Raw genomic sequence first — 288358 nt, forward strand, 5'->3', positions numbered from 1 at the left:
GGGGAGCCTGGCTGGCTCATTTGGTGAAATGTGGGACTCTTGATCTCAGGGTTTTAAGTTCAAGCCCCATGTTGGTATAGAGATTACTTCAAAATATTAAAAGAAAAAAATATGTAGCAACTTTAAAATATGTAAAAGTATTATTGACTGTACTCACCATGCTGTACATTACATTCTCTTGACTTATTTATTTTATAACTAGTATTTTGTGTCTTTTGCCCCATTTTAGCTACCCCTTCAACCCACTGCCTCTGGCAAGCACCAATCTGTTTTCTGTATCAATTAACTTGGTGTTTTTTGTTTTTGTTTTTATATTCCATATATAAGTGAGATCATATAGTATTTGTCTTTTTCTGACTCATTTCACTTAACGTAATGTCTTCAGGGTCCATCCATTATGTCGCAAATGGCAAGATGTCATTTGTTTTCATGGATGAGTAGTATTCCATTGTGTATGTACATCGACATCTTTATCCATTCATCCATTGATGAATACTTAAGTTGTTTCCATATCTTGGCTGAAAATAATGCTGTAATGAACATGGGGGTACTTACATCTTTTTGAATTAGTGTTTTTGTTTTCTTCAGATAAATACCCAGAAGTAGAACTGCCAGATCATATGGTAATTCAATTTTTAGTTTTTTGACCAACCTCCATACTGTTTTCTACAGCGGATAGACCAGTTTACATTCTCATTAACAGTGCACAAGGGTTTTCTCTCATTAACAGTGCAAAAGGGTTTTCTTTTCTCCACATCCTTGCCAACACTTGTTATTTCTTATTTATTTGATACTAGACATTCTGACTGGCATGAGATGATATCTCATTGTGATTTTGATTAGCATTTCTCTGATGATTAGTGATGTTGAGGATCTTTTCATGTGTCTGTTGGCCATCTGTATGTCTTCATTGGAAAAATGTCTATTCACATACTCTGTCCATTTTTTAAATTGGGTTGTTTAGTGTTTTGCTGTTGAGTTGTATGAGTTCTTTATGTATTTTGGATATTGACCCATTATTAGAACATGATTTACAAATATTTTTCTCCTGTTCGGTAGTTTGACTTTCATTTTGTTGAAAATTTCCTTTGCTGTGAAGAAGCTTTTTAGTTTGATGTAGTTTGAGTTCATTTTTTGTGTATGGTGTAAGATAGTAGTCCAGTGTCATTCTTTTGCATGTGGCTGTCCAGTTTTCCCAGCACCATTTCTTGAAGAGTTTGTCCTCTCCCCATTGTATATTCTTGGCTCCTTTGTTGTAAATTAATTGACCATATATGCATGGGTTTATTTCTGGGCTCACTGTTCTGTACCATTGATCAATGTGTCTGTTTTTATGCCAGTATCAAACTGTTTTAAGTATCATACAATATCATAACTTTGTGGGGCACCTGGGTGGCTCAGTCGGTTAGGCATCCGATTTTTGATTTCAGCTCAAGTCATGATCTCAAGTTCATGAGATTGAGCCCCACGTTGGGGCTTGGGATTCTCTTTCTCTCTCTCTCTGCCCTTCCCCTGCTTGCTATCTCTCTTTCTCTCTCTCTCAAATAAACTCTAAAAACATAATTACTATCGCTTCATAATATAGTTATCAACCAGGAAGCATGATAGCTCCAGCTTTGTTTTTCTTTCTCTCGTTTTTTTTTTAAAGTTTATTTATTTATTTTGAGAGTCAGTATGGGAGGGGTAGGGGGAGAGGGAGAGGGAGAGAGAATCCTAAGCAGACTCCTCACTGTCAGCCCAGAGCCTGATCCACAAACTGAGATAATGACCTGAGTTGGACACATAAGTGACTGAGCCACCTTGGTGCCCCTACGTTCTTCTGTCTCAAGATTGCTTTGGCTGTTTGGGGTCTTTTGTCATTTCGTACAAATTTTAGTATTGTTTGCTTTATTTCTGTGAAAAATGCCATTGGAATTTGACAGGGGTTGTTTTGAATCTGTAGATTGCTTTGCATAGTATGGACATTTAAACAATATTCTTCCAGGTGATGAGCACAGAATATTTGTCCACTGTTTATATAATGAAAAAATATTAATCTTCAATTTCTTTCATCATTGTTTTATACTTTTCAGTATACAAGTTTTTCACCTTCCTCATTAAAATTTGTTTCTAAGTATTTTTTTATTCCAATTGTAAATGGAATTGTTTTCTTAATTTCTCTTTCTGATAGTTCATTATTAATGAATAGAAGTGCATTAGAGTTCATATAGTGGTTTTGTATCCTGCTACTTTACTGAAATTCATTCATTCTAACAGTTTTTGGTGGAGTCACTTGGTTTTCTATATGTAATATCGTGTCATATGCAAATAGTGACAGTTTTACTTTTTCCTTTCCAGTTTGGATGCCTTTTATTTCTTTTTCTTACCTAATTGCTTTGGCTAACACTTCCAGTACTGTGTTGAATAAACGTGGTAAGAGCATCCTTTCTTGTTCCTGATCTTAGAGGAAGAGCTTTTACCTTTTTACCATTGAATATGATATTAGCTGTGGGTCTGTCATGTATGACCTTTACTATGTTGAAGTATGTTCCTTCTATACCTACTTCCCACTTTGTTCAGTTTGTAATCATAAATGAATGTTGAATTTGCATAAATCTTCATGTGTCAGAATACTACTCAGCTTTGAATGCTTTCCTTGAACGTCACTTGTTATGTGAAATTTTTCATTACTCTAACTGAATTTGATTTCCCTTTTTGACATACTATAGTACTTGGATTTTTCATGTGGTATCTTTATTATATTATAAACTTCTTGTGAAGGGACTGCATCACCTCTCATTTGAAGTGCCTATCAGAGTGACTCATATTAAACACTCAGTTGGATTATTGAATGCTTTGAGGCAGTTAATATATATTTTATAGGAATTGAGAAAGTTTTGTATTTATCTTAAAAAGTGATTTTTCTCCAGGAGGTAGAGTTTGATCCCCCCACTCTTCCCCAACACCAAGATGAGTATTGGCTGTACTTAGTGACTTGCTTTCAAAGGGTGGGTAAGGAAAGAAGGGGAAAGTATAACTGTACAGTGGAGAAATATAGCAAACACTGCCTGGACGAAGTGATCAATAGTAACGTGAGCAAGAAGTCATATTGATAATGTGTACCTTGATAAGATGTAATGAAAACATTTCACCTCCTTTGTGTTATTCTTATCCAAAGCCCTAACCCAAGTCAAACCATGAGAAGAAATATCAGACAAAATCAAGTTGATGGACAATCTACAAATTATATATCAGTATTTAATATTGTCATGATCTTGAAAAACAAGAAAAGTCTGTGAAACTGTCACACCAGAGGAGATGATACATGATGACTAAATGTGATACCCTGTCTGGGAACCTCAAGTAGAAAAAGGACATTAATATCAAACTAGTGAAATCTGAATAAAGTGTGAAATTTAGTTAATAGTAATGTGCCAATGTTGGTTTCTTAGTTGTGACAGATGTATATGGTATTGTAAGATATTAACAATCGGAGAAATTGGATGGGGGATATGTGGGAACTCCCTGTACTATTTTTTCAACTTTTCTGTAAACCTAAAACTATTTTAAAATAAAGCTTAATAAAAAAGCAGTCATAAGTTTATAGTCTATTATTTTTGGTTTAAGACAAGTTGTGCTTTAGTGATGGTTTGTGTATATTCTTAGTGTGAAATTTGTGGCTGAGATGGCGATATTTCTAAATTTGTGGGAATTTGAGATCAAACCTAATTAATTTAGCGGCTGTTCAAGCCAAATCTTTGAGACTTAGAATACTAGGTAGAGATTATGTGGTAATAGATAGAATTAAAATTTGATTGTAAATAAAGGTTGGTTTAAGGATTTTAAAGGTAGAATGCAAAGTGAAGTTGTTAGGACTGATAAAATGATGGCTGGACAATACTTAATTCTGCATTTGATATACTAACTGGAACAGTTCATTATAGAATATTCATTCTTCAACTATGCTACTTCTCCCTACTCTATTTCCTTTTTCCTTTTGTGGTTTTAATGTAGAAACTACAGTGATCATCAGAGAAGCAAAATTAACACAACAGCACAGCTCTCATGAATATTGAAATAAGTGGGAGAAAATATCAGGAAATGGCCTGTGGGCTTATTTACATTTTAAGATACTTAGGGTACCTAAACTTGCAGTTGGTATGTACTAGCAGCGTGATAGTGCTGGTAAGAAAATTATAATACAACTATACTGTCTAGAAGAGAGCAGATGAGAGTTCTCCCTTATCTCTGCTGGAATATTCTTTTTGGTTCTGAACACTTTGCTCAGTTGTTAAACATTTACAAGACTCTGTCCAATGTTTATTGAGTATATATGACCCTTGCCTCAAAACTCCAATGGAATTGAATAACTTACAATCAATGATGTCACACTTTTTCCAGACTATTCAAAGCTCAAAGCCTAGGAGTCAGCTTTGATTTCTCCCTATCCTCCATTTTCAATTTTTAGTGTATTTCTGTATTAGTCAATGTACTTTTTATCTATTGTTATGTTTCAAATTAGCCTAAGCATAGTGGATTAAAACAATAAGCATTTATTATCTCACATAATTTCTGTGAATCAGGAGTCCAAGTACAGCCTAACTGTCTCAGTGTATCTCATGAGGTTGTAATCAGGATATAGACTGAGACTGCAGGATCCTCTTCCAAGGTTGCTCAGTTACAAGCTTAGCAAGTTAAGGCTAATTGTTGGTAGGAGGCCTCAATTCCCCAGCATGTGGATCTCCACTGGGCTGCTGGAGTGTCCTCATGAGATGGCAGCTGGCTTCTCCCAAAGTAAGTGATCAGGAGAGGAAGTACCAATGATGTTATAACCTAGTCTGAGAAGTTACTCGCTATCACTTGTTAGAAGCAAGTTATTAATTCCAGCTCACACAAAAAGGGAGAGAAATTAAACTCTATCTCTTGAGGGAATATAAAAATTTGTTGACTCAAGTTCAAGCTGCCGCAGTAAGAATGGGTGAGGTTGTGTTGGTGTTACAAACAGTCCAAAATCTTTGTTGCTTAAAACAACAAATGTTTGTTTCTTGTCATATTCTTTTCCATTTTAGTGACTTAGACTAATGAGGCCTTAACCATTTGTGATGTTTCTAGGCAACAGGAAGGGAGATGAGAAGGTAGAGAATCACATACTTGTTTTTAAAGGCTTCCATTCTGAAGTGACAGTCCTCACAATTGCTTCATATCCCATGGACAAAAGCAAGTTGCATGGCTATACCAAACTTCAAAAGGGTGGGGATATGGAACCCTACTATGTGCTTCTAAGGATAAGAATCAGAAATATCAGTAAACAGCATTAGTGATTTCTGCGTTGCCGTGTTATAACCTTTTTGACAATTATTTTTAGATCAACTTTTCCTTTCCTTTTCTCTATTGTCATACTACTAATCTAGGACAACATGTCTGAATTGGCTCCCTACTTTTCTAATTTCCCATTTCCACTCAACAGGATATTTTTGAAATATTAAATTTCCTGAAATACTATTTTCTCCTTGTTTGTCACTTGCTACAGAAACTGTAATGGCTTCTTCACTGATTATCATCAGGTCAAGTTTCTAATCTCTGGACATATTACAATGTATGGTACACTTACCATGCTCATTCCTAGTTTCATTCATTCTATTTCATAGCATAGACTGTATTTCCCATTTTTTCTACCCATTCATTAAGACACATCTCAGTTCTTAATTATTTTTTACATGAATCTTTATCCAAAATATTAGTGAATATTGGTCTCTTCCCTTTCTTGCCTTTGTTTTTAAAAATTGTTCATCAGTAAATATTTAATGTGCCTACTATATGGTTTTCTACTATACACTGGGCCCTGTTCTTAGTGCTGGGGCAAGAGCAGTAAACAAAGCAGACAAAATTTCTTATGCATGGAGTTTATATTTTTGTGGTACAAGACATGTAAATAAGAGTATTAGGGTTATATCAGAGGAGCAGAACTACTAGGATATAGATATAGATATATCTAGTGTAAGGTAAATCACAGCTGTCAAGTGGAGGAAGCAAGGTGAACTGGCAACTGCAAGAATGAACTGAAATCCATGAGAATGGAGTAGAATCTGCATTGATTTCTCCCTGGTTCCAAGGGTTCAACTTTGATGATGGAGTTGATCTGCAGGAGGAGTTGGTCTTTTGTTACAGACCCGAGTTGCTGACATTGAAATAGAGGATCCTGCAAGGGTTAAAGAAGATACAGACCTGGCTTCTGCCCCAACCTACAAAATGAGCTAGCAGATAAGTGACAACTTACATAATTAGCAATATTGCCTTATGCCCTATACTGACCTTCCAAGTGTGAAATTATATGATGGCTGTTTCACCTCCATCTACTATGCAAAATGTCTCTGTGGCCCATGCTAACCTGGAACTTTTCAGGCAAAGAAATGGAAATGTAATACTGGCTTAGCTAAGTTGACAAAATAGAACCACAATAAGTAACTTATATGAAAATTTAAAGTCAATGAGTGCTATGGAGAAAAATGAAGGGGATGAGAAATGTTTGCGGTGAGGATAGAAATAATTTAAAAAAAAAGTGTTCAGGGTAGATCTCCTTGAGAAGGTGGCACTAGGTCAAAGACTTGAAGGTGAGGGAATGAACATGCTAATATCTGGAAGAAGAATATTCTAAGTATCAGATGCTCCCTAAGTGGCACCATACCTGGTGTGGTAGATAGCCTTTTATAAGATTCCCAATGATCCCCACCTCATGTTACTCCCTGCTTTATGTAATTTCCTTCCTTTGCATGGCAAAGTGATATGTCACTTCTGAGATTAGGTTATACAAGACTGACCTGTTTCTTGCTCCCATTCCTTCTCTTGTCTTTTTGGATTGCTTGCTCTGATGAAGTAAGCTGGTATATTGGAGAGGCCTATGTGGCAAGGAACAGAGAGTGGTCTCTGGCCAACATCCAGTAAGGAACTGAGGCTATAAGACCAATAGCCCCTGAGGAACTGAATCCTGCCAACAACCACATAAGTGAGATTGGAAGTGGATCTTTAACCAGTTGAGCCTTAAGATGACCACAGTCCTAGATGCTGATTGTAGTCTGTGAGACACTGAAGTAGAGAATCCAGCTAAACCAGACAATATTGTTTTAAATCAGTACATTTAGGAATAGTTTGTTATTTAGCAACTGATAACTCATATACATGGCATGTTCAAGGAACAAAATGAGACCAGTTTGGGGTGGGATAAGCAAGTAGCAAGTAAAGTTAAAGAGACAATAGGATTTCTAGATCTTTATGAGTCATTAAATAATTTTTAGTTTTTGTCTTTTTGTTTATTTTGAGTGAACTTGGTACCTGTTGGAGAGTACTGAGTAGAGGAGTGACATTATCTGACAGGATTTATACGTTTTTTTTCTCAAAGCTCTATTGAGAAGACATACAGGGGATAGGGTTTGAGCAGGGAAACCAGTTAGGCTAGTGTAATAATGCAGATGAGAGAATGGTGATGAGAGAGAGGGATCCCAGTAGAGGAAATAAATGATTAAATTCTGGATATATTTTTATGATAGAGCTGACAGAATCTGATAATTGAATATAGGTTGTAAGAGAAATGGATACAGAATATGAAAAAAAATAGCTCAAAGGGTTTTTGATTATTTGTTGTGATGGGGATGACTGCAGGAGTAGGTTTTGGGGAAGGAGTACTTAGGAGCACAGTTTTGTACATGTAAAGTTTGAGATATGTTTTAGACATCTAAGTAGAATTTTTGAGTAGAGAGTTAAATATATGAGTATGGAGTTCTGGGGAGAGATCTGGTCTGGGAGCTCTCAAAATGTAGAAGCCACTTAAAGCCACGAGATTGAATGCTAATAACAAAGAACAAAGGATAGATAGAAAAAGGGATCAAAGACTGAGCTCTTGTGCATTCTCAACATCTGTCTACCAGGAAACGTAGCAGGAACCAGTAAAGGAGACTGAGAAGTGAGGAACAGAGGAAAGCCATTGGAGAGTGGTATCCTGAATGTCAAGAAGAAAGTTTTTCAAATAAAAGGTTGTTCATGGTACAAATAAGATGGAAGTTGAGAAATGACAGTTGGATATAGCAATATGGAGGTCATTTGAGACCTTGTTGAGGACAGCTTCACAGAGAATGGGAGAATTGAAGACCATAAATTTGTGGAGTTAAGCTAGAAAGGAGAAGACAAATGGGGCAGTATCTGGAGAGGAATGTGGGACAAAGAGTGGATTATTTTTCTTCAGGAGATATCACAATCCCAGATTTCAAGGTGTCCTACAAAGCTATAGTAATCAAAATAGTATGGTACTGGCATTAAAATAGACACATAGATCAATAGAAAAACAGTCCAGAAATAATCCCACACTTATATGGTCAATTAATCTTAGACAAAGGAAGCAAGATATACAATGGGAGAAAGACACTCTCTTCAACAGACAGTGCTGGGAATACTGGGCCACTTTCTTACACTATACACAAAAATAAATTCAAAATGGATTAAAGACCTAAATGTGAGACCTGAAACCATAAAACTCTTAGAAGAAAACACGGACAGTAATTTCTTTGATATTGGCCATAGAAACATTTTTCTAAATATGTCTCCTCAGGCAAGATAAAAGCATAATTAAACTGTTGGGACTACAACAAAATAAAAACCTTCTACACAGTGAAGGAAACTATCAACAAAACAAAAAGACAACATACTGAACAGGAAAGGATCTTTGAAAATGATATATCTGATAAGAGGTTAATATCCAAAATATGTCAGGAACTTATACAACTCAACACCAAAAAATAATCTCATTAAAAATGGGCAGAGGACATGAATAGACATTTGTCCAAAGAAGACATACAGATGGCCAACAGACACATGAAAAGATGCTAAACATCACTCATCATCAGAGAAATGCAAATTAAAACCACAATGGTATATCACCACGCACCTGTCAGAATGGCCAAAATAAAAATGCAAGAAATAACAAGTGTTGGCAAGGATGTGGAGAAAAAGGAACACTCATGCACTGTTGGTGGGAAGGCTAATCGGTGCAGCCACTGCAGAAAATAGTATGGAAGTTCCTCAAAAAATTGAACATAGAATTACCAGATGATCCTATAATTCTAATACTGGGCATTAACCCAAAGAAAATAAAAACACTAATTCAAAGAGATAGTATGCACCCCTATATTTATTGCAGCATTATTTACAATAGATACGTGTATATATATACACATACACACACATATACATGCATACATACGTACATATATACATACATATAATGGAGTATTACCCAGTCATAAAAAAGAATGAAACCTTGCCATTTTCAACAATATGGATGGATCTGGAGTGTGTAATGCTAAGTGAAGTAAGTCAAATACCATATGATTTTACTCATATGCTGAATTTAAGAAAATAAGCAAACAAACAAAAAAGAGACAAACAGTAAAACACTCAAATACGGAGAGCAAACTGGTGTTTGCCAGAGGGGAGGTTGGGGTTGGGTGGGTGAAATAAATAAAGGGGATAAGTGTACACTTATCTTGATAAGCACTGAGAAATGTGTAGAATTGTTTAATCATTATATTTTACACCTGAAACTAATATAACATTGTATGTTAATTATACTTGAATTTTTAAAAAATGGAAAAAAAAGAAAATGGATTATTTTTTAAGCATGGGAGAGTATAAAGCATGTTTATATTCTAATGGGGAAAGATTCAGTAGAAATGGAAAATTGATGATGCAAGAGAGATTTGATGAATTTCTTATGTAATTGCTTGTGGTATCTTGTGCACAAAGTATGAGTGAGCCTAAGATGGTAATCTATGGAAACAGAAGTGTATGGATATAGATGCTAGTGGGTGAGTGATGTGTTGTGAACTTTTGAATATTCTTTTTTATTAATTTCTTCTCTTTTCTCCCCACAGTAATAGCAAACTCATCAACTGAGAAGTTGGGGGAGGGAGTGTTGTATATTTTAGGAGAGAGGAGAATATAGTTAGGTGACAATGTGAATAGACTAGGAAATGTAGTAGGATTCCTGGGACACATAGGGACCCACTAAGGTTCTTATAATTAAGTTCACTTAAATTAGAATATCAGCATGATTGTGTATTTTCTCCACACCAAGCTCAGCTACATAGGTATAGGTGTAAAGCTGACAAAGAACTGGAACTAACTGACTTTGCCAGGAAAGTAAACAAAGTGAGTGGTGGGAAAGGGAATGTATGCAGGGAGTCGTTGTATTGATTTGCCATGGAATTTAAACTAGTTAAGGAGGGATGATAACACATTAGAATAGTGAGGGACACTGAAAATATGAGTAGGATTAATGAATTTTGAGCAGATAGTGGGTCAAAGTAATTTTGGAACTTGGGTGCTAGAGTAATGACTCCATGAAACATCTATAATGTATAAATTTATTGGGAAGTTTAGCAAGCAACATACTGAGCCCTTTATTGTTTAGCATGACAAATAGTGGAGTTGCCCAGTTCTGTGATCTTAAGCTGGCTTTCATCACTTCAAGAGTGATTGCTTGACTTGGTTATAGAAATGCACATGTCAGTGAGATGTTGCACTCATACTTCATTAAATATTTAACATCTCAAAAGCTCTACTTTTTCTTTCTTCCATTCTCGGATGGCTTGTGATCCTTGATCTTTGGTTTAATCTGTTTATTAATGAGGCTTTTTTTGGAGGGCTTTCATGCCTTTGTGCAAAAGAAGATTATATAATACTTAATATAGCAATATAGTGCATTAAAATGGAAGGTCTTATTACTGTTATAGAGTATTTATAAACTATATTTGTAAAATACCTAATTCTTTTATACTACACATACAGCAATTTGACATTTTAAAATTTATTTTGAGACGGGGGGTGGGGAGGAGTAAGGGGCAAAGAGGGAGAGAGAGAATCCCAAGCAGGTTCCATACTCAGTGTGGAGCCCAACACAGGGCTCGATGACCATGAGCCATGACCATGAGATCATGACCTGAGCTGAAATCAAGAGTCTGGTGCTTAACTGACTGAGCCACCCAGGCACCCCAGCAATTTGAAAATTTAATAATTACTTGCTAAAATCCTGTTTTTCTTTATATTGTCCTATAATACACTTTATACATGTTTCATGACATCAAACATTTGCTATAGTACTCAGACCCCCATTTTTTTGATTCATCATCTATAAAATTATAAATGTCTGTATTAGTGAAAAGATAAATAAATAAGGTTATGTTCCCTAAACCTAATGGAATGAAAATTATAAGCAACCAATTTTTATAAGGTGCCACTAGGTGGCTCTATTACCCTATTATTTAGGTCTGTTTAAATCCTATAAGGTTTTAACTTAAACACATTCATGTATTATTGTGCATGAATATATAAATGAATGTGTAGATAATAACATGAAAATGTCATCATATATAATGAGTCTACCAAGCTACCCTCTGGACTCCAGAAATAGTTTCTACTATTAGTTTCTACTAGAAAGGAACAGCTTTCCCCCAGATGCAGATTCTAAGAATATGATTGAAAACCACAGAGCTTTTTTTAATATTTGAACTTGATGTATAAGTTTTTAAAAATATTGAATCAATCAAGTGAAGATTTAATTCATTTCCTATTGTCTAAAGTATTTAAGTTGATACATATTTTAATCTCAAGTGTATCAAAGTAGACAATGATTTTGTTGAAGGAATAAAATATTTTTGCCCAATCTACTAGAGGACAAGGATATAATCATATTCATCTTACCTACGGCAGTACTTGGTTCATGGTGCATGCTCAATAAATGTTTGTTGAATGAGGAAGTTGGCATGATAAAAGTGAAAAAAAATGCTGGGAAATTATACACAATGTTCAAAAGGAAAAATGAATTGTAAGTTAGTATATTTAAGCAAAAATAACAAGTGGTTTTTGGCCCTGGGCACATCTTACCTCTGTCTTTGCCAAATATTTTAAATTGAGTTGTTATTTTTTTTCTCATGTGGGGATATATTTTAAATTTTATAATGGAAATCATTTCACAGAGAAAATTTTATGACAAAGTTTGAAAATGATCTTTATAGGTAAATATTTGTAATTGGAATGGATCTCCATTATCTTTATAATCTTAGTATTAGAAGTTTATATTCTTCATGAGATAGGATTATGTTGGAAAAATTTCAGTTTGGGCTGAATCTAGAAAAAAACTTAACATTGCTTTTTAAAAATAAAATCCTAAAACTCTGAAACATAATACAAGAAATTGAAGATGACACAAACAAATGAAAATAAAAAGATATTCTATGCTTGTGGAATGGGAGAAACTATATTATTAAAATGTCCTTTCAACCCAAAGCAATCTACAGATTTAATGCAACCCCTATCAAAACACCACAGCATTTTCCCAAGAACTAGAACAAATAATCCTAAAATTTGTATGGAACCACACAAGACCTAAAATAGCCAAAGCACTGTCAAAAAAGAGGAACAAAATGGAAGGTATCAAAATCCCAGATTTCAACCTATACTACAAAGCTGTGGTAACCAAAACAGTATGGTATGGCAATAATTAATTAATTAAAAAAAAAAAAGACACCTAGATCAATGGAACAGAATAAAGAGTCCAGAAATAAACCCATGCTTTTATGGGCCAATTAATCTATGACAAAGGCAAGAACATGCAACAGGAAAAAGGCAGTCTTTTCAATAAATGGTATTGGGAAAACTGAACAGCTACATGCAAAAGAATGAAACTAGACCACTTTCTTACACCATCCACAAAAATAAACTAAAAAATGGGTAAGAGACCTAAATGTGAGACTTGAAACCATAAAACGCCTAGAAGAAAACATAGACAATAGTAATTTCTTTGGCATTGACCATAGAAATACTTTTCTAGATATGTCTCCTCAGACAAGGGAAACAAAAGCAAAATTAAACTATTGGGACTACACAAAAATAAAAGCTTTTGCACAGTGAAGGAAACCATCAACAAAACAAAAAGCAACCTACAGTATGGGAAAAGATATTTGCAAAAGATATATCCAATAAGGAGTAAATATTCAAAATAGGTCAGGAACTTATACAACTCAACACCAAAAAGTAATCTCATTAAAAATGGGCAGAGGACATGAATAGACATTTGTCCAAGAAGTCCTACAGATGGCCAATAGACACATGAAAAGGTGCTCAACATCACTCATCATCAGAAAAATACAAATTAAAGCCACAATGATATCACCTCACATCTGTCAGAATGGCTAAAATAAAAACACAAAAAATAACAAGTGTTGGTGATGTGGAGAAAAAGCAACCTTTCTGTGCTGTTGGTGGGAATGCAAATTGGTGCAATCACTATGGAAAAGAGTATGGAGGTTCCTCAAACAATTAAACATAGAATTACTATATGATCCAGTAATTCCACTACTGGGCATTAATTCATAGAAAATAAAAACACTAATTCAAAAAGACATATGGACCCCTTTGTTTATTGCAACATTATTTAAATAGCTAAAATATGAAAAGCAACCCAAGTGTTCATCAAAAGATGAATAGATAAGGAAGGCATGGAGTAACACAATAAAGTGTTAATCAGCCATAAAAAAGAATGAAATCTTGACATTTTCAACAACATGCATGTGTCTAGAGGGTATAGTGCTAAGTGAAGTAAGTCAAAGACAAATTCCACAGGATTTCACTCATGTGGAATTTAAGAAACAAAACAAGTGAACAAAGAAAAAAAGAGACCAAAAATATGGACTCAACCATAGAGAGCAAACTGGTGGTTACCAGAGGGGAGGTTGGTGGGAGAATGGGTGAAACAGGTGAAGGGTGATATATAAAGAAAGGTAAAATAAAGGACTTAAATTAAGATGATATATAAGAATACTGCAATTTAATATATAAGATATTTTAGTAGTTATTTTTGTTTTTATTTTTTTAAATGTTTATTTAAAAAATTTTTTTAATGTTTATTTTTGACACAGAGAGAGAGACAGAGCATGAGCAGGGGAGGGGCAGAGAGAGAGGGAGACACAGAATCCAAAGCAGGCTCCAGGCTCTGAGCTGTCAGCACAGAGCCCCACGCGGGGCTCGAACCCACAGACTGTGAGGTCATGACCTGAGCTGAAGTCGGACACTCAACCGACTGAGCCACCCAGGCGCCCCTTAAATGTTTATTTTGAGAGAAAGAGAGAGAGAGAGAAACAGAGGTGGGGAGGGGCAGAGGGAGAGACAATCCCAAACAGGCTCTGGCTATCAGTGCCTGACTTGGGGCATGTTCTCACCAACTGTGAGATAATGACCAGAGCCAAAACCAAGAGTCAGATGCTTAACTGACTGAGCCAGGCACCCAGTAGTTATTTTTCAATTCTAAATAAATTTATAGAAAACTAAGTAGAAGTAGAACCAGAAAAATACCTTTTATCTTTCTTTAATTTTAAACCCTTTTATTTGTATAATTTATGTAAATGGAAATGGACAATGTCTTAGAAATCAGAAGAATTCTGAAAGAAATCGTTGGAATTCAGTGTGTTTGATAAAAGCAATATGATTTTTTTTTTAAAGGGGGAGCCTGGGTGGTTCAGTCAGTTAAGTATCCAACTTCCACTCAGGTTATGATCTCAGGGTTTGGGAGTTCAAGCCCTGAATTGGGCAGTGTGCTGACAACATGGAGCCTGGAGCCTTCTTCAGATTCTATGTCTCCCTCTCTCTCTGCCCTCCCCGACTTGTGCTCTGTCTCTCTCAAAAATAAATAAACATTAAAAAAAAATAAAGGGGGAGGACGAAGATGTGGGCAGACTTTTTTTTAAGTTTCCTTATTTAAAGAGTGCAAGAGCACTAGTGGGGGCAGGGCAGAGAGAGAGAGAGAGAGAGAGAGAGAGAGAGAGAGAGAGAGAATCCCAAGTAGGCTCCAAGCTGTCAGCTCAGAGCCCGATGCAGGGCTTGATGTTACAAACCATGAGATCATGACCTGAGCCAAAATCAAGTCTGACACTTAACTGACCGAGCCACTCAGGCACCCCAGCAATAAGAATTTTGAACACTCATTCTTCTTCTTCTTCTTTTTTTTAATGTTTATTTATTTATTTTGAGAGAGAAAGTACAAACAGCAGAGGGCAGAGAGAGAGAGAGAATCCTAGGCAGGCTTCACATGGTCAGCACAGAGCCTGACATGGGGCTTGATCCCACAAACAGTGAGATCATGACCTGAGCAGAGATCAAGAGTCAGATGTTTAACTGACTGAGCCACCCAGGTGCCCCTTGAACACTCATTATTCTTTAGGGCACTGGACAGTAATGACTGAGAAGGTCTAAGGAAAATTATACAAAATGAAGAGACACAAAAGGGGTTCTGAAAAGAGCAATTATTTGTTATTGCTTCAATAGGTAATGATGATAATGGTAATAGCTAATGTTTATTGAGTACTTATATACTTATTAATTAACTCATTTCGTGAGGATATACTCTTATTGTATGAAGAGATACTCTTATTATTTCCATTTAACAGATGAGTAAATTGAGGCACAGAGAAATAATATAAATAATCTAAGGTTCGATCTGGGTTTTGAGTGTAGTGTGACTGGCTCAGAGTCCACATTCTTTTTTTCTTTTTTCTTTTTTTAACGTTTTATTTATTTTGGAGAGAGAGAGAGAGAGAGAGAGAGAGAGAGAGAGAGACAGAGTACGAGCAGGGGAGGGGCAGACAGGGAGGGAGACAAAGAATCCAAAGAAGGCTCCAGGCTCTGGGCTGTCAGCACAGAGCCCAATGTGGGGCTCAAACTCATGAACCGTGTGATCATGACCTGAGCCCACGCTTAATCGACTGAGCCACCCAGGTGCCCCTCAGAGTCCACATTCTTAATTAGTGTTGTGTTATAAAGGAAGAAGAATGATACCAGGTATAAGATAAATATAAATCTGGGCTCAAATCTTTAAGTTTGCTTCCTGTGTGACCTTAGGAAAGTTATCTATCTTTCCATCCTGTTTCTTCATCTATAAAAGGAAGCCAGCAGTACTTCCCGTTTTAGTATTGTTATAGAAAATTTATAGGAATAATCTGGCAAATAGCACTATTTAAAGGGTAGGGGTGGGGTGCCTGGGTGGCCTAGTCGGTTAAGCGACCAACTATTGATTTTGGCTCAGGTCATGATCCCAGGGTCATGGGATCGAGCCCCATGTCGGAGTCCATGCTGAGCATGGAGCCTGCTGGAGATTCTCTCTCTCCATCTCTCTCTCTGCCTTTTCTGAGCTCACATGCATGTTTTTTCTCTTTCTTTCTCTCTAAAATAAAATAAAATAAAAAGGTTAGGGGTTTTTTGGTGTGTGTTTAAACATTATTTTGCTAATTTTAATTCTTTATTAGGAATTCATTATTATTTAAAGTCTAAATTAATTTATTGTCATTTTGAAGAAAGTCCTAGAATTGTGAAATTTTGCATGATTAGGGAAATATCTTAATCAAATTTGTGTTTGTGTGTTGATTTGTATTTTTTTTCTAACACTTAAATGTAAGAAAGTATGCAATTTTAAATTATCACCCTTTGTCTTTTTTCCTTTCCCAGTTTTTATTTCTAAATTAATTCATTTGACAAAGTATTTATTGAACACCTATTGTGTGTCAGAGACTAGACACATAATTGTGGGGGTACATTGATATAAGAAAACAAATACACCTGCCTTCAAGAAATTTATTTGAGGGGCACCTGGGTGGCTCAGCCGATTAAGTGTCTGACTTTGGCTCAGGTCATGATCTCATGGTTTGTGGGTTTGAGCCCCATGTTGGGCTCTGTGCTGACAGCTCAGAGCCTGGAGCCTGCTTCAGATTCTGTCTGTCTCTCTCTCTACCCCTCCCCCACTTGTGCTCTGTCTCTCCCAAAAATAAATAAAATGAAAAAAAATTTTTTTAAAGAAACTTCTTTGAGTACTGTAGAACTAGAAGATGTAATAAAATCAGTAAATTATATAGTTATAAGATTATAAATATAATGGTAAAAAATAAAATTAGGATAATGGGAATCAGGAGTGCAGAGGGAAGGAGGAAAAAGAATGAAAATTTTATATGTAAGGCTGTCATCTTACTAAAAAGATGACATATGAGCAATGACACAAATAAATTTCAGGAGTTAGCTATGTGGATATCTGGGGACATGTCAGTACAAAGGCTCTAAAATAGTAAGCAAAGAAGTCAGTGCAACTGTTGCATAATGAGAGAGGGGGAAGAAGAAGAGCTAAGGTCATAAAGGCAATGGGTGTCAGATTATGTAACTTGTACTCTGGAAAGGTGGGCTATTACAGGATTTTTTAAAAAAATGTTTATTTTTGTGAGAGAGTGAGTGCAAGTGGGGATGGAGCACAGAGAGAGGGGGACAGAGAATCTGAAGCAGGCTCTGTGCTGATGACAGAGAGCCTGATGCAGGAATCGAACTCATGAATCCAGGTGCCCCATATTGCAGGATTTTTAGTAGAAGATTGCTCTGACTTAATTTGTAAGAAGATTACTTTTGGGTGTTTAGTGACAGTAGATTATAGGTGACAGGGACAGAAGCAGGGAAGATATCCAAGGTAAAGATGATGTTATCGCAGAACAGAGTGGCAGCAGTGGAGATGCCGAGAAAGGGTAGGTTTTGGATAGAACTGAAGATAGAGCCAATAGAATTTCTTGACAGATTGAATGTAGGATGTGCTAATCGAGAGAGTGACTATCCTATTTACAGATTCCACCGACTCTCAAGGCAATATTATATAAGGGCATGACTCTAACTGTGTGTTCACCACAGAATGGAGCAGATTACTTTGGAGGAAGATCAGAATCTGCAGATGTGCTCTGTCTGCAGATTCAAACCTACTACATCATTATGCCTACTCCAACTCTTCTTAACTGAGGCTGCGTCTATCAATAGTCTCAACTCTGGCTGTCACTTCTGTTTTCCCCGAGTCACCATTGTTGCTAATTGAACCTGGGATATAATTATTATATAGTAGGTATAAATCCCATAATCCACAACCTGTGCAGAAATGTAGTTTTCAATAACTGTCCCCATTTGAGATACATTTCATCACTAGGAACTTTAAAGTCTATTTTAGGAAAGCCCAGTCAAATTCAGGATTTTTCTCTCCCTTTCTTCCCAAGGTAGTCATGACAATGGACATGAAGTGAGAGGGTGATATCTGGGCCTCAGCTGTCATCTGTCCTATGCTGGCATTGGGTGAACCTTATCAAGTTCCGTCTTTGGTAAGTGGCTTCTAGCTTCCATGGTCTGGTTTCCTCCCATCCCTACAGTCATCAGTCTGGGCAGGTTGTTAGGTGTCCTCCCAGTTATAGCTGCCTACTCCCTTTGGATCTAAAGGCCTGTTAGTGATTTCTGCAACTTCCATAGAGAATGGGAACTTTTATATGTTCTCCTGTGCCACTGTGGAAGCTGTGCCATCCTAGATCATATATGCTTAGAACACCATGTGTTAGTTTAACTATTTTGCTCCCACACTATTGGTGGGCAGAGCACATAGAGGAGGTTGCTGCTTTGCAGAGTTTTAGAAAGTAGGGCACAGCTTTCTCTACTTTTGGATTCTCAGATCTCTAGTCCTTTCATTTTCAAAACTCACTTTAGTGGCAAGGAGAAAGGACAGGGGGAGAAGAAACTCATTCTTATGTATACATCTCTCTTTCCCCTTTCTAGTATTTTTTAATTTCCATCCAGGAAACTTCCAGTCTGGTAGTGGAATGGGAAGGTGATAGGAGATGTAGCCTGGCTTTCCATCTATTTTTTTCTAGTTTATTGTTTAATGGTATAAATCTTGGCCTTTGATACTTAAATTACTTCCAACTCCTATGCCAGCAGCTCTCATACTTTTTGGTCTGAGGATCCCTTTACATTTTAAAATATTATGAGAACTCCAAAGGGCTTTTATTTATAAGGTTATATCTATCAATATTTATTGTATTAGAAATTAAAATTGAGGAATTAAAAAGTGTTAATAATTTAAAAGTAACAAGAGCAAATCCATTATAAGATCATAGTTTCAAAGAAAAATAACTGTTTTCCAAAACAACAACAACAAAAAAATAGTGGCATTTGCAAATCTCTTTAATGTTTAGCTTAATAGAATACAGCTGGATACTTGTATTTATTTTTGCTTTCAACCCATTTTGATACATTGTTTTTGTTGAAGTATATTGTCCCAGACTTTGCATCTGGAGTTCTCTCTTGTCCAGCAAGAGAGCGGACACAGAATTGAATACGAGAGAGGCTAATGTCTGGGAGAAGACAAGAGCCCCAAGTAAGGGTCCTTCCTCCGTATTTATTAGGATCAGAAGGCTTAGAAACGTGGTGGACATGCTGAAAGAGACAATGAAACAGTGATTATTAACTCAAGTGTGTGAGAGAAAGGGGGTTTTGAAGGTATGTGGTGTTAGGGTTTTGGGTCAATATAAAACAAAATCCTGGCACTGAGAAGGTGGTTGTTTATGGCAGGCACCAGGCACTGTGTCTGTTTATCTTAACTTGCCTAGGGGATAAGATAGATAGAGCATGCTACCTCAGGGTCAATAAGGAAGTTTTTTTTTTTTTTTTTTTTTTTTTGCTAGTTAGTTCCAGGCAATTTCACCCTGCTGCAGCGGTTTTTCACCCTGTTTACCTGTTTACCTATTCTTGGGTGCTTGCCTCCTGTGGAAATGGCTTCCTGCTCTACGCTTTTGTTCTAGCTGGGGGTACTTTTGCCCTGTGGCCGCTTTCTGCACTAAGCGTTGTTAACCCATTGGTGCAAGCTCAGGGAATTCCTTTTTTTTTTTTTTAATTTTTTTTTTAAACGTTTTTATTTATTTTTGAGACAGAGAGAGACAGAGCATGAACAGGGGAGGGTCACAGAGAGAGGGAGACACAGAATCTGAAACAGGCTCCAGGCTCTGAGCTGTCAGCACAGAGCCCGACGCGGGGCTCGAACTCACGGACTGAGAGATCATGACCTGAGCCGAAGTCGGACACTCAACCGACCGAGCCACCCAGGCGCCCAAGCTCAGGGAATTCCTAAACTTATTCCCCACAGTATATGAAGAAAACCTGACCTTATGTAAATATGTACTTGGGAAAGGAAATGTATATTTATGGAGTTTTCAGATATTGTGTATATTTTTCCTTGATACTACACTAAAACTTGATAAGTGATATTTTCTTAAAGGATATTTATAATGTAGAATTTGAAACCAAATCAATGAACTTTTCATGTTCTGCTACATTTAAAACTATTAGTTTGTCTTGCCCTAAGAATTGATCTTTTACTGTTATAATGATGTACCATATGCAATGATTCTGTAACCTCATGCAATGGTCATTTGGAAAATATTGGTTCACCGAGTTATGCAGATCTTTCAACTGTTGATACATTTCCTTATATAATATTAGAAAATAATATTTGTTAATATCACTATCAATCTCATCAGAAAAATTATTTAAATATTAGTCTGCTGTTACAAGTAGCAGATACAAGTTCTACAAAATTCTAATTTTCACTTGAAAGCTCACATTTTATCATTGGCAATAAATACGGTCATTTGTTTTTCTTGAACGGACAGGCCCACTTTGTTCATTTTCAAAACAAATGTCTGCCGGTTACTCAAGTCTACATAACCACAATTCTCTGTCAGTCAGTTTTTCAAGTAAAGATGATGCTCCACAAATAAAGTAGCTAGTTTTCTTTTAGTTTAAATATATTGAATAAAAATTAAAAAAAAAAATAAAGTAGCTAGTTCAATTTGCAACTCAGTTGCTCAAGTGCTTTTCTGTGACAACGATCTACTTCAATATGTGACAGAAACGCTCTAGGCATACTCTACATTTTGTCACAGCAAATATTAAAAAGACAGGTACTCAAGGTTGAAATTTAATAATATTAATAATTCTTACCTCTTCCTCAAGGGCATTCTTAAGTGCAGCTGACTTTTTTTTTTTTTAATGAATGTGTGATAGTGAAGAATAAAATGACTACAAGTACAGATTGATGTCACTACCTTGGATTATGTTAAAGCACCAGCAGTTTTACCCATTATTGCTACTGCAAAATTAGGGGGAGAAATCAATACAATGACAAAGGAATATAATAAATTAGTATTATTATGAAAATGGTTTTGGTCTTGCAGATCCCATGAAGGGGACTTGGTTCTCCCACAGGTCCACAGACTATACTTTAAGAACCATCTTACTACTGTACTAAGTAAGGCTATGCACCATGACATAGGTCTTAACTATTAATCTCCTGGATATCATCCAGTATCTGATGCTGAAGCCAGCTGCTGCTTGGAACTCCTCCTCTGTGATGGTCCCAGCAAATTGGCCACTATTGGACCTGAATATTTAGACTTTTTTTTTTTAATGAAAGATTATTATTGTTCTGATAAAAATAGTATACACATTTGGAAATAAAAATTCAAATATCTCTCCCTCATCCCACACTCTAGTCTTATTTTTTTATTTATTAATTATTATTTTTTTAATGCTTATTTATTCTTGAGAGAGAGACAAAGACAGAGTGAGAGTGGGGGAGGGGTAGAGCGAGAGGGAGACACAGAATCCGAAGCAGGCTCCAGGTTATGAGCTGTCAGTGCAGAGCCCAATGCGGGGCTCAAACTCACTAACCGGGAGATCATGACCCAAGCCAAAGTTGGACACTTAACCGACTGAGCCACCCTGGTGGTCTCTAGTCCCATTTATTAAAGGTAACTCGCTTTTACCTTTTCTGTTCAAGTTCTGTTGATTATCTCCATTATTCTATAATTCCAAAATCCATAATTTTTGTTTTTGTTTCTAAGCTCTTTTTGTTATGTTTGTGGCTTTAATAATGTACTTAAACATAGATTTCTGCTGAACTTACCACAGGCCAAAAGCAAACCAAAGTGTTCTCCAAAAAAAAGTGAGGAACGAGAAGTTGAGCTTCCCAGACCCAATCTCTGCGCGCAATATTACCACCTAGATAATTCATGGTTTCTGCGTGGTGGCATAATGTGTGAGAGACAGGGAGAGTCAAATGTTATAAAAACTGATGAGAAAACAAAGCAAGGGGAAAATTGGTTTACAGTGATCACATTTGACTTCCATTAACAGACAGGGAAATTGAGACCCCAATTGGAAAAGTGACTTATCCAATGTTATTTAGTTAAGAACAGATATTGGATTACATCCAGTCTATCTTCTCTGCTATTCTAGTTGCACCAAGGACATCCCTATAATTAATTCGGGATAGAAACAATATGGCTTTATCAAGTTGATCACAGATGGGAGTGAGAATTTGTCAATATTATATTTTCATCGCCTTTTATTATTTTTAAAATTATAATCTTTAGCTTCTGAAAAGTTTGTGAACATTCATTTTCATATCATGTAGACTTTATTTTCTGATGGTATGTTTTGTGCACCTTTAAAAGTTTTGTTTGCTTTGAAGGACATTAATTAAGTTCTAAAAAGATACATTAGAGCCCTAGAAATATACAACGTTTTGAAATTCCATTTCTGTTTAAAGTGGTTGAAATAAAAAAAAAACTAAGATTCAGGATATTATTTACCAAATAGAGAAAAGAAGACCAATCTTCTCTGGTCCAACTGTATAAATTATGCATAATATTTAAAAGCAAGATCTGGTATCCATTTGTTATTGATTTGAAATAGAGCATTTTGGCATCAGATATGTAGACAGCAGGCATTTCCTGTACTTAATTTATTCCCTCCTAACCAAGAAGCAGCTTGATGTAGACAGTTTTATTTAAGGTTTGTCACAGATCCTGTGTGTTTTGGAAATGTTTCACATTTCATTAAGTTTAATTCAGTTTCTGTATGATAAAATGTGGGTAAATATATTCTTCCTAACAATATCTTGGAGACTTTATGCTGCAAGTAATGAATTTGTGAAATTTGCTTTTATTTCCTTGAAAGGGTTTGCTGGGCAAAAAGAATATTTGCCTAAATCTGGCAAGTAAATGTCTTTCTTAAATACTTATTGACACTAGTCAAAATCACTTTCTCTAAGAGATGCTCCACAGGAGATGGTGAAAATATAGTGGGTTCCAATTTTAGTGATTTACTGTCTTTGTATTTATAATTTTTAGGAATAGGCTGAGAAATTATAGAAACTCAAAGATTAAGATTCATATAGGATCAATGGTTGAAGGTGCAAGGAGAGGTTAAAAAATAAATTTCTTATAGTAATACATAACTGAATAAATTCTTTGTGACATTTCTTAACAGCAGTGAATGTATAGAGAACTCTTATAGACAACAAATTGAGGACAATAAATGGCAAGAACTAGTGGTAGCACTGGGTGGTGGGAAGTGGCCCCCAAATTCTGTTAGGTACCCGTGGCCACAGGTGAGTGGTATACTGAAAGTAGCGTCTTGGTATTCTTGGGAATGGAATAAATGTTGGCTTGACCAAGACATGGCTTGATCTTTTGAAATTTAGTCTTCTCTTAGGTAAAGTAAGTGAAGAGAAGGTAAACATTTCTAGCCAATACAAATAATTTCTTAAGGATTATCCACCACAGGTAGTCATTGTTCTTTCCATGACTGCCAACTATTTGGGGATCGGTGTGTGTGCTCGGGGTGTGGTGGGCAGGTAGAAGGCAGCAGCTATGTTGTAGGTGGTAACCAAGCAGAGCCACTTGCGCAAAATAGAAGTCAGCTATAGAGTGTAATTTGAAATTGGAGAAATTCCTTTGTACCAAAATATTTGAGCAGTTCAGTGCTTCCCCATTAGTTAGAGACTTCAGGTTAAAACATATCTCTTAGAAATTATAGTACTGATATTTCTGGAAAGCATAAAGTTATAATTCATTATAAGCCACTAATGTTGATGGGGTTGGTTTATTAACCAGTCACTAGTTGGGCCTGGAGTAGATGGAACATAGGATGACACATATAGACAGAAAATAGGGAGGTCAGATGTATTCCAGACTGGAGAACTATGTGTGTGGGAGACAAACCTATGCAGAAATCAATTGGTGTATGTAGATGGGGGTGATAGGGTGAGTTACAACATGAGAAAATCTGATATCTAGAAAAGAAAGGGCTGGAATAGAGAAGAAAATGTTTGTGGAAAATGTGGTTAACTCCCTCCACTTTTTCCCTCCCTTCTTTCCTTCCTTCCTTCCTTCCTTCTCCTTCTTTCCTTCTCCCTTCCTTCCTTCCTTCCTTCATTTCTTTCTTCTCCTTCCTTCCTTCCTTCCTTCCTTCCTTCCTTCCTTCCTTCCTTCCTTCCTTCCTTCCTTCCTTCCTTCCTTTCTTTCTTTCTTACCATTGTTTGTTTTGACAGATTTTTAATAAAAGAGAGACTAGCTAACACCTTTTAAAGCTCTAAAGAAAGGAGCCCAGGGGCGCCTGGGTGGCGCAGTCGGTTAAGCGTCCGACTTCAGCCAGGTCACGATCTCGCGGTCCGTGGGTTCGAGCCCCGCGTCAGGCTTTGGGCTGATGGCTCAGAGCCTGGAGCCTGTTTCCGATTCTGTGTCTCCCTCTCTCTCTGCCCCTCCCCCGTTCATGCTCTGTCTCTCTCTGTCCCAAAAATAAATAAACGTTGAAAAAAAAAAATTTAAAAAAAAAAAAAAAAAAAAAAAAAGAAAGCCCATTTGTCGGAAGCAGACCAGAGTGCTGGGAGTAAAAAATGTTGTAATCATTCAGGTTCTCATGTGTGTTTCTCTTATTCCCTTGCTCTAGGATCCCATGGGTGTCTCTAGGAGTTGCTTTATTTCTATTAGAACTAAAAAAAAAAATCACTAATATTGATTAGAAGGATCTGTGGGAGGTTATATTATTAAAAATAAACTTATTTCCTAATTGGAGGTTTCTTATGCATCTGTCCATTTTGAGTTATACTGGTGGCACCTGTGTTTTATAACCACTTCCCACTCTGTCCCAGGCAAACACAAACAATCAAATATGTAATTATTACCTAAAATCATCAGGCCCAAGCTCCTCATTTTCTTATCACAGTTTATTGTTGTATATATGAGGTACCATGCTACTATCAGAATTATATCCAGGTTTTTTATTTTAAAAAACTCAGAGAAAAAATGTTTCCAGTAATTTTCATTCAATGTGAATGACAAGAATATCATAGCTATAAACATTAAAATAACCATTTCATTTCTTCCTAAGGAAGTTCCAATTTTAAGCAATGAAAAAGGAATTCTATACAAAGCTAGTTTTAAATCACATTAGCTCTCATTCTTTTCTCGTATGTATTTGTTACTTTTAGAATAGTGTAATAATCAGCCAGAGTATATAATGTAGAAAGTATGTATGTCCTCTAGAATTTGATGTTGCCTCCAAGATACATTGAGTGGTCAAGAATTCTTTCAAAAGTTTGCTTCTATGGACAGCATAATACCTGTACTGTGAATGAGTCAATTTTGATATGACCTCAAATTTGATATGACCTCAAATGACCTTCCTTTTTCTTTCATTATACAAGCATCCAGTAGGGTTTTTTTTTTTTTTTAACATTTATCTTAAAGGGTGGGCTGTAGAGCTAACTCAGTTTACCTAGACAAAATCATGCCATTAGCAGCTTTGTTTAGAAATTTAAATGCACATCTCATCATTAAAACATAAATGTATCAGTTTTTCTTTTTCTGTTTTTATCAAGTAGAAATGTTGTCAAAATAAAAGCACGATACCGTATGTAACTGGTGGGGCCTGTTCTCACCACACATGCCCCTCTCAAGCCAATTTTCTTAAATTAGTGGAGTTGAAAGACTACACTCATTTCCCTACCATGCTGGGCAAGTGCTGCTTTAAGAAAGGCAGCAGTAAGCATGGAGACTGTTTACCATATTTGTCCAAATGACTCTGATTTTCTTTTACTGTAGGGGCCTTAAAAACTTGTTCTTTCTCCATTTCTTTTGGCTATTAGCTTGTTTGTTAAAAAATGAGTGTATCATTTGGGTACATAAAACTTTTAAAAAATATTTAATTAATAATTATAATGTAATTTAACAAATTTGTAGTAAGTGGAAGGATCTCAGAATTTGTTTTTAATTAGCAAATAATTGATAGAGTTTAGTTTTACACATTGTAACGACAAGGAAAATATTTGGGTTGTAGCTTTTCCTTGGGTATCTTTTTTTTTTTTCTTCTGATCATACTTTTCATAATATTTTTAAAAGCTTATATAATCATAGCAGGGAATTTATGTACTACTTGATTTTTTTATGTGCATAGTGAATTTAAAAATTAAGTAAATATAAGCAGAGGTCAATAAGTATGATTCTTTTTTTTTAAGATTAGTCATGTGATCATTTAAAACTTAAGCGTAAATATATTTTAGGAATCGTGTCTACCTCATCGTTGTACCTCCTCTATTTAATTTGGTAGATAATCCATAAATTTAACTATGTTTTATTGTCCTCCACAAGAGAATACACCAAATATTCTTTAAAAAATGGGACTTAGCCCTGCTTATTTTTTTCTGCCTTATATTGAAAGTATCATGGGAAATATCAGATTATAAATCATATGTCAGTGGGGTTTTTTTTGTTACAAATCTCTATATCACAATTTCATTTTAAACTCTCTGGAAAAATGTAGTTTTTCTATAATTTAAAAGTAAATAAATAACATATCATCTAGAGACACTGTGCTTAGTTTTCCTTTAATAGATTTTGTTCTGGGGAAAATTTTTTAAAAAGTTACTCACTTTTAAAAGTCAGTATGTTTCTGTAGATGACACATCCCTCACATTCTGTGCAAGTATTTCTGCAGAACCAGTGAGGACTATTGGAGTAGATTTGTAGCTCACAAAGGAGGATTTAAATTGTCAATAATATATCTTGAGACCCCTATAATTTCTCCCTTTTAGAGGATTCAGTGAGTACACTTTGCATTATTATTTACTGTTTTGGTATACTCAGTGTGTTTCCATACACCTCTCAATGGCTTTACAATGTATCTCAGTATAACAATTACATTATGACAGAGGAGTCATTAATTTTTACATAAATGCACTAGAGTATGTGTATGAAAAATCACTTTTGTTTTGCTATAGCACTTATCTTTTTATTTTGATGCACATAAACCTCATACATAACCTTTCCACTCTCTGATCTAGCACAAATGGTCATTTACAATTCTTTCTAAATATTCAGTGGATTTATATCTTGGCAAGCATTTTTCATGGGTATTATGCCTTTGGCATTTTATGCTACATTGTGATGTTTCTTTTGCTTCTTGTTTTGTAGGACACTTTATAGAATCAAAGAATAAGCAAACATCATACAGGCAAACAGTGTTCTAAAAACCTACAGAGACACAATCTTAGTTGATATATAAAACAGTAAATATTACTATGAAATGGACAATTCTGCATTTGTGTTCGATACTTATATTGGTTGTAGTTGACTTCCACATGTGTGCACAGTAGTCTACAGGCTCAGATATGGATTAAGAGAAAGGCCATAGGCCTCAAGGCTCATAACAGATATTTTTTCTTTTCTTTTTCCACCCCCCCTAATCATCCACATGCCAGCACATGGAAGGAACTTTGTTCTTTTTTCTCATTTGAAGAGGTATATTTTTAAACAGCCTTTTGGTAGCTTCTGGAAGCTTTGGGAAAGGTGAATGTCACATAGAAGATGGATTCTCAAGGAGTTTTCTCAGTGCTATCTCACTTTCTGCAGCTCCTGTCTGAGCCAGGATGGCAGAGGCTGCCCCAGTCTGTGCAGTAGCTTTGAGAGTTCCACGTTGTGATCTCTGTAGTAGCTTGATAGAAATGCTCTGCTCTGGTGGGACATAAAAGTACATTTCACTTTGTTGATTAAAGCATACTTCATATATTTTGATGATGTTTAAATCTGCATCAAGTATACCATACCCGGATTGAAATTTATATTAAGAATGTGGGCTATTTATTTAGCACAACATAAACACAGTTGACTCTGTTCCTCAAAATAGACACTCTACATACATACACTTTTTTTTTAACGTTTATTCATTTTTAAGAGAGAGAGAGCATGCCCCATACATCCACTGTTTTTACGAGGGAAAGAGCTTTTGTATTAAGCATGTGATTTCTTTGTGCAGAATTAAATGTTAACTCAATCGTGTTGCTTGAAAAATAGCTGTAACAATTGATTGGGTTTAATATTATGCTCTATTAAAATCATCCTAGCTTTGGAGAATGTTAGTTTGGTACATCCATAATATAAAATACTCCTTTGTCATCATTAATTTGCATTTAGATTTGGAAGGTACACAATCCTGTTTTTTTTTTTTTTAATGTTTATTTATCTTGAGAGAGAGAGAAAGAGCAAGAGTGGGGGAGGGACAGAGAGAGAGAGGGAAAGAATCCCAAGCAGGCTACGTGCTGTTAGCACAGAGCCTGTCACAGGGCTTGAACTCATGAACCATGAGATCATGACCTGAGCCAAAATCAAGAGTTGGTCACCTAACCAACTGAGCCACCCAGGCACTCCCATAATACTGTCTTAAAAGATGTTTTAAGGCATATAAAGCTTAAAAGTAAGCTTAAAAGTAAGCTTAAAAATGCAGTAGGTAGGAGAACCTGGGTAGCTCAGTCAGTTAAGTGACCAACTCTTAATTTCAGCTCAGGATATGATCTCACCATCATGGGTCATGAGATCAAACCCCATGTCAGGCTCTGTGCTAGGGAGGAGAGGCTTCTTAAGATCTCTCTCTCCCTCAGTCCTTCTTCCTCTGCCCCTCTCCTGTTCTCTCTCTTTCTGTCAAAAAAAAAAAAAATAAATGCAGTAGGTAAACCAGGTAAACTTCTAACCTATATTTGAATGATTTCACCCAAGGAAGGAAAAGAATGCCTTGCAAACTATCCTGACTTAGTGGGGGACAGATTTTGCTTCAACAAAGAAAAAATATTTTAGTAATTGAAACTGCCAAAAATGAAAAGGGCTATGCTATATATGGCATTTCATGGGGTTCATAAATAGGTTGGATTACTGTTGTTAGGAATGTTTTTTTTTAATTTTAATTTTTTTTAATGTTTAGTTTTGAGGGAGAGAGAGACAGAGCATGAGTGGGGGGAGGGGCAGAGAGAGAGACACAGAATCCAAAGCAGGCTCCAAGCTCAGAGCTGTCAGCACAGAACCTGATGATGGGCTCAAACCCACAGACTGTGAGATCATGACCTGAGCTGAAGTCAGACTGAGCCACCCAGGCGCCCCTGTTGTTAGGAATGTTGTAAAACGGAGGATTTCTGCAGCTGTATCTGTACCTCCTGGCTTTGTACTATTCTGGGATTTTGGGTTGAGCTGAACCTTTAAAAAGTTTTTATTTAATTCCTTGTGCTATCTTTTAAAATGTCATATCTGGTACTCCATTTTAAATGTTATAGAAAAAAAGCCTCATTTTGTATTGGTAATTTCAAAGTAAGTGTAATTTTTATGGGAATCATGCTCATTGGAATTAAATAGAATATTTGTGCTATATTCTAACCATTACTGTGATCAAAGGAGAATCCAAACCACTGTGTGATTTCAGTGTCACTCTGTCTCATTTCTGCTCTTGTTTTTCCTCAGTCATTGGCTCTAAAACCACCAACAGGCCCAGCTGGCATATTCAGGCAAAAGAAAAAGGTAGAGCTAGAGGCTCTTGAGTGGCTCAGTTGGTTAAGCGTCTGACTCTTGGTCTTGGCTCAAGTCATGATCTCATGGTCCATGAGATCAAGCCCCTTGCACGGAGCCTGCACTGACAGTGTGGAGCCTGCTTGGGACTCTCTCTTTCCCTCTCTCTCTCTCTCCTTCTCTCTTTCTGCCCCTCCCCCACTCATGCTCTCTTTTTGTCAAAATAAATAAATTAATGTAAAAGAAAAAAAAATGAAAAAGGTAAAGATAAATTATATTTCCCAGATATCTACCTCTGGGAACCTGATCATTCTGTGCCTCCTCTGCTGCCAGCCAGACCTGGAATCTAGGGATGAGCCCTAGGTCTTTGTGCAGAGTTTGAGTTTCTGAACTTCCCCATTATGTTCTCTCTTAATGGCCCACTTTGTGCTATTTCTCTTTATGACTGAAGTCCTGCTTGGAAAAACAGCAGCCTGGGGCTACCCAGTTCCTGCCAGACTGCTCCCTAAAATTTCCACAGAGTAAGTGATTGTCCAACATCTTAACTAACTCTGGAACTGAATCTCCTAGGATCCATTTCTACTCTCCATCCCTTTGGAGTTTGGATTGAACGTCTGATACTGAGGATTATCTCAACCTCACTTCAACTTATTGGCCTTCGGGGCATCATTTTTAACCCTGGCTGCCTCTGTCAGTGCTGCCTATGTAGATAACCCTAGTCCTGTGCCCTATTATGTGTGTATGTGTGTCCCCATAATCCTGTCACCTTAATCAAGTAACTCCTCTTGTTGCTCTACTCCCTCATTATGGCAAGATAAATGTTATGAGATTTGCAAAATACAATATGTTCTATTTTGGAGTCTAATATATTCAGGCCAAAAGTTACCAGAACAGAACTTTGTCGTACACAAGACTTACTGAACATATGTTGTTATCTGACAGTCATTCATAAGGGGGAATTTTTTAGATGGTAAAATCACAGATAAGAGATATGCTAATGTATCTCAATATAATCTGACTATTTCATGCAAACTCATGAGATTATAATATATACTTATATAATATAAAACCATAATAAAAAGGAATCATATAATACATTCAAGATCAGGTATTTTATTTGCCTATTATTAAAGAGTCTATTACATGCTTTTGATTTGGAGAGAGAATAGATTTTAGTGGTATTAATTTAGAATGCCAGTTTTTATTCTTTTTCTACACTGTATTTTCACAAACCAAGTACAAGTAGAAGGAGGCCAACAGCTTTCTTAATTTACCTGGATTAAATGTCTTCTATGATGTTTTGGTGACAGTTGGGTACTGACATTTTTCTGTAATAGGAAGAGAAGCAGTGTGGTGACGGTACTGCCTGCTCTCATCCGTTCTACACATTTGTGTTTCCGTGATCTCTGTGAAGGCTTCTTACTCTTCCCTTTCCTCTGGTCATTATTTGCATAAAATCAACCACTTCTACTCCTTCAAATAAACCCAGTATATACATGATACTGTGATATAAGAAATATATGTGTTGGGTTTCCATCTCTGGTTCCTGGCACAGAGCTCCTAAAACCCTTGCAATTTCCTGAGTAATAGGGCTGAGAGGAGTGTCTTTTGTTATTCATAATAAGCCCTTTTCAACAGTACCTAAGTTTATGCTAATGAGGTGACTTCAGACGGGGGATGGTTCCTAGAGGAACCAAACACATGCTTAGAGGGTTGGAACTCAGCGCTCCCCTCTGACCTCCAAACAAGGAAAAGGGACTGTGGATGGAGTTAATTACTAATGGCCAGTGATTTAATCAATTGTGCCTCCATAAATGGAAGCTCCATAAAAACCTTCAATGAAGGACTTTGAGAATGTCAGGATTGGTAAAGGCACCCATGTGCTGGGAGAGTGGCACACCCCAAACTCCACAGAGAGAAGCTCCTGTGCTTACGACCCTTCTGGACCTTGTTCTATGCACTTTTTCATCTGGCTATTCATTTATATCCTTTATAAGAATAGAAAGTAAAAGTGTTTTCCTGGGTTCTGTGAATGGTTATGGCAAATTATAAAACCTGAGGAAGGGGTCATGACAGCCTTTGATTTGTGGCCACTTTGGACACAAGTCAGTAACCTGGAAACCCATTACTTGCTATTGGAGCCTGAAGGGAGGGCAGTCTTATGGTAGTAGGCCGTTTACCTGTGGTGTCTACACTAATTTGGGGTAATTAGAATCACAATTGAGTTAAATTATAGGGTACCTATTTGTATTGCATAAATTTGTATCATTGCTTGGTATGAAACTCTACACATTTGGTGTTAGAAGTGTCTGAGTCAAAAACAGTCCAGAATTTATTACACAGAAACCTTGTTGAGAGGTATAGAAGTATTGATATCCTAAAAGTTTGGCTTTTCTTATCTTTCTTTACCACAAAATCTAATATTATGTCTCAGTATGTCTGTGTATGATAGGAGTAAAATAAAATGCTACGAAAGATGTTCTACAGTGTCTTTTAAGCATTTTAGTTTTAATAAATATAATAAATAGCTTTGACATAAATGAAAATGATATATTTTATATTAGATTCTTGAAATATCATAGAAATTGCCCTTTAGTTCCTATTAATGTGTAAGGATTTTTCTCATAGTACTCCAAAGGTAAATTGTAAAATCAACCAAAGAAAACCACCAAAGAAATATTATGCAGGCCACACTTACTACTATAGAGTAACTTAGTGGGAAAAAAATAGAAATCTTTTGGTCCTACTTTCAATTTCCCGTTGATGTATTTCCTGTCTTGGTTTCAGTTAACATATTTAGTGCTAAAATTTTTGTGAATGTATCATACTTTTTGTCATGAGATGTTGCCTTCTTTATTCTACTTCAAAATAGAAACTTCTGTTGTTTTCCTTTATTCTTGCATGACAGGTACTATATCACTGGAAAAATCAAAAGAAGCAACCTGGATACATTGAAATACAAATATCACTTTTAGTTTTTAGAGGGGTTACATTTTTATTATAACTACTTTCATAAGAGAATACATATTACTTATTGTTTGCTTATTTAGTTTGTATTTATAAGCTCTGTACTTACATCAGGATCCATTGGAGGGTATTTTCTTCCTTTGCTTTTTCCAAGGCATTTTGTTTTACCTTCTTCCAATAACTGACACCAGAAGCCTTTATGAGAATCAAACCTAAAAAAAATTCAAAATACAAAGCACAAAAAAGTATTTTGCAAGCAATTTCTAAGACATAATGACCAAAAACATGAATATATTTTTGGATCTTAATCTATAACCAGAGAAACTGGTATATTTTTTGACTAAGTCATTTTGCATAAAGTCTTTTGGCGTACTTCTAAATTCTGAGTCCATCTGTCATATTTGTGAGTTTGCCAGATTCCTAATAGAAAAATTGTCAGCAGAAGGTCTCCTATTAATAGAAATTAATAAGCCTACCTTATTCCTCTGGAAGGAAAAAGTTTTATAAATTTCAAGTCAGTTCTTTTCCTGTGTAGGGTTTAGAAATGACAAGTCAGGTTTCATCCATATTTATGGACTTACATAGTACTCATACCATACAATTGCAGACTAATAGAAAAGAAAGGGTTTTGGTGTGCTATGGAGTGACTAAATTTAGCATTTTCTGGCTATAATCCATTTAATTTTCTTCCAGAGCACTTTCTTATTTTGGTATGAGCTCTGTATTAAAGTAACTGTACCTATAAATGTTGATTTGCATGGCATAATTGTAATCAAAATAATAGCAGCATATTAAATTTATATTTTATTTATTAGTTTTAGTATATTTTTTGTTTTTATTTTAATTCCAATTAGTTAACATACTAAACTTATGTTTTAGTTCACCAAAATGTTTTTACTTTTTATTTTTTTTTAAAGTTAATTTATTTTGAGAGAGAGAGAGCATGGGAGGGGCAGAGAGAGGGAGAGAGAGAAAATCCCAAGCAGGCTCTACACGGTCATTGTGGAGCCCTATGCAGGGTTTCAAACAAAATAAAGGTCAGAAATAGACCAACACATCTACAATCAGTTGATTTTAAAAAATAGGTTTCAAGTAAATTTGATGGGAAAGAACAGTGTTTTAAATGAATTAATCTGGAAAAATTGGATATCTATATGGGAAATATGAATATTGACACTTACTTACACTGTATACAAAAATTAACTTGAAGTCAATCCTAGACCTAAACTTAAGAGGTAAAACTATAAAAATTCTCAAAGTAAACAGGAAAGACACATAGGGAAAACACAGGGTGGTTCAGTTGGTTAAGCATCCGAATTCAGCTCAGGTCATGATCTCACGGTTCATGAGTTCGAGCCCTGCATCAGGCCCTGTGCTGACAGCTCAGAGTCTGGAGCCTGCTTCAGGTTCTGTGTCTCCCTCTCTCTCTGCCCTTCCCTCGCTCATGCTCTCTTAAAAATAAATAAACATTAAAAAAACAAAACAGAAAATCTTTGTAACCTTTATTTAGGCAAAGATTTTTTTTTAATGTTTTATTTATTCTTGAGAGAGAGAGAGACAGAGCATGAGTGTGGGAGGAGCAGAGCGAGAGAGGGACACAGAATCCGAAGCAGGCTCCAGGCTCTGAGCCGGCATCACAGAGCCCGATGTGGGGCTCAAACTCACAGACTGTGAGATCATGACCTGAGGTGAAGTCGGAAGCTCAACCGACTGAGCCACCCAGGCACCCCTTTAGGCAAATATTTCTTAAGGTGAATGCTAAAATAAGAATAATGATAATTTTGGACACATCAAAACTAAAAACTTTTTTTTCTAAAACACTTAAGAAAATTAAAAGAGAAACCATGGATTGGACAAAGGTATTTGTAAAACATAGGACTGGACTACATATGTAAAACATAATAAAGGACTTGTATCAGAATATATAATTCAACTCAACAAAAAATGATAATACCAATAAAAATTGGGTAAAAGATTGGAACAGATACTTCATCAAAAAAAAACATATGTGAATGACCAATAAACAAATGGAATTATTGCTTAACATAATTAGTCATTAAGGAAATTCAATTAAAATCACAAAGGAAATACCACTACACGCTCACTAGAACAACAGTTTAAAAAGACTAATATGAAGTGTTGGCAAAGATGTGGAACCTCTAGAATTGCTATACCTTTTTGGTAGAAATTAAAATATTACAGCTACTTTGGAAAGCTTCTTATATATCTTAGTATATAATTACTATATGACCCACCAACCCCATTTTAAGGTGTTTACCCATGAGAAATGAAAATACGTGTCCATACAAAGATTTGTACACAAATGTCTGTTGTAGCCACAAATGGAAACAACCCTATGCCTATCAATTAGTGAAAGGATGAACAAATTGTGTTATATCCATAAAGTGGAATAATAATGATTAAAAAAAGAGCTAATTACTGATAGATGTAACAACAGGGAGGAATCTCAAAAGCACTATGCTAAATGAAAGTAGGTCATTGGTTGCTAGTGGACCATGAGTGAGGCGAAAAGGATTGACTGCAAAGAAGCATGAGGAAACTTTTTGGATTAATGGAAGCGTTCTATATGTTGATTGCGGTCGTGTATACAATATACGCATAAGTCAAAATTCATCAATCTGTACATTAAAATAGGTAGATTTTATTAAATATGAATTTTACATCAATAAAGCTGATTTCAAATTATACTGTGATTGTGTATGTATGTGTATGGATGTGATTTGGAAGATACTCTTTATGTAGCTAATCTAGAGTTTTTATAACATAGCCCTGTGAAAAGATTGCAAACCTAGATTTCTGCCTCTGTACTGGTTTGGATATTAGAGACACTAAAGGATGATTCACATCCCACTTATGCAAAGCCTATTTCTCATCATTACTGACACAATTGTGTGAGATCAGGACACAACATGGTATGTCTTCATGTTATTTATATTCTTGTTTGAATCAGTAAGACAACTGAATAAAGTAGTCCCATATTCAGAGGCACAAGAACAAAAAAGCATTAATAAAGACTATTACTTAAATAATCTGTACATGAAATCTGGAAAGTTCTTTTATTCATTCATTCATTTGAAAACTGGGAAGTTCTACTTTTTTAATATTTCTACTTTATATTTTTGAAAAAGAATGTGAGCAGGGGAAGGGCAGAAAGAGAGGGAGACAGAATCTGAAGCAGCCTCCAGGCTCTGAGCTGTCAGCACAGAGCCCAAAGTGGCGCTCAAATTCATAGACCATGAGATCATGACCTGAGCCAAAGTCGGATGCCTAACTGACTGAGCCACTCAGGCACTTGGAAAGCTGGGAAATTCTAATACAACAAAATTTCTGGAAATCTGCTATTGATATAGTATTTTTCATAAACATTTTGTCCTTAACAATTTCTACAATTGAATTCTGACTCATTTTAAGTATTTAAGTGATCAAAATTCAGAATCCAGACCATTATTTTTTTTTAATAATATACCTAACTCTAGATACATGTCTGGAACATACATATGCCTTATGACAGAACATTGTTTTTAAAAGACACACTGAACTTCACACATAATATAATTAAGAATCAAAATAAAAATAGGTTTTTCTTTCATCTCTGCTAATTGGTTATATCTTATGCAGCAGGCTGTCATGCTTGGCTTTATTGAGAAAAAAAAAAAACTGTGTGTGTGTGTGTGTGTGTGTGTGTGTGTGTGTGTGTGTGTGTGTGTGACACATAGCCCAGGCATCTGTATGCATATGTTCATAGGCAATGGCATATGTGTACTGGAGTGGAAAAGAAAGGAAGAGAAAGGCAGAAGGGAGATCATGTTTATTTTCCAGGTGACTTGAGCTACAGGTGAAGGGATTGATGTTGACCTTATGAGTTTGAAGACATCAACAATGCAATTTCATAGCTCACATGAAGAAGCTTGATAGAAAATGGAGAAAGATCTCCCTACATCTGTTTAGAATATCAACAGTAACCCCTTAAGATTAATCCTGTTACTGCAGGCACTGATATCTGATGGAACAGCAAGAAGCATCCTTTTTTAAAGTGTAGGCACTAGACGTGGCTAGGACCCTTCTTTAAAGGATTTCAGGAAGTAAATAAGTTTTATGTGTTGTTTACCCCTATGGTTACCCGTTCCTGGAGGCAGAGATACTTTGTTAATCATTGTATCCCAGAGTCTTGCACATAGTAGTCATTCAATAAAACTTTGTTGAAGTAGAGTAAAACAAGAATGGATTGGCTCTTAAATATCTATACAATATCACCGTGATGTCTAGAAATAACTGGAAGAGACACGTAGGTAGGGACAATCAAAGTTCTCCAACGATTCAGCCTCCAACTGGCAACATTCCTATATTAATGATAATGTGGCCTTAATTTTACCCTTGGACAGGTGAATCCTAGGGAATATTCAAATTATACTTAGAAGGAAGGTTCAAGCATGTTTAAAATGCCTTTAAATTGAAGTAACATTTCCATGGGAGAATAGTGAACTGAAAACAATGCAGGTAAATCTCAAAACCAAAACACCATCATGTAGGTGTTATGGAACAAACACAGAAGTTATTTTTTGTTAGTTTTTTTTTCTTAATCAATTTCCTCTCTACACACATGCTTTTATGATTTAATGAACCATTTTGCTGACGCCCATTTTATTTTTAACAGTTTTCGAGGTTTTATTTACTTATCATAACACCTATCTTAAGTGTTCAATTAAGTGATTTGTAGCAAGTTTATATAGCTGTATAACTATCACCACAATCTAGTGTTAGAACATTTCTATAATTCCCCCAAAACCTTTAGAGCCCAACAGGGACAATCCCTGCTGTCACCTCCAGCCCCAGGCTAGCACTGATCTGCTTTCAGTCTCTAATATTTCTTTTCTGGGCATCTTCCTCCACCCCATTTTTTTTTTCCTGGTGTGGATATGCCAAATTTTGTTAATCCATTTACTGGTTGGTGGCTATTTGGATTGGTTCCATTTTTTGGCTATTATCAATAATGCTTCTGTGAACAAGTCTTTGCTGGATGTAGGTTTTCATTTCTCTTGGGGTAGACTCCTAAGAGTAGAATTGGATTATTTGTAAGCTTCTGTTTAATTTTTAAGGAACTGCAAAACTGCGCTTCCAAAGTTGCCATATTATTATACATTATTATCAGCAGTATATGAGGGTTCCAGTTTCTCTACATTCTTGCTAACATTTGGTATTGCCTTTTGGATTATAACCATTCTAGTGGTATTTCGGTGTGATTTTAACTTAATCATATCACTGTGATTGTACATTTATTATGCAGAGTGATTGTGCATCTGAAGATGGATTCTTTTATAATACAGTCTGAGACAACTTCAAAAGCTCATTTTAAGGTTTCAGTCTTTTAAAGAAAGTACTTCCTGTTGGTGTACTATCCATTAATAAAAATTCATAATATTGTTTTTCTCTAGTTGTAGCTTCTTGTGCCAACTCGAAGAGCTTAATAGATTGGAAGTGCAGGCTCCAGTGGACTGGCTGAGTTTCAGTCCTGACTCCTCAATTTATATGCTGAGTGACTTTTGGCTTAGCTTTCTGTGCCCATTTTTTTTTTTTAGCTGAAAAATGGAGCTAATAGTACCTCTCACACCTAGTGTTGGTATGAAGCAATATATGTAAACATATAAATGTAGAACATATACATGCATATTGATTTTGAAAAGTTATGAACACTCTGAAAAACAAATTCATCATAGGAAATTGGAGCAGACTATCTTCTCTTTCACTACTTACCACTGCTAGATGCTCTTTCATGGGTAGTCTAGGGAACCAACACATTTTGGCTATCATGGCTGCTTTAAAAAAATTTTTTTTTAAACATTTATTTATTTTTTGAGAGACAGAGACAAAGCACGAGTGGGGGAGGGGCAGAGAGAGGGGGAGTCACAGAATCTGAAGCAGACTCCAGGCTCCCAGCCATCTGCACAGAGCCCAACATGGGGCTCAAACTAACTGCAAGATCATGACCCCGGCGCCCCTATTGTGGCTACTAATTTTTTTTTTTTTTTTTTTGCTACTAAAAAAGGTTTTAATGTGGCACATTTTTACAAAGAGTCATCTAAAATGGGATGGGAAAGACTTCCTGGTGAATATAAATTTGGTTGCCAGGGAAATGGTATTAGAAACAACTGAAGTCCTTCTTGGGGTCCCTGGGTGGCTCAGTCCATTAAGTGTCTGACTCTTGATTCGGCTCAGGTCATTATCTTACAGTTCATAAGCTCACGCCCCACATTGGGCTCTGTGCTGACAAGCACAAAGCCTGCTTGGAATTCTCTCTCTCTCTCTCTCTCTCTCTCTCTCTGCCCTTTCCCTGCTCATGCTCTGTCTCTCAAAATAAATAAATAAACATTGAAAAAAAAAGAAACAATTGAAGTGCTTCTTGAATTTTGAGGCGGCTTCAATTCTTTATGACTTAGTCAAGCCCCATCCACAGAACCGAACCAAACCCACAGTCTTTATTTAACCCTGGCCTTCAAATTCTTATTGTCCATTAAAGTTTTCACAGTAAATTAATATTAAAAATTCATATAACTCAATCTGGTCTCTTTTGTGTTTACAAACAGGTTAACTGAGAACTAAAGATGTCAGGTTCAGGTATTTAACTAGCCTCTCTTTCTTTCTTTCTTTCTTTCTTTCTTTCTTTCTTTCTTTCTTCCTTCCTTCCTTCCTTCCTTCCTTCCTTCCTTCCTTCCTTTCTTTGTAAATATTTATTTATTTTTAAGAGACAGAGAGACAGTGTATGAGCAGGCAAGAGGCCGAGAGAGAGAGGGAGATACAGAATCCGAGGCAGGCTCCAGCTCTGAGCTGTCAGCACAGAGCCAGGTGTGGGACTCAAACCCACCAGCTGTGAGATCAAGACCTGAGCCGAAATCAGACGCCTCACCGACTGAGCCACCCAGGCTCCCCTTAACTAGTATTTCTAAGGGTGAAACCTCTTGTCATGAACATTGATGACTAGGTAGAACTATTAGAGCATATATTCATGGAAAAATAAAAAAAATTATACTTTTCATTTTACTTTATACAAAGTAGCAAAATTCCATGCTACACATTTTTTTTACTGCTTTCTCTCAAATGATCAGTTGGCTCTAAAACACTATGTAACACACTACATGAAAGCTAAAATGACGTCAGTATATCAATCCAATTTACAATTTAGGCATAAGGTTTTGTTGAACTAGAATTATAAAATGCTGATTACCATAACTGAATGAGAAGTTCCTATTTATATTGTTTAAAACTTATACTGCTTATTTAAATCACATCCATTCTGACCAAGAAAATCAGATTTTTTTTCATATTTAGTACATCATTTAAAATTCATGATGACAGTACTATGTCATTTTAAGGCATCATAGACTATCCAATGAGCGTATGAAATTTGGAACTCTTGACTTTTGTTAACAATTGTGGAAAGGAATAAATAAGACTCTTGACAATGGAAACTGATTGACATTTTTCTTGAAAATAATTTTGAAATAGGGACTTTTTTATATTGAAGATAATCAGTTTATAGAGTGCCTAAATTGGAGTACTCTTTCATGCCAAGCCTGTTCAGTAAAGTCTTTGTGTAGACCTGGTTTAATTCATTTATTCTACTATGTGCAAAAAACTGGATTTATGTGATTAGTTGAGAATTCATATCTGCTTGCAGTTCAGTACATTCTTAGAGGATTTTAATTATTTTTTTAAGTACCAAAGATCTAGTCTTCACTATCACTAGCAGAAAAAAATATGAAGCAATAAATGACATTCCCGAGAACATACATTTTGTTTGACCCCCAGTGATCCTCAATATGCCCAAAGCACCACAGAAAAAAAACCTATCAGTACAGTTATTTTACCAAGAGTAAATAAGTTATCGGGACAGGATTCAGAACAACTGCAAAAGGCTTGGTGAAGGATGATTCAGACTAAGACAACGACATGAAATTCCAAATATTCTACAACAGGTACGCTGCTGATTTTTATAAGATGTGTAAATTCAACTGATGATTGACAAGAAAATATAAAAAGAAACTGAATGGCTATACATTATCTCCATCAGCAGGGTAAGAGCTTGGAAAGCCCTGCAAGATGAGAAGCCATGGTTTTAGAGACTACACATATCTTATCTTGCTACTTCACCCACTGAGCTCCATAGGAGGCTAGAGAATCACATAACGGGCAATTTTAGCCAGGTACATCCCAGGTGCAAAGCGATCCACAGTTCTTTGTACGTAGTATGTTGCTCTGATATTACTTCTCTTAGGTTTACACTCCCTTTTCTAGGCAGTAGAGGGGAATAAAAAGCTTGCTGCTGAGCTGGATGCAAAGGGGACAAATACACAGCATGCAGGTCAAGGACCATTCCATAAAAGAAGAAATTATGTCTTTATAGAATACTTTACTTCTTTTTTTCTGAAATACAATGCTTTGCTATATGCTGTATAAAAAAGACCCAAAGATAAGCCAACTTGAAATAGAAAACTGTTTAGAAAATAAAAGCTTTCTTTTGTAAGAGATACTTAAAAAGATATAAAGCAGAAAGTGGACTTGAATTTCTAACTGCAAACTAAAATCACTCAGCTTTCTTTAAGGTCAAGCCGGAAGTTAAATACCTAAGGCTAGTAGAGTCTGTGTTAGTACTTGAACTAAAGCTCCACAAAGCTCTAATAGTACTCATAGTATAAAAACACATAGGTCAGAAGGTTAATAGTAATAAGAAAAGAAAATGGCTCTTGGGAAGGAAGCTCAAAAGTCCAGTTCCTTTGTCCCCTAAAGCAAAATGTCCTTTTTACATACGTCTCTACATATGATTTCTGCAAGACATAAGCAATATTTGATGTTTTTCTGACAATCTTTATTGTAAGGGATGCTGAAAGGTAAAGGAATCCTGGCACTCACAATGTCTAACCTGCTGTAAGATAAAGTATACAATGAAAAGAGAAAATCAGTTGATCTATAGATGTGAGTTTTATACTGAGAAATACAATGGAAGAATTCCGTAACACTCTTTTTTAGTTTCTTTAAGGCTCAGTCTATGAGTCTAAAAATTAAAAAAAAAAGTATTATAGTGTAGGTCAGGTCCATGGTGCATTCAATTCTATCTTCCAGTTGCTCTAAGCATGTGAAATAGGAACAAACACAACCCTCATGAATATTATTGCTGACTATTATAATGAACAAAGTAAGATGGAGGTCTTATTTCAAATGCTAAGTGGAGTCCAGAGTCAGGTAAGAGAGCTACCTAGGGGGCAAAATTTCAGGAGGCACTCACTGTCAGGTATTTGCGGGGTCCTGAGAACGAGTGCCTTCTTACAGTACTAATGCCTCTCTTGCCTTATGCTTGTCCTGGCCCAGATGGTGTTAGTTACCTAAGGAAATCAGAAAAGAGCAGCAAAAGAAAACCAAACCAGAGCTGTAATTGTTGTGGCCTTCGAAGGAGAGGTGACAGGGTCAGATACACAGTGGGTAAAGACATAAAAGCAAAACGTGGAAGTATGTGTAAGAGTAATAACAGCATATCTCTTTCTGCCTATTCAGTCACCTACTGGGTGATTTCTTGCTGCATGACATTATTTTTGAAAATTGCACAAAAGACAGGGCTCATAAACCATCCAGTTAATCACCTCTTCATGCTTGCAAGAGTTCCCACTATTGTCTGTTAAACAGGTTTAGCACTTACTGACTTTTTTTAAGTAGCCACTTTTGTGGGTTAATTCTTGGTTTTAAGATTTACAATTATTTTGCTTCTTTGCTTTCCTTCTAGGGGAAATCTTTCATAGTTAGAAATCAACAGAGGATTTAGAACATTTCTTTGCCACACTGCTGAAAAGTTCATTCCCAAGTAGTTAATGTCAAACTAATCAGAAAATAATCAGTTACATAAGGAGAAGCCAACATAATAGTTGCATCACCAAACTGCAACTTTTAAAAAACAAGTTCTCTAATGAAACTTCAATAAGTTAATTAGAATATAAACTTACGTTAAAGCTTCTGAGTAATTATAATGAGGAGAGACTCCTAGAAATTTCTGTACTTCATCCATCACTGTAGCAGGATCCATCCTTAGCTGTTGCCCATCAATAATTAGCAACTAAATGACCAGGGAAATTAAAAAAAAAGACAATGCACATTGAAGATAGATGTGTAACTGTATAATTAAAAATTTGTGCACTCTGAATTTAGTCAATGAGAGACATTCTACTGAGGGCATTTGCATACATTGTTGTTAGACTTAGCCAGACCAATCTCATTAATGACTTAGAATAAGAAATAAATCATACTGATTAAGTGTACTTAGGTTTTGTAATCTGAGAAGTCCCCAAAATACTATGAAAACAAAAAAGCCATTTGAGGGGACCAAATGAGCTTAAGAAATGTGATTACACATCACAAATGGAAACCAAGTTTAAAATAGGCAAAACTGGTGTGCCTGGTTGGCTCAGTCAGTTGAGCATATGACTGTTGATTTTGGGGTTGTGAGTTCAAGCCCCATGTTGGGTATAGAGATTACTTAAAAAAAATCTTAAGAAAACCCCACCAACAACAGGCAAAACAATGACATCATTCAAGATTGGAAGGAGCACTGTAGAAAAGAAGAAAAGTTGTAATAAGACCAGGTGTAATGACACAGAGGACATGTCATTCTCCATGAGTCCATTCAAAGGAGTAGCACTGTAAAGTTTTAAGAAATACTTAGATAATCCATTTGGAGAAAAAGACAAGACTCCCAGAGAACCTGAATGTGGACAGAAGTTCTTCAACTGACTGAGGGGAAGAGTTTGCTTGTTACTCTAATGAGGGAGGGGTGTGGCCCAGAAGATAGAATGACAGGTGACCATAATGGAGGACCACAGAGTGCAGTGCAACTTCTGCTCATACCTCTTCTCCAATATTTCTATTCAGTCTAGACTGGCATTGTTCCCTAGAATGTTCTGTGACTATGGGCATTGTTCTATAGCTGTGGTGTGTAAAAGGTAGCTATGGAGCATTTAAAATGTGGCTAATGTCATTGAGAAACTAAATTTTTAATTTTATATACTTTTAGTAGAAATTTAAATAGCCAGATGTGGCAGCAGCTATCACACTGGACAGCACAGTCCTAGATACACAAGCATACACTACATCCGATGTGACTGGACTGCTTTAAGCCATCTAATGGAGGGGCTGAGTTTGCAATCTAGGTTGATGTCTAGCAAAAAAGAGAAGCAAAGAAGGCAAGAAAAACACAAAGCTCATGAAAAATTCAGCAAGGTGGTTCAAAGGGAAATAATGACACTTAATTAAAAAAAACATTATTTGCCTTGTTTGGTTAAGATGTTCTCAAGCTTTATTCACAGAATAAGAATCAGGGATATGAAGCTTTTGAAGCTCTTGACAATCAGGAAGGGTATGCACTGGAAAATACAGCAGGGAGAATTATCCTGAAATACTTTTAGAAAGAAAATTAAACAGTGTGTCTACCTCTGCCTAACTATTATTCCTTGCCACAGTCTTATTATTTACAACTAAAGAGTAAAAGCCAGTAATGTTTTAATGAGTAAAAATTTCCTCTATCCTGGAGGCAAAGTCATCAACTTAATGAGATTGTAACATGATGGGAATTCTTATTGCTCAATACCTGAAAGGGAGGGAAATAAACAAGCCATCTCTCGATGTGGCTGGCATACCACCCTGGGATCAAACATCTCTTCTGCAAGGCTCTAAGCTCGGAGGGTGCACGGGGACCAGCTGAGATCACTTCGTAAAAGCTGAACTTCAGAGCTGCAGGGTCTTCATGCGATCGCTGATGCTATGATGAAAAGGTGGATAATTAAACTAACTTGAACTATAGGCATGAATAATTAAAAACCAATCTCTGTGACAAGTCTCGAAGCTAAAGGAAGGAGTGACTCACTGCTGGAGAGTTATTTGTTTTGCAATTAATAAGGGATGAAAATGTTTGCTTGGAGCATCAGGATTTAAACTTAGGACAGGACACTGATGAGGGAATATTTTTGAGAACTTATTTGGCAGAGGCTGAATTCTTATTGATAGGCTTCCTTAACTAACTTTACTGAGTTGTTTCCTTAGTGTATATATTTATTCTGAATGTAAACTTTTGAAAGTTGCATTAATGCCCCCCTTTCAGCCCATAAGCAAACCATTTGTTATGTCCATTGAGTATCCATAATACACAAGCACTCTACTGGTTCTGCCACAGTTTTGCTCCATCTAGAATGCAGTTTTAGATTAGAAAAGCCCTACTGGCTATTTTAAATTGAAAAACTACCTAAAACTCTGACATGTACATTATCTGAAATGCACAGCTTTTATCATATACTACCTAGCATCTAAAAGCCAAGATTATTTTACCTAATGGTAACCTTCCTTTGTGATGAATCAGAATCATTTATTGTACAGAAATGCAGAAAGCAGCAATCCAAATAGGAAAGTGTTTCATAATGGCTCAGGCTGAGGCCCATGGGTTTGAAGAAATCACCTTTTCCCTAAATTGACCAATAAATATTCAGGCTTAGTGGTAGGTTTGTGGATGTTTACCACATCTAGTTGAATAGCAAATTGGCTGCAATTGAGATTCAAATTACTACACTACAAACACTACTAGACTTTGTTAAGGCCTGCATTTTGCCAGTACAGAGTGATTTATTTATAATATTTGGGACATTTTGTTAGCTTACAGCCTTGAAACCTCCTTTTATGGTAAATTCTCAATTTCTCAGGGGCTAAGTGGTTGCCAAGTTCCAATTTTCTTTTCTCTTTGAGTCAATTAAGGCTTATTTCTCTTTTCTCCAGATACCTGGTAGAAAAGGTAAAAGGCACAAAATCTAATCAGTCAATTTACAATTTGCTGTATACTATGATTTAAAAGATGGCTGTAGGAGTCTGGCGTCAATGCTTAGTGTGGAGTTGTGGATTTCGGCTTTCCAGGCTGTCTCACTTCCTATTATGCAGATTATTATCAATCTGCCTATCTAAGATTCCATCTGCTTTATTATGACCTTTCCCCTACTCTGTCTCAGCCACAAAACCTTTCCTGACAATCTGTTCTTCCTTTTTGAATATGGAAAAACTACTTTTGTTAAATAACAAAAGGACCCAGTGCTGAGAAACTTTATTCTCTAATATTATAGATTGTCATGAATTATCTGTTTGAAATCCTATCAGTGGAAATGGAATGTACCACTCTTACCTGCAAGATCAGAGCTATGTGCATTCACTTTAGTACAGAGAAGCAGACTTAGTTCCAACCCAGGTGCAGGGTTTCAGATAAGGAGTTTTTGGTTTCGTTGTTTTGTTTTGGTTGTTACCTTTGTCATTATGTGGTATCCTTCTTTGTCTTTTGTTACAGTCTTTGTTTTAAAGTCTATTTTGTCTGATATAAGAAGCATTGCTACCCTAGCTTTCTTTTTGCTTCTTTTGGCATGGTAAATGTTTTTCCATCTCTTCACTTTCAATCTGTATGTGTCTTTAGGTCTGAAGTGAGTTTCTTGCAGGCAGCATATAGATAGGTCTTGCTTTTTTATCCATTCAGTCACCCAGTGTCTTTTGATTGGAGCGTTTAGTCCATTTACATTTATAGTAATTATTGATAGGTATGTACTTATTGCCATTTTGTTACTTGTTTTATAATTGTTTTTATAGGTCTTATCTGTTCCTTTCTTCTCTTGTCCTCTTCCTTTGTGGTTTGATGGCTTTCTTTCTTATTATGCTTGGATTCCTTTCTCTTTATCATTTTGGGTATCTACTATACGTTTCTGATTTGTGATTACCATTAGGTTCATATATAACATCTTATGCATATAGCAGTTTATATTAAGTTGGTGGTTGCTTGAGTTTGGACCCATCTTAAAAACACTAAATTTTTACTTCCCCCATCTTATGTATATGATGTCACACTTTTACATCCTTTTATCTTGTGAATCCCTTAACTGATTTTTGTGGATATAATTGATTTAGTCCTTTTGTGCTTTAACCTGTATACTGGTGTTATAAGTGATTAATCTACTATTTTTATTTTACATTTGCATTTACCTGTGAAATTTTTTCTTTTCATAATTTTCTTACTCTTGATTATAGCCTTTTCTTTCCACTCAAATAATTCTCTTTAATGTTTCTCAGAAGGCTGATTTAGTGGTGATTAATTCCTTTAACTTTTTTTTTTTTTTTTGTCGGGGAAACAATCTCTCCTTCTATTCTGAATGATAACCTTGGTTGCAGGTTTTTTCCTGAATGTATTGTGCCACTCCCTTCTGGCCTACAAGGTTTCTGCTGAAAATCAGCTGATAGACTTATGGGATTTCCCTTGTATATGACTGTTTTCTCTTGCTGCTTTAAAAATTCTCTCTTTATCACTACTTTTTTGCCATCTTAATTATTATGTGTCTTGGTGTAGACCTCTGGTTAGAAGTAATACTAGTCTAATAACAGATAAGGAGTTTCTGAATACAGCATTTCACATTTATCTTAACTTTATAGTTTCTAAGGAAATGGGGCCCTTAGTCTATTTTTTTCAAAATGCAGATGTGTAGAAGCACATATGCACATCCAAATACATAATATTTTGTTATATTTTCACTTCATTAATATATTTTATTCAATTAGTGCAAAATTAAAAAAAAACTTGAGAAAGTATCTCCAGAAACAAAGAAAACTTATCCACTTTTATGCAGATATAAAACTAGCAAATCTACTCTTTTATTGAGACCTGAGGTGGTTGCTATTGCTGCAAACCATCTCCCCTTCTTCATAGTCCCCTTCTTACCTGTTAGATTCTGTCTGTATTTTTCTTACCTGATACCAGGAATATGCTCGGTCTGAGGGGTCAATGAGGATGGTAATGATCTTTGCTTTCGGGACCAGAGAAGCTGCTCTTTTAGGAGCTTCCTCTGAGTGGAAGTAATTGGCACTCTTTTCAAACAGAAAGTCAGTGGTGACATTAGATGGGACTGGGAAGAAATCCATATACCTAGAAAAGAAATATTTCTCAAAATAAGACTGGTTTATACTCATACGCTGGTGACTGTAGATGTCACAGGTATCCCACAAATCATTTGTTTCCTAAACAAAAGCCTTTTTCTATAAGGCATCTGTTCTATACAGTTTGCAAGGGAAACGTATATAGAACACTAATAATGTATTTTGAGAATGCTTTTCTAAATACATTTTCTTTTTGTTTTGCTTACTATCAGAAAAAAAAAGGTATGGGAGATAGCAAAAATGTAGACACAGAATGATCAAACTGGAACAATAATCATCCTAACTATATAAAATGTATCTAAATGCAGAAATACTTTACAGAAAAAAATGTGTGAGTGCTGAACCAAAAGGAAAATTTGATCAAAACAGATGATATGTTCAGTTCAAAGACATTCTAAAAGGACTTAGACAAAATGTTTTTAACTTCATCACAAGTGAAATAATTTCCTTCTCACTAATGTGGTGCTGTGGTTGCATTCAACTATAAAATGTTTAAGTGCAGAACACATCTGGTGTAAACATTGCCTATTTGCTTAACATTTTTTCCATTTAGAGCCATTTATATTCTTTAGAATATTCATAAAATTTTAAAAAGTATGTACATATTTCTAAATATAAAATCCTATCAAATTTCCCAAGGTCAGGTCCTATATCCTTAAGTGGGGTGAGAATGTAAATCACCAGCAGAATGAACATAGGAATAGCTAAAGCCTTACGCACAGAAATGTAAGACAAAACAGAATTTGTATAATGTCTCATCTGTACAAAAGCTGTCAAATATAAACTAATTCAGCATGTGATAACAGATATTTCTGAGGGACTAAGGGACAACTTTTAAAGGAAAAAGAGCCTTTTTTGGAGAGCACGTGCAAATTTAACTTCTAGGGTTTCTTACATTTGATCATAATGGCTTCATCCTCCACTCCCACCCTCTTCAGTTCATAAGCCATCATGACTTTGGGCTACCAAGATAGGGTAGTTCAGTAGTTACTGAGCAAGAGAGTCATTAGCATTTCTGTGATGACTTCTTTATGCAGTACGTTGTTTTCTTTTAGTCATCTCACACGATAAAGCTTCTGGTAGGATTCCAGTTGTTAACATATTGCAAAGTTTGGCTGGTACAACAAAGTGATGTCTTGAAACTCAGGGCAGTAAAGAAATCCTTTTATGTTTTCTGGAAATTGCCTTGGTGATATGTCATTCTGGCATCCTTTTAGGGGGAAACAGATATATAAAAATTTCTGGAAAGTTTGATCTGCTGTTTTGGTGTATAGTCTATTTGTAGAAAGTGCCACATTTTAAGATATTTCTTAAGTTAGATGCTCACCCTGGTTCCAGAGATGCTAAGGTTATCCCAAGTGTCTAGTGATACCTTATTTGGTCCAAGCTTGTCTCAGCCTTGCTTATTCTGAGAAAGGCTCAGAAAATCACAAAAGAAGGGCAGAAGGTATTGAATTCTGAGTAACTTTTAGTTTCTAAAAATGGTCCCACTTTCCCAGCAGTCCTTTCTATACCTGTAACAGTTTAGACCTTAAAAACCTCTTCACGCAGTTCTGGATCTTGGACCTATAATGTATTGATTTTGCCTGGCCCCAGAGGCTCATGGAAAAAGCAGGGGCCAGTTCTTGTTTGCCAGTATGCCCACATTTTTCTAGTGTAGTGGCTGGCACTTAGAGGCACTTGTAAAATGTCTGATGAACAGGTAAATAAGAATTCAGCTTCATATTTTCAGGGTACAAATAGGTAACATCTGGGGAATATGAATTCAGATTATCTAAAGAACTGGTGAGCAAACTAGAGTGTAAACCACTCTATTAAAAGTGAATGCCTGCCTCGTTTAAGCTTGGCTACTTTCATAATATCTCACCATCTTTTTTTACTGAAAGATGTGATTTTTGCAATATTCCACATTTATTTGTTACTTGGGTTGACTGTGAGTATTTCTAAGTGATTTAACTCACAGCTAGATCAAGACATTTAGAAGTTCTAAGTGCTAACAGGATTTTAGGGCTCCCCAAGTACCAGTCCAAGCCTTCACTTCATCTCCATGTAATTATAAAAAATAATACCAAACCACAGAATATAAAATTTAAGTGTCTGTATGAATCAAACATTTCTCTTGATCTCCTGATTGTAAATGTTGGCTATTTTACCAAAGATGGAGTGTTCTCATTTTCATCTGCCCTACTTTGCTTTTGTCCTCAGCTTGTGTTTAGGTTGCCTGTCAGTTAAGGCAGCCCTGGTTTTCCCCAGTTTTCTAGGAAAAGCAGTTCCCATGGATCCAGACTCACTGTGCCTGTGTTAATTCTGTAAGCCACTTTGGCATGCTGAGACCTACTATCAAACTCTTCCACTTTATGGCTCTGTGGTCCCAAAGGGACTATGGACGTGCTGACACTTCACAGAGAGACACGGCCAGCCTGAGGACCATGAATACATCTGACATCATTGACAGCAAAGCCAGAGTTACTGATAATAGACTGACATTTGCAGGTACTTTTGTTATTTGTGTTGTCTTTTATAAACATATAATTTGTCAATGCAAAAGTGTTTGCAATTGAGGTGTTTTTAGTGAGTTGCACTTAAAATCATTAGCTTTCTACTTATTTATGTCATCTTTTTGTAAACTGCTTAAGGGACTTTTTGTCCTGTTATAGTGCCTTATATACATTACTGACTTCTGAACAACTTTTAAAAAATTGATTATTCTTACAGATATTCTTTTTTTTAAGTTTATTTATTTATTTATTTAGAGAGAGACAGAGAGCGTGAGCAGGGGAGGGGTAGAGAGAGAGGGAGAGAGAGAATCCCAAGCAGGCTCTGCACTGTCAGCGAGGAGCCAGATGTGGGGCTGAAACTCACGAACTGTGAGATCATGACCTGAGCCTCAACTAAGAGTCAGACGCTTAACTGACTCAGCCACCCAGGCACCCCTATTCTTAGAGATAGTCTTAAATCCCAGGGAGTTCAAGTATTGCATTCCTCTCCACTTTTTTCTTTTTTTAAAGTAGGCCTCACACCCAGAGTGGAGCCCAGTGTGGGGCTTGAGCTCACCACCCTGGGATCAAGACCTGAGCTGAGATCAAGAGTCGGACGCTTTACCGACTGAGCCATGCAGGCGCGCCCACCCCCCACCCCCCCCACACACTTTTAAAGCAGCTTTTAATCAGTCTCTTTAGTCCTAATGTTAACGTATTTTTATTCTACTGTACACAGGCATATATATTTGAGTCAGTGGTCAAATAGCAGCTGAAGTGGTTGATGCTTTCTTGGTTCTCACAGTTGTTATTTAACACCATACAATTAATCAATATCAAGCCCTGTTTGAAGAGTTGGCAGTGAAATATATTGCAGTTAGAATATATGTAATTCCTAGTAGGTGCTCAAATTATCCTCAACTCATTTCTTTTCTTTCCATTTGGACCACACACAAGCAACTCTTGAGGGGGGGTGATACTTATGAAATTGAGATCATGCAATTTGACGACAGAAGTTAATATATAACAACGCTTTATGCTAAAATACATGCAAAATGTTTATGCTCATGCCCTAGAATTATTATAAAAATTCCATTCTTTCATATCACTTTCTGCCTAGAATTTCTACCTTAACAGCAAGACTTGCAGATATATTTTGTGATTAACATGTTAATTTGCAACATATATTCCTACTATATTATTATATTTTGTATGTTATTTGACATTTTAACTTTTATTTTTCATTTAACTATTTTCCTTGCATGGTTGATATAGTTCTTATTTCAATTCAAGACCAAAAATTAAATATTGCTGATAGCTTTATTTCACTTATTTCATCTATTTCATTATTCATGAAATATACACAAATTTCTAGTTCTATTTATTTATTTTTTTAACCTAAAATGCCAAAGCAAAATAAAAAAATATATAGAGGGACTGTAGCATCACTTTAATACAAAGTGCACAGGAAGAGAAAGCTATGAAAGTGTTTTAAGAAGAGAGAGGAATGAAATTTTTGGGTGTTACAGTATTTCTCTAACTTCGTATCTGTAATAACCATCAAAGATAATTAATGCAAATTCAGATTACATGTGGGCCTCTTGAAGCAATGAGTCCCATAACAAACTGAGAAAAATTTCTTATGAATAATTTCTGTGCTTCTTCATTTTATTGACTCCATTTCCAAGGTACAGAGGATAACTTTTATTTGTGGCTACAAGCTTCTATGTTTATAAATATTAGCACTAATTTTTATACTGTGCATAGTATATATACTTTTAGATTTATACTAATAACCCATCTTACCAATCAATCCCCCTGTGGTAGTTATTTCTATTAAAGAACTGTACCTCCTCAAAGGTTTTTGGGCTGGGGGAGTTACTAAAGATGGAAGGATGCATAACCAGGAACAAATACAAAGCAGTGGTTCCTGAAAAGACAATAGAGGTTTAGAAATTAATTAAATGCAAACAGATTCCTACTATTAGCATTTCAAAGTCATTAATATACTAAGTATTGTAATGATCCAAACAGATACATATTAGTACTCCTTGAATTAAACTGAATAGATAATCAGCATTTTAAAAGAAGCATATTGGAAAAATGGAGTTAAGTGTGATGTGAGAAAAGGCTTGTTGCAGGGACTAGGAGAACTGGTTTTTGACCTCATCTCAATCACTGATTTGGTCTGTGACTTGGCTTTTAGCTTGGCTTTTTTGGTGGGAAGTCACCTGCCTTGCTTATTTCATAGACTTTCTCTGGGGATGAAAAGATATATTGAACCTGAAGATATTTTGGTATTATTATATGAATGAAAGACATCATTATTTAATAGAAGATATTACATCACTAAAATCATGTAGCTGAGTTCTCCAATAAGTTCTTCCTAAGGCCTATGAAACTGATTAAATTTGAGACACAATTTAAACTTTCAACACGTTTGTTTAAATTTGAATATGCTTACTTAAAAATGTGATATCAAAAATAGGTTTTTTGGAAAAAAATTGTGTCCTTTCTTAGTGATATAACATAAAATTTGCAATTTGGAAAGAGAATGGCATATCACAAGTGCCCATATGGATCTGTGACTATTGGGGATCAAGAGTATGATTTTTTTTTCCAAAATGAGCAATGTCATAGACTGTAAAATTAGTGTTTTAGAGCCTAAATTATGAGCTAAAGGGTACAGATTAGGTTGCTACAAGAAAAAGACAATCTGAGTTCAGTTTGCCTAAAATTTAACCACATGCTTGCTGTAATTGTAATTGTGTTTATAAAATCATACTATTAAAATCTTTCTGGTCCATGTATTCAGTCTTCTTAAGGCTCTAGTTTCCACTTCTCTGCTCTAATGTGGTTTATATCATTATACAATCTGATGGGGCGGGGCCTATGAATTATACTCTAAGTCAATAATAGCTAGCAATGGTCTTCAGACATGGCCTTATAACATTTCTCTCACTTGGAGAAATTACTTTCTGATTTTGCTTAGTAATAATGTCATGTTGCTGTCTGTATTAAATTTTGAATTTTCTTATCTCTCTGACAAGCTCTATTTAATATTGTACTTAAATCTAGTATATCAACACAACAGAAAATTTGTTAAAACAACTCTGTCAATAGCAAAATTGTCTAAAACAATGAATTGAAAGAGGCAGTGTTTCTAGATTATATCTTAGCCAAACTATGAACATTTTATCTATACCCATGGGTACCTGTGAGGAATGAAACATAGTAATCTATGATATACAAAATAAAAATGCTCCTCACAAGCTTGACCTAAAACAGTGGTTCTCACACTTTAGCATGCCTTAGACTAACCTGGAGGTCTTGTTAAAACACAGAGAATCGAACCCTATCCCAGAGGTTCTGATTCAGTACACTTTGAAAACCACAACTTAAAAGAAATGTGTAACAAAATCTAAAACTTATTTGGGGGAAAAATGTTCCATTACTTGAAATCCGTAGTAGAGTAAAGCTTTCTTGAACATGGTGTTTAGAGTCAGGTAAATTCTAGGATCAGGATTTTATTTCTAACACTTATCAGTTGTGTGAATGTGAACAAAAATATCTAAGCTGAGACTTAGTTTTCTTATCTGTGTAGTGGGGGAAAAATACTTAGCTATCAGGGTTTTATGAGGGTCAAGTAAGACAATCTGTATAAAAGTACCTAAATAGCTTCATATCTCAATATTAGTAAAGTATTTTTTAAAATAACAGCTTTTATGAGATAAAAATTCAATAATGCATTTAAAAATTGAAAAAAGTCTTTGTGAGGATAGGAAGTATGACCATTATAATGTGAAAAAAGAAAAGAGAATTAGTTCCTTTCTTAGATCAACTGAAAGCATTCTTTTCTGAATTTTATTTTTAAGAATTGTATTCAATCATATTGTTTGCTTTTAATAGCATGACCAGCATTAATAAGACAAACTGAAAAAATAGACATGTAATTGTTCGCATAGTCAGTAAAAGGTATAATATAATTTATCAGTGGTCAGAAAATTGTTAGATTGCAGTTTCTGAACTCTGTCTTTACCTACACTTATTCTTGGGTCTGAATAAACTGTCCTATGTGTGTGTGTTTGAATGTGTTTAATGTGTGTATGTATGTAAAACAACCACCTAATCATAGACACACACATTCAAATAACCATCCATAAAGCTTCAGTTTTACTTTTTGTCAGTTTCAACACTAAAAATATTTGAATATGCGTAAGAATATACATCTATGCAAAATTATTCAGAAAAATGCTTCTGATGAAACTAAAGTTAAAATGAAGCTATTTAATTTTTATGTAACTGATGAGAAGATATGTTTATCCTTTTAAAAAATCAACTTCACAAAATATTGATATACATAGTAACATGGATGAATCTCAAAAGCATTATCTTAAGTGAAAGAAGTCAAATGCACAAGACTGCACATTTTACTCTTCCATTTATATGAAATTCTAGAAAAGCAAAACTATGGTACCAGAAAGTAGTTTCCTGTGACTGAGGATGGGGGAGGGGCATTGACTGCAAAGGCACATGGGTGGAGAAACTTTTTAGGGAGACAGAAGTGGGGTTTTTTTGGTTTTGTTTTTGAGACAGAATGTTGTGGTGGTTACACAACTGTGTACAATTGTCAAAATTCATCAGAATTTTCATTTAAAATTGGTGACTTTTAATGCATGTAAATTATACCACTACAGAACTGGGAAAAAAATTAGTTTCCATGAAAAGAGATAAAAAATTTTCTTCCAAAGGTAAATGTCATATATATTTGTAACATAAACATTTGGAAACACAACTGAGTTTAAGATGGCAAGTACTGATTCTTCCATCTGACCATGATTTTTAAATGTCTGCACATCTAGCATGAAACAAGAGGCAGCCCTTCCTGCAGGGCTTTCTGGAGCGAACTCGATATGCCACGCTTCAGAGAGACATGATCAGTAATGACAGTGGGAGTTCGCTGAAAAGACTTTACTTTAGATATTTTTCTAGCTGCCTCTTGACTTTAAAATACATAAGGCCAAATGAAATAAACAAGGACAAGAAAAGTATTTATCATATTTATTATTGTTTTCAGATTGATATTGGCAAATGGGACTAAGAGAAAATGAATAGGCTAACCTCTCTGTGTACATTACATAAAATTTTCTCCAGTTATTTTTAGAGAAATGAGGAGACGGAAGGTATTCCCCTTAGAAAGGGATATGGTTGAAATGGCTGTTTTCTGTGAAGCCAGAATCCGAGAGCCCCAAATAATTTATCATGCAGGAAAGAGCATGGATATTTGGCATTTTAAAGCTTCCACTGGGCTTCATTTTAATACTGATTCTTAAAGAAACAAGAAGTTTATGGGGAGAAAAAATTGCATGCCAATTTAAGAAAAGGCACAAAAATTGCATGCCAATTTAAGATTTCTCCTGGGTATGAGTAAATGCCTTTGTTAGCACAAAGTTTTGTTTATGTCTGGAATTCTGCTTGTTAAACATCCTTTAGATTTTTAGAAAACAGTCATCTCTGCAAGAAATAGTTTAGAGATAAACTATATCAGGAAGATGGCAGGAAGAGGCTGTTTTTCTGGAAGGGATTTATTATAGAGAGTTATCGATACTTATATGTGTTTATCTCGACTTTTGATGAAATCCTGTCAGTCACTTTTTAAACATGTTAAACATTTAAAAATGTTAACATTTTTCAATTAAGGTCTTTGGCAAAAAAGGAATATTTGCTACCAAATTGTTGGATATTCAAACAGTGTGACATTTATTTTCATCTTTTTCACTGTAAAAAATTCCTTGACAAGCATTTAAATACATTATCAAGCTAAACAAACATTATGTCAGAGAACCAATGTGTTATTCATCCATCAGTATATATAGGAATTTTGAAAACTCTTTATGACAAGAACTCACTGTCTAGTCATCAGGAATTTTATACTGTTTGGTTAATCATAACAAAAAGCTCTCACCAGTTTTCTGGGGTCCTATTACCAAGAATTTTGGTAAACGATCACAGGTTTTTTCTTTAGACCAAATGTCTCTGTGGCGTTTGTCATCACAAGGATTCTAAATGGGAGAAGAATACAGAGATGTATTTTTTGATAAGTGGCCACTATGCTAGAGTTTTTCAACTTCTGTCCTTGAAAAGATATTCCAGGAAGCAAAGCTATGCGACTTCTTTTAAATGAAAGCTTTGAAGTGGCATCATGGAAGCTTTCAAGTAACCCTTTCCATCCTGAACCCTTTCCATCCAACCCTTCCATCCTGAAGTTGAGTGTCTACTGAGGCGTTGGGGGGAGGGGAGACAGCCTCATAGCACTGAGGATTTAGTATTTTTTCTGCTTTTGGCCGTTCTACATCTTAATTGTATGTGTGTGTGTGTATGTGTGTGTGTGTGTGTGTGTGTGTACATGTGTGTGTTTTAAAATAGTGAGCTCCAATGTAGTGTGGGGCAGGGACTGTGCTTCCTGCTAACCTAAAAGAAGATACACTCTAAGCATTCCATAAGTAATTGAAATACAATGTGTAAGATTTTTATTCTAAATAACTTTGAGCTGTTTTGCTGTGCTTCAAAGAGATACAGATCAGGCCATAATGATACTATTTAAAGAGACAGCAGATTCCTTTCAGATATGTATTACTATAACTTTGCAGAATATGATTCTAAAAAGCACTAAATTTCAGCAAAAGGGTAAAATGAAGGTGAAATACTATCTTAGGGATCTGCTTTTGGTGTATAATACATAAACTAAACCCACCATGCAAGATGTATCTAGAACATCCTTAATTTCCACTGCAAAGTGCTCATTATGTGAAGACTTAAAAGTTCCCTTTAATACTACTTCAGATATAGGCAATCAGGACAGCACTTCTATGCAATTAATACTACAGATATGTGCAGTTAAAGGAACTTTCTGCTTATTTACAATAAGCAACAGATGGTATGACTAAAGTAGAGGGTATTCTTTTTGGCTGCTGTTAAAAAAAAGTTGTTTCAAACCTGTCACCTGAAATAATAATGATTTCAGTTTAAAAGTAAGGTGTTAAATCAGCAGGAAAATTGCATGTCTTTCCAGTGGCTAACATTTGGTGATATTATGCAGTGGTTAAGGAAGAAAGATGTGCATTATAGTAACTGCAAAGTACTATATAGTGATAATTCCACAACCACTGACTTTCACATACTGAAATGTGTAGTTATGTCTCTTCTTGGAGTTACCTGTTTGTGTTCAGGTGGTAATTAGCTCATGTTCAAAGCTGAATGCATTGAGTATGTAGTTCAGATCTTGCTGCAACCTTCTCCTTCTGATGATTGTTATTACTGTACCATCAGCTCTATTAGCAACTCTCTAGTAGCTCAGTAACTCTCATTTAGAACAGTACTTAAGAGCACAGCCTCTGGAGCTGGATGGCCTGGAACTGATTCCCACTCTGTCACACAGTGGCCTTGTAAAGGTGTCTTAGCATTTGCCTGCCTCAGTTTCTTCATCTATAAAATGGGGATCATAACTATACCTACCACACAGGGTAGTTTAAGGATTAAATGAGTTAACATATAAAGAACCCAATGTGACACATAATAAGCACAAAATAATTATTTGCCATGATTATTACTTTCCCCAGAGTATGGAGTAGGCAGTTTAAGTTCAAATTATGTTTCTGCAATTCTGGGACACATGAGAATGTATGCTTTGAAATCTGGGTTATGCCTAGAACAGTTTGCATATGCCATGTGTGTGTGATATTTTTTTCTAAAAAGCTCAGTAATTTTGCCACCAAACACTTTTCCCATATCCAAAGTAATTCCCAACTAATACTTTTGAAGGCTGCCCATATTCTCCAGCTGCTGGTGTACCCCGTGGTTCAGAAAGCAGACGTCAGTTCTGAACTCTTCTCCCCTATCCCTCTGATGTTATTTAGTCATTAGAGATATAAGATGTGCTCTAGGAGGACTAGCTGGCTACTTGCTTAGCATACAACCTACTTACCATTCTACTCTTTTCAGTCTATTGCAGTCTGCAAATTGTTCCCCCTCTCTTGACTGAAAACATGACATCCATTGAACCCCCCACTGAGCTTGTAGAATTTCATAATTTCTAATGGGCATAGGAACAGAGAATTTGGCCCACTACGAAGCAATAATACAAAACTGCAATTCAGGAGGAAATAGTTTCTCAAGTCTACCAACATTTCAAAAATGTAGCCCCCTCTCCACCCCAGATGCCTTCACTTTTCAGATAGGATTATATAAAATTTGTTTATGGAATTACTTAATTATACTAATTATTGAACAAATATTACCTGCCAGAGAGGGTCTTTTTGATCGGGAAAGAGCTCAAAATACTTGTGAGCCAGCTGCGCTGGAGGCAGAGTCTGAAGTCGCAGGTTCGTCCAGGTCTGCATGAAGTTGGCCAGATTAACAAAGGTATATAGTCCCAGCCGGTCATTCCCATAATTGGACAGATGTGTCATGAAAATGCTGATCTGAAAAAGGCAAATGAACTTCAGTGTAAACACAAGTTATTTCAACCCTAGGGGGAAGTGCAATCATAGCAATGCTAGTTTTTAAGTGGTCTTTGCACAGGGTTTAAATTCATGACATGTTTTGGAACTGTGGACATATCCCAGATACTCTCATTATATTAATGCATATTAGAAGATGTGTTATTAGTAAGACGTGACCATTTTTTTTTCTGAGGTTTTAACATATTTCATAATAAAAAACGAGTCCAACTGCCATATATCCATGTTGGTGCAATTAGTTGGATGCTGAATAATGTCCTAGATGCTCACACATAATGGCTTCATGTTATGCGACCTATTCATACTTTGCGGCAGCAGAATCTCTGGAGGTTGGGATTTTATAATTTGAGTCTACTTAATTTGGCTTTTAATGTAGTACTTCAAGTTAAAGAATATAAATAATCAATGTATCACCAATATTAGCATTAAGTGAATATCCTCTGATTTGTATTTATTAAAGGCCATAATTCCAGAGGACTAGGGACTAAATTTTTACTAAAATAAGTATTAACTATTTTCCATCAATAACACTGTCAAACCATTTTCCATATTCAGTGAGTGTACTATTTCCAGCATCAAATACCTCCTGTAAGACAAATTTTCAATGTTTGGCTAGATAAAATCAACTCTTCCTATGGAAGCAGCTGACCTAGATTGAATCCATGCATTGAAAACAAAGTCACAGTGTTTTCTTTATAATAAAATAAATGTAAATTCTGTAGGTTTGATTAAATTGGTCTGGAATGCAGAATGGGCTTTTTAAAGCCACTGTTTCAAGTGAATACAAATAGTTTTTGTTGGTGAAGTGTTGACAAACGGAAATAATTCTGTATGAGATTTTCAATGGCAAAGAAACTATTGTCTCATTTATGCTGCTATAAAAAAGATCATAAAAATAATTCATGTGATAATAGTACTTTCCTAAAATATATAATGTCATGTGAATGAATAGTAATAATAGTTATTATAATCATCATAATAATGAATATAATGGGTTCATTCATTAGAGACTGAAAGAAATATTCAAGAAAATTTATTGAGGTAAAGTAGCAGAGATGAGGGAATGGTTATATTAAAACTGGATACAATGAATTAGAAAAAAATCTAATTACTTACAACTATGAATAAGAGGAAACATTGATATCCTTTATTCTATAGAATAAGTCCTGCTGGCTTTCATATGAAAAGCTTCAACTGTGATCAAGGATATTTAATTGTATTTCTATTCACTCTGCCTGAACATATATTAAATCTTAGAACTTTCACAAACAAAATACTTTGAGGGTAACTTTAAATAGCTACCAGCAGACTGATGCAGTCATGAAATTAATAAGTAAGACTTTTATTACCATTTTGGGTATTTCTGAAAAATGAGACTTTTAAAATTTAACCTTCTGGTTATTTTTATAGTAGCTTCAATTCTATGACTTTTGTTTCCCTTCCTTTTCTCCAAAATGTATCAAAAGTCAGTTGTTGAGAGACTTAAGAAAATCATGCTTACATGTGTAAGTTCTTTTCTAATGTTTGTTAGAGGCAGTCTCTCATCATTCATATTAAAACTACATTTTTCAGTATAGCTCAACAACAATAGCAAAATGATACTTCAAGTTGTCTATTAAAGGAAAAATTTTAATACCATATAATATACATATATATATTAACTCAGCCACTAGTTCAAATTTTTGCTTTATTTATGAGAGATTTATCAATGTATCTATGTGTCTATATTTCACTTGAATAACATTTGCAGTGGGCATAAAATGGGAAATATGGAGATGTTGTGTGAATTTGTGGTACCAATACATTCGACCTTCATTTGAATTTACTTTACAACCCAGGAAACATTTTATTCTGTGACATTTAAAGCAGAGTGTCATTGTTTTTACCTATATGAGTATAGAAGGTAAAAAAAATGCTACTCTTTCTCTCTCTCTTTTTTTTTAATGTTTATTTATTTTTGAGAGAGAGAGAGGGCGGGGGGGGGGGGAGAGAACATGTGTGGGGGAGGGGCAGAGAACGAGGGAGACACAGAATCTGAAGCAGGCTCCAGACTCTGAGCTGTCAGCACAGAGCCCGACGTGGGACTTGAACCCACCAACTGTGAGACCATGACCTGAGCTGAAGTCAGACACTCAACCAACTGAACACCCAGGTGTCCCAGAAAAAAAATGCTACTCTTTCTGGTAAAAACAGAGGCATTTCAGAATGAGTTATGAACTAGTTAATGACATTGCTTTTCCTGAAAGTTGGCAAGAATTAAGGTAATGCTTATAAGGTGTTGGAACTTAATCCTGTAAAAAAAAAAAGCCACTTAGCCACCAGTCATGCAACCTTCCTCAGGTTTTCAATTCTATTTTTGTATATCTACTTTACCATAATGCAAAGTGCACCATAAGCAAAACGACTGTTTCAAAGTGATGGTTTTGTAATGTGTGTTACCTCACGACTCATTTAGACTTTGGACTCAAGCCTGGGGTTTGTTTTGTTCTTCTAAGAAATAGAAGGCCATAAAGGGAACATAATTGGTCAGGACATAAAATAATTTCTTTTTAAACTTTTTTTTTTTGTGTGTGTGTGTATGTGAATTACAATGCTCTCTCTATACATGGAATATTCTATATCTCTTGCTGCACATGTAACCTCTCCAAGTTGTCTTTAGAAATTTTTACTTAGGAAGGTATGCACAACAAACAACAGGGCTAGTGAGAACGGACATATAGTGACACTGTTTTGGTAAAATAATTAGCTTGCTATCCAGACAGTATTTCTTTCTTATTCCTGTTCTGACCAAAGACAACTATAATGTCACTTTATTTCTTGGCAACTGTTTCTGCATGGAATAGAAAGACACGAAGCTTGAAAGGGTTACCAGTTCAGGGAAAATAGACATTAGTCTTTCCCTAAAGAGGATGCCTTTATAACTTTAAGACTGCTTCAGAACTAAGGCTTTATTTGTTTGCCTTTTTAAAAAGGATAAATGTATCAAAATAAGTTATCTTTATTATACATGCAAGATACAATAAGAAAGAAAATGTCAAAGAAGTTACAATTACATTTCTGCAACAGTTTTTGCTACATGCATATTATAAGTAATTAGTTGTTACCAAAAAGACTAATTAGCTGCTTAAAACTCAACTTATTGGAAACTCTGCCAAAGGTACAAAATTTATCTAACAGATGAAAACAACTCTTTCTAGCCTGATAGACACAGACATCTATAACAACATACTTACTATGATGATTTTTCTGTAAAAGGCAAAAGGTAAATGCCAAATATCATATACACTGGTATTTATGAGAGAGAAAACAGATATCATTTGTAAAAGCGTGGCTAAGAGAAAAATGGGGGAGGCTTTATCTACACTTTACAGCCTCAGCCATGTGAATCTAGTAAGTTCCAGCCAGGTATTGGAGATACATGAATCACTACCAAGACGAATAAGGAGCAAAACATTGGTCCCTGTGCAAAGGCAGTTGGCAATGCAGTGTTTCTTTTGAGAAGGTCAGGGGGAGAGGAGAGGAAATAGGGGGGTAAAAAATGTGTTACTTATAATATTTATTATAAACTATGCCATTTATGACTACATCCACATTTTTCTTATCCTACTACCAGATGCTCTGCCTGGTTCTGGGTGTGTAAATATAAATATCATGCTCATTATTGTTAAGTGTTGTTTGTGAAAAATTAAGAATTCAAAAGGCACAAAGGAATTTACAGTGAAAAAGTCTTCCCACTTCTCTTCTTAAGTCAACCAGTTTTGTTTTGTTTTGTTTTGCTGTCCTTCCAGATGACCAAAGGTTCAAAAGCCTGAACATATGTAATAGATTACTCAGGAAGTTTATCAAAGTTCAGATCACCAGAACTTACACTCAGTGATACTGATTTGCTAGGTCTGGAGGGTGTCCTGCTACCTGCATTTTAGAGAATCATCCCTAGTTGTCTTGATGCAGGTATTGTTGAAATATAATTTGAGGAAAACTGGCCAGTCCCATTGTTTATTCCCGTAGGAAAGAGTCCATTCACCAAAAGCGATTGGCTTTTCTGTAGTGGTCCTTTTGAATACATTTTAAACACAAACATGTCCTGTTAAGTCCATAAATATGTTTCAACATCCTAGACACATAACTATCCCTAGCACAAAGAACAATTGTTAAGTGTCCTTGGCCTCTTGATGGTTTCTGTAATGTTGACATATGTGTGGAGATGCACAGAAAATTGCTAAAAAAAAAAAAAAAAAAAAGATCTGGTCCACATAGACATGTGTAATTGGTTCCTAATTCCCCTTCAATCCTGTGTTTATTTTATTATTATTGTTTTTTAACCTGAGCAAAATTCTTCTCCATTTCCATATGTACCTCTCAGATGCATATTGCCTTTTAACTTCCCTGCTTAAAAGGCTGTCTTTCATATTCATTTTATTTTATTTCATAGCATTTAAAAGGTTCTGTGGCAGAGGACAAGCATACTGTAATTAGCTTCTTTAGGGGAAAAAATAAGGAAAACAGGTTAGTTTTATAAAGTAGTGATCAAACTCTGGAAGGTTCATTTTCATTATCATGAAAACTATATGAGTCCCACCACTGTCAAGATTACACTCCATTATGTAAGCACATCTCTTTCTGGAAAATAAGTAAAAAAAAATCCTGATTAGAAAGCTATTCTATTCATGCTCTGGGCCTAAACCTCCTATTCTATAATTTCCCAGTTGGAATCCTCACATAGTTCCTCACTGCCTTCTGCATTAAATAAAATTCAGGATGTCACCCTCAGTGACAACACAGTCCCAGGTTACCTTTTCAATCTTATCTTGTGTCCTCACTCTGTTCCCAGAGCACCAGTCAGCTTGCCTTGCTTACTGCTTCCCAGTGTTTCCCTGGACACTCCACCCTCCCTGGCTTGGTTTATACAGTTTCTTCTGTCTAGAATATACAACCTCACTTTTCTACCTAGCTCAGTTCTGTATATGTAGCCTGTTACATCAACCTTTTAAGATCTCTCTAGGCAAATTCAAGCTTATAAAAATTTGAGCTCCAGAGCATTGCCGTGTAGTCTTTCTGACCTTTTCTTACTCTGGCTTGTATTATGTTAAAAAACAAAATACTTGTGTTTTTTTGTTGTTGTTGCTGTTTTGTATCTAGATTGTTAAGTTCCTTGGAGCTGACAGGGGGCTCTTTCAGCCTTATTCTCTGAACTGCCAATGTATGCACCTTGAGTTGGTACCAGTCATCTTAGTTGTAAAATTGGAAAATCTGGAGTTAGTTATTTTTTAAGTGCTGTTCATTCTAGTGATTCCTTAGCACCATTCAAATTGTTGGCCTTATCAATGATTTATGCTTGTCTCTTCTAACTTCATCTGCATTAGCTCTATAGTCCTCTCCCTGAACTCTGCCTCAAGTCTTCACTTATTTTACCACCCTCTTGCTTCTGTTTCCTGTGAAACTTCCTTTGTAAATAAACTCTTAGGCCTTTGACTTTGGCCTGCACAGTGGTTAAGAAAGTGGGTTTGGCCACCTACTGGCTTTTTGATTCTAGTAAGTCATTTAAACTCTTAATACTTTAACTTACTTATCTAAAAGGAGGGGAAAAAGTGTATAAAATAGTAACTGCCTTACAGTGTTGTGATAATTAAGTGTAATAAAATAAAACATTTATTTTATTTATTTTTAACATGTATTTATTTTTGAGAGAGATTGAGAGAAAGAGAGAGAGAGAGAGCAGGGGAGGGGCAGAGAGACACAGAATCCAAAGCAATCTCCAGGCTCTGAGCTGTCAGCACAGAACCCAACCCGGTGCTTGAATTCACGCACCGCGAGATCATGACCTGAGTGGAAGTTGGATGCTTAACTGACTGAGCCACCCAGCCGCCCCTTAAAACAAAACATTTAAAGCATTGCTTGACACACAGTGATTGCTTAATAAATTATAGCTGTTTATTGTTGTTATTATTGATATATTATTACTATTTTGGAGGAACATTATTTCTCATTTATAGCTTCCTTCCAGCAGTTTGTCAACCTTATCTATACCTCTAGTATCTTAATTCTTTCATTTTTTTTCTGTCAACATCCATCTGATCACTTCCTCTAGCCATCAAGATTCTGTGGTTAACAATTCGACCTTCTCTCCCACTATCGCCTTCAGATTCCCAAATCATCTTTTTGCTTTCAGTGTTCTACAAATCTAAGACTTTATATCAGTTTTTCATTCATGTCTATCAATTTCTTCATTCCACATTATGGAGTGTTCAGCACACTAGAGAAAAACCACATAATGGGAGCTTTTAATGTCACAAAAGCACATGGTCCTCAATCTCAATGAATCTTCCTTCCTTCCTTCCTTCCTTCCTTCCTTCCTTCCTTCCTTCCTTCCTTCCTTCCTTCCTTCCTTCTTTCTTTCTTTCTTTCTTTCTTTCTTACATATTTTAAGTGTTTATTTTTGAGACAGAGAGAGAGAGGGTGAGAAAGAGAGCAGACAGGGGCATGCACAGAGCATGATGCAGGGCTCGAACTCATGAAACCCTGAGATCATGACCTGAGCCAAAACCAAGAGTTGGACACTTAACCGAATGAACCACCCAGGAGCCCCATCAATGAATCATTCGTACTACTGGATATTCTTTTAATTCATTATCTTCAGTTGCCTTCAGCAGCTATTTCAATCTTTCATCCTTCTCTTGAGGTCTTCTACTTAATCTCCACTCTCCTTAATCCCCCTAATTAATGATCCCATGATTAACAGGGAGTATGGTCATCAGGCAGGAACTCTTTATATATATATTTCTTTTTTTTCCAGCTTTATTGAGAAATAATTTGTATACATTATTATGTAAGTTTGAGGAGTATTGACTTACATATGTTGTGAAATGATTACCACAATAAGTTCAGCTAACATTCATCTTCTCTTCCAGATACATTATAAAGAAAATAAAAGGGAAAAGAACTGAATAGAAAAAAACTTTTCTTATGATGAAAAACTGAGGATGTACTCTCTTAACAAATTTTTTTTATACAGCAGTGTTACCTGTAGTCATTGTGTTGTACATTACATGCTTAATACTTCTTTGTTTTATAACTGGAAGTTTGTAATTTTGGCCACCTGTCTCCAGGTCTCTTTACGCCTACTCCCTGCCTCTGGTACTCTGGTAACTACAAATCTGATCTTTTTTTTTTTTTTTTCTATGAGTTTGTTTTTGTTTTTAGATTCCACATAGAAGTGAGATTATACAGTATTTGTCTTTGTCTGACTTGTTTCACTTAGCATAATTCCTTCAACATCTATCCACGTTGTCACAAATAGTAGGATTTCCCCCTTTTTGTGGCTGAATGATATTCCAGTGTTTGTGTGTATTACAACTTATTTATCCATTAGTCCATCAATGTACACTTAGGTTGTTTCCATGCCTTGGCTATTGTAAATAATGCTGCTATGCATATGAGGGTACAGATAACTTTTCAAGTTAGTTTCATTACCTTTTCATATATTCCCAGAAGTGGAATTGCTAGACATATGGCAGTTCTGTTTTTAATTTTTTGAGGAACCTCCATACTGTTTTCCATAATAGTTGTACAAATTTACAGTCCCACCAACAGTTCACAAGGTTTCCTTTTCTCAACATCTATACCAGCATTCTCTATCGCTTATTCTTTTGATAATGGCCATACTGACAGGCATGAGGTGATATCTCATTGTGGCTTTGATTTGCATTTCCCTAATAACTATTGATGTTGGCATCTTTTCATGTACCCATTAGCCTTTCATGTATCTCCTTTGGAAAAATGCCTATTCAGGTCCTTTGCCCATCTTTAATTAATTTAATTTGTTTTTGTTTTCTATTGAGTTGTATGAATTCTTTATATGCTTTGAATATTTACTCCTTATTAGATATATACTTTGCAAATATTTTTTCCCATTCTGTAGGTGGTCTTTTCTCTTTATTGATGGCTTCTTTTGCTGTGCAGAAGCTTTTTAGTTGATGCAGTCCCACCAGTTTATTTTTTATTTTGTTGCTTATGCTTTAGGTGTCATATCCAAAAAAATAGTTACCATGACCCATGTCAAGGAACTTTGTTCCTATGTTTTCTTCCACGAGTTTCATGGTTTCAGATCTTACATTTAAGTCTTAAACCATTTTGCGTTAATTGTTGTGAATGTTAAAAAAGAAATAGGTCCATTTGATTCTTTTACATGTGAATATTCAATTATCCCAGCATCATTTTTTAAAGAGACTATCTTTTCTCCATTGAGTATTCTTGGCTCCCTTGTCAAATATTAGTTGACTCTATATGCTTGCGTTTATTTCTGGGCCATCTATTCTGTTCTATTGCTCTATTTGCCTGTTTTTATGCCAGTACCATACTGTTTTGATGACCATAGCTTTTATACTATAGCTTGAAATCAAGAAGTGTGATACCTCCTGCTTTGTTCTCCTTTTTCAGGATTTCTTTGGTTATTTAGGGGCTTTGTGATTCCCAATAAATTTTAGGAATTTTTCTTTTTTTTTAAACTCTGTAAAAATTGCCATTGAAATTTTGATAGGGATTGCATTGAATCCATAGATGGCTTTCAGTAGTATTAACACTTTACCAACATTAATTCTTCTACTCCATGAACATAGGAAATCTTTTTACTTATTTGTGTCACCTTTGATTTCTTTCATTAATATCTTGGAATTTTCAGCATAGAGAACTTTCACCTCATTAGTTAAATTTATTTTTAAGTATTTTATTTTTTTATACTATTGTAAATATGATTGATTTAATTTCTTTTTCAGAAATTTTGTGGTTAGTGTACAGAAGTGCTACTGATTTTTATATATTCATTTAATATTCTGCAACTTTACTGAATTCATTGATTATATCTAACAGTTTGTTTGTTGATTGAGTCTATAGGGTTTTCTCCATATAAAATCATGTCATCTGTAAATAGAGACAATTTTACCTCTTTCTTTCCAGTTCTGATACTTTTCATTTCTTTTCCTAGACTGATTGCTCTAGCAAGGACTTCTAGTACTGTGTTGAATTGGAGTGGTGAGAATGGGCATCCTTTTCTTGTTTCTGATCTTAGAGGAAAGATTTTATCATTTTACCACTGAGTGTGATGTTGGCTGTAGGTCTGTCATATATGCCTTTAGTATGTATTATGTTGAGATATTATGTTCAGATATGTTCCTTTTTTGCCTAATTTATTAGAGTTTTTAACATGAAAGGATGTTGAATTTGGTCAAGTGCTTTTTCTGCATCTATTGAGATAATCATATATTTCTTTTATTCTATTAATGTGATGTATCATTAATTTATTTGCATATGTCAAACCATCCTTGCATCACAGGGATAGATTCCACTTGAATTTGTTGCTCTTAAAATTCTTTCTTTGTCTCTGACAAGAATTTAATTATAATGTGTTTTGGTATACACCTATTCAGGTTCAACCTACTTGGGATCCTTGGGCCTCATGGATTTGGATATTCATTCCTCTTTCCAGGTTTGGGAAGTTTTCAGCCATTATTGCTTTAAATATATTTACTGCTCCTTTCTTTTTCTCTTCTCTTTCTGGAATTCCCATAGTACAAATATTGTTTCTTTCTATTGTGTCCTATAATTTTCATAGGTTTTCTTCAATCTTTTTTATTCTTTTTTCTTTTGCTTCTCTGGGTAATTTCCAATGTTTTATACTCCAGGTTGCTAATTCTTTCTTCTGTGAGGTTGAGTCTACTTTTGAAACTGCATTAAATTCTTCAGTTATTGTATTTTTCAACTTTAGGATTTCTTTCTCTCTCTCTCTTTTTTATTTTGATGGTTACTATTTTCTTGTCAAACTTCTCATGTGTTGTTTTCTCAATTTTGTAAGTTGTCTGTGTTTTCTTATAGTTCACTAAGAATAAAAGGATTATTCTGAATTCTTTTTCTGACAGTTCATAAGTTATTGGACCTTTATATTGCTTTTTTTTTTTTTTTTTTTTTGGTGATGGTGTCATATTTACCTGATTTTTCATGATCCTTGATTCCTTACACTCTACCTGTGCATTTTAGTAATAGGACTCCTCTTGCAGACTTTACAGTTTGCCCTAGCAGAGACAGTTCTTCACTAGCCAGTTCAGTTTGGGTTTCTGTGTATGTTTGCTGGTAATGTCTTTGGGAAGGTGGAGCCTGTTATTATAATCTACTTATGGGTGAGGCAACTGTTCAATCTCTGAGGATGGGGATAGGGGGTTGTGCCACTAGCTGGGATAGTATATTAGTTGGATATCCAATACTAGTTGGATAGTATTGCTGGATTCTTTCTTTCCTTTTCTTTCTTTTTTTTCCCTTTCCTTTTCTCTTTCTTTCTTTCTTTCTTTCTTCCTTTCTTTCTCTCTCTCTCTCTCTCTCTCTCTCTCTCTCTCTCTCTCTCTTTCTTTCTTTCTTTCTTTCTTTCTTTCTTTCTTTCTTTCTTTCTTTCTTTCGTCTTAAGCAGGCTCCACACTTAGCGTGAAGCTTGACGGGGCTTGATCTCACAACCATGAAATCATGACCGAAGCCGACTGACTGAGCCACCCAGATACCCCACTGCTGGCTTATTTCTATACCCAATTAAGGCTGTAAGATGGGCTCTGAAGTTGCCTAAATTCTCTGGTCATGTTTACTAGATGGTCAGGACAGGGGACTACATTCAGTAGTGGACAGGGCTGTGAATTAGCTTCTCTGCCCTGGCAGGGCATCAGGACAGGTCCCAGGGCCTCTATAGCTCATTGTTTGGGGGCCCAAATCAGGCCTGAGTGTGTATAGAATTCCCTGGTCTGGTTAAACTACTAGTTTTGCTCTGTAGACCAGGTAAGCCACAGGCTGTGCTCTGTGTTCCAATCCCACTGTACATAGGGCTGTTGAATGGGCTATACGGCTTTCTGTATGCTCTGGTTAGGTTCTCTGGTCAGACAGGCTGAAGGCTTTATTTAGCAATAAGTGGAACTATAAATTAAATTACCAGAATGGGAGCAGTGGAATAAACAGTTCTAAAACTGGTAAAGCTCTTTGTTGTCATAACTCAAACTAACCTGCATCCCAAGTTCCCTGGCTGAACAGGGCCACTGGCTTTGCCCTGCAAACTGTTGGCTCTGTCTGTGCTTCTTTTGGCTTGAGTGTCAGTGGGCCTCAGGGCTTTTGGGTATTTATTTCAGCCCTTCTGGTCAGATGGGGCTGGAAGATACTCTCCACAGTATGTTGGGCCCCTTGCCTGGGTGGGAGCCCCTTGACTGTGCCACTCAGGCCTCTCAATTTCCCAAACAGACTGTCTAGTTGGGAGGGGCCAGGAGACACCTTCAGCTATGGCTATGAATTAATCCCCTTGCTTGTGCATAGCATGAGAAGTCTTCACATCTGGTGCTGGCTTTGCTCTGGAGGTGACTGGCTCAGCACTCCCACCTCTTGGCTCAAGTGCCGCTGGCCACACAGCTTCCAGAAGTTGTCACCAGCCTTCTAGTCAGATTGGGTTGAAAGGCACCCTTCACAGTGAGTGAGGTTGTGACTCAGCACTTTGCCTGTGGGTGGGTAAACCAGGCTCTAGGGCTGATGGAACTACTCATTTAAAGATCTGAATCAGTCAGATCTGCTCCCTGCCATATTCCCTGGTCAGAGTGCCCCCAACCTGTTTCTGCATATGAGCAAAGCTGGTTGGGGTTACTACTTGGGCACTGTAGGTATAAACTTGGTTGATCAAGATTTGTGTGCTGGTGGTTGCAAGTTCCTTTCCACTTCTTCAGCACAACTAGATTCCCAGTGGTTGGGCCCTGAAGATTCCCCTGCCATCCCCATGGTATGAGATAAGAGTAGGGGCTCTCATAAATGACCCACAATGCTTGGGGAGGTTGGCTGTCCTCTTCGGGTTCTCTTTTCCCATTAGGTGAACAGAAGGGTCAGGAAAGACATCTCTTTGATGCTATGCTGTCCTGGGGGAAGGGCAGTGTGGTCAACATATAGTCATTTCTCTTAACCTTCTAATGCAGTCTTGGTCTCTGAGGTTGAGGCTGTGCTTCAGCCTCACCACCATGTTCTAGGGTACTGTCGTTGGTATTTTGTTCTTGAATAGATGTTAGTTGTTCTTGTGAAGGGGAGTAAGTCAGGAATGACCTATGTTGGCATCATGGTCAGGAAGAGGTGCTTTATTTTGAATTTAAGACTAATATATTTCCCAGTACTTTTTGCCCCATCTACTTTCAACTCCCAAGAGATCTCATTCACATAAATGCTTATTTATTTATTTTTGAAAGACAGAGAGAAAGGGGGGGAGAGAGAGAGAGAGAGAGAGAGAGAGAGAGAGAGAGAGAGAGAGAGAAAGGGAGAGACAGAATCCCAAGCAGGCTCTGTGCTGTCAGTGCAGAGCCCAACACAGGGTTCAAACTCATGAACTGTGAGATCATGGCCTGAGTCAAAATCAAGAGTCAGAAGCAGCTTAGGCATGCCTGGGTGGCTCAGTTGGTTAAGCATCCAGCTTTAGCTCAGGTCATGATCTCAAGGTATGTGGGTTCCAACCCCTCATCGGGCTCTGTGCTGACAGCTCACAGCCTGTAGCCTGCCTCAGATTTTGTGTCTCCCCTCTCTCTGCCCCTCCCCCACTGTCTCTTTCTCTCAAAAATAAATAAACATTAAAAAGAAAGAGTTGGATGTTTAACCAACTCAGTCAGGTGCCCCTGTTTTCCTCTATTTTTAATTCTCTCTACTGGTCCCTCCCTAATACCTGAAAACATGCTTTAATTCCATCTCATCTTAGGCTCTCTCCTGAGTGCTTATCTTTTCCAACCACTGTCCGTCCCAGCCAAGTTCTACAGTGCAATAGTGTATAGGTGCTGTCTTTACTTATCAGTTTCCTCTTCCAATCTGGCTTTTGTCCCCACCACTCCACTGAAAATGCCTTGTCAAGGACGAGCAGTGTCCTCCAAGTTACATCATCCTATGGCTCCTCGGTAGTCTTTATCAATCTGCTGCATTTGGCAGTGCTCCCTTTGACGACACTTAAGTTTTTCTCCTTTCTTGGCTTTTTTGAAACTGTTTTCTCTTATTTCTTCTTTACCTATTTCCTTCCCTGAGTCCTTTTTCTATGTTCCCCTTTAATTGCTGGTGTTTCTTAGGGTTTTGTTCTTTGCTGCCCCCAGATGGAAGCACCATAATGATCCCCAAATCTCTAACTACCATTCATATATTTGTCCTAAATTTTACACACAAACATCTAAGTTTCTAGTTAACATTTATACCCGAATATCTCATAGCCATCTCACTTCAAACATGGCTAACCATCCACCTAGAGGGTATTCTTTTTCTGTAAGACAGAATGGGACAAGAGGCTGATTGATTCTTCTCCAGTGGGTGATTTCATTCTTCATTTTGCTTACTGAGGTTTCTGATCCCCTAGTGTTTGGAACATGGAGATGAAGGAAGAAGGACAACACAGGGAATTATTACCCTGACTTATAGTGTCATATGATGGCATATGTTTAAGGCCATCTGGGATCTGTGGAGACACTCCTTCCAGGCCCCACCAATGCAATTTCCTTTACTAGGCTAGTATATTCCCCAGTCCTTCCTCAGGAGTCCTTTTTTGCAGGACCCCTTCTTCTTCTTCTTCTTCTTCTTCTTCTTCTTCTTCTTCTTCTTATCATTATTATTTTTAGAGAGGGAGAGAGAGCACACACAGGGTTAAGGGGCAGAGATAGAGAGAGAAGGGGAGAGAGAATCTTTAGCAGGCTCCATGTTCAGCACAGAGTGCAATGCAGAGCATGATCCCATCACCCTGGAATCATGACCTGAGCCAAACTGAAGAGTTGGATGCTTAACTGACTGAGCCACCCAAGTGCCCCAAGCAGGGCCCCTTTTAAATGGATTCCAGGGTAAAATTCCTACTAAGAACTCCATATCTGGGCTTAGGATTTAGGAGCCTTTGACCTGACTTGGGAATAGGGGCACATACTTCCCAGTCATGGCCCCTCCTCTTCTGACGCAGACCATTTTAGCCAAATTCTGTCTCATGCTTCAGCTTTACCAGTCTGGAGGCAGACACCAGCCTAATATGTCCCTCTTGTGCAGGGAACACATGCCAAGCTCTTTGATGGTTCCAGGGACCCTCGTGCCAGAGCTGAGATGAGCAGCAGAGCCGTCATTCACCTATCTGCTCTCTCACAGATAGAGGGTGGTGGGGATTGTGCCCACTGCACAGCGTAAGTCTTTCCAAAAATCCTCCTCACAAATTCTCCTTAACTTCAAGGAACTTGACCATTTTATCCTGGATGTGCGTGAAACATTTGACATTTTTCACAGTAGTCCTGCTCACAGCTCACTTAAGTGCCTAATACCTTTCATATTTTTGTGCTATTACAACTGCTTTAGGTTAAAAATTACTTTCATTAGTTTTATCACCTTGTCTAGTGGGAGAAAAAAGATGTCACTTTCATTTCTAAGGCTGAAATTCATTGAGTACTGTTTTTCTCCCTGGCTTGTAGCTTAGTCATCGTTTAAGAACCCAAAGGAAAGCTCAATTGTAAAACAATTTGGCAAAGGGCTCTTAACATTTTGAATTTGGGATCTGATAGGCTTTAAAGGAAATCTGGAAGGGTAAATCAATTGCTCTCAATTAGGGACAGGTTTCAAAGGTACACTGATGAGGTCAATGTAATTTAAAGTAATTTAGCGTGGACCATTTGTCTTTCTTTATCACATTTATGTCTCTCACTTAATTTTTCTGGCTATACATTCAAAACTGCAAGTTCAGCCCTTTTATTACAAGCTAATGATTGATGATGAAGTAACATTTCTGCTAGGTGCCAGGAGAAGTAATTCTATTGGTTTAATTCATTGTCATTACTTTAGCTGCTGAACAAATGTTTACATGTCACAAGAGCGCCTGCAACTCTGAGGCCACCAATTTTTGATTAATTTTGCATTGTGTACCTTAGGCGTACCGTTCTGATATTGTCTCTACATTATTCTGAACAGCCCTGTTACAGTTATTTAGAGCCCAGACAACAGCTGTTCTTGTTCTATGAGACTCAGAAAGTGACAGGATAACGAATATGGTTATAGCTTATGATAGATTTAAAATTGACTAATTAAGAGAAAACCTTATTTAAGCAACAGTGTTGCAAAAAGGTAATACTCAATTTTGCAATGAAAACATATATATTTTTTCTGGTAGAAAACATTGTTTCTTTGTTTTAAAGCACTGCCTCCTTAGCATAATGAAGACATATAGAGAAAATGAAATTAAAGCTCCCTAAAGGTGTTTAATTTAACTGGAAAAAAAAACCTCTTTCAAGTAACGAACCCACATGAAAATCTGATTTTGGCTCAGATGTGAATGAATTAAATTTAGGTAATCACAATGTCAGCTTCATCATCAACTGGTTTCAATGATTGTATTTGCTGACAAAGCTGAATTTACCCTGGTTGGTAAAAGAAAATCTAGGTTTTAAAATCTAGTGACTAATTGTTGTCAAGTTACTAAATATCCAAGACCATTTAAAATTTTCTATTTATTTAAGACGGCCCCCTTAATAAAGTGATTTGTAAAATATTGAAAGATTTGGGGTGTGTCAATTTTGTGTGGAAATTCTATGTAGAGAGTAAATATGCAAAGCACAAAGACTACAAAGAGTAAACAGTCACTAGATATTAAAAAGTCACTCGAGGTATCTATACCTTCAAGGAGAGAGAAAATAGAGGTTGACTGAGTTTACACAAGTCATATATGACTGTTTTGGTTGAAAAAAGACATTTTAAGAAACAAAGTTTGGCACAAGACAATATTAGAAAAATAGTCCTTTTAGGGCTTTGAAGGGAGAAGGAGAAGACCGACCCAGATACAAGAGTCAACTTAGGTACTGTATTATAACTAAAGGTAAGATACTGAGAAACGCATTTCCAAAGAGATGGGAAAAACAAGAAATACAAAAGATTCCAAACCTTTATGAGTCAGCACAGCTGGAGGCTACCTATTGCCAAAGCTGCTGGCAGCTGGAGGAGCTATTTCAGTCTGGTGAGAACAAGACCATGATAAAGGTTTCTAATGCTAGGGATAAAAGGTGAAAAAAGGCCACCAAAGATTGCAACTAAACCAGATATCTATTTCAAAAAGTTTTTTGTAGTAGGAGCCCCACATTTGGTCTATGATTTGTTATTCTTGCTTTAAGCTATAAGTCCTTTAAAATACCTCATTTATAGATAAACCAATCTATAAATAATACTATTATGTAATGAGGAATTACATTTTTTTAAAAGTTAATTTTCTTAGGAAGTGGGTATAAACTAGCTTGTTTAAAAAGAACTGGATGGAACAAAAACAGACACTCAGGTCAATGGAGTGGAATAGAGAACCCAGAAATGGACCCACAAACATATGGCCAACTAATCTTTGACAAAGCAGGAAAGACTATCCAATGGAATAAAGACATTCTTTTCAGCAAGTGGTGCTAGGAAAACTGGACAGAGACATGCAGAAAAATGAACCTGGACCACTTTGTTACACCATACACAAAATAAACTCAAAATGGATGAAAGACCTAAATGTAAGACAGGAAGCCATCAAAACCCTCGAGGAGAAAACAGGCAAAAACCTCTTTGACCTTGGCTGCAGCAACTTCTTACTCAACACGTCTCTGGAGGCAAGAGAAACAAAAACAAAAATGAATTCTTGGGACCTCATCAAAATAAAAAAGCTTCTGCACAGTGAAGGAAACAGTCAGCAAAACTAAAAGGCAACCGATGGAATGGGAGAACTATTTGCAAATGACATGTCAGATAAAGGGTTAGTATCTAAAAATCTATAAAGAACTTTTAAACTCAATACCCTAAACACAAATAATCCAGTGAAGAAATGGGCAAAAGACATGAATAGACACTTCTCCAAAGAAGACATCCAGATGGCCAACAGACACATGAAAAAATGCTCCACATCACTCATCATCAGGGAAATACAAATCAAAACCACAATGCAATACCACCTTACACCTGTCTGAATGGCTAACATTAACAACTCAGGCAACAACAGATGTTGGCGAGGATGTGGAGAGAGAGGATCTCTTTTTCACTGCTGGTGGGAATGCAAATTGGTGCAGCCACTCTAGAAAACAGCATGGAAGTTCCTCAAAAAATTAAAAATAGAACTACCCTATGACCCAGCAATTGCACTACTATTTACCCAAGGGATACAGGTGTGCTGTTTCGAAGGGACACACGCACCCCCATGTTTATAGCGTGTGATCGACAATAGCCAAAGTATGGAAAGAGCCCAAATGCCGATCAATGGATGAATGGATAAAGAGGATGTGGTATATATACACAATGGAGTATTACTTGGCAATCAAAAAGAATGAAATCTTACTATTTGCAACTACGTGGATGGAACTGGAGGGTATTATGCTAAGTGAAATTAGTCAGTCAGTGAAAGACAAATATCATATGACTTCACTCATATGAGGACTTTAAGATACAAAACAGATGAACATAAGGGAAGGGAAGCAAAAAGAATATAAAAACAGGGAGGGGGACAAAACATAAGAGACTCTTAAATATAGAGAACAAACAGAGGGTTGCTGGAGGAGTAGAGGGAGGGGGGATGGGGTAAATGGGTAAGGGGCATTAAGGAATCTACTCCTGAAATCATTGTCTCACTATATGCTGACTAACTTGGATGTAAATTTAAAAATAAATACATTATTAAAAAAAAATAAAAAGAACTGGAGTTTATAAATGTTTCCCTACTAAAATTTACAACCCTTGTAGATAATAGCAACTTCCCAGAACTGAACCTAACAGGTACAACGCGACTTCATGATGTTTTGAAGTCTGAAGTGTAGTTTCAGTCTTCTACTAAAAGTAAACATTTTCATAATGACTTAAGAGAAAATTCCAAAAATATTTGCTTGGATATTATTATTACAATAAGGCAAACCTTGGACACATTCGATTTTTTGAAAGAACTCCAAGGGTTTTTATAAACGATCTCTTTTAATACCAATGTCAAGGGAGTAGTGCCTGCTGAATAAGAAAATTCACCCTATTAGAGAGGGTACAAGGGTAAATGGGGAGATGAGAGGAGGACAGGATTCTCCTTCCAGCTAGGGAGGCAATTTTCTGTTTAATTTTTACTTAGAACTCTCATATGACACACACTTGTGTTATTTTGGGTGAGGCAATGAACTGCCAGGTGTTTAGGTGCCTCATCTGTAAAGTTGGGATAATAATTATATTCCCCAAAGGCTCAGGTTGTAACTCATGATTTCTTAAATTCTCTTTCTGCTTAATGTGCACAGACCAATGGTTCTCTACATCATGCTATGTTATACCATGGTACAATACTATTCAATACTAAGCTTTCCACAAATTTGTTTTCGTATGTCCGTATTTTTCCTTTATAAAAGTTTGTCTCTCACTACAAACTTTTGATAAGTTATCTCTCCAACCCTATAGCTACTATTGACCTTAGGCCTCATTACTTTTAAAACCTATTTTGGTCTGATATGGGACTTAGCAACTTTTTTCTAGATATGTCTCCTGAGACAAAAGAAACAAAAACAAAAATAAACTATTGGGACTACATTAAAATAAAAAGCTTCTGCACAGCAAAGGAAACAAGCAACAAAACTTAAAGTCAACCTACTGAATGGGATAAGATATCTCTGATAAAGGGTTAGTATCCAGAATATGTTGACCATCTAGATGGCCAGCAGACACATACAAAGATGCTCAACATCACTCATCATCAGGGAAATGCAAATCAAAACTAAAATCAGGTATTTCACACCTGTCAGAATGGCTAAAATCACAAACACAACAAGTGTTGGCAAGGATGTGGTGAAATAACAACCCTCTTGCACTCTTCGTGGGAGTGCAAACTGGTGCAGTCACTGTGGAAAGCACTGTGGAGGCTCCCCAAAAAAGTTAAAAATGGAACTACCCTATGATCCAGTAATTGCATTACTGGGTATTTACCTCCAAAATATAAAACACTAATTTGAAGGGATGCATGCACCTTCAATATTTGCAGCATTATTTACAATAGCCAATTTATGGAAGCAGCCCAAGTGTTCACTGATAGATGAATGGATAAAGTAGAAGTGGTATATACATACAATGGGATATTAGCCATAAAAAAGAATGAAATCTTGCCATTTGCAACAACATGGTTGGAACTAGAAAGGATAATGCTAAGTGAATCAGTCCATGAAAGAAAGAGAAATACCATATAATTTCACTCATGTGGAATTTAAGAAACAAAGCAAATGAAAAAAGCAAAGAGAGAGAGAGAGAGAGAGACAGAGACAAACCAAGATACAGACCCTTAACTATAGAGAACAAACTGATGGTTACCAGAGGGGAGATGTTGGGGAGATGGGTGAAATAGATGATGGAGATTAAAGAGTACACTTATGATGAGCACTGAGTAATGTACAGAATTGTTGAATCATTATATTGTACATCCAAAAATAATAAAACAATATGTTAACTATACTGGAATTAAAATTAAAAACAATAAAAAAACTTATTTTGGATATGTAATATTGCATCATGTAAGATTCTAAAGGTGCAAGAAAGTAAACAGTGAAACATATTCTCACTTCTGTCCTTCAGCCACTTAGTTCTTTCACCAAGAAATCACCAGTACCATTGGTGTGTGTGTGTTCTTCCAGAAATATTCTATGTACACAAAAACAAATACATATGTATATATATATATATATATATATATATATATATATATATATGTATATGTATGTATACATATGTATGTATATGTATATATATGAATATATTTTTCCTCTTGTGTGTAATATTGATGGGCATATGTGCCTTTGTAATTTGATATGTATGTATATTGACATGTGTGTCTTTATAATATTGATAAGTATTGCCAAATTGCCTTTCACAGAAATTGTAGCAATTTATGTTCCTAGTAGTAATGTGTAAGAGTTAGGCCTCAGTACTTTTTTTCCCTGAACCACTCTAATAGATTCCTAAATGATCTCCTCTCTTTTGTTTCTCCCAACTCTGTTATATCCCAAATGCTGACATGAGAGAAATCTTCCTAAAGCAACACTCCTTTGTTTAGAAAATACTAACTCATTTTCCAATAAATAAAGCTCCTTAACCTGGCACTGAGACTGCTTAACAAAACTGGCCCATATTCTTCATTGAGTCTTTTCTTCTACCACACATACTCTCTAAGGAGTAAATTGAACTACTCCCTATTTCTCAAATGCTCATGTTTGTAGGCCTGATATCCATTTGCTCTGTAAAGTATGCTTCTCTACCTATGTGTCTTTCAGGCTAAATTCTACCTACCTTTCAAGGACCATCTCAAATATTAATTACCTACTTAAAGGTCAGAATGGGTCAATCCTTGGACGTATGTTCTTCATTCTGCTAATACTGTACACTTGTAATAAATAAATATTTCTATGATAATCATTGACTTTTGGTTTAGATAGAATTCAAACCCTTTTGGTTATGTAGTTGCCTAGTTCACAGATGATGGTGGGGAAGAGGTAAGAAACTCAAAGACATTATTTTCTGAATACAGTTGACCTCTGAAGAGGTCAGAAGCAGGATAGTACAAGGTTCCTGATGTGAGTGTTGTAGAGGGTGTTAGCAAGGGACATACACGTATTGAATTGTCCAATATGTGGCAGGTACTATAATTTGTAATCTCATCACTAATAAGACTCCCTGTGGAGGTAGATATTATGATCTCCATTTTACAGTCAGAGAAGGCATATAGTTAGTAAACAGCTGAGTTAGGATCTAAACCCAGGTCTCTCTGTGTGCCAAGTCTGGACACTATACTGACCTATCTGGCAGAGAATGGAAGAAAGAAATGGCTAATATCTTGAACTGTATCTCTGAAGATGGAGGAAAAAAACATACAAAATGCTGTTATATGAACATTAGCACCACTGACTGTAACCATCTAATGCAGAGGCAACTGCCCTATACTCTGGATGTCAGTGTATTAGAGCACAATGAAATAAGTAAATCATGTGCAGAATACTCTGATTTAGAAGGCAGGGAAAGGTTTATTATATCTAGCAAGACTTCCATTCTTTTAAATAACATGTAAATGGGTCAACTGTATTCAGAAAATGATGTCTTTGAGTTTCTGTTTGTATGTCTTGAAGCCCAGCTCCATAAATCTACCCTATTTACAAATGGCCTGATACCATTATAAACTGGGAGATAAGGTCTGTTGAACTATAGAGGAATGTTAAGCACATAGAGAACAGAAGCAATGGTAACATTAACAATATTATTAAATTAAAAAGAAGTTGAACAAAATTAAGAAGTTATTTCTAGAATTAACAGTTTTTTGGAGTTAAAAGAAAGTAAAGTTGAAAGCTACTTTAATATAATAAGCAAGCCAAACAATTGTACACAGGTACAGAGTGAGTGAATGCTCAAAAACCATTAGGTTTGTTGACTTCAATTTCAGATTAAACATGACGGAGACAACTGTCTCATGTAAGAATTAATTCCACTAACTTTCTCTGTTTTCCAAACCTATCATATCCATTGCTTTTAAGCTCTAAATCTTATGCAGAAACCACTTATAAGGAACAATATCTTCGGATTTTTTTTGTGTCTATATATCAATATATCTATTTATATGCACATATATACACATGTATACAGACATATATAAAAATATATATTATAAAGTTATATAATTTAAAATAAATATATAATAAAATTATTTACCATTTTGACTTAATCTTATACTTATTGACTTTAATTTACAAGGATTTATCATCATTCCAAACCTTACATATTATGCTAAGTTTGGTACAGTTGATTTATTTTCTTGTTAAGGTGAACTAAATTTGGTATGCTTTTTTTTATGTTTGTAAAATAATTAAAATGAATAAAGTTTATTTAAAATGTTTTAGTTTGCATATACATATGGAATGAAGTAAAGTGCTTTCTAGATATTAAGTAATGATGAAACATCTTTCTTCAAAATCTAACAGGCATTAAAAATACACTTTAGTATGTGTATATATTATTTCAGTTATATTTTAATGTTCTTTGAAGTTGTAGTTAAACAACTATTTCCTATTACATGTTCCTTTAGCATTATCATTTCCTAAGAAATATAAGAAACCAACAGGGTATTTTGTACAGAATTTGGTAATTAGTATTTACTGTCCTTGAAATAAAATAGAAAAATCTTATTTGTGCCTCATTTCATTTTGCAAATTGAGTAAGAATGAAAGAAAAATAATTGATTGAGAACAGATACTTCATGGAACATGTAAAGGCCTAGAGATGGTTTATAAACATTTAGCTTTCATGGTCAGAGGGCACAAGTGAGAATTCAGATCACAAGCATAGATATACACATGGTTAGAGAAGGTAAGTATAAATGATTTCTTTGGAATGTAAAATAAAAGTACACTTATATTAATCAATCACACACACTTGATATTGTGTACTATTACACAGTAATAAGGGTGTATTACTGTATTAAGAGGGGTTCTCCAGAGAAAGAGAAGCAATGGGGTATGTGTGTGTGTGTGTGTGTGTGTGTGTGTGTGTGTGTGTGGTGTATGTGTGGGGAGTTGGGTGGGGTGTGTGTGTGTGCAGAAACATCTAGAATACTGTCTGACCAAGTATCTGGGTACTGTGGCCTATCATGGAATTTATAAACTTAACCATCACAGAGAAGATGAATACTTTTTTTTAAATAAAAGTTTCATTTTGGTTTTCAGTACCATGTGTAACTAAACAATTCATTAAATTATTTTGTGTCATATGCATTTTCCTCACACCTACTTTTTTGAGAAGATTTTGCTAGGAAAGAAGAAGGAGAGAGATGTGAGACTCTGCAAAACTAAAAATAGGACAGAGGTTTTGTGAGTGATGGGGTGCCTTAGCCACCCCTCTGACTACGCTGGGTAAGTGGCAGGACCTTTCACTTGAGTGAATGGGACATCAGTGGGATATCGGTGCAGGCTGAGGCTGACAAAACACAGAACCCACAGATCCGTTGGCCTTCACAAAGCCATGCAGGCTTAACCAACGAACAATCAAGAGGATGTGAGAATGCAATTATTTTAGTTTGATTTTCATCTGAGGCTCAAAGACAATAGCTGTTGAATCCTAAATTCCAGAGTGAGATCTTAAACCACTTGCCTACAAGGGAAGTGGTAAAGAACATTTAGCCATTCATCCACTTGAGGATGGTGACTGGCCTTTGTGTTTGGTTTCTGGGAGGAAAATTCAAAACCCTTGGAATTTCCCAAATGATAGGAGTTCTTTGTCATTTATGGTGGGTCCCAATAGTTTATGCTAATGAGAGGACTGAGGATAGGGATAGGCTAAGCTAGAAAGACCAAAAATGTCATTATAGGGCTGGAGCTGTAGGCTGCATATCAGCTGAACTCTAAAGGAGAAGTAAAAAAGGGAAGAGCTGGAGATTGAGTTCAGTCACATGGCCAGGGATTTAATCAATCATGCCAATGTAATGGAATGCCAATAAAAACTCTGAACACCAAAAAACAAAAACAAAAACCTCTGGACACCAAAGTTCAGTGGAACCCCTTGGTTGGTGAATACACTGATATGCCAGGAGGGTGATGTGCCTTGATTCCACAGGAGCAGGTATAGAAACTGTTATTTCCCAGACCTTGTCCTATGTGTATCCTTAGTAATAAGACTGTAGTACATTCCTGAGTTCTGTGGGTCGTTCTAGCAAATTATTGAATCTGTGGGGATAGTGGAAACATCTGAAATTTGTAGCCAGTTGGTCAGAGGTACAGGTAGCCTGCGGGTCCCCCAACCATTTGTGGCTGATATCTGAAGTCAAGGCAGTTGTGTTGGGAACCATGCCCTTAAACGTATGGAGTCTGATGTTATGCCAGGTGGTTTCCACTATCTCCTGTGGTTTTGATTTACATATTCCTGATGATTAGTGATATTAAGCATCTTTTCATGTGTCTGTTGGCCATCTGGATGTCTTCTATGGAAAAATGCCTCTTCAGGTCCTCGACCTATTTTTTAATAAAATTATTTTGGGGGGTGCCGAGCTGTATGAATTCTTTATATATTTTGGGCATTAATTCCTTATTGGATATATCATTTACAAATATCTTCTCCCCTTCAGTAGGTTAGCTTTTCATTTTATTGATGGTTTTCTTTGCTGTGCAAAAGCTTTTTAGTTTGATGTAGGTTCTAATTGTTTATTTTTGCTTGTTTCCCTTGCCTGGGGAAACATATCCAGAAAAATATTGCTAAGATTGATATTCAGGGGCATCTGGGTGACTCAGTCGGGTAAGCATGCAACTTCAGCTCAGATCACAATCTTGCAGTTCTGGAGTCTGAGCCCCACATTTGGCTTCTAATGTCAGCACAGAACCTGCTTTGGATCTTCTGTCCTCCTCGCTCTGCCCCTCCCTGACTTGTGTTCTCTCTCTCTCTCTCTCAAAAATAAACTTAAAAATTTTTTTAAGTTAAAAAAAGAGATTACTTTTTATATTTTTTAAAGGAGTTTTATGGTTTCAGGTCTTACATTTAGGCCTTTCATTCATTTGAGTTTATTTTTATGTATGGTATAGGAAAGTGGTCCAGTTTCATTCTTTTGCATGTAGCTGTCCACTTCTCCCAACACCATTTGTTGAAGAGACTGTCTTTTCCCCATTGCATATTCTTGCTTCCTTTGTTGTTGATTAATTGACCATACAAGCATGGGCTTACTTCTGGGCTCTCTAGTCTATTCCATTGATTTGTGTATCTATTTTTGTGCCAGTACCATACTGTTTTGATTACTACAGCTTTGTAGTATATCTTGCAATCTGGGATTGTGATACTCTCTAGCTTTGTTCTTCTTTCTCAAGATTGCTTTAACTATTTGGGGTCTTTCCGGTTCCATAGAAATTTTAGGATTATGTATGTGAATAATGTTGACATTTTGACAGGGATTGCATTAAATCTGTAGATGGCTTTAGGTAGTATGGACATTTTAACAATATCAGTTCTTCCAATCCATAAGCATGGTATATCTTTCTATTTATTTGTGTTGTCTTTGATTTCTTTCATCAGTGTCTTATAGTTTTCAGAGTTTAAGTCTTTCACCTCTTTGGTTAAATTTATTTCTTAAAAAAATTTTTTTTAATGTTTAATTATTTTTCAGAGAGAGAGAGAAAGAGAGAGAGAGAGTGAAAGGGAGGAGGGGCAGAGAGAGAGAGAGAGAGACACAGAATCCAAAGCAGGCTCAAGGCTCTGAGCTGTCAGCACAGAGCCCAACACGAGGCTCAAACTAATGAACTGTGAGATCATGACCTGAGCCAAAGTTGGACATTCAACCGACTGAGCCATTCAGGTGCCCCGGTTAAATTTATTTCTAAATATTTTATTCTTTTTGGTGCAATTGTAAAGCAGATTGTTTTCTCAATTTCCCTTTCTGCTATTTCATTATTTGCGTATAGAAACAAAACAGACTTATGTATGTTTGATTTTGTATTCTGCAGTGTTACTGAATTCATTTATTAGCTCTAATGTGTTTTGTTGTTTTTTGTTTTTGTAAAATCTTCAGGATTCTCTACATGCAATATCATGTCATCTGTATCTTGCTTATCAATTTAGATACCTTTTATTTCTTTTTCTTCTCTGATTGCTTTGGCCAGGACTGCCAGTACTATGTTGAATAAAAGTGGTGAGAGTGAACATCCTTTTCTTGTTCCTGATCTTAGGATGTTAGCTGTGAGTCTGTCATATATGGCCTTTATTATGAAGTATGTTCCCTCTATACTAACTTTGTTAAGAGCTTTTATCATGAATGAATACTAAATTTTGTTACATGCTTTCTCTGCATTTATTGAGATTATCATATGATTTTTATCCTTCATTTTGTTTGTGTGGTGTATCACACTGATTAATTTGCAGATATTGAATCATCCTTGAACCCCTGGAATAAAGCCCACTTGATAATGGTGAATAATCCTTTTAATGTATTGTTGAATTTGGTTTGCTAATATTTTGTTGAGGATTTTTCCATCTGTGTTCATCAGGGATATTGATCTGTAATTTCCTATTTTTGTAGTGTCTTTGGTTTTGATATAATGGTAATACTGGCCTCATAGTATGAATTTGGAAGCATTCCTTCCTTTTTTATTTTTTGGAATAGTTTGAGAAAGATAGGTCTTTAAATGTTTGGTAGAATTTACCTGTGAAGGTATCTGGTCCTGGACTTTTGTTTGTTGGGAGTTTGTTGATTACTGATTAAATTCCATTGCTAGTAATTGGTCTGTTCAGATTTTCTATTTCTTCCTAATTTGGTCTCGGAAGGTTTGTCTACTATCCACCATAATAAAGATAATGTCTCTTTCTGGGGCAAAAGTCAGACAAGCTTGCTGCTCACTATATGAGATTAGGGTTCCCTAATCTTTGAGTTCCTCTCATATAATCTATCCCACTCTGTGAAGATGTCATCTGGCCCTTTTCCTTCTCTTGTGAGATTTGGAGCTTGGAGAACAAGCACAAATGCTGATTGACATTCTGGCTAGTGCAATTGCTATAAATATTAAAACCTTTTTCTTTAATCTAGGAATCACATACCTTTTTCCAGAATCCATAAATTGTAGTAGGCTAACTTGTTAGCTTGCAAGTAGGGTAAAATCATAGTTCTTAATAATATTAAAATCACCTCACATCCATTAGGATGACTACTATGAAAAAAAACTCCCAAAATAACCCAGAAGATAATAAGTATTGGTGAGGTTGTAGGAAAACTGGAACTTTGGTAAAAATGGAAAATGGTGTAATTGTTACGGAAAACAGGGGTTCCTCAAAAAGTTGAAAATAGAGTTGCCATATGATTCAGGAATTACACTTCTGGATATATACTAAAAAGAATTAGAAGCAGGGTTTCAAAGAGATATTTGTATACCCATGTTCAGAGCAACATTATTCGCAATGGTCAAAAGGTGGAAGCAATCCAAGTGTCCATCAGATGAATGGATAAACAAAATGTGGTATGGAATATGATTCATCCTTAAAAAGGAAGGAAATCTGGGGCACCTGAGTGACTCAGTTGGTTAAACGTCCAACTTTGACCTAGGTCATGATCTCGCAGTTTGTGGGTTTGAGCCCCGTGTTGGGCTCTGTGCTGACAGCTTGGAGCCTGGAGCCTGCTTCGGATTCTGTGTCTCCCTCTCTCTCTCTCTCTCTGTCTGCCCCTCCCCCACTTTTGTGACACACAACACCGGTGAACTGTGAGGACATTATGTTAAATGCAATAAACCAGTCACAAAAAGACAGATACTGAATGTGCACTTATATGAGGTATCTAGAATAATCAAATTTATAGAGAGTAAATGATGGTTTCCAGGGGCTACAAGGGGAGAAGTGGATAGAGAACTGTTGTTTAATGGGTATAGATTTTCAGTTTTTCAAGATGAAAAGAGTTCTTTAGATCAGTTACACAACAATGTGAATGTACCTAACACTACTGATCTGTACACTTAAAAGTAGTTAAAATGGTAAATTTTATAAAGTTATGGATATTTTACCACAATAAAAAATAGTAGCATGAACAATCTAGATTCTGATTCATCCTTGTTATACAGACAAATCATGTGTATGATACAGTTATTAAAGGGAATAATGCCTTTTAGATATAACTTAGACCCACAGGACATGCTTTAAATTAAAATAGACTGTAAGTGGCTGAGGTATTCATTCATCTTTAACCAACCAACTTTATTTCTTATTATTCTCCAGTATTATATTTCTACTTCAGTAAAGTTCCTACTGCTTTTTTTTTAAACACCTGAGGAATATTCTTTCTATAGATTATTGCCCTCTCTCTTTCTTCACCTAATTGAATCATGCACATTCAGGGAGATTCATTTAAATCCTCCATTTTTCATTAAGACTTCATAAAATTCATATGAATTATTTCTTATTTATTTAAAAAATTCCAGCAGCACTCTGTATTATAGCTTTGATACACTTTCTAATCTTGATCCAAGATTACTTCTATTCTGAATATCCATCATGATCTGAAAACTAGAAGTTATTTGGTACCTCAAGAGGTAACTCCCATTTATTTTCTTTTTTGTGTGTGAAAATACATCTGGCTTTGGCAGTCCCTAATAGTTGTGATGGAATATCCCATGGAGTAGTGATGTTTTTCTGTAATCTTCAACTAAACTAGAAGATAGGCTGATGTAAACTGAGGATACTGAGACTGAAATAAGAGAATGTTTTAAATGTTCTTAAAATGGAAAATGAACCTAATAATGAGTCAATGAACCCAATGATTCTATCAAGGATAAAAAAAATCTGAGAAGGATGCTTTTGGATTCACTCCTTAATTTTCAGAAATGGTTCTTGTTATACATTATAGATGATCCTGAATAATCTGCACACCATTTTGGTGAAAAAGAGGCAAACGGTGAAATCCTTCCTAATCTCTCTCTATCCTGGGAATCCAATCCGATTTCATAGGATTCTTCAGTGTTTATTTCCAAAAACCTTTGTATATGTAATCTTTAGATTATGATATTTATCCCATTTTTTAATAGTTAAGAAATTTGATATTCGGATTATTTAAAATAAGTGCTTGTGATTTTCCTCTGTGTCTAACTCAGGCAGGTCTCCTTATTGGCTCTTTCACTCAACCTGCTCAGTACCATCTATATGGCTTTCCTCTTCTTGTCCTAAATCCTCCCTTGCTTCCCCACAATTCAGGGACTTCACTGTTTGTTTGCTTTTTTTCACTTTTCATGTTCAATTTAAACCCACCTTCTTCTTGAAGACCTCCATTACTGATGAAGTTCACAGTGATTTTTTTCCCTTTCCAAACTGCAGGTTGATAGTGAATAATTCAATCCCCAATTACTTATTATTCTGACTATTTTTCATTTTTTTCAGATGTTTATTTCATACTTCCTAAAGTAAAATGTAAAAACTTTAAGGGAAGGTATCATGGCTTATAAAGCTTTCTAGTTCTATCCAGTTCTTTGTAGTGGGTATCTCATTGTAGAGGCTTAATAAGTATTACATTTCCATTCTATAGAAAATGATTTGACTGTCTCTTTTCTTAATTTTCACAAGATGGGTACATAGCTAGTACCAATCTTACATGTAGGAGAGAAGTGAACTCATCACATACAATGGATTCATTAGGACATTAGGCCTTAAGGATCACAGGTTGAGAAGGATGGTTTGATGAACTGACCATTATCAGCACCAAAATGGAAGGTTAGATAATAAATGACTTTTGCTATAATCATTATCTTATCATAATAATATGCAACTTTCTATTTGTACAAAATGCTATTAATGCTTCTTATAATGAATTATGCAAAGTAATTTAAGAAGAAACACTAGGAACACTTGGGTGGCTCAGTCAGTTAAGCATCTGAATTTTGATTTCAGCTCAAGTCATGATCTCACAGCCATGAAATGAAGCCCCACATTGGGCTCTGTGCTGGGCATGGAGCCTGCTTAAGATTCTCTCTCTTTCTCTCTCTTTCACACACACACACACTCTCTCTCCCTCTCTCTCTCTCCCTCCCCCCCTCCACCTCTGCCCCTCTCCCCCACTCCCCCCCACACTCTCTCTCTCAAGGAAAAAAAAAAGAAGAAACACTTAAAAGAATTTATAATGTTAAATGTATGGATACAGTATGACAAAATACACAGGGAATCCATTTTCTCAGAGTTTTTTTTTATCTTAAATTCAATAATGACTAGAGTAATTAAATAAAAGTGGCAGTGTTTCAGAAGTAAGCCAAAAGAAATTTCCAGGAGTCTTAACCTTTTCTATGACACACTTTTTACTAGAGCTAATAAAACATAATGACACACTTCTAGTTCTGCCTCACTTTGGGGTAAGAATATCTAATATATTGGCCAAAAAGGAATGGAGGGAAACACAGACCAGCTAATCAGCCATCTGACCACCTCAGATATAGCCACAGAGAAAATGACACCCAGATAATTGTAAACATAGGAAAACAGTTCTACACTGATAATGTATGTTTATATGAGTCTCCTCCTCAGAGGCTTTCTAATTCACAGTGGAAATGCTGTTTTAACAGTTGTCAAGCTCCGTTCCCACAAAAGTCCAGGCTGAAAGAGAAGGGTGGTATATCTGTACATCGTTAGGAACAGGAAGAAGCAAACTACACAACTCAAGTTTTTACCAGTTGCCATAGGGATATGGTTCACCTTTCCCCTGTGTGAAGGAGGGCCCATAGCTTATATCTTTCAGTATGCAGGGTAAAACAGGGTGGGTACAATTTTTACCTATCCTTTTATGATAATATGGAGGGAGAAAAGATACTATCCCAAAGCTCTGGCTAGTAAAGAAAAGAACGTCAAAGAGACAGCAACTTTTACACCAAAGAAGGTAATATATGTAAGCAGTACTTGGTGATAGATGAGTAATAATTATTAATAAATGCTATTAATATGATACTTGAGAAAAGAACGGATGAAACTAAGAGAAAGAGGAGCCTTAAATTACTAAAAGAATGAATGAGTGAAAACTAAGCAAGATCAAAGTGGGGAAAGGAAGAAATTGGAAGAAAAAATAATTCATGGCTTTATGGTTAAGGGGAGCTTAGTTGGAAATATTGGCATGGATAGGCTATTAGATAAAAAAACAGATTCTGGTAGGAAATTTTTTGAGTCCTCTTTGTGAGAAAACAATCAGGGAAATGAAGGCTACATGTTGGAGCTCTGAATTGATGAAGTAAGCAAAAGAGTTTATATTCAAGTCTGAGAGAGGGCTGCTGATAAAATATGGGTATTACTAAAGGCAGCATGAAATCCTCTGTAGACTGTGATGAATGATCAGGATTCTGGTCATGAATTTCAGCTGTTAATTTTATGAGGGTCACAGAACAGTGTGAAAGGAAAAGATGGCTTTTATCATAGCAAGGTGATTCAAAGCAAAAGAAATGACAAAATTACAGGTGGCAGTGGGGAGGCAGTCACAGAAACGGATTCTTACAAAGGCTACTGAAGACGAACTCAAGGACACTTGCACCTGGGTGAGCGACTCTGGAGAGAATACTTTTGAGGTTCAGGGCGATAAAGAGAAGTTAAAAAATTTAATCAAAATTGTGCCATTTTGTGAATGCTCATGAGTCTTCCTGAAGTGGTGGGGGCATTTAAACCCAAAAATCACATCCAGTAGAATTGTTTAAGTTTGCAGCATGCTACCGAAATATTTCATCTCCTTTCGCTTGGAAATATAAATGCGTAGCAGCATGCTGGCAGCACTGTTGAGATCTTTGTACAATGATGGCTAGTTCACAGTCCAGTCAGCTGCTCAGAATTATGAATTCAAATTTAAAAATTTTGAACAAAATGGTGCATTACTTTCTATATAGTTCATCAGATTGGATATCTCTTGTAAATATAAGTAAGGATCATTTGTAAAATAACAGAGTAGAATTTCCTGTGCAGACAGATGCTTTTTATATTTATAAAGCTTGAGCTCCTTTTTTTCTTTTTAATGCCCTGGGAAACTGGAAACTGATAGGATTTTTCATATCAAGTTTAGTTTAACATATGGCAGAAAGCTCTATGAGACTATCTCCAAACTTTGCAGTTAACAGTTTCCAGCCTACACAGGAAGCAAACTGTGCTTCTGACGCATTCCCATTATATGGGAAGACCGCAGAGAACAGCCTAAAGTTAAACCACAAAAATTATGTTTATACAAAGCGCAGCGTTCAGTTTAAACCACAGTAGCACAGAAAGCTTCAGTTGATGCTTCAGTTCCATTTTTAACTTGTCTAGCAAAATATTTCAAGGCATAGGGATAACCAAGTAACTATTAAATCTATTCTTCAGCTTTTAGTAAGCTTTTAGTAGCTAGGTAAGCAAAGAAGTTCTGAATCTGGATATTCTCAGGGGCCTTGGTTTAATAATCACCTTGTGTTTGTGGGTCTTCTCCTAGATTCTTAAATATAACCAAACCTAACCAACAAACACCTCATCTGTCCAGAACCCTTAGAAGAGAGCTTTGCGCAAAGTAAATTTTAGGTGTTACATTCCTCCTATGTTACATAGCATATGGAAAATAAAGCATTGCTTATAATTACCTCAGCATTGCATAGAGTTGTAGGTCTTGTCACAAAATAGTTCCATGCTACCACACAGCTATGCTTTTTGAGTTCTTGGGTGCTTTTAAAATTTTTTTCATTTAAATTTCAGTTAATCAACATTTTAGTTAACAGTTTAGTTAAGAATGTAATTTTAGTTTTAGGTGTACAGTATCGTGCTTCAAAACTTGCATAAAATACCTAGTGCTCATCACAAGTGAACTCCTTATTCCCCATCCCCTATTTCACCCATCCCCCCCACCCCCCGCCTCTGCTCTGGTAACCACCAGTTTGTTCTCTGTAGTAAGTTCATTTCTTGGTTTGTCTCTCTCTTTTTTTTTTCTTTTGCTCATTTGTTTCTTAAATTCTACATATGAGTGAAATTATATGGTACTTTTTCTGACTGACTTATTAGCATAATACTTTCTAGCTCCATCCATGTTGCTACAAATAGCAAGATTGGATTCTTTTTTATGGCAGAGTAATATTTCTTGGGTGCTTTTTAATAAATATTTTGTTGGGGTGGGGAGTCTACTCTTGCCAAGTTTCATTTCCCATCGTTATTATTCTTTCTCTCCTTTCATATATCTCTTAGGATGAAGAACCAAATTAAATAGAAGCATGGCTTAATTCTGTTAAAAAGTGAGGCCATTCAAGGCTATGAGTGTGGGCCAAGGATAGTCTGTCAGCAAAGCACAATGACAGTGGAAAGAATGAGGACCATTCTCTTACTATTTATTTCCCTTTGATCAAATTATGGAGTCTCTTTCATCCCCAGTTTCCTTATCTGTAAAATGCCTTGTAGAATTTCTTTTAAGGTCAAATAAGATAATATATGCAAAATCTCATGGAGTTATTGCTGGAATTAAAGAAGGCCAAGTGTAAAAAGCGTGCAGCACACTTCCTGGCACAAAGTAGGTTCCCTTTGTCTCCTTCCCTCCCTGTCAAGGGGTCTTCTTGCTTATTTCCTTGTTCTTGCTGCAGTTGTTAAAGGAAAAAATTAGAATCATGGTTAATTAAAGTATTATTTATCCTATGGAATTTTAGAAGGTGTTAATTTCAAAGTGCAAACAAAAATATATTTTAGATACTCAAAAAGTATTATTGAACTGAATCTCTTAATACTTTGTCTTAAAATAATTTGTTTAAATATTAACAATATTTATGTAAGTATTAATTCATAATTAGACTGGTTTGATAAATTTCTGCTAATAAGAACTCCTGTGTTATCTTTCTTTTTCTTTTTCTTTTAAAAGCTCTATGCCCAATGTGGGGCTTGAACTCATGACCCTAAGATCAAGAGTTGCATGCTCCACCAACTAACTGAGCCAGCCAGGTACCCCTTGTATTAGCACTTTAAAAATCAGTGCTTTACTTCTCTTCTAAAACGTGATGGAAACTGGAAGCTCATTAAAGAAAAAATGTAAAATACAGAAAAGCAGAAAGAAAAATCTACCTATTTCTTGCCGCTCAAAGATGCATTTCTTTTCAGCGTTTTTATGTGTAGTTTTTTAAACAAAGTTTTGCTACTTTATGTATAATATTGTGTCCTACTTATATAAAATAAATCCTTTGCTTTTCATGTTATTGCCAAATTATTCATAGGCATAAATTTTTAAACCTGCATAATAATTTAAGTGGACATAATTTATTTAAACATTTCTCCTCAGTTGGACATCATTTGTTACCATTTTATTTCTCCATTACAATGAGCACTTTCTCCATATTTAGTACTCTTTCTTTAGGACAGATTCCTAGAAGTGGAATTACAGTATCAGAGAATATAAAGATTTTTTAAGGCTTTTGCCAAGTTGGAAAATGGCAATCACAGAATCATGATTTTACTACAGAGGACACCTAGCCAAGCCTTTCTGGCATTTAACTGTCCTGTTTTCTCCAAATGAATGTCTCGGCCTTCTGCTCCACTGTGGATAGAGAATCTCACCTGAGGTTTGCTCACTTTACTCATGACAATGCAATGAGTATTCAGATGGCTTGATAGTTTTTGAACACTGATTTCTAATACCTATTAAATATCTAATTTCTAATAAGAGGGACCTGGCATTATTATTATTATTATTGCCAGTATTATTGACAATTTATAAAAGAGCACAGAGTACACTCTCTAGGGCCAACGTGAGCATGTGCTCCCTTTTTTGTCCCAGGACCTACACTGCTCATTGGCCTCATATCTGGCTGTGAACTCCTGACACACTGAATTTACCAGTAAGCCCTACTTAACACAAGGTTCACTGGTTTGGAAGGAATGATGTGGCCATCCCACTCATCTTAGAAACCAGAAGGCCCTATTATGTATGTGACTAACACCTCCCCTGAAGGCTGCATCACATGACCTTCAGAAAGAATCAAAATTCAACTGAGACCCAAGGCCAAAACATTAGAAACAAATATATCCAAATGCAAATATGGCTTCTGTGAGGGCCTCCATCCAAGACAGAAATTACTAATTTCTACAACAGGTGGCACCAGACTCTAGAGCTACAGACAAATGAAGTCTGATAGAACACAGAGCATTAGCCAAAGGCAGCCAGGCAAAAAGCCAATAGATTAAATCCTGCAAAGTAAAATCTTGTTAAGAACCTACTAGTTATTACAGGGCATGCTTAGGCAATCTAAACCTCAGATATAATACAATACAATACAATATGGTCTGGTGGTGAGATTGAAACGGAGTATCTCGCATCCTGAGGGGAATACAAAATTGGTGAAATCCCAATTTTAAACCAACCAGGAACCTTCTTAAATTTTCCTCGCTGGCCCAGATTTCCCTTTCCTAAGCTGAACTCTCAGGCCTTTTGGGGGGTAGGGAGAAATGGTCTGGCTTTGACTGAGTTCTTCTAGGGCTGAAGTTCTTACAGTCAAGAAAGAAGTAAATAGGCCAGGAATTGAGGTTTCACATTAAATCAGAAACTCTCTAAGAATTGTACACAGAAACTGTCTTTTTTCCCATTTGATATTCTTTCCTGCTTTGTCAAAGATTAGTTGGCCATAGTTTTGTGGGTCCAGTTCTGGGATTTCTATTCTATTCCATTGGTCTACGTGTCTGTTTTTGTGCCAATACCATGCTGTCTTGATGATTACAACTTTGTAGTAGAGGCTAAAGTCTGGGATTGTGATGCCTCCCTCTTTGGTCTTCTTCAATATTACTTTGGCTATTCAGGGTCTTTTGTGGTTCCATACAAATTTTAGGATTGCTTGTTCTACCTTCGAGAAGAATACTGGTGCAATTGTGATTGGGATTGCATTGAATGTGTAGATAGCTTTGGGTAATACTGACATTTTAACAATATTTATTCTTCCAATCCATGAGCATGGAATGTTTTTCCATTTCTTTATATCTTCTTCAATTTCCTTCATAAGCTTTCTATAGTTTACAGCATACAGATCTTTTACATCTTTGGTTAGGTTTATTCCTAGGTATTTTATGCTTCTTGGTGCAATTGTGAATGGGATCAGTTTCTTTATTTGTCTTTCTGTTGCTACATTATTAGCGTATAAGAATGCAACTGATTTCTGTACATTGATTTTGTATCCTGCTACTTTGCTGAATTCATGTATCAGTTCTAGTAGACTTTTGGTGGAGTCTATTGGGTTTTCCATGGGAAAAGATATTTGCAAATGACATATCGGATGGACAAAGGGCTAGTATCCAAAATCTATAAAGAACTCACCAAACTCCACACACGAAAAAAAAATAATCCAGTGAAGAAATGGGCAGAAAACATGAATAGAGACTCCTTTAAAGAAGACATCCAGATGACCAACAGGCACATGAAAAGATGCTCAACGTCGTTCCTCATCAGGGAAATACAAATCAAAACCACACTCAGATGTCACCTCAGACCAGTCAGAGTGGCTAAAATGAACAAATCAGGAGACTATAGATGCTGGAGAGGATGTGGAGAAATGGGAACCCTGTTGCACTGTTGGTGGGAATGCAAACTGGTGTAGCCACTCTGGAAAACAGTGTGGAGGTTCCTCAAAAAATTAAAAATAGACCTACCCTATGACCCAGCAGTAGCACTGCTAGGAATTTACCCAAGGGATACAGGAATGCTGATGCACAGGGGCACTTGTATCCCAATGTTTATAGCAGCACTCTCAACAATAGCCAAATTATGGAAAGAGCCTAAATGTCCATCAACGGATGAATGGATAAAGAAGATGTGGTTTATATATACAATGGAATACTACTTAGCCATGAGAAAGAATGAAATCCTGCCATTTGCAGCAACGTGGATGGAACTGGAGGGTATTATGCTAAGTGAAATAAGTCAGTCAGAGAAAGACAGATACCATATATTTTCACTTATATGTGGATCTTGAGAAACTAAACAGAAGACCATGGGGGAAGGGAAGCGGAAAAAGAGTTACAAACAGAGAGGGAGGGAGGCAAACCATAAGAGACTCTTAAAAACTGATAATTAACTGAGGCTTGATAGGGTGTGGAAGGGAGGGGAAAGTGGGTGATGGGCATTGAGGAGGGCACCTGTTGGGATGAGCACTGGGTGTTGTATGGTAACCAATTTGACAATAAATTTCATATTAAAAAAAGAAGGCTTATATATATATATATATATATATATATATATATATATATATATATAAAAGAATTGTACACAGAGATTTATGCATAAGATGTATGAAAGGCATCAATTAAAATAGAGTATTATAAACAACTTGCTGTTTACAAAACATGCAAGCACACTCATGGGGCTTTTGTACTTGCTGGTTTTTCTGTCTGGGGATAAAATCCAGGAGGTAAGGGACTGGGCATCATACAGAGTCCTGGAGCTCTTGGTAGGGAGTCTGGCTTCCACTCTGAATAGTACGGTTTGGAGGATGTAAGTGGAGAAATAATGTAATCTGATTCATATTTTAGCTTCCCCTCAATTGTTTGAGAAGCTTATTTGAAATCTATAGAAAAGCAAAATGTTACGGCAATAAACATCTGTGTATCCTTTACCTATTCTCCAGTAGCTTACATTTCACTACATTTGCTTCATATTTTGTTTCTTTCTCTCTTTAAATATGGTTTATTTTGCTAAATCATTTGAAAATAAGTTGCAGATACCAACATACTAACACAAAATCCTTTAGCCTGCATCATCTAGGAACATGTATATCTTACTATAAAATCAAATCTCATTATCACAGCCAGAAAAACATTATTAATTCAACATCATGTGTTGTACCGTCCATATTTACATTTCCGCAATTGTTCCATAATTGTGGCAAATTGTATTTTCCAAAGATGACCACCACATTTTCTTGCTCTTCTAGAACTTTGTCACTCCCCTGTAAAGACGTAGAATCTAATTCTACTCCCTTTGAATGTGGGCAGACTTTTGTGAAGCAGAAATGATGCTGTGACTTCTGAATCCAAGGCAGTTGTGCTTTTGCTTTGCTTGCTGCGACACTTGATTGAGCCCTAAAGCTGTATGACTACCCTGAGGCCATCTTGAGGTAATGAAGCCCATGGGTACAGATCGTATGAAAAAGCCCTGAGACTGATGCTCTGTCAGCTCACTGCTGCTCCAGTTGCCTACTGTTCTAGTTCTAGTTATCAGCTGACTACAATGTCAAGAGACACTCAAGGCCAGAATCACCTAGGCTAGCCCTTCCTGAATTCTGACCTACAAAAACCATAAGAGATAATAGAATGACTACTTTTTGTTAAGACATTGTATTTTGGATTATTTTGTTATCCAGCAATAACACCTAGAAAAATGACTTTTACTTAAAAAAAATTCAGGATCCAGTGAAGGCTTAAGCAATCTACAGACTTAATGCAATCTCTTAAAATACTAACATTTTTCACAGAACTATAATAAATAAGTCTAAAATTTGCATGGAACCACAAAAGACTGTGAGTAGCCAAAGCAACCTTGAAAAAGAAAAACAAAGCTGGAGGTATCACAATTCCAGACTTCAAGTTATATTACAAACTTGTAGTAATCAAAACAGTATGGTACTGGCACAAAAATGGACACAGATCAATAGAACAGAATAGAAAACTCACAGAAACAAACCCACAATTATATGGTCAATTAATCTATGGCAAAAGAGGACAGAATATGCAATGGGGAAAAGATAGTCCCTTCAGCAAATGATATTGGGAAAACTGGACAGCTATCTGTTAACAAATGAAACTAGGCCACTTTCTGACAACATACACAAAAATGAACACAAAATGGATTAAAGACTTAAATGTGAGACATGAAACCATAAAAACCCTAGAAGAGAATACAGGCAGTAACCTCGTGGACATTGGCTGTAGCAACATTTTCTACATATGTCTCCTGAGAAGGGTAACAAAGGCAAAAATGGACTATGCAGACTACGTCAAAATAAAAAGCCTGTGCACAGCAAAGGAAACCATCAAAAAAACTAAAAGGCAACTTTCTGAATGGGAGAAGATATTTGCAAATGACATCTCTGATAAAGGGTTAGTATCCAAAAAAAAAAACAAAAAAACAAAAATGAAACCATATACAACTTAACACCCAAAAACCAAATAATCCAGTTAAAAAATGGGCAGAGGACATGAACAGACATTTTTCTGAAGAAGACATCCAGATGGTCAGCAGCTCAACATCATTAATCATCAGGAGAATGCAAATTAAAACTACCATGAAATATCACGTTACATTTATTAGAATGGCTAAATTCAAAAAGGCAAGAAATAAGTGTTGGTGAGAACGTGGAGAAAAAGGAACCTGCGTACGCTGGTAGGAATGTAGCCATTGTGGAAAACAGTATGGACGTTCCTCAAAAAATTAAAAATAGAAGTATCCTATGATTCCATAATTCTACTATTGGGTATTTACCCAAAGGAAGTAAAAACACTAATTTGAAAAAATATATGCATCCTTATGTTTATTGCAGTATCATTTACAACAGCCAAGATATGGAAGCAACCTAAGTGGCCATCAATAGACAAATGGATAAGGAAGGTGTGGTATAAATACAGTGGAATATTTCAAAGTCATAAAAAGGATGAGATTGTACCATTTGAGGTATCATGGATGGACCTTGAGGGTATCAAGCTAAGTGAAGTAAGTCAGGCTGAGATAGACAAATACTATATGATTCCACTTATATGTGGAATCTAAAAAAAAAACAAAAAAAACAAAACCAAAAAACAAAGGCACATGAATAAACAAGAAGCAGAATCAGATCTATAAATACAGAGAACTGATGGTTGCAAGAGGGGAGATGGTGGGGGTTGGGCAAAATGGGCAAAGGGGAGTGAGAGATACAGGGCTTAGTTATGGATTGAATAAGTCACAGGAATAAAAGGCACAGCATAAACAATATAGTAAATGATTCTGTAATAACAATATATCAGGACAGATGGTAGCTACACTTGTGGTCAATACACCATAATGTCAAATAAACTTGTCAAATCATGAAGTCGTACACCTGAAACTAACATAACATTGTGTGTCAACTATTCTTGAATAAAAGTAAGTATTGTCAAAAATACAAAAAGGTATTTTTTAAGTTTTTTGAAACTATGGTAAAAGATAAATAACATAATTCCATAATGTACAAATCTTAAATATACATTACGGTATTGTTAACTATATGTGCATTGTTGTAGAGTGGATTTCTAGAACTTTTTCATCTGGATGACTGGAACTCTGTACCACAGAACAGCAACTCCCCATTTTCCCCTCACCCAATCCCTGGCAGCCACCATTCTACTTTGTTTCTCTAATTTTGACTACTTTAAATACCTCAAACAAGTGGAATCGTGAAGTATTTGTCCTTTTGTGACTTAGCATAATGTCCTCAAGTTTCATCCATGTTGTAGCATGTGACGGGATTTCCTTTCTTTTTAAGGCTAAATAATATTCCATTGTACATATATACCGTATTTTCTTTATTCATGCACCTGTCAATGGACATTTAAGTTATTTCTACTTCTTGGCCATCGTGACTAATACTGCCATAAACATAAGAGAGCAAATATCTCTTAAAGATCCCGTTTTCCATTCTTTTGGACAAATACCCAGAGATAGGATTTCTGGATCATATGCTAGTTTTATTTTTAATGTTTGAGGAAATACCCTACTGTTTTCCATAGCAGTTGCACCATTTTAAATTATCACATTAGGGACCACTTTGTACAACCACTAGGATGTATGAGAATACCTGTTTTCCCACAGCCTTGTTAACATATTTTATCAATATTTTGAATTTTGCTCAATATGGTAGATAAGAAATGGTATCTCAGTATATTTAACCTTGCACTTTTCTTCCTATGAAAGAAATTGAGCATCTTTTCATAGATCTAATGACTTTCCAAAGAATGTGTCTGGATGCCATGTTGGGAGAGAATGAAAGCCCGGTAATGCAAATGCTCTTGAGTCAGTTCTGTGATTATGTGATTATGTACTTTCCAGGCAACCAGATTTCCCTTCAGAGTCAAAGGATAGTACATATGTAGGCAGGGTAAGTTAATCCATTGTCATTTATTGAAAATTAATAATGTGCACCAAATTTTGCAATATATTGTGATTATAAAATAGAATAAGATAAGATGCTTTACATCAAGGAATGCACAAACTTATTGGATGAGAAAGATAACTGAATGTAGTACTGTGGGAAAGTTATGATAGAGTTATGCCTGGGTTATGCCTGAGAACACAGAGGAGAAACTGGAAAGTTGAGGGAAGTCTTCTATAAAAAGATGATATATGAACTCAGGTTTACTAAAGAGAATCAGCTTGAACCCAGTAGCATTCTTTAAGGCACAAAACAAAATAATAAGTGCTATTTAGGGATGGGGTGAAAGATGAATATATGATTATTGAAAGAATAGACCATAAAAGTGGGTGGGAGCCAGATTTAATTTTTTTTCCAGGTGAAGGACTTTTCTGTTTATCCTGAAAGCTATGGGAAACTATCAAAGGACTAAACAAGGAATAACATAATATTCATTTCTTTAACTTAATACCTATTTTCTTAAATTTCTCAATTTATAGTCCAATGACTTGAGAGTTAATCATATTTATGTTTTTCTTAACTGCGGAAATCAAAGGGACTTAATTATACTTTCGTGTGGTATTCTTGATCTCACAGAGTGGCGAGTAATTACATAACTCCACAGTTAGTCATGAAGAACATTACTGATAGAAAAATGGGGCTGATATAGAGGATAGCAAATAAATGAAATAAAATATTTTGGCTTTACAAATTTAAAAGTCCTGTCAATTTATAAGTAACATCAACAAGATAAAAGTACATAGTTTATTATTCATAGTTCTTTAAAAGTACATCTAGGGGCGCCTGGGTGGCTTGGTCAGTTTAGCGTCCGACTTCGGCTCAGGTCATGATCTCATGGTCCGTGAGTTCGAGCCCCGCGTCGGGCTGTGTGCTGACAGCTCAGAGCCTGGAGCCTGTTTCAGATTCTGTGTCTCCCTCTCTCTCTGACCCTCCCCTGTTCATGCTCTGTCTCTCTCTGTCTCAGAAATAAACGTTAAAAAAAATTAAAAAATAAAAAAAAAAATAAAAGTACATCCAACATTTTCCCTTAGCTGTGCTTCTTAAAACTTTTTACAAAAGCACTTTTTTTTGGTCTTAGATTGTTTTTATTATATAAACTTCAGGTGCACAGCTTTATAACTGACATCTGCACACACTACATAATGATTAGCACCACAAATTTAGTTACCATCCATCACCATAGAGCTGGCCCTCTTTGCCCATTTCACCCACCCCTGAACCTCCTTCTCCTCTGGTAACCACTAGTTTGTTCTCTGTATATATGAATATGTTTTTATTTTATTTTGTTTATTCATTTGTTTATTTTTCTTAGATTCCACCAAATGTGGAAATTATATGGTATTTGTGTGTTTCTATCTGATTTATTTCGCTTAGCATAATATCCTCAAGATCTAGCCTTGTTGTCACAAATGGCAAGCTTTCATTCTTTTTTATGGCCAAGTAGTATTGCATTATATAAATGTACCACATCTTCTTTACACATTCATCTCTTGCTGGACACTTAGGTTGTTTCGATATCTTAGCTACTGCAAATAATGCTGCAATGAACAAAGAGGTACATACGTCTTTTCAAATTAGTTTTCACATTCTCCAGATAAATACCCAGAAGTGGAATAGCTGGGTCATATGGTAGTGTTATTCTTAATTTTTAAAGGAATCTCCATACTGTTTTCCAGACTGACTGCATCAATAATCCCAACAGGGTTTGAGAGTTCCCTTTTCTCTACATCTTTTCTAACACTTGTTATTTCTTGTCCATCTGATAATAGCTACTCTAAGAGGTGTTAGCTGATAGCTCATTGTGGTTTTAATTTGCATTTCCCTAATATTAGTGATGTTGAACGTCTTTTCATGTGCCTGTTGGCCATCTGTATGTCTTTTTTGGAGAAATGTCTTAGTCCCTGGGGAGAGTCCCTGCTGTCCTGCCTCTTCAGTGGATGATTTAAGGTTTGTAAATGGGTCTCCTTTATCTATCATCTACGTGCTTTTCAAATTGGTGTTTTGGGCTGGTTTCTGGGTCAAGTGAATTCACACACAAGCCCTTTAAGAAAATATTTTCCATTCTTTACCGTTTTATAGTTTTCCTGAATGTAATTCCCATTGCTTTTCAAAGCCTGTTGTTTTGGGGGCTAGTCTCTTTTGTGCAGGAATTATGGGTTGAAATGCCTGATGTGGAGCTTTGATCTATAACTCCTCAGGGAAAAGTTCTGTACTCTTGATATCCCTTCTGATTGTGATTTGCTGTGGCTGGGGTGTGTTTTTATTCCCTCAAGAATCCATGTCTCTGCTTCTGTTTCCTTTCTCAATGCTGCCCTTTTATCCTTTGCTGTGGAGGCTCTGTTCATTCTATTTTTAGGTCCCTTTCAAAAGGAATTATTCTGTATGTAGTTGTAGATTTGTTGTGTCCATAGGAGGAGCTGAGTTCAGGATCTTGCTAGGCCACCATCTTGAACTCAACTCCCCCCAAAGCACTTATTTGTTTGTTTTTTACTTAACTTGGTGATGGGTTCCTTTTTGCTAGATAATGGCCAGAAATTTTAAACCATTCACACATTTTTTTTCAGGTAACAGGTAACTGAGTCACATTAAGAGTAATGTGTATCATATTAAGGGCAATTTACTTTTTTTTTTAATATTTATTTATTTTTGAGACAGAGAGAGACAGAGCATACATGGGGGAGGGGCAGAGAGAGAGGGAGACACAGAATCGGAAGCAGGCTCCAGGCTCTGAGCCATCAGGCCAGAACCCAACGGCGGAGCTCGGACTCACAGACGCGAGATGGTGACCTGAGCTGAAGTCGGACGCCCAACCGACTGAGCCACCCAGGCGCCCCTAAGGGCAATTTAACCAAGAATGTAGAAGCAGCATGTTTTAGAAGCACTGAACTCAGAGTCAAGCAAGCCAGGGTTCTCAACAGAACACTACAGGAATGACTTTTAGCCTAAAATTAGGTGACTGAATAGACAAACTTTGTGGTTCTTTCCAGCTTTAATTATACATTATTCCATGTCAAGCTAATTCATCATCACTTGCGAAAACTACCCCCATTAAGGGTCAGTTAAAAATTTCCTGGATCTTGAATTTCACCTACTTCCAAGCAGAGAATCTTCCAGAATGTAGTTTTATTAAAACCAGTGTTGTTATTATTCACACATGGATATACCATGAGTTAAGTGATGCCCCTAAGACATAACTATTCATGCATTAAGTCAATAATTTAAGAAAAAAATTGGTGACCTCTTTTTTGAGTCAAGGGATTGATCTAGACACAGTGGGAAGCACAAAAATGAAATGCACATAGATCATTCCTGCAAGAATTCTCCCTTATATAGGAAAAAAGATATAAACTCAATCATGTGGTGAGGTAGGTGTTAGGTGACATATGAAACTTACAGATAGAGAACACAACTGGAACTGAGGAAATATTAATTCTATCCCTGATCATAAGTAATATAACATAAACAACATTTTTAACAGCTGAATGTATTCCATTATGGGGGAACATAATTTGCTTTACCAGTACCCCATACCCCTTTTTGTCATCAATTAAGTTCATTCGTTTATGATTTTTTTTTTTTTAGTGGAAGCCATAGAAGCAGAGAAGGAATATATAGCCTGTAGTAGAAAAAAGAGATACTCAGACACATAAGAAGCATTTGTGTTTTTATATTAAAGCACTAAGACAAGATCAAGATCAGTAATTCTAATTATTATGGACTCTAGAACTGTCTTGGGCTCAGAAGAACCCTTCAGGTCCTATGGGCCCTGATGTTCAGCTTTCTACAAACAACACACACATTTCTTGAGGTAACCTGAGTGAGTCTCTAGTCCTTACAACCAGAGGAACGCAACAAAAACAAGTCTCTGTAGAGAAGAGACAATTATATATGTGAAGCACAGTATATAACAGTACATAATTCAGCCCTAACCAACCAATGAAATAGGTTTTACTTATGCTTTTGATTTGAGAGCTGTCTTACCAGGACCAAGATTTCCTTTTGGATTCATTACCTTTTTTTCTTTCTCCCCCCCCCCTTTTTTTTTTTTTTGGTGTCAGGTCATTAAAAAAGTTAGTTCCCCTTCCTCAATATATGTATAAAACTTAGATACAAGGCATAATGTTTGGCCATGGCCAAATGAATGGCTTTGGAAATGAAAGACATTCTCTACCACAAGAAGCAGACTAATAGCAAACTCATAATTATAAGAGCAAGGTAATAAGTACTTTGAAAGAGTCTGCAGAGGATGGTATGGATACACAAGTTGGGGCCTCTAAACCAGAGTTGAGGAGGTTTCATGAGGAAGGTGATCTCTAAGCGAAGCTTTAAAGGATAAACAGGAGTTATCTCTATTTTATTTTTATTTTAAACTCCAATTCAAGCTAGAGTTCTCTGGTCCCTAAGAAAAAACATTTATTCTCATTGCTTTTTAAACCCTACTGGAGATTTGGGTTCATTTTCAATTCTGATACCTTAATCATAGGCCCATGATTTCTAGAGCAGTTTTTGGTAATCTTTGATTGCTAAAATTATTTCTCCATTTTCTTCCTTTGCAGTATTTCCCAAGTCTGCCTGATCATAAGAATCACCTAAACAAGGGGCGCCTGGGTGGCTCAGTCGGTTAAGCGTCTGACTTTGCCTCAGTCATGATCTCATGGGTTTGTGGGTTCAAGCCTCTCATCAGGCTCTGTTCTGACAGCTCAGAGCCTGGAGCCTGCTTCGGATTCTGTGTCTCCCTCTCTCTCTGCTCCTCCCCTGCTCACAGTCTGTCTGTCTCTCTCTCAAAAATAAATAAACATTAAAAAACTAATTTAAAAAAAGGAATCACCTAAATGATAAATATTCAGGTCCCCAAAACTGTTCCCTGGAGATTCTGATGCACTGAAGTCTGGATTTTTAAAAATCAGTGTCTCAAGTAATATTCATTATTAGGCATGTTCAGGAATCATTTTCCTACTATTCAAAGTTGTTATTATTATCATTTGTTTATTTTTATTGTTTTGATGTTTACTTATTTATTTTTGAGAGAGAAAGAGAGAGCACAAGTGGGGGAGGGGCAGAGAGAGGAGACACAAAATCTAAAACAGGCTCTAGGCTCTGAGTTCTCAGTGCAGAGCCCAACGCAGAGCTCCAACCTACAAACTGTGAGATCATGACTTGAGCCCAAGTTGGATGCTTAACTGACTGAGCCACTGAGGTGCCCCATCATTTACTAATTTTTTAATATAGGGTTTTCTGTTACCATAATTTTTTGCAGGATTAGTAAATAAGAAAAGAAAGAATTATAAGATTTCTCATTAGGGAAAAAACGTTGCTTCCTTTTAGATGAATTTTATAGATAAGCACACATAATCCCTATACTTGTAAATTATAGTTAAAAATTTTTCTTCTCAATGTGGGCTAATTTCTGTATATATTGCTATCTTGTGTAAATGTTGTTTTACTTTTCATTGTAATCCACTCATGTGTTACTCCCAGTTTAAGATACTCATTCTTTTCACATCCATGTTTATGATTTTTCTTTAACGAGAGAAACACAATGTAGATTTATCTTGAAGGAATTTGGGTAAGAGGGTAGGGAGGGTATAGTGGATGAATGCTATATCAACTTGACAAACAGAGAGACAAAAATATTTAATAAAATATGGGCATAAAGGGATTATCAACTGTTTGGGATGTTTAACAGTTTGATGAAGGAAGTATAATTTTGCTGTGCTGTCAGGGTTCTGCTCCACTTGGATTCCAAGAGTGTGGTAAGTGCATGAATCTCATGGCAATCCACAACTCTTTTGGATTAATAAGTGAAGCAAGCACTGATTTTATTATCAAGAAGGTTTAAGGGAGGCCCAGCATCCCACAGATACCAATTGTTAATGACTCAATATCTAGAGTCTGTTTATTGAATAAGAAAGTAAACCAAGACTTAGAACATTTGGTAATTACTAATAAGGACACTGGAGCAAGAAGGTGACATCTTTTTTCGGAGCCATAGAAGATAATATGGCTCCCAGAGGAACAATGTCTAATCCAGAACAATTCCATTTGTTACACTAGTTAAGTATTTTCACATTTTCCTAAGATAGGTTGAACCAGAAATTCATGTTAAAATGAACAGTATACTTTTACTAGCTCCTTTTGTATAAGTATGTATGTCATAGATTAATGGGGTTCTATTTGTTGAGGGCATACAGTTATTGTCAATGGATATCTTTTGTCATCTTCCTAAGTTTCAGTTCTGCATATTATCTTATAGGTATGTAAAATAAGTAGACTCTTTTTAAAGGATAAATGAAGGTACCTGTATCACTGTGAATTGATTAAGAATATTTGTGTCTGGGTATATTACATGTTTGTGTAGAAATTTTGTGCTTGTGTGTCTATAGATAACAGTGATTCTGGGATCATTCCAGTGGCTGTCTCCTGTGGTAGATCCACAAAATAATGATTATTATTTACCAGAATCAATCAACAAACACTTCAGGATCTGTTACTCAGCCTGATGGACTCCAGAACCTTATTCATTACACTAACAGAGAGCATCCGTTTCTTAGGGATAGAAGGAAATTAGTGAAGATCATGAAATTAATAAAAATAGAACATCATTAGTTTAAAACTATAAATTGTAAATTATGGAGGAACTGAAATATTAGCATATGTACAATTTAGAGGGGGTCTTCTCCTGGTAATTAGGTTACATGGGAAGTATTCACTGATTGAAAGAAGATTTATAAAATTGCGCTACAAATTACTGTCATAGTGAGTACAAATTCTTATGATCAACATATTCTTTTCCTATAGTAGGATCTGTATAGGAAAGTGAACTATAATCAAGAAGTCGCTGGTTGAGTTTAGAACATAAAAGAAAAAAGAATGAAAATAATTCTATTATTTTAAGTTTATTTTTTTTATTTTGAGAGAGAGAGAGAGAGAGAGAGAGAGCAAGTGAGCGCGTAAGTAGGGGAGGGGCAGGGGCAGAGAGAGAAGGAGACAGAGAATCCCAAGCAGGTGCTACCTTGCCAGCGTGAAGCCTGACATAGGGCTTGATCCCATGAACTGTGAGATCATGACCTGAGCCAAAATCAAGAGTTGAATGCTTAACTGACTGAGCCACCCAGGCGCCCCATAAATGAAAAGAATTCTTAATTTCTTAATGGTCCTAGGCTCAAATAGCTGGATGGGTCCATCTCTCAACTGTACCTGAACTTCAGAGTCTATTAATTAAAATCTCTGTATCCAACCCACATCAGAGGAGGCTAGGCCCTATGACATGGGAAATATATTTGGAGATGGCTGAGGTTTTCTCCCTTCTAGACGGTGATAATGTTTGTCTTTATATTAAATTTACTTGGTTGGCGGGGCGCCTGGGTGGCTTTGTCGGTTAAGCGTCCGACTTCGGCTCAGGTCATGATCTCACGGTCCGTGAGTTCGAGCCCCGCGTCGGGCTGTGTGCTGACAGCTCAGAGCCTGGAGCCTGTTTCAGATTCTGTGTCTCCCTCTCTCTCTGCCCCTCCTCTGTTCATGCTCTGTCTCTCTCTGTCTCAAAAATAAATAAACATTAAAAAAAAATTAAAAAAAATTACTTGGTTGGCATTTTTTTCTTTAGCAAGAAAAAATACTTTGGTAACAGTAGAACATTCCAGGCTAGACAGTTATTCTAGTTATCTTTACTGTGATCTGTTCTAGTTTAACTCTGAGAGGTACTCTGTTGCAGAGTTACCCCAATACTGGTAAAACTTACTGGAGCACCTTGATATTATGTTGACATATAGGAAGAAAACTTTTAAAATACATTAATTAAAGTCCTGCTTATATTTTCATTTTCAACTCAAGTGTATTTGAATATGTTTAAGACACATAGGTATGTTTCCAGTACACAACTGCCTTTTTTATCGGAAACAGCAAACTCATTCAACATTCTCAGAAATCAAAGACTGGGGTATTACTTAAGCTTATAATGGGTATCATTCAAATCCACTATAATTAAATTTCTTATCTTTCCTGCAGCTAATATCTACTTTGATTCCATCAAGGTTTTCTCATTCTCATTCTGACCTAAAAAAGAGTGCCATCTGCCAAATTAGTAGCATGCCTCACTGCACCTGGACCTCTCTTAATTTTAACACAAGCTTTACCCAAACATGTAATTTTGGGATGGAGAATTCATGGGAACCAGGTCACTCCTCCTCACTCTGTTCTGAAAGGCAAACATCACTAACTAATGATAGCAGTTTTCCCTTGGGCGGGACTTGGGCTGAGTCTAGAAGTGGGCTTCTCAACCAGAAATCTCCAGGGAACTATAGCTGCTTCCAAAAATTGGAGTTGGCATGCCAGATGAAATTAATTTGGATTCCTTCTCTGTCTTATGGTATCTGACAAGGATCTGTCACTTATTTTGAATTCCAGCATTTATCTGAAAGTAATTGTCTACTGTAAGTTTTTTGAATCAGGAAGCACAAGTTTTGTGGGAAAGTTTTTTTCTTCCCTTTATTCCCCATGGATCTTCTCATCAAGACAAACAATATTGCCAAATATTATCGATAAAGGCCTGAAAAGTAGCAAGATTTGCTAAACGTTGAAAGCATTTGCTCAGCTAGTTTAGCTCAAATTAGTATCCAAGATTCAAACAAGCTTTACTATAAGATTTTTATTTAATTAAAAAGAATAATTTGGTTTTGAAATAGTGAAAAAAAATTTCTTATAAATATATTAGAGAATAGATATGTTAGAAAACTCAGATTTTTTTCCTGATGTATAAATCAGAATTACATCTATTTTGGGGGTATGAAGATGAATAAACTTCAAAAAGGCAAGATGCCATACTACCCCAAACTATATTTATTGATTTTTAGATACACATGCTGATTTTGCACAAAGATGAGTTATCCTTATTCCTAATCTCCTTATTCCTTATTCCTTATCCTTTTTCCTATCGAAGCTGAGAAATGAATACAGTCATTACATACAAGAAGATGAAAAATACCTGCAATTTTATTTGTAAGACCTGTAAAATTAGGGTCCAGAGTGGGCCTTTCAAATTTTATTCTCTTTATTTCTACATTCTTCAATTTTTATGCTGATAGACATTTTTTCACATTTGGAAGATTATACTTTTTCATCTTGAGTATTGCTAATGCCAGGGGCAAACCCATACATCTATCTGATTAATAAACCCAATTTTATTTTTTATGTTAGTGATTTTCAGAAGGGAAATAAAATTCCTTCTTTTCCTTATACACCTTACTTCAATTGGTTCATCTTTCTCTACACAACTTTATAATACTTGCCTCAAGCAGATATATGTGCAAATGATTCATTGTGGAGCTGGGACACAAGTTAAGAAGTGAAGGAGGAAAGGCAGAAGCCAATTAAACAGGCTGCTCTGCCCAGCATGAGACCTAGCAAGACAAGATCTCACATAAATGTATCCAAAATGACCATATTTTCTTATCTAATTCTTCTTCCATTTTGCTTATACCTTTACTTCATTTTTAAAACTATGTTTTTAAATTATTATTTTTTTAGTGTTTGTTTATTTTTGGAAGAGAGAGAAAGAGACAGAGCGCAAGCAGGGGAGGGGCAGAAAAAGAGAGGGAGACACAGAATCTGAAGCAGGCTCCAGGCTCCGAGCTGTCAGCACTGAGCCCAACGTGGGGCTCGAACCCACAAACTGTGAGATCATGACCTGAGCTGAAGTCAGATGCTTAACCGACTGAACCACCCAGGTGCCCCTTTAAAAATTATTTTTATGTAATCTCTCACACAATATGAGGTTTGAACTTACAATCCCAAGATCAACAGTTGCACACTCTACCAACTGAGCCAGCCAGGTGCCCCGCTTATACCTTTACTTTAAATAGGAGGGGGAAAAAAAAGAATAATAGAGTTAATGGTCATCTAAATGAGAAAACTGGTCCATAGTGGGAATAAAAGAGTTTTATAGGTGAAAAATCTTGTTCTTTGGAAAAATATCCATTCATGTCTTCTTTCCTTTTTAATTGGATTATTCCTTTTTTGGGTTTTGAATATATATAAAATATATTAAAAAATGTATATATATATATATATATATATATATATATCTCACTCTCTTTCTATATATATCTATATATAGAGAGATAAAGAAGATATATATATACATATATATATATATAGGTATCCATATGTATAGATATAAAGAAGACATACAGATGGCTAACAGACACATGAAAAGATTCTTATCATCACTAATCACCAGGGAAATACAAATCAAAACTACAATGAGATATCATCTCACACCAGTCAGAATGGCTAAAATCAACAACACAAGAAAAAACAAAGGTTGGTGACGATGTGGAGAAAGGAGAACACTCTTGCACTGTTGGTGGGAATGCAAACTAGTGCAGCCACTCCACAGTATGGAGTTTCTTCAAAAAGTTAAAAATAGAACTGCCCTATGATCCAACAATTGCAGTACTGGGTATTTACCCAAAGGATACAAAAATACTAATTCAGAGGGATACATGCACCCCAATGTTTATAACAGTATTGTCTACAAATTATAGAAGGAGCCCAAATATCCATCAACTGATGAATGGATGAAGAAGAGGTGGGATATACACACAATGGAATATTACTCAGCCATCAAAAAGAATGAAATCTTGTCATTTGCAATGACGTGAATGGAGCTAGAGTGTCTTATGCTAAGTGAAATAAGTCAGTCAGAGAAAGACAAATATAATATGATTTAAGTTATATGTGGAATTTAAGAAACAAAACAAATAAGCAAAGGTAAAAAATAGAGAGGCAAACCAAGAAACAGACTCTTTTTTTTTTTTTTAGGATTAACTTTAGGTGTCTTTTATTCCAAGAAACAGACTTTTAAGTACAGAGAACAAATTAATGGTTACCAGAGGGAAGGTGGGTGGGGGGATGGATCAAATAGGTGTTGGGGGTTAAGGAGGACACTTGGGATGAGCACTGGCTATTGTTTGGAAGTGTTGAATCAATATATTGTACACCTGAAACTAATATTACACTGTATGTTAACTAACTGGAGTTTAAGTAAAAATTTTTAAAAAAGGTCTTGTTCTCCATAAATGCAAGAATCTCTAAATTCTGAACACTTTTCAATGCAAAGGAGGTTCTGGAGCACTTTCCTGGCTTTCCATAAGTTCCACTTGTCACTGCTTCTTGTAGAATGAGTTTGTCCCCATCTCTATATGTGGTTGCATTTAGTCTTTTTCTGTGTTGGACCTAGAACTTCATATTGATTTGGCTGAAACTACCCAAACCCTGGCCTTTTTGTCAAGGTAATTTTCAGTCACCTGTCATTTTTCATCTTTTTCTTTTCTTTTCTTTTTTTTTTTTTGAAAATAACTCAAAGTACTTACTGGGTTGAGAACCACAGTGAAGAAAAGTTCACCTCCTTGAATACTCTTGTCCAGCTCTTTAGGCCCTCCTGGATATTCTTTGTAGAAAATTGTGTGAGTGAAAAGCCCACAGGTTTGTCTTGGAAGAACCTGAAGGAAGAATAAACAAGTAAGGAAAAATTGCTTTCAACCAATTAATTTGTTGAACCGTGGGTTCTTTTTCATGGAAGCTGATGCATAAACTGGTGTCATTATACAACTCTTTTTAATTTAATTTTATTATTTTTTTTAATGTTTATTTCTGAGACGGAGAGAGACAGAGCATGAGTGGGGGAGGGGCAGAGAGAGAGGGAGACACAGAATCCAAAGCAGGCTCCTGGCTCTGAGCTGTGAGCACAGAGCCTAATGCAGGGCTGGAACCCACGAACCATGGGATCATGACCTGAGCCGAAGTCGGACGCTTAACCAACTGAGCCACCCAGGCAACCCTCATTATACAACTCTTAACTCAGGCCCAGAAAATCCTTCACACTCTGGGAAAGCAAGGATGACATCAGTACAGAAGGAATACAGAAGAAAGTTGAAGAAATATTTTAAAACTAAGATAGACTTTGAATTATTTTAGCCACTTATCTATTTTAAATCTCCAAGTCAGTACTGCTGCTATGAAGCCTAGTATGTTCCAGCATCTTAAAAAATAAAAATGAAGTAAAAATGATACTTTAAAAATACAGGAATTGTCTGTGTTATCCTGTAGTGTAGTAGGCAAAAATTTTAAGGATAATACTTTCTTCCAAATTCTACACATGCACTAGAAAAAAGGTCAGTTATTAACTTAATGTGATTCTTAAGAAATTATATTTTAAATTAGAATAAATATTTGAGACACAAATCATAGTATCTTCTTTACTCTGAAAGGACTGCTGCAGGCTTTAGAAATTGCCCTGAATTCTAAGTCTGAAGCCTGCCAGTTTCAAAAATAATAAAGAGATTATGCTTTTGATTATTAATTTTTATAAACTGTCACAAACAAAATGATACAAGCTCACTTAGGAAAAAGTCTTATTTTCATCCTTTGCACATGAAAACCATTATTTGCTTCAATTGTACACATTTGTGATAAGGATATTTTTTTTCAAATTCTTACAGCTTTCCTGGTAAAATAACAGTGCAATTATAAAAGAAAGTGTGAATTAAAGCTGTGCAGGATGGTACAATCTTTAGCTAAATCTTATATAATGACTTCATAATGACCTGTGTTTGTCACTGTGTACTTGAAGTAGTAGAAAATTAATGAATACACTTTGGAGAACTACAAGCTTACAGAATCTTACACAGATGAGTCTTCTGTTTATTGTCCTCAGCAAACTGATCTTCATTTTTTTCTGCCTTTTTTCTTGAAGCACATTTGGCTCAGTAAGTGCTTTCAAAATATTACCTTTATAGGACTTTTCGTGCTTTGCAAGCCTCTACAAATATACTTCTTTTTCTTTAGTTTGTGTATTATAATAAATTTCAATCTTATCCTTGAAAGTTTTCTTAGAAAACATAATTCTTAGCTCAATCTGTATATCATATATTGCTGTATAAATCAAAACTTTATCTCCTATTTATATTTTGAAAATTGGTGAAATATCCTCAGAAGCCATTCTATATTGATGAAATAGTTAAAGGAACTTCAATTTATTGTGGAGTATTCATTCTGGTGATGTTTACATTTAAAAATACTACACATTCTTATAATGTTATGCACAAAATCAATGGCAAAAAAGGACTAAGTGCAAAGATACTCTAACTGAATTAAATATATTCCCTAACAATTCATGAAAATATCTTTTTCCTGGAAATCCAAACTTTATACAGCATTTATACATTTTTTTAAACAAATACATATTCTAAACTCTGTGTAAGTCCATGTGGGAGAACACAAAGATTTATACTTTCTACCCTCGAAGATTTAAGGTATATCAGGATAATGAGAAATACCCCAAAGCTAAATAACAAAATGACCACATGATTAAACGCTAGGTTAGTTTTACATTTTAAAAGTGCGTGATTTTGAATCATTTTTAGGATTCAGTTTGAATATCTTGAATAGGTACAGTGTGTTCAGAAAGTCTTTCAAGGTAGAAAAAAATGACAAAGATGTAGACACAGCAATACTGTTTTAGAACTTTTTGGCTGGAGTGAGTCTGTATTAGTTACAGGAAAATAGAAGATGGAAAGATAGATTTAGTCTAAATTGTTTTCAGGTACTTGAAGAGCAAGTTAAGGGGTATGGAGAAAACTGGAAGTATCAAGCTTAGGAAGGCCAAAATGAAGGCAGCATTTTAAAAAGTATGAAAAATGTAAGGTTAGGTTGTGCATTTGGGAGCTTTCTTGCTTCTTGAGATGGGCCTGAATCACAATGTACTTTCCTCTTAGGACTGTCTTTGTTGCATCCCAAAGGGTTTGAACTGTTGTGTTTTCATTTGCTTCCATGTTCTTTAATTTCCTTGTTAACCCATGCATTCTTTAGTAGGGTGTTCTTTTTTTTTTTTTTAACGTTTATTTATTTTTGAGACAGGGAGAGACAGAGCATGAACAGGGGAGGAGCAGAGAGAGAGGGAGACACAGAATCGGAAACAGGCTCCAGGCTCTGAGCTGTCAGCACAGAGCCCGACGCGGGGCTCGAACTCACAGACCGTGAGATCATGACCTGAGCCGAAGTCGGACGCTTAACCGACAAAGCCACCCAGGCGCCCCAGTAGGGTGTTCTTTAACCTCCATGTATTTGGGGGCTTTCTCAATTTTTCTTGTGGTTGATTTCAAGTTTCATAGTGTTGTGATCTGAAAATATGCATGGTATGATCTCGATCTTTTTGTACTTGTTGAGGACTGATTTGTGACCCAATATGTGATCTATTCTGGAGAATGTACCATGTGTACTCGAGAAGAATGGGTATTCTGCTGCTTTAGGATGAAATGTTCTGAATATGTCTGTTAAGTCCATCTGGTCCAGTGTGTCATTCAAAGCCATTGTTTTCTTGTTGACTTTCTGCTTAGATGATCTGTCCATTGTTGTAAATTGGGTGTTGAAGTCCCCTTACTATTATTGTATTATTATCAATGAGTTTCTTTATGTTTTTTTTTTATTAGTTGATTTATATCTTTGGGTTCTAGCAAGTTGGGGGCATAAATATTTACAACTGTTATATCTTCTTGATGGATAGACCCCTTAATTATGATATAATGCCCTTCTTCATCTCTTGTTCAGTCTTTGTTTTAAAATCTAGTTTGTCTGGGGGCACCTGGATGGCTCAGTTGGTTAAGCATCAGACTTCATCTGAGGTCATGATCTCATGGTTCGTGAGTTCAAGCCCCGTGTCAGGCTCTGTGCCTGGAGCCTGCTTCAGATTCTGTGTCTCCCTCTCTCTATGCCCCTCCCCTGCTCACACTCTGTCTCTGTCTGAAAAATAAATAAACATTTAAAAAATCTAGTTTGTCTGATATATGTATGGCTACTTTGGCTTTCTTTTGACCTTCATTAGCATTATAGATGGTTCTCCATCCCCTTATTTTCAATCTGCAAGTGTTTTTAGGTCTAAAATGAGTCTCTTGTAGGCAGCATATAGATGGATATTGATTTTTACCTATTCTGCTACCCTGTGTCTTTTAAGTGGAACATTTAGCCCATTTACATTCAGAGTGATTATGAAAGATGAATTTAGTGTCATTGTGTTACCTGACCTATAGAGCTGGCATTTCTGGTGATGTTCTCTGGTCCTTTGTAGTCTTTGTTGCTTTGGTCTTTTTTTTTTCTCCACTCAGAGAGTCCCCCTTAAAATTTATTGGAGGGTTGGTTTAGTGGTCATGAATGCCTTTAGTTTTTGTTTGGGACACTCTTTATGTCTCCTTCTATTCTGAATAACAGCTTTGCTGGATAAAGGATTCTTGGCTGCATATTTTTTCTATTCAGCATATTGAATATTTCCTGCCACTCCCTTCTGGCCTGCCAAATTTCAGTGGACAGATCTGCTACTAACTTTACACATGAAAAGCTGCTCAACATCACTCATCACCAGGGAACTATACATCATAGCTACAATGAAATATCACCTCACACCTATCAGAATGGCTAAAATTAATAACTCAGGAAACAACAGCGGTTGGTGAGGATGTGGAGAAAGAGGAACCCTTTTGCACTGCTGGTGGGAATGCAAACTGGTGCAGCTACTCTGGAAAACAGTATGGAGATTTCTCAAAAAATAAAAATAGAATTACCCTGTAACACAGCAATTGCAGTACTAGGTATTAATCCAAAGGACATAAAAATGCTAATTTGAAGGGGCACATGTACCCCAATGTTTACTGCAGTGCTATCAACAATGCCAAATTATGGAAGGAGTCCAAATGTCCATCGATTGATGAATGGGTAGGGAAGATGTGGTACATATATACAATGGAATACTACTTGGTGATGAAAAAGAATGAAATCTTGCCATTTGCAGCAACGTGGATAGAACTAGAGGATATTATGTTAAGCAAAATAAGTCAGTCAGAAAAGACAAATATAATTTCAATCATATGTGGAATTTAAGAAATACAACAGATGAACACAGGGGAAGGGAAGGAAAAATAAGATAAAAAGAGAGAGGGAGGCAAACTATAGAGACCCTTAAAGACAGAGAACCAACTGAAGGTTGCTGGAGTGGATGTGCATGGGGTAATGAGCTAAATGGGTGATGGGCATTAAGGAGGGCACTAGTTGGGATGAGCACTGGGTATTATATGTAAGTGATGAATCACTGTGTTCTACTCCTGAAACCAATATCATGCTGTATGTTAACTAACTTGAGTTTAAATAATAATAAAAAATACTAGAACCTTCACCAACTTAATAGAATGCTACAAAACTGAGAAATTAAACCAGATGATTTAAGGAGAAGTGAAGGAAATAAAATTCACCTGTAGGAAGAAATTCCCAAATGGGAAACAGTTTGTAAACATTATTTGGAATAGGGAAAGCATTTAATTCTATTGGGCAGAGGGAAGCCAGGTAGACACTGATTCACTGACAAGGGGAGGCATCTAATCAAAGAGGACACTTTTAACATTAAGGGGTTAGGGTTGGTTACTGAGTTTTATATTTATAAAATAGTCCATACAAAGGGTCAATTTGTATTAAGTTTCATAGACTGTATACCACCCACGTGTGTTGGCAGAGTGGGAAAGCTAGAACAGGGGAGGAAATGACTCAAAGTTATTTCATAAAACCGGTTGTGCTCAAAAATAAAAATAAAAGGAATGAAAAGATTGGCACTATCTGTGGGCTAGGTTGCAGTGCAGGAGGTGGATAGAAGTTGTAAACAGACAAAGTAGGAACAAGCAACGTAGTTTACACATGAAATCAAGGCAGTGAATTAGGCTGTAGGAAACTCAGGGGGAAAAAAAACTTATTGTAAAGGAATTATTGATGGAATGTCGAGACTGGAAGTTGGCCGGGGTGGGGGGCGGCGGGCGGGCAGTGGCCAGTGTGATGTTTGAAACGTAGAACTGAATTGGGAATAGCAGGATCAATAAAAGCTGGTTTGATGGGAAGATAATGACTTTCATTTAAGGCCTTTGGAATTTGATTTGTGAATATTAAAAAAAAAAGTTTCCTTCATGTCATAAAACAAAATATGGGTGTGATTTTTTTCTTTGCAGTCTCTCCCTAGGAGGGGGTATTGGCTCTGGTGGTCTTCACTTGTATCTCTATTTGGATGCCTCCAAGCCCTGTCCTCTCTCTTTTACTGCATAGTCACCTGCCTGCTGAACATTTCCCACTTGGAAATTCTCATCCAAGAGCCTACAAAACAAATATAGAGGGTTTCCATGGATTGGTACAAAACTGGAGCGACAGGGACAGTTCTGTCAAAACAGGAAATCTGTTACAGCCTTTATTACCTGCAAGATTTGTACATTTATAATACAGGTAAAATATGTTTTCAGGAGAAATGAAAAATGAACATATCTCATGGGACATATGCAAGAAAATTTTCTGGCAGTACAGAGAGAAACAGAAACAAAAGAGAACAACATTTAATAAAGTCCTTAGAGACTTAAGTTTACTATTCCACTAAGCCTGAATATGATTTGAAATACTCTTCCATACTTTTAAATAATATAACCCAAGTCTCCTAAACTCTCTCTGATCAAAAGGCTAGCAGATTGATGCATAGTGAGTATATTTTCAGTAAAGAAGAAGGGCAGTCTGGGATAAAATAGAGGCATTTTGTCCCCATCTAGCATTTACAACAGTTTTTGTTGAGGAAAAAGTCAAGACGGGAGTTGCTCTAGGTTAAATGTCATTATCCATTCTGTAATTTTTGCAGACATTAGAAAACTGTCTGAAAAGAAGTCAGTTACACCTAACTCTAGAGAGCAGACATCTGGTCAAACACAGTTTGACAGAGAGTTCTAGTGCCTCACCACATAGTGTTCTTCTGTGTGGTATTCCTTCCCAGTACGTGTCCCAGGAAGCCCATCCCTAACTTCACCAGCACTCTTTGGATTTTCTAATTTGGGAAAAAGTAGGATTTAATTACTTTGGGAGGCCTCACAAAGCATCAGGCAGTAACATATCTTGACAGTGTGCATTTATCACCAGGGTGAAAAAAAAAAACAAAACAAGAGAAGCTTGGGGGAGAATCTGACAATGGATGTAAATGACTTAATTAACATCATCTGTTACTTTTGTACTCTATATTATGATCTGTTAGTGATTATGCAGGACTTCACATATAGCTTCTTGCTGTAAGTAGTTGAATTTTTTGTTTATTTGTTTGGTTTGACATGGTAAAGAGAACAGTTTGACTTGTACAAGGGCAGCATGGTTAATACGCAGAGAGTTGGTTTTAGTTTTACATACTAAATAACTTTTTGAGGAAATGATGGCTTCTATAAATTACCTGCAAGTCAGATGTAGTGTTTCCTTAGTATTTTAATATCAGTTCCTGGTTAATAGTAGTAGTGTCAGTAAAAACAAAACAAAACATTTTATACTGAAGAATCAAGAAGAGGTAACTTTAATTAAAACATCCTTTGCATAGGTATGATGAATGTACTTCCTGCAACATGCAGCTTTTCCTATAGTTAAGCTTTCAACATTTCGCTTGCCTCTTTTGTTCTTTCTTCAAATGAAGAATGGAAATCTGGAAGAATTAGTTGTACCCTATGCATACCGGAGGAAGCTCACCATGATGTTTTTGTGGATGAAGCCCCTCCGATATCGAGCTGGTTTCAGATGTGGATATTCCTCAGTGCTGGTGATTCTGATATTCCAAACCTTCTTCCAGGCTTCATAAAGCTGAACGTGTACAGGGTAGACTCCCGAGTGGTGAGGGGCCACCGCATAGCCCATGTCCGTAGGAATGCCATGCTCCTAAGACCAAGCAAATGTGAATTAGAATGTGGGAAGATTTATCTTGATCCCGTTTTTACCCCAGGATTTTCAAATGTGGTATAAATGCATTTGTTTAAATCCATCATTATTTAATTGTATTGTAAAACTAAAGTAACAAATATTAAGGCCTCTAGACATCATGAAGGCTGGGTAACCATTCCACCAGTCTTGACGTTAACACATTTGTGCTGAAGAGGGGGTGGAACAGGACTAACGATTTTAGTGAGCAACTTGAAAGAGTCTGCATTAGTGCATCTTGTCATTACCACCTGTTCTCCCTTCTCACAATTTCAATAAGTGATAGGACAAGCACTTGCTACAAACAACACTCAGCACTCCCCACAAAATAAGACCAACCTTTATTAGAGGAATAGAACACATTCTGAGTTTGCTAGATCTGCTAATAGGATTTTATTTTGTCTGTCGCCCAGGTTCTACCAAGTTTTCCACACTTCTGCTGGTCCCTCAGCATGTGGGTCAATAATAGACTATGTTCCCCGCCTTGGAAGAAACACGCACTTTCAATGAGAAAATGTATTAAATCTTCAGAGCAATTTTCCTTGAGCCTGAAATCCTGGTAAAAGTAGAAAGTACTGAAAGAGCCAAATAATCTGGAAGTGTAGTTGATTTGAAGTCAAGATTTTGTATATAAAATGAGTCCAGTTAAAAAAAATTGTTTTGAAATCACACACATATATGCATATATGCACACACACTACTATCTTCTATTCAGTTGATTCTGACCCGGTCAGAAAGTTCCAAAACTAAAGCTATGTGACATCTGGATATATTGCAGGGGGTTTGGGGAAACCTTGTATAATGTGATTGTTCTTCTTCATTTGAGATGGTCCATTAATCCTGATATATAGAGGAATCTTTTGGCAGAGAGGAAAATTGCACAGGCATAAAAGATGAAACGTATCTTTTATAAAAAGATCACCCATGGCTTCAGCAGTAGATGTGTATTTTTTCTCCTGAAAGATAGTTTGTTTTTCTAGCTATAATTTCAATTGCTTTATAGTCTTCAAAAGTTCCACCTAAATGGGCTTTCCTTGAATTAGTCATGGCTTTTCTTCATGTCAAAGAAAAATTTCACATACAGAGAACCATAGTATCAGGCTGCTAAATGTATTCTAGAAATATGCTACAAATGGATATGGAAAAAGAGGCTAGCTGTGTTTGGCTAGTTTGTATAGCTAGCTTTTTTTTTTTTTCCAACTTATATAACAACAGGAGGTGATGACATATATGAAGCCCCTGAACATAGAAAGAAAACAGGTTGTCAATGGTTTGTAGTTCCTTAAGTATCAGACTCCTTTACACAATATAAAAGGCCCTCAACATTTGGCCCCAATTCTATCTACATGACCTTATCTCCTATCAGCATCCATCCTTCCCACCCCCAATGTCTGATGATTCCCTTCAAGTCTTTGCTGTACACTGTACACACTGTTCTTCTCAATTGGAATACCCCGTTCCTTTATCTTGTAAATTCTGTTCATCATTGAAGGCTGAGTTCAGGCAGGTATAGTTGGAGTTGCTGAAAAGGGAAGCTACCAAATTTGTGCCATGACAAAGAGAATGGGTGGTATTAGAGTGGAGTGGCCCATGCCTGTGTTTCTGAGGAGTGACAGAGAAAGTTTCATGTTCATCTTATTTGCATTTTTGTAGAAATTACCATGTTTATGCAATTATTATTTTATCATTTAGAATTTCACTAAAAACTAAATTGAAACATCTCACTGCATTTTTTACTGTTTTCTTAAAAACTCAAACTAAAGCAAATTTTTTTCAACTAAAAATAATTTACCAAGGCATACTTTGTGTTAGAAAAGGTCAGTGAAGTACTCATCTAAACTGGTTTAAAAATAGGGGTGCAGTGATGATGGACTTGGTGAAAGAAAATGAATTTCAATCATAGAAATTTAAAGAAAAAAATTAACAATTACAGGTTGACAGTTTTCTAAGAAGCAAGGAAAAAAAATTCACAATGATAGGAACTGTACTATTAAATTCAAATATCTCCAAATTTGTAAGAAATTATGCTAATAGAAAGCTCAAGATAGTTTTAAATGCCCATAAGTGTTTGGCTATGTCTTCAGGAACACCATGTAAGAAAAGGATCGTCCTGCACAGCAAGTACACTTCCCTTATTTTGGAATATTCCCCAATACTGGGGGAACAATTGCATACACAATTTTTGTTTTTATTTCCAACTTTTAACACTGAAGAAGTGCTGAGGCTTTTTAGTCTCATCTTTTATTTGTGTGCTGGTGCAGGTGTCACAGTGGTAGAGAACGCCACTCCTGGAGTCAGACATATCTGGCCATTTCACTCTCCCCTTTTCCACCCATGTGGCCTTTGGCAAATGATTTATAACCTCTAAGCCTCATGTTCTATTCTCTAAAATGCTAGTCATAGAGTACTTATCTCAAAGGGGTTGAGAGTAAATTAAATAATATTATACAGGGAAAGCATTTAGTTCATGATACACGTTCAATGTTTGTTGTTTATTGTTGTCATTATTCATCTGACTCCATTTTTTTTTTTTTTTTTGGTAAGCTATGATTCTACTACTCAACTATAATATGGATATTATGAAACCACTGGGCCACCTTTTTATCAGTAAAAGAGCTAGGCCCTCTTTTCTATTTTCAATGCAGATTTTGGGATTCGCTCTTGTGAGGATTCTGTGACTTGAATCCTAATGGCTCTTCTTGTGTCTGCTTCGCAGCCTGATCTGTCCAAATTGTCTCAACCAGTGCCATGTGGCTCCAGCCCATAAATCATTGACAGTTCGTTAGTAGAAAATCTTCTTTAAAAGAGCTTTAGATTAGGGCAACATAAATTGACTCCCAAGTTTGCATTCAATACCAGAAAGAACACTTGAAATGGTATTGCACAGAAAAGTTTGGGCTAAGATGTAGGTGGTGTATTTTGGAAGGCAGACTATCAGGTTTTAGAAGGTTTAGCGATAATGTTTAATTCTCGAGTGAATATTCTCTTCTAAACCTTTTAATGTGAAATTAAGCACATATTATTTTATTATATGGGGCCCAAAGTCTAAAATAATAGACATTTTAGCTTAAAAAGTTAATTCTCCTTCTTCATTAATCCTTGATTAAAAGTAGCATCTTAGTTCCAGGAACTCGGTAATCGACACCAAGATTTTCCTAGTGGAGGACATGGACCAAAAAGACTGGGGAATATGGCTCTGTTCCTATAAAATGTAAGTTAAAAACTTAGAACACAAATGGGATTAATTAGTCTCACAGCTGAACTATGAATCTCCACCTCCCATCTCTTCCAGATATGCTCTCTCCCCAGGGTTCCTCCATGTCATTGAATGACACTATTGGTCATCATCCAACTAGTGGCTATCTAGAAAAAATTAGATGTTGTTCTTGACACCTATTTCCTCATTCTGTCTTAAATCCAGTCCATTATCATATCCTATCAGTACTACCTCCAGTTTGCATCTTAAATCTATCCACTTTTCTCTAATTCTGTCATCACCATTACATAGAATAATCTACCATTTTATTCCATGGGCTTCTAGCACAGGCTCCTAACTCTTCTACCCTTTTCCTTTCTCGCTGAATCTAATCAATTTTCTACATAGCAGCCAAAGTAAGACTTAAAAGTCGCAAATATGATCCTATACCTTCCTATTCAAAATCTACCCTTGACTTATGGTAAAATACAAAACTCTTAGGATAGTTTCAAGCCTTGCACGATATGACACTTCTCTCCTTAGTCTCATTTTGCACCACCCTCCTCCCTTCACTGTATTTCCATCACATTAATCTTTTCATGAAATCCGTCAAGCATTTTCCTACCTTAGCATCCTCCTATATATGGTTTTCTTAGCCTGGAATGTCCCTACTCCAACTCTTCACTGGGATAAATGTGCCACCTCTTTTTGGTGATTCATCCTGTCATATCTGTAAAGAAGCCTTCACTGACAAGTCCTTATCTAAATTAAGTGCATTAAGACTTCTCTTTGTAGCCTTCGTTTCTTTTTCATAGTACACTGGACAGTTTGCAAGTGAATATTGTTCTGTAGAATTACAATAAGAAATAATTATTTCTTAATGTCTCTCTTCTTCACAAAACAATAAGCTCCATAAGTTCTGGGTTCTGTTTTGTCTACTGCTATATGGCCAGTATCTTGCCAATAGCAAGCACTCAATAAATATTACTGAGCAAGTTTGTGAACTGATTCTGACCACCTCCCTTCATTTTAACTTTCATTTTCTCAATGATCTCAGTTAAACTCTCAGCTTGTCTGCAGAATGGACATATGGTACCTCACAGGGAAATTTAACACTTACATGAGTAATACATGAAAACATTTTTTGAGACTGTAGCTAAAAATTTTTATTCAAGTGCAAAATAGACACATTTATTTGTTATTATGAACTTATATATTTAAATTATACTGTATAGAATAAAAATTTTAAGATTTTCATAAATTATACATTTAAATACTTCCAAATAGAGAATTTGAAGATAATACATTTTTATCAAGCAAGAATGATCCTATGTTCCTTAGAAAAATTCCCGAAAAAACTAAAAGAAGAGAAAAAAATTTGGTATTCAGATATTTGAGCTGCTCAATTAACTTCACTACTGAAGAATCATTATTTATTATAATCTTTGATAATGTTTACTTAAATTCTTGTTAGTACAGGAATGGTACTTTACTTTTTAAAAATTTGAGTATAGCTGACACACAATGTTACATTAGTTTCAGGTGTTCAACTTACTGATTTGACAAGTTTATACATTATGCTGTGTTCACCACAAGAACAGCCACCATCTGTCCCATTATATCACTATTACAATATCATTGACTGTATTCCTTATGCTGTACCTTTTATGCCCGAGACTTACTCATTCCATAATTAGAGGCCTGTATCTCCTTCTCCCCTTCACCCATTTTGCCCAACCCCCTACCTCCCTCCTTTCTGGCAACCATTAGTTTGTTCTCTGTATTTATAGTTCTGATTTGGTTTTTTGTTTATTCTTTTTTTTTTTTTTAAGATTATACTTACATGGTATTTGTTTTTCTCAGTCTGACTTATTTCACATAGCATAATGGAATGGTACTTTACTTACTTTTAATATTTTTCCCTTTCAATCTAGAACCTTTTAAATTCCATTTAGGACTAGACTTGTTGCCTGTTTCCACATGTCTCAGATTAGCAAGTTTGAAAACTAATGTAATTAGAAAACCCACAATGATAGGCAACAAAACAGACATTCTGTATTCTATAGTAGAAAAAATCTAAAAGTTCATTACAACATAATTTGGAAAAACTTCTAAGTGCTTTTCTACAGTTCATTTTGGTTAGAATGTCCCATTTCCTCAGTTACATAGAAGTTCATTCTTTGGTTAACTATCTCATAGTACTGAGAATTTACATTTACAATTTACATGGATTTATGATACAGTTTCTATATGTTTGCATTTGGTAGTATATTTTGCAGTTGTTTCTAGAAAAAATATTGTTTTGCCTTGATTTTTAAAGTGCCTTCTTTAAAAGCTATTGCTTTTCACATAGAAAAGAATATATTTTTCCATGTGATAGGAGCATGTTTGGAAAATGAAATTAGAACCTTTTAACATAAAAGACATATGAGTGCATGCACACGTGTATGTGTACACACACAGACACTATATATATATACACACACACTATATATATATATATATATATATATAGTGTATATGTGTGTATATGTATGTATATATGTATATGTATGTATATATGTATATATATATACACACATACATATATGTATATATACGTATATATCCCTATATACGTATAAATACATATATACGTATATATACACATATATATGTGTGTGTGTGTATATATATATATATATATATATATATATATATCTTAAATCTATGAAGAAAAAAATATATATATATGAAGAAAATGATTCCCTTGAATTAAGGAGCATTTTAAAGGTTCTAAAGACAATTTGTTTTCCTAAAGTGAAACTAACAGGCCACACACAAAGTTTAGCTTATGGGAGCCCAGGGGGCCTCTCTCCCATCTGGAGAAGGAGGAGTTCTGTAGCAGTTACAATTGATGGAAATTACCATTTCAAAGAAGTGAATTCCTTCTTCACCTAGAAGGAAACCAAGCAAGTCAGGATTTATCTTTAGGTTAGGGAATTAAGGTTTGAAATTGAATGATAACATTCTCAATATTAAAATATGTTCCTGTGATAAATGATAGTATCTCTGGTATGGTTTGAAATAAAAGATTCTGAAAGAAATAATTACCTTAGTATAGGAATCTGATATTTTAATTTTTTTTCAATTGTGCAAGTAGTCACTAAAGCTCAGATTTAAAATTCTGTTTCTTTGACATAATCTATTTGGTTTTAGAAGTGATCTTATATTCAGATGCTAAGTATAAATGTACTGTGTTTAATCCATGATCTAATCTTAAACTAACGTGTAGTTTTCCACCTATAAATTTAAGGAATAACCTCCTAAAAAGTGATTGGCATATTTACATAAATTTGGTTAATTTTTATAGATTTGGCCAATAAATTTATTTCTAGGTTTTTTTTACATGGTAATATTAAATTCATCATATAAATTTCTGCTTGCTGGTTGGTATGTGAAAACTCTGCTGTGGTCATCATGTTGTTTTTAATACATTTGGTTTAAGAGTTTAAATTTATCCTCTGTTGTCAGCTGTTGTATAATAAAGAATTTGGCTGGTCTTCATCATCCCTGGTTCCTGGGAGATAAGCCTGAAATCCTTAAAATTTTCCTGAGTGATAGGAATGTCTTTGTTATTGATGGTGGGCCCCTGAGACCCTATCTGAGCTTAGGCTGACAAGATGATTCAGAATGGAGTTTGGCCACACCAGAAAGGCCACCCGTGTAATTAGAGGGGAGGGGCTTTGATCCGGGTAATATTGGCCTGACCTCCAGATAGGGGAGAAGAACTGAAGATTGAGTTCAATCACATGGCCAGTGATTTAATCAATCATGCCTATGAAATGAAACCCCAATAAAAACTCTGGACACCAAAGCCTACATGAGCTTCCCTGGGTCCAGAAACCCCAGGAAGGTGATATTCTTTGTCTCATAGTTTGGATCTGAAAGAAGCATGCCTACAGAAACACAAGTCTTTGGATTAAAGTGTTAAAGGTGTTAATAATGAAACCTTGTGAAATGGAGTGACATTATAGTAACTCAATAAATTGGAAGTATGACCTTATTATTGTGAAGTTACTCAGCTCTGGAAAGGAATATATAGTGTTTCATCAACTACATCGTGAGAAAATAATCTTATTCTTCTCATATTTAAAGATACTGAAATCCATGACAATGAAATGGTTGGTGTCTACCAGACAATCTCAGGGATAGGGAGAGTATGGTATCCTGGAGGAAGTACAGATATAGAAGTCCTTGGCTCAACTTTAGTGCTGCCCTTCATTAGTTTTAGGAACTTGGGCAGGTCTCACCAAGCCTCACTTCCCTTGCTTGCTGAGTAGGGGTAATAAAATTAATTACAAAGAGTTGTATACAATGACAGATATAACATAAACAATATTATTGGTCAATTACTATTTAATTTCCTTTCATTTTGTTAATATTCTCTTTTTTTTTTCCTTGGGATGGAGAGAGGGAGAGAGAGTGAGAGAGTGAGAGGCAGGGGGAGGGGCAGAGGGAGAGAGAATCTTAAGCAGGCTTCACACTCAGCAGAGTCTGATGTATGACCTGAGCCAAAATCAAGAGTGAGATGCTCAACTGACCGAGCCACATATTCTCTTTCTGTTTTAAGCAACAAAAAGACAAGGAAAGAGAGGTAAACTAAGAATCCTTCCACATCACTTCTCTTTAAAAAACCTCTTCAGAATTCTTATTTAAGAGGAGACATTCCTAAAGAAGATACACTATCACTATCAATCTTATGTAAAAAATGTTTTACAAAAAAGTATATATTTTTTTCTGGAAAAGTAATTGATATTATGGATAAAATGGGAGGTAAAAATACTCTTGGCAAACCATAAATTTGATAAGGTTATAATAACAATATGAGCAAAAACCGTCCTTGACATCACATACTCCCCTTCAGGCATTACTCCAAGTTAACAACTTAGTTGAAAAACTGAAATGAAATTTAGTATGCCAAATGCATTAAGAAATTCCAGTGACAAAACTTAAGGTAATAATTCAGCACCAATACTGAAATTTAAACTTCATTTTCACTGGTAGCCTCTAAGAAGGAATGATTTGGGGGGATAGATTTTTTTCTAGTCTTCCCTAATAATGGTGTAATCTATTTCAGGTAAGTTTCTATTTAACAGAGCATGCTGCTTTCCTCTCTTTGAGTTCCCTTCAGAATTTGCGAAGTGTCGTCATATCACTGTTGAGTGTTTCATAAGTTAACATGCCACTAAGGGATGTACTTTTGTGAGAATACTCAAAGGAATGATGTAAACACTTGTACCTTACACAGGCCAGGCGGAGTTTTTTGAATTGCTGCAATTTCTTCAAGTAAACACATGGAGGGGTTTGTAGAAATATAAAAAAAATGAATTTATGAAGATTTTTTTTAATGCTGTAGCAAAATAACCAAAAATAAAATGATCTACAGACACAATAGAGGAATCAGAGGGTTTAGTTTAATCCAGCTTTCTCAGAGTTTGAAGTGATGAGTTTTATGTGGACCTTTGGGTCCTTGAGAGGTAATAAAGCTATAAACAATTCAGGGACAGGCTCAAATTCCCAAGGTACTTGCAAACACATTTAATCTTTCTGAACATACACAGGGTTGATTAGAGTAGGAATCTTTAATTATGCCTAGTACCAGTTTTAATTGAAGTTTATTATTCCAGAAAGAATAAAAAAGTTGATACTGCTCTTTGTTATAACTACTGCATACCCTCTGATATTTATAATAGCCACCAGGACAGTTCACACTCGTGGTGCTGATTGCCCAAACACAAGAAATTACATAAATTATATAAACATCTATTTAAATGAAAAACATTGTAAAAAATCAGATTTTAACATTCTGAATTTGTTTAAAATAGCTGTTTAGGGAAGTAATAACATTCTGATTGTAATATTTTGGTAACAGCAGTCAATAACAGTATCAACTACATGGCAATTTTCAGTTATACCAACCATGCTGGTTACATGGGCTTTGGAGCTTGGAAGACCTGGGGTCAAACCCCTTCTCAGCTTTCACTGGCTATATGATTTAAGGAAAATTATATAAGCACTCTGAGCCTCACTTTCTTCATTTTCAATATGGGGATGATCAGCCTCACAAGTGGTTGTGAGGATATTAATTGAGGACATGTAAAAAGCACTAAGCATAATGTCTGGTAAATACATGGAACTCAAATTTCTCTTCCTGCATTTTGTCTAGAGAGTCCAGAAGCTTTCTAATTGAAATGCAAAGTTCTGTTTCATGTAGGGAAATAGCATAATAGAATTTCAAGTTTCACAGCGTTCCCTGATTTGAGCATGAATTGAACAGAACGGGGCATTAAGGAGGTGAGTTTGGATGCTGCTGCACGGATCTAGGTGTAGGGTGAAAGATGTGGAAGTGGAGTGGGGGTCGAAAGCACTGAAATGGAGCAGGATATGGTGCAAAGAAAGAACTCATGGAAATAGCTGAATGATTGTGGACATGGAGGGGGAGACGTGAAAAGGCCAAAGCGGATGAAGGGTTAGCATGTGTGTGGACCTTACTGTCATGTCTTCTTTTGCCATCATTTCCATCTCTGCCATGTTTATGATAACCTCTCTGAAAACAAATGCTTCTTCCATTTTAACTAAATGCAAGGCACTCAAAAAGGAAGGAGCAGTGAAAATTTAGTAGCAGCATGCGTGGATCTGGAAATAAACCTTTCCCCAGCTCCATCCCTGCATCTGACTCCAGCTCACCACAAAGAGTTTCTTGGAGATTTCATAAAGGCTTTAGTTCATTTTGTGCCCAAATAAATTTGGGCAGTGCGGGACTATTTTCATGTAGGACATGTACTAAATTTATCTTTCTTTTTACAAAACCAGTTTAAATTACCGTACATGTGCTGGAGATGCAGTGTAGAATTTTTTTTGTCTCTAGAGAAATACAGGAAAGGAATTGAAGAATAGTTTTCTATACTCTCCAGCTTCTCAGGGAGCATGAAATCTTCCTATAGAATGGAAAAAATTAATCTGGAAAGGAATTTACAACGAAAAGGATTCTAAGTTCCTGATGTAATCAAAACCACTTTCAAAAGTGTAATGATGTATCTAAATAAGAAAAAAAAAGGTGTGCATCTGTAGAATGGGTAGGAGGGGGTATACAGAGCTTCTAAGGAAAAGCAGCAGTTCATACCTACATACTTTAAATAAGTATACACAGATAGAAAATTGGGAGGCTCAAACCTTGATGTTATTTTTGACTTGTTATCTCGTCTGGCTTCCTCATCATCCATCCAATAAGAAGACCTATTGATTCTATTTCAGAAATAGTTTATACATTTCTCTCCTTTATAATTTTACTTCTGCTGTTAGTTTTAAAGCTGTTCTTTATGTCCTCTTCTTTAATTATTTCCATAGTAATCCAATTTGTCTACTTACCTCCAGTCTTTCTGCTTCTCTCCATCCTCAACATTCCCACTCTAATATACTCTGATTTTTGTTTGTTTGAGAGAGAGAGAGAGAGAGAGAGAGAGAGAACAAGCTGGGGAGAGGGGCAGAGGAGGAGAGAGAGAGAATATTAATCAGGGTCTATGCTCAGCGCAGAACCTGATGCAGGGCTTGATCCCATGACCCTGGGATCACGACCTGAGCCGAAATGAAGAGTCGGACGCTCAACTGACTGAGCCACCCAGGCACCCCTAATATTCTCAGATTCTACAGTCTATGTGGAAGTGACTGAACTCTGGGAAGGAGATGACAATGTCATCTTGGAGTTCAAAATGCTTAAAATATGTAATTCTGAAAATAATTAGATGTGAAATTTCAGTTTAGGATAGCAGATTTTAAAACATTCTGATAGAAAAAGGTGAAACGATACACTAGGAATACATTAAAGGAGTATAGCTGAAGAAGGATCGGGGATTCAAAAAATGTAATGCATCCTAGAGAATTATAATTATTCAAAACAAGGAAGAAAACATCTATTTACCATCGTGATTAAGAGTCAGAAATCTCTGAATTCGAGTGCCAGAACTGTGGCTTTGCTTTGTGGATGGGAGTAATTACTAAATAAACCCCTTCAAATATCATCTTTTTGTGTTCTATAAAATAGAGATGAGGTCAGAAGGGTTGAGACAGGAATTAAATATGATTAATGCAAGAAAAAATAAGATTATTAATTAAGAGTTCTAGACACATAATGAAGGGTCAGTAATACTAGCTATTATTTAAAGAAACTACTTATAGGGCCCTCACATTCACCAAGGCTTAAAACAGGTACATGAGATGAAAGCAAGTGCAAATAACCAAAGACAAAAACAACTAACAAAACAAAATAAATAAAAATGGTAAAAAAAAATGAAGGAGGCTAAAGCTCAAAATAAATTTATTTTCCATAAATTGCTAATTAAAAACAACTCTAATCAGCAAAAGATACACAAAGAATTTAATTCCATGTTCACAGTTGGAAAGGAGGAGGCTGAAAAATTTTGATGATTGGGTAAGAAAAGCAGAAATGCCCAATATCTCTTCTGATTCTACTTTCCCTATCAAAGAGAACCGCTCTTCAAAATACGTATGATGGTATAAACATAAAATTAGAATAAAAGACACGAGGAACTAAATTGTTAACTATAATGAACTAAAGTACTTCAGTATTTTCCAGGCTCAGAAGAGCATGTCTTAAGGGAATTAGAAATAATAAAACTTGTAGACTTTTAATTCCTTTGAGACGTGCTCTTCTGAGCCTGTTCAACTTGATCAACAACTTGATGAAGATCAAAAGTCATACTGATAAAGTATACTTGTAAAATATATGGATGACACAAAACTAGGACAGAAGTAATGCATGTTAAATAACAGAATCAATCTTTACAAGTATGGTGATATACTGAAACACTGAACACATGACAAATATGAAATGTTAAAGGGGGAGTTTTAATCACAAAGCTAACATTCAGTTTACAAAAGCTATTGGACAAAAACAAATACCTGAAGGCTTAATAAATAGCTCATGGGCAGAAGGTCTGGCAGACACAGGTGGGATATGATGGTTTAAAAAAAATGTGCTCTTGGCTACATAAATAGAAGTAAAGTACATAAAGGAAAAATATTGTACTGTTTTCTGTTCTGATAATGGTCACACGGGGCAACATATATATGGAAGGAGAATGGCAAGTTAGATGTTATACAATTATGGCAACTGGAATGATGAGGGGATTTGAAAACCTATGGAATGCTTCAAGATACATAATTTAGAGGTATATGTAACTGTATTAATCATGCCTTTTTATTTTCTGTATTTCTGATGCTCTGACATCTGAGACCTTGCTGACCCGGGAAAGACTGCCTCTCCCAGGGCTATCCAGTTCCTAGAGACAGTTAAACACCTATCCAAGAGCATGCTCTTCAAATGTAAACCAACCTGTTCAGGGTCCCTACTCTCAACCACTTCCATTTTTTTGGCTTTTGTTTTGTTTTTTGTTTTCTTTGAGAGGAAAGGGTGCAAGTGAGCGAGGGGCAGAGAGAGGAAGAAAGAGAGAGAGAATCTCAAGAGAGAGAGTGAGAGAGAGAGAGAGAGAGAGAGAGAGAAGAGGGGCTCACCCAAAGCAGGGCTGTAACTCACCTAATACGGGGCTCTAGCTAATGAACCGTGAGATTTCGACCTGAGCTGAAGTCAGATGCTTAACCAACTGAGTCACCCAGGCGCCCCACAATCACTTCCTTCTTAAGCTGAGGAGCTACCTCCCTTCCCTAATCATCTCAGGACCAGGTATAACACCATTAGAAACCTGTTTACCATGCCTTGTCTGGCCTTTCCTGTAGGAACTACAGGATTCCCCGTACTCTCTCTACTGACTCTAGTGCTACACCATGGGGCCTGGATGGTGTGGTGTGCTCTCTCCTCTTTGGAAACTTTGAGTAACAAACCAGCTTTTCAATTGCGGTCGTCTCCTGATCTGATGAGCTCACCATACCCAAATAACAATAAAACCTACATTTTTAAACAGTAATGATAAAATCTTAAGATCTGGAAGAAATATTTATTATGTTTTCATCTACCAAACATTGAGCACCTATGAGGTGTCAATCACCATTCTAGGTAAAGAACCTAGATTAGAAGAAAAACACTACCTGAATATATAGGATTGTATTCCCTCTCCTATGGCTTACTTTCTGAATGTACTTATTTAAGTTCCTTCTAAATCATATAATTGATTGATTATACTCAGGAGTAATATCAAAATATTTACCAGCCGGCATGCTATACCACTAATCATTCAGAAAACTGTTGTCAGCGGTCGAGCTGGAGATAGATGCTGGAAACTCTGAGCCAGGCCCCTTTAGTTGTTGAGCAGTTGGGAGATTTGGGACATCCTGGGGGAGGATGTGAGGTGGTAGTGGGGGTAAGGGTGTTAGCACTGACACATTTCGATATTGGAATCACTATGATGGCCATCCTCGAACTTTTAAGTTGAATATTTGTCCTGATAATACGTCCTTTGGTCTCCTCTTCCATCTCTTGGCCTTACCACGTTCCTTCAGCCATTATTTTTTATGAAGTAAATTATAGACTTCACCATATTGGTCATCATGCTCTGAATAATGGCTAGTGTCTTTTTAAAACTGTGCTACTTGGGTAACTGAAGAAGTGGTTACCAGCTCCAAGTGGACTTTCACATCCTGATTTGAACTCTATTTCCATTAGGACCACAAGAACTGTGCTTTGTTTTCAATATCAATAAAGTAAAAATCGAATGTGTCTTTTTACAAAGTGCTTCATTGAAGTAAAAATGATAGAATTCATTCATTCTCTAGCTGGCAAGCAAACTAATTAAAAGATTATCATATATTCCTTAAGCCAGCAAGTCTTTAAATATATTTTAAATTACATTTTGATACTATAATCTTTATTTCCATATTACAAAAGTTAATGTGCTCACTAATCTAAAAAGTTGTGACAATAGACATTTCAGCTAATGTGAATTAGCAGTTCTGCTGAACTTGGAAAAGAAGGGGGCAAAGGCAAAGGACACTATTTGAAGAGTAATGATAATGCAGTCAAAAAGTACAATACTTGGCAAGATTTTATGTTTCAGGATTAGAAACATTGTTCTACTACTACTAATTTTAATAACAATTGTCTATTACAGTGTTAAGTGTCATCTGATATTGGCAATGAGTTCTTTGATGAAAATTTCCACTAATTATTTTTTTCATTAAAAATTAAGCCACCATAATTTATCAAAAATGTTAGCTCTAATTCTTTAATTGAAAGTATATACATATTGCTGATTGTTTTGAGGCTTAATTGCAATGTTATTTTACTTATTAAATGGAATTTTGTCCAATTTTAAAAGCTGTACAATAGATACTTTATAGCAGATTAAAAAAAACTGTTTATTTTATTTATTTTGAGAGAAAGAGAGAGCACAGGCAGGAGAGGGGCAGAGAGAGAGAGGAGAACAGAGGATCTGAGCCTGACATGGGGCCTGAACTCTTGAAAGGTTAGATCTTGACCTGATTCGAAGTCAGACACTTAACCAACTAAGCCACCCAGGCACTTCTGTACAATAGATATTTCAAACTGTGTTGTAGGTCATTAACAAATGTTATAATTAATCCTTGCTTCAGATATGGGTATCGTGCAAAAAAAAAAAAACACCCTTGTTTACATTTCATTTTAATACCTGAAGCAGCCCATATTTGAAAACTAAAAATATTTTCTAATCAGCCTCTAAAGCTGTATTTCCTGGTGGCTGTAATCATCAAATTCAAGTTTGCCTAAAGGATTTACTTGACCTTCCATAATAAGCTATTAGAGCTTTCAAAGCTAAATTAAAATGGACATCAAATTCCCTTGTGAGACAGAAGTGTCCAATTGTGCAAAAGGATAATAGATCAGATGTATTTGCTAAAACCCAATGAAAATAACAGGTATTTGGTTATAGATGGTGATAGAGAACACTCAGACAAAAGGGCTTTACATCATAGTCTCAGATTCTCTTAGTTGGAAACATACTTCAAATGTTTTCTAACTCCATCGTTCATTTGAATATTGAATTTTATCCATGAGCTCCAGTCTTGTCTGAATACCCACTTGCTCCCAGGCCAGCACATTGCTTCTCTGTATGTTCTTTCAGTTCCTTCACTGGGAGAAACACAAATGCTCATTTTTAAATTCAGAGCCTCTAAGCTGGTGGAGAAAAGCAGGATGCTACCCAGTTTAGAAATGCACTGTTAGCACAGGTTAAGCTTTTCCTTGTTTCATCTAGTGAGTTGGTAGTTGAGGCAAAACTTCCTCTAGAATAATTTCCATTGAATTAAAGCAGTCTTTCTATCTATAGATGACAAAAGAAACTCATTCACGTGGAAAGGTCCTCAGATTTAGTTGTCTCCTTTCCCAACATTTTAGAAACTCTGCCTATCTTAGTTTAGGGGACCTCTGGAAACCTCAGGAAAAAGTTGCCGTATGAGTTCCACCTCTAGTTTTCAATTTCCTTTATGTTATCAGAATTATCAAATATTCTTTTGGATTACCAGACAAAAGGGAAATCTAGACTTACTCCTTCGAACTGGGTTGAGAGGCTAGTGAGAAAGCCTGGGCGGTTACAATATATGCCATTTTAGAAGACCTGGATTTCTTGTCTTAATTCTACCCCCACGAAGCTTTATAATCCTGAGTGAATCACTGTATTTCTCTGATTTTCACTTTCCTTTTCTATAAAGTGAGAATGAATATAATTACAATTCAGGATTGCTATAAGAATTAAAGGAAATAATATGGAATGTATAAAAAACGAAAACCCTTTTCTCATTACCTCTTTAAATTTAGCAGCAAAGCCTCTTCTTTGTAACCCTAATGCCTTGATGGGAAGTAGAAGAGTTAACACATGTTTAGAAAATGTGTAGAATTCACATTAGCCAAATGTCATAGCAATTCAGAATAAGCTTTTAAACTTGAGGATTTTGGTTCCTCTCACCTGTCACTCTAAATGCCTCCCAGGAGCCTAGGCAAAAATTGAAGATGGCAGGTTTCTGATAGTGAATAGAATGATAATCAAAACAACAGCTGCCATCACTGTTTGTGAGGTGCCAATCACTGTTCTCAATTGCTTTACATATATATATTCTCTTTCTTGGGATTATGGCTGGGCGGACTGGTCCTGGATTTGTCTTTTTTCTTATCTGTCCTTTGCTGACTCCCCCCCCCCAAAAAAAATCCATGGGTCCTATAATTGATTAAATATTAAAGAACATATTTGGCCTTATTTCTGAAGATCCTTCATGACTGTTCTCTGCTGCTTTGAGGATCGTAATTTGGGTTGTCAACCTGTACTTAGGAAAGAAATTTTGAAGAAAATGTCCTTTGCTTGGCACTTGAGTGAGGAGGTTAAGAATGACCAAATTTCAGTTCTGAATTATTCAACTCATGATTCTTTTTAGTTGAGAATTCTAAAAAAATGTATATAATCCCTGTGCATGTCTGTTCTCATTATATGCACTTTCAAGTATTTACACTTGTTTTAATACAAACATAATATTCAGTGATCCATCCGTTCAAGTAATAATAGAATACTATTGTTTAGATACTATGTAGCTGCAGAGGAATATAGATAGCAGTTAATGTCATGTTCATCACATTTGCCTTGATAAACTAGTTTTTTGAAAGCTACCAAAAACAACAAACAACAAAAACCTTCCTGCTTACTTCTCCTTTTTAATCTTATACTAATACTTTCTTTTACTCTATGTATTTCTTCTTTCACCATTTCCTTTCTTTCTCCACAGATTAAAGAATAAAAGTAATTTTCTTCTTCACATCCTCTCATGCTGATTAATGTTGCTTATATCAGCAAGTCTTAGACTTTTGAAGATGATAGAATCAATGTTTGCTGCATCGAGATAGGATTTTTAGTGCTCTCCATTAAAAAGTGTGACAATGTTTACACACTCTTACGTGCTGTTCGCTATTTCTGTTTATATTCTAGGGGGATAAAGGAGGCTCTTCATCTCACAAGAGTTTGCAAATTCTATCCGAACATTTTCACAATATCAATATGGAGGACACTATTCTCATTTTCTTGACAAAATATCAGTGCATGCCCATCGTGCACTTGCAGCTGCGTATCTATTTTGGGCAGTCACTGAAGTTCAAAGACAAGTATGGGCTTCTAATGCTATCCATAAAGTGTTTGGCCTTCTATATTCTCAATAGAAAAATGTATTTTATAAATTCTTACTTTTTATTGTGCACCTTTAAGTAAGGTACCATGTGGATCAATTACCTGAACATCCTGGCTCCAGTTTACATAGAATACACTCTATGATAAGTGAGTGTCCGTACTCTGAAATTCTAAGTGGCCAAAAAGCTAACAGTTGTATGGTCAGGTGGCCGGCAAAGGGAGACATAACCCTTGACAACCACAATCTCTTACGTCATTTCAGGGTGAAATATGTTAAGAAATAGAACTATAATGTTTAAGAACATATAACGTTGGGAACTATACTGTTTAAGGACTATAATGATGAGAAAGGCATATATGTGGAAAAGCCTCAAAGTTGAGCAGTTGTATTTGAAATCAATCATTTCTAGTTATGGGATTAGAACTTTAAATCTCTGGTAAAACATTTTCTGTTTGTCAAGGGAGCAATTATATTTTAAGTTTTTCAAAATCATATTTAAATTAACCATCATTGTGTATTTTAATTCATTTTACACACTGGGATAAGTCTACAATTAGTAGGATTTGCTTAGGAACATGATATGATGGTTTTAGAATTATTCTCAATATAAATAATTTATGAACTTTGTAATATCAGCTTTATGGTTTGGAAATAAAAAATGCTATAATAGACAAAAATATATTACATTTCAAATCCTTTTTGAATGATAATTTCTGTTGCCTTGATCATTTATTCTACAAATACTTATTGAGTACCTTCATGATATAGGAGCTGCCATGCCGTGATGAACTGAATATAGTTCCTACCCCAAGGCACTCCCTGCCCAAGGTGTGAGAATGCTGGGTAAATAGACAAATGCCTATCTGGAGTCCTCCATGTGTTTGTGTGCCATTAGTATTATTCACAGAAACAAACATGCTATATTGGGTTGTTAATCACTATATACCATCCCTGCTGCTTACAGCACATTTTCTCATACACTGTACTTATTAGAACTTCTACTGTAAATTTCCCTGTCAGGAAGCAGAAAGCCTTCAGTAGAAAACAGTGTACCAGTCAAGTGAATGTTCCATCACTATAACATATATGTTTGCAATGTGTTTAAATGGTTTTCCTCCCGTTTCCATTACCTTTCTGACTCAGTCTTCATTACCTAGTGCCCACATTATGGTCTCCTTACATGGTCTTTTCCCTCAGCCTCATTACACTCCAGTGCTTCCTGGCACGTAAATTTTATTCTTATTTCAGGTGTACCTAGAGTCCTGTTTCCACAAGTACATTTTCCTGGCCACTCCCAATGACACTTATTTCTCTGAACTGTGGGTTCTTATATCTGTACAGTTTAGTAGTAGGTTATGGAATATCTCATTTTGTTGGAAAATTGTTTTGTGTGCATATTTTGCCTTCCTAATATAGCAAGAAGCTCCTTCTGGACAGAGTGCCATGTCTTATGAGCTCTGACTAAACTGTCTAGTAGGTAAGTCTTAGAGTGTCTTGTGAAGTTTTTCCTAAATTAGAACCCTCAAAGTATTAGGCATAGTACTGAGCGTCCCATAGAAATTCAAAAGTCACATGCTGAAAGGCTAAAATACCAACTTGTTCTAATGTCAGTGTATACTAGCTCAATGTAATATTCAAAAGAGTTACTAAGGCAAATTTTTTGATTGAGAGTTACTTACTAAGGCAAATTTTTTGTTGAGAATCATTTGCTCCACCAAAGATGACTCATTATGGAAGAGGTGGGGTTGCATATGGCTCCACATATGAGGAAACCACCAAAACTCATCCACAGACCCCAGAAGATGGTCATCCCCTTCATCTTCTTCTTCAGTTCCTTTGGAGGAAAAAAGATTATTCAGTTAATCCCAGTTGCAATGATTGTCTGCCTATCTATATAAATTGCCTATTTATCCATCCATCCATCCATCCATCCATCCATCCATCCAATTACATACACACATATATGTACTTAGAAGACACCATTTATACTCTTTTTGATACATATAAGGCTTGAACATGAAATGTAGCAAAGGAAAACCTGTTACTTGGGGAACAACAAGAGACTGTGACAAAGCTCTTTTAAAAGTTTTTCAACATAAGACATAGGTATAAAATCACTGCAAAATGGAAATACACAACCATTCCCAAGGACATTAGAACTCTCTTATTGTATTTGTATTAACCTGTAGTTTGGAGGAAATGGAGGGATGAGTAGGAAATTGAATTAAGGGAATACGAGTAAAGAAATGAGTGGCAGAGCTCTAGCAGTAGGTCTTTCTGATATAGGTTGTGACATCATAGTCACAAAGGAATAATTCTATAATTTATTTGGGTTCCTCATTAGCTCTGAGAAGAAGCTACTCAGTATTTAATGAAAAATATGGCATAAACAAGGGGGAAAAAAGGAAATGTAGAAATTGTTATTGGGTAAATGAGAGAAAGCGGAAGGGAAGAAGGGAGAAAGGATGAAAGTGAAGGAAAGAGGCTGAGAAGTGATGAAGTCATAGTAAAACAAGCCAAGCTGATCCTTGGTGGACTCATGTTTCTCATGCTTGACCTTTTTCTCAAGTTCCTGGAAGCAGACTTTCCATCAAGAAACTCATATTTCTGGGGCACATGGGTGGCTTAGTCGGTTAAGCATAAGACTGTTGATTTCAGCTCAGGTCAGGATCTCACGGGTTCGTGAGATCAGTCCCGCATCTCAGGCTCTGTGCTGACCCTGTGGAGCCTGCTTGGAATTCTCTCTACTTCTCTCTCTGTGTCTCCCCTACTTGCACACATGCTCTCTCTCTCTCAAAATAAATAAACATTAACAACAACAAAAAGAAACTCCTATTTCCTTGAGAGTCAGCCCTGTTGTTATTCCTCTGATTTCTTCCTTTTTAGTCATGTTTTATTTCCTCCATTTTCCCTGACCAGCAGTTTAGCTGAGTGTGGGAAATTCCACAGTTTTCTTGAGGGGGATGGGACTCTCTTTGTTTCTTCACTGAAGCATGACATGAGAGCACTTTAAGGTGCCTCACCACTTTCCCGGCATATCATAAGATGATATTAATCATCACAAAGTTTTGCAACAACACTGAAATTTCAGCCACAACACTGAATCTAATAAACTCTTAGAATATAGAATAGTAGGTTCTTCAAATGATGTCCTCTCTGTGTGGAGAAAATCTTCTCTCATATTTTCAAAAATTTCATTTTTCTGATATGACGGGTTTCCATGGTGCCTTACAGGCTAAAGATGGAGGGTGCACTGCTGCTCTGACCCAGCCAACCAAGCCGGGTGCCTGTTACTACTGTTTTCTATTCATTTTTGCAAGAGAAGGAAGGCAGAGTCCATTGGCAGGAAAAGAATCATGTCCTATGATTTACTGGGCAAAGAAAGTGACTTACTAAAGATAAAGGTGTAGTATGAGGCTGCACACTCATTCTAATTAAAAAATTTTTTTTTAATTTATTTTTGAGAGAGAGAGAGAGAAAGTGAGAGAGAGAGAGAGAGAGAGAGAGAGAGAGACAGGGTGTGAGTGGGGGAGGGGCAGAGACAGAGGGAGACACAGAATCCAAAGCAGGCTCCAGGCTCTGAGCTGTCAGCACAGAGCCCGATGAGGGGCTCTAACTCATGGACTGCGAGATCATGACCTGAGCCGAAGTTGGACACTCGACTGACTGAGCCACCCAGGAGCCCCTTGTTCTAATTTATATAGGAAGAACAAATATTAGTAATGTAGGATGAATAGAATAACATAATACTTCAACAAGGACAGACTTCAGTTTCACTTTCATATGATTAAATACTTGTTAATATAAAGGAACTTTTTTTCTTTATATGTAAAGGGCACCTTTAAATTTAATGTTTTAGTTCCCTAATTTTTTCCCTCTTCATCGCACACCCATGTTACCATAATATAGTGAAACAAGGATAGCTTTTAGAGTCAGAGAAGTCTTTATTTATAGGTTCCAATACATTTGAATTGTGTGATTGTAGGCAAGTCACATAACCCCTTAATGTCTGTATTTATATAGGTAAAAAGATGGATCGCAATACCTATTTTATTCTTTTTGAGAAGAAGTGGTACTATAATCCTGGCACCTATTGGATAATCTAAAATGCCTTTTTCCTTTCTTTTTTTATTTCCTACTCTTGTTCTTCTTGTGTCTTTTTCAGGTCTCCTTGAGTTTCGTTTTATTTTTTTCACAATGATACTGCATCAGAGTGTGGGGGAAGGTGTCACCTGCATGTTATGTGGCAGATGCCAAGACCAAGGCATCAAAATTAACTGACTGGCCTGATTAATGAGTTACCAGCTTCGGGTTTCTGAGTGATTATTTTACAGCTCAGGGAAGACTTCTAGAGAGGAATGCAAAGGAATGGGAATATGGAGTCAGGGTTTAGAATCTCTGATGACCCCAATCATTGCAGGGTTTTGAGTACTGCTATCTTTAGGTGATAAATATGGTGGCCCTGGTGAAGAAGCATTTGTTACATGTGACTGGCGATGCTTAAATACATGTTTTGTTTGTTTGTTTCGTTTTTGTTTTTGGACACAAGGATGATGTCATATAGTTTCACCACAATTAAACATCTCTACTTACATCCAAGAGACTCTCCTCTTGCTTAGCATTTTGTATGTCCTCAGGATACCATATCAGCGAAGATTACAATCAGTTACTTATTGCAGTTTTACGGTCCCACACTGAAAAAAGGCATAAGTCTCTTGGGGTTTCCCAGTAATCAGTTTGTTTCTGGCTTCCACCTCCTCTGGATGCAGTGAATGTGGGTAGAGGGAGATGAGATTTCCTAGATTATGAAAAGTCACTCCTCCTACTGCTTTAAATCTCTATTCCCTGTCCCCTGTAACTCCTATCTTTCCTGCACCTTTCTTGTCATCTCCCCTTTGCTCCTTTTTCTACCTGGACTTTACACAAAGTTTATTTATCAGGACAGTGGAAAGGTAGCTTTGGAAAGATAGCTCAGGCGTTTGTTGTTCTTTCCTGAATACCATGGTGAAATCTGCTATTAAAATATTTATACATTTGAATCATGCAGGTATTAGACAAATGATGTCTGCCCTTTGATGGATTTATATAAATTCATAGTAGGCATAAATATATGCCTTTCCCTTTTCCTTTATAACTCTTTCTTATCTGATTTCACTTAATCCTACTTTGGGTATATTTTGTATCACAATTATACTGAGAATAAATGTCTATTGCTTATTACTTTAAACATTACGATAAAAAGCAGTTGAAACATAGCTGTGATGGGCTGTCCTGGGCTCTTGCCACCCTTTTATCTCCTGACTTTTGCCCACCTTTGTTAGAACTGGAGGAAGAGAGAACTAGAAGTCAAATTCCCCAATTTTAAGTGTCATTTCTTAAATTGTTACAAAACTATGCTGAAATCTAATAAAGTTAGTGCAAATTATTATTTATTTTGTATCTATTTAAATAACTTATCTTTCAGTATTTTATCTTCAATTTTTCCTGCCATGATATTTAAAATCATCATTGATTGAGACTCTACCTTTTGTCGAGCATTGTGTTAACTGTTTTATAAGCACCATCTCATTTAATTCTCACTACAACCTTATGAGGTGTGGGCTACTACTAACTCTATTCTTCAAATAAGGAAACTGATATTTGGAAAGGTGAAATAATTTGTCCCAAGTCACTGACAAGGTTGGTACAGAAGCCAGTTTCTTACTGGACATTTTTATTGTGAGGTGTGGGAAGTGCTCAAGTAAGGAAAGAGGACAAATATTTCAGAAACAAAAAGGAAGGAGAGCAACTGCCTAGAGACATTCTTTAGCATTCAGCATTGGACAAAAAATTGAGTTGCCAGAAGTTTTTTGTTTTTTTTTTTTTTAATTTTTGTTTTGGGAAAGAAAGCTTTTAATTATTCTTAGTATTTTAGAGTGATTTTCTTTCACAACAAAACATGGTCAAATTTTGTCTCTGACCTATAAATTCTTTTTGTTTTAATTTAGAAATTTATTTTATTTATTTATTTTTATAATTTATTGTCAAGTTAGTTAACATACAGTGTAGTTTTGGCTTCAGGGGTGGATTCCAGTGATCCATCACTTACCTACAACACCCAGTGCTCATCCCAACAAGTGCCCTCCTCAATGCCCGTCACCCATTTTCCCTTCTCCCCCACCCCCCAACCCTGATCAACCCTCAGTTTGTTCTCTGTATCTAAGAGTCTCTTATGGTTTGCTTTCCTCTCTGTTTGTAACTTATTTTTCCTTCCCTTCCCCTATGGTCTTCTGTTAAGTTTCTCAAACTCCACATATGAATGAAAACATATGGTATCTGTCTTTCTCTGACTGACTTATTTCACTTAGCATAATACCTTCCAGTTCCGTCCACATTGTTGCAAATGGCAAGATTTCAATATTTTTCTTTTCTTTTTTTAATGTTTATTTATTTTTGAGAGAGAGTGAGTGAGCAAGTGTGCTAGTGGCGGGCAGGACAGAGAGAGAAGGAGACACAGAATCTGAAGCAGGCTTCAGGCTCTGAGTGTCGGCACAGAGCTTGACGCAGGCTCGAACCACGAGCTACAAGATCATGTCCTGAGCCAAAATCAGACGCTTAACTGACTGAGCCACCCAGGAGCCCCAAGATTTCATTTTCCAACGCTGAGTAGTATTCTGGATATATATATATAATATATATTTTTCATATATATTTTTCATATATATTATATATATTTCTGTGTATATATATATATATATATATATATATATATATATATATATATATCACTTCTTCTAATCCATTCATCATTTGATGGAAATTTGGGATCTTTCCATAATGGGCTCCAAATTCTAACCCAGATAAACAACTCCAAATTCAGAGCCCTTAACTATCATTCATTGACCAAATTTGGATTTTAGAAATAAGATCATCATTTATGAATTCGATATAATATTGCTCTTTACATTGTTAATTAATTCTGTAATATAGTTAGAATTTACCAAGACTGCTGGTTCTCCATGATCTGGGAAAATATACAAACCTAAAGTATCTATAGATAAGGGGAAGGAACCTTTTGCCATTCAGCTTCCTTTATTAAGGACTGCCAATTAAATATTAAAAATGCAATTTATCTAATGCATAAGACTTGGGCTCTGCCTGATCTAAAGTTAAGACTGTTTTTGGCACTTAACTAGCTGTATGACCTTAGGCCCCTCTAAGTTTCTATGTTCTTATCTAGAAACAGGGTAACATAATCTTTAACTCCTAGAATTCATTGAGAAGGTACATGAAAAGTGATTAGCTAAGTACCTAGAATGTGGTGCTGCTCACTAGAAGGGAACTATGATTTTATTTCCTTAATCTCTTTACTTCTCAAAAAATCCACAAATGCTTCGAAAACTAAATATATATCAAACGAGATGGAACCTCTTCCTGAAAGAAAGTCTTACTATTATGATAGTGCTATTTTTCTCCTTCCCTTTGAGATTGAATAAAATAGAATTTTTAATAGGATAAGGAATTACATATTTAGAAAGACAATATAATTCAATTAAACTTTACAATATCTAATTTTTGAAAGATTAGGAGTATTAAACTTTACATCTGTTCCCACTAAAAAATGACTTTATTGGTTTTAGATAAGCCTAGCTAAGTTGCGTGGAAGCTTTCATATCATATGCAGATAACAAGATCCCTTCAAGCCTTGGCCTTAGCTTTCTCCTGTGTTCTACTTTCTTTGGCTTAAGTAGTGGCCATTCTTACTGTGAGCTGTGGGAAATGCCCACGTAGGGGAAAAGGACAAATATTTCAGAAACAAAAAGGAAGGAGAGTAATGGCTAGAGTCAATCTTTCACATTCAGCATTAGGCAAAAAAATAAGTTGCCAGAAGTGTTTTCTTATTTCTATTATGTTTGGGAAAGAAAGTTTCTAGTTATTCTTAATATTTAGAGTGAATTTCTTTCACAAGGCAATGTGGTAAAATTTTATTCTCTGACCTTGTTTCATATAAATACTAATAGTTAAATGGGATTTTACTTTCACTCAATCATTTGTTCATTAATTCATTTTCAGTAGTCATTGTTCTAGTTGCTGGTGTTACAACAGTGAAGACTTCATGGAGTGCTCATTTTAGTAAGGGAAGAGATGCAATGGATAAATAACTTAAAGACAAAGTACACCCACTCATGATAAAACTCTTAGCAATCTAGGAATAGAAGGAGCTCTTTTAAGCTAATAAAGAGTGTCTACAAACTAGTCTGTTGAAAGAATTCCCCTTGAGAATAGGGAAAAAAAAAACTACTGAAAGATTTCCCCTAACGTCAGGAATAAGACATGTGTCATCATCACCACTTTTACTTAATGTTGTACTGGAGAGCTAACCTAGTGCAATATAGGTAAGGAAGAGAATTCACAAGGCTCAGAACCATCAACAAAGAAATGCAAAATGAAATAAAAAACAAGACACCACTTGATATTGCATCAAAAAGCCCCACCAAGGAATGAATCTAAAAACAGTAGAAGTTTTATCAAGTGCAATTAAAGATGACCTAAAGGCATTCAAAGATTGGAAGACTCAATATTTAGGATGGCATTTCTACCACAAATTAATAGATTTAATGCAATCTTAATAAAAATTCTACTAATTTCTTTATGGACATTGGTAAGCTGATTCTAAAAAGTTATATGAAAATGCACAGGGCCAAGAATTTCCAAGGCAATCTTGAAGAAGATGAGCAAAACTAGATATTAGTATTAAGTATATTAGTATTAGTATTTATTAGCAGAAATTAGTATTAATTACAAAGGTACAGTAAACAAGATCGTGTGACGTACACAAATAGATCCAATGAACAGGAGAGTGTAGAGTCCACATATATGGTTATATATGACAGTGATGACACTATGGTGGAGTGGGGAAAGGATGGTCACTTAATACTTGGTGCCAATTAGATATCTTTGTGGAAAAAAGAAGGTATCTTGACCTCTATCTCATACATACAAAAAAATCAACTCCAGATGGATTTCAGATTTGTAAGTTGTAAGAACATAGAAGCATATTTTTATGATTTTATAGTATGCAAAAATATCTTTAAAAAGACACAAAAAATCGACCATACAGAAACAAAAAGATGAACTAGGCTACATTAAGTATTTTTGGTCATCAAAAAACACCATTAGGAATGTGAAAAGAAACCTGAAAAATAGGAGAATGTATATTTGCAACATATGTAACTGACGAAGGGCTCATTAAGAATATATAAAGAAGAAAAAGAAAAAAATAATACATAAAGAATTTCTACAAATCAACAAGAAAAAGCAAGTAACCTAACAGAAAAAAAATCTCAAATAATTCACAAAAGAGGATCTCCAAATGGCCAATAAATATATGAAATAAGCTCAATGTTACTGCTCATGAAAGAAATGTACATTAAAACCATAAAATATCTCTATGTGCTCACCAGAAAGGCTAAATTTAAAAAGACGAACAATATCAAATGTTACTGAGAATGTGGAATAACAAGAAAACTCATACACTGTTGGGAATGAAAATCAGTACAACCATTTTGAAAACTTGGCATTTTTCTACTAAAGTTGGCCATAAGTGTGCTATATAACTAAAAATTCTACCCCTAGTTGATAACCAACAGAAAAAAAAAATAGTTATGATCTCTGAAGGATAGGTACAAAAGTGTTCTTAACATGATTAGTCAAAAAAAAGCCAAAAACTAGAAAAAAACCCCAACATCTACATTGGAAAGGAATGGAATAAGGAAATTTTGATATATTCAAACAATGGAATGCTATAAAGCAATGAAAATGAAAGAATTACAACTATACACAATAATATCTGTAAAACCAGAATGATATTGAACAGGGACACCTGGGTGGCTCAGTCACTTAATAGAACAAGCTGGATACAGAGGAGCTGATACTGTATGATTCCTTTTACACACATCTCAAAGCCATGCAAAATAATTTATGATATTAGAAGCCAGGATACTGGTTTTCTTTGAGAGAGGCTAGTGACTGTGAGGAAGCACAAGGTAGGTGGGTGCGGGGATTCTGGTAGTATTCTCTCTCTTGATTTGCATGCTGGTTTCTTAAAATTCATTGAGCACCACATTTACTACTTATTGCACTTTTATATATGTAAGTTATACTTCAGTAGAAAAGGAAGGCCATTATATAATAACATGATGAATAAATGTTCAAACCATAAACATTTTGTAAAGGTTAAAAAATGCTATCTTAAGGGGGCGCCTGGGTGGCTCAGTTGGTTAAGCATCCAACTTTGGCTCAGGTTATAATCTCACAGTTCTTGGGTTTGAGCCCCACGTCGGACTCTGCGCTGGCACCTGAAAGCCTGGAGCCTGCTTCAGATTCTGTCTCCCCCTCTCTCTCTGCCGTTCCCCCACTCACACTCTGTCTCTCTCAAAAATAAATCAATAAACATTAAGAAAATGATATGCTAAATTGAATTGAATAATATGAGGAAAATAGAATAGGACAGAGACATGGAATGTAGGAAGATGTAAGAAAAGGTGTCATAAAATTTATTTATTTATATTTATTTATTTATTATTTTAAATTTATTTAATTAAATTCAAGCTAGTTAAAATACAGTGTAGTATTGATTTCAGGAGTAGAACCCAGAGATTCATCACTAACATAGAACACCCAGTGCTCATCCCAACAAGTGCCCTCCTTAATGCCCATCATCCATTTAGCCCATTCCCTACCCCCCTCCCCTCCAGCATCCCTCAGTTTGTTCCCTGTATTTAAGAATCTGTTATGGTTTGCCTTCCTCTCTGTTTTTATCTTATTTTTAAATACAGTAGTCAGAGAGGCCTTTGAGAGTAATTAACCGCTTTTTTCTTACCTGTATGGTAAAATTTTCCTGAAAATCCAAGGTTGAACGTAAAATTTGTGATTTGTGCACGCAAAAGATTCTGAGTGTCAAGCAGGGCCTGAAATACATAATTAAAAAACAAAAATCAGGTTAGAAAATGTCATTGAGAAGTTTTAAAAGATATCTTCCTTTTGCATTCAAAGGGTAAAACTACTCCTTTATACATGAGAGAATTAAATGATGGAAAGTAGTGTCTTTACCAATTTACAACCGGAGAGATGCTTTCAAGATAACATAAACATATACACATATTTATCCTTCAGCTTGCAATAAATTAGCAAAAAGTGTCAGCTAGAAAAAGGAAGTTACATGAAAAGTTTATTCTGCATGTATTAAAGGAACTGTTATCTAGTACATAAAATATATCTCCTTTCATTTCTCAGGGACATAGATCACCAATTGTCAAAAGAAGGACACTCTTTAAGTGAAACTATGCAAGAACATATGTTGAAAGGAAACATTGTTATTTCTCAGATATGCCTTTGGTCTTCAAAATCCAAGACTTTTCAATCTTTAAGTCTTAGATTCCCACAAGGCAGTGATTGTTCTTCAGAAGAGGATATCATGATAAAGTAAATCTCTAATTCGGCCTTTCATTAAAAAACAAACAAACAAACAAACAAACAGCCCTACTTTTGAAGGTAAAACTTTTTAAAACAGAGTTTTAATTATTACATCTTATAAAGTATTTACCATGCTACGAATTAAAAAAAAAATTAAGGCTATTTATATTGAGAGAGATAGAGACAGTGTGAGCAGGGGAGGAGCAGAGAGAGAGGGAGAGAAGGAAAATCCCAAGCAGGCTCTGAACTGTCAGGACAGAGCCCGATGTGGGACTCAAACTCATGAAATCATGAGATCATGACCTGAACTGAAACCGAGAATTGGATGCTTAACTGACTGAACCACTCAGGCACCCTCATGCTATGAATTTTTAATGGACTTCTTTTCTTTCTGCTCCTTCTTTTCTTCCTCATTATTTAAGTTCCTATTCTTATATTTCTTTTCTCCCTGCCACCCTCCCTACACAGACAACTAGGCAGAAAGTAACACTATAGACTAGATTTGTGAAAGATCTTAGTTAATAACTTCTTTTACACACGAGGAAACTGAGGAGAAATGAGTTGCCCATTTTCACAGGTAAAATTAGTGGTAAATTGTAGACTAAGGATATAGATTGCCTGATTCCATATTAGGTACCCCTTTTCCCACTTTCCATAGTTACAACTGGGTCCACAATAAAATCTTCTTATTTTAGCAGCATAGCTGACACCTGGAAGCCTTGCCCCATCATGTTCAAGGTCTCGGTCTTTATTGGGTAGCTAAATAGATAGACCTTTTATTCAGAGATTATCCCTTATCTGTGGACATAAGTGATTCTCCTTATTGTGTAAAAACAGAGGAAGAGGACTTCTGAATCTCTATTTAAATTCGTCTGGCCAATGGTAATTTTCCAAAATTTAGGTATCCAAGTCTTCTTTTTCTATCACTGCTCTGTTTACATGAACAATTTACTTTGACTGAACAACTGAACCATAAAATATGTGGGTCCTGAGGGCACTCAAAGATAGAAGACACGTTTGTTTGTGGATTTCCACACCTAAGTATAGAAACAAAGGGTTAATGATGGCAATGTCATTAGGGACAGGTTAGATTCTGTCATTGCAAGGCCTGGGCATGGGTTGGGCAGGGAAAGGAGAACTTGGCCAGCTCAGCAGTGACAAAGTGAGTAATGGGACACAGAATCTCATTGTGTAAAGGGGTGGGGAGTGGTGCTGCCTGGATGTAGGGTGTGAGACTTTCTCATTCTGTCCTTATGGAAGGAACATAAGGTATAGAATAGGAAGGTATGGGTTTATTTATTTCTTTATTTATTCACTTAATTAAAGTTTATTTATTTATTTTGAGAGAGAGAGGGCACGAACTGTGAGATCATGACCTGAGCTGAAACCAAGAGTTGGACGCTTAACTGACTGAGCCACCCAGATGCCCCGGAAGGTATGGATTTAAATGCCAGCTCAGGGACTTATAGTGAAGTCATGTAAGACTTAGGAGTCAGATTCCCTCAGCTGAAATTCTGGATCTGTCTCTATTCAGTATTGGGCATCTATTAGCATTTTTAGACCTCAGACTCATCACATGTAAAGTATGGATAATAATAATTACCTCAAAGCACAGTTGTGAGGGTTACATGCTTTTATGCTCTTGACATAGTGACTGGCATATAATAGGTGGTCAACAATGATTAGTTCCTGCTCCTCTCTTATTGCTGCTGCTACTATCAGTACTATTAATAAGATTGTTGTTATTGTTAGTGATGTTAGACAATTTATATTCTCTGAAATTTTCTCTTCATTTGTTAGAGTGGAGATAATTATCTAACTCACAAAGTTGTGATGAGGATTCTAAAAGGGATAATATATGTAGGAGTGCTTGATAAGCTTTTTAAAAAAGTGGCCTAAGGTATTAGGTGTTGATATAGTTATCAGCAATTATATATTTTATGTATATCATTATATATTACTAAAAATTATGTCATCTATTTGTCTCATTACTTAAAAGTTGTTTTCCTCATTTCTCATTTTATTTGTCTTCAGTCTCCTCTAGGCTTCCCTCTCCCCTTCTTTTTCATTTCTTCTCCCCATTTGAATATTCTAGCTAGCTCTTCTTATTGTTCCTTCCCGTTAGATCGTTTATCCATCTTACTTACTTCATTTTACTCACTTTATTCAATGGTTAAAGTATAGATTTGAAATCCATTTTAAAATAATTTCTTATGTGTTCAATGCTTTAACCTTAAAGTTGGAAGTTTTTTCTTTTTGTCTCTTTGAAAAAGTCCTCAGCTAACCTTGAGCTTTGCTATATGACCTTTGATTGCCTTTTAAAACTAATCTTTACAATACTTGATAAGAAAACAAACAAACAAACAAACCTAGCTTGTTCTTTGGCCTTTGAAGCTAAATAATGTACCTGTGAACTAACCTCTAAATCAACTAGAATACGTTGATTGAAATTATTGAACTAGCCATGATTATGCAGATTTGAGTTGGCATTTTACACATTTATCTGACATTCTAGAAACAAACACTAAAACACATAAAAGATATACTGAAACAGACAGTAGATACTACCATTATGCCTATATCTGGGGAAGAGGGAAATTTATTTCTAGAGGATATTTTATATACTTAAGATAAGCCATAATATTTCTTATCTCTTATACTGTTGTTTTTAGAAGCCAGATTTGGGGGGGGGGGTATATGAAAACAATGTTATATGTTCATCCACTATTCCATCTTTTCAAAATAGGCTTCTGAAGTGCTAGAAGCTAGAACACCCAGCAATGTTCTTAGATTATATTCTTTTCATTGAACTCTTCATTGCTAGAATGATTTTATTCAGCATTAGTCTATTTAAAACTGAGCTAGTCTATTATTACTATGAACAAAGTATTATAAAAATATAAATGATTTTTTGCTTTATTCTCTATGTGCAACATGTCAAAAATGCTGTGATAATATCTAAAAGTATAATCATGATAAGCCAAATCAGTGTTCTCATATCAAATTCAGAAAACCAAAGGCATTTGGGCAGGCAAACCCTCTCATGTGTAGAGTATGTTGGTCACGGAGGAGGTAAAGAATCACAACCACCTGCAGAGGTACCATTCAGTGGTCTCCTCCAATCCAAGAACCCTAGGAACAGATTTCTATTGTCAGAAATAGTCTGATTATTGAAAAATGGTACTTGTATCTTTAACTGTTCCAAAACTTTGTATATAATTAGCAAGGTAATTTACAATTCCAGGCATCAGTAATTACTTTTAAAATAACACATTACTAACCTTACACCTAAAGGAGCTAGAAAAAGAACAGCAAATAAAGCCTATGCCAGCAGAAGAAGGGAAATAACAAAGATTAGAGCAGAAATTAACAATATATAAACAACAACAACAACAACAAAACCAGTAGAGGGGCGCCTTGGTGGCTCTGTTGCTTAAGCATCTGGCTTTGGCTAAGGTCATGACCTTGCAGTTTGTGACTTTGAGCCCCACATTGGGCTCTGCGCTGACAAATCTCAGAGCCTGCAGCCTGCTTCAGATTCTGTGTCTCCTTCTCTCTCTCTGTCCCTCCCCTGCTCACACTTTGTCTCTCTCTCAAAAATGAATAAACTTCAAACAAACAAACAAACAAACAAACAAACAGTAGAACAGATCAACAAAACTAAGACCTGGTTCTTGGAAAGATTTAACAAAATTGATAAACCCCTAGCCAGACTTATCAAAAAGGAAAGAGAAAGGACCCAAACAGATAAAATCACAAATGAAAAAGAGATCACAACCAACACCATAGAAATACAAACAATTATAAGACAATACTATGAAATATTATATGCCAACAAAACTGGGAAATCTGGAAGAAATGGACAAATTCCTAGAAACATACACGCTACCAAGACTGAAACAGGAAGAAATCGAACATTTGACAGACCCATTATCAGCAAAGAAATTGACTCAGTAATCAAAAATCTCCCAACAAATCTGTGCCAAAAGGTTTCCCAGGGGAATTCTAGCAGACATTTAAACAAGAGTTAATACCTATTCTCAAACTGTTCAAAAAAATAGAAATGGAAGGAAAGCTTCCAAACTCATTCTATGAGGCCAGCATTACCTTGATTCCAAAACCAGACAAAGACCCCTCTAAAAAGGAGAATTATAGGCCAATATCCCTGATGAACCTGGATGCAAAAATTCTCAAAAAGATACTAGCAAATTGAATCCACTAGTACATTAAAAGAATTATTCACCATGATCAAGTGGGATTTATTCCTGGGCTGCAGGGCTGGCTCAGTATTCACAAATCAATGTGATATACCACATTACTAAAAGAAAGGATAAGAATAATATGATCTTATCAATAGATGAAGAAAAAGCATTTGACAAAATACAGCATCGTTTCTTGATAAAAAGCCTCAAGAAAGTAGGGATAGAAAGAATATACCTCAACATCATAAAGGCCATATGTGAAAAACCCACAGATACTATCTTCCTCAATGGGGAAAAATTGAGAGCTTTTCCTCTGTGGTCAGGAACATGACAGGGATATCCACTCTCACCAGTGTTGTTCAACATAGTACTGGAAGTCCTAGCCACAGCAATCAGACAACAAAAATAAATAAAAGGCATACAAATTGGCAAAAATGAAGTAAAACTCTCACTCTTCACAGATGACGTGATATTTTATGTGGAAAACCCAAAGGAGTCCAACAGAAAACTGCTAGAACTGATACGTGAATTCAGCAAAGTTGCAAGATATAAATCAATGTACAGATCGGTTGCATTTCTAGACACCAATAATGAAGCAGCAGAAAGAGATATCAAGAAATCAATCCTGTTTACAATTGCACCCAAAACTGTCAGATACCAGGGAATAAACCTCACCAAAGAGGTATGCTGAAAACTATCGAAAGCTTAATGAAAGAAATTGAAGAAGACACAAAGAAATAGAAAAGCATGCCATGTTCATGGATTGGAAGAACAAATATCGTTAAAATGTCGATAGTACCCAAAGCAGTCTACACATTCAGTGCAATCCCTATCAAAATAACACCAGCATTCTTCATAGAGCTAGAACAAACAATTCTAAAATTTGTATGGAACCACAAAAGACCCCGAATAGCCGAGGTAATGTTTAAAAGGAAATCCAAAGATGGAGGCATCACAATTCCAGACTTCAAGCTGTATTACAAAGCTGTAATCATCAAACAAAAGGGTACTGGCACAAAACTAGAGACAGAGATCAATGGAACAGAATAGAGAACCCACAAATGGACTCACGAATGTACGGCCAACTAATCTTCAACAAAGCAGGAAAGAATATCCAATGGGAAAGAGTCTTCACAAATGGTATTGGCAAAACGGGACAACAACGTGCAGAAGAATGAACCTGGACCACTTTCTTATACCATACACAAAAATGTATTCAAAATGGATGGAAGACCTAAATGTAAGACAGAAAACCATCAAAATCCTAGAGGAGGAAACAGGCACCAACCTCTTTGACTTTGGTTGCAGCAACTTCTTACTAGACTTGCCTCTGGAGGCAAGGGAAACAAAAACAAAAATAAACTATTGGGACCTCATCAAGATAAAAAGCTTCTGCACAGCAAAGGAAACAATCAACAAAACTAAAAGGCAACTTTTAGAATGGGAGAAGATATTTTCAAATCACATATCAGATAAAGGGTTAGTATCCAAAAATCTGCAAAGAAATTACCAAATTCAACACCCCAAAATGACAAATAATCCAGTGAAGAAAGGGGCAGAAGACCTGAATAGACACTTTTCCAAAGACATCCAGATGGCTAACTGACACATGAAAAGATGGTCAACATCACTCATCATCAGGGAAACACAAATCAAAATCACACTGAAATACCACCTCACGCTGGTCAGAGTGGCTAAGATTAACAAGGCAGGCAACAACAGATGCTGGTGTGGATGTGGAGAAACAGGAACCCTCTTGCACTGTTGGTGAGAATGCAAACTGGTGCAGCCACTCTGGAAAACAGTGTGGAGGGTCCTGAAAAAATTAAAAATAGAACTACTCTATGACCCACCAATTGCACTACTAGGTATTCATCCAGAAGCTACAAAAATGATGACTCGGAAGGGCACATGCACCCTAATGCTATCAGCAATAGCCAAATTATGGAAGGAGCACAAATGTCCCTTGACTGATGAATGGATAAAAAGGATGTGGTGTGTATGTACACACACACACACACACACACACACACACACACACACACACACAGTGGAATTTTACTTGGCTCAAAAAGAATGGGATCTTACCATTTGCAACATTGTGGATGAAAATAGAGGGTATTATACTAAGTGAAATAGGTCAGGGAAAGACAAATATATGATTTCACTCATATGTGGAATTTAAGAAACAAAACAGATGAACATAGAGGAAGGGAAGGAAAAATAAGATAAAAAGAGAGAGGGAGGCAAACCATGAAAGACTCTCAAATACAGAGAACAAACTCAGGGTGGCTGGAGAAGCGGTGGGTGGAGGGATGGGCTAAATGGGAGATGGGCGTTAAGGAGGGCACTTGTTGGGATGAGCACTGGGTGTTACATGAAAGTGATGAGTCACTAAATTCTACTCCTGAAACCAATACTACGCTGTATGTTAAATAACTTGAATTTAAATAAATAAAAAATAAATAAAATAACACATTACTTTTTCTAGTTAAAAAAATTAAAATCACTAATAAATCTACCTTTTAAGGCAAATTAATATTATGATGAATTCTTTCCTAATTTTACCAATAACTACATATACCTAAGTATAGACAGATATATAGATATATAGGTAAGTGAGATTAGAGCCATGAGGCAAAAATTAGAACTGTACCTATTATTACTAAAAATACAGAGTTTTTAATTTTGCTTTTGTCATCTAATAGTACATTCTGAGCTTTCTCTGGTCACATTAACTTCCCAAAACCAAATTTGTTAATGGGTGCAGAATACTGCATCAGATTGGTACCTTATAATGTATTTAACCATTTCATCTTACTGTTGTATGTTTTGGTTGTTTATATTTTTTGTCTAATATAAATACTGCTCTGTGTACCAATACATATTTATATACCAATGAAGTAGCCATTTCTGCAGGAGATAAGAAGATAAGAATAATTCTGTTTATTCTTTGGCAAACAAAACAACTTTCCAGCAAATTTGAAGATGTTCATGAAAGTATTAAAAGAGAACATAATATTCAGTTAAAATTACAAGAGAATTGCACAATGAATATAGTTTAACATGAAAATTTGACTATTTTCAAAATGATTCTTTCAAATCTTGAATCTATATGCTACCCCACTAACTTAGTTTTTTGAGGCTTCATTCTACAAAGCCAAAAACACGTGCAGGCATTAAAAGATCTAGTTGAAGGCCAAGAAGATCTAATTTAAAGAAATTGGGCTCTGAGAAATAAGCAAAATGGGAGCTTTTATATATCTTTGGATTTTCTCCAACTTCCCTTAACAGAATGAATATATCAATTAAAGTAAATCAATGAGACGAAGTTTAAAAATAGCTGCAAAAACGTTTTATATGGAGATTCATGTTAGTATTCATTACAACGTGACATTCTTTGAGGGAACATTTGCTAATTTTGTGTTTATCTGGGCTTCACAGATAATATTTTGACCTGTTTCCTCTTTTATAAGGTAACTGAAGGAGTGGGTGAGCCAAATTAAAACTGGGGAAGAAAGTTAAGTGCTGAGTGTGGTTTTTTAGCAGCAGGCACAGATAGTGTTTCAGCACAGAATTTTTAGAGTTAACATTTTCCTAATCAAACATTTCCTAAATATAAATATATACAATGTATCTGTATCTCATAAAGTAAATGAGAACAATTGGGCAGCTAATTGCAAGATCTTGTATCTATCTATGTATCTATCTACACACAAACATGCACACTCAGGCATCACAGGTATATAATGTAAAAGATCATTATTCCCATTTCAGACACAATAGACATGATTTACATAAAGTGACTTTCCCCTAGTCACAATTAAGTGTTGAAGAAGTGATTCAAACAAGGATTTGGATTGCAAAGCTCACTGCTTCTGTTGTCCATAGAACAAGGATACTAACACTGAACACTCTTACCACTGGCATACAGAGCCACTGGTGACAAAATCCACTAGAAGGAAATAAGGGATGGGTTTTTGTATCACTTTAATGAACAAATTGTCACTCTTAGTTTCCAAATCCTAAAGGTATGAGGGGGATGGGAAGACTAGATTGGTCAGTGAATACCCAGCCAAACCAGGAATGTTTATCTACTGGCATGCATATTAAAGAACAGTCTCTCAGTGCACCCTGTGCGGAGCTGGACAATGGGATGCTGAAGGGCTTTAACGCCATAGCCGGCACCTTGGTCTCCTTACCAGGTATAGAACTACAAAGGCTGTCTATAGAAGACCTGTTCCCAGACCAGAAAAACACTGAAATTTGCTGAAAACAGTTAGTTAGGCATAATATTAGAGTGAAGGCATCTTGCACAATTAGAGGGAAGACCGCTTTAGAGGAAAACAATGAGCAATAAAGCCAGGGCCAACTACATTACTTGACCTGCCTATGAAGGGACATTGAGGTTGGAAATCAGAAGGAGATGCAGGCATGTTGGGTAGGGCAGTGGAGTACATAAGATTTGGCCACTTGTAACAGCATTTAAACTCTCTTGACAAGGAACCGGTAGACCTAGAGCTGTACTACCTGACAGTAACATTCCTAATGGTAAATCAATCATTCAGTGTTTAGTTGACTATTTTCTAAATTTGAAGTCTACACACAAAAAGGGGGAAACTATATCCTGCTAACTTAAAATATAAATACCAAAGGTGGGAGTGTGTTTTCTACATTTTACATGAGCCTCATCACATTTGGGAAAATGGATACGGAACTTTCAGCTGGGAATTTGCTAATTATAGTCAGGTGTTTTAAAGATTATCCTGCTTATTGCTGACATTACATTAAGTCATGGCCACCATATGCTGAATGTTTAGACCTTGAGTGTGGCCTCACGAACATGGGCATGATTAATGAACAGCAAGTTTGGAATCAGAATGCGGTAGGAGTCTGACCCTGCCATTTGACTACTGAACAAGTCTGGACAAGTTTTTGAACCTCTCAGATCAGTTTCCTTCTCTGGGAAATAGTGACAACAATATACTGCTCATGGGTTAGGTATAAAGATCACATGGGAAAATGGATATACGGCCCTAAAACCTTTCCTAGCACATGGAGGTGGAGTTTTAGCTCTGTGGATGGAATCATTTCTCCCTTCCTCTGAACCTTCTCCTAAATCAGGCATATGCCTAAAATTTTAAATGGTATTTTCAAATTGGACCTTAGTACTTTCAGGGATGTCTAATCAGCACTGAGGATTTTAAGCAAAAGAGGAAGATGATGTAAGTAGCTATATCACAGTAACTTTTACAAGGCTTTGTATTCCTTTCTGAGTGAATTCTTCATTCTCCCACTCAATGTTCAGGTATTTTATTGTTTGTATTGCCGGAACAGATTAAGGACAAAGGTTTGTGTGAAAGTCAAGGAGAAAATAGTTACATAGTAATCTTAAATTATTTCTGTTACATACTTACAGAGCATACATTATACATAACCTCTAAATTATACAGATGAGAGATGGTTTTGCTAGAACATTTGTTGACACAAAAGTGGCAAATAATGATATGTGAGTGGGAAAATAAAGAACGATTAAGTATGTGCTATTCTCACTAAGTGTTCACTTGAAATTGTTATGCATATTCTATTCAGTTTATGGTTGATATACTAAAGTAGTCAAAATATTAATGTACTTAAAAAAGGAAATAGACATAAAAAGTAGTTCAGTTTAGGGGCACATGGGTGGCTCAGTCGGTTAAGCACCCAACTTCAGCTCAGGTCACAATCTCATGGTTTGTGAGTTTGAGTCTGGCCTCGGGCTCTTTGCTGACAGCTCGGAGCCTGGAACCTGCTTCAGATTCTGGGTCTCCCTCTCTGTGCCCCACCCCTGCTCAAACTCTGCCTCTCTCTCCCTCTCTCAAAAACAAACATTAAAAAATTTTTTTTAAAAAGTAGTTCAGTTTCTTACAATATGGTATCTTTAGGAAAATGTAAGCTATATCTCACACATTCAGTTATAGAGAAAAAGGCTTTTATGAGTTGTAAAAAACATAATTGTGATGCCTTAATAATTTAAAATACTTGCTTTTAGCAGCAAAGCAGAAAAGGAAGCATAGCTCTAGGATGCCATATGAGGGGACTGAGGCATGTCAACCCACTTACTATTATTTCATAGTAAATTAGATTTCCACTAATTGTTGCAGAGGTATGTTGGAAATCCCTTAAGTACCATATTTGCTTTTCTTTTTTTTTTAAATTAAATTTTTAAAAATTTTAATGCCAGTATAATTAACATATAGTGTTATATTAGTTTCAGGTGTACAATATAGTGACTCAACACTTCTGTACATTACTCAGTGCTCATCATGATAAGTGCACTCTTTAATCCCCAACACCTATGTCACCCACCCCCCCCAACAACCTCCCCTCTGGTAACCATCACTTTGTTCTCTATAGTTAAGAGTCTGTATCTTGAATTCTCTCTTTTCCTTTGCTTGTTTTGTTTCTTAAATTCCACATGTGAGTAAGATCATATGGCATTTGTCTTTCTCTGACTGACTTATTTCACTTAGCATAATACTCTCTAGCTACATCCATGTCATTGAAAATGGCAAGATTTCATTCTTATATTTTGTGGCTGAGTAATATTCCATTTACATATATACCACCTCATTTTTAATTTTTTTAAGTTTATTTATTTTTGGCAGAGAGACAGAGCAAGTGGGGGAGGGGCAGAGAGAGAAGGAGAGAGAGAATCCCAAGCAGGCTCCACATTGTCAGCACAGAGCCTAATGTGGGTCTCAAAATCGCAAAATGTGAGATCATGACCTGCAATGAAACCAAGAGTCACTTAGCCTACTAAGCCACCCAAGTGCCCCTATACCACCTCATTTTTTTAAAATATGAAATTTATTGTCAAATTGGTTTCCATACAACACCCAGTGCTCATCCCAACAGGTCCCTCCTCAATACCTATCACCCACCCTCCCCTTCCTCTCACCCCCCATCAACGCTCAGTTTATTCTCAGTTTTTAAGGGTCTCTTATGTTTTGGCTGCCTCTCTCTCTAACCTTTTTTTTTCCTTCCCCTCCCTCATGGTCTTCTGTTAAGTTTCTCAGGATCCACATAAGAGTGAAAACATATGGTATCTGTCTTTCTCTGACTGACTTATTTCACTTAGCATAACACTCTCCAGTTCCATCCACGCTCCTACAAAAGGCCATATTTCATTTTTTCTCATTGCCAAGTAGTATTCCATTGTGTGTATAAACCACAATTTCTTTATCCATTTATCAGTTGATGGACATTTAGGCTCTTTCCATAATTTGGCTATTGTTGAAAGTGCTGCTATAAATATTGGGGTGCAATTGCCCCCATGCATCAGCCCTCCTGTATCCCTTGGGTAAATTCCTAGCAGTGCTATTGCTGGGTCATAGGGTAGATCTATTTAATTTTTTGAGGAACCTCCACACTGTTTTCCAGAGCGGCTGCGCCAGTTTGCATTCCCACCAACAGTGCAAGAGGGTTCCTGTTTCTCCACATCCTTGCCAGCATCTAGTCTCCTGATTTGTTCATTTTAGCCACTCCGACTGGCGTGAGGTATACCACCTCATTTTTATCTATTCATCAGTCAGTGGACATTTGGGCTGTTTCCACAATTTGGCTATTGTGGATACAATTGTAGATTATGCTCCTGCTGTAAACACTGGGGCCACGTGTATCCCTTTGAATTAGTATTTTTGTATTCTTTTAGTAGTATAATTGCTGGATCATAGGATAGTTCCATTTTAACTTTTTAAGGAACCTGCACACTGTTTTCCAGAGTGGCTACACTAGTTTGCATTTCCACTAACAGTGCAAGAGGGTTCCCCTTTCTCCACATCCTCACCAACACCCGTTGTTTCTTGTGTTGTTGATTTTAGCGATTCTGAGAGGTGTGAGGTGATATTTTATTGTAGTTTTGTTTTGCATTTCCCTAATGATAAGTGATGTTGAAAATCTTTTCATGTTTGTTGGCTATATGTACGTCATCTTTGGAAATGTCTGTTCATGTCTTCTCCCCATTTTTAATTGGATTATTTGTTTTTTGGGTGTTGAGTTGTATCAGTTCTTTATATATTTTGAATACTAACCCTTTATCATTAATGTCATTTGCAAATATCTTCTATCATTCCAAAAGTTGCCTTTTAGTTTTGTTGATTATTTCTTTCACTGTGCAGAAGCTTTTTGTTTTGATGTAGTCCCAATAGTTTATTTTTGTGGTTTTTTTGCTTGCCTCAGGATACATGTCTAGAAAGAAGTTGCTAAGGCCAATATCAAAGAAGTTACTGCTTCTGTTCTCTTCTAGGATTTTTGATGGTTTTCTGTCTTACATTTAGGTCTTCCATCCATTTTGAATACATTTTTGTGTATGGTATAAGAAAGTGGTCCAGGTTCATTCTTCTGCACGTTGTTGTCCCGTTTTGCCAATACCATTTGTGAAGACTCTTTCCCATTGGATATTCTTTCCTGCTTTGTTGAAGATTAGTTGGCCGTACATTCGTGAGTCCATTTGTGGGTTCTCTATTCTGTTCCATTGATCTCTGTCTCTAGTTTTGTGCCAGTACCCTTTTGTTTGATGATTACAGCTTTGTAATACAGCTTGAAGTCTGGAATTGTGATGCCTCCATCTTTGGATTTCCTTTTAAACATTACCTCGGCTATTCGGGGTCTTTTGTGGTTCCATACAAATTTTAGAATTGTTTGTTCTAGCTCTATGAAGAATGCTGGTGTTATTTTGATAGGGATTGCACTGAATGTGTAGACTGCTTTGGGTACTATCGACATTTTAACGATATTTGTTCTTCCAATCCATGAACATGGCATGCTTTTCTATTTCTTTGTGTCTTCTTCAATTTCTTTCATTAAGCTTTCGATAGTTTTCAGCATACCTCTTTGGTGAGGTTTATTCCCTGGTATCTGACAGTTTTGGGTGCAATTGTAAACAGGATTGATTTCTTGATATCTCTTTCTGCTGCTTCATTATTGGTGTCTAGAAATGCAACCGATCTGTACATTGATTTATATCTTGCAACTTTGCTGAATTCACGTATCAGTTCTAGCAGTTTTCTGTTGGACTCCTTTGAGTTTTCCACATAAAATATCACGTCATCTGTGAAGAGTGAGAGTTTTACTTCATTTTTGCCAATTTGTATGCCTTTTATTTATTTTTGTTGTCTGATTGCTGTGGCTAGGACTTCCAGTACTATGTTGAACAACACTGGTGAGAGTGGACATCCCTGTAATGTTCCTCACCTTAGGGGGAAAGCTTTCAGTTTCCCCCCATTGAGTATGATGTTATTTGTGAGTTTTTCATATATGGCCTTTATTATGTTGAGGTATATTTCCTCTAAACCTTCTTTAATGAGGGCTTTTATCATGAATATATGTTGTACTTTGTTAAATTCTTTTTCTGTGTCTATTATCCCATGTTTTATTCTTTTTCTTTTTTTTAAAGTTTGTTTATATTTGAAAGAGAGGGTACGGGGTGGGGAGAGATAGAGAGAGGGGAGAGAGAGAATCCCAGGCAGGCTCTGCACCATCCATGTAGGACCTGATATGGGGCTCAAACCCACAAACTGTGAGATCATGACCTGAGCCAAAACCAAGAGTTGGACACTTAAATGACTAAGCCATCCAGGTGCTCCTATACTTTCTCTTATTGAAGTATCACATTGATTGATTTGCAAATATTGAACTACCCTTGTATTCCAGGAATAAATCTCACTTGATCATAGTGAATGATTTTTTTAATGTATTGTTGGATTCGGTGTGCTAGTATTTTGAGGACTTTTGCATCTTTGTTCATCAGAGATATTGGTCTGTAGTTCTCCTTTGGAGTGTTGTCTTTATCTGGTTTTGATATCAGGGTGATGCTTGCCTCATAGAATGAATGTGGAAGTGTTCTCTCTTCTATTCTTTTGGAATCGTTTGAGTATAATAGGTATTAATTCTTCTTTAATGTTTGGTAGAATTAGCCTGTTAATTCCAGGACTTCTCCTGGACTTTTGCCTGTTGGGAGTTTTTGATTACTGATTCAATTTTCTTGCTGGCAATTGGTCTGTTAAAATTTTCTATTTCTTCCTGTTTCAGTTTGGCAGGTTATATATTTCCAGGAATTTATCCATCTTCCAGGTCATCTAATTTGTTGGCATATAGTTCTTCATAATATTTTCTTAGAATTTTATGTCTGTGGTGTTGTATGTTATTTCTCCTCTTTCATTGGTGATTTTGTTTACTTGAAACTTTTTTTTTTTTTCTGGTTGAGAATGGCTAGAAGTTTATCAATTTTGTTGTTTGTTTTCAAAGAACCAGCTCCTGGTTTCATTGTGTTCTGTTGTTGGTTTTTTGTTTTTGTTTTTGTTTTTGTTTTTAGTTTCTATATCATTTATTTCTGTTCTAATCTTATTATTTCCCTCCTTTTTCTGGATTTGGGTTTTGTTTGTTGTTATACTTTCTAGCTCTTTTAGGTGCAAGGTTAGGTTGTTTACTAGAGATTTTCTTGCTTCTGGAGCTACGCCTATATTGCTATAAACTTCCCTCTTAGAACCACTTTGCAGCATCTCAAAGGTTTTGGAACGTTGTGTTTTCATTTTCATTTGTTTCCATGTACTTTTTGATTTCTTCTTTGATTTCTTCGCTGAACCATTCTTCTTCTTTTTTTTTTTAATGTTTATTTGTTTTTGAGAGACAGACAGATAGAGTGCGAGTGGAGGAGGGGCAGAGAGAGAGGGAGACACAGAACCAGAGCAGGCTCCAGGCTCTGAGCTGTCAGCAGAGCCCAACATGGGCTCAAAATCACAAACCGTGAGATCATGATTTGAGCCAAAGTCGGATGCTTAATTGACTGAGCCACCCAGGTGCCCCGGACCTGTTCATTGTTTGATAGCATGTTATTTAACCTCCATGGATCTGTGGTCTTTCCAGAATTGTTTATGTGGTTGATTTCTAATTTCATAGTGTTGTGGGCAGAAAAGATGCATGGTATGACTTTGATCTTTTTGAATTTTTGAGGCTTGCTTGGTAGCCTAATATGTGATCTATTCTAGGGAATATTCTGTGTGTACTTGAAAAGAATGTGAATTCTGCTGTTTTAGGATGGATTATTGTGAGTATATCTGTTAAATCCATCTGTTCCCATTTACCATTCAAAGCCACTGTTTCCTTGTTGATTTTCTTTTTAGATGATCTGTCCATTGATATAAGTGGGGTGTTAAAGTCCCCATAGCATTATTATATTGCTATGGATTAGGTCCTTTATATTTGTTATGCACTGTTTTATGATTTGGGTGCCCTTTGTTGGGTCCATATATATTCACAATTGTTACATCTTCTTGTTGGATTGGCCCCCTTATTCTTAAATAGTCTCCTTCTTTGTCTCTTTTTACAGTTTGTTTTTAAGTATATTTTGTGTCATATAAGTACAGCCACACCAGCTTTCTTTTGACATCCAATTGCATGATAAATGTTTCTTAATGCCCTCACTTGCAATCTGCCAGTGTCTTTAGGTCTGAAATGAGTCTCTTTTTGGTTGCATATGGATAGGTCTTGTTTTTTTTTTGTTTTTTTCTTTTTATCCACTCTGTCACTTTATTCTTTTGATTAGAGCATTTAGTCCATTTACATTCAAAGTAATTACTGATACTTATTTATTGCCATTTGTTACTTGTTTTGTGGTTCTTTTTCACATTCTTTCATTGGTTTTCTGGTTGTCTTTAGTGACTTTAGTGATATATATTTGGATTTCTTACTCTTTATATTTTGCATATCTATTACTGTTTTTTGATTTGTGGTTACCAGTCTATATTAAGCTGATGGTTTATTAATTTTGAACTTATTCTTTACTCCTTTCCCTCCATGTTTCAGATATTTGGTATCATGTTTTATATCCTTTTATATTGTGCTTTTCTTGACTGATTTTTACAGATATGTGTTATTTTTTTTTGTTTTTGTTTTTGTGCTTCCTGCTTTTCTTTGGTTTATTTTGTTCTTTGGAGAACTCATTACTATTACTATTGGAATTTATTTATTTATAACTATTCATTTAGCTCTACTCCACTGGTATAATTCATTTAGCATTCCAAGAAAGTAGATATAACCTGTGTCTTTACAATACTTGATCTTGAGTGTCCAAAGAAGTGCTTGGCACATAGTGGACTCCCAATAGCCACTTATTGAAAAATGAAAGAATAAATGAATGAATGGTAATGCCACAATAATTTCCAACCAGAAGAGAAGACTTAAAAATTACGTAGAACAAGTAAAGAGTAAACAGAGATGATGGCTTCCATGGAGAGGACATACTAAGGGTGCTCCGTTACAAGACGCACTTTTATAATCATGTTGCACAAACTGTATGGATCATCAACCTTGGATGGGAGCTCTTGCTTCAATGCTGGATAAATGGAGCCCAGAGAAACCTCTGTGTGCTTCAGGTAAAGACACCAAATTTGGTCCAATGAAGAGCCTCCTAGTGTGGCTTTAAATCAGATCATGGATCCTTTTTGGAATGGACTGAAATGCTTTATGTATATATATATATATATATCATATATATATATATATATGATATATATATATTTATATATGATATATATATATATATTTTTTATGAAAGCTGGGGTAAAGGAATAAGTGTATACTTTGACTAGCAACCTTAGTCTGCTGGAGCCTAACTGTAAATGCAGAAATAAGAAAGATGCCTATGAAATCAGAATAGCTACCAGGAAGGAAGTATGAAAGCTACTGAACTTTAAGAAAAGCTTTCATGCTTTCACTTGAAATCACTTTATTTTACATATAGGTCTACAAGCTTTGTGATCTGGTTTCCAAAAATACAGCAGGTTAGTTAAGTTAGCCTACAGAAACGGACTATAAGAAGAGATGCTGAAGAACTTAATGGAAGAGTTAGGCAGAAAAAATATACATCAACACAAAAACTAAATATATATACATATTAGGGTGGAGGCAATGGCCCTGTCTACTTCCATAGCCTCAGAAGCTTCACTGCACTATAATCCAGTCACAGATGATCAGTAACAATGAACATGAAAAAGCTGAAAAATTAAAAGTGTGCCACTGAGTTAACTAATACACCTTCACTGCGTACCTACTATGTGTCAGGTCCTTTGTTAGTTGCTAGGATAATCAAATTAGACCCATCACTCAATGACAGATTATTTTGAGAAGAAAATGAGATATCTGACACAAGTTTTTTATTCTCTAAAGTGGTAAACAGTGTGTAAAAATATTAATATAGTCTAAAATGAATTTTCTGGAAGATGGTTTATACTTTCAAGTCAAATGCCATTCTGAATGACTTATGGAGGAGTCAAACAATTTTAGGCATCAGCTCACTCTTCTCACACAGGTCCAGCCCAAAGACCTTCTTATTGTTAGGGAAACACTCCAGAATTGTTCTTGCTTCTGGGCCTTTGCTCTTAGTGTTATGTCTCTCTTGCCCAGATCATTACATTTTAAATTTGCATTTCTTTTATGTCTCTGCTCAAATACTACCTTATCAGAGAGCCTTTCCTAGACCATCCTTATAAACTTGGCAACAATTCACCTCCACCTCCTGAAGCCCAGATTTTCCTGTCTTTGCCCTGTGTTATTTTCTCTACAGCATCTTCAGTACCTAATATGCTATACTGCATACTTGTTTATTGTTGTCTACTCGCACTGAATATAAAAAATATGAGAGCAGGGACTTAGCCTGCTTTATTCACTGAAGTTTTCCCAGTGTCTAGCGTGTGGTAGGCACTCATAAAATTTGTTGAATGGCCAAATGAATGAATGGATGCTTCTCTTTAATTTTGTTTGAAATGTTTATTTATTTTGGAGAGAGAGAGCTCAAGCAGGGGAGGGGCGGGGCCAGGGGGGACAGAGGAGCTGAAGTGGGCTCTGTGCTGACAACAGAGAGCCCAATGTGGGGCTTGAAGTCTGACGCTTAACTGACTGAGCCACCTATGAGCCCCAAATGAATGGATTCTTCTAAATTGGAATTTCAGGTAGTTGAGCCTGAAGCTGAAGTACAATTCTGGAACCAAAGAAGTAACTAAAATTAAGAAAAAATGATTTCTTTAGACCAGTCAGGCTTCTCTGGAACAGCAGTAAAAACAAAAAGGACAGTGACTCTAAACATGGGAAGAGAGAAAAGGCCAGCTGACTTACAGAGACCAGAAATAGAAATGGCCTAACATCTGACAAAGACTTCAAGTCAAGTTAAGCTACCAGAATAATTTACTGTGACTTTCTGACAATAGTCTAATTGGAAGGCTATTAAAAAAGATAATAATGTGGTTTCTGGAGGAAAGGTTCCTGGGCTTGAATCCCAGGTCCAAGGACACTAAGTGACTTTTCACTTTGGCAAATGCCTTTCCTGAGCCTCAGTTCCCTTATTCTAAAAAAAAAAATGGGTGACAATTCCTACCTCATAGGGTTATAAGTTCTGGATGATGTAGTCTGTGTAAAGGTTAGTGCCTAGAACATGATAATCACAATAATATTTTAATGCCTTATCCTAATTCTGTTTTAGTTTTTTTTTTAAAAATTTATTTATTTTTGAGGGGGCATAGAGGCAGAGAGAGAGGGAGACAGAGTATCTGAACTGGGCTCTGCACTGACAGCAGTGAGCCTGATGAGGGGCTCAAACTCATGAACCATGAGATCATGACCTAAGCTGAAGTTGGATGCTTGACTGATTGAGCCACCCAGGCACCCCTGCCTTATCCTAATTCTAAAAAGTATGTATAACATTAAAAGTGATGAACAGTGGATATAAGTGGTTTCAAAAAAGGCAAAAATGATAGAAATATAAAATGGAATCAACTGTAGTACAAATATAAAAAATGAACAGTTAATACTTTAGGCACTGATATGAGGTCTGTGTTGGCTGTAGTGAAGTGGACATGGTGGGGAAAGCATATACTACAACTGGAAAAGAGGAAGCACCCTAGGAGTTTTTTCATGGAGATGGTCCTCTATTCCCTCAGGGGTTGAAAGAAGAGGTATTTGGCAACCAGAACCTGACTAGAGAATCCTCTTCTTGGGATCAAGCTAAGAATACATAATCAATTATGATAATCACAAAGTAGAATCACAGAATGTTAGAGGTGGAAGATATTTTAGAGATTGCCAAACCTGGTATTTCTCAAATTGTTGCATTGAAGCATCTGTCTTTGAACAGGAGGATAAACATATTACTGCCTATCCCTCATATTCCTGACACTTTGCTCTATACATTGACATGGTTCCTACAAAGAACATGATGCCTTTGGATCTATGCTTAATTGAAAAATCCTGGGAAATTTTTCAATAACTTACCTTGATTTTAACAGAATATTTTTAATTATTCAGTTAAGTTATAAAAGCAACCAAAGCAAAACAAGAAAAAATCATTTTTGTCAAATTTGCAAAAGATAATTCTACTCATGTATATTATTTTAATTTCATCTCTTCATAGCTGATCTAATCATACCTCTACTAAAACTCTTATACCTCATAAAATCTCTAGAATTTTGGCCTGCAATTATTCTCTACTAAAGATGTCTCTTTTACTATGGAGCCAGGTCACGAGACATTTGAAAAGTATGCCTGACTAATTTACCTGAAGAGAAGTATTTCCTTCCTTTCCTGATATTTTTTTTTTCCTTCTGAATGGAAAAAGTTATGAAAACATACAGGTTTTAAATAAATAATAAGATCAGAATCAGTCAGAAATAGCGTTTGCAGATTTCAACATCATGTTTTATATTTATTTGTTAATGAAATAAATAGTAGCTTGTTTGTATTGCTCTCCCAGCTTACATGATTTCAAGCTTCTTTTGAAACTAGAAAGTTCATTTGTCTATTTTAATTAATTAAAGGTCAAAGAACCCAGAGCCAATTAATGCAGAGTTAAAAAGCCCATGACTCATGACTTCATATTCACCCCATGGGTTTTAATAAGATGGGGCAGGCCATTACATTTTAGAATGAGCCTTTCAGTGGTTTATAAATGCCTCAAAAACGATTTCTCAAAGCAGAACTACCCTCTAATTTAAATTAGATTTTCTCTCAAACTTTTGCTCTCTGTTGAAAATATTTGACAATCCCTTCTTTGTGAATTGTGGAATCAAATGGAGAATGGCTCAGTGCCCTCCCAAGTTCTGTCAGCAGGGCTGTGTTAGCTACTTCCGTCAGTGAAGGAGAAAGTAGTTTAGGTGGCTTCTTATTCTTACTGGTGAGACAGTGCCATAAGGATCAGATGGTCCTTTGTCATCATTGCTCTATGGCCAGGCATATAGTTGTTTTATGAATTTGTATTCATGGCAGGTGGTCTCTCTCCATTGGCGCTCTAACTCTGAATGCTTTTTCTTCTTGGGTATGCTCTTTTGAGCTACAAGGGGGGTGACATTTATTTCCACAATGGAGTTAGCTTGATATGTCCCTTCTTTTTTTTTTTTTTAGTCTTAAAAAATGTTTTTAAATGTTTATTTATTTTTGAGAGAGAGAGAGAGTGAGAGAGAGAGAGAGTGCAAGCAGCAGAGGGGCAGAGTGGGAGACACAGAATCTGAAGCAGGCTCCAGGCTCCAAACTTTCAGCACAGAGCCCGATGCAGGGCTCAAACCCACAAACTGTGAGATCATGACCTGAGCTGAAGTCTGATGCTCCACCAACTGAGCCACCAAGGCACCCCATCCCTTCTTTTTTGACTAGATTTTTCCCCCTACTTATCACTCTGCTTCCACCTTGTTCTCAAAGTTTATGTCTTACTCTTCATTGTTCAGGATCAATAATGAGCTCCTAGTTATGTGAAACCCTATTTATTCTTAAATATATCACTTGTTTTAAAATGTTCTATTGTGGGCCTCCTGTTTGAAAAGAAGGTGGAAATACTCACCAGATGCTGATGTGTAATTGGCATGTGGGCTTCACACGTATACAGGCAAAGCACAGAATAGAAACTTCAGTGCTTTAGTCTTTGAAATAATTAAACAGAATATCTAAGATCACATTTGCTAACATTGTGACTTCAGACTATTTTCAGCATCTCTTCTAATAATAAATCTGAGGCTTGATTTAAATTTTGAATTATAATTGGTAAGTTGATTCTAAAACTGGGAAAAGATGCTATTATTTACTCTCTTTTTCTTTCAGCTTTATTGAGGTTATTTTATGTGATTTAGGTCACCAAACAGTTGTTTGTACTCAGTGACCCAGTTCAGATGCAAATCAATGACCTAGATGGGAATCCTCTTACTACTCCAGGAGTCCAGGGCAACATCTATCTATTCAGTTCCCTAATGGGAAATTTTTTTTCTTTATAAATATAAAGCTAAAATTAAAATATAATCAGTCATAGAATTGCCTAGGTCCCATATATTCTACATTACTGTCTGCACGTCACTAAAATATATCATATATACCCCATTACTATGGAAGAAAGGACTTGCTAATCAGAGTATTTGATTTGTTTCTACATGATTGATTAAAAACTTTCAAAAACTTTAAAAATTTTTATTTCCCCACAAATTGTTCCAATATTATAAATTCCAAATAAGAGTGAAACTTATTATTCTCTGAACTTATGAAAATCAACTGCCTTTGTTGAACTGATCTACAGTGACCTGTACTCCCTCTTTGTTTTACGCGGAATATAAGAATAACATCATAACAGAGGCAACTATCAGAGAGCCAGCACAGCCTGGACATAGAGACTGTGACTTAATACCTAAACTTCTCAACTAAGACACAACTGAAGTGTCAAGGAAGTCACCTTTGTTCTTTATGACTCTGTTTGAAAATATGAATTGGGCGCCTGCGTGGCTCAGTCAGTTGGGCGTCCAACTTTGGCTCAGGTCATGATCTCACAGCCCATGGGTTCAAGCCCCGCGTCGGGCTCTGTGCTGACAGCTCAGAGCCTGGAGCCTGTTTCAGATTCTGTGTCTCCCTCTCTCTCTGCCCCTCCCCTGTTCACACTCTGTCTCTGTCTCAGAAATAAATAAATATTAAAAAAAATTTTAAAGAAAATATGAATGAAAATATGCACAGTGGATTTTAAAAGTAGGTTTCTGAAAGGCTCTCTTTGAAAACAGAGGTAGAATCTTGTGTTAATTTGAATGCAAACATTTCAGAGAGAGATTAATAAAGTTATACAAAATTAACAAAAACCAAATTGCAATTTCTTTGTTTTTGAAGCTTGTTACTCCAGATTGTGTAAAACTGACATTCCAGGAAACTGTAAAGGAACTAAGGAGACTGATAGTAGGCGTGTTATTTCTTCAGGCATCTTAGTACGTGAGCTGGAGCAGTCAGACCCTGGCCACTCCTAACTTGAGTTAGCTGAGAAGAATAATATTCACTCAGTTTAGATACTTTTGAGTTTTATATTTATTTATATTCTGTGTTAGCTTGCTTGTTATTCACATTTAAATACCTTAAGACCAACACAGGGAAAAACTCATACTCTGTTTTGACCATGGTTTTAGTAACTGCTGATAACCTTAAAAATCTGCTTCCTCAAATTCTGAATAGTTATTGTTTTGATAAGGAATGATTTAAAATATTATTTTTAATTCACTTATTGCCATTATTTTTATTCTCTGTACTTTTTAGACTGGATATCACTGGGGCTTACTTAGATGTCTGTCATTTCTTTGACTGGTACTTTCACAGAAAAGCCAACTGGTGACTAAGGTTTTTGCCCACTGTTCTGCTTATTTTCAATTTTACTCTGGGCAAGGTGGGAACTGAAACCAAAGAAAGGAAAAAAGGGATGTAACACTATAATTCTCTAACATCCCTACAGTAGAGTGAGTTTCCCAGTGCCTGACAACATCCCATATTCCAATTGTATCTAACAATCTCCTACAGGTTCTACTTGGGGAATCCTATCCTAGTACACCACTGTTAAGGTCAGCCTGCCTTGCATTAAGGTCTAGGTTTCAGAACTTGGAATTGTGTCTTGGGAGAAGTGTAGTAAGTCTCTATTTGGCCTTAAGTATGCACACTTTTATTGTCCTCTGTGTTTTGTTCTTTGTAACATAGAGATTCTGCTATACAAATTGGAAAAGAATCCTTAAAAAGTAATCTTTCTTAGGGGTGCCTAGGTGGCACAGTCGATTAAGCATCCGACTCTTGACCCTGGCTCAGGTCATGATTTCACAGTTCATGAGTTCAAGCCCTGCATTGGGCTCTGCATTGATGGTGGGTGGGGCCTGCTTGGAATTCTGTCTGTTCTCTCTGCCCCTCTTCTGCTTGAGTATTCTCTCTCTCTCTCTCTCTCTCAAAATAAATACATAAACTTAAAAATAATTTTAAAAAATGTAATCTTTAGGGGCGCCTGGGTGGCTCAGTTGGGTAAATGTCCGACTTCTGCTCGGGTCATGATCTTGCGGTTTGTGGGTTTGAACCCCGTGTCTGGCTCTGTGCTGACAGCTCAGAGCCTGGGGCCTGCTTTGGATTCTGTGTCTCCCTCTCTCTCTGCTCCTCCCCTGCTTGCTTACACTCAGTCTCTCTCTCTCTCTAAAAAATAAATAAATATTAAAAATTTTTTTACAGTAATTTTTCTCAGAAAGACAATAACTTATGCCTTTCAGAGACACATTCTCTTATTTCTACCCGCCCCCACCCAATCATACAGGCCAAGTATGGGTTGGCAACCAAAGTTCCAATTCTAATGGGTGGCACTGAATTCCGAGGATAGAACCCATCAGGGCTATTCATGGCTGAGCGAAACCCTACCACTGTGAGATATTATGGCAGAGTGACAGTTCCATGAATCTATGAGTGGGGGACTCTCATGAGTGGGGGACTGGTGGTAAAAAAGGGAAGGGAATATGGAATACAAAAGATTTTCTAGAATTCTCTTTATCAGGTAGAAAGAATTATGACTTCCTAAGCCTTCCTAGTAATCTTGCACAACAGCAGCCAACTCCAGGGGTCCCAGGAGAAAGGCAGGAGCAACAGAGGATCTAGGAGAAATGGTGCACTGGCCCTCCAAGCATGCACATGTGCTTTAATGGAACACTATATTTTGTGTTACCAAGAGAATGATGACAATCCTAGAATACTGTAATTCTGATTTTGAGATAAAAATAATGTCACTTTACATTTGTATTATTGCTTACAGTTTGCAAAAAGCTTTCACAGATCATCTCATCTGATCCTCACAACACAAGGGAAGCAGGGCCTACACTACTGATGCCACTTTCCATTTCAGGAAATTGAAGCTTAGATAGGTTAAATGACTTGCTTAAATCCACACAGTAAATAAGAGGCAGAAGAGGGGATTCAAACCGTATCTCCATATGGTCTAAGCTGTCTTGTCTAGAAACAAGAAAACTAAAAATATCTTGACTAATATACTTTCCAAGTATAATATCTGATATAGAGAAGTCTTTCAATTCTTTTTTTAAAGAATATAAAACAGCTTTCCTGCCCACAAACCATGCCTTTTAAATCTTTTCATACTAACATTTTTGTATTAGTGCCGAAAGATAATGTGTCTTACTTATATTGTTTATTTCTTAATCTATATTCTCTCTCTACATAAAGTCTTTTGTGTATATATATATATATATATATATATATATATATATGCATTACATATTATACACACACACACACACACACACACACAATCTTTGTGGGTATGAATTAACCTTATATTTTTCTGTTTAAAAAAAAGCATTTAAAGCATTTAAAATGGAGTTAGTATTATTAGGCCAGGAAGCTAAGCCAAACTGATGAAACTACAGCATATATAACTTCACTCATTTACAGTAGAGAGTGTAGATTAAGGCTTGATATCCTGAGTTAAGGCCTTAAAAGTACCCTATTGTGATTCTCCACAAGCAACAATGACTTTCAAGTTGACACTAAATGTGATTTTCTGTCCTTAGGCCAACCTGGTTGGCAGATTGCTTTTATGTAATTCCTGTGAAGCTGGCAGGAGGTGACTCATATACATAAATGCCTCTTTCAATCAGGAAGAAGGTGTCAGAGGGCGGGTGGGTGGTGTCTGAATGACTAAATTTTAAGATGTTAGGGGTACTGAAAAAAACTAAAAATGAGGGTTTCTAGGGAGATGCATACATGAGAATCTCAGGATTATGTCAATGAATCAAAGGAAAACTTTGAAAAGATTTTACTACATTATTTGAATCCTCCTCCTTATTTCATAGCTCAGTGCAAAGAGAAATTTCCAAAACTACTTGTATATTAAAAAAACAGCCCAGAGTTTAAACAAGTTCTAGGAATGAGACTTGATTTCAAGATGATAAACTGAAGTATTAAGTACACTGTAGTAAAGGGACAAAAGGGTTATGGGTATGAGAAAGTTTTGAGGAAGTCACAGAAATTTTTAGAAATAGACACAGTGGAGGAGTGGAGAAGTATGTTTCTGAGAAAATAAAGTGCCTATCACATTTAAGTAAAATAACGAAACTTTCCTGCAAATGGTAGTGATATGGAACAGAAAAAAAAATCTCTATTGAAATCCTTGAAATGGTTTCAGATAAACATGAAGTAACAAAAAGGCCAAGTATCTAGGTGGTAGTTCATAATAGCCAATGTTCTCAGTAAATGCTCAGTGGAACAGATAAAAGCCAATACAGTAATTGAACTCCCAGGGAAAACTGACCAGGTTGACAGAGTGAAATTCTTCATTTCATGGCTTTGTGTTCTGGTTTTCTCCTGATCCTATTCTTATATATCTGTTGGGTTTTTTCCCGCTAAAAATTTTAAAGGGGGTCAGAGCAAAAAACAAGAACAAAAACAAAAAAAGGGCGGAGCATATATGAAACTGTTAATTATACCCAAGTGTGATCAACATGAGCAAGGAGCCTGGATTCAACAGTGTTGAATCAACAAAGGATTGCAATACTTTTTCATGCACTATTACTCTGCAGATTATGTTGGTTTATTGGCTTTCCCTATAATATAAACTTATTATTTTCAAAGACTCTATGCTTACTTTAAATTATAGCACCAAAATAATTTCCACTAGTACTGTTTTCTCTTCATATCTGCTTAAAGATTCTATATGAATTCTAAATGTCTTCAGGAAGTTCTGGGATTGTTGTTTGAACTCTTCTACTAGACTTTTTGTTGTTGTTTTCTTGATGTGATGGATTTCTGAGAGAGCTAGAAGCATTATTTCAGAATATTTCTAACATGGTCTGCTACTGTCAATAAAGTTTTTAGAAAATACAGAATCTTATCTGTAGCAAATCTAAGCAAACTTCATTCCAGTGTTAAGAAGCAATCATTATTTCCCCCAGCCTGATTTTTATATTATTTGCTTTAAAGAATATATAATCAATTTTCTGTGCCGAGTTGATAGGAAAGAAAATTCCTGTGGGACTAAGTAAAAAAAGGCACGTTTTCACCTTCGTTTGTGTTAGTGTAGCATTAAGAGTGTATCTTCTAAAGTTAAAAGTGAGTTTGTATGATTTATTTGAATGAGGGTTTTGTTACTATTGTAAGGCTTACTATAATTTACTTTTATAATTTGTTAAATGTAATGGCTCTTGAAAAAGCCAACATACCAGAGAAGTGATCATACTTGCATTTTTCAAAGATGTCATACTGTCATTAAGTTTCCTGAGATCTGAAAGTCACCAAAACTAGGAATCATCTATTCAAAACGAGGGAGGAAAACATGTTGATCGAGCCTATAGATCTGGCAACAGACTGTGGTACAAACAGTGGCATTTGGGACACAAGTACACCTCAGACCTAACATATCGTGAGTATCACTGTCCCAAAAGATAGACAGATAGTTGAGGGAAGTAAGATTGAATGGTTCAAAATTTAAAAGGGAGTCAGACAGGGTTGGGTTAATGCTCTTCCTTTTACAAGCTGTACAACCTTGGGTATGTCTGTGTCTCAGTCTACTCTTTTGTGGAATGACACCTCTTTATGTGAATGCTATGAAGAATGATTGAAATAGTCCATGGAAGCACTAGATCAAGTAATCAACTTAGAACACATAATAAGTCTTTACAAATGTTACTTCCTCTTCTCTTTACCTTTCCCAGTGAATGCTCCTACAGCAACAAAAGGCAAACCAGCACTTGCAAGGTATATTTGAAATTGGGTCCAATAGTGTTGGTTTAGTAACGTGGGTTTTTTAAGTAACTCTCATCATAGTGTATTTATTGCCAATTCTAATTAAAGCTAACATATATTGAGCAATGGGAATTTAATGTTTATTAGGCTTTGCGGTAAGGATGGACGATCTCATGTAACCTATTCAACTACTCGTATTATCTCAATCTATTCAACCACTCACTGAATTAGGACTACTGTTTAATTGGCTTTACAGATGAGGAAACTGAGGCACACAGAGGTTAAGTACATTTGGCAGAAGTTAAAAACTGTTTTTTTTTTCATAAAAAATCTTTATGTATTTTTGAGAGAGAGATAGAGTGCAAGTCGGGGAGGGACAGAGCGAGAGGGAGACACAGAATCTGAAGCAAGCTCCAGACTCCAAGCTGTCAGCACAGAGCCTGATGCAGGGCTTGAACTCACAAACCGCTAAATCTGAACTCAGCTGAAGTCAGATGCTTAACTGATTGAGCCACCCAGGTGCCTCAAAACTGATTTTTAATTTAGTTTAAAAAAGGGAATATGGGACTTCCTTTGCAAGAGGACTATGTGATTTGGGGATTACATGTCCAAAGTACTAAATCCATATTAACTTTCAAAGCCTATATTGAAAGCATTCATAATCTATAACACAATTCTATGAAGAAAAGCTGTGGTGGTTTTGGAAGCCAGTTCTCCATAGTACTCTCATGTTCATTCCTGCATGTCTTGTGAGAGGAAGTGCTGACTGCCTTTGCTTTGTACTGTCTTCTCACAGCTGTTTGTAGAGCAAACAACCTTGTAAGACAGAGACTGTCCTCCTTGTGAGCAAAGGGCAAGTTTGCTTACTTTCCAGTATAAAAAAAGACTGTCTACCTCTGGGGCAAAAGTCATGCAAGCTTACTACCCCTTATAAAAGATGCATTTCCTTAGATTAGGGTTCCTCTCCATTATGCAACCCACTGCCTGTGCAGATATTAATCATCTGGAACTCTTCCCATCACCCTTCAGGAACTGAGACTGGAGAACCAGCTCATATGTGGATACTCTGGCTACTGCTATTGCTGTGAGTAATAAACTACCTTTTGTCATCATCCATGAAACTGGCAGGCTGACTTGTTAGCTTGCAAGTGGGGGTGAAATCTCAGACCCTTCACAGTTCTTAACACGTGGCAAAAGGAAAATTAAACATGCAAGGACAGCAAAAGATCCAATTTATTTAAGGTATTATCTAAAGCATCTGCACAAGGATACAGGCGGGAAAACAAATCATCCCCAAAGGCTGTGCTTTATAATGAACCAGAGAAGCTTTGGATAGGAATTTGTGTGTGTACATGGGAAAAAAAAGCAGAAGGCATATTGCTTGAAACCATGGAAAACTAATAAATATACATGGCTGTAAACAGCTTTCTAAAGACAGGTACACTGTGCTGCACATGATTTATATGTTTGCTTCTGGCTTGAAAATGAACATCGGTACTGTATTCACAAAAGCTTTTAAATTCTTCTGAGACTGAACACTGCAGGAAAAGTTTTTCATGTCTATATTCTTACAAAGCCAATAAGCTGGTTTGTAACTATATGCATCTGGCAAATTGGGTGGAGAAAGAAGGGTTAATTTACTGTGAGGTATAATTCACAGTTAATAAACTGTAACAAGTATCAGTAAGTAAAGAAATAGTGTCTTAATGGGGATATAACAAAGCTGCATTTTCTTCTTTTAAATGTACTTAATTAACACAGTTCGTCCTCTGGGGGGCAGGAAATAATGAGACCATAACAGCCCTTGCCTCTGGATCTTACTAAGTCTGTATAAGAGCAACAAATTACTACACATGTAACAAATCCCTCCTGTTATATGTAAAAGATCTTGTCATACAGACATTTTAATTTAGAAATAAGTAAATTTGTGAAAAACTAAACAGCACATTTTAGAACTCAATGCACTTTTATATCTACAGATAATGCAATCTACATGATTGTGACATGTACTGAGAATAATGGATGTATAAGTATAAAAATCTTCCATAAGATGCCCCATAAATTGTAGGAGATAAAAGGGGGCCAACATGTAAATATCCAATGAATGTCAGGCACAAACTCATTTAGACTTCTTCAGACTTCATGAGGTAGACATTATCATCGTGCCTACATTAAAGATTAGAAGACTGATGTTCAGATGGATTAAGCAACTTGTTCAGGTCTCACAACTTCTGTGGACTTGAGATTTGAGCACAAGTTTGCTCAAGTCTGAAGCCTTATCTTTTTACTATACAACTATTCCTTGTGTGATAGAGAACGAGAGGTTCTAGGAAGATAAATTCATTTCTTATCCTGGATTCACATTATTCATCATAACTTCTTTTATATTAAGTTCATTTATTTATTTTGAGAGTGTGTGCATGTGTGGCGGGGGCAAGCAGAGAAGGAGAGAGAGAATCCCAAGCAGGCTCCTTGCTGTCACTTCAGAACCCCACATGGGGCTTGATCTAATGAACCATGAGATCACGACCTGAAGTGAAATCCAGTTGCATGCTTAACCCACTGAGCCACTCAGGTGCCCCCATCATAACTCCTTTAATTAATTAATCCAGTGACATTTATTGGGAGAACCTATGCGTATTACTTTGTGGTAGCCAGAGTGAAGGACATAAAAAAATGCCACATAATCTTACCACGAGGAGCCTATAATCTGATGGAAAAGCATATATATAATGTGAAATGTAAAATGGAGGACAGTTTGTGATCCAGAACTTCAAATGAGACTTTCATGAATTAATTTAGGAAGAGGACATTCCCTAAAAATAAAGAATGAGATAAAGAATTCATTCGGAGTCTCAGCCATTTCTGTGACATCTAAATATATCTCAGCTATGACCTTAATGATGAAGTGCCCCAGGGCTTGTCATCTTATATTCTCTTCTCTACTGTCTTTTCCTAGGTGATTTCATCCAGTGCTAGGGCTTTAAATACCATCAATATGCTAATGAGTTTTCAGTTTATATCTTTCCACCTGACTTCTCCCTGAACTCCAGACTTGCATACCCAACTGCCTGCCCATCTCCACTTGGACACCTAAAAGACATCATACACTTAACAAGTGTAAAAGAGAACTCTTGATTTTTTCCCCCTTTCATAATAAGTAACACCATGAGACAGGCACTGTCCTAAGTACTTTACATGTATTTAATCATTTAATCCTTCAGGCACACCTAGGAGGTAATTACTATGATGGTTCTAGTTTTACATAAAAGGAAACTGAGGCACAGAAGCTAAGTAGCCTGGCCAAGGCTGCTAAGTGAAGATGGGACATCTTAGTCTTTGTCCACAGTGCATGCTCTCACAACCACGGCAGGATGCTCCTCTCCTTTCTGTGTTCCCCAACTCAGGGAACACACCCCTGACAGGCCAATCTTAAGAGTTATCCTTGGTTCTACTCTTTCCTGAAGCTCCTCACATACCATCCATTAGCAAGTGCTTCCAGCTGTACCTCGAAAATATGTCTCAAACCTGTTACCTTCTCACCATCTTTCTTAGCACCATCAGTACTTAGCTGGTCTATAATGGCCACTTACCTGGGGGGCTCACCTTCCATTTTCTCTATAGTCCATTCTCCATATGATAGCCAGTATGATTTTTTTTTAATGTAAATCAGACCTTATCACTACTTTGCCAAAGATCTCCGATGGCTGCTCCTTGAAATTAGATAAAATCCGAACTCCTTTCCATGGTCTAACAGACCCCATACAGTTTCTCCCTGCCTGCCTTTCTGAACTAATCTCACCTTAGGCTCCTTCACATCCACTGTGCTCCATTCATGCTGGCCTCCCTTTTCTCTCCCTTAACCACACTAAGCTTGTTCCATAGAGTCCCTTTGCATGGAACTCTTCTACTTCAGATCTTTGTATTCATGGTAGGCTGGTCTCTTTGAAGTCTCAGCTCAAATGTCACATCAGAGAGGATTTCCCTATCCAGCTTCTCCAAATCAGAACTCCCCTGTGCCTACCCCCAGCACCTTCCACCACTCTTAACCTCACTGAATGTGAGTCATTGTTTTCAGAGCTCTCTCATCTCTACCCAAGATTATTTTATTTGTTCACTCATTTATATGTTTATTGTCTGTTTATTCTCATCAGAGAGGTAAGGTGTATGCTGGCAGTGAACTTGTCTGTTTGGGCCACCACTATATCACCAGCTCCTGCAAGAATGCCTGGCACATAGTAGACACCTATTAATATTTTTGGAGTAGATGAGCCAAATGGTCTCATTTTCTTATACCTCGACGTTATTTAGAAGAACTAATTTTACTCATGTTGGAACTCTTTCCAGAGTGCTGCTCAAATATTCTCTTCCAGTTCATGGTATGTTTATAATATGAACTGCTTAAATTTACTTAGGGCATATTGGAACTAAGTATTTGACAGCCACAGTAACTCTCACAGGTAACACACATGCTACGAAGTTGGTATTGTTCTCATTTTACAAATATGGAAACTGATGGTGAGAGAGGTTAAGAAAATTGCCCAGAGTTACTCCACTAGAGAGGGCAGAGTTAAGATCTGGACTCAGGTTGATCTATCTGACTTTAGCTCCCATGTTCTTTTCGGCAGACATGTTATGCTCAGCTATGTAACTGGCAAGGAAAAGTAAATAATCAGAAATAATCAGAAATGACAGCGAGCTTTTCAGTCTATAAAAATGTGAAAGCCAAGAGAAGAGTGATTGAGGTCTAGAAATGTTTGAGGGTAGAACAAAATGATCAGAGATTTTGGAAGAGCTAGGGACTGGGAAATTTATTTCAAATTAAAAGTAAGCTTATGGGATGCATCGCAACAACAAATGGTAGAAAATAATTACATAAAGATCTTTTAGATATTTAATAAGTTATGTTATAGATGGATAGTAGGTTATTTAGGGAAACCGGAGTGTCTTGGAATTATATCCCTCATCTGACGTGCTGAAGTCAGAAAGCTCACCCACACCTTCTCACAACATGCCCTTCATTAGAGCTATCAGGCAAAGCATACCAGGTGGGCCGATGGTGGAATTCTAGTCTCAGGAAAAGGATGTTCTGCTCACCCTATTTCACTATACAGTTACTCTGTTCAGATTAGTTGGTGCTGGGAACTTAGTAGTGCTTTAAAGACATTCATAGTTAGAACTTGTAGAAACCTTAGAAATGATTAAATCCAACTCCCTTATCTCAGAAAAAGAAACTAAGCCCAGAAGTAATAATTTATAATTTGTAACGTTTCCACATTCATAGGTTCACTGCATTCTCACAATGGCTCTCTGACTAACGTGGTGCATTTTTTCCATTCCCATCTTTATAGGGCAGAATGAGGTTCTGAGTTGTTACATGTCAGTGAGCCAGTCACTGCAGGGACAGTGTGTGGGGTGCTGTGACTTGGTATCTTCTGAAAGAGGTTGCATATGCATTCTCCCTATCTATGAATGAGGTTCTTTTAATGTATTTAAAAATATTTTATTTTTAATTTTTTTAATGTTTATTTTTGAGAGACAGAAAGAGAGAGAGAAAAAGAGAGGCAGGTAGAGAGGGAGACTTAGCAGGCTACAGGCTCTGAGCTGTCAGCACAGAGCCCCACAAGGGGTTCAAACCCACGAACCGTGAGATCATGACCTGAGCTGAAGTCAGACGCTTAACCAACTGAGCCACCCAGGTGCCCCTTTATTTTATTTTATTTTTTAAGTAAACTCTATGCCCAATATGGGGCTCGAACTCATGACTTCATGACCCTGAGATCAAGAGTCTCATGCTCTACTGACCGAGACAGCCAGGTGCCCCAAGTTTCTTTTAATTTAATTATAAGAATTTTCATGAGGTTTTCTGGGAATATTGATACATGAAAGTTATATATCAAATTAGAAACATACTGTTCTATTCATGGACTGTGAAATAAAAGGGAAAATGATTACTGACTACAGAGACTGTAAGCATAAGGAAAGTAAATCCTCACTTTAATTAAATGAATGAAAATAATTTCTGACATGTTAAATTGGGGGGAATAAAGTGCAGAGACCATCACCTCCAACTGGTACATGTCTTTTTCTTTGTGAAAAGATAGTACTGTATAGATCAATAACATCCTAATGGAAAAATGGACAAAGGGAAATTCTTAAAAGAGAAAAACAAATGGGCAATAAACATATATGATCATCTTAACACTGTCATAATTACATAAATCTAAAAATTTTTAAATTAATGAAATAAAATAAAATAATAATAAATTAATGAAAAAAGTGCATGTATTATTTTACATATTTGAAAACAATGAAAATTTATTTTCATTTTGTACAAAACAAACAAACCTAGCCCCCTCTAATTGTAGTTTCTTGGAGACAAATGTTTAGAGCTTCCTAACACAAAATTTCTTTTCTTCATTAAAAGAAATTCCCCTTGTTAACAATTTTTGGGGGAACCTGTATCCTACCTATAATTCAAGCTGGGGTACCTCTGTCCTACCTATAATTCAAGCCAAAACTGTGATTTCTTTGATATCACATTATAAGCACATTCAGTTACACTTAAAAGGATATATCCCACACTTCCTTCTCATTCTCCCCCTCCCCCCACACATCCCCCCTCCCTGCCCTGGTCCTTCTTTCCTCCCTGTTCTTTTGCTCCCCTCCCAAATACCACTTCCCTATCCTAGTTCTTAAACCTCCTGCTCAGGGACCTCTTTACCTCTGGAGTCTTTCTTCTGACTGACCTGATATTCAAGTTCCTGAAAGATCACAGAAGCAATGCATCTTTAATTACTTTACTTTGTTAAAATTATCCATTAGTCTTCTTACTAGCTCATACTAAACCATCTATTTGTTGGAATCATTTCCTCAAATCCTCTGCTTCTGTGCCTTCATGTAGAATCTACTCTATCTGCACAAGAAGTTTCACATGTATACACATTTGCTAAAATATTGTCATGCAGTCTTACTGTATGGTATGGCTAAAAAATAAGTGAAAATAAGAATTCTTCTGGCATCAAGTTGAAATTAGTCACAAAACTATTAATTCTAATTCTGTTATGATCTCTTTCCATTATATATTTGCATATATATGTAGAATTAAATATTTTTTATATAAAATCATTTTCTCTACAGAGAAAGGTAATAGGACCCATGTCTTTGCATTTTGCAATAATATTGAATCCAGTTTATTTAAATCAGTGTTTCCCCAAATGGGCATGTTTATCAACTGCATTTGAATCATCTAGGTAGGCATACTAAATATACCCATTCCTGGGCTCTCCCTAGATCTACCAAGTCAAAATCTATGAGTGTAGGATTGGAAAATCTGCATTAAAAATTTTTTATTTGAGAGAGAGAGCATGAGCAGGGGAGAGGGGCAGAGGAGAGTAAGAGAGAATCTCAAGCAGGCTCTATGCTCAGTGCAGAGCTGGATGCAGGGCTTGATCCCACGACCCTGGGATCATGACCTGAGCCAAAATCAAGAATCAGATGCTCAATGACTGAGCCACCCAGGCGCCCCATGGGAAATCTGCATTTTTTAAACAAGCATTTTGAAATGATTATTTTGCCTTTCTGTGAATTAGGAACTCATGAAAATAGTCTCATCTTGATAAGTGAATAAATACATCTAAACATCTCTGAGTGACTGTTTAAGATACAACTAATGGTAAATTCTTGGATTGTTTCTTTAAAACAAATACTGTAGCACCCTGATTTTTATTCATTTGTAAATTACAACTTGACTAATCACCGATGACTTTAAATACACCTGTATTTTAGGCTCATCAACAATAAAAATACAAACTGTTGAATATGGATTGGAGTATGCCACATATGACAATATGTGGGTGACTTGAAGGGTTAGTCCAATAATGATTTTGCTCCTTAGAGACTTTCAGTTAAAATAGCCTGAAAACTGTTGCTGGCCTAAAAATAAAGATGTGCAGTTAATTATCTTCCTAGGCTCTCCTTGTTCTTGGGGATGTTGCATTGACATTGTGTCAATTTCTAAGTACACAGCATTGAACGCTAGGCCTCTGCTTCTGCTCTGAATTATCCCAAAGGATGATGAACAGCCTCCTGACACTGGCATCCATCAGAGACTGATCCCATTTAGGGAAACAGAACTTTTTTGAGTACAATGAACAACTGGGTCTTCTCTGAGAATGACGACTGAATACAAATTAGTTTTTGTGAAGTTGCAAGTGACAATGATTTTGGAGATCTAGCATCAGTAAGGAAGTTCTAACAAGATTGAAAATTACAGATTTCCTTTTTCATTGTTCATTTGTCCCTCAGTCAGATCACTGACAATGCCCTATATCAGATAAGAAATAATAAAGTTTGGGAAAGTGTTTTCTCTCTTTTACTCCCTTTAAATGCTTATTACATTTCTATAGCAGATTAGCAAATTATGCACAAATCTTTTGAATATTAACCTAAACTATTTTTGGCAAAGGAAATATACAAGTTAAAATGAATTTTCATTGTAATACCTTCTTGGTTTTGAAAATATTGTCAGATAATTTTTGTTAAAATGTTACACAAAATGTCTTAAAGGTATTTTTTCAGTATGTCAGAAATCCATGTCTGGCAGGGCACAGCTATTAACTATCTTGATGACAGCAACTCTAACCTTTGAACAGCTTATTGTCTAAACCACTCAATTCAATTACTTGAGAGTATCAAGTAAGTTGTCTTTCTAGGTGAACTCAAATACCTCATCCCTTAGGATTCCTAAGAAAGGAATAGCTCTGCTATCTGTTGTTTTGGTGTATTAGATTATTTCATTCAAGATAAAGATAGTGAAGAACCACCCCCCTCCCCTGCTCTTTTTTGGATAGATGATTTAATGCCCCAACCAGCTGGTTTAATCTCTACAAACAATGTTTCTTCTTTTTTTCTTTTTCTTTTTTTGGAAAGCTATTCCTACTCAGTATATATAGTTTGGAGAAAGAAAAATAGAGACAGAAAGTTACGTAAAAATAAATATGTAAATCTAAATTGGGAGAAAAGAAGCAATGCTATACAAATCCAAACACCAGAGAATCAAAGCAGGGTAGCAAAAGGGAGAAGGGATAAACACATGCAATAGATCTCCATAGTTTTTGGATTAGGGTAATTAGGGTAGGGATTCCAAAGAGAGAAAGGCTGATAAAATAAAAGTACTAAATCTGAGGTGAATGTAAGATAAGATAAAATGAAAAGAGAAAAAAATAAAAAGCATAATGAAACAGGCGACCAGTGCTTTAGTAACTGTGTGGTAGTCCTTATGACTTTTAAATTTGTTTTTTAATTAGTCTAATAATCGATGCACTTCTAGAAAAAAGTAGTAAATTGATGATAGTCACCTAACTGGCTCCTACTGAGCAATCTTTGGGAGCTAAATTTCTTAAACTACCCAAATGAAGAAAGGGTTATTTGTTCTCCCATGTTAACTTTTAGAGTGTAAGGGATATGATGAGTTTAAAAACACAATAATTTAATTGTCCTCAATTAATTACTATTGGCTCAGAGAGCTAAATGAATTATTTGATTGTATATATGTCATGAAAATTTCATGTCCCAGTGAGAACAGTAGTAAAATCAGTTGGGGGACTGAGTAGCTATAAGAATTACTGGCATGATTACATGAAGAGCATAACTTGTGGTAGGCAGAAAAAAAACCTCTCCTCTCCCTCACCAAGATGTCTGAGTCCTAATTCCTGGAGCCTGTAAATATGTTACTTTTTTTTTTTTGGTGAGAAGGATTCTGCAGATGAATCTTGAGATGGGGATTATCTGGGTGGGCCAATCTAATCACGTGGGTCCTTAAAAGTGGAAAACCTTCCTGGTTTTAGCCAGAGGGACATGTGGCTATGAAGGAAATGCAGAGAGAGATAGAACACTGCTTACTTTGAAGATGAAGGAAGGGAACATGAGCCAAGGAATGCGGGTGGACTATAGAAGATGAAAAAGGTGAGGCAAGGGATTCTTTCCCAGGGCCTCCAGAAAGGGCCACTGCCCTGCCCACATCTTATACTTAGCCCAGTGAGACCCATGTTGGACTTCTGGCCTTCAGAACTATAAAATAATAAATGCCACTAAGTTGGTGGTAATTCGCTACAGCAGCAATAGAAAACAAATACACAGATTTTTAGTAATTGGTGTAATTAATTACTAATATTATTTATAATCATTGTAATTTAAGATGAAAATGAAAAAGTACCTAATCTTTTAAGGTAAAATTCCAACATGAACCAAATCAGTAAATTTTAATACTCTTAAAAATTTAGTCCACTTAGAAGTTTAATAAAATAAGTTGATGACATTTCCTTTGTCTATAAACAGTCCATAAATTGTCAAGTATATCTAATAATTTATTTTATATCAACATTATGATTTTAAAATCTCTTTAGTATCCCAGGCTACAGTTGCATTATGCAGAAATGGCCTATAAAAGTTAAGAATAAAAAAAGTGCTTTAGCTATTGGTTCATGTTTCTCAGAGACTGAGACAATATACCAGAATTTTCTTCATCTTTTCTTTTGTTTTTTCTTTTGTGCACTTAAAAAAACGCTAAAAGGCCTGTGTAAAGCATATTAAAACATTATAGGGACTGTAAAATCTGAGTACATACAGATAGAAAAAAGTTAAATTATCTAAATTATGGACAATTTCTGTTATTTAATTAATCTAGTACCAAAAATATCTGTCACTATGCCACCCTAATTCACTATAAACTGCTAAACTGGTAACAGTTACCAGAATTGCAGGCAAAAATACCTAGAAAGAAGATACTGTTAACTCAAATCTTAAAGTAAATTCTACCTTATCCATATTATTGCAGTTATAAAGGCCAAGGCCTTCCAAGAAGTGGTTGATACTAAGTTTTGTTCCACATTTATAATTAAATCCACAGCAAAGTTTCAGATATGGCCCATTAGGCTATAACAGACTTGTCATGGATGTAATTTACTATAAAGTAGAATTTGGAAGGAAGGATTTGATATGGACATCAGTACTGTGTTAGGACACAGCTGGGAAGCAACCCAAAGTGGAAAAGCTCAGCCTTTGGAGCCAGGTAGACCTGCATTTTGTATTCTGGAACTGCCACTTGCTAATTGTAAGATCTTAGGCAAGTTAGTCGTAATATATGAATCTGTTTCTTTATATAAAGTGATGGTACTTATAGTCATTGTTTTATAGGATTTTCGTGAGTGTGAAATGACAACAAGTGTAAAATACTTAAAACAATGTATGAACTCAACAAGTATTACCTGTCTGGGGAGTAGAGAAGTACCCTAAGCAAATCATTATAAAATAACTGCATCTTTCATAGGCCTAACATTATAAGCCATCATCACAGAAATACAAAAGAAGATCCCTTTATATTTTGATTTACTTCTTAGAATTATGGAATATTAAAAAAATTAAAACTCTAATAACTCAACTCTCAGTCCAGAGAAGGACACAACCCAGTAACTGGTAAATAGCAAAATCTTCTTTGTTTTCTTACTTCCTTTATAAAAGAATGTTTCTTTCATTATTCATCAATGTTGCCCTTGAAATCCCTATCACAGCACTTTGACAGGATAGATGTTAATAATTTTCTGAACTGAATTGAATCTCTCCAGAATCTAGGTCTTTACTCAGAGATTTTACCTTCTAATCTGCTGGTCTAGTGTGTGGAGCTGCCATTGCCCAGTTGAGCTCTAGTACCATGTATGATGGCTCTGCTCTTTGTCATGCTTGGAAAGGACTCGTGGTATCAGGCCTTTAAAAATGTAACTAGTCATCAATATTCTGTTTATACATTCATGTGGTGTTCAGCAATAGTATTTGTCTCCTTTAAATGATTTAGAACTCATTGCTTTAGAATGTTAGTGGGCAACAAATAACTCCTTAATATTAATAGTAATAGAAATATATTCAATCTCACAATTTAACAAGTTTAACAAAATGTATTAAGTGTATGTTGATAATGGATATGAAATAGTTTTTCCCTTTGCCTAAACTATTATCTTATTTCCTTATGTTACAGTATTGCCAAAAACTATTTCCAGATAATTATTTGTATAACTGCTAGCACACTATGGCTATTAGAGTTCAATAATAATGTTGAGAATGATATATTTTCCTGTATATGATAAATCACATTATATCAAACTTATAAATGTTTTCCACCAAACTAAAAAAGAAAGAAATACTTCATATACATTCATAAGAACAGTCCCAAATTGCCTAAGTTTTTGACAATTGTAAAATAATTAGGGACCAGTGGATTCTGACATATTCCACTAACATATGCATTCAGGTGACTTCTAGGGATCCCTAATCTTCCTAGGATGAGCCATAAGGGTCAAATATGAAGGAACTGTTAGCTAAGCATTATAAACTCAAGAAAACTATTTTTCAAAGACGAGGCTGAATAAAGGCATTTACATTCCATAAAAATATCTGAGAGCGTTTACCATGAATCAACTCTAAATCTAAATAAATTGACTTAAAAGAAGTTCTAAAGGATGTGCTTCAAGAAGAATGAGATTCATGCATTCAACAAATATATACTGACCCAGGCACAATTACGGGAATACCTCAGTGAACAGAACAGACGAGAAAATCTTACCCTCATGGAGCTTATATTTTAGTAGCCAAAGTCACAAACCAACATGAATAACTAAATATATACAGTATATTCAGTAGTAGTAGTAGTAGTATGTTGTTAAACCTTTACTAACTGGCTCTTTAGGGGAAAAAAAAAAGCCTGAATCTGTACAGTTGCCAATTTCTGCGGTATAAATGCTACCTCCATGCCAAATTTCCAACTGCTGGCTATGTCACAGGGGAAGAGATACACAGTTGTCCTGGTGAGCCTGTGTGAGATCTTGGTGAGCACATGAATGTGATCATAAGTTCTACGGAGAAAAATTAGCAGGAAAAGATGGGGAGGTTTAGGGGTTGCCATTTGAAAAAGAATGGTCAGAGAATACTTCACTGAGAAAGTAACATTGAGTAAAGAACCCAAGGAAGTGAGAAAGAGAGCCATGCACCGATTTTGGAGAAAACCATTTTAGGCAGAAAGAATAGCGAGTGCAAAACCGCGAAGCAGGAGCTGGGAACAGCAAGGAGGCTACAGAAGTTACAGCAGAGTGAGAGGCTATATAAGATTGTGAGAATTTAGGCTTTAAGTGTGGGTAAGATTAGAAGTCACTGGAGGGTTCTGAGCAGAAGGACATGATCTAATTTCTATGTTAATGGTCCCATTCTGCCTTCTCTGCTGAAAAGGAGTAGGCCAAACTAATAAAATTTCCATGGTGGTAAAAATAATAATGTCTAAAGTCTTGGATTAAACAACAACAACAATACAGTTAATGTCCAAAACAAGTAATAATGGCTCATCAGCCAGAGTAGGGTAGACATGATTGGAGATAAAGTACTTTGTAGTTTTCGACTGAGGTGTGAAGATACTGATTAATATTAGCACTTGTTTAGCATATATGTTTAAATGTCTGGAGAAACTAATAGAAGAACAGAAATAAAATATATACATTTCAAATCAGGAGTGGGTAGAAAAAAGAAGGAAATTGATAATAAAGGCAATAAAAAACAGAGGAGAAAAAGAAGAAACAGAACAAGTGGGACAAATATAAAGCACAAACTAAGATAGCTCAAATTAATCCATACACAAATTAAGTGCATGTAGATTGATCTTGTTAACTAAAAGACAAATACTGACAAAGTAGATAAAAAGAAAATTAATTGACAAGTTGTTTTTGAAACTAATTTATAATATAAAGACAGAGAAGAGAGAACAAATATAAAAAAGGAGATAATGTATAATTTTCAAATAGTAAACCCCAAAAAGTTATGTCAGTATTAAGGTAACGACAGAATGATAAAATATTAAACTAATGTATAAATATTATGTAAATATAAATGTGCATATATGTATATATACACTTAAATAACATAGCTTTAAAATATATAAGGTGATAATTGACAGAAACACAAGGAAATATTTACAATCCACTATCAGAGTTGAAGAATTAAACACACCTCCTTTGGTAACATCAAGTAGTACACCCTGTTCCTTCCCCAACCTCCAGAAAAAGATGAGAACAGTAAGAATACAGAAGATTTGAACAACACAGGTAACAAGGTTGAACTAATAGATATACTTTAACTGGAAAATATTTGTTTTTGTCAAATACACAAGCAATATTATATCCAATAAAGTGATTCTGGCAAATTTAAAGTATTTTTAGTTTCAAGCAGACAACAGAGCAAATTGCAATTAGAATGAAAATCAGCAAATAAAAGATAAGGAACATAAGAGAAAATAGAAAGGAATTAGAGAAATATGAGAGTCCGGGAGAGGGGTGATTGGTGCTATGTCGGTTCTGACATCCATTCACAGCACTATAAATACTGAACTATCTGGAGAAATTTTTGTTTCCTTTCTATTTTTATGTATGACAGGATAACTGATTGCAGTTGCCTCCCCCCCACCCCCAGACATTTGGTATGTTAGATTCTTTTTCAATGATTTTATGAAGCCTCTGGGTTTACTTTAGCTGGGGTAGGGAATATTCTTATGAGAGTGAAGTCAGACAGCATAGAGATCACCTTTACACTCCAATTACAGCCTCCAGGGGTCGGCCCCTAGCAACACTGAGAAGTCAGCCAAGTCTGTCTTCTGAGCCTGATACCACTTATTTCTCAGACCTTTATGGCTTTTCTTACTTCTATTTTCAGCACTTTCTTTTCCCTAGGCACTCTGGGATCTTTAGTTACTGAGGAAAATAATGATAAAGTCACTGATGACATTGTATTAAAGATTTAAGAACTGCCCTCTCTTAAGGCCACTTTTAGTAGATTTTTTTAAGGGGCAATCTACAACAGCCAAATTAAGGTTGGACACATAAGAGACTAGTGGAAAAGACTGGGGGTACCATGGAGGTGGAAGGGGGTGCTGAGTGCCTCCAATCACACTATAGGCACCTCTAGTGTGCTGATATGCCTGGGCTGGTTCCTCATTTTCTCATGGATGTTAGAAAGTTTGTCAAAAAGACAACGTGTGCTTACCTTAATAGGAGGAGGCTGAAACACAGGAGGAAGAGAGTGCTGTATAGCTCTTTGGTTTGTTGAGAGTATAGCTGCAGAGAGTTCAGTAATACTTTGAAAGGCCCCCTTCCCTCTTCTACTTCGCAACAGTCTTAGCGGTGAAATGTTATAGGCTGTGGTCTAAGTCTAAAGGTATAATGGATCTTAGGCCAAGAGTGAATTCACTCTTCTTCTAAGGGAGAATGTGAATTGTTAATGTTCACTTGGTCAAGCTGTGCTTTCATCTATAGCTTTAAAATGCTTTTATGGTAGAAACATCTATTTATACACCACTTTCCCTAGCCAAAACCCTTTCTGCATACTTGGTCTCAGGAAGTCTAAGGACAGGTCCTAGAACACTAGCAGCTAGGAATATCACAAAACTAGTCCATGGTGAATTTGAGACAAGTCTTGTCCACACAGTTCAATAAAACACACACACCCCTTTTTCTGACTTCAATGGGACTGAAATTAGTATCGACACTTTTGAAGAACGTATTAATTATCTAAACTATGTGTTCCTTCATTCTTTAAGGGCTATGGCTTGGAGCTTATCAATTCTGCAACTAATAAGGACAACACCTTAGGTCTGCATTTTTTTCTTCCTTATGAAGAGTCATATATTTTGTGCCATTTCAGTTTCTTTTATCACTTTGAGGCTCTTTATAAAGTGCTTGTATTATTTAGCACGTAAATAGGTAAAGACTGATATTACATTGCTAATTCTAATTTTCCAATTCAATAAGGAAACACATTTTGTTTTTGGTTCCACATAACGAAAAAAAATAACACTTTTGAAATGATTAGTATAATAATTAAAATGTATGTGCTATGCACCATCCTTCTAATTTTGCAGAAAACATTCCATGTCACCTTTAATTTTCTCACATTCCTTTCAATTTTCCTAATAATTCAAATAGGGAAAATAGAATACTTTTCATAAGTGGTAATAATGAAATAAAAGAATTTGATTAAAAATATTTCTATTAATTACATACTTTTAATTACCATATCCACAACCTTTTCCTAGATCAGATGCTCTTTGATCTCTCTTCGTAGGAAAAAAGGTATGGTAAAGTCTCCCTTACCCCAGTTAGTTAGGGAGACCTATCATCCCAGTTTGCCTGGGACTCAGTATTAGCACTGAATGCTCTCAGTCCAGGGAAACAAGGATGGTTGGTCACCCTAACTCCAGTTCTCCCTCCATCTAATTTCTCTTCTTGCCTTCACATCAAAATTTCTCCACTGAGTATTCCACACTCTTCTTCTCCATGTCTTAACGCTCCAATTTACTCCTGAACTTGCTGCAACTATGCCTCTGCCTCAATGGTTGCATTCCCCTGGAGTTTGCCAGAATCTCCAATAACCTTCATCTTTTACCAAGGAGACTTGCCAGTCCTTACCTCAGTGGCCTCTGCTGCTGGATTTATACTGCTGATCACACCCTCCTTGAAGTTCTTTATCCCCAAGGCTTATACAGCAGTCCGCCTTACCCATGGGGGACACATTCCAAAACCAACAGTGGATGCCTGAAATTGCAGATAGTACCAAACCCTATCTATTTTTTTCGTATACATACATCCCTATGATAAAATCTAATTTATAAATTAGGCACAGGAAAAGATTAACAACAATAATACAATAGAATAATTATAAAAATATACTGCAATAAAAGTTAGGTGAATGTGGTCTCTCTCTCTCTCTCTCTCTCTCTCTCAAAATATCTTATTGTACTGTCCTCATCCTTCTTGTGATGATGTGAGATGACAAAATGCCTAGCAAGGAGATGAAGTGAGGTGAACGACGTAGGCATTGTGATGTATGTTAGGCTATTACTGACCTCATGACCTTGAGTCAAGAGGATCATCTGCTTCCTGACCATGGTTGACTGCTGGTATCTAAAACTATGGAAAACAAAACCATAGATAAGGGAGGACTACTGTATAACATCATGGTTTCTTAGTCTCTGATACTATTCTTTTTGACTCTGATTAATGAGATCATCTCTCTCCACTTGTTTTCTGAAAGATGCTTTTTCTTAAGATTCCATACTCAGTCTTCTTCCCTTATTATTCTATAAACCCTTTCCCTGGATGATCTCACATACTTTCATGCTTTGAGCCCTTCCCTAGATAGAAACTATACTTGCTATCCAGACTTCTCTTTTGAGCCAAATACCTGCTAAACATCTGTACCTGTACATCTCAGAGGCACTTCGATAATTTAGCATTTTTAATATGGCCTTTTAATTACCTTCACTATGATCTTCTTGCTCTCTCCTCTTTGTCATTGTAATAACCAACTATAATTCACCTGTGCTAAAACTTTTAATGTTATCCTTGATTATATTCTTTTTCATCTCCACTGATCCAGTAAGTTGTTCAATTTTACCTCCTAAATAGTTCAATTGGTCCTTCTCTCTCCATTCTTTATCATTTCCTAGTTTCAAGAAATTTCCTTTTGTCTGAAATATCACTGCTATAGCCTCCCAAATCATCATATTGCTCTACCCTTGCCTCAAAATCCTACTTAATAGAACTTAATAGTTTCAGGTACATAGCACATAGTATAGTGTTTCCCACAGCATTACTTATATAAACCCATGTAGACACCTTTACTATTGTATTTACCACAAGCAAACTATTACCTACTTATCAGCGCCCCACACCCACCCCCAAGACTATAAACTTCTTAAGAGAGGAGTAATGCTTATTTACCTTTGTATCCCCAGTGTGTGCCTCTGTGCCTGGCATGTGGTATGGCCCAATCAGTTACTGAGCAGGTAGATGGTCAACCCAATCACCAACTATGTGCTTTCTGGACTTTATTACTATCCTTCCCCCACCCTCTCTTCTTTTTTTAAAAAAAAATTTTTTTTAACGTTTTTATTTATTTTTGAGACAGAGAGAGACAGAGCATGAACGGGGGAGGGGCAGAGAGAGAGGGAGACACAGAATCGGAAGCAGGCTCCAGGCTCCGAGCCATCAGCCCAGAGCCCGACGCGGGGCTCGAATTCACGGACCGCCAGATCGTGACCTGGCTGAAGTCAGATGCTTAACCGACTAAGCCACCCAGGCGCGCCCCGCCCCCCCCAAAGGAATGGGGCTATGGCTTATGATTCTACCTACATATTATCAAAAATACTTCACATGTAGTATATGCTTAATAACTAGTTACAGAATGAATAAATGAAAGAAAGAAAGGAAGAAAGGAAGACAGGAAGACAGAAAGACAGAAAGAAAGAAAGAAAGAAAGAAAGAAAGAAAGAAAGAAAGAAAGAAAAAGTGTTTAGACTCTCAGGGTAACTGCATACAATGAATTAATGTTTTGATGCTCAATCACAGATATAACTTACAAGTAGTTTAAAAGCTCAAATAATTCTAAATATACTTTCCTTTAAGCCTTCAGATTGGTTAGAAAATATATTCCCACATAAATGAGAAATTCATTAAATATTTTGTACATGCTGAATTCTTATTAAATGTGTTCAATTGTAATGTGTTTAATTTTTTATACCCCTTAAAAATGGCTTAACCTTGAGAGTACTAAAGGCGTTTTATATTTTGTATAACTTTAGGCATATAGTAGGTTTGCATATAAAACTCAGAGATTTATCTAGCACATGTTTAAATGGCATAAGAACATATCTTGCCAGTTTTAACGAATTATACTTCAGAAATAAAACTTTAAAAACATTTTTATCATAATATTTTGAAATGAAAATATTGGAAGAGAATTATATACCGTTTGTAATTTTCAAGTGCATAATGTTTAAACTACTAACTTGGTTTTAATTTAGCTACAATTTTCAAAGCACATTTCGTAAGACTTAATGAAAACTTAGGTACAACTTCTTTATTAATTCATTTTTATTGAGTTAAAAAGAAGAGTCTAAAATATTGTTAAAAATATGGATTTTTTTCTTTTCAGTTTTCACACACTCTTGTAACATTTAATGGTCCCTCTGGTATTCTTAGCTCATTTAACTAGTGTGATGAACAGTACTATTATTTGCCAGATGTATAGTGTCTATAGAAAAGAATGCAGTTTTCAAGATTTTTTTTCCATCTGATTTAGTCCTTTGTATTTTACCAGAAGGTCAAAGATGTACAGAATTTTAAAAAATATGTATCAAAATCTCTCCTTTTACTTTTATGAGAAATCATTATGCAGTACAAGGAAGATAGAAACCTATAGTATTTTGAGTGGGAAAGTAAGATAAGTGTAGATTATTTTCATTTTAAATTTTATTAACATTAAACAACCCATTGTTTATATAACACAATTCATTCACAATCAACTATCTTCAAATAAGTGTTTTCTATTTAAGGGGAGTAGTTTTACACAATAAAAAAATTGAATAGCATTTAAATGAAGCATAATGGGCTTCATATATGTACCAGAAGTGTTCAATGAATTCTGAAACTTAATTTAAATCCTTATGTTTATATATGAATAAGTAAGCTTGTATATTCATAGCTCTCCATATTTAGTAGTGCTGATTTTCAGTTTCAAAAAAATATAAGAGAAAATGAGTTGCACATTTGACTTCCAAAAATATCTGAACTTGCTACTTATGAGATATTTAATTCTTGAAAATTTGTGGGAGTATTTATTTTCATTAAAACAAATTCACTTTGATTTCATATTTAAATGAACTAAAGTCTTAGTAAGAGTTTTCTAAGGTAGATAGTTTCTGGAAAGTTAAGTAAACAAGTTGGTTTTTACTCTAGTTTTACATACACATAGAAAAACACTTCAGGATCCTGCCACACTCAATCCTTTAGCACAGCTTTCATTTTTCTTAATTCAGAGAGAAATAGCCCTATATCTCAAATATAGCTGAGGGTAGACAATTCATCCCAGTTTGCCTAAGACATTCCAATAAAATGAAAATCCCACGTCCTGGGAAATCCCATAGCCCCAGAAAATCCGAGACAGTTGGTAAACCTACTGAGAGATAACCTAAACTTTGAAACTTTGAGATAAAAAGCCTTACCTTAACGTCATTGGTGTTCATTCTTGTCCCCTCCTTTCCCACAAAAATATCATCAATATCCACAAGAATATACCTGTCCAAGGACAGTGTCAGCCTGTTTCCTGACAAGAAGGAGACAGCATCTATGAAGATGAGCTTGTGCAACCAAAAGTTCAAGTTGTTGCCAAAAAAAACTCTTTGAATTCCATCATGAAGTCCCAAGTCATGTATGACAGTGGCATAAAAAGCACCTTTAGAGATAGGAGGAGAAAGGTTTTCTGGGGTCTTTACTTTGGCAAATATTACCGGTTGGTAGGCTGAGTGATTAATCTGGAACACTGTCCAGTCAGTTCCAGGTAAAGAACCTTTTTCAAGTTTGGAAGATTTGGTCACACGAAGCAATGGAGAATGAGGATTAATACAACAATCTTTTACTGCAAGATTTCCGTATATGGAAAAAGGGAAACCTTTTAACTGAAAGCTCTGTGAGCTCTTCTCACTAGTTTTGTGGAATCCAATGACACCCACACCATATTCCACACAGTATTTATCTAACAGGCTTCGGTTCCAAGAGTCCATGTTTATATACTTTAATATATTCTCATAAATAACGAGAATATATTTGCCTTTCGCTTTTTCTATAAGTGCTGGGAGATCCCCCTTTCCAGGAGCAATTTCAATGTGATACTGGAATCTACTGGATTCTAGAATCATAATTATGTCTTGACCAAGTGATGAGTATTGGCTCTCCACAAACACCAGGACTGTGGGGTCTGTCTTCGGGGCATCAGAAAGCTTCATTGTCTTGACTTCCATGAGCCTGTATGGTGGGCGCTGGAAGTCCCCACAGTCTACTTCTGACATTAGCTCAGAGGGTTCATTTTCCTGTTTGTAGCCACTGTACAGGTAATATGCAGAAATAATAATGCTCACCATACAAAATGTGGCAAGCAGAATAACGGTCCTTTGAAAGTGTCTGTGAAGCTTCATGATAAAACTCATGCTGTATATGCTTTCCTCAGACTGTTCCAATAGAAGCACCATAAAAAAGAAGAAAAGATGGTGTTCAGCTACTTTTCCAGTCTCAGTCGATAGTTTATGTCACCATTGCAGCGCATTTGTATCACTTGATCAGGACTCACAGAAAATATAGTCTGAAAAGCAGAATAAAATAGAATAGGATATCATACATTCATTCTGCAGCATTAAGTGAGCAAGGTTTTGTCCTGCTGATTGGCACAAATGGCAAGCTGTTAGGCAGATGGACTGGTGTATGGTTGGTAAGAAAGCCTTTTTGTTTCTCCCATAGTGTATGGTTAGCACGAAAACCTCTTTTTCTTTTGCCCAGATCTGGATGAGGACATGGGAGGGACAGAAACAGGAAAAGGGCTCCACTGAACACACTATCTCTATCCTTTGTATAGAAAATACACTGGGCTAACAAGAAATTTCCCTTTATTCATCGAGCTTTGCATCAAACTCTGTAATATATAACTAAGACCCCAAAGAGGTCACTGGAGCCACACACTGCCACATCATGTAATGCACACACACTGCATATGTATTTAACTACATATACTGAAAATTCAAAGAAGTTTGGACATATTTCATTAAGTGCTCCAATTAAGACATTAGATTCTGATTTTTGGAAAAGAGCTCATTAATTACATGAAAAAGTACTATATAAGTGTTTTTTTTTAATCAATGAAAATAACTAAAACTTCATGAAATACCTTGTCATGCTATAGTTTCAAATCCCTTTAAAGTCTTACTAATCTTAGAAAAATGTAGTAGCTTTTGAAAAATAACAAGAAAGAAAAATGAGGGCTTCTTAGAACAGAAGTTTATTAGAGTCTTATGGTCCTGGAAATATCATAGAATACAAAAAAAAAAAGATTAAGAAAGGTACTATCCATAAGGCAGGCTGAAAGGGTTCACTGCACCTCTACCTCTTATTAATTGTGTCACTTTGGCCCCAGTACCTTCTAACTAAAATGATAACGTTAGAATAAATGATCACCAAGAACATTCTGGCTCTAAGATCCTGTGATATTCACCCATGAAATTAGCAGCGAACAGTACTTTGAATAATATATGTTTATCTTTATGAATAATACATTCTGGAGTATAACTGTAGGATGTTTGTAGGATAAATAGGATACTTATAAATAGGATATTTATCCTGTAAATTATATATTGTAATTATTCATTCAAATGTTTAGGGTACCTCTGTCATTCATTCAAATATTTATGGGGTAACTATCTTTCTATTTAAAACATAAATGGTCAACATAGTGAATTTTTAAAGCGTCCAAAATTATAGATAAAGTGACTAGCATGACAATAATATATGGTTGCTGATTAGAGACAAATGACTGTAATGAGACAAGAAAAGAGACCATGGCAAGTGGGGAAGTCTGTATCAAGGGGACATAGGATTTGGGTAGAGCCTTGAAGGAGGAGGGTAATAAAAGTAGGCATCTGAGATAGAGGAAACTTTATAGAGGCAGGAGTGAGAACCATATTGGGCAAGGAATACTGATGAGGAGTGGAAGGCAATGGTATGAAATACCTAAAAAATAAATTTTCACAGAGTATAGGTAACTCAGATTATGGAGAGATTTGATAGTGCAGAAATTCATGGTTGAGAAAACCCACATGGAACCTTTATACTTTCCTGATTTGGAGAATAACATGAGAAGCGTGAGATTTTTCCGGAAAATGAACTGATAATCAATACATGGAAGACATCCTAGAGCACTGTCAGAGTCAAGGCTGGCAAGCCAGTGCAGGCTCATTTCTCATAAGCCAGCCACTGTTAGTGATCATAGGTCAGGAAGAACGTGGGAAGGGACAAGTCTGAGGGACACTGCAAAGAAAGAAGGAGCAGAACATGTGGGTCTGCCAAGTAAAATGCCATCAAGTGATCTGGCATGCTTGAAAATAAGCCTAATGTAAAGGATAACATTCTGCTCTTTTAAACATTCTAGTGTAGATGTAGGTATAATTTAAGCAGATCAAAATTACCAGGACCACTGAGAGTTTCCATTGTAATTGTAGTTATTTCATTTTGAAAAGTAATTGCACTTTAAAAGCTATGTACATACTTATAAATAATATAATATTCTGGAGTATAACAGCAGTATACAAAATCTCACATCTTTCTATGCCTCCATTTCAATCTTAGCTGTGGAGTGTTTTTGAATAGATACAAAATGTATTACCACATTTTGCATTTCAGATAGCAGTGTTTCCTAGTTTGTTCTTATTGTCAGAAGTGAAGGCATGTAACTCATACTAATCTCATCTGTGATGAGGCAAAGTGGTGAGGAGTATTTGCTCTCAGTATGTAGGATGGGTATGAGGAACCTATCAAAGCTACCTTCTCCATTAGCAAATAGGAAATACTGAAAGACATCTCTTTTCCATTAACCTCTTCAGGTTTCCTCCTGAAGCCAACGGTATTCCAGTGTATGGCTCTGAGGGTAGGATTTGGTCTAAGATATTTAAATGGATACATTAAGGTTCTCTAAGTTTCATCTAAACCTTTTTGACAGCGTATCTCATTTTGCTGTGGCCGAATTTGGTCTCTAGTATAGACTCTTAAAAGTTACTGTTCCTGCTGCAACCTCATCCACCAACAACTACTTCCCATTCTCTGTATGTCTGTTAGCTATGAAAATCTCAGAATGGGCTGCAATGTTGCTGTCACTCCTTTTGCATGGGATGATGCTGTAGCAGCTTCTCCTGAGCCCTTCACTTGTGGGGCATCGCCAGGTGGGGAAGACAGGTACATGTGGAAAACTAAGCCCCTCCACACAGTTCCCCTGTGAAATCTTCTCAGATGGAGCTGACCCTCCAAACTTGGTAAGACCAGCAGTTACACATGGCCATTGTAGAAATGATATCTTCTTTGCAATTCTTGACAACTATTGTAATTAAAATGTTGTTTAAACTCAGTCTCCCTTGTCTAACTGTAGACCCTAAGAGAGTGGAGATAAGGCGTCTTTTGTCTATCATTGAGCCCCTAGTGCCAGGCACAGGGTAAGCACCCAATGACTATTTGTAGAATCAGTTGAATACAATGGCATATTAACCTTAGAAGTTAATTTGACACTTCTACTTTATTCTAATGTCATAATTTATATTTAAAGTTACACATTATTATTAATATGATTATAATTATCTATACATTAGCTGGATTTAATGTCTTTTGTACTTAATACTAAGAAAATATAATCATACCATCCTAACATAGGATAAAAAAAGCCACTATGGTAGATATTAAATCTGAACCCACCCAAAGATACCGATCAATTGGTTATTCTGCAATCAGTCATCGGGAATTTGTTGAACACTCACTTTGGGCTTAGTGCTGTATTAGGTGCAGGAGACACCACAGAAGTAGTATTAAGAATTTTTCTTGTCTGCAGAAGCATGGTCTCCATTGGGGAAAATGACTTGTGAAAAAACAGCCAACACTATGTTTCACATACTAGGTAGTGATTTATGCTGTACAGACTATGTTTGTTACAAGTTTCAAAGCAAAGAGCAAGAAAGATTAATGAAATTTAGGAAAGCAGTTTCTAACAGTGATGGTGCTTGAGGGGGTCATGGCGTGATGAGCAAGATCTGGATATGAGAATGGGATGAACGTGTCAGGAAAAATACCTGGTGAGGGGTGTGCCTGGCTGGCTCATCAGCAGAGCATGGGACTCAATCTTGGGGTCCTGAGCTCAAGCTCCATATTGGGTGTAGAGCTTATTAAAATACCTGGCAAGGTTGGGACACCTGGGTGCCTCAGTGATTAAGTGTCTGCCTTCTGCTCAGATCATAATCTCACAGTTCATGGGTTCAAGCCCCATGTCAGACTCTGTGCTAACAGTGCAGAGCCTGCTTGGAATTCTCTCTCTCGCTGCCCCTCCCCCACTGGTGCATGCACACATGCTCTCTCTCTCTCTAATAAATACACACACACACACACATATAAATACATATATATAAATAAAATAAATAAACTTAAAAAATACTTGACAAGTTTGAAGAAATGAAATAGCTACAATGTTTACCTGAGAGTGAGACTATAATAAGATACTATGTGTTGGGGTGAAAACAGAAATAAGACGTCATTCAAGGAGTCCTGTAGATTAATGAATGTCCTTAGAAAGGACTGTGAAGCACAAAAGTGTCAACTTAGAAATAGCACTAGATGTGTCTGAACAGAAAAGAGGCAATAAAAATCATGTTTACAGAGGATTAGTGTAGCAGTAGTATCCAGAATGGACAGATAGCACTCACATGAACAGAGAGAGTATATGCTATATTATAGAGTGAAGAAGGGGATGGAGTCGAGACCCCCAGCTAAGGGGCTGGTGTGCAATCCAGGTGGAGAGTGGTGAATGTCCAGACTAAGGAGGTTATCAGGGGGAATGAAAATGAAAAGACATGGGAGAAAAAAAAAGAAAGGATTATTGATAAATTATGGTTGGGGGAGTAGGGAGGCTTGGGGAATAGAAGAATAAAAGTGCCAGTAATAGAAACACAAAAGCGAAGGGTGGAAATTGGCATGAGCTAATGATGTGCAACTAAGGTTCAGACAGGTGACTGAATGATGCACAGGGAGAGAGAGCAAAATCACAATGTTCTATAAAATAGCTGGATGTTGACAAAAAAGACAAGGAAACATTTGAAATTAATGGGTCATAGGCACATCTGGATATGCTACACAAACTCAATTCCTGAGGAAAGCCTTTCCTGACCAACTCTACCCTTCCTCCTTTAGACCAGATACCCAGATTATGTAATCTAATTACAATTACTTTTTGTTTGAGGCCTTTATCACAACTCTTACTAAATATTATTAGCAACATTGTTTGCTTAATGTCTCTCTTTCCAAGGGTATAGGGTTTGTGTCATTCCCAGTAATCTTTCAAACAAGAAACAGGATAAACAACATTTCTAAATGCCAAAAAAGAGCAAGACGTGCTTCAGTATAGTGATGATTGTATTCTTTAAGTGTTCTCACAAAAATACACTGGAAATTACAGACTTGCATGGTCTGAAAGAGTTCCCTGAATGACTAAAGAACAGACACACCAGCTTGCATGTCAGAGAGTTTCCATGGACACAACTGTCTTTACAAGTACAGAGCTGACCATTGGTTGCTTTGGGATGCCTATTCAACCTATGATGGGGAATATGCTGAATGACCAAGGAAGTGTAAATTAAATTTAGAAAATCAACAAACCACTTAGGCAGGCATTGTGGAATAGAGCAGATACAGGAAAGCTGAAAGGTTGGACTGGCTATAAACATCACCACTTCATCAGGATTTCCTATGAGGAAAGGAAATCACCAAAGGAAATCACATCATATAGGAAGGTAGAATTAGTAACAACAACACAGCCAAACTAGTGAACACTTACTACATGCCAGCATGGTGTTGGGCCCTTTAAAAGTTAAGTAACCTGTCCAAGATGCCACCACTCATAGAGGTTGAACTGAAATTGGAACTTGACAGTCTGCATTGAAGATGCCATACACCTGGGAAAGCAACTACAGCATGCAAGTTTGGGAACATGTAGCAAATGGATACTGGGTAGTATTATCTTGAGATGCTGCAGTTTCTGCATATGAAAATGGGGGTACTTGAGGTACCTATTAATAGAGTTCTAATGAGAATTATGAGATAAACTACAGAAAGCTCTTAGAAAACTGTCAGACACATAGAATGCATATATTACATGTTACCTGTGATGATGATGATGTTAATGATGATGATGATGATATTGATGATGATGATGACATAAATAACATAGGAAATGTGAAATATCTGAAGATGGCCAATTAGAATTCACTAAGGATTTTAAAGGGACAGCTACAAGCATTCCAGTGTAAGCAGAGTTGTGGGAGATACAGGAAGTCCACCTTTGATGTAGGAAGCTAAAGTTAGATGGGTCTCAGAACAGAGGAAGAGACTCAGTCAGAGGCATAACCCAGCATCATGTTCATCCTTGGGCTTCTCATTCCTCTCCATTACCCCAGATGAACTTACGCACTCAACGGCTTTCACTGCTATCCATGCTCCAATAAGTTCCAAATGTTTATTTTTAAGTCCACCCTGCTTCCTCTGAGCTTTAGGATTGCAAATTGAACTATCAACTTGATATAACAACAACTCACAGTAACTCTATTCTTTCTCATTATATGGCAACCACTGTTTAGCTCTACTGGAATTGTGTCACAAGAAAACTCAACTTATCTAAAATTGAATTATGATCTACTGTCTAAAATTGTCTTCATCTCCCTGCAACCATGTAGTGCCTTATCCTTGGCACCTTCTTTTCTCTCACCTCGGCTCATCTAAATAAACCCAAGTCCTCTCATTTCCATTTCCCAAAACTCACCTCACCTCTTCAGTACACTTCTCTCCTTTCTGAGGCGATGTTCTTCTCACTTGAACTACCACAACAGCTAGCCTCATCATAAACACTCTTGGCTCCTTTTATACTTTTCTCAGCCCAGCATCAAAGCACAAATCTAACTGATTCTTCCTAGCAGAAAATGTATCCATGGCTGCCTATTTCACTTACTGATTAAAATGCAAATTTCTATACATTCCCCACAAGACACTGTGAGGAATGCTTCCAACTCTTACATCTCAGGTCTGATTCAAGGGTGTGCTCCCCTCCAAGTTCCAGGTAAATTGGAAGAGACAGCCTCTTTTCTGACTCAGCGTCTTCTCACATGCTGTTCTCTTTGTCTAGTTTTCTCCCATTTCCTCATCTGGCTCCATCCTCTAGAGCCCACAGCTCTAAGCATAAATATTCCTGCCTCACAAAAGCCTCCTTAATTCCCCAGATCTGTTGTGTCTCCCCTTTACACCCTGTCACATCACCATCTAGTTTACCTCTGCAGCACATCCAATACTTATAATTAGTCATGTGCGACTGTGTGCATTTCTCCATAGGTTAGAAGCATCTGTAAGCACCTGTCCTGATCACCTCTATATTCTTGATATCAATACAGTGACTGAAGTAAGAACATCCCACTGAATTGTTAAATGAGTGAGAAAAGAGCCTGCACTAAATTTTACAAATAGTAGCTGCATGCACAAACTAGAGTAGTCAGTAAGTCCAACCATCTTCCATGAATGGGTAGCTCCATCAATCACATTGGCCTCAGTCAGGTGATAATATAAACACTGTGAATGGCAGCAGCCACTTTGTCCACAGCTATAAATCAGTCACATCCAGAATACACCTTTCATTGGATATTACTCAAATATCTATTTTTCCCATTCTGATATTTTTTTCAGAATTCAGCATGTCTGGGGTTGTTTTGCAATGCATCTGTTTTTAAAAAGGAAAACACCTGTTTTCCACCAAGGGAACTTTAGGCATTCTTTAATTATATACCATTAACAAAAGGCAGAGGGAGAAATTATTTTATGGAATTATAAGCAATTCCATATACATACTGAAGAACTGAATCTATGCACACATGCATTTTGCAAAATATTACAATATCTGCACAGTGACATGCCTACTTGTCACTCTGTAACCTATCCTTTCTCTTCCACTAACACCCACCATCATCCCAAAGTAAAAATCAATTTCTAAATGAAATAGAATCACGTTGAAGTTGGCAGTACAAGAAATGTGAGAAAAAGATTGCCATCTGGAAAATGAGTATTAATAACTGAAGAACTTCAGGTTCTAACATAAATGAAAGATATTTAAAAGATCTTGACAACATTCTCTTTTCACAAAATTAACTGTATTTTATGGTGTTGAAAAATGCATTGGGAGGCCTCAAACACATTACGAATTTGCTAAAAGTAATTTAGTAGTATTAAAAATTGACAAAGAACATGCTCTTCTCTGGGAAAAAAAATGTGTGAAATTGTGTCATGTTAATTGAACCCCGCTGTGGTAGGCAAGGCAGATGCTGATTTGCATGGAGTACGACCAAGAATACACTCTGTCTCCAGAAACCTAAAGTGGTTTCACTTTAGGATGGATAGGCAAATAGCTGCACTTGGGGGCATTAGTTTTGTTTGATACGTTAAATGGAAAAGTGCTGTTCTGTTGCCATTTTCCCTCCTTCTCTATATTTGGAAATTATGAAGGAAAGAATACTTTTGTTCCCCTCTCTCAGTGCTGTGCCATCCAGTGAGGTAACACAAGAAAACTTCCCCACTACTGCTTGCCCTTTGTTCTGTCTGTAGGACTTAAAGGAGAAAATGTCTCTCAAATCCCCTTAAATTGAGCTACAATGTATGCAGCAATGTATTCCTGCCTAATTGCAGGGCATGATGACTACTGCCGATGCAGCTTTCAGGATCTAATACAACCTTTGTCATTTTTATTCTTCTTCAGAGTCATGGGAACAAGAGTATTAACCAAGTCTCTCCTTGTTTGCCTGCATCATAAGATGTAAAGTTACAGATGAGCTTTTGGCTATGTTTTAGGGTGGGTTATATGAACTGGAGAAGCAAAGGCAGCCAATCTGCAGAGAAGATAATGCAAAGAGAGCAGAGAGGAGCAATGAAGAAATATAATAGGGAGACCTAGGAAATCTGAGGTCCTGGTTCTGTTACTCTCTATCCTATGGAGGCATCAATAAAGAAGTCAGATAAATTCTTCCATTGTTACCCTAGGCATCTTTTAGAACAAGTGACACTCAATCCAATTGGTGTATCACGGGAGAAGAAAGAAATCACCTAAACTGGACCATCTATACTCCATTGGGGAAGGCACCACCTGTAATGGTCTTGGGCACTGGTTTAAGCATGACACAATAATAGGTGCCAAGTAAGTATCTCTTGAAGGAATAAATGATCATTTCATATGTAGGAGTACGTAAGGGTAGAAGTGGTAGAAATGATTTGAAGTGGTATGTGAATTGCCTCTGTTATATCAAGAGGCATATCAAGCACAAATACTTGAAAACATAGAGATAATATAGTGATTAAGAGCATGTGCATTGGAGCCAGATGCAAACTGAATCCCATTTTTACCATTTACCATATGATCTTAGAAAGGTAACCTCTCAGTGTCTGGAGTTCCTCATTTATGACATGGAAATAATTAGAGCTTCTACCTCAAATAATCTTTGTGAAGATTACATGAGCTAAAAATTAGTATGTCAGTGCTTAGAACAGTACCTGGTACAAAGTAACCATTCTAGCAGTGTTAACTGTTATTTTTAAAAGTTTCATATCTATTACTAAATATCTAGACAACAGTACTAATCAACAAGTTTTGTATTATTCTTTAATTTTTTTCACGTCTGTTTGTCCTATCTTTCAGAACAATTTTCACAGTGTTGGACAACAAAGAAGACAGAAAAGCATCTCCGAGAACATCATTTTCCAGGTAAGGGACCAAGGCCCAGAGCTAGCAAGAGGGGTTGTACATCTCTCATGGCAGAACCAGACCTAGAATTTATATGGTGCTTCATGTTATTCTGAAACATTGTAACCTAAGGAAAAAAAAATTGAAAACGCAGTGTATGTAAAGTGAATACCCATCATTGAGAAGCTAAAATGTTTTAGTATAAGACTTTAATATTTTATTTGTAAGCTCATGTTTGGCAATAGGTGATCAAGAGTTATAGCCCTCAGGAGGTGCCTAGGTGGCTCAGTTGGTTAAGCGTTGGACTTCGGCTCAGGTCACGATCTTGTCGTTCATGAGTTCAAGCCCCATATAGGCTCTGTGCTGACAGCTCAGAGCCGGGAGCTTGCTTTGGATTCTGTGTCTCCTTCTCTCTCTGCCTCTCCCCTGCTCTCTCTCTCTGACATAAATAAATATTAAAAATTTTTTTTTGAAAAAAAAAAAAAAAGACTTTCAGCCCTCAGTAATTTATCGGAGTTTTTGTGAAATAATTTGTTATACACATTAATTATAGAGAAGCCTGATTTTTTTTTTGTTATGCAACTTACATAAAATTGATGAAGAATGTTTAGAGTAACATGAAGGTCCTTTTGACATCCCAGACCTAAGGATATAGTTTTTATTAAGAACAAAGAAGCAAGCAAACAAACAAACAAAAAAAACCAATTGGTTTTCTACAACCAATTATTGGGTACTCTAAGAAAAAAAATTCAATTATAAAACAATTTTGAGCATTTTTCAAACTAATTATCATTATAATGTAAGCTGTTACTTTTGTGGCCTGGCAGCATTCTCTAATCTGGACAGGTGCTCAGAGGTCAGGCATGTCAGTGTAAATATGCTCGTCCTCAACAGCCACAGCACAGGAGACCGAACTTCTACTGTTCTTTCCTGTTGTCTAAACTGTTAAGCAGTTATAAATCCAAGACATTCATTTAGTTGAGAATAGTGTTTTTTATCACCAATTCTATTTCTCTGTTTTTATAGTGCATATATACCACAAAGTATTTAAATATCATTTTCTTTAACTATATTTTATACCTCAACATATACATACTTAAGCTTAAAAGTTGGCACTAATCACTAAAGAACAGTTAAGACTTAACCAGGTTTCAAGGAAGTCATTTTAAGATTCCCTAAATTAAAAGAAAAATTTGTCATTTCTTTATGGTTTTGAAATTCTGAAATAGCAAGTTGACCACTGAATGTTTAGATTCTAGCTCATGATAACTTCTTCAGTAGAATATATATGGTCCAGAAAAATGAACCTCAAGTGCCTGGTTATCTCTTCCACAGTATTTTTTTTTTCCAACAAACCTTTCAGTTACACCACAAATTACTGTAATAACTTGCTGTTATCTTCAGAAATAATACTTTCCTCAAGAAAATATACTGAAAGAGAAGGTATACCTTAACTCAACTGAACTAAACTATAACAAATCTCTCCAGAAAGAGATAAAAGTTTTATCTAAAAACATTTTAGTAACCTAAGAATCCTTCATTCTAAAACCTATGAAGAAATTAATTCATGTGACCAATTTAATAGCAATATTTACTTATACAAAGAAAGAAGACTTCTGTTTTACTATTAGAACCATAAAGAAAAACAATAAAAATATGAGAGACGGTAGATACTGGGTTAACTGGAGAAAGAAAGAAAAAAAGAGCTTCTGTTAGGGCAAGCCTCTTGATACATTCAGTACTATTTTTCAGAAGAGTCTCTTTCAAATTTAATTTTGAAACCTTCTCAAATACAATATTAATAGGACACTATAGTTGAAGAAAAAGGGGAAAATGCCCTTCAGCTGAATATCAGATGTCTGAGAGTTTGCCCTCCATATCATTCTCCTCTACGCTGAATAGCATTGTTCTGTAGTTGACAATATGATATTATCTAAGCACAAAGAAAAAGTGGGTTGGAGATCAGTTTCATATGCATCTCAATATTTGATTTCGATTTTACTCTAATATGAATATGTAGCTGTTTACTTAGGAGTGATTTCCTCAAAACTCTTCCCAGATTACAAATGTTGTACTTCAATGTGTATATAAAGAATATGAATAAAATTTCAACTTTAAATGAGTTTGAAGCTTAAATAGTTTCCAGATATTAGAAGAACTAGTTGGCAGATGAGCTTAAGTAAACCTCTTAAAGAATTTTAACCGGGTTCTTTTGGGGCGGGGGGGGGGGAGTGGACATATTAAATGGAAGATACATGTATTTTCTTTTAAGGTTTCTATATTCAATACATAGGTTGATAATTTCTTTCCAGTTGCATCTAATTTTATTAACTATGTAATTTTAAATAATATTTATAAAATGAATTGCATCAAATAGAAAAGAGTGAGTATCATTACTGTCTAGACAGGTAGTTATAGTTTAAATCTCTATAGTTTAAATCTCTAGTCCATCAAGCAATAGACATGGGTTCTGTTTAACAATTTTGCTGCAGAATAATTACAACTTGTTTGTGGAAATCTTTAACAATTATAAAGGATCATCTCCTTGATACTTCAATTTTACTTAAGGGAGAGAAGCTTTAAAATTACCTCAGAATGATAAGATATTTCTGTGTCTCATTTAACTTAATTGAAATACTCTATTTCTTCCACAAGAATAAAATCAGGCGCTTGTTTAATCCTGAAATTCTTAGATTAATTGAAAACAAAGTTGCTATCTCTTACCAAAAGCCCTCATATTATGGGTGAGCCGTTAATGGATAGTGTAAATAAACAGATGCACTTACCTGGAATGAGAGTTGAAAGCGCTGAAAATGCTTGCGAAAGTTTCAATGGATATAAAGGAAACTGAACAAGCAGCATCCACTACCAACGGCTCAGGCTGTTGGGCTTCACAAGTGGCAACAATACCAGTTCTGGCCCAGTGCTCTTGTGTTATGTAACATCTTATTAATATTAGCCATCAAACTGCTACCAAGCTGGTGAGGCACTAGAGGGCAAGAGTGTCACATGCAAGACCCGTCGCCAAGGGACAGGCTTTGGTACCACTTCGGGAAGACAGATGCTAACTAAGCTGATAAATAAAACGATGCCTGAACGCAACAGCAAACTTGTAATGTTCCTCAAAGAATATTTTAAATGTCAATTTTCTGACTAGCTGAAGAGTTAACAGGTTAATAAATATGCATAAGCAAATAACCACACCATGCAAAACTTTCGGGATTATATTTATAAACCTACAGTCAGTCATCCAGGAGGCTATTTTTTTTTTTTCTCATTGTCTAAATACACTTATTTAAAACAGAAGAGGAAAGGCTAATTAAATAAAAACGAGTAAACGGTTTCAGGACCCCTTCAAACCGCGAGAAACTTGTCCGGCTCGAGGGTGCCACCTCCGGAGTCCGCATTGCAAGTCGCCCGGGTCGGGTGTCCGGGCGAGGACCGGCCCCCTCAGTCATCTGGCGATTACCTCGGGCTGCAGCCGTCCGCGGGATCCTCCTTCCCGGGGTCCTCGGCCTCGGCGACTCTCCGGGGCGGCCCCGCGGTCCGGGCGGCGTCCGGAGGCTTCGCGGTGGCGGGAGCCGGCCGGGGGGTGGAGGGGGGCGACGCAGACCGCCCTTCCCTCGCCCGCCCGGGGGTGGTCCCCGCGGACGCCGCCGGTGGGCGACTCGGGCTGGTCCGGAGCGCAGGCGGCGCGGGGAGGGGAGCGGCTGCGGGGCGAGCGTGGCGGGCGCGCCGGGGACTCGTGCGCTCGCTCCGACGCGCACCGCGTCCCCGGGACCCGCCCGGCCGCGCCGCCGCCGCCCTCCCGCCGCCTCCCCGCTCCCGGCCCGCGCGCGCGCCCGCCCGGGGAAGGGGTGGGGACGAGGGCGGGAGCCCCGGGCTGGAGGCGCCTCGGTGCGCCCGCCTCAAGCCGGGGGTCGACTCGCCGGATCCGTGTGCCACACTCCAGGCGCGCGGATCCCGGGCGTCCCGCCCCTGCCGGCCCGTTCCGACGGCCCCTGGTGGCAGAGGGTGGAGGCTGCCAAGGATGAGACTGGTCGCGCCTCCTGGGAAGTGGGTGCGAATCCCTGAGGCGTCTCCAGGACGGTGGGGGCGCACTTGCATCGTCCCCTCTGGTCTTGGCGTCTGTTGGTGACCTGACCTGGCAGCGTGTGGCGGTTGGCTTCCAGGTTGTAAACCAGAGTTGTCTCTGTTTGCCAGCTTTCCGAAAGGCCATGTGTTCCAGTTCCTGAAGACAAGTGGAAGACCAACAATTGAAGCAAAATTTTGGGTACAAGGTGTGAGGTTACGCTCCTTCAAAACTAGAGTTTGATTAGGAACCTCAATCGAATGAATGTTTTAAATCTCATTTTGATCCACTAAACATAGCAACATATGTGAGAGTTTAATAAGTGGGGATGGTGGGGCTCTTCTAACGGTTACTTGTAGTGGCTATCTGTGGCGATTGTTTTCCAGCTACTCACACCTCTTTATGGAAACATTTAGCCTGTTTATTTGAGCGAGTCCAACCACTGCCTCACCCTTTAGCCCATCTGCTTCAGGTAAACACCTACTCTGACCCACTGGGTGACCTGTTACTCAGCTCTGATCATTGGAAGTGTTATGTCTTCCTAGTAGCTGGGATTAGTTTACAGAAAGGTATGTGACCAAGCCAGGCCAATCAGAGACAGTAAAGGCACCATCCAGGGACTTTTTTTTTTTTTTTTTTTTTGCCACCCCTCCCCCACGCCCACCTAAGGAAGTGGACTGCCTTCTATTTGGACTTTGCAGAATGATATGTGAGCTTGGAACCTCTTGTGCCCCCATAATGAAGTTTGAAAATGAAGCTAAATGAGGAATGCCTGGAAGCTGGAGAAAACTTAAACACAGATAGGGCTATATAAGCTCTGAATCCAGATACAAGATCTTATCTTGTTTTTCACTTTTCAAATATTAATCAATATATTCAGTTTTGCTTTAAGGCAGCTTGAGTTGAAATTTCTGTCCATTGGAAATGAGAGACCCAAATGATACAGAAATTAAATATTTGGGCTGTTTATTAACTTTATGAGGGCATTTGGACCTTTGATTAGATATTCCCATGCCCTGAAAGAGTCAGAGTGGAATTTTATTTTATTTATTTATTTTTGTTGTTTGGTTTTGTTTTTGAGAGAGAGAAAGAAGAGAGAGCAAGCGAGCGTGTGCATGCAGGGGAGGGAGAGAGAAAATCTTAAGCAGACTCCACACCCAGAGAGGAGTGGTCCTGGGACTCTGTCTTACCACTGTGAGATCATGACCTGAGCTGAAATCGAAAGTCAGGCGCTTAACCAACTGAGCCACCCAGGTTCCCCGAGTTTGGGATTTTAGAAAGCTGGAAGGTTGTATATCCTTCTTGCTCTAAATGACAGACAGCTTATAGAAATGACTGAACCCTTTACTGGTTCTAGTAGCCTACAAAAATGTCAAGATGATAAAATTCTTTGGCCATATGACATGTATTAGATTGGTTTATTTAAAAAATTTTTTTCATTAGTGCTCCCACTTTGTGCCTTTCGGGGATTTTAAGAATGTGGATTTATTTTTTGATACTCCTTTTCAAAAAAGCTTGCTCTGTTATCTATATCATATTTCATCTGTAGCATATATTTATCATTTCAGTTATCAAAAAAATCATTGAACATTTATGAAGTGACCCTAGGAGTACAGTAGTATTTTAAAAAGAAAAGCAAAGCAGGAAGCTTCCCTGCCTTTCAATGTATTGATGTGGGGATAGGAGGCCATACTCTTGTATAAGATTTTAGGAAATAGATATGACTCATGATTCCATACATTCTGAATGTTTCCAGATATGTAGTTAAATTCAGAAATGCCATTCACTTCTTTCTTCTTTTTTCTTCCCTGCACAAAAACAAAGCAAAAAAAAAAAAAAAAAAACAAGATCAAGAAAACTTCTACAGAATAAGATATTTAGTATTTTTATGCTTGTGTTTTGGCATTTTCTTTAGCTAGATGTGATGGAGGCACAATCAAGTTTGTCGATGCTTTGGGGAAAACTGCTACCTTCATGGGTGACTGCTACTTCCAACCATCCATCTGCAAGTACAGATACTTTAGGGTTATGCCATCTTTTCCTATGAGATAGTTAAATCTTACAGCCCTATTTCAGAAATTCCCATCTGTGCACATATGACATTTAGGTCACTGTAGTAGCAGATCGATATGCAGCCTATATTTCCTTTCTCTTCACTTGCCCAGCAGAAAGGCAGGGAAGGAACAGATAGCTGTGTCAGCCATTGCCTCCTCTAGCCTTTCCTTCCTATCTTCTTTCCCTAACCCAGGAACATTAAGGCCAGGGAACAGTTTTTCCTCCAGAGAGACTTTCCAATTTAGTGCAATGCTAGTTATAGACAACAAAGACCCTCTAACAGTGGATGAGGCAGCAGTGAAGAAAGCAGTCTGATCCAAAGCCTCACATTTGTGAAGCAACTCAAATCATCTCCAAATGAGCTGATATCATATTTAAAAAAATTTTTTTAAGTTTATTTATTTTGAGAGCGAGCGAGAGAGCAGGGAAGGGGCAGAGAGAGAGGGAGAGAGAGAATCCCAAGCAGGCTCCACACTGTCAGCACAGAGCCCAATGTGGGACTCAATACCACAAACTGTGAGATCATGACCTGAGCCAAAACCAAGAGCTAGAGGCCTAACCAACTGAGCCACCCAGCTGCCCTGAGCTGATACAGTATTTTTTAATGTGACAAATGTGTTAGTGTAGACTTTAAGGATATGCCACAGTTTTTGTAACCACCTTTAGCTTTTCTATTACTACTATTTACATAAATACTAAGGACCTCAAAAAATGGAAGTTCAGGCTTCTAGCAACCTCCAAGAAGCCTTGAGACAATATGAAATATTTTTGTCAGACTCACAGCTTCAAATGCAAAAGAAAGAGTCTGTAAACTAAATACCTATAGAAACCATTAAAAAGAAGAGAAAAACAACAAATTATGCACTTTTGTAAGTTGAAATAATTATTGTATTTAATGACTCTGGAATAAGGCTTTGAATCACAGTGACAGAGATTTAACAATTTTTAATAGGTTAAAAATTATTTGTATATTTTGATAGGTCTTTGGCCTTCATCTAAATGCTTCTATGTGGCGAGTGATGATTATAAAAGAATTTTGGGAATGTCATTTCAATTTGCAATCGTCTTCTATTTTTCAATGTCTAAATTAAAGCAATATATTATTCTAAGTAGTTTTTAAAAATGCAGATGTTTATAAAGAGCACATCAGTATTTCTGACATAAAATAGCTAGTAAATATATCACTTTTCTTGAAAAATATCCAGCTTGGATTTATAGTAATTAGTGACACTGTTCAGCTGTTGGAAAGTCAAGGCATGAAGATTTAAAAGAAAGTGTATTCTAGCTGGTAGCTGCTAACTCAGCTCAAAGAAGTGTACCCCAACTCTATTTATTATCTCAAGAGATGCTAAAGTGAAAATATATCAAAACCAAAAATCTCAGCAAAATGATTGGTTATGAGAAAAGGAAATGGAAGGGGTATCAGGCTTCTTGGAAGCCACAGAACGATTAATTTTACCTGCTTCCAAGTCTCCTTGCAAACACTGCCTGTGAAAAGTATACAAGGTTGAATTAGTGGTATACAGATCTCATTTTATAGAACAGCGATTTAAACCTTGGTCGACTAACTTAGAGCGCTGCTTCTCAAACTTCAGTGGTACAGCATTCTCCTCTGGAGGGCCTAGTAAATCACAGGTTGCTGGGCCCCACTCTCAGAGGTTCTGATTTTGTCAAGGTGGGTGGGTCCTGAGAATCTGCATTTTTAACAAGTCCCCAGGTGATGCAGATGCTGCTTATCCGAGGCCACACTTTATGACCCCCTGGATTGGAACATTATTGAGAACACTGATTGTCTTTATGTGGTCTGTAAGAATGAGCATCTATTTGTATATGTTATTTGGTTTTCAAAACTACCTGTTTTTATGTTACTCATAATAAATATATAATAAAGTCAATATTTTAATTGGTTCTCCATACATTCATTTAGGTAAACTATCAAAAAAAATTTTTTAAGAAGAAGTAGCAAGGTTTAGAAACAGGCAAATGGCAGCTACACTCTTACCTCCTTGAGGGCTGCCTCCCTCACTATTTCATTTTGTGTTTTTCACTGCCCCAGGTAGAGTCTTGCACAACAGTGATCATTTAAAATACACTAAAGAAGAGAAATAAGTTATTTTCTTAGTCTAATAGGTAATGTTTTATACTGTCCTTGATAAAGGAAATCATTTTATCCTGTCATTAAATTTTTTTTATTCTGTAGCCAAAAAGTACCTCTACTCATTATTTTCTATCAATTCTGTTTAATTTCAAATACTTTGTCCTTAGAAATAGTTTTTTCTCTATATGCAAGTAGTTTAAGTTCTTCTGTGCTGGTTGTAATGTTTGTAGAGTCAATCACAAGCCCAGGGTGATGACTGTTTGGCAGTGTAAACATATTCATATCTATAGGTTTAAACTGTTGAAATAACTGATGTTTTGTTCCATCTTAATGGGGAAATATAAGCAGTCATCAAACTAAAGAACATGCTATGTGAGTCTTCAAAGCTATCTCTTAATATTCGGGCAGGACCAAACATCATTCAGGTGTTTCTTTGAACTAGCTTGCAACATTAAAACATCATTTTATAGTTTGGCCTCATGCCATGTAGTATAAGACAGATTCACTGTGAGAGCATAGTGGGTGATTCCTCTCTCAAATTGTGTGAAAACAGGCTTCATAAAGACCCCAGAATATATTCCCTTCCATTTTAGGATGATGTTTCTCCATTACATCTGATCCTTTGATTTCAAGAGGTTGAAGAAAATAATAAATATTCAAGGAGTAAGAGTTGTATGAATTAATTTTGTTTTGCTCCTCTGAAAGAATGTCTTTGAAATAGTGATATGAGAAGTTGTTAGAGAAAAGAGAAATAGCAGAGAAAATTGAGATGCCCTGTACCTTATGGATTGACAAATCCAATATTTTTAGGCTTGAGGCTTTTTGACTTCTCCACCAAACATTTGAATTAGAGAACTGTGGGTATAAAAAAATGAAAATTTAATTGGTAAGGGGAAAATTTATGCATATACTTTTTCTCCCTCAGACATGAACAAGTGCCCTCAGTAGTATAGAAGAAATGAAAATGGAAACTCTGTTCACCTGGCATTAAATTTAAGTGTTGCTTAGCATCTTTCGCATTCTGAGAGAAAAGGTAGTATATGCTCTCATTCATTTTTCTTAAAATCAAACTTAAAATCAAATGCATACACTTAGATGAATGAAATTACAGACACCTAATAGTTAAGTGCAAAGTATTTTTCTCCAAAGTTTCATTTTAATCGTTGGGGGATTCATGATCATTTTATTTTTCCTCTGTAGGATACCGTGCAGCCCTCTGGAAAAGATAAATTAAGTATTGATTGGACAAATGAATCCAAATCTTAAAATGTTATTTTTCTTAAGGTGTATGTAAACTTTGTTTAAGAATTAACCTTTGAGGGGCACCTGGGTGGTTCAGTCGGTTAAGTGACCAACTCTGGATTTTGGCTCATCGTGATCTCTTGGTTTGTGAATTCAGGCCCTGGGTCCAGGTCTGCACTGACAGTGCAGAGCCTGCATGGGATTCTCTCTCTTCCTCTCTCTGTCCTTCCCCTGACTCACACATATGCTAGTGGTCTTCTCAAAATAAACATTAAAAAAAAAAAGAATAACTTTTGAAAGACTCCATTAGTAATTGTGCTTATAGTTTTAATTTAATTTAATTTTAGAGTGAGAGAGAGAATGATCAGGGGAAAGGGGCATAGGGGGCAGAGAGAGAGAGAGAGAGAGAGAAGATCTTAAGCAGTCTCCACACTCTGCGTGGGCTCGATCCCACCACCATGAGATCATGACCTGAGCTGAAGTCAAGAGTTGGATGCTCAACTGACTGAGCCACCCAGGCACCCCATGCTTATAGTTTTATATATAAAATATACATTTAGAACTTAATCCTCTTGTTGATTAGGGCAGGGCATAAGGTTATCAGAGACTCTCTAGAGTTCTAAACCTTGTGATAACTTCATATTTATGCAAAGAAAGATTTTTTAAAACTTGGTTAAAGTGCTTGAAGTGGTAACAGGAATATTTTTCATTCAAGCTTCACTACTCTGGGAGCAACAGTTTTCTAGCCCTTATGAATCTTAACTGTAACTCAATATAGAAAACTATAGTTTTCAATATAAGATAGAATTTAAACCAAACAAAGCCAGGAAAACCATATCAATTTAATTGATAGTAATAATAGAACCTCTGCACAAAAATAGCAACAGAGATGATAATGAGACAGAAAACATGATGAGTGCTTGCCACATGTTGCAACTGTGTATATGGTGTGTATTGTAGCCTGTATAAGAGGTCAACAAAGTATGATTATCATTGTGTACAAGTAGAAAACCAGGTTTAGGAAGTGAAGTAATTTAAGTTCCAAAGTCTATACACTGTTGGAGACCTTTGAAGTAGGTTAGGTGTAGGGTGGGGAGGAGAGAGAGAAAAAAAGTGATGATAGAGATATAATTCTACAACTTAGGCTCATTTCATTATACTGTGATGCTTTCCCAATGGATTAGTTATGCTTAGACCATCAACAAATATGTAAGGGGTATGTATATACTTGTATATAATATGCTCAGAAATACAGTAATGAGCTGGACCCTGACCTCCTGACTTTCACATTATTATTACAGAGCTATTATTCCACAATTAATTTAATTACATTAGTTATAATTATTACAATTAAGTGCCTCAATGAAACATACTGGGCAATGAGAGTGAATATCAAGCAACTTGACCTAGTCTGGGGAGGAGTAAGGGCATGTAAAGGGTCAGAGAAACTGACTCTTCAGGGTTTTGGTCTCTGTGGGACTGACTTTTAGTGACTCATGACATTTGGCCTAATTTCTTTCTTTAGTTCTCCAGAAAAACAAAATAAAACAAACAAATAAAAAAAGCAAGAAACAAAAAACCACAGTTACAGCCACAGAGTATCCAAGGTAATAGAGAGTGAAGGGTGGAGAGTGTACATGAAAGAGTTTAATTTCTATAATCCAGCAACAACTTGTTTCGGAAAGGTCTCAGTGTTTGCAACCACCACGTTTCTGAAGGATTGGATTCACTTTTGTAACTAATAGTTTACTTAACAAATTCTCTTCATGGGGTGCCTGGGTGCCTCAGTTGCTTCAGTGTCACAGTCTTGACTTTGGCTCAGACCATTAACCCACAGTTTGTGGGTTGGAGCCCCACGTTGGGCTCTGTTCTCAGAGTGCATATCCTGCTTTGGATTCTCTCTCTCCCTTTCTCTCTGCCCCTCCCCTGCTCATGCTCTCTTTCTCTCTCCCTCAAAATAAATAAAGTTAAAAAAATTAAAAAAACAATCAAAGGATTTCTCTTCATAGTCACTTATTCAAATGTTAAATCTCTTCCAGTAGTACAGAACCCTTTACTAAACTCTTGTCCCTCCCTCTGGCTTCCCTTCCCTTCCTCTCCTTCTCTCCTTTTCATCAGTCCTTTGGCTGAGGCTATGTCAAACACAGCAAAGAGGCCAAAACAAAAATATGTCAATTATCTGGATATTTCCATATATCTAGAGCTTAACCAGCATCTAGCATTTGTTCAAATGCTTAATATCTCACATTTTAATTCTTCAGTGAAATTGGTTTTTTGGCATTACAGTGTAGTAGAATCTATGTAGAGGTATATGACCTACACACTAGCTTGAGCTGTGTGTGCTATTTGCCAGTTACTGAACTTTGGGCTGGTCACTTAACTTCACCTGCTAAGTGAGAGGAATGGACACTCATTGAGAGAATTGAGAATAAAATACAATATGTGAGAAAGTACTATGGAATTTGCAAAAGGTTATACAGATAAAAATTTTTTTAATAGGGTTATCAGGTTGATCATGTTTATAATAATTAAAGCTATAAGGCTATCTCAAATTGATTTACCTGAGACCCAAATCTTGGGGTACTAGTAAATTGAGCATGATTTTCTATTCAAACACTTTTCTACCTTTAATGGAACTTAATTTCTATTCTCATAATAAAACTACAAGTAGTAGTAAATGTAAATGTACTCAGAGAACATGTAAATGTACTCAGATTAGTAAATGTAATCAGAGAACATCATCCAACTACCTACTAATGTATGCCAGATGCTGTCGTATTCCTTATTTCACTGGATTGTTGTAGAAGTTCTCACTAGAAGGTCTCTGATTGGAAGACAGTCTGCTGGTTGTCTCCCAATATTCACTCTCTGCTTCTTCCACAGTAATCACATTGGTATCAGGACACATGGCAGTCTGGAGGAAAGAAAGGCTACATTTTTCAACTAGTTGTGGCTCAGCTTAAGCTAATGGGATACAGGAGGGTAGATTGTATGATGGTTTCTGGGAACCTTCCTGTGGTAGACAGATATGAGAGAAGCCCTTATTATCTTTAATTTCTGTTGTTCAGTCCCTTGTATAATCTCCCTCCCTATGAGGGTGGGCAGGATCAGTGATTTGTTGCAAACCGATAAAATATGGCAAAAGTGACAGGATGTCATTTTCATATTTAGGTTATGTTACATAAGACTCCATCTTGTTAGACGAACTCTAGAGGCTCTCTTTTCTGGCTTGATGATTACTCACCAATCAAAAAACAAAACAAAACAAAACAAAATAAACGAACAAAAAAAAAGAAAAAAAAACCCTCCAAAATCTTGCCATTTGCAACAATGTGGATGGAACTAGAATGTATTGTGCTAAGCAAAATAAGTCAGTCAGAGGAAGATAAATATTTGGTCTGATGAAATAACTGGCCACATTTGGGGAAGCTAATGTGTTAAGGAACTGCAGATGTCCTTAAGAAACTGTGGGTGGTCTCGAGAAACTGTGAACAGCCTTTAGGAGCTGTGTCCTCTAGGTGCTAAAGTCAGCCTCCAGCCAATAGCCAGGAAGAAGACAGGGCCCTCTGTCCTACCTACACAATCACAGGACAGGAATTCTAATGACAAGAGTCATCTTGGAAATGGATTATTCCCCAACTTAGCCCCCAGATGAGAATGCAATCCAGCCAATATCTTCATAGCAACACTGTGAGACCCTAAGCAAAGGAACTAGCAAAGCTGGGTCTGTATTCCTGACCTAAGGAAACTGTACAATGGTAAATATCTGATAATAAATATACTCCTTCAGAGACAGCTGGCACAAACCCTTTACCCTCTCTTTCTCTTTCATGTCTTCTTCCATTGTATTGCCTAAAACTCAGCTACAACTTTACTGGGCCAGGAGGTTGAGGACCACACTTTTGGGATGGTGGAGCCTTGAACTAGACAAGATTTAGGTTCCTCGGGGAGGGGAAAATTTATGTGGGCATAACCGTTTATCTTGTTTGGGCCATTATTTTGTCTTTTCTACTTTTCTATCTTGTAATGCTGAACTATTCCAAATGATTCAGTAAATATTATTAACTGGAATTTGTTTCTAACTTTTTGAAAAAGAAGACCTCTACAAATATTTGTGACATTTAAATGTCATGACTTCTCTGCCATTAAGATTAAAGTTTACTGAAGTCACTGTAAAACATCTGCTTGCCATGTGAAAAATCCAATCACACAAGCATTTGGCATGAAAGAGACAAAATATCCCATCCTTTTTTTTTCATTAAATTTAAGCTTTTATTAAAAAAAAAAGTCAACTTGGGCCATCTATTTTTGTGTTCAGAAATATTACCTCAATAACTAAACATATAAATTGGATCCCCAGCCCTTGTCTGTTGATATAGAAGTTTATTTTGGGTACCTAAAATATCTAGATTTCTTTTTCATTCATTGATAAGATCATTGCTTAACTTTGGGCATATATAAGTTGTGCTTTTTGCTGATCTTTTCACAATCTTTATATAGGTCCCTCCTCCATACTTTTTTTTAAGTTTATTCATTTATTTATTTTGAGAGAGAGAGAAAGAGAGAGAGAGGGAGCGTGTGCCCATAAGTGGGGGAGGGGCAGACACACATACACACACACACACACACACACACACACACAGAATCTAAAGCAGGTTCCAGGCCCTGAGCTATCAGCACAGAGCCCTACACGGGGCTCCAAGTCACCAACTGGGAGATCATGACCTGAGCCAAAGTAGGATGCTTAACCCACTGAGCCACCCAGGCTCCCCTCCCTCCTCCATACTTTTACTCAACTCTCCAGCTGTGCTGATCTCACCTGCTGTGCACTTAAGTGGACCCTTCCTTTAAGGTTCAGTTGAACTCTCAGCTTCTTTATGAAATCTCTCTTAGATCAGGTTAGACCTCTGTGCTTTCTCCATCCCCCACCCAGATCTTTCCTTCTCCACACTAATCAGATGGCATTAAGCACCTGCTACTTTCTTACAATAAGACTTTCTTATTGCTACCTCTGGTTTTCTGGTCTGCATAGAGTAGAGATTTAGAGGCATTTTTGTTGGATAGTTGGCTGTTAAATACAGCCCAAATGCTATTACTAGCTATATTTTCCACTTATTAAAATAAGTAGGATCATTTTCAACTTAGTTCATACATGGGGAAAGATTTAAGAACAATATATAAAATGAGGAAACATAAAGCCCAAATTTTGGAATTTTATAGCAACCTTACCTTCTGAACTAAAGTCATGTTAAGAAAGTATGGCTTGGCTCTTGTCATTGCATTTCATGTACATTGTCATTGATGGAAGCAATCTGTCCATGTAATCTTACTGTGTTTCCTTTAGAAATGAGGAAAACTGTATAAAATGATGTGAGGAGCACAACATGACATTTAAAAGAAAATGATGATAATTTATAGAGGCTCTCCAATTCAAGGTGAAAGTGTCAATTAACACTCAGAGGCTTTTATGTTCAAGAGTACTTCACAGAAAATAGGTAACCAAATTGAGGTGCTCCTCTTCTGAAATGCTCCCAGGATGTTTAGCTGTGCTTTTACACTATACAGGAGCATTGGTGGCAAGATCCCATAATGCCAGTGTGTAGTTGGCTCTTGAATAACATGGGTTTGAATTATACAGGTCCATCTATATATAGATTGTATTGTTTTAGAATACAGTACTGTGAATGTGTTTTCTTATGATTTTCTTAATAATATCCTCTTTTCTGTAGCTTACTTTACTGTAAGACTACAGCTTATATATATAACATACAACATATTTGTTGATCAGTTGCTTATATTATCAGTAAGGCTTAAGATCAGTAGTAGGCTGTTAGTAGTTAAGTTTTTGGGGAGTCAGAAGTTATACACAGATTTTCAATGATACGGGGGTTCAGTGCCCCTTACCCCCCCCATATGGTCATGGGTCAACTGTACTTTATGGAGTGAGTTGGAATTTTTTTAATTTATCAAATTAAATCCTCATAACTATTGTAGAAACTTTCAAATCACTGAAATGGATTCCCTAATTAGAAAATTATAATATAGATGGGATTATAATTGTGACTTACAGTTTGTAAAATCTTTTATAATCCAGTTTTATTAAATTCTTAGATGATTCACTATATTATCTACCAGTGAAGCAGAGGTTCAAGGTACAGGCTTTAAGGGATTCAAGTGAGCAGTAGAATGAAGCCTTCAACTCTGATTCTTTAAGTCCTTTAAATTAAACTTCTCTTACTCTTGTGAAATGGAACTTTTATTTGTAGTGGTTGGTGTTTTAAATCCATCCAGGTAATTAAGTTAAAGAAAGAAAGAGCTTTGTTTTTTAAATTTCAAGAAGCCGATAATTATCCTAAATTGAACAACTATTTTCAGAACACCTAGCTGGCTCAGTTGGTTAAGCATCGGACTTGATTTTGGCTCAGGTCATGACCTCATAGTGAAGAGATGGAGACCCGTGTAGAACCTGTTAATTCTCTCTCTCCCTCTACTGCTCACTTACTCTCTCTCTCTCTAAAAAAAAAAAAAAAAACAAAAAAAAAAAAACAACAATTTTCTCTCTCACTTTCTGAAAAGAGAAAAAAGAGAAGAAATTTTCTACAATGTTTAGAAATTGTAGAATTTCTACAAGGTAGAATGGGCAGACCGTATTTCCTCTAGGAAGCTAAAGTAGAAAGCTGGTGAAAAGTGGAAAAATGTATCTTTTCCTCTTCCTTGACAAGTTGCTTCATACATTTGATGAACAAGTCCAAATTTTATTTTGTTGCAATGTTATTTACTGAGCTTCTATGTTAAGGTAAATAGTCCAGTGATTTGTCATTTTAAGAATAGTTTCCAATTTCAGAGAGATACAGCACTTTTTTTTTTTTAAACCAGAGCACATTTAACGACAGTAAATCAAATGCTGCCACTCATGTGTTCCCAGGGAAGTTCTTTTTCAAGGTGATGGTGTCCTTGTAAATCTAACTGCCAGTCAGTGGTTTTGTTCTAACCAAAGGGTCATGTTTTGAGTTCCCATCTGTGTCTTTGACCAAAAAACACATATCAGATCTTAGTTGTCCCTCTCTGTAGACAAAACTGCCATAATATGGAAATAGGCAAAGAGACATCCATGTAGCTAAATAGGTAGAGCTAACTACTCCTGGCAAGAAAGAAATGACATTCCTCATACTAACTTCTGCAAATCATGGTTGAAACTCAATGGACACTTTGGAATTGTAATTCCAAATATTTGCACATCCTTTAAGAATGGAATTTAAAAATTACAAAAAAGTCAAAGACGTTGTGGTATAGGGGAAACAATATTCAACTTGGAGTCAAGGGCCCTGAGCTCTGCCCATCTATTCAAGTGTTTCTCAAACAGACTCTCTGAATTAGGTTTATTGGGAATATTTGCAAAAATGCAGATCCCCCAAATTGTGCCCAGAGCTATTAAATTACAATCTTTGATGGGGATATATTGGGAAACTGTATTTTTACTAGTCACCTGAAGTGATTCTTATGTGATCTAAAGTTCAAGATCCTCTGTTCCTACTTCTGTTTTCTAAATTTTCCTTATCTTTAAAATGAAACCATAAAATAGTTCAGAATTTTAAGTTTCTTTTATTCCCTAGCTCTGTTCATTTCTTTAGTCCTTACATACCATATTTTTGAGCATGGTAGTTAGTTTAAATTATTATCACCTGTATAAATGAAAAAAATTACAATCTGTAAGTATAGTTAATGATTAACCTTAACATTGTAGCCAGCTTTTATTTTACTTATTTGCAAAATGTTTTATCTAAAATTTCAGAATTTAGTGCTATGTGATTTCACTTGCTTCTGATTTTAGCACATAAAGAAAAATATTTCTTCCCATAAAAAGTATAATATTAGTGTTATGTTATGCCCTTAGAAGAAGTTATATGAGGGAGATGTTCACACAATTTTAATGACTGCACTGCCAACAAATCCTGTAATGATTCCACAGTCAGATTTTATTTCAGCAAGATTTTGGTATTGAAGAAAAGCACTGAAAATAAAACTAGAATGATTGAAGGGCTCTGAAGAGGGATGAACAGAATAATAAAATCAAATTACTGAGTGAGGTCCTAAAATCAGAGATGATGACAAATCTCTACTCCTCTGTAAGTAACACAAGCTTCATAAGGGCAGGAGATTCTTATTAAATTCTTCTGAGTAGTATTTTAGCTTTAAAAAAAATATTGCTCCTTATTAACATGTTTTTTTTCCTAATCCTCCCATGGTATCCAGACTGAATTGCAGGAGGAAAATACATAATTCCTTTGTAAAAATAAGGAAACTACAGTATGAATTTATTCATTTTTTTAATGCAGTTGAAGAAAGGAGTATATAGACCTAAACTCAAGTATGCTTTACACAGTTATCTAAGATAATATTTGAGGCCTGGGACCAATCACACTGTGTTTTCCTGTTCCCATGCCCCAAATATCTTCATAGCTCATATGCTGAAAGTTTTACACTGGAGAGATCATATTAAAAATTTTCATCAAAGATAATATTAATGGGAAAGGAGTAAAAACAGGACATTCGGTTTGATGGCTTTAGCAGAAGCAAGAAGAAAGAATATAATTACTTTCGTTTGGGGAATAATGTGAGGTACATAGATTAGCCATTTGTAAAAAGCACTGCCTGAACATTAATCTTCCTTTTCCCTCTATCATTATGGTACTCTCACAACCTGGACCCTGAACTTGGGTTAGAGTTGAAATTTTTGTCTTTAGTTATTGGCTTCCAATTAAGGAGGTAATGATTTTTTTCTTTTTTTTTTTTTCTCTTCAAGTTTTTATTTAAATTCCAGTCAGTTAACATATAGTTTTGATAATAGTTTCAGGAGTAGAATTTAGTTTTCTTGTCTCCTAAAATGCATAGTTAAAACTATAAAAACTAAATCTGAATCATATACATATATATGGTACATCTCAGGGTGTGTTTATCACTGGTTAAATATTGGATTGTAACAACCAATTAAATCACAGCTCTAGAGTTGTCATAGTGTCCAATGTTAGAAGCATTCTTTTTTGAAAGTAGATAAACAAGTAATTACAAAATATTTGTAAGAATGCCTAACATAGCAAAAATCAGCAGAGTTGAGGTAACTTCTCCAAGTGCCCTTTCAAAAGTGCTCATCAAGGGGTGTCTGGGTGGCTCAGTTGGTTAAGTGTCAGACAGACTTCAGCTCAGATTATGATCTCATGGTTTGTGAGCTCAAGCCCCGTATTGGGCTCTGTGCTGACAGTTTGGAGCCTAGAGCCTGCTTTGGATTCTGTGTCTGCCTCTCTTTAAAAATAAATTAAAAATAAAGAGCTCATCAATATATGTGATCTCTTTATTAGGCACATGATATTGTTCAATATGCGCTTCTGCAATGTATTTTCTTTGAATCCTTCTCATAATAGCTTTAAACCAGATAACCAAGGAATTTTCTAGCCCAAATATGGAAGTATGCAAAGAATTTGGGGATAGACACTTAAAGTACAATTTCAAATAAATTATTAGTTATTAGAAAATAATTAATGTACAATCTGCTGATTGTATGTTTTATCTGCAGGATAAGATTGCAAGGCTTGATTGATTGAATTTGTCTCTATGGTTTTATTACCTAATAAAAGATATTACTTGTGGTAAATTTAGAACAGCTAGAATTTGAAATTTTTGTTTCATGTTTACTAAGCCATATTATTTGCTAGCATGAGGCATATTTTGAACATGAGATTTCTAGTTATATCATCTGTAATTTTCCTAGTTCCAACAGCCATTTGAAACTTATTACAGATCATGGATTAGTAGAGGTAAATTCTGTACCTTTCTCAAAGGAATATAAACTTTATTTGTCTAACTGCTGTGATATTTCTTCTCTTTGACATCAATGATGTCCACACAATGTACAAATGGCCACATATTGTACACATGGAACAAACACAAAGTGATCATTCACACCTGAGTGTATCCTATACCTTATTAAATGAAGATGAATTACTGTTTTATGCAGGGGCACTTTCTCCCCACCTCGTCCCATTCATATTTTGTAGATTTCAAGGGTTTGGTCTTAGGTCTACTGAAAATGTGTTTTAACATATACCATTGTTTTTCCATTTTCTGATGTCTGCTATATGATTGATCATTGCAATGTTCCTGTAGGAAATTGGGGTTAGATTCCATTTTGGGTGGAACCCAAATACAAGGTTTAGATTCTTCTTTATATTACTTGTTCATATATGATTTCTACTGAAAGATTTCCAATAGTGTATGTCATTTTCAAGATTCTGATATATATAACTTAGGTCTCTATTTTCCTTTTGCATGTGTGTCATTTTATGAGGTCACTAATGAACTTTCTATTAAGGCACTTTGGTTAAAGCACTTTAGCACAAAGAATGGCTTTTAAGGATCAATAATTATGGTGAATAAAGTAATGCATTAATATAGAAAAGGATCATTTGTCATTAACTTCATAAATGCACACTATCTGTGGCTTAATGGACAAGCTTGCTCCAACCTATCACTCCATAGAGTATTACCATTATAGTCTGACTGCTATTTTATCAGAAAATGCCAAGCAAAGGATTAAGAGTTTTTAAGAAGCCAGAGAAAGGCTTTGTGATCTCACTTTAAGCCTCAGGGAAACATTTTGCATACAATCTGTTCCCTGATGCTTTTAAGTTTAGGATTGGGAAGCTCCTTTGGATTGTCAAGCTCTAGATTGTCTTGGTGTCCAATGTTAGAAGCATTCTTTTTTGAAAGTAGATAAGTAATTACAAAATATTTGTACGAATGCCTAACATAGCAAAAATCAGCAGAGTTGAGGTAACTTCTCCAAGTGCCCTTTTAAAAATGAGCTCATCAAGGCGGTTGTTGTTGTTGTTTTTGTTGTTTGATTCTGCCAATGTGCTGAAAGGTCAAATGTGAAAGACAATTAAGTAATTTGGATACTGAAAGGCTTATTGTTCCAAAACTTAAATAGTATACATTGCATTGATAGAAAACACAGTTGTTCCTATTTGTGTAAAAAGAAAATTTTCAGATAAGACTGTATTACAGTGTTTTACAATTATAGCTGTATATATAGCAATATAATTACCAATCTATTTAGGAGCCAAAGTTTTAATTTTAAAGTACTTAAAAAATCTTTTAATCTGGTTCTATAATTAAAAGGTCAAAAAGTAGTCTGATGTAAACAGGAGAAGAAAACTTCTAAAATTTTTGTAGATCGATGACCTGGATTTTCTTTTTATAACAGTTCTTGTTCCTTGTGTAGCAGAGGAAGAGATCCAATTGCTAAACTTGTTATTCAGATCTTATCTTGTTTTAATAATGAAGTCACCAAAGATTTGAGGCATGAACCAACTTGCTGAATTTTACAGGAATAAATGATAATACAATTCAAGTGTTTTGACTTGGAAGGAAAATCTAAAAGCCACAAAAATGAGAGGAAATTTATAGATTAAATAATTCCCAAATGAGAGGAAGTTTATAGATGAAATAATTCCCAAATTCAAAATAACAATACAAGTTTTATATCCAGTTGCTTAGAAAAATCTATCTACTACTTTCAATATATTCTGGAAAATTATCAATTCTTAAGTGTTTACAACAGGTAAGAGACTGCCTTCTTTATGTAATTACGTTCATGTTCTAAAATAAATAAATAGCATTAAATTCAAAATTTTTTATTGCAAGTAAGTTTTTTTACAGAATTATTTCTTCAAGAACTAAAATATTTTCTGCTTATTTTGATTGATATTAATATTTACCAATAATTATTGATTATAATTTCCTCAAACCTGTATATTATTTGGAGATAATTAATATATTTAGAGCTTTGTCTTTCATTCAGGAATATGCCTGCATTTATGTTAGTCTTTTAAAAAGAAATCTCTCTCAAAAAGGTTTTTATGTTTTCTTCCCATAGACTCTTCAGATTAAACTTATGTTTTCATATTCATATCTATTTTGCTATTGTGAATAGGGGTCTTTTAAAATGGTTTGTTACCAGGGTGCCTGGGTGGCTCAGTTGGTTCAGCAAACAACTTCAGCTTTAGGTCATGATCTCAAGGTTCATGAGTTCAAGCCCCGCAAAGGGCTCTCTGCTGTCAGCTCAGAGCCCGCTTCGGATCCCGTGTGTCCCTCTCTCTCTGTCCTCACCAGCTTGTGCTCTCTCTCTCTCTGTCTGAAAAATAAACATTAAAAAAATAAATAAAACAGTTTGTTACTGATTATTGTAATCTAAATATTTACATTGTTTCTGCTTTTTGTCCCCCTTGTGCTATTGCAATTAGGTGATTCTAAATCTATTTCTTTGGTTCATTGAAGCTATACAGAATATCCCATTGATTTCAACAAAACCTGTTTAATTTTGACTAGCAGTAATTTATTAGAGGACTGTGTTTACCACCAAAAGGATTAGTCACACTAAAGACTATTTGTAGATATTTCAAAATTATTTTTCTGTGTATTTTTATTTGGGTACTTTATTGAATTTTTTCATTAAATCTATTTTTTTTAATTTTTTAATGTTTTTATTTATTTTTGAAACAGAGCATGAGCAGGGGAGGAGCAGAGAGAGAGGGAAACACAGAATCCGAAGCAGGCTCCAGGCTCTGAGCTGTCAGCTGGCAGCCCGACATGGGCTCGAACTCACGGACTGTGAGATCATGACCTGAGCCGAAGTCAGACGCCCAACCGACTGAGCCACCCAGGGGCCCCCATAAAATCTGTTTTATAAAAGTTGGTTCTTTGAGGTTTCCTAGGCCAACAATCATATAATATAAAAAATTATAATTTTGATCTTTTCCAATTGAAATATATATTCATTGTTTCTTTTTTGGATTTATTTTTGGCACTATATCAAATTTCAAGACAAGATTTTAGTATTGATAGGTGACAACCTTGACTTGTTTGCAGTATGAATGGGAATGCCTTTGGTATTTGGCATTGGGTAATTTTTTAAGTTGTATTTATCACATTAAAGATGGTTCATTTTATTCCCAGATTAACTTACTTTACTTTAAATCAAAAGCCTTTTCACCATCTGGGATAGTACTATATTTTCAAATTTGACCTATTAATGTAATTATTATATAAATAACTCTTATTTACTGGAATAATCATTCCTCCTTTCCTTTTACATTTCCCTTCCTTCCTTCCTTCTTTCCTTCCTTTCTTCCTTCCTTCCTTCCTTCCTTCTTTTCTTCCTTCCTTCCTTTCTTTCCTTAGTCAGTAAACATACATTGTCTGCCTGTCATGGATTATTCTTTTAATGTAAATTTTTAGATTTTTAACTATAAATAATAGTTGATGAAATGGAGTTTTCATTGGATAATGACTTCTTTGGAATATTCTTCAAAAAGTATTGATATTAACAGTATTAAGTATTAAGTATTAAGTATTAATATTGATATTAACTACTTAAAGAACTCTATTCTGTAGTACAGATAGGAACTGGCTTTGTGGTACCTGGTAATTCTCCCAAAATGCAGTTAAGCTTTATTTAACAGGACACATGGAAGTCTCAAACAAAAATAAAGAAATTTCTACAAAGCACATATTAGTGCAGAAATCGACCTTATTTTCTGCAATATAAAGTCACATTTAATATAAATGCACTTTAAAACACTATTTAAAAAATAATGGGAAATAAATTTAGATAACTGATATTAACACTTGGGTAGGTTGTTTTTTTTTTTAACTGTAGAACTCAATTTCATGACAATTATCCTAAGCATGTCTTTATTATTTATTTATTATTTATTATCTATTATTTTGGTTAAGGCAAACTACATTGAAAAATAATTTTGGGACATCTACAAATAGTCTTCAGTATGACTAATCCTTTTGGTGGGAAACACACTCCTCTTATAAATTACTGTTAGTTAAAATTAGACAAACAGGTTTTGTTGAAGTCAAGAGGAAATTCTACATAGTCGCAATGAAGTCATATTAATAAAAAATCATCTAACTGCAATAGCATATGAAGAAAAAGCAGAAAGTAGGGGGTTGCAAATGTCATCTTGTCTTTAGTGATTAGAATTAATATTTTGTGTTAAGTTGCAATTGAAAAGTTGAAGTTGCATTAAAATATCCTGAGTTGTTTGCCAGTTATTGTGAGACCAATCAATTAAAAAGAATAGTTAATTCAAGGCAGCCATAAGAAGGAACTTTAAATGCATCTTACTTCTATGATTGAAGTATACAGAACTATTTCAGAACTAAATGAAAGTATTGTGAGCAAAGTTTTATTTGACGATTGAGTATATTTAGAATATTAGAATACCCTGTTATCAGTTTCACCTATAGGAAAATAATTCTGAATGGATAGATGATTTCATGACAGGTTATTATGTTGATGGCAGTGCATGTTGGGATAAACTGAAGAAAGTTCCTACTCAGCTCTTTTTTTACAACATTCCCATAGTGTTAAGATTCATGATGAAGGGATCTCACTTCTACTTTTTACTTATAAAAAGAAAAAATAATTATCTAACCATATGATCCAGGATATTGAGTCCCATGTTAAAAAATTTTGGCATTACTAATATGCAAAGAAATGCAAATAAACAATAATGAGGCAATTGTAACATCTTCTAAATTAGTATAAACATTAAAACTGGTAATTACTTAATGCTGGCAAATTCCCGATAAAGCTGGTACATTCAATGTGAATTCATATACCTCTTGAAAACAATTTGATAGTATTTATCATAAGCCATAGAAAAGTTTATACTCTTTGACTCTGTAGTTCTACTCTTGAGAATTTATCCTGAAGAAACTCTTCAAAAGAAGAAAAAAGAGCCATAGGCAAAAAGAAGCTCATTACACCAATGAATATGGTGAAAAATGGAGAATGTATTTAACATTATAAACAAGAGAATAATTAAATAAATCAAGGTGTAGGCAGTGATGTCAGATTTTGGTGTCATTAAGTAAAAATTATGAAAATGGTTCAACATGGAAAAGTGCTTGCAATAATCAAGCTAAATGGCAAAAAAGTAAAAAACAAAATTTTATGCATTTACAACTATAAACCCAAGTCCATATGGATATACACTGGAGAGAGAAAAGCTAAAAAGTGGGAATAACTGGTTTTAGACATGTAAATTATGGATTTTTTTCTTTTAAAATGTATTTTAATGTTTTAAATACATGTATTGTGTTTTAGTGACTTGATGATTTATTAAAATATTCTTGAAAAAATAATTCCTTTCTGCAGTTCATAGTTCAAGCCCCATCCATTTCATATTTAACATTAGGGATTCATAGCACTATCTAAAACATATGCAGCATATGATGGTTTCAGTGAATCTGCTATAAAGATAGGTGTGATCCAGCCCTTCACAGCTTTTTGTTTAGCTGATAAAAAATGTTCTACATTTTCCTCTACTTATGTAAACGTGATTTATTATTTTTCTAAAACACCTTTGTAGTTGCTTATAGCAAAATCATGTGTATAATCACAAAGTTGATTAAACTTTAGAGTGATAAAGTTGTAGAGCAAAGGCATATTATTTGAGAAAGAAAAAGATATACAAAGAAAATAGATTATTTAGGGAATTAAATAAATGCATACAAACACATACATGCATAAGTAATTATATTTTATTCTTTTCTCAGTATATATTCAGGGTACATTGGGAGCTTAGCAATCATGTAGATCAGGGGTTGTAAATCCAAATCCTAGAAGGGCCAGACTGGTGCAAAAAACAAAGGGTTTCATTTACTGTGTGTGAGCCATCCAAAGAGGGCAGCAGTGGCTCTGGTCTTGCTGTTTGCTGAGGGAGAATATAAGCTGAGGGTTCAAAAGAAGCCAGATATCTAGAGTTTTATGTAAAAACTTTTTAGCATTGAAATTAATTCATATTAAGGCAATGAAAATGCAGTGGGTCAAACAAAATACATTTATTTGCACATCATGTCCTGCTTAGAGCAGCCAGTTTGTGGTTCTAATATAGAACCACAAAATCTAGTATCTTGTTATTTTATTCTATTTTAGAAATTAAGCATGAAACTCAAAGAAGTGAAATGACGTGTCTAAGACCATAACAAATTAGTCACAAGTCTCCTGAGCCTTGGTTCTCTGTTTTTTCTGGCAAAACTGGTTTTCTTTTTTTTTTTTTTTTTGGCTTACTAAGGAAGAATTCTTTAAATACTTTTAAGTATCCTTATTAAAAGATATAAAAGGTATTTATAGCTACAGAATATAGGAAATATTATATTTATATAGAACAACTAATTTTAGTACTAGGCTTCTAAAACTACCTTTGCACAAATTTTCTAAAGCTCAAGTTTTCCCTGAAAGTCAAACAACAACCATCCGTCTTTCTCCCACAGATAAGCAGATATAAACTCTGTGTGAAGCATTCTGCCAATATTACATGTCTCCTCTTAAAAAAGGAGCATCATAAAGAAAAGTAGGACCTTAGTCATCTTTCTAAACCCCAAGTGACAATGGCTTTTGAGGCACTATTTTAAATGGAGTTGTTGTGTTGCCTAGCTTATGCATCAAATCTCTAAGAAGGAAGCCTTCAAAATATTGAGCTCCAGATTTTCTTACAGTTTCAGAATAATGAATATTATTTATATTTTCACATTTCTTATGTATAATAAGTCACCTCCTCTGGCCCAAGACCATGCTTGCATTGTTAATTTTTTTCTTTCATTAACATAGCACCCCTACTTTTGCCAAACAACTCAGTCATTCTATTTACAAGATTTTTTTTTACATATAATAAACAACAGTTATCATAAAAAAAATTTGGCAGAATAAATACCTTATCCTGAGTCTCCCTTTGGTTTTCTTTGTCAGTCTTACTCAATATCGTCAATTGTCTAATCTTCAGTAAGTCTTCCCAAAACATTGTTTTGATCAGGTCATTCCTCTGCTCAAAACCTCTCAGTGGTTGTCATTAGAGATTAATGTCTAAACCAGTGGCTCCTAAACTATGAGAACCCACTGTGCTGCAGCACGTTCACTGGGATACTACAGGATTTTTATAAAAATTGAGGGAAATGCAGTGGACATCTTCCAGGCACTGTCAAAACTATCTCCAGGTAGTTCACGGTTTTAGTATTTGATTATGCTATAGTTCCTTTTGATGATGACATCATACCTTTTCATAGGTAAGTTTTCAATACTTGCTGTGACAAAAAGCAAGTGCCACTTGGGAAATAGTGTGGTACTTGGTGGCATCCAGTCTGATCTTGATTCTTGAGAAATAGTGCAGTGCCCGCCATCACACTGGCAAATAATTATGATTGCTTAGGAATGAAAAAAAGATGCAATTTTGTATTTAAATGTATATATATTTATTTTTCACATGATTACTAACTTGTTAGGGTATAAAAGGACTTGTTAAAGACTTGTCCTTATTAGGATTTATTAAGTTGTTTGATCCTAATTACTTAATAAATGGAGAGCTTAGGAATTTCTTTTGGTCTAGAGGTGCCATGAAAAAATTACTGAGATGGAAAGGGTGCCATGAATACAGAAGATTTGGGAATCTTTGGCTAAGCCTTTTAACCTTGTGTTCAGTGTTTAAATGTTGCCCTCTTTTTAATTTATATTAGACCATGTCCTTATTTTAATTCTCTATTATCTCTAGAGTGGTTCATTCATTATCTCTTGATTATCGTATATCTGGTCAGTACTTTGCATATTTACTTCCCAACCTGCATTTTTTTGTCCATATATTTTCTACAGGTGGCCATATAATTTGTTGAGATATTAATTTGTGTTTTGTTTTCTCTTTTCCCCTCCCCTGTCCAAACAGGTTCTCAGGCTTTTGTAGGTCTTTGAGTGAGGGGATAGGGGTTTCTTCTAATCATAACATAGAAGCTGTTGATAGACAAACTGTTTTTGTGATTTTATTTTATTCAGAAAGCCAAAATCCTTGAGGGGCTTATGTTTGGTATTGGGGGAGAGCAAGAAGAGGACTGTGTTGAGGCTAGGGAGAAAAGAGAAAAGGAGAGTGTATCGGTTCTCTAGGGCTGCTGCAAAAAATTAACAAACTTGGTGGATTGCAACAACAGAAATTTATTGTCCTACAGTGCTGGATTACAGAGGTCCAAAATTAGTGTGTCAGTAGGGTTGGTTCCCTTAGGAGGCTCTCAGGGAGAATCTGGTCCATGCCTCTGTCCTAGCTTCTGGTGGTTGCTGCAATCATTGGTGTTTCTTGGCTTGTAGAAATATCACTCCAGTCTTTACTTCCATCAATCATCCAATGGTATTCTTCTGTCTGTCTCTGTGTCCTATCCTCTTCATATAAAAGCATTTACATTGAATTCAGAGCCCACCCTAAACCCAGGATGATCTCATCCTGAGATCCTTAACTAATTATACCTGCAAAGACACTATTTCCTAATAAAGTCACATTCTGAGGGTCTGGGTGGACATGAACTTTGGGGGAGGTGAGGGACACTATTCAGTTCCCTGTATAGAATTCTATCAAGGATGGGAATGGAAACATTTCGGCAGTGAAAGAATATTGAGGACGTATACCTCCTTGGCAATGCCAGCATGGGTGGGAAAGTGGGAAAAGGAGTGAAGAATTTGCTATTTCACCAAATTAAGAGAAAACTTAGGTGTCAGGGCTGTGGCATAAACCATAACTCTTCTGTCCAAACTTGGCACAGAAACAGTCCCCTGCACCAAGAGAACACGCAGGGATTGACTGTATTTAATTTTGAAGAAAGTAATTTCACAATTTTTGCATATCCAAGTCAGTAAAACGTAACGTGTCACTACAATCACACTTATTCCACCCATTCTCCAAGACTGAGCTCAAATTTCTTTTCTCTCTAACAACTTCAGGCTAAGGCTATTCATTTCTTCTTTGTAATGATTGCCACTTTCTTTTGGTAATTAATTTTGTGTTACCTCAAAGCCTTTCTCTCTTCTCAAAGTGTTTTGAGGGAGAGACAGAGCATGAGCAGGGGAATGGCAGAAAGGGAGAGGGAGACACAGAATCCGAAACAGGCTCCTGGCTCCAAACTATCAGCACAGAGCCCGATGTGGGGCTCAAACCCACAAACCATGAGATCATGACCTGAGCTGAAGTCAGATGCTTTACCGACTGAGCCAGCCACCCAGGCGCCCCTCAAAATATTTTCATTTTAAGCGTGTGCAACTATTTGTCACGTCACGTCTTTATATTGTTTTCCTACGATATTAAATTTCAGCTCCTTTAAGGAAGGGATTATGTTTTATAAATCTTGGTAGCTATCACAGTTCTCAATAGATATGGATTTAATTTTATTTATTGCTTGTACCTTTTGTTCCTGGTATTCATACCTCTCCCTATGTGTTCTGTAATATATTTTAAGTATATATTTCAAGCATGGTAGTATCTGGTAGTTTCCCAATACAAACAAATTATTTGTGTTTTTATAAGAGAGTGTTCAACTGGCAAAAATTCCTTATGATTTTGACCAATCCATCCTGACATAAATGGCAAGTGAAAAAAGTAGGTTTTGTTTTCTAAGTCCCTTGGCATCTCAGGTGCACCAAGATTGCTTCCTTTTGTGTTGAGCAGCGTTGCTAGCCAACCTTGGCAGTTTCTGAATTTCACAATCTAGTTTGCTTTATCAGCAGTATATGACTGTGAGGTCTAAGTGAGAAATGGATTACAGTCTGATATACAAACAAATTCTCTAGGGCTCAGTGGGTGTTCCTATGGGGATGCTCTGCTCTACTGATTTCTTTTCCTTGGTGTGTGTAATTTATATCATATTGGAACTGGAAATAATTCAAAACTTAGGGAAAATTAATCTCAAGGTGCTTCAGTCATTTTCAAAGAAAACTCAATTAGTCTTTCACATTTAGGGCAAAAGAGCATGTTCGTTTTCCTCCGTTTGACTGGAAACAGTGACAGACTTAACACCAGAATGAGAACTCCTGGTAGTGCAACTTTTCTTCGGTTCTAGAGCATTCTATGCCCAGAGTGCATTTAACTAACCCCAGGAAATCTATAAATCATGTTCTATGGGAAGTCTGTCACATTTCAAATCTGGCATCATCTTTGAATTGACACGTATATTTCTTGTTTAAATCTGAGAAATTTAAGAGTTGGTAATATCCTTTTTAGTTGCCCAATTGTGTTTATCTAACTGCACTCACTCAAAATGACTATTATTAAAAATACTTTTATTTCTTTATTGTTTAAAATTTATTTATTTTTGAGAGAGAGAGAGAGAGATAATGCAGGAGGAGTAGAGAGAGGAAGACAGAGTGATAGACAGAGAGAGAGAATCCCAAGCAGGTTCCTCACTGTCAGCACAGAACCCAATGCGGGACTCAAACTCATGAACCATGAGATCATGACCTGAGCCACAACCAAGAGCTGGACGCTTAACCAACTGAGCCACCCAAGTGCCCCCAAAATATTTTTAATCAACTTATAAAGAAAATAAATATCTTAGATTTTCTTGCCAAATTATACATTCTTAATTGCCACGAGAAGAAATAAGTGTTTTCCCCTACTTAATCATAATTTAAAAAGCCATTTTTCCCTCATATTAGGAATGTAAACTATTTCTGTATAATTTACTGATTTTCTTTCTTCTTTCTATCTTTCTTTCGTTCTTTTTTTTTTTTTTTTTTTGATATAACAACTTTCCTTACTTTCTGCTCTTGGAAGTGCAATCTATAAAGCTCAACCTTTAGACTCTAACTCTAGGATGAGCAGTGCCTCATGTTTGAATTGGTGTCCAACATTGAATATTTGGTAATTTTATGTGAATTTTTTTTCTTTGTAGAAGTTGGAAAATATAAAATTGTATGGTCCACATTACCCCAAAACATCAATCTAACAGAATTTATCCTTTTAGACAGTTTCTGAAATACATTATGTACTTAGTTCAGGATTCTGGGGTCCTTTCTGCTAGGCTTGCATTGTCCTATATAAGGTAAGAAGACTTGTCTTGTTTCTAAGAACAGATATGCCTTGAGGATGCTGGTTTTAGTAAGTGGTTTCTGTCTTAATAATCTTAATTATATCTTAATAATTAGTCAGGTGTTTTAGTTTCTTTGTACTCCCTTAGAACTCTATACTGGCTACTGAGCTCCTCTACATCCACGTGGAACTCTCTGATGGTCTCTGTTTATGGTACGCTTTGCTACCCTCACCCAAGCTGCACCCAGCCTCATAATTGACTTTTTTAAAGAAAAATTTCTATTTTGTGGCCATAACTTTATTCTGAAACTCAGCTAAACGTACAGAAGGAATGAGGAAAATAGGACCCAAAGAAAGGCAACAAGTGAGAGCACAAAATAGTAGCATATGAGAATAGATTCTCCAAATTCAGGAAGATTAGGAGGGTATGGAAAAGACCCACATTAAAACAATGGTGATCTCCTCACTGTTGTTGGCATTGCTGGTGTTCCATGGCTTCTACAACTTCCATGGAACCTTCTTTCACTTGCCCAAAGACTGCATGTTTTCCATCTAGCGAGTCAGCAGGATGGATGAAACTCTAAAACCATTTACGTTGGGTCCAAAAATTTGCCTTAGGGTACCAGAACTGGTGTGCTTCCATAAGAAGTTTTCGGCAGCATCTTTCTCCTGGCAGATGGCTTTTCCACCAGTGTCATTATTGCCTGTGAAATTACCACAAAGTAGTAGTACTCATTCTGTAAATATAGAAATCCTTCTCACACAGCTCTTTCCCTCTGATTCTCAGAGACCAAACATTTTCTGCCATTTTTAGAACTTTGTTTGAAAAGAGCTTGAAAAACAACCAGGGGCTCATTTTCAGTCATTATATTGAATTATCCAATAGTGAATTGGTCCTAATGGGAATCAGCTCAGCATTTACATGGTGGCAGCTCTAAGAAATAGCATGTGCAAAGTGCCTTGACCCCTTCTTTGGGCCTCCACTTAAGTCTGTTATCTTCTTTTGGATATTGTATTTCCTTCTGGCTGGAATTTTACCACCTGAGGATGACTCATGATCCTTAGCATTGCTATTTCCTGAGTAGGGAAGATGGTCTTCAGGCTCAGACCTACCCCCATCTACTGTGAACTATTGTGTTGTGTACTTAGCTGAGTCCATGGATTTAACAAACTTTATGTCCCTAGATCTTGGGTTCTGGTTTATAATTAGAAGAGATGGAATACATGATTCAATGGCATTGACTCTGGAAAAATGACAATTATTTGGAGAATGAATGATTTACCATAAAGATTTTGAAGTGGAGAAATACAAGAGGACTCTATTTTTTATGTAAGAAGCAAAGAGCGTCAGTATGTAAGATTTTGTTTCAAATGATCACTTGTGTAATTAAACGTGTAGTTTAGTATGATTACAAATTATTAACTGTGAAGCCTAATAGAATTTCTTGTGTTCACTCAGTGAGTTTTGCTAAAGGTTCAAGATTGGTGCGTCCTGGACCAGGGCCCATTCCAACTCCCTTATTTAGAAAACCAGTTTTTCATCGGTGAGGAATTATTCTCTGTGCATAAAATACTGAAAAGTTTTAATAAAAATAAGTAATAACTGAAGTTATGAGAATGTTGATATTTTGACTTTTATTGCCTCATTCTTTTTCCTCTTCCCACATAAGATTTAGAGCTTGCACAAATTGAATGAAACTGAGTTTAATGGCCAACACTGAAAATTTCCCATAAAAATCCTGGTATTTGTCTTCTCTTGAATAAAGTGGAAGCTGTAGTAGTTCCTGGTCCACATTCCCAGGCTGTTAATGCTCCCCCTTTAGGACAGAGGGTGTGCTTTCCTGTCCTGAACACCACAGTCCTGGAACAATAGAAGGGTCTTTCAAACTGTTCTTACATCTAGCCTGCTTCACTTATATGTTACCTTCCAAGTCCCTGTAGACATTTGGAAGCCAACTTCTTTTCATCATGTTAGCCTTCCATTCTCTCAGAATAGGCCTTATGGTGTATTTTACTTGTGTAATACAGGCATTGCAGAAAACAACAGTATCCTTAACACAATGCATGATACCTAGAACATGCAACCTTTGGTAATCTTCTGGGAAGAGGAATCTGAAGCCCAAGGACCCAGCTTTTTCCTTGATATTTCCATGCTCTCACGACTAGTACACTCATTGCAGTGACTGACCACAGGGCACTCTGCCACTCCTTTTTTTTTTTTACGTTTATTTATTTTGGAGAGAGTGAGAGTCGGGGAGAGGCAGAGTGAGGGAGATAGACGATCCAAAGCGGGCTCTGAGCTGACAGCAGTGAGCCTGATGTGGGTCTCAAGCTTATGAACCCATGAGATCATGACCCGAGCCAAAGTCAGATGCTTAACCAGTTTTGCCACCCAGGTGCCCCATACCCCTCTTTTAGTGGGCACTTGCCTCCTGGGCCACTTGCATCGACTTGAATCCTGACTTTACTTTTTTCTTAACACAACTGAGAACACCTGTGGTTTTCAAACATCTTACTCATTAGTGAGAAAGAACAAAGAAAAATAGATGTAGTATAGATGATATCTAAACATTCTTGTTTGCAAGATATAGCTTGTTCCTTGGAGATAACAGGTCCCATCAGATTTGATATGAAGTGATAATCCCAGCTCCTGTTTTTTGAGAGCTTACCATCTGCCAGTTACTATATTGGAGTGAAATTTATTTATTTTCATTAAATCTTTACAAAAATTCTATAAGGTAATGACATTTTCTCCCATTTGCAAACTGGGAAACTGAATTTGAAAGTTAAAGTAACTAACAATAGTGTATTAATCAAAAGGCTGGGCTTTTACCCTGGATCTGATTCTGAAGCTTTCACTTTTGTTATTTCGCAGTACTGGGAAAAACATTAGCTTCAGCCTTTCCCTTCTTTGCTACAGGCCTATTTCCTCTAGACTGTGAACCTCTTTAACATCTGTTCCCCACATGCCCTCCTGGAAAATTGAAATCCAGAATGAATGATGTTTAATTCTTCTTCAGGAGGGTTTCCAGTTGTGTTTCTAGATTGAGATGCATCTTTTTGACTGCTTCTGGGGTGAACTTCCAGCCCCACGTACAGGAGTTTCGCTTTGGATGGCCGTAATATCTTACAACTGCAGTGTTGGCCTTCACATTGTGGTGATGTCATTTATGCTGAAACATGTGGGGAATGTTTCCTCACAGGATCCAGAGTGAGAGACAGTAAATCTGTCCATTCCATGTGAGAAACCTGGGTGGGCTGTAAGGGAATGTGATTGTGTTATAGGAGGGATAAGCCTTAGTTGCTGAGTATTCTCTGTCAGGGTAGGTGGGGAATGTGGAGACGGGGTTAGTAGGAAACCACATGGCCTCTGGAGAGGGTCTTGGGCCTTTCAAGTTTCTAGATCCAAGAAGGATATGACATAGTAGCAGAAGCACTGCCTCATAGCAGTGGTAAGGCATATTTTAATTGTTTCCTGGGGGTTCTCTTTCAGTCAGATGTGATGAAGCCATGGTTTATGTTCCCTCCAAATTCATATATTGAAACATGAATGTGCAATATAATGGTATTAGGAGGTGGGACTTTTGATTAGTCTCTTGTAAAAGAGACTCCACAGAGATCCCTCGTCCCTCCAACTTGTAAGAACACAATGAAAGGGCACTGGCCACTAACCAGGAAAAGGGCCCTTACTCAACCGTACAGGTACCCTAATCTTGGACTTCCTAGCTTCATAACTGTGAGAAATAAAGTTCTGCTGTCTATAAGCTACTCAGCCTGTGGTATTTTGTTATAGTAGCTTGAATGGACTTAGGTGGTTAAGAGAAACAGTCATGTTGTTATTCCAAGGGAACATGGAGCTATGCTTTATCATCCAGTGGATAGGTATGGAGAAAAAGTAATTTCAGAAACACACAGACAAAGTTATGGCCGAAGATTCCTTGATAACAGAATTCTGACCCGAATGTGACATTTATGCTAAGGCTTCTCACATCCCTGCCTCTCTTTCAGTACAGGGTATATCCTAGGGTCTTTAAGCAGAAGGATCAATGAGAAAATGGAGGAATATGCATAGAGATGAACAGCAAAACCCTGTGCGGGGGGGGGGGGGGCACAGGAATATTGCGGTGATACAGCATTAATGACATAGACTACTGTGGTGGTCACTGTGATATGCTACCCAGATTTCCACTTCAGGATTGAAAGATTAGTCCCCCAGTTACTAGGAGTGCTGAAAGCAGAAAAACCTCAGCTGTCATCCCTCTCTATGCTCCTGCTGAGAAGCAACTCATCTAAGGTCATGCTTAATCTGGGGTGGCCTGTATCCAATGACTAATCTACATGAGATATAAAATTTTGGCTTTATCTCCTTAACTCAGAACAACTCTGAAGCTTTACATTCATGCTTTACAACTTTCCATAGAGTTGTCTGAGGCCTCCATTGAGATTGCATCAATATTCAACTTTTCCTTTTGCCGAGTTCTGATTTTTTCCCCCTCCTTCCATAGATATTGAACCTAAGATCACTTCCAAATAACTCTTTCACACTAAACTCTGTCTCAGCATTTTCTTCCTGGGGAACCTGATATGCGACAGCCATCAATATGGAGTGGAGCAGAAGGAGCTTCTCACTTCACAGCTGCAGATGGTCTAGTGACCCATGTGGATTGTTCTAGCAAGGAATAGTCTATTAGCTATAGAGTTGGAGGGGACTTGAGGACAATACTGCCTGAAATTATTAGAGTGGCTGTTTGTAATGCTGTTGCAAAGACCCTTTTCTCATTTATTTTCCTTCCATAAGCTTCTGAGGATTTTGAAAACACATGATAAATTTATACCTTGCTTTATTTAGAAGCCAGCGGAAACACAGGGATTTCTCTGTAGAAGTCTACAATAGATTTCATCTGATACAATGAATGTTTTCCTAATTACCCACTCCATACTGATTTTTTCCCCTAATTCTGCATCACATAATCTGTACTTCATTTTTTGCCCCTTATCTCTAGATTTCTTCTCTGTGCTGCTCTTCTGTGGAGTCGTGTCTTCCCAATAATGTATGCATTTTGTAAGGGTTGCTATTACATTTGTTAGGTTTATATCCATCACAACACATAACTCAGAACTGACCAGAGAGGAGACATTAATAAATATTTTCTAATTAAGCTCAGATTAAGCTCTTAATAATGGTTTGAACAATGTGGGTATGAGATTCAAAAAACTATATCATGTTGGGAGCAGAACAGAGCCATTGGGGCAATCTATTCAGGAAATGGCCTTCCTTGAATCATTTCAAAAATTTATTTCCAAGTTTCTTTCTCCTCACTTTTTCCTGTTTTACAAATATTTTATTTTATAAGTTCTGTGCAATATCAAAGATATTTTAAACATGCACATATCACCTATATTACCACATCTCTAACAGAGATAGCTAATATATTCTTCCAGAGATTTTAATATTCATGGATTTGCACGTTTACATCTCAGAGCTGAAACAATTTTGGACATAGTCACCCTCATTCTTCTTCACTAATCTGGTGAAAAATAGTATTGTATCTTTGTTGCTGATGAAATTAAACATTATTTGCCATGTATTTATTGATATTCCCTCCCACTTATTGAGAACCTAATAACATTCAGATAATGTGCTAGCTATTCCATACCTGTTAACTCATTTAATAAACATAACATTGTTATGTTAGGAGATTGCGAGATTTTTTATTATTATCTCTATTTTATTACAACTGAGGATTTAAGTAACCCAACAAATGTTATAAGGTGAGTAGGGGACATACTCTATCTGCCTGCCTCCATCACCTCTTGGGACTCTAGGTCCTAGACCACGTGAGTACCACCTGGGAAGAGGAAATAAGGACAGGTCTGAGAAACAGTTTAGAAAATTAAAAAACAACAAAACAGGGATAATTTGTGATCAAGGTAAGAGTACAGTGCAGGGCAGGAAAAACGAATGTTCCCAAATCAAGTATATGGTAAGAGTATTTCCTTTTTCAGTGGCCTATTGTATCTTTTCTCTTGCCAGATATGTCCTTGCCTTATGTAGCTGGTTCCTATATGTTCATCCACTGGGAGACTTCTTTCCTCCTACTATGCTATGATCTGGTGACACAGAAAGAAAAGGTGCTGTACATTTTTTTTTTCCTTAACAACTGAGAAATCCTGTTCAACTTCCTGTTACCTAAATGAGTCTTGTAAAAATGGAAGTTCTCTTAGGAGTGAACTTCACCATCTTCCTTCTTTTGAACATTTCATGAAATAGAGCCACAGAGAATGTGAAAGCCCAAGATGGTAGGACTGGTTGTGGGGGTTGAGGCTGGCATCTGGGCCTCCTGATTACATTATTCCTTCTTTATACCCATAGATACCATACAGAGATTGGCTGTAGGCAAGACATTAGATTAAAAATTAAAATACCCATTGTGAATAAAAAAAGACTGGAATTATTAAGAAATCACTTGGTATTCGAGCATGCAGGCAACATTTGGAGTTAAAGGTACTTCATTGCACAAGTAGAATAAGCTTGTTAGATGGAGAAATATACCTGTTGTTCAGGGTGGCAGAGATGAAAGATTTAAATAGCCTTTAAAAAGTATTGCTTTCCCAAATGCACAGAAAACATTTGTCAAGCAGCTATTGCTCTTACTTAGGAAACTATAGTTAGTAAAAAAGGAAAAAAGAGCAAATAATTTGCATATTGGAAAGATTATAAATCAATGGGTAACAAATAAATACCATGTAGTACATATATATCTTCTGGCTTCTACTCAGCATCATTTCCCATCTCCATTTAACATCATGACTTTCCTGGGAAGGATACAAATTTCTCTTATTCCAAGTACTACCTTTCAAACATTTTCACTGTAGTTCACAGAAAAAAATTACATTACTACCCACCAAAACAGCTATATATTTATATAAAACTAAGCAAGTTTCAATGAACAAATATTACTAGTGGTGATGCAGTCTGCATTTCCATTTCTATTCTATATTAGTCTGTTTTTTTAATTTATGTTTGTTTATTTTTGAGACAGAGAGAAACAGAGCACGAGTGGGGGAGGGGCAGAGAGAGAGGGAAACACAGAATCTGAAGCAGCTCCAGGCTCTGAGCTGTCAGCACAGAGCATAATGCAGGGCTGGAACCCACGAACCATGGGATCATGACCTGAGCCTAAGTCGGACGCTTAACCAACTGAGCCACCCAGGTGCCCATCTATTAGTCTATTCTTAAAAAAAAAAAAATTGCTTGCAGTCCTTTGTGTTGAGTGTATAGTCCACAAATGAGATATTATCTACCATTTGAAAAATACTCATCTAATTCAATATGATTTGAGTCTGGTTTAATTGAACTCAGGAGTGGCCAAATTACTTGCAATAGACATTCACTGAGGGAAAGGTAAATAACCCAGACAGAGTGAGTGAAATGGAAGGAAACTTTTGCTGGGATATGAAGATGTGAATTTTATAAACCCACAGCCATTTTAGAAGCACACAGACAATCACTGTAGGCCAGTCACTGTGTGGAACCTGATGCTGGTGCTTTCTCTGCAGAAGCAGAATGGAGACTTGGAAAGAAACAGATCCTGGGTGTAACAGACCACTTTATCAGTCATATTTCTAGACAGTTCAGTTTATGAAAGCCAGTAAAATATCTATATTGTTAGGCAATCTCACAGGATGAAAATTTACATTTGTAAATTTGATTATAAAAGGACCGATTTTCCAGGATCTGAATTGTGGTTGGAAATTACTCACAGGAGGTGGGATTAAATGATCCATTTCAATTCGTTGCTTGCCTCAGTGAATTCTGGATCAAAATATTCCCTGTGACATTGACAGCTTAAGCCTCTGAGGAAGGACATATTCCCCAATGACTCATTCCCAGGACAAGTCAGAGCTCTCTTCTTAATACAGGGGTCACAGCTATTTGGAATGAAGATGATGCCACACCTGACATTCATCATGGACAGTTCAGGAAGCCTATGGAAGTAACTGAGGGAACAAAGGGGTGTGATCCTTCAGCTCCAGGAAGGGAAGTGGTTGATGGCATGGAGGGACAATACCCAGTGCTGTGATAATGCTTTTGAGGGGATTATAGATCTGTATGAGGTATTCTACCTAACAAGTGGTTAGGGACCTTTTTAAAGGCTTAAGACAGTGCGAAGTTGTAAAGGAGGACGCATAGCTTTGTGTGAATGGATGAAATAAGTACATCTAAATGTTACTTTGTATTCCAATTTTGGTTGAACAAAGTTTAGACATATGTACATAATTTTCACTTCTACCAACACAGAACAGTATAATTGAATTTGGTGAGTTAGGTTGTGAAGTGAAAATTACTTCTGAAATCTGAAAGTCATAGTGGAATGAAGATGGTGAGATACTGGACCCAAAAATTACTAGTTCATCATCTTTGCTTACTTTTGGTCTTTAATATACCACCCAGATATATCTGTGTAAGGATAGCATGCTTATCTTCTAGAGACTTTCTGGAAAAGCAGAAAAAGATATGGAAACCAGGCTTGAAGTTAGAAGTCCTAGTTTTGCTACTTACTGTCTTTAAAACACGAAGGGGCTCTTTATATTGCCATGTAAAAAAGGAGGATAATACCAGCACCTGTCCTATTGACGTCATTGATGTCATTATGGCAATTAGAGGGAAAATGCATGTAAAAATGCTTTGAAATGGTGTAAGTACTGTATAAATATAAGAAGTTATTTACCCTAAATTTATAGATGGAAACCAGCCCTGCTTTTCACAACTGACCTGTCAGTATTAAAAAATAAATTAAACTAATTATTATTTAAAGAAGGTCAGCAATTAAAAAGTCTCAATTTTTACAAGTTCAATATCCTTGATTCTGTCTGTTAATATGAGTATGTTGTGATATCTTTGTTTTTAAGTAGCTTTGTAATTAATCTTGGCAATTAATTACTGAACGTGTAAGAAAGTCAAAGCTCTTTAAAGTATTGCTACAAGTACAGAAGTTGTTTTTATCTATTATTCTTTTCTATTCGAAGTGCAATCACGTCATGTCAGTCAATCCTAATGATATTAGAAATAGAAAAAGGTCACTAATTTTTGAGATAACGAATCCAATCTCATTACTTTGAAGATCAGAAAACTGATATCAGGGCAGCTAAGTCAGTTGCCTAAAAATACAGAAGTAGTGTTTGAGAGAGGTAGAAGTTATATGTAGGTATTTTTCTTCCTAGTCTGATATTTTTCTCAATGACCCACCTGGAGTCTCAAGGGGGAAAACAATATCCTAGCTACAATGGCTTTAATTCTTGAGTTCCTCAAACCTAATTGCACATATTGTTTCTACTGTCAGAGAAGTAGCTGAGTTATAACACGAAGTCCTATCATAGAAGATGCGGAACACGTCTTCTATGTACACTGGTTGTAATAGAGCTGGTGATCATGGGACTAGGGAGAAATTATTGATCATAAGGCACTTTTAATCTCAGGATAGAATAAAATAATTTTAAAAATTATGGTATCCCTCCTTTTCTTTTCTTTGCTCCAAAATTTAACATGATGATTGTAATTAAACTTTCCAATGGTAGGGACTGAAGACTGAAAACAAGGGATTGCTTTGGAGTCCAAAAAGGTCAATTAGGCATCCTCATCCCCTCTTCTATCCTATGCAGGGAGAAACCTGTCCCTCACTGAGTTTGGCTTTAATCTGGAGGTTTCTTGTTTGGGAAAATTGAACCAAGAGACTCCAGTCTAGGGAGAGCAGACACAGCAGAATTAAGCAAGAGATGCCATACCCAAAAGAGAAGATTATGTAAAACCCCACATACTGAATGGTGAAACCACCTAGACCTCTTGCACCTTTTGGACTTACGTGTCTTGGCACAACATGGCTGGTAGATTAAAGTTACTCAACAGATTCTTCCCTTAAGAAATTATATAGCTCCTCAGGAAGAGACATATAGTTGCTGACATCTGGATATATCTAAGCAAACTGGCTGCATTCCACTAAATAAAAGGCACTCATGCATACAGAACTTCCAATCTGGCCGTTATTATCTCTTCGATATAAATAAGTAAAAATATAAACATTTGAGATATGGATCCAGCATCCAAACCATATCAATAGAAAATGAACTCAGGGGACACCGGGGTGGCTCAGTTGGTTAAATGGCTGACTCTTGGTTTCAGATCAGGTCATGATCTCATGGATTTGTGAGTTTGAGCCCCACACTGGGCTATGTGCTGACAGTGCAGAACCTGCTTGGGATCCTCTCTCTCCCTCTCGCTCTGCCCCTCCCCTGCTCGTTCGCACACACATTCTCTCTCTCTCAAAATAAATAAAATAGACATTAAAAAATGAAAAATAAGAAAATGAACACAGGGAAAACAGGCAATGCAGCGAGTAGAAGAAAACTTCAAAAGAGATAATACTTATTCATAAAAAATTAAAGAAAACCCACAGGGATAATCAGAGAATGCCTACATATTAGAATATATAGCTAACCTAAAAAGTCTAACTATTGTGAAATTCCAGAAAGATAAAATCAAAGAGATCTCCCAGAAAGTAATGAAAATACAAGGAGATCTAAAACTGTAGGGAAAAGATGAGAAATTTAGAGAATGAATTTTTTCAAGATATTTAGTAACAAGTTGTTAGGAGTACCAGAAAAAGAAATCAGGAAAAAGAGGGAGAGGAATTTATTTAGAAAGATATTCAAGAGCTGAAGAACATTTACCTTCACATTCTAAGTGTTCATCACCCGTGCCATCTCATCACAAAATTTCACAGATTTGTCAATATCGTCACTAATTTAACCAAAATTTAATGCATGTCCACTGTGTACCAGGTCCTCTACTAAGTCCAGGCAATAAAATGGAAGCCACATTAGTGGAAGCCTGTCCTCCTAGAGCTCGCCCTCTAGAGAGGCAGAGAAACAGAAATAAATGATCCCACCAAAAAATGTAAAATTGTGATTATGACACACGGTAGGAAGAAGTACAAAGTGCCAAAAAACACTATTCTAGGGAATTTACCTAATATGAGATTTCTCTGAAGGAACAACGTTTGAGCTTAAGTATGAATGAAAAGTAGGCATTATCTAACCAAAGTGGGCAGAGATGAGCATTCCAGGCAGAGGAAAACACTTTGCAAAGGTTCCATGAGATAAGGAAGCATGGTGAGTAAAATGACTGAAAGAAATCCAATGTGGATGAATTACAGAAAACAAGTGGGGAACAAGAGGTGAAATGAGGCTGGAGAAAAGACACCAGTGGGGTGTTGACTAGGCAAAACTTTGTAGGCCATGTTAGAGGTTTGCCTTTTCCCTATGAGTACAGAATTGGAACTCACCGAAGGGTTTTAAGCTGGTGTGGAGATAAAGTAAAATGTGTGTTATTGTGTAGATTACCTTCCTGTAACGTGAAGGACGGATTGGAGGAAAGTCAAGGAGAGATGCCACCATAGCACTGTCAGGGGGCTTTCATAGCTGCCGTGTAAGGGTGATGGTAGCTTGGACAAGTGTGATAATGATGACGATGAGGAGAAGTGCAAATTCTTAAAAACACTTAGTGGGATAAATCGGCAGGACTTTGAGATAACTTATATCAAGGGTTGATTCTTTGCATATTCTAAGGAAAAACAAGTTGGCTAGTCTGACAAAAAAAAAACCCACAAAGAGAGGGAAATATAAATAAAGAGCATTAGAAATGTCAAAGCAAATACATCTACGTATAACAAAAGTATTAAAACGAAACGAGGTTTTGGCCTAGAATGGATGCGGGGGACAGGGGGCAGTGTAGACTGATTTATTTGAAAGACATTAAAGAGGTAAAATCAATGTCCCCGGTGATGGAGAGAGAGGTATGAGGTTTCTTTATCTCTCTAGGTCATTCAAGACTCCTCTGGTGACACACAGGTAGTTTCCTAGCAGAAGAAAGTTAAAGAGTATTTGGGAAAAGGAAAACAAAATAAATCCATATAAGAGCCTCCCAGTTGTTCTTGAATTCATTGCCCTATCAAGCAATTTTTTAGGGGCTAACTAGACTAACCCCTTTAAAATAACAATTTTATTGTTGTACTCCTAGCTTATCATTTCTTAATAACTTTCCCATGCTCTTGAGGTAAAGTTTAAAATTAAATCATAAATGACAGCCCCTGAAAAAAACCCTGAACGTCTCCTTCATTGCACTTATCATAATTTGTTATTAGATATTCATTGTATAACATTTTCCCTTGCTCTGTGTTCCCCTTATGATCATTTTCTCATTGGTTTCATGTCGACATATGCATAAATCTCACAAACATTGTTGCTATTTTAATTTTAGACACTCAATTATTTTTAAAATAAATTTTAGAAATCAGATAAAAATGGCTTTATATAAATACATATCCTCATTTTTTACCATTTCTGTAGAATTTTATTTCATTATATAGACAAAAATTTTAATGTGGGATCAAACTCATTGCCTAAAGAACTTCATATAATATTTCTTGCAGTACACATCTGGCAATGCATTTTACTCACCTTTGCCTGTCTAAAAAAATATTTATTTTGTTTTTGTTTTTGTAAGATGTTTTTGCTGGGTTAGGATCTCTGTTTTGAAATTAGTACTTTTTTTTTTCCTTTAATACTTCCATTATTGACTCGTTTTACATTCTTGCTGACCAGAAGTTCGTTGAATACTTTATTTGTAGGTAATGTTTTTTTTTTTATTATTTGTTTACCTTCATGATTTCCATTTTATCTTTGTTTTTCAGTAGTTTAACTATCATGTGTCTTATTTTTTAAAAAAATTATATCCTATTTGGATTTCTCTGAGCTTTTTAGATCTGTTGTTTGTTGTTGTCTTTCATTAACTTTTGAAAATTCCTGGTCATTATGTCTTCCAATATTCCTGCTGCCCTATTCTCCCTATTTTCTCCTTCTAGTACCTAATGGTACATATATTGTACCAACTGTTGTCCCACAACTCCCAGATGCTCTGTTATGATTTTGCATAATTTTTTTCTTTATCTTTGGATAAATCCAATGGCCTGCCTTCAGTTCTACTGAGTGTTTCCTCAGCTTTGTCCAATCTGATGAAAAGCTCATCCAGAGAATTTATCTGTAATATAATGTTTCTGTTTCTAGTATTTACATTTGATTCACTGTTTCCATCTTTCTGCCAGAATTTCCCATTTGTTTTATGGAAATGTTGTCCTCTTTACCATTAGAGGTTTTAATATAATGAACATAGTTATTTTAAAGACTTTATTTACTAGTTGTAACACTGTGGTCATTTGTGAATCATTTTCTGTTAAATATTTTATCACTTGATTGTTTTTTTTTTCTTGCTTTTTTTGTGTGTATCATAATGAGTACTATTTCTTCTTGAAACGGTGATCCCTTCTTCTTCTCTGGCCATTAGTTTTGGGGTTGAAGCCATTTAATCAGTAGCTGAACTGGGTTTTGATTTTGTTGTTGCTATATCCAAATTCAGTGCCCAACAGACTTCAGAATCTTTTACGCACGGACTGCTGTGACCTTGTGCTTAATGTTGGATGTGGAGTATTGCGTGCGGTGCTTTATGTTTCTGGTCTACTCTCTCCTCCAAACAGCCCCTGCACACATGTGCCACAATGAGGGGTTGTCTTCATGCTCTTGCCCACTTCCAATGACAGAAATTGCTTGTTACTCAGTGTTAGGTTCATGGTTAGGATGGAGAGTTCTTGCCTATCCTAGTCCATATTTAGTCTTAGCTAGGCCCTGTGTACTTGGGACTCAGGTATAGAATTTCTCAGCATTTCTCTCCTTCCCTCTCATAACAGCTAAATTCATCCTTTTATCTGTGTGCATGCATGTGTGCGCACGCGCGCGTGTGTGTGTGTGTGTGTGTGTGTGTGTGTGTGTCTGGGGGTAGATGATCTTGGAATCTTGGATCGGAAAGAGTTTTCTTCTGCTCCCCAGTGTTAGCAGATTTCAGCTTTCTATCAGTGCCCAGTCCCAAACCTGAGTAAATGTTCTGCCCCTCCTCCAGGGACAAATAGCTTTTCTTTGTACTCTTCCACACTGAGGCATTTTGTCTTTGTCTGGACTCAGAGAGTAGGATGATTTGCACTCCTCTTCCAGGCTTTTCTTTGTATGCAGAAGGGTCTAGGGATTGGGTTGGTTTTTATACTTGTGTATCACTGAGAAGACTCTCTCACTCTCCTCATGTCTTTTTCACAGCACCTGGTAAAGAACTCATGTGTGAGTGTGAACTCCCCTTGTTTGTGCTGAAATTTGCACCGTTGCATCTTACCCACTTATTCAGCTACTCCAATCGTACGACACCCATAGTGATGTAGATCATGCTGCTTCTCTCTCCTTGGAAGTGCAAGGGAATACAAATTTTTTCCTCTCTTGACTTCTGAAAGCTATTTTGGTTGAGGCACAGTCTATAGTGGCACAAGTAGATTTTAAGGAAACACTATTAACCACAAGATAAAAATCCAAAGTCTTTCTGTTAATAGTATATTTAAAAATAAGTAAACAAGTTTATATAACAATAAAATGGGTCAGATGGTTGCTTAGGGCTCTTCAAAAAGCTATTTTTTTTGATAATCTTGGAATTTATGTGAAATTGTTGGATAGTTCTGGTGTTGCATAATTATCTAAAGACTACCCATCAGTATCAGTTTTTAAATTTCTGTGTATTGTTAAGAAGCCTCTGCAAATAAGAATTTTCCAACTATGTTGCTCAGTGTGCTTCATTCATGAAGTAAAGAATGTTCAACTATCTCTACTGTCTCTTGTCTTTTTAAAAAAACAGAAATAACAGTCATCATTTATTGAGGACTTTTCTGGATGGTTTATTTGCATTAACTCATTTACTCTTCACAACAGTGTTGGGAGGAAGGTGATCCTTAATCCTTTGTGAAGAAATAAGCTGTGACTTGTCTAATGTCCTATAACCAAGTAGCAGGGCTGAGATTCAAGCCCAATCAGTCTGACTCTAAAGTACTAAGCACAACGATGAAATCTGTTATTTGGCAATAATGTTGTGAAGGTTTTAGCTTTTCTAAACAAACAAAAGCAGAGACACTATGGGAATTCAAACTTAAATACTATTTTCTTAGTGCCTTTTCATATAAGTAGTAAGCAAAATGTATTTTCCCTAAACCTTGATTTTCCATCTTAATGATATTTTATGCTTTACATTTTACTTCAAAACTTTCTTAGAATGGAGAGTCTCTTCTAGGTATATTCATAGTAATATTAATGTGTATTGCTCACTGGCTGGATATTAAATGATATTAAGGAATAAATATTAAGTTATGTTTGGTGTGATAATGGTTTTGTGGCTGTGTTTAAGAGTTCTAAGATTTAAGAATTTATACTAAAATATTTAAATTTCTCAATGATATCATTCAGAAATTTGCCTCAAAATAAAATCAGCACAGGTAGTGGAGAAGGATATAGATAAAAATTATTGCCATGAATTGATAATTGTAAAGTGGGGTGAAGGGAACATGGAGGGCCTTATTTTATCTATTTGAAAATTTCCATAACAAGCTAATAATAATAATAGTAATAATGATAATAATAATAATAATAAGAAGAAGAAGAAGAAGAAGAAGAAGAAGAGGGGGAAATAGTTACATCAAGGGGCATCATTATAAAATAACCATATTACAGTTTAGTTCAAAGAACTGTGATAGGCTTAATCTTCCTAATGTGGTCTAGACATGGACAATACAAGGACGGCTAAGACACAGATATTTTTTGCAATGCAATTATACAATTATATGCTAGTAGGAGGGAAAGTAATAATAAATGATATTTCAAAACAATATGGGTAATGATTTTAGAAAGTAACAGACTGATAAAGATTGGCACAAACACAGATAAAATGTGTTAGCTCTCAGAAATTCTACAAGGAACTAACTAGAAGAATATTTGATGACAAAGAAAAATGTTCATTTTTAAAGTTTTAAGTAAGAAAAAGCACTTTAAGATTTTGTAATTAAAATTAATTTTAATCAAGAGTTTAAAAACTACACATCAAAATGAGACTTAGTTATCTTTGGATGATGAGAATATAAGTTTTTTAAAATTTATTTTTAGTTTTAAGTAATATACATTTAACCTGTATTATTTTTATAATAAAATTATGCACTTATAAATATCAAATCAATTTTGTTTACACTGGGTTTTTTAATGATATGTTTTTGCTATTAGGAAAAAAAAACAGAATAAATTCATATTGGAGGAATTGTAAATTTTTTATGCTATGGGGAAGGGGGGAAAAGCCACCAGAGGTGGACAGAAAGTTTTAAAGTAAATTTTATAATTTTATTGGAGTGGTGAATGTGGTATTAGGTCTTTCGCAGACATTGGAGTTTTACTACATTAAGCCTGCAGTTCCTGCTAGCTAACGGAGCCTAGAAATGAAACCTGCTTGCTGATTACATGTTACATGTAATCAGATCAAACTGAGAAAGAGAGATAGAGACTGAGGCTCCTGGGTGGCTCAGTCAGTTAAGTGTCCAACTTCAGCTCAGGTCATGATCTTGCAGTCTGTGAGTTCAAGCCCCACGTTGGGCTTTGTGCTGATAGTTCAGAGCCTGGAGCCTGCTTCGGATTCTGTGTCTCCCTCTCTATTTGCTCCTCCCCTGCTCACGCCTCTGTCTCTCTCTTTGTCTCTCAAAAGTAGATAAACATTAAAAAAAATTAAAGAAAGAGAAAAAATAGCAGTTATTTGTTTTGTTGAAATTTTATAACCTTCAAGGAAAAGAAGAATGAATTTGAAGCATGTAATGTGAAGGTTGTCAGAAAGAATTTTTCAATGTCATAAACGTGTTGATTTATTAGTGATACAAAATGTGTCTGAAGGTAGCCTTTAAAAATAGCAAATACCGTGAAATAAATCATGGTCTTCATACAAGAGTGAAAATTCTAATCTTACACTTCTTCATTTATATTTGTAGCTTCCTTTCATTGGTCAAATATACTTTCTCTAGTGTATTTGTCTATTTGTAGTATAAAGTAGTTCTTATGCATGCGATGGCATTCCTACATTATCCAATATTATCACCATTAATTGTTTTTTTCTGTTTGAGTTCTGTCATCTTTCTTTCATTTTTAGAAATATGTTTTCATTATTAAAATACTACCTTCCCCTTTTCCCCCTTCTCCTTTTGAGATTGCTAATGTCTGCTGATGGTACTTCTCCTTCTCTTTTGATTATCTCTTAACCTTTAGTTAGTTAAATAACATAGAGTTTCTATTTCTTTCTTGTTTCCTCTTTCCTTCTAGGAGGATTTATTACTCCCATCACACAACTCACTTTATCATTCTGTAGTTCTATCAATTTCACTATTTATCCTCTCTTGTGTGCTTCACTTAAATTTAAATTATATTCATATTCTATTTTTTTTTCAGATACTGGAATAGAAATTTGGAAAGTATGACTGCATTTTACTTTTCTAAATAGAAGGAACTATATTATAGTGTTTTAGATATAAATGTTAACTGTAGAAGTGGTTGATTGTGTCATTTCATCCTATTATTTCATGAAGTGTTTTTAGACCAGAAAGACAGGTGTTCTTGCAAAAAAGTATATTTTTGTCTTTCTGTTAAAAGTATTCAGTTTTCAAGATATCCTAGTGCTTGAATGATAAAATTTTTTTAGCATTAAAGAACAATATGGAAAACGTTTTAAAATCGTGTTGGAATTTGCAGTCATTCCATTACCATGGAATTTATATGAGAGAATCAGCTTTCCAAATATATTTTAAAAAAACCACAGTGATGTTGTTTTCAACCTTTTGCAAGTCATTTTTTTGTAATTAAAATTTTAGTTCAATTACCTGGCTGTGTATGCAACAAAAAAATTGCAAGATATTTCTTGCCAAGTTGTGTGATGCCACGAAGTGAACAGTTTGTTTCAGCCTTTGAGAAGATCAACACTTTTCTTAATCTCTAAAGATAAGTAGGAAAATGATAGCATTCTGTGAATTTGCTACCCATAATTCTACAACACATTTGTTAAGATGATCTCTCACTAAACAGAGCCTTAAAATTTCTTGCTTCTTTCTTTTTAACTTCCTACATTAATTGGAAAATAATATTTATCAAATATTCATTCACTCAATAAATGTTTTTGAGTGAATACTATATGTAAGGCATTGTTCTGAATACTGGGGTACACCTGTGAACAAACAGGCAAAATTTCCTACCTCTCATGGAGCCCACATTCTGGTGGAGTGAGGCAGACAATATATAATAAATGAGTGACGTAGATCATGTATCATGTGGTCACTGTCTTAGTCTGTTAGGGCTACTGTAACAAAACACCACAAGTTAGATGGCTTATAAACAACAAAGACTTAGTGCTCCCAGTTTTGGAAGTTGTAAAATCCAAGATCAAGGTACCTGCCTTCTGGGCAAAGCCCCTTCCTAATTCATAGCCAGCACCTCCTTGCTTTGTCTTCATATGGTGGATCTCTTTGGGGCCTCTTTCATAAAGGCATTAATCCCATTCATGAGGGCTACCATTATGACTTAAGCATCTCCCAACGGCCCCACCTTCTAATACTGTTACATAGGACATTAAGATTGCAATGTGTGAATTTTGCAGATACAAACCTTAGGAACATAGCATTCACAAATGCTATGGAAATAAAAGGGGAAAAAAAGAGAGTGTCAGAATAGGGCCTGGGGACTGGGGAGCTGCATAAACAAAGATTAGGAGAACATAAACTGGCTGTTACGTGATCCCCCAACAACTGTGTCATTTAGTTAATCAGTTTCCATTGTTGTGTATCATGTAGAAAAACCAAATTTATATATGGCCATTCTTTTATTGAATTAACTATAACAATTACTACTACAAATAAAAATTCTGTCCTCTGAAGTGCTTAGAGTAGATCTCTTCATTGTGATTTGATAATAAATGAATGTTCTAATGTTTTTTTCATAAGCAAAAGGGTGTTTTATGCTTTAACAGCCTAAAGCTGTGAAAAGAGCCCAATGGTGTTTCAATTAGGTTCCACTGTGGGTAAAAAAGTCCTGACAACTAGTGGCTTAAACTAACGTGTATATCTTATCAATATAAATGAAGAAAGGAAGTTGGTGATCTAGCTCCAGAATGGCAACCCAATGGTATTATGGGCCCAGCTCCTTCTGTCTCTCTTTCTCTCTCTTTTTCCCCCATTTTTTGTATGTAGCTTCCTTCTTAAAGTCATCTCATGGTGAGCGTGCAGGAAAGGGTCAACTCAGTAGGTGTGGGGTGCTCACTGAACAGCTGACTCTAACTGACTTGAGGGGCTCAAACCCTGCACTTTACAAGGAAAAGACTGGCCTTTGGCTGGCTCCTGGAGATAATAACCTCTGGGCTTTTGGAATATCCTGCCTGATTAAGAGTGTTCCTGAAACTTTGGGCAAGCCAGATAGCTTATGGTTACAATGTGATTTATTTCCCCTGGGGCCCTGGGCCACACAATCAGTTTGAGTTCTGTGGGAGCTGGAGACTGAGTAGCTGAAGTTCGTTGCATGTGTGTGTGCTGCAGCCCTATCTGACTGACTTCTAGTAAAAACTTTGGACCTTCAGGTGAGCATCTCTGGTTGGCAACACTTGATACTTGTTTTACCTTGTGAGGGGAATTAAAGACTGTCTCTGAAACTCTGCTGAGAGAGGGCATCTGGAAATTCATGTCTGGTTTCGGCTGGACTTCCCCTATGAGTCTTTTTCTTTTACCGTTTCTAGTCGGTAAACCATACCATGACAGCTTTTCTGGGTCTTGTGTGTCTTGCTAGTGCATCACTGAACTTGAGAGTGGCTTGGGGTCCCTGACACAGTAGGTGATTGCTGTTGCATTTACGCCGTAGATGACAGGAAGGAGCCCATGACTTTCCAAATAAGGATACTTACTGGCAATTGAACACAATACTTCCATTCATGTATTATTGGCTAAAATCTGGTTACAAGGTCACACTAGCTATAATCTTACAGTTTGGCAGCAGTGGGCTCATCCAAAAATTGGATTCTTGTCACTAAAGTAAAAGGGGAGAGTGGATTTAAGAAGCAATAAGCACTCTTTTTCACAAGTAGGATTAAATTTGGCTTTTGAGAAAAATATACCTTTAATCTATCTGGATGTTTGCTTCCTTTTTAAACTTTTACTTTTTCTATTTAATATTGTATAGTTTTAATTTAGAAGTAAATTTATTTATTGCTTTAAAAACTGTCATTGAAAATTTGGTGTTTTAATATAGATTTTTCTGTCCTCCTTATGTATTTTCTTATTTAATATATGCATGCTGTAAGCCTTATTCAGGCCCCTGTGCTAAATTAATGAGGCACTGCTAATGCAAGTAACTATATTTGATGAAGACAAAGTGTTTGGCAGGAATTTAGCTGTTTTTTTTCTTTGTTTTAGGACCACAGTGAAATCTTAGTTTTGCACTTATTTAACCGCCCCCCCCCCCCCCCCCCACCGTGTATCTTCCTATCAACTAATGGACCTGAATTTATGGTGACATTTCTCAATTCCGGACTGTCCTTTTAAGTCTTCCTTAGAGCTAATGCATTCTTTCTCTGGCCTTGATGTAGGTCTCATCTCTTTACTCTCCCTATGCACTCTAGATGTGCTACCTCTCCTCCTCCCTTCCCCTTTGTGAATCTATTTCCCTGTTTTCCATCACTGTAGTATTAGGTTGGCCACAATATTGGTCCTCTTAAAAGAAATTCCCTGAAAATGAAGGAGGAGGTCTAAATCATTCTAAAGATAGGGGTGACCATGGACTGTATCATGTGAGAACCTCCCCATAACCCAGTCTTCACTGAGATCTGCCTGCTCTAGGGTGAACACTTGACCATGAGGTGATCTGATACATGAAAACTCTGCCCAAATAAGAATTGGCTAGGAAAATGGCTGCTTCTCTTGTGAATTTCAACTGAAAATATGGACCAAATTGGGTAGTTGAAGCAGAAGTTGAAAAAAAGAAAACATTCAGAAAAAGTGGTAGGACAGGAAAGCCATTAGAAAATAAGCTAAAAGGTATGAGGGCTATTGTTGACAGTTTGTGAAAGGAGAAAAAACAAAGACCAAAGCTGAATATCATGTAAACAGAGAAACAGTAAACTCTTGGTTCCTAGGTAAAAAGAAAATCCATTTACTTCCTAGAACTCTGTCTGAGCCCCCACTTCTGTTTCAGTCTCTGTGACATTCTATCCTCTAAGATTCCCATGAAATTCCTGTGGTCCTCATGTGAACATGTATCTTTACAACAAATCTCTCATTACTTGAGGTAATCCTGTACAAACCTAACTTACATCAGCTTTTACCAATTTTAGATGATTCTTTCTCCTTTATCATCGAATAAGTATTCTTAGTTCGGAACTCTAATCCTCTCCTTTAGTTCTTCACAACTTAGTTCTCACACAATGTAGATCTTCACAGTTCTGTTCTTGGGAGAGTTCCCTTGTACTCTCATGGGCATAAACTCTTTTCTTGTATATTTCTACAAGGACTCACAATTTATATTTATGTGTCAAAGCAAACCCTCGCTGGCTGCTGTTAAACATTTAAACCAACCCCTATCTTCCCTCAGCCGTCCTTGGTCTCACATTTCTGTTGTAAGACACACTACCCAAAATGGAGAGTATTTTCCCCATAATTCACAGTCTCCTGGAGGAGTAGGACTGGTTCTCTCCCCTTCCATTTCTCTGTATAAATAGATAAGTTTATATTACTTCTACAAAACTATAGCTGTTGTATGGTTTGTAAGTCGGATGTTGGGAATTGATAGAATGACTCACTGGACTAAATGATATGCAGAACACATTAACAAAATGTGTGTGTCAGGGGTTTACATTTTCCTTTTTGAAAACTTTTATGGTGACACTGTCCCTTAGCAGGTGGTTTTCAAAATTTCTTAAACAGTTGAACCATTTTGCCAAATGTGAATCCCAATATATAAAATATGTAGAGTGGAGCTGTTCTGTTGGAAACAGGAATAGAAAGCCCCAAGACTCCCCGTATCAGTGCCTTATCCTGCCAAATCCCTGTTGGCTGCTCCCTGAGGTGCCTTATTAGAGCCCCACAGCTCTCAGGAAGGCAGTTTGGAAACACTTCCCTGAATTTTGAGACCCATAAACAAAGGCTATGTGGTATTAACTGGTGGAGGTGAATAGTTGGCCGCTATCGAGGGTCAGACTTCTGCGCAGTCCTGGGAAGCCCTGAGTCACACTCTCACACTCTCAGGGGAAGGTATTTCCTCCTTTGTCATGCCCCTACTTGTTCCCCACCACTTTTTTTTTTTGTATCTGATAAGACCATTCTCACACCTTTATGAGTGGTTCTGGCTGACCTTTCATTTGTTTCTTGAGGGAGTATAGTAACTTATTCCAAAGGATATCTGTGCTTTCCTCCATAGCATACTGGTCAATACTTAATAATCTTCTCACATTTGCCTCCCATTAGACCTAAGATACATGTCCCATGAGCAGTGGCACTGAGCCTTTGGTTTCTGTGATGTCAGATGCAATAATTGAGGTACTGAGATGACCAGAGACGGTTGGTATCCCACCTTTGCAGACTACCTGGATTTCAGTGAGCCATTATTGAGTCTCTGAATTACATGCACACAAGGCACTAGGATCAGTACAGGTAGGAGACGCCCTGAAAGAAACCCCATCTCTGAGGATTGCCACAGCATCTAACTGTGTTGGCCAGATCGAATCCTGCATCATCACAGGGCTGCAACACTCAGGGGTCTGATCTATCTTAGAATGACACTCTTCTTTTCTTTCCTGCTCATATATACTTTCCTCTTCCTTTTTTTTTTTTTTTTTTGTTATTTAAGCATGGTAAAAATATATCTTTCACAATTTAAAAGAGTGACATGTGGAGCTCTCTGAGTTCCCAACCCAGCTTTCATATCCTGATCCTCTCCTGCTCTGTCTTCGTGGGAGGTGATAGTGTAGCAACACGAGTTACTTGGAGCAGCTGGTAAGGAATCCTCTGAAGATGAGTGACAGTGTGTGAGTTCTCCCTTCCTGGGTAACTTGGGAGAACAACCATGACTTATTTGTATGACTGCTTAAAGGTCCAGGAGGTATTAGGGGACATATTCAAGGGGTAAAGTTATAGCATGATAAGTTAATCTTGTCAGAAGGGGGACTTGGAGTGATAATGTGGTGACATAGTTTGCTGTGGAAGCAGGATGAAGTTGTATAAGGATTTAATTGGTGTATATATGATCTCACTGATCTCATGGCAAAGACTCACACCACAAATAGTGGTAATCTTGGTTATTATGGTCATGATTTTTGTTTGTTTTAACATCAAGCTGCATTTGGGTTGACTTTAGATTGACAATATGACATTAGATCTTTTTGAAGACTAGTTAATTTTGTCTTTCATTTTGCACGTATATTGCCAGCATTGTTCCCCTCGTATATGTTATTATGCCTAGTATCCTAATAGATTTTCAAAAAAAGTTTGTGAAATGACTGAGTTCCTAACCTTGGCATATTGTTTCCCAGGTGTGTATTCTGGCATGTGGATGAATCCGTGTCCACCTATCACCATGAATGGAAAAGTAAAGCAAAACCTCTTATTCTGCTTAGTATCATTTTACTAAATTTTGGATTTGCTAATGTCCCAAGTTTTGATGCCAGCTTTCATTTGTTTAGACTCCTCACTTGTAGAGGGGAACTCATACTGCTATAGGAAGCCTTGGGAAGCCTTACAGATGTTTTCAGTCTGTGTTTATTAGGCATTGACAGCCACTTGAGGATGGCTTTTGGCAAAGGCAAAGTTGCTGGAACACAAAGGTTGTGCCATATGCAAAGCATTGTGCCTTTGCCTGCACTTTCTTTGCTTTCTAACAGTTTGGAGCCAATAGCGTAGAACACAGTGGCTGTTAAAACTAGGTTTACACTTCAATGAAAGGAGAAATTTTATCAGATGATAAATTTTTATAGTTCCTGTTTACGGTGTGGTTGGCGAAGGAATAATTAAAATCTATAGCATGTTCTTTTTTTTTTTCTCCATCTATTTTCTTTTAACCCAAGACCACTTAAATGCCCAACCAAATCAGTCAGCTATGGGAGCAACAAGTTTTCTTTGTGCATTATAGATATTCTTGCACTTTCTTAGGAAAGTTACAGAATATTTCCACAGACGACCTAACTTTCCTTGATGCTAGGGTTTATCAGGGCCCCACTGCCTGTGTTTGAACGGAAACAGTGTGCCTTTAGGGGGTGGAGAACAATAAAAAAAAACATATCCTGTTGAGTTTTGCCTTGTGGTTGTAGTGGTGGAGGAAGAGACAGGTGCATAAGGAACTGTTTTGCAAACTGCACTAGGAAAGGGGACATACTTGTTTCTTTAATCATTTCAAATGCATCCTGAGCAGAAATCCCCAATATATTTATAGTGCTTTAATTTTCTGCACACTTTGAATTTTATAACACTGTTTGCCAATTTTATATTTTGCTTCAGGTATTCAGTTCAAAAATAGCATAACTTAGAAGTACATTCCATTTTTAAAAATGATAAAGCCACGTTCTACAAATCCTGATAAAATTTTAAGGAAGGGTGGGAGATGCCAAAAAATAGCTGAATATATCAACATCCACAACCCAAGCTTTGGTCATGAAATTATCCCCACTCATGCATAAAGTTGGTTAAAGAGACATAAGCTAGGACCCTAGAAATATTAGATATTTTTCTTTAGAATGAATTAAGGATTTTTTAAAATCATTTTTTAAAAACCAAATTATAGCGGTTTGAGAATAGAGATTGAATGGTGTCAGGATTCTAATTTCTATGCTGCCACTAATCTTTTTAGCCAAATAGACTAGGTTTTATTTATATGACTCAAAAAGCTATGTGTGGAGTGAGATAATGTTTTGCATGATTCTCTCTTCTCAGAGAGAGAGAGAGGGAGGGAGAGAGAAAGAGAGAAACAATCATCACTGGCTAATCTACAATCACTTGTTGAGAAACAGTTATGTGTCTAGGTCAGAAATATGAGAGGAATAAAAGAAATGGAGTAGGCAGGCCTATTGTCTGGTAGAAATTCAAAGGGAAAATATATTAAATGGTTTTGACTCGTGACTTATAATAAATGCCATTTGTTGGTGGCTCCTGGTTGTTGCTGTGCTCAGTCAGTCTCCATCGGTGCCACCCACCCCTCCCTAAACAAACATGTCACGTTCAAATAGTGCTAGGCTCAGACCTAACTCTGAGACACGTTACCCTTCACCCTCATGCCACTTCCCATGCCTCAACTGGTAAAGTTCACCAGGAATTCCAGAACTTTCTCTGATGTTGTATTTTTTTATCACTGAAAATGTTGCTGTTTCTGTGCTTCATGCTTCCTCACGAAAGGAAAGTATCTTTATGAAAGTTCTCTAGTCTCAGAGCAGCATGCTTTTTTTCTATATCTAGAGATGTGGTCCCAAATAAGTGTTTTTGTTGACCCAGAAAAATGATTGTAGGTATGCTATATAAGTGCTTTGCCTAATTCTATGCTGATAAAGGATCTCTTAATATAGGACTAGGGAAGAGATGACATTTGCAAACACAGAGACTTCTTCCACCAACCTCAGGACAAGAGAATAACAGCTGTAAGTTGTCACATATTCCTAATTAAGATGCATTTCTTTAACAAGGGGTCCTGAGGGGGTGCCTCGGTGGCTCGGTTAAGCGTCCGACTTCGACTCAGGTCATGATCTCACAGTTCATGAGTTTGAGCCCCGCGTCGGGCTCTGCGCTTCAGAGCCTAGAGCCTGCTTCAGATTCTGTGTCTCCCTCAAAAATAAATGAACATTAAAATAGATTTAAAAAAAACATAAGGGGTCCTGAAATGTAAAGTGATGCACAATTATCATTATTTGGAGGAGATATGGCTGCATTCAGAAAAACCAAGACCTTCATCTGAAAAGCTAAATATTATTTCAGATAAGGAGAACAATGTGAAAAAAATTTAAAGCCATAAAATGCTGTTTAAAATGTATTAAAATCTTAATAGAATACTACTTAAAATCAAAAGATGAATAGCAGCTAGGGGAAAATATTTGAAAATATATGAGCAGGACCTAATTACAAAATATATAAAAAGCTCCTACAAATTTTCTAAGGGCAATTTAAATATGAGTAAATGACCATTTTTTGTAAACATTATCAGATTTTATAGGGAAAAAAATAAAAATTATTTTTAAGCAAAAGAAAAGGCATTCAACTTTATATATAATAAATGTGTACATTAATAATTGAAAATGCTTTTTCACATATTAAATTGACAATGTTTTTAGTAACAAAATTGGTAAAAACTGTTGGCAGGAGATTTACTCTTTTATTGATGGAAGTGTGAACTGGTTAAAGCTTTTTAGAGAGATATTGGGCAATATCTATTAAAATTTAAAATGGATATACTCTTTTACTCAGAAATTCTACTTTGAAAATTTATTCCTAAAGTTTATATATATACAATTTGTGGGTGCAATTGTGTGTACAGTTCTAACTTCATTAACTGAGGAATTTTTGGAACAGCCAAATATTGGAAACCACCTAAATGCCCATGTAGATCATAGATTAAATAAATCATAAACCACTATCATGTGGAGCGCTAAGTAGCCATTAAAAAATAACAAAACAGCCCTGTATATATCATATGAAATGATCTTTAAAATCTGTGGTAAAATGAAAAGTAGTTAGACACAAAACAAGATGCATAATATGTACATAATTTGTGTCCTATTTAAACACACACACACACACACACACACACATGCACGTGCGCATTAGTATACAGTATAACCACAGAGTACAACCAAAACTGATAACATTGAATGCATCTGGAGCATGGGAGGGAAGAAGACAGGACAGAGAGAGGAAGATTGATTTTTTTCTTTGTATTTTTTTCATGCTCCCCGAGTGAATGGGGTTGGACAAATTAGTATTTACCAACTTTTGAGTGTTTTATCATTTATAGCACCATTATTATGGAATTTAGAAATCATATGAACAGAGAGATAGTGTCACATATGTTTTACAGATGAGGAATGAGAGGTTAGAAAACTTATAGAAGTTGCACAAGGTTACAAAGTTGGTTGGAGTAAAATCAGGAAGTGACTCTTAAGGGCATTCACTTGGAACAGGCACAGCTGTCCTCCATGGCTAGGCCCAACATTCGGTCTTTTAGCTATTGCCACCCCTCTTAAAATTCCTTCACATAGCACGTGTTCAACTATGCTGATATCAGAGGATGAGCCTACCACTTCATATCTGAAAACACACACGTGTGCGCATGCACACACACACACACTGCTGAATTTATTGCTTACTCAAGTAAGGGAGAGTTATCCTGGTTAGATATATCCTCTCTGAACATAACATCGAACTGATTCTATAAAGGGCTTTTGGGAAATGTCAACTCAGGGAGTTGGTGGAGTTTTTGAAATGGGTTGATGCCAGCTACAGAAACATGGTTACTTTGGTACGACTCTAGCTGATAGATTGGCTTTAGAAACTTGCTCACTGAGGTAAGCCTATACCTAACTGGCTGCCTTTCAAAAGAGAAGGACTATCACTGATAAGTTCTATTGCAGAAGTGTGTTCACTGAGGCAAATTATCATTAATTGATTATATTGATTTGAAACCAATTCTGTTGTCATGACTACAACATAACCAGCCTTTTCTTAGGTGTATGGAAACTTCTAAAAATGTTATTCTCCATGATTGTAGATATTTCTTTTTTCTTAAGTTTATTTATTTATTTTGGGGGAGAGAGAGTGAGCGAGCATGAACAGGAGATGGACAAAGAGAGAGGGAGAGAGAGAATCTGAAGCAGGCTCCACACTGTCAGCACACAGAGCACGACTCAGGAACTGAAGTCACAAACTGTGAGATCATGACCTGAGCTGAAATCAAGAACTGGATGCTTAACTGACTGAGCCACCCAGATGCCCCTGATTGTAGATATGTCTAATACTGGGTGGCCTACCTAGCTTATCTTCTCATTTTCAAACAACCTATCTTCAGTGGCATACAAATGTGTCTCCTGGGGCACTTAGCATGTAGTATCCATTGTTGTTGCTCAACAACTTACTTATTTTCTTCTCTCATGTAAAAGATGTGTGAAAGAAGCAGTGACATTTTGAAGATAATATTCTAAAATTCTGACATCAGCCTTATCTTCAGTAGCCAGAATCTTTGCTGAACCCAGAAAGAATTCAGATTTCCGTGCCTCTATCTGAGTAATTTGTGATTATGGGAAACTAGTGGTCTATTTACATGGAAGCCTGATTATTTTGGATGAGAGATGAAAGGAGAAGTTGGTGCACAAGATTCTTGAGAAAGTATAGAAAATCACAATGAAGGAGCCGTTAAGAGTCAAGTTCTCTCTTAACTCCTTATACATTTTCTTTTCTTGTTTTTAATTAAAAAAAATTTTTTTTTAACGTTTATTTATTTTTGAGACAGAGAGAGACAGAGCATGAACGGGGGAGGGTCACAGAGAGAGGGAGACACAGAATCTGAAACAGGCTCCAGGCTCTGAGCTGTCAGCACAGAGCCTGACACGGGGCTCGAACCCATGGACCGTGAGATCATGACCTGAGCCGAAGTCGGGCGCTTAACCGACCGAGCCACCCAGGCGCCCCTTCTTGTTTTTAATTTTAATGTTTTGTTTTATTTATTTATTTATTTATTTATTTATTTATTTATTTATTTATTTATTTAGAAAAAGCAAGCAAGTGGGCATGTGTGCTCAAGCAGGGGAAAGGAAGAGAGAGAGGGAGAGACAGAATCCCAAGCAGGCTCCACACTGTCATTGGAGAGCCTGACGTGGGGCTCAATCTCATGAATTATGAGATCATGACCTGAGCCAAAATCAAGAGTCAGACGCCCAACCAACCAGGCCACCCAGGTATCCCACCTTACACATTTTCTTGCATACCTAGGATGCAAGACATAGGATGAAGCACTGTTTTCATGAAAAACATTTTCATATAGGATGAGAAGTAGCACAATAGTTTGACTTAGATCATTCAGACAGTAAAAAGTTGATAAATGTAGGAGCAGGGCAGTGTCTTTGGTCTTTCCGATTCTTATAGGTTGGTGGTTTGCAGCTCTTGGGAGATAGCATCCTTGTTGACTTCTCACAGGAGTCACCATCAGGAAGTACAGCATTGAGGCACCTTCAGCTAGGTGGGAGAGCAAAAGTTTTTGTCAAGGAGAAACTAGAGCAAGAGAGGAAGGCAGGGGAGATGTTACAGGGTATTGTGGCTCTGAGGAAATTTTGCAGACACGTGCTTTGTCTCACCTGTGGAGGTCTATGAAACACGAGAGCACTGACTTCAAGCAGTCTGGAGACTGGGCAAATGGGGACAAGAGCAGATTATTTGTATGACTGTCACTTCTTTAATTATATAATTGTCAAAATGACTCCCGTCTGCATTGATAGGATTTAGTACTAGCGACATTGAGTTTACATGTATTTAATTCTGATTAAAAACCAATGTTAAGCCTGTTCTTTGACTTTTGTTGCTTCAAGACTCATGAGAATTTATCTCTGTCTGTTTCTTTTCATAGTCAATTTATTCATTCATTCATCTAGTCATTTGTTCATTTAGATTTTTGGATAACAAATATTTAATAGGTGTTCACAAGGAGGAAAAGATAGTTTCTATACTCATAGTGGTTGTGTTCTAGTCTGGAGTTAATCGCATTGACAATATTTTTATGTGAGTACTGGAGTTATTTGCACAGTAAAAAACAGAGTAGTAGGAGCTTAAATCAGCTGGGTGGAGTCAGGTAACGCCTCCTGCAAAAGATGAAAACTGAGTAGCTTCTAGAAGATGATGGGAGGGGAAAGATCCCAGGGAGAAGCACCTGCAAATGCCTAAGAGAGTTGTCAGGGAATGACAGGTGATTTTAAGTTACTTGAACGCTTAGGGTGGGAGTGGAGGGATGGAGAGATGCAGTGGGATGGATGTTAGGGGCGAGTAATGAAATGATCCTTATGCCTGTACAAAGTTTATATGTGAAACAATTGAAAAAGGGGTAACAGAATTAGATTTGTATCAGTGTAAATCACATTGATGACATTTTTCAATACTATAAATATAAGTAATTGCGTACGGGTATACATTTGCATTCTTTATTTTAGTTGTCCAATTCTCTATATTTTTTAAGCACTCTCTACTTCTCTTCTTCTCCTCCTCCTCCTCCTCCCCCTCCCTCTCCTCCTCCTCCTCCTCCTCCCCCTCCTCCTCCTCCTCCTCCTCCTCCTTCTCCTTCTCCTTCTTTTCTGGATACCTGGCTCAATTTCACAACAAACTGTCTCATAACTCTTTAAAAATAGAATAAGAATCCTTGAAATGGGTCCTAGCAGGGCATCTTAAAGATGCTCTCATATGACAGCCAGTGTCATCTTCCAATCTAGAAGCAGCAGTGCTGTTTAAACTACACACTAAAAATATATATGGAATCAGCTGCTTGAGAAACATTTGGAAAAGCTATTCTCCACAGAGGAATGTCCTTCTCTTTTGTTCCAATTGAGCATTTGGTTTCTAGGAGTTCATCAAATAAGAGTCGAACTGCACAGTTTTGCCTCTGGGCACAGCCTTTTTTTTTTCTTCTTCCAGCTCCTCCTTCTCCTCATTAGGAATGTAATTCTCTTGGGAATCCCTGTGTAAAGAAAGACATCTGTTTCCATTTTCTTCTTCCTAGAGAGACGAACAGGAACTCTATACATCATTGAATAGATTAGTACCATGAGTGTTAGGGGTTTCTCTGAAGCATAAACCCAAAGACCAGGGAGAATCAGGGACACACAAGACAGGATACAAAGTGTTTCCCACACACATTGGGATTTTTTACTGCTACTGCTACTGCTACTGCTACTGTGTGAAGGGAATACATTTCTCTTTTTCGCATTTTCTTTACCCTCCCTTCTCCTTCCCTCTCTCTCTTCCTTCCTCTTTCTTCATTTCTTCTTCTTCTTTCTTGTAATGCGTACAGTTAGCAAACAGACACAGAGGTATTCTACTTCCTCTGGAAGTGTGAGTTTACATATATATTCTAAACTAGAAAATTATAAATTTTGTTTTCTATAACATCTCACAAGTAAAATGTGTCTCAAATGGTTCTACAACTCAGAAGAGAAGTATAATTCTAAAATTATAAAAAAAATATATATAGGGAGAGACAAGAGACTAATGCATGAAAAAAAGATGGTATATTTGCCTTTCAAGTACCATGGTTAATTCAATTTTTTGGTAATTCATTTTGGATGAAGTACATTTTATGAATTATAAACACAGTAATAGGGACTGATAAATTAGTTTACTATCACAAATCAGTTATCTTCAAAAATATACATAACTTCAACTAGGTTAAGGTGGTTTGATCTTGTGACTTTTTTCTTCTGCAAATTATTTAGCTCTATCAGCATGCCTTGAGGGAGTTCCCTTTGTACTATTTATCAGTCTCTTTTTTTAAAAAAAAAATTTGTAACGTTTATTTATTTTGTGTGTGAGAGAGAAACAGAGTGCGAGCAGAGGAGGGGCAGAGAGAGAGAGAGAGAGAGAGAGAGAGAGAGAGAGAGAGAGAGAGACATAGAATCCAAAGCAGGGTCCAGGCTCTGAGCTGTCAGCACAGATCCTGAACTGGGGCTCAAACTCACAAACTTCAAAATCATGACCTGAGCTGAAGTTGGATGCTTAACCGCCTGAGCAATCCAGGTGCCCCTTATCAGTTTAATTCTTATATTTCATGAATATTAGGTAAGAAATATACCCCATCATATGTTGCATACATAACATTTAAATATTAAACATTAAACAAATCTTAATATTTGTTGTTTTTTAGGAGAATGTTAGTTTTTTAAAAGAACATTTAGTTTGAAACTGATGGTTGAAAGCAACAAGGTTGAAATCAACATATGTCAAAGGCACACTATGTGTCAGGCTTTGTATATACAATATATTATTTAAAGCTTACACAAATTCTAAATTAGCTGTTGTTTTCTCCATTATATAGGTGATGATGCCCAGGCTGGGAGGGGTTGAGAGTTTTAGACTTGTTTGTATAAAATCGAAGTACTGGAGTTTTGAATAAAATTCAGATCTGCTTGGCTTCAAATCCATGCTCTTGGAAGAAATTATATAACAAATTTGAAGACTAATGACACTACTGAGTAAATTAAGTATTTTGTGCCAGATTCAGATAAGATCTCACACTCCCAGAACTTGTTTCCAAAATAGGCTTATCCTAAAGTATGATTCAGTCATTGTTTTAAGTAGTCATTTCTTTAAGCTAAGGATTGTTTCATTTGCTGTCTCCACCTTGCTGGGACTGCAAACTGGTAAGATATTGAACCTAGAAGCTAGAAGCATAAGATATATAAGGATATCTGAGTAGATTTTGGAAGAGGAAAGAAAACAGGGTAACACTGCTATGTTTATAGCAGTGTTATAGAGGGTAACACCTTTGTGGCTGGTGGGGTGTGTGACCAAATAGCCATTTCCCTCTTCCAAGTCCTAACTAACACACTTGCTGTTTCACTTATCAACTGCTCTCTGATCAGGTACTCATTTACCTTTTAACTAACAAGGAATTCAACCTGGGAGCTAAATGACTTTGGTGCATGGTTTCCACAAAAGAAAGACTAATCCATCCAGTGATTCAGGTATTGTCTTGTGTATTTTTACTAGAAGTAGATGCACTTTCTGTTCTAAAGCCTTTATGTAAAAAATGTAAAGTTATTCCTTGAATTCCAGGTTTTTTCCTTAGAAATATGGAAGACATTTTTACTTAAAATTCCACCAAATAATAGGTTTAATGCAAAGTCCTTCTTTATAAGATAATTCATATAAAGATAGATAGATGATAGAATGATAGGTACGGGTCTTGGTTTCTCAATCTGGGCACTATTGACGTTTTGGTTTGGGTACTTCTTTGTTGTGGGGTGCTATCCTGTGCATTATAGGATGTAGAGCAGCATCCCCACAGCACATAGATGTCAATAGCACCTCCCCCTTCAAGTTGTGTCAATCAAAAATGTTTCCAGGTATTGCCACAAATCTCCTGAGGGACAACCACTTTTAGAACCACTGTCAAAGTGGTTCAAACTTTGTTAGGGCTGTTTGGGATAGGAAAGAGAAAGACAGTCTTGAAGACAGAGAAGGGAAGATAAGAGAGAAAAGTAGGGTAAATAAGTAAAATTAGATGTGAGATGGTAGGATTATTCATACTATACCCACTGTAAACAGTCCAAGTGTTCTTCAACTGGCAAATGCATAAACAAATTGTGGTACATCCATACAATGGAAATTTAACCATAAATAGGAATGAACTACTATTGAGCAATGCAAAATCATTTTGCATTTTTAATGAATTTGAAAACCACTATCTCAGTGAAAGAAATCAGAAACAAAAAATATATGTATCCTATCATTCCATTTAAATGAAGTTCTTGAACAGATAGAACTATAAGTGGCAAGAAGCAGGTGAATGCCTGAGGGTGGGCATGGGGGGGAAGGACTGACCTCAGAAAGGCATGAGGAAACTTTTGTGGTGATTAAAATGTACTATATTTTGGCTGTAGTGGTGGTTCCATGGCTGTGTACATTGCCAAAATGTATGAAATGTATACTTAAATTGGGTTAATTTTATTATATGTAAATTATACATCAAGAAAGCTATTAAAAATAGATGTGAAGAAAAAGGAAGAGAATATAATATAGAGGATAGGATGAGGAAGACATTTTCAGACCCATCTTTGTAAATAGTCTGTGACAGTTGACCTCGCGGAAGTGGATGTGGAAGCCCAAGGCTGGAGGTGATTGGCAGGTCTGATTTTTGTCTTGGGAAAATCCTGTGGCAGTTACTATTTTTACACAGCAGCTTGCTTCTAGTGAGGCCAGTCAGAATTGTCTCAAAGATGATCTGCCAACCCCTAGATCCTTGTGAACTATCATCTAGGAACCCAGAGGCTCCTTTCAGAAACTATGAATAAGAGGTAGAAGGCTTAACGCTGCAGCTAAATTTCAGCACTAACAATACAATGTCAGAGAGCAACATCTCCTCAGATGCTGAGATGCCAAGCCAACATTAGGAATGACCTTTTGGAATTTGCTCATTATCTAAGAAGAGATTCAATGTTTCTTTCCTCCTCAACCTACCTCAGGAACTTCTTGACATAACAACCTGAGGACTTAATGCATGCTTAACATAAACAATCTTTCCAGGAAATGGTAAGCAAATGGTAAGAAAAATGCCAAAGAGAGATAGCTTCTGTCTTGGAGTTAGAAAAAGGAAGGAAGCTTTCAAAAAAAGAAGTTTAAAATTGACTTTAAAAAAAAGGCCTTAAAACTGGACAAACTGGCTTAGTCACTCTCTAGCACAGTGACCTTGGATCAGTTATTTTCCTTTCTGAATCACAGTTTCTTAGTATAGAAAATGGGACAATGCATTTATTTATAGTTATGAGAATACTAAAACACTAAAATATTCATGCCCTAGGGTTGTTGACAAATTACCATAAACTTGATAGCTTAAAAAATGAAAATTTAGGGGCACCTGGGTGGCTCAGTCAGTTAATGCATCCAACTTCAGCTCAGGTCATGATCTCGTGGTTCATGAGTCAGAGTCCTGCAATGTGTTTGTGCTGAAGGCTCAGAGCCTGAAGCCTGCTTTAGATTCTTTGTCTCCCTCTCTCTCTGCCCCTCCCCTGCTCGGTCTCTCTCAAAAATAAATAAACATTAAAAAAGAAAAAAGAAAATTTAGGGGCATTCAGGTGGCTCAGTTGGTTAAGCATCCAACTCTTGATCTCAGCTCAGATCTTGATCTCAGTGTTGTGAGTTCAAGCCCCATACTGGGCTCCATGCTGGGTGTGGAGCCTACTGAAAAGGGAAGGGAAGGGAAGGGAAGGGAAGGGAAGGGAAGGGAAGGGAAGGGAAGGGAAGGGAAGGGAAGGGAAGGGAAGGGAAGGGAAGGGAAGGGAAGGGAAGGGAAGGGAAGGGAAGGGAAGGGAAGGGAAGGGAAGGGAAGGGAAGGGAAGGGAAGGGAAGGGAAGGGAAGGGAAGGGAAGGGAAGGGAAGGGAAGGGAAGGGAAGGGAAGGGAAGGGAAAAGGAAGGAAGAAAGAGAGAGAGAGAGAGAGAGAGAGAGAGAGAGAGAGAGAAAGAAAGAAAATTTATTATCTCACAGTTCTGGAGGACAGAATTCCAAAGTCAAGCTGTTGTCAGGGCCACACTCCCTCTGGAGACTCTAGGAGAGACCCCCTCCTTGTCTCTTGCAGTTTCTGGTGATGGTCAGGAATCCTGTGGCTGCATCATTACAATCTCTGTCTCTGTCTTCACATGACCTTCCCTTGTGTGTCTCTGTCTGATCTCCCTCTGCCTTTCCTTTTATAAGGCCACCTGTCATTGTGTTTAGGCCCTCCTTAATCCAGGATGATCTTGCTGCAAAGTCCTTAATTGTATCAGCAAAGACCCTTTTGCCAAGTAAGGTCACAGAGTGACATATCCAGCGTGACACATTCAGAGTGACAGGTAGACATATCATTTGGGTGGGGTGGGGACACAATTCAACCCACTACAAGTACTTTTAGAGAGAACACAGTGTCAGCTCAGTATTTGGTAGCTATTATGTTCATGATTTTATTTTTATAATTTCATAAGAGCTAAAGAAGTAACTTCTGTAACAGTTGTTTGAATGCCTCAGATTTCACGTAATTCTATTCCTGTAAGCACAATAATGGATCAAGGCAAATGATTTCTGAAATTAATGGCAGTTCTGTAATTAATTAGCCCTTTTCCCAATACTGTGTTAGTGTTTCTCTTTTGTCTTCTTCCAATTTACCGTGTAGCCTCAAATTCTCCAAGTAGGGGTGAGCATTAGAACATACAGTCATTATTTTTATTTTATATGTTATTTTAATAACAAATATGTATTGAACAACTATGACGGTAAGAGTGAATTGGAAGGTGATACACGGTGTAAGATCTGATAATCTGGGAATTAACTCTTGCTCCATGGACTAGAAGGGGGCTGATCCGTCAGGATCTTTACGTACGATATCTTATTTGCTCCTGTATTAAGCTATGAGGTACCTGTTTTAATACCACTCTCCACACAGACTCACTCAGAGGTGAAGTCACTCAAGGTCATATAAGTGGTATCAGTGTCTTGGCTAGCTTAAGGACACCTCTACATGTGGAGCTATATGTATAATACACAAGCTATGTAAGCTCATTATCCCACCTCTCTTTCCAAATCAGAAATTTTAATTATGTGCCTCTAAAACGTAGCAGCTTTTGAAGTTATGATTCAAATGAATCTCTGATCTGCTACGCAGGAGGATTCCGTGGAGTAGTCTAAACTCCAAAGAAGCTCCCCCCGCCCCTCCCACTTTCCGTAGGTCTCATAGCAATCTTTCCCCCCTCGATGTCCCTTTGTAGTGATGTGCAGGCTCGGTGTATTCTATAGATACCACAACACGAGATCAGAATGTGCAGAAGTAAAATAAATGGCGGACGAGGATCATCTGTTGTCTGTAGGCAGCGCGATGGCAGCAATTCCCTTTGCTTTACTGCAGACTTGACAGGCATCCCGCTCCCTGACGGTGCAGCTAACCCGCCTCGGCAGCGGCTGCAAAACAGCTCCGGGTGATTAAATCTCAGTCTTTCTGTCAGGAAACCGACTGTGATGTCTTTTCTCACAACTACTTATGTCTCATTAGAAGCCTCCTTTCTTCTCCTTCGATTCGACTCTGGCTTTGGGAGGGAAAGTGCTCACGCGGCCTGTCTTGCTTTCAGATCCCTTACCTTTATATTTTAGGTGACAGGCTGCTTTATTTGCTCATTTAACAAAGAAGCTCAAAACAGAGGAAAACATCTTTGAAAATATTGAAGCCTGCACATGCATTTCTAGGCTAAATATAAATGCTTGAGCTTTTCTTTTTTCTCCCCAGTAGATGATGAATACACATCATTGCTCTGTTTTCACTGATGTTTTCAAAGCAAAGATTACATTTCAGTAAGTATATGTAGTGGATGTGTACAATCTTTTAAATGTATAAAAACATGAAATTTACCAACAGATTTTGATAAGTGATATAGCAGAAGCATAGATTTATATTCTGAGATAAATACTGTAAAAATATATGTATACATTCAGCTTGGTAATAAGAATAGGCGTTTGGATGGAGGTGACTTGTGGAAAAAAAAAAAAACAAACCCAAATCAGGAAAGTTATGAGTAACACTGAGCTGGGGGTTAGCCGGAAGCATCATCTACATCACTCAGGAATAGATATATTTATTTAAAGAAAAAAAAATCCCCCAAAGTCACAGGAGTTGACATGCATCTTCCATCCCTTCCTGTAGTTTGCCTTCATTTCTTTCTTATTTTCACTGATAAATGGTTGTGATGTTTTTATCATATGACTCAGTTCAGGAATTAATGAAGTTAAATGTCAAGTTATCCTAGAAAAAAGCTGGTCTACAGCTTTGGGTTGGATTCCCTCGAAACAGAGCTTTAGACGGAGATTCAGGTACACTTATTTTTTTAATTGAAACATAGTTGACACATGATGTTACATTAGCTTCCGGTGTGCAATGTAGTGATTTGACAAGTCTGTTTGCTACGATGTGCTCACCACAGTGCAGCTACCATCTGTCACCATACAATGCTATTACAATACCATTAACTGTATTCCCTATGCTGAGGGGCATGTGTTTTATTGAAGGAGTGGTGTTGTTCAGGAAAACCCTCCAAGGGAGAGAGAGAGAGAAGCAGAGCAGAGGGGAGAGAACTAAGGATATTGTCTCAGGTAAAGCTCAGAGTTGGCCTGGCCTACAAGGGGTGGGTTCAGGAGCATCAACTGTGACACAAAGTAGACCTCCCCTTGAGGCAAGGAGGCCGGTTTATCATTATTCATTGCTGTGGGGTTGTGTGTGAGTCTGGATGGTGAGGTGGGGTGGTAACCCCCTTAGCTCCCATCTGCTAAGGCCAATTCACCAGGGGAAGGTGCAGCTGTGAGCCATTAGTAGCCAGCACTTACAGTGGCTGGGGGTGAGTGTGCTGGCCCAGCAAAGGGGTTGTTGGACTGGCATCCCACTATCCTCTACATATAACTTACTAGAGTCTAGTATACTAAAATAATGTGTTTGTGTGTGTGTGCGTGTCTGTGTGTGCGTGCGTGTGTGTGTCTGTGGTGCATGTATCAGAATTTGGCCAGAAAGGACCACACATCTTCAACAAATTGGCTAAAATTTTGCCTTTTGGTATTTATTCTGTGAGCAAATGAACTCATCACTGTTCAAAATGCTGGCACCGTGGGATCGTTAATACAGCAAACATTTCACCTCACCTTGTGCTAATTAATAGATTACTGTTCTTTTCAGAGCTGGAGAAATTTAGTTAAAAGAAATGGATGTGAATGAAGCATCAATAACTTCAACTTGAACTTAAGATACTTGCATAATAGATAATATAGTAGGACCTTTGGACAGTCGGATGGATGGAAAACTTGGGAAAATAATAGCAGCAGCCTCATTGCTTTGGGTCAGACTGTCCTGTGTGTGGCTATGTGAAAATATCTGCACAGTCATCACAAAGTCATAGATCAATTTGTAGCTTATTAGTTACGTTTTTTAATTCCACAGAGCCCTTATTATATGTAATTAATCAAGACTAGATTATTATGCTTATAATTAGTGTTAAATGTAGCAAAGAGTTTTAGCAAACATAGGTTGAAGGAAGTAGAAAAGCTGAAGTTCACGATCAAGTACTTGGATCTTACGTACCAGAAGTTCAAGACTGGAACAGGGGAGAAGCCTGTCCCCATTCCAACCAGTGAACGTGTAGATTAGTTAGGGTACATATAGTTTGTGTGAGCTGTTGATAAAGCATCTACAGCTGTATATCACTATAGTTGTGTTTCACTTCCTATAATAAACTTTCAGACATTAGATTTTTTATGTTGATAAAAGAAAACATGTGAAACATTCCATAATAATAATCTTACAAATAAAGAGAAAGAGTAGTACCCTTGCTTACAAAATAAATAAATAAAGAGTAGTATATGCTAACTGTTTGATATTTAGGTTGGTTCCAATTTTTATTGGTACTGTTAAATAATAATGCAATAAACATGCCTAAACCAAACATTCCCCTTTATTTCTGACAATCCTATCCTCTTTGCCTAAGGGTACATCAATCATTTTTTATTTTCTGCTTTATGGTTTCAGGACTTCTGAGAAAAAATTGCAATGAAAAGAAGCATCCCTAAATATTAGCTGTGTTTCCGATGAAATTTATCTGTTACTGGTGTGTATGAATATGTTTGTGGTATTAAGTTCAGAAATAAAGTGAATTGAGCCATTTTCCTTAATTGTCTAGCCTCCAGCTATTATTACAGTTTTTAAAAATTTTCTGCTGCTCAGAGATTTAAAAGAGCTTGTTTAAATTACTATGATATTAGGAACTTTATTTGGAGGTAACCTTTTAAGATAAACATTTCAGAGTCATGGTTTTCCATTTATTTGATTTCCTACTTAGATCAGTTTTAGAACTTGTATTTTTCCTACCAAAGTGTCTATTATGTTAGAATTTTCAAGTGTGTTATCATGTAACTGTACATTATGTTCTTATAAAACATAAACACCAAATTTGTAACAAAACTCAAACTCTCATTGTATCATCTATCCCCTTTCTCAGTCTCTATTTTGTTTGTTCTTTCTCATTCTCTCTCTGTCATAATGTTTTTTTGTTCCCTTTGAATTGAGGATTTCAGGATTAAAACACAATTAATGTTCAAATAAAAAATTACTAGGTTAGATTCAAGTTTTACCCTTCTTATATCACTAAAGTTTCCTGGAATCCAAGTGCGGCTTTTTGGCTTGAAGAATCTGAATTTTCCTTAGAAAACATTCATTCTATTAAGTATCTGCATATTATACTTCCATTGGCACATCTGTAATTTCTAGCCTAGAATAATTTCTTACTTATGTTTGTTCTTGTCTTTTCTCTCTGCATTCTGTGAAGGAGTTTTTTGTTTGTTTGTTTTGTTTTCCTCTTTCTCATTAGCAATTCAATTTTAGGCTGTGTTTTTATTTTCACAGCCTTCAATGAGCAGTTGAATTGTCACTGAATTTTTTTTTAATTTTATTTTTTTATTTTTTAAAATTTACATCCAAATTAGTTAGCATATAGTGCAACAATGATTTCAGGAGTAGATTCCTTAGTGCCCCTTACCCATTTAGCCCATCCCCCCTCTCCCACAACCCCTCCGGTAACCCTCAGTTTGTTCTCCATATTTATGAGTCTAATCTGTTTTGTCCCCCTCCCTGTTTTTATATTATTTTTGTTTCCCTTCCTTTATGTTCATCTGTTTTGTCTCTTAAAGTCCTCATATGAGTGAAGGCATATGATTTTTGTCTTTCTCTAATTTCACTTAGCATAATACCCTCCAGTTCCATCCACGTAGTTGCAAATGGCAAGATTTCATTCTTTTTGATTGCTAAGTAATGAATTTTAGATTTTTTTCTTTTTCATGAAATTCTACTTTTATCTATTTTTTCCTTACATTATCCTTAAAGCTAAGCCCATTGAATTTTATCTTGCTTTTAAAAAAATGTCAAGAATGTCAAACACATTTTTATTCTTTAAAAATGTTTTTTTTCATACTTTTCTTGAAGAAAGTCATTTTCATAGACATGAACTTCATTTTCATTGGTGTCGTTAGGGCTATGTTGCTTGTTCTTATGCTATCGTGTTTTTTATATTCCTTATTTTCTCCCCTATTGCTTATCCTAGGAGAGCTACCTAGATCTAGCTTTAATGAATGGCCTTGGCAAGGTTGATGACATGTCCTTTGACCTCCAAGTAATAACTTGGTTAATAGAGGCCTCACCTCCCAGATGTAATTCTGAAAATCAGGTTGGTAGTCTCTTCTCTGTTTAATATGCAATGCTTAGTGGACATTTGTCTAGTCCAGATCTAATATGTTGAAACTGGATTGCCTCCTCTTACCAGTTTTGGGATTCTCTGACTTGTTTAAGAGTTAAGGACAGCACATGGCTGCATTCTCCAGCCGTTCTGCTCTCAGGGCTTGTTCATTCTTTGCCCCTGTTTACAATACCTTCCCATTGATATTCTGCTTTCAGATTGTTTAGATCTTTTAACATTTATTTAGTGAAGGAAGTTTCCTCCAGCTATGGTTTGAAACTCTGGCAGGTGCTGTATTAATTCACAGAGCTGCCATGATGAAGCTCCACAAACAAAGGGGCTTAGAACAACAGAAACTTACTGTCTTACAGTCTGGAGGCCAGAAGTCCAAAAGCAGGGTGTTGGCAGGACCATGCCCCTTCTGGAGCCTGTAGGGGAATTCTTACTTAACTCTTCCTGACAATCCTCGGCGTTCATTGGCTTGTAGATGCATCACTCCAGTCTCTGCTTCTGTCATCACTTGGTCATTGATCCTGTGTCTGTGTCTTCACATGGGATTCTCTTCTTCTTATAAGGAAAGACCACTACTCCTATTGGATTAGGGCCCAGCCTAGTGACTTCTTTATAACCTGAATACATCTACAAAGATCCTATTTCCAAAGAAAATCACATTGACAAGTACCAGGGGTTAGGACTTCAACATACGTTTTTTGGGCACACAATTCAATCCATAACATGTTCCATGAGGTTTCCTTGTTTTCTGAGGCAATAGAAAGTACAATGCCTTTTTTGCATTATAAAACTCAGTTTTGATTTAAAAAATAGAATGTCTAGTTCATGACAAAAGTAGGCCTGTAGGGGCATCTGGGTGGTTAAGCGTCAAACTCTTGATTTAGGCTCAGGTCATGATCTCACAGTTGTGAGATCAAGCCCTGCATCTGGTTCAGCATGGAGCCTGCTTGGATTCTCTCTCTCTCTCTCTCTCTCTCTCTCTCTCTCTCTCTCTCTCTCTCCCCCTTCCCCTGCTTGTGCTCTAAACACACACACACACACACACACACACACACACACACACACACATTTAAAGGTAGGGCCTGTAGATTTTTTGCTCTCCATAGAAAAGTATAAGGTGGATTTCTTTTCTCATTATTGTCAGGCAACTCTCCCATTTGTAAGATGCCGTTTCTAATCTTCTTGGTTTGGAATGGACAAGGAAAAGGTAAATGAAGGGTGAATGTTCTTATTTTACTAGGATGAGTTATAAACTGCCATCATTCTCTCTACACCTAAATGATACTTTAAATTGATCTTTCATGGCTTATTTAGAGGCTCTTCTGGGGAACCTTTTGACTATAAATCCTGTGATATCTCTTCTTTGTATACTGTTTCTCTCTGGTTGTTTACTCCCTCCTTGGCTCCTGCTTTTCCAGCAGTGACTCCAAGCAGGTAGTCCCTGTTGGAGACTATTTGCCCTCCCATGCTGGCAGTTTTATTGGGAAAGAAGCTTATCTCATTTTGGCTTTCTATACAGCCTGGTGCACATCTGGTTCTTGGGAAGTACTAAAGTATGTTATAGTCTAGAAAGGTCAGCTACTTCTCTTCAGAGGAAATCAACTAGCTAGCCAGTCTCTTCTCAGTTAAGATTTCTCAGGTGGTTCAGTTCTCTGTGCTTCTAAACTACCAAGACCAAATACCTACCTCCCATCATTGTAGCCTGTCTTAATACACATTAGGTGAAGGGGTGACAAGAATTCTCTCGTTGACCAAACTCTGGCCAGGCCCTCTGAGCCCTCTTCCTAAGTAGGCTTCCATCTTGGCCTATAAAGACTTGAATAAACACTATCATAGTTTCTAACAGCTCAAGGCTACATCCTTAGGATGACCCTTCTCACCCTTAAACTGCCTGTCTGAGGAAACTTAAGGCCACCAAAAGAATTTTCTGTTTGTTACACACAACACCTGAAGATATGGCTCCTGTCTCTCAGTCTCTGTTGGCAAGTAGGAGCCTGACTTCCATAAACTCTAGTTAGCAAATCCAGATGACTTTCACGTGAACCAACACCTCCCCTTCCTGCCTTTTGTAATTTTTTATTTCCCTGACTCTGAGTCTGTGTTCAGCCTTCTCCCTAGTCCCTCATTCTCCCTTTAAAACACTTAGTCACTTCTGTAAAATGGAAGTTGAGTTCAGTTTATGCTGACTTTCCTGTTGCAATAGATATGACTGATTAAAATCTGTCCTTGACACTTTAACTAGTATCCAGTTTTAATTATCTTTGACAGAAAGGAGTAACTTTTTCCTCCCCTTTTCTTTAGGAGCTGAGACATATAGCACTCTAATATCTTTTTCCAAAAAATATTCCCATGCACATAGTTGTCTTGAGTCTCCATGCTTTTATATACTTGATTAGGTGAGAGACCTCTGTGTAAAGGGCCCAAGAATCATATAAATGGTTAGCATAGTTTGTATTCCCCCAGAAGCAGGCCCTGGGATAAAGATTGCATGCAAGTAGTTTATTTGGAAAGAATAGAAAACATCAGCTGGGGCAGGGAATTAAGTAAAGTGAGAAAAGAAGGAAAGGCTCTAGAAAGAAGATAGACTATTAAAACAGCTACCATGATGGAGAAGTGAAGCTTAATCGCGCAGGGGAACTCTGAGAAATTGTGTAAAATGCATGCCTCTGAATTTTTCCACAAGTGGGGTAAGAGAGAAAGTATATTTTTGTACCAAAATTGGTTGAAGAATGCTTCTTTCTAGCAAGCAAGAAAGAAAAAACGGTGTTAATTTCCTGGCACTTCCAGCCTGCTGCACCTGTGAGTAGAACTCCTCTGTAGAGATCCTAGAATCAGCCTTCAAACCTCAGATGCCCAGATCCTGGCACTTGAAAAATCTCCAGATAACACTAAATAGAAAGACTCAAGGGATATGGGTGGGGATACTGACATTATTTGCTACAGTCTATGACTTGCATGTTTAGGTTCCATTTGTGTCAAGGTAGTGGCTGGTAACAAGTTCTTAAAGAAAAAAGACTTACAATACAGAGATTGAGTGTGTAAGATAGAAGTTCTGCTGTCTGCTACTGCCTTTGGTCCTAAGTCCACAACCGGTGTTTATCATTTTCCTTCTCTACCAACATTCTAGATTGTCCCACACTCTCACCTAGCATTTCTGCTGATCTCTTTTTGCCCAGTGCGGTAACATAGACTATCATGGATTCCTTGTCCACATCCTCTCGGATCCCTTCATAATTTTTTTTTTTTTTTTTTTTTTGTGCACACTGCATCTCACTGTGCTTTCATATCCAGCAGCCAGTACTTTCATCACTTTGGCACTGGGCTACCTGATGAAGCTGCTGGAACCCACTTTGCCTACAAACGAGGAAACTCAGAAGTACATGGGAAATTACACCCACATGGGGGCAACTCTTAACCAACGATTGAGGTTCAAGGATGAAACTCTCTGGTTCTCTTACCCTTGCTAAGTAGCACTGTGAGATGTCACATACATCTGTGGGTTGGCAAATTTCTTTCCATTGGTTTTTGCTTGATATCATGCTATTGCTTGGGCTTCCTCCTTGCCCTGTCCCATTTCACCTAATCGCCTACTAGTTTTTCCTAGGAACATCTCCTGTATAAATAATTTTTCATAAGAATCCTTATCTCAGTGTCTGCTTCTGAAGAAATCCAGACTTAGACCTTTATCTGGAGTGGTTGGAACCTCTGGTTATTTTCCCTTGTCACACTGTGTGTCAGACATTTGCACAGTTAGGGTCTAGAAGCACCAAGAAAACCAGTACAACTCCTGAGTTCCAGAAACACTCATTCCTGCCACACTGTGAAACAATAGCACCATCCCCCCATGATAATCAAAGTTAATTTCCCTTGTCAGTGTAGTAAATCTGTTTTTTAACCTACTGGTCAACTGGCATAAAAAGTTCCAAATGACCAGATAGTGGCCTAGCCCTAAGTTTAGCTTAGTGGGTGCCTTAGTATGCCCTTTTGTAGTACCCCTTCTAAAGCAGGTAACAGTAATAGTGAGAAGTATCACTTCTTTTGGGGATATAGCATCATATTATGGATATTGGTTTAAAGTATGGGTAACATATTTAATGACAGTGTCCCAAGATTGCATAATATAATCTCCAAGACAATGCTTTAATTGACCATTTCCAAGACCATTCTAAAGTTCTAGGAGGCAGCTGAGTTTGGATAATGTGATAAGTTAGAGGAACAGTGAATATGTAATCATGGAGTCATAGTGTCACCTTTTTAAAATTTTTATTTGAAAAAAAATTTTTAATGTTTTATTTATTTTTGAGACAGAGCCCACTCGGGGCAGAGGTGGAGGCAGAGAGAGAGGGAGACAGGGCAGGCTCCACACCATCGTACAGAGCCCGATGTGGGACTTGAACCCATAAACTCTGAGATCATGACCTGAACTGAAACCAAGAGTTAGACACTTAACCGACTGAACCACCCAGGTGCTCCCATAGTCACACCTTTTTAACTGAAGAAGTGGACCCTTGTTCAGGGATGGTAAATGTAGTATCCCATGATGACAAATCAGACAGTAAGTGAGCCCATAGAATGCTTGAGATAAGTCAACTGCCGGCAGGAAAGCCAAACCCAAATCTCTCCTCAAAGTACTGTCTTATAGAACTGTCTGCAATGATAGTAATGTTCCACATCTGTGCCATCTAATATGATAGCCACTGGGCATATGTGGCTATTGACACTTGAAATGTGGCTGGTATGACTTAAGAATTGCATTTTGAATTGTATTTCATTTTAACGTAGATAAAATTAAATGGTCACATGTGGCTAGTGTCTATAAATTGCAGAGCCCAGAAATAGGTCAGTGGATTTAAACATTTTGTTAGTACCTCTTATAAAGTAGTTTTGAAAATTTATTTACTCTCAACATTAAAAAAAAAATTAAAAAAGGGACACCTGGGTCACTCAGTCAGTTGAGTGTCCGACTTTGGCTCAGGTCATGATCTCATAGCTCCTGAGTTTGAGTCCTGTGTCAGGCTCTGTGCTGACAGCTCAGAGCCTGGAGCCTGCTTCAGATTCTGTGCCTCCCTCTCTCTCTGCCCCAGCCCATTCGCATTCTGTCTTTGTCTCTATCAAAATAAATAAACATTTTAAAAAAATCAAAAAAAGAAAAATAAAATTTATTTACTCTCATACATACATACATAATTAAGTTTTTGTTTATTTGTTTTTGAGAGACAGAGAGACAGAGCATAAATGGGGAAGGGGAAGAGAGAGAGAGAGGGAGAGAGACAGACAGACAGACAGAATCTGAATCAGGCTCCAGGCTCTGAACTGTCAGTAGAGAGCCGGACATGAGGCTCAAACCCATGAAAAGTGAGATCATGACCTGAAGTCGGACGCTCAACCGACTGAGCCATCCAGGCACCCTTCATACATATTTTAAAATTAACATGAAAAACTCTATCACATATTTAAATAAAGATATATTATAATGTATATAAAATATATAAACATATTAAAAGCTTATAATAAAATGTCAGTTTGTTTCAGCCAATGTCTTCTCAATAAACAGAAACCATGTGGTAATTTGAAAAGGAAAGTATAATATAAGAATTATTTTGGAAATTATCCCCTTATCAGATATATGATTTGCAAATATTTTCTCCCATTGTAGGTTGCCTTTTCGCTTGAAGGACTGACTGTTTCCTTTGCTGTACAGAAGTGTTAAAAGTTTGATTTAGTCCTACTTGTCATTTTTTGCTTTGTTGCCAGTGCTTTTGGTGTCATAGCCGTGGAGTCACTGACAGGACCAATGATATGGAGATTTCCCCTATGTTTTCTTCTAGGAGTTTTACAGTTTCAAATCTTATGTTTAAGTCTTTAATCCATTTTAGTTGATTTTGGTGTATTGTGTAAGATAAGCATTCAATATCATTGTTTTGTATGTAGATATCCAGCCCCCACCCCCCACCCCCCCTACCCCCCCCCCGCCACACACACACACACACACACACACACACACACACACCATTTGTTGAAGACTATCCTCTCCTCATTGTGCAATCTTGGCACTCTTATTGAAGACAAGTTGACTGTATATGCATGGATTTATTTCTGGGCTCTCTATACTATCCATTGGTCTATCTGTCTGTCTTTATGCCAGTTCCATGCTTGTTACTATAGCTTTGTAATATATTTTAAAATCAGGAAGTGTCATGCCTTCCACTTTCTTCTTTTTCAAGATCATTTTGGCTACTTGGGGTCTTTTGTGGTTCCATATGAATTTTAGATTTTTTTTTTTAATTTCTGTAAAAAAAGTGCCATTGGGATTTTGAGAAGGATTTCATTGAATCTGTAGATCACTTTGGGTTAGCATATTATTTTAGCAATATTAATTCTTCCAACCCATGAACACAGGATATTGTTCTTTTGTTTGTATTGTTTGTATCTTTAATTTCATCAATGTTTTATAGTTTTCAGCATACAAGTCTTTTACGTCCTCAGTTAAGTTTATTCTTAAGTATTTTATTCTTTTTTGATGCTATTATAAATGGGATAGTTTTTCTAATTTCCTTTTCAGATAGTTTATTATTAGTGTATAGAAATGCAACTGATTTCTGTATATTTTTGTGTCCTGTAATAATAATGAGTATATCTGATGAGAAGTTATTTTCCAAAATATATAAAGGAATTCTACATCTCAATAGCAAACACAATCAAACAAACAAACAAAACTGACTAATAACATGATTTAAGAAATGGGCTAAGAATTTGGATTGACATTTTTCCGAAAGACATACAAATGGCCAATAGGAATAGAAAACGATGCTGGGCATCATTAATCATCAGGGAAATGCAAATCAAAACCATAATGACATCATTTTGCATCTGTTAGGATGACTATTATATAAAAACAACAACAACAATAACAAAAGGAGCCAAGTGTTGGCAAAAATGTGCAGAAATTGGAACCCTTGTATGCTGTTGGTAGGAATAGTGCAGCTGCTATGGAAAACAATATGGAGGCTTCTCAAAAAATTAAAAATAGAGCGACCAGCTGATCCAGCAATCCTGCTTCTAGGTATTTATCTAAAAGAACTAAAGTCACAATCTTGAAGAGATGTTAGCATTTCCATTTTTATTGCAGCATTATTAATAATAGTCAAGATGTGGAAAGAACTAAATATTCATTGACAGATGAATGATAAAGTACCCACATGCCACATTTTGAAATATAATGAAATATTATTTAGCCTTTAAAAAGAAGGAAATACTTCCATTTGCAGCAATATTGATGAACCTTGAAGATATTATGTTAAGTGAAATAAGCCCCATCAGCAAAGGATAAATAGTTCATGTTTCCACTTCCATGAGGTAACTAAAATAGTCACATTCATAGAACCAAAGAGGGGAATGTTCACAGGGCACACTGCATGGAGTTCACGAAGTCGCCCTCTGTAGGAACTGGGTTCTAAAAAACAAAATCACTCCTTGGAGGAGCTCAGTGCTTAAGGGAGCTGTTAATCAATGGATATAAAATTTCAACTCTGAAATATGAATAAGTTCTAGAGGTCTGCTGTATAACATCATGCTTATAGATAACAATACTGTATTGCATACTTAAAAAAAATCTGTTAAGAGGATAGAATTCATATTAAGTGTTCTTATTACAATAAGAATGAAAAGAACATTTCTCATAATGAAAGAAAAACTGAATAGACAGATCCAAAACATTCACTGTGTTTCAGTGACTAAAAAAAATTAATAAAGATAAAAAAAAATACTGAGATTATCCGGTACACTGACTGATTTTCAAGTTTAAAGAAGAAAACTTTCAAGTATCCAGGGAAAAGAAACAGAAGTTCACTTAAAAAGGAAAATAGGAAGACGACTTTAGAATTCTCAGCAACTTTAGGTGGCATATGACAACAGAGAAGCCTCTACAATATATAAAAAAGAAATAAATGTAATCAAACATTCCTATGATCAGCTAACTTGTCATCCACTATAAACATAAAATGAAGATGAAGTTGACAGCCCAAAGTTCAAGAAGTAAAGCATTTACCTACTCACTGGTAAAATGTATACTGGTGAATAATTTCCATTTAACCAGAATTCTACCCAATTAATCACAGAAAATAAAACACAAAATATAATGCAAAAGGTAGATTTTTTAAAACAAAGATGCTTAATATGAATAATAATTTAATTCTAAAAACAAAGCAAAGAATTATTAACTAAAGCAGAATTTGGAGTAACAGGGAATTAGCTAATAAGAAGTTAAAAAAAACCCAAACATCATAAAATGAATGAATATCAGATATAGTGAGTATCATTTCCTATCTCTGGGGCTGAGAAAGAATACTCAAGGATGAATTAACCCCCCCTGCCCCACCCATCTTGGGCTGAGAACCATACTTCTTCGGAGAGGGCAGGGCTGGGCTTACTGAATGTTGGAGAAATCACTGAGTCTGTAGCTGGTGAGACTTGCTGGGAATCTGTCTAGGGTTCTGTGGGAGCCATTCATGAGGACATGCTATGTCTCAGGACGTACTAAAAATTAACTGGAAGAGATGCCAGGGAAGGCTGCTAACTGCTGGCCATTACACACTGCACACTGCACTGAGTTGAAGAAGTTGCCCTCTATAGGAGCCAGGTACTAAACAAACAAACAAACAAACAAAAAACAAAAAACCACCACACATTGCAGGACCCCAGTGCTTGAGAAATGGTGATCTGAAGGAACTCAGCATCAGAAAAATGACACTCTACAAAAACCAGAAGCAGAGAAAGCGGCACCCTATAGGACATAGCACTGGAGAAATCATACTCTAGGAGCTGAGCGCTGATGTGTGGATGGATGCACAGAGGGAATCATGGCATCAGAAACTTGTCTACCAGCAGAGCAGCACAAAACCAAGCAGGGGTAGTGCCCATGTCAGAAGGAACAAAGTGATGTTGTCACAAGCTGGGCCTGGGATCATGATCTTACTGAAGGACTGCATGTTCTGGGCATGCAGTTGGGACAGAGAGAAAATGGATGCCCGCGTAGACATCAAGTATAAAGTAGGAGCAAGGAACAACCCCAAAGAGCATTACGCTGGAACTGGGAAGAAAAGCCTCTTCCTTTTGCAATATTCCTCGTGCTCCCTCTAATGATAACACCTAATGTCATGCTTGCTGCAAAGGACAGCCGCTTAAAGGGCTTAAATCCATTATCACAGGATAGATAGTGAATGTAGACTGAGAGGCAATAAACTGATAACTGGCACATAGATATTTTGTGACTTTAGCAGTAAAATAAATCTGTAACCTCAACTTTTAAATGTATCTAGTGTTATCTAAATAGTGTGTGATTTTTCTACTATTTTCATCCATTTGTAAATCATGGAAACTCTTCAAGTCAGAAATTTTTCATTTTTTTCTTTTTATTTCAACTAGTATTTCCATTTTACTTCTGAATGGCTTCACTGTAGTTTTTCACAATTATTTCATACTTCTCTGATACCAAATATGTTTGTGAACTGAAATTAAATGTTTAAATTCATTATCATAAGGTGGAACTTGGAAATTTCAGGAACTTTGTGTAAGCAATGTCACTCAATTCTTTTAAGTTTTTCCTGGCTAAATACAAAATATAGCATACAGATCTACAAACTATTTTCAATACTTTCTCACCTGATGACTTGACTAGGCCTTCCAAGTTGTCAAAACAAATAACTGGAAATCACTGGTTTTGTGACCCAGTCATTAGTCACTCACTTTCTCAATTTTGTTGAGTACATCAAAAACTATTTATAATGGACAACATAGTTTCCAATTTTAGCTGTTACTCTTTCACTTAGAATCTTATAGTCAAATATAGATAAATCTGGGATAAAATCAAACGTATAAAATTAAAAATTAAATATTTTTTCTTATGAACAGTGAACAAAGACTTAATGTAGTCCTGCCAATCTTCAAATTTTCAAAGTGCCTTAAAAAACCATAACAGATGGGCAAAGAAGGCACTTGAGAATTTTTGTAAGTAGAGATAAATTAATAATTTCATTTTATAATTTTAAGCAATAATTATACATATGAAAGTTATATAATTGTGCATATGAAATAATTATGCATATGAAACTTGCACTATTAGAATTAGAATAGCATGATAATAACTGAGAGAGAGGACTTATTTATGTTGCAGTGAAGGTGTTTTTCTCAAATACAGGTCATTACATCTCCAGTGTCTCTTTGGGAATAAAGTGTGTCACAATGGTACATAATGTTCTGAACATCCACACGTTTACCCTTTGGTTCCGATTTTCAGAAATTTTGACCTTGTAGCTACCAGAGATAAGGATTTCTTTTAGAAGTCCATGAAAATTTTCTGGTCTCTTGCCCAGATTGGAGATGCCAGAAAGAAGGTTAGTTGACTTGAAGGTAGATCAAGTTTCCTCCAAGGGGAAGAACATGGAAAAAAGAGATTCAACAAAAATGAACAGAGCCTCAGTAATCTGAGTAACATATCAAGTCTAGTACGTGGCTAAAGTCTCAAAAAGGTTAGGAGGTATTTGAAGAAGTAATAGTGTAACCCTAAAATTTGAGAAAACAACTTATTGATCTCAAATGCTCAGCAAACCCTAATCAGAATAAATATAACTAGGCACATCATAGCAAAATTATTGAAAACCAGAGATGAAGTGAAAATCTCGAAAGCAGCCAAAGAAGAAAAGAAATATTACACACAGTTGAACAACGTTATGGATAATATCTGACTTCACTCTAGGAACAATGGAAGGAGAAGATGATGGAACAAATTTATTTAAAGTACTGAAAAATAAGCTGTCAATACAAATTCCTCCAGCCAGCAAAAATGTCTGTCAAAACGGAGGTACAAAAAAAAAAAAAAAAAAGAGGCATTTTTATACAAATAAAAGCAGACAGAATGCATTTCCATCAGAGTTGCATTATAAGATATGTAAGAAGTTATTTATTCTTTTATTTTTATTTATTTTTTCTTTAATTTTGTTTTTTATTTTTTAAAATTTACATCCAAATTAGTTAGCATATAGTGAAACAATGATTTCAGGAGTAGATTCTTTTAGCTGAAGGGAAATAACACCAGATAGCAATTCAGATCTATAGGAATAAAAAGCACCAGAAATTATAATATGTGAGTAAATATAAAAGATTGTATCTTTCTTTTCACTTCCTTCAAAGGCAACTGGCATTTTTAAATAAAACAAAATGTATTGTATGGGGGTGTTATAGTATATGGAGAAGTAAATGATGTTAACAATATCCCAAAGGATAGGAGATGGCAGGTATATGGAATTGTACTGAATAGGGGGCTTATATTTGTAAGATAGGAATTGTAAAGTGATAAAATAATAACACTTAGAGACTGTGATTAGTAAAGCATGCATATGATTGCACATATAGGAAATTACATTATCTATACATATGGCTAAAGTCATTATGGGGAATAAAATCAGACACTAAATGTATTTGATTAACCCAAAGTAGTTAGGAAAAAGCAACCCTAACTACTTTGGGTTAATCAAATACATTTATTTGTTTGAGGGAAAACAACTTTGGAAAAAAAAATTGCAAGATGGTAGGTAGATTTAAATGTAACTGTATCAATAATTATATTTATTTTGTCTAAACATCCCAATTAAAAGGCAATGATTGTCAGAGTGGATAAACAACAAGACCCAAATAAATACTAATGGCATGGAAGGTGCATTACATAAGGTGATCCAGGTAGGGAGAAAGTAAAAGGATGAAGATATACCATGTAAACAGTAATGTTAGACAGAGCTAATATGGTATGTTTGTTTCAGACAAGGCAGTCTTCAACCTAAGGATCAATTCATCAAGAAGTCATAATAATCACAAATCTGTATGCATTTAATACCAGAACTTCAAAATACATGAAACAAAAATTGACACTTAATGGGAGAAATAGATAATTCACAATCATAACTTCCTTAGATTTTCTTTAAGTTTATTTATTTTGAGAGAGAGAGAGAGTCAGCATGAGTCAGGGAGGGGCAGAGAGATAGAGGAAGAGAGAATTCCAATCAGGCCCTGTGCAGTCAGTGCAGAACCCGAGGCGGGGCTGGAACCCATGAACCGTGAGATCATGACCTGAGCCAAACCAAGAGTTGGATGCTCAAACAACTGAGCCAAACAGGTGACCCGCTTCCTTAGATTTTTAACATTCTTCTGTCAGTACATGATAAAACAGGTAAACGAATAAACAAACAAAAGTACAAATACAAATATCAAATCATCATGTTGTATACCTGAAATTACAATAATGTTGTATGTCAATTATATCTCAGTTTTTAAAAAAGTAATGATATAAAAGATCTGAAGAACATTATCACCAAATTGGTATTTATGAAACAATACTTTCAGTAACTGCAGATTACAATTCTTTTCAAGTACACACAGAACATTCACCAAGATATAATTAATATATGTTAAACCGTAAGTCTCAGTAAAATTGAAACACTGAATTCTTTTTTCTGAGAGAGAGAGAGAGAGAGAGAGAGAGCAAGAGCATGTGTGTGAGCAGGGGAGGGGCAGAGAGACAAGGAGAGACAGAATCCCAAACATGCCCTGCACTGTCAGCATGGAACCTGACGCAGGGCTCAATCTCCCTCTCTCTCGGCCCCTCATCTGCTCATGCTCTGTCTCTCTCTCT

General features: G+C 36.4%; 1 protein-coding gene across 2 annotated transcripts; it reads right to left on the bottom strand.

Moving 5' to 3' along the window:
- Nucleotides 1-27436: 27436 nt before the first annotated feature.
- Nucleotides 27437-207972, bottom strand: LOC106978082 (bifunctional heparan sulfate N-deacetylase/N-sulfotransferase 3). Of its 2 annotated transcripts, none has more exons than XM_053217007.1 (14): nt 207835-207972; nt 194029-195161; nt 146108-146195; nt 136926-137080; nt 117669-117854; nt 110471-110599; nt 58273-58455; nt 55941-56037; nt 51782-51905; nt 47313-47487; nt 44140-44310; nt 42503-42612; nt 32605-32707; nt 27437-27713 (listed from the first exon to the last, which is right to left on the bottom strand). In XM_053217007.1, exons 2-14 carry the CDS (start codon nt 195049-195051, stop codon nt 27594-27596), a joined length of 2664 nt encoding a protein of 887 aa, XP_053072982.1. In that variant the 5' UTR covers nt 195052-195161; nt 207835-207972; the 3' UTR covers nt 27437-27593. The 2 variants fall into 2 exon arrangements, with proteins under 2 accessions (XP_053072982.1, XP_014931213.3); XM_015075727.3 differs by lacking the exon at nt 207835-207972 and adding an exon at nt 207152-207766.
- Between the last annotated feature and the right edge of the window lie 80386 nt (nt 207973-288358).

Source organism: Acinonyx jubatus, chromosome B1 (assembly GCF_027475565.1).
Source record: "Acinonyx jubatus isolate Ajub_Pintada_27869175 chromosome B1, VMU_Ajub_asm_v1.0, whole genome shotgun sequence".
Taxonomy (NCBI): domain Eukaryota; kingdom Metazoa; phylum Chordata; class Mammalia; order Carnivora; family Felidae; genus Acinonyx; species Acinonyx jubatus.

What these genes read in the sequence shown, in the direction of transcription:
- LOC106978082 (XM_053217007.1), bottom strand. Translation starts at nt 195,051, where the DNA reads ATGGTGCTTCTATTGGAACAGTCTGAGGAAAGCATATACAGCATGAGT. An exon ending in TGAACACCAATGACGTTAAG is followed by an intron (nt 146,196 to 194,028) that starts GTAAGGCTTTTT and finishes TATGTATTTCAG; the next exon opens with GCCCTGCTTGACACTCAGAA. An exon ending in TCATCCACAAAAACATCATG is followed by an intron (nt 110,600 to 117,668) that starts GTGAGCTTCCTC and finishes TTCTTCCTTCAG; the next exon opens with GTTCTTCCAAGACAAACCTG.